The 214005-nt window shown below is 39.3% G+C and overlaps 2 long non-coding RNA genes across 2 annotated transcripts; both read right to left on the reverse strand.

Moving 5' to 3' along the window:
- Positions 1–5118: 5118 nt before the first annotated feature.
- LOC140001702 (uncharacterized) lies at positions 5119–9439 on the reverse strand. The gene is made up of 2 exons (XR_011807194.1): positions 9268–9439; positions 5119–6768 (listed from the first exon to the last, which is right to left on the reverse strand). It is a non-coding gene; the product is annotated as an uncharacterized lncRNA (long non-coding RNA).
- A 7-nt stretch (positions 9440–9446) lies between these two features.
- On the reverse strand, positions 9447–199431 carry LOC113842858 (uncharacterized). The gene is made up of 3 exons (XR_011807193.1): positions 199292–199431; positions 37488–37589; positions 9447–9784 (listed from the first exon to the last, which is right to left on the reverse strand). It is a non-coding gene; the product is annotated as an uncharacterized lncRNA (long non-coding RNA).
- Positions 199432–214005: the final 14574 nt, after the last annotated feature.

The raw sequence follows: 214005 nt of genomic DNA on the forward strand, positions 1-214005 counted from the left end.
CTGACTAGCTTACAATTAGCTTTAGGGAACCCTGTTTGGCCTCATGGTTTTATTTCCATTTATTTTGGGCAATGGCTTCCTACCCTTTTGAGTTATTGCTATATAAAGGAGCATTCAATATCCAGTCAGGCTGAAAGCTGCTGATTATGTTCATCAGCTTTAATAAGATATGTTATCAGGCCTTATTTTCTTGAATTACCTATAGATCAAAGATATGATCAATGGCAGCTTTTAAATATTTCCATGTCAATATTTTCAAAGATCTTTTCATTCAAAAGGGCTTACAAGTGTTTTAGAACATACAGGCCTTCTTTAGGCTTCATTTTCTTCCCTCTAAAGTTTGATATTTTGAGTGCAGCAGTTCTGGTGCTAAATTTGATTGAAGTGACAGGGTTTCTACAGGTCCAGGTCATATCTGATGCTTTTATTATTATGAGTATTTCTAAATTACTGGACACAGTAGTAGCCTGTTAAGGGACACATCTCTCCTGTGTTTCAAGCCCTTGTCAGGGTGAGACACAGGCATGGTCCTGTCCTCTCCCAACACCATCATTTCCATGCAAGGGAACCAGGGGGTGCAGAACCCAGCTGTGATGTGCTCCCACTGCTCTGCCCTTGAACCATGATGCAAAGGCACATGGCCCACGCCAAGAAGGTACCAGTACCTTCTGCATTTAAAACCGTCTGCTTAATACATATACCCATTCTGAAAGTGGCATGCAGAAGTTTTGCTGCAACAACAGGTTTTCTTTTCTAATGAGGAAATGAACAATGAGTTATCCTCCTTTATCTTTGCATTTCCAGAGAACAGTTCCAGTAGACAAGAAAGTTAGGTGATTTTAGATGTTGTTTTCTAAATTATAAAGCTTTCCATAGAGACAAATTTCCTTGCAGTCTCTGGCAAACTGTCTTGTGATTATTCTGCTGAGAGTAGTAAATGATCTAAATATATATACATCATCTTTTGAAGGAGAAATCAAATTAAAAGAGTTATTTAAACCTGAAAGCTGAGTGCTTTGTTCACTGTTAGGATAAACACATCAAGATAGGGTTTACTCTGCCTAAAAGAGAACAATCTGCATAAATAGATGAAATTTTATCAGACTATGAATAAAAGATTCAAACAGAAACTTGCTTTACTTGAGTTTCTACATGAAAAAAAAAAATGACTGGACTATTTCTTTCCTCTTAAATTCTTTTTGTCTTTTTTTTTTTTTTCTTTTTTTAGATAATGGTGAAAATAGGATTCCTTCAGACTTCACATGCAATGAATTCAAGACAAGATAATATCATCATCCATCTTCTTGATGAACCTCTCATCATCTTATCTTCAGTCTGAATCCACGAGAAAAACTGAACAAGCCATGCATATACACATCTCTTCATATAAAAATTACTGCTGAAGGTTAGAAATGTTTAAGGTCAAACTTCTAAGCTGCCATCTGGAGCCCATTTAACAATTGCCAAGAACATCTGCCACTGCCACACATCCCTAAGACAAAACTTAGACATTACCTTTTCTTCTAAGTAGAAAATCTTAGAGTCACATGAATCTGAGTCTCAGATTCTTTGCTGCCAGCCATCAGAACCCAGGGCAAATTTAGTGCAGGTTGTCAGCTACTGAAGGTGTTATTAGATAAAAATTGTTTGTAAAAACACACTGTGTTCACAGTCTAAAACCTTCTTCTCACAAATAATAGTGTCATTAACAGCTTTGCAAGACAAATCAAAATTGAGATGTGGGATGGGGGCTGTGGTGCATGATATTTCCTGACGGCTGACTGAAATGCAGTTGTAGGGTAGTCAAAGCAAACTTTCATTACTGCTGTTGTTGCCACCACTCTGCTGTGGCTGCAAAGAAAACTTCAGCTTTCAGATAGCTGAAGGCAATATTTTTCAAAAGCTCTACAAGTGAAATATGAATATAGACACTTAAGAACTAAACAAAACGTCCTCAGAGGTAGGTATAATATTCTCTGAACTTTTATAACAAAAATGAAAGATATAAAAATCAGAGAAACACATGGCTTACAATATCTAATTCCACAGAAAAAGCCCTGCATCTATATTCATATTTTAAGATATAGCAAATCCCATTAGTTATTAATTCCTTACTTTGGGGAAGACATTTAGAGTTTAAAAATACTTTAAGGTTGCTACTCTGTACTCATATGCATGAATTCCTAATAGCAAGAAGTAGATTATGTGAGATGAAGACCTCTATTACTAAATTACTAAATACAGGACATATGTTTGTTTATTTATTTATTTATTTTTCACGGCCTGGATGGAAATTATCCTCTCTAAATGATGGTCAAGGCATATAAAATATCTATTAGAATATGATGAAAATTTTAACTAGAAGATGTTTTACATGATTGCATCCTTAATTTAGTGATTTGATCAGACAGGGGAGATGCTTTCACACATGCTTACTATGTCATATTTCTGTAGTTTGGTAAATGTCAGGTATTAGGTTATTTTCTATCAGTGGAAAAGTAATACAATATACTATATATTTAGTGATTCATTTATACTACATAATAACCAATATGTGCAATTCAAGATAAATCATATGTCTATTAATAGGTATAATAAATGATTTGATTCCATTTACAGAACACTGAATCTGTGTTATAATGATGTCTAGATAGCAGAGAAAATTGAAATGATTGCTTTCATTCAATTGACAAGCTGTGAATGTGACTAAAAGCCCCACATTGATTATAGATCAATTTACCTTTGAAACTGAAAAACATGAATTAAGCTCCATGCCTTGTTCTTTAAGAGTTTTTTTAAACCACATTACATTTTGTATTTTAACAGATGGCAGAATTTAATCTTCATCTGAGGGACAGGAGTTATACAAGGTGATAGTTGTCTCATGGTGTGAAGAAGATTCATGAAGAGTATTATGTTTTGTTTGTCTTTATTATAGATAATCATATATATGCTAAAATATTATCACCAAATCATTTTTTAAAGAATCTTTGTGCCTGTATGGAAATGAAGATGAAGGTGCTTGTGGCCAACCCTCCAATCAAGCAACTATTTACTTTTCAAAATTCAGAGCATTGTTATCAAATCCATTTCATAAAAGACATTGAATGTGATCTCACCAGGGCTTATCTTTCCAGTTCTGTTCAAGAATTGTAACCTATAGAGGAACCTGTTACTTCGAATGTGTTTTTACATTTTTTTCTTAAAGCCTAGAAATTGTTTACCTTCAGTGGGATCTATTTTTTGTTTTTCTGTTGAAATGCCTCTAGACTAAAAATCTGCTCCCAGCTGAAACAGAATTTATAAGCAGGCTGGCTATCATGATGTGCTCAGAAAACACTTCCTTGCTTGATCCAAATTAATTTAGACTGTCACTGAATTCTCAGACTGCTGAATCTTCCTGGAGTAACTTTTCTACATTATGAAAATTTAAAAAGACCTTCTGCTTTTGAGAATGAATCAACAGGTGGACAAAGTGATAGGTCTTCACAAAACACCTGCAGATTGAAAGCAAAATATCTCCAAGACTTTAATTACAGTAAAAGAACAGAGAATGTTGAGATTAATGGTAAACTACATTTATGAGATATTTATATTTAAAGGTTTTATATTTAAAGGTTAGAATGTCAAGGTTGATAGGCAAAGTTTACAAGAGTTTATTGCACAACACCTATATTTTAAAATAGAAAAGAAAAATCAGGTTTTATGTTTATCATGAAGAAAAAGAACAAGTTTGAACAAAAGCCTGCATGGGAGTTGTGTATAAGAATTTGGTCACAGTCTTTTGAACAGAATTGGAGCTTTTTACACAGATTTAATTATTATTTTATTTTATTTATTATTATTATTATTATTATTTATTATTATTTTTTGTTTTGTCAATAATTCCATAACTCTAACAAAACTACAGGAATGGCTAAAGTTATGCCTTGTTTATTTGTTTGTAGTTAGCAAGTGTGTGTAGTTGCTGCACACATCTGCTCAGCTATGTTTGCTTGTATTGTTGCAGACATAAAAAATAAATAAATAGTGACAATTTAGTGTATTAATGCATGTTCAATATCAGCCAGTGTCACAGGCTACTGCACAATACCTTCTTTGTTCCTTTGCAAAATGGGGATGAAAATACTGTTTACATTTATTTTATCTCAGTGCAGTATCATACTCCTTAATCATGTCTTACCAAGAAAGCACACTTAAACATTGGAAGTCCTTGAGGAAAAAAAAAATAGGCAAAGAAAAAGCAAGGCAATGTGAAATTAAATTATTTCGGAGGGTGGGGGAACTTTAAACCTGGGGCAAACTAGGATCAGTTGGATGATTTTTGAAAGAAAAACCTTGTGTGACTATTTTCCCTTTGTTTTTATTGAAGATACATATATTTTTTAATAACTGAAAGACTCACACTCAGCATCTAATCTTGCATGCTCCGTCATGGTTATAATGCTGATAATTCCATAAAAACAGCATTATGATATCTCAGTAGGAACACATCTTTGTATGCTTCACATCACATAGGAGGTACCCCCCCAACCAAGGGCCTGGTCTGGTCCTCTATTACCCCATGTCCTTTGGCTGCCTGACAGCCATGTAGAGCTGTTCAACAAGTGACAAAATCATCTTCCTTGTTCATTCTGCTTCTTGCCAGCCCAGATACAGTATCTGTTGCCACCAAGAGCAGATAGACATTTAGAGAAGGATGATGCAAATCAAGGAGGAGATGAAAGAATATGCTCCCAGCTGCTGAGAGCTAGTTTCAGGGCATTCTCTAGGGAGAGGCTACTGGGGATATAACCCTGCTTGTGGGTGAGTTTCAGATGGTTTGGGGAAAGAGAGACTGGGAAAGAAAAACATGGGGAAAGGATCAGGGAGTAATGGGCAAGGAGGGAAAGGTCAGGAGGAGACTGGAGGTTGCAAGAATTAGAGGGAAAATGGAAAATTAAGAGACAAAAAGTAGGCTAAAGTCTCTGAGAAAAGGAGTTGGGAGGGAGGGAAGAGAAAAGAAAGGAAGTACTGAAGGTTAGTTTGAAGAATTTGCTGACACTGTCAAAAAAAATGTAATATCAGGAATTCCCCAGAACTCCTCAACTCTACAAAAATGAGAAGACAGGCAATGGCTGAAAGAGCTGGTCTCACTTTAATTAAATGTTTATTTAAGTCTAACATATTTGAAAATTATAATTAGTTTCCCTCAGCAATGCCCTTAACTAAGCCCCTTTCATAAAGATCTTTGAAAAGCAGACAACTCATGAAAAATCCCAGTTGGCAACCTTTTTTTTTTTTTTCCTGAAAAAGAAGTTTACCGAAATCTTCAAAGGCCAGAATCTGGCATAGTTTTCTCCTGAGAAAAGTTAAGTCTGCAAGTTAAAGCCCTGCCAGGCAGCATGACATACTCCAGTTACCTGCAAGTTTGATCCCAGACCGGTAAGCAACAGTGATCAAACTTACTGCCCATCTGGTTGAAGATTTGACCAATCCAGCTGTTCTGTATAACCTGTCCCTACTCATGGACAGGTGTCCAGCCATGGCACTACAGGGTACAGTCAATCAGTAGGCGATATCCCCACAGCAAGAACAAAATAAATGAGTTCACATAGAGTTTCATTCTGGAAGGGCTTCCGCTGCCCCTCAGTGTTAATGGAGATGTCCTGTATTAGCAGACAGGACAGCATGCAGTAAACATATATCTGAGTAGGCTGTTGTCATTCCAATACGACATAGCTAAGACCTGGCTTAAATGATTATTTCTTGGAAAAACAGACTTATTTTCTGTTGACTATGATCAGTTTTAATGTGCAAGAACAAATTTTGCAGAAGGAATGTTACATTCTTGCCACTGTTGAATTGAAATCCATGATATTATTTAGAGAAAAATAAGATTCATGCCCTTGCTGTAATGGCTGTAAAAAAAGTATGGAGTGACTAATTGTACAAAAGCTCAACTGGACAACAAAAATTCTGCATGTGCCTGAAGCTGGGAAACCATGGACGTGATGTTCTGAAAATCACACTCTATGTATGTACGAGGTAAGACACTGTAATACTTGCATCACATGGTCTTTGTAATTTTGACATTGGATCAGACAGAAAAAACTTCAACAGAACAACAACAACAACAAGACAATAATATTGAAGTAAAAATGTGTATGTAGTCATGTCTTCAGCACATACACTGTGGAGCTGGCCGGGAATGTTTAAAGGGATTCATTTTTAAAATAAAAAAATCAGTTTGTGAAAGAAAGCCCTCAACAATAGTGTATATACTGTTTCAATGTGGAAAGAATTTCTGGTCAGAATACATGTACAAACAATTATCCACTGTCTACAGCCCCTGCTGGCAGGGAGTAGGAAGGCTTAAGTCCTCGCTGTACCTCATCTCGTCAAGGGACCCAAGGCTCCAGCTCACAGAGGGGTGCCCAGACTCCTGGGCTATATTGTGAATTTGACAGGAACATTTAGACTGGGACAGTGCTTTCCTCCAGCTCCTCTGCTTTGTGCTTCCTTCTTGTCCTCCAATCCAGTCCAAACAAAGCCTGGTGATTATGGCACTTTTCTAGGATATGCAAGGGAATTTAATATGGGATGTCTCCCATGCTGTAGGCAGCTGATGAAAACCCAGAAGAGCCACCCTCTGTGAAGATGCCAGGTTAGAAGAAGCCTCAGGCTCTGTCACTCTCAATGGTTTCTAACAGTAGAGGAGTTCATAAGAGGAAATTGAGTTTTCCATTTCTGAAGAAAAATCAAATGACTTACTTCTGAGTCCAGGACCTAGACAGATACAAATAAAGCAAGTATAATTTTGTGATATCAATTTAATTGCATATTTCTTTCAAACTATATGACCACCTGGATGCAGTCATAACAATAACAACAGCAAATCAATGTTTGTGAGGAAATGCAGTTAAGTACTAAGATCTAATAATATGCTCTCTTGGAAGCAGCTGTAAAATTCTTTGTTTCCCTTTGCAAACAGAGTGTTAAGAATGCCAAGAACCAACAAGTGTCTAATATTATTCTTCCCCAGATGAAATGAAAAGATATTGATTTCTACCAAATAGATTCCCTAATATGTAAGCACATTATTCTAAGACATAGAAGAATCATATACTTTTATTTCTGTTCTCTCTTGAAAACACTTGAAGGAAATGTTTCATCAAAATAATAAATAAAATAAAGTAAAATAAAATAAAATAAAATAAAATAAAATAAAATAAAATGGTGTGTATGCTTTTTGGGAAAAGCTATCAAATACATAAAACATCTTTTCAGATAGTGGACATATATGTTCCTAATTTTACTTTATATTTACTTGAAGAAAAGGCATCTCTGAACACTAAAAGACATGGGTTTGCAAGGTTATGCCACTGCGATTACATCATGTGTAGTTGTGAAGCTACATTTCAAAAGCAGATTTCCTTCTTAACTCCTATAAAGTCTACAAAGGTGCTACCCATTCAAAACAGTGACCCCATTAATTTACACCAGCACAATTGCTATAGTAGAGATGGGGAATAGGGATTAATTGGGTATGATGAACCTCCTTTCACTACAGTGTTTTTGTAACTCATACCTATGGATTTCTCATTAAGTCAGTCAATCCTTTAATTTCCTTCAAAACCGAAACATTTTCAAAGATTCCAGAATTTTATTACCATTCTTCCAGTCATCTATTTGTCCCTGTTAATGGAATGAGAAGCAGAAATGCCCCAAATACCCCAGAAGGATGACACTGACATGTTTCCAGCCTATCTTGGTGCAGAAACTGTCACTCATAGAATCAAAGAACCATAGAATATCCTGAGTAGGAAGGGACCCACAAAGATCATTGAGTGCAGCTCCTGGTTCCTCACAGGACCACCCAAAAATCAGGCCATGTGTCTGAGAGCATTTTCTAAATATTTCTTGAACTCCAGCAGGCTCAGTGCCATGACCACTGCCCTGGGCAGTCTGCTACAGTGCCCAACCACCCTCTTGGTGCAGAACCTTTCCCTAACCCCCAGCCTGACCCTCCCTTGTCCCAGCTCCATGCCGTTCCCTCGGGTCCCAGGGTCCTGTCGCTGTCCCCAGAGAGCAGAGCTCAGCACCTGCCCCTCCGCTCCCCTTGTGAGGGAGCTGCAGGCCACCATGAGGCCTCCCCTCAGGCTGCTCTGTGTGGGCTGGACAGACCAAGGGACCTCAGCTGCTCTTCCCCTCCAGACCCTTCTCCATCTTTGGATGGTTTTATGTCCTTCTTATGTTGTGGTGCCCAAAACTACACAGAGGACTTAAGGTGAGGCCACATCAGCACAGAGAAGAGTGGGAAAATCCCTTTCCTTGAAGTGTTAACCCCCTCAGTGACATTCTGGAATATTTTTCCAAGTGCAGTCAACCATTTGCACCTTTGGACTACTTCTCAGCGTCACTTGCCCATATGCTAAGCATGACAGGAAATCTATGACTGTATTTAGCTATTTCTATATACATAGAGTGAGAGGAACTCTCAGGCTTAAACATTTTAAATTTTAGAAATACACTTTACTCTATTGTTGTTGTATTGTTGTTGTATTGTACATGTATTCTTTTCCTTTTCCTTTTCTTTTTTTCTTCTCTTTTTCTTTTCCTTTTTCAAATTTCCTCAGTATGAAATGGTATCGTTCCTATTTAAGCGTTAGAACAGGCTGTTCTAACTCATCAGCTGAATACCCTTGTTCAAGAGGCTTGTCCACAGAGACTACTCTTTCATAAATATTTTCCATTTCCCAGCAGCTTTGCCTTGTCTCGAGCACATGCATAATGGAAAAGGAAAGGCCCAAGTTACCAACTGCTCAGTAAAAAAAAAAAAAAAACAAAGAACATTTCTGTATCTGTCAGGGAGCTATACAAACACAAAACAAAACAAAACAAAAAACAGGTGTTATATTTATGGTTAACCAAGACAGCATAAGGAGAAGGCAGCTCTGAGATTAACAGAAAAAAAATGATCTGATTTGTGATGGCCACACTAAGTAGATAGGAAAAAAAAACATATAGTACAATTCATGTTAAATAAAAGCCTGCTTCTGCCTAATACTTTGGAGAATTTGTCCATGAGCACTTCATTATTAAACAACATTCCTGTGCTACAGCCAAGTTTAGAAAGGATTTATTTAACATGCCATTACGGCAATTAGCCCCAGGGAAAGTTCAGCTTGCATACCCAGCTTCTAAATATGTCTTAAATTTGTATTTATCAACCAAGTTTCCTCCCCCTTCCTGCTACTGAGTATAAACTTTCCCATTTTTCTTCACCTCACAGCCCCTTTGAAGCTTTCAAACTGAGCTCTTTCCTCAGCACCCAGAATGTCATCGCCCTGTTCCATCTTTCCTCCTGTGTACACCAGCACATCAGTCCTCAGGAAGGTAGACCTGTCAGGCCCCGTGTGTCAATTTTGATCACTACTGCAGACGTAAGTGGATGATGTTGCTGCAAGACAGGATATTTAAGAGACAGAAAGGAGACTGAGGACACTGAAGTTTAATTTCTAGCTCTGCTGTGACTTGAGGCAAGACATTCAGTCATTACCTGTATTTCAACACTCTAAGTTTGCATGAGGATAATAATATTAGTTTTTCTCCACCGTGTTTATTCATTCCATATTAGGTGAACTATAACTTGCAATGTTTATTTACAGGATACAACACATTTAGGGTGTAATCTTTCTTTAGGTCTCCAGACACAACTGTTCCTCAGAAGGCTCTCTGAACTCTATGACTTTGATCAGCTCCTCATGACAAAGAGTGACACACAGGAATTGAATTCTGGTGCCTGAAAAAAAAAAAAGATTTTGAATTTGCAAAGACATCCATCATCTTAAAATATATATGCATTTTTATTCTTCACGTTTTGACTGCATGTCAGAAGAATAAAGAAACACATAAATATTGTGTGTTTACACTAATGCTGATGTGGCATCTATCACCATGCAGTAATCACCCGGAGTTGCTCATCTCCTGAAACCAAAACAAGGCTTCTATTGCCCATACCTCTGTCTGGAGCAGGCAACACGGAGCAGAAGCAGCACTGGTCTCTATCATTACAAGGAATTCTGAGCTTCTTTACTTCATTTTTACGTTTTTTTTTTTTTTTTTGGTTTTGTTTTTGTTTTGTTTTTTTTTTGTTTTTTGTTCCTAATGTCCAAGGCAGAACTCTCCAGGTTCCCTAGGGAGCAGGAAGAGGTTTTTTTACAGGTTTCACCTGAATGCAGCATGCATAACCAGCACCCATTGCAATAATCCCATTTCCACCTGCCATTGACTGGTATGCACGTTGCAGTGCATGTACAGTAGTTTTCACTGTATGCCCTGCACACTTTCTCCAAAATAGAGGGGACCAATTTCTGCTACCTTGTCAAAAGGATTCCCCACCACATTCAATTCACTGACAGACTTGGAAGGAAGCAAAATTAAAGTTGCCTAAGCAACAGTAAATCTACTGTTTTTTACCTCTTCAACTGAAGTTTTTTTGTTGTTGTTTTTTTTTAACAATATTTGTTGAGTATACATTTTGTAGTCATAACAAATTGTGAGTGTTGCTATACATATTAACAATGAAAAGCTTAGGGAATATCACTGCCTGAGTTAAAAGAGTAATATTGCTTTGGCTTTTGCAATATATATGAAAAATTAACCTTGTTTCACTGTACACACTCTTTCTGTTCACCATGCTGAACATATATTCATTATACACTAGCTCTGAACAAAGCACAGTGAAGTCACTCTACAGTGATACTAATGAAAGTTTTCTCTCAAACAGCAACAGGAGTGGCCAAACTGATTTGTTGGAGACAAAAAATAATAAAACATCTAGTTTTATTTTCTACCACTTACGCTGTCTCTATCATAAAAATGAAGCCAAGTGAAACCAATAATATTTCTAGTAAATGACTCAATCTACAAAACCATAATTCCCTGAAGGGGAGTTTTAGGTTAGATGTTAGGAAGAACTTCTTTACCGAAAGGGTTGTTAGACATTGGAACAGGCTGCCCAGGGAAGTGGTGGAGTCACCATCCCTGGAAGTCTTTAACAGACGTTTAGGTGTAGAGCTTAGGGATATGGTTCAGTGGGGACTGTTTGTGTTAGGTTAGAGGTTGGACTTGATGATCTTGAGGTCTCTTCCAACCTAGAAATTCTGTGATTCTGTGATTCTGTGTGAAAATTTCAACCACTGGACTTTTTTTTTTTTTTTTTTTTTTTCCCAATATTTTGACCCTTCTACTAAAACAGTCTCAATAAATTAAAATCTGAATATTTTCCAATCTATTTCTCAGTGTTATCTCATTAACATTACATCTGAACTGTTCAGGATGAATGGCTGCAGCTAGAAAAAATAAGAGGAATTTCAAGGGCTCCATGAACACTACCCAATATACTGCTACAGTCTAAGATTAACTGACATCAGCTTGACCTCATACTTGCCTAAAGGAAAATGGTCATATAGCATTTGGTAAAGTTTATGAGATGCCAGTTCCTACTGTGGTGTATGCAGGTCTTTAATTTGTTGTAATTTATATTGGAAAGGCTCCTTTAGGTGTACTGTTTTGTTGCAAAAATGACTGAGAATCAAACTTCAAGCCGGTGATCTCTTTTTTTTTACTGTTCCACAGTAAACTTTGGAATAAAAGGAATGTGATACAGCACCAATGGGATGAATGGTCTTCATGGAGCAATCAGGAACAGAATAGAAATGGATTAGATAAGAGAAAATATATGCAATTGCTTGCAACTTTCTTAGTTGCATTGAGCTTAGTAGAAAACATGATTTAATTTCATTTTCATATTCTTTCTAATTTAATTGTATTAATTTTTAAAGAAAAGTTATTCTGTGCGAAACAGTTTGGAAGAAACAGAAATTCTGCTCCCTGGTTATAAATCTTAAAAGTCTATGCCACATCTGAAACACTTGTTTTAACAAGTGTAATGAAGAAATACAGATAAAAAGTTATCCTGGAAAAATAAATTAACGCCATTTTTAAAAGCCCAGCTAGCTTTGATCAAGAGCAAACTTCTATGAAATTTTAGGAAACCACTCATATATTTTAGTGGTAAATGATGTCTGTTTATAAAGAAACAGTCACATCTGTTTTTCCCTCAACGAATTCCTGAAATTAACAGGGAATGGCACAGTGGCTGTGAGCATTTCAGTTTCTGGGGTAGAGAAAGAAGGGAATATTTCTCACTGATTTCTACTGACCCCCTGTGGTAAACTGAATTGCATGGCATTGCTGAAGGCTTTGGCATCTTCATTGAAGGGACAATGTCCACCATGGCCAGGAAAAGTCTTAGAAGTTGAATCTGACCGTCTCAATGGGCATGACATCTGGGCTGTCCAGAGCCAGAAGATGGTCAACATTCAAAAGCTGCTTTTAGTCCATGAAAAGATACCAGACTGTAAGCGACAGTATGCCCTTCTCAGTATACAACAAGGCTGTAAATCTCATAGGGATATCCTAATCCATAAACTGAAATTAAGTAATTTACTTCAGTCACCAAAACTATATGATGAAATTAGAGGTTAATCTATGTACTTTTCAGATTGCAGTGATGGGGAGTATAATTGTCTATACAAATGTCTTTCCAGACTAAGTTGAGCACTGAAGTGGACAATTATTCAAAGGAAGGTGCTGCCAGTGTATTGTAATTTAGTTTAGATTTCAGCCTGAAGAAAGACAAGACAAGTTATATGAGGGATGACTTCAGATATTTCAACTTTCAGCTTTTCTAAAATACGTATTAAGTCTGGCTATAAGACCAGAAATTAAAAAAAAAAAAGTCTACTGGAAAAAGGATTTATTAAAATTTATGCTCACTCTCAAGTACTTACAAATGCTTCATAAATTGCATATTCACTACACAAACGTTCCTTCGACTGGGAGCAAGCCAAGGTTTTCACTACTTCCATTTGTCCTAGAAGTAAAACCACTTGCAAAAGAAAAATGAGCTAATGAGAACACTAAAGAGTGTATAGCAAAACTTTTACACAGGGAAGTTGCATCTGGATCTCACAAAATTCATATACCTAGCAACTGTGCTTTGCAGATTTGATCAGCTGTCAAAACACAGAATGAATAGCTGAAATATAGTTATTGTTTATTGATGAGGAGAAAAAAAAAAAGCACATATAAACAGATCTAAATCTCATGTCATATCTCTCTAGCATTGGCAAAAATTAGAGTGCTGCTTCCTTATCTGACATGCCTTTGTTACAGTTGGTGGTTAGCTACATTAGCTTGTAATCTGTTCCTGATTATTTAACACACATGGAACTAATTCCATGGACCCATCAGTATTGCTGCCATTCTTTCCCTCTTTATGAAAAACTGAAAGAAATAGTTGGAACTAGGAATAAACCTTAAGTATGTTGGCTAAGCAGACAACGTACTACATACATAAACTCCCTTCTTATGTGTTTTTACTTGTTTCATATTCTTCCTGTAAAATTGCTTTAGCAATGTCCTTGAAAAATAAGGGGGAAAAATTTCCATTAATATTTTTGGTCTCAAAAAACAGACTAAAAAGACAATAAAAACAACCCTTGGTGAAAAAAAAAAAAAAAAAAAGATAGTTATAAAATTTGTTTGAGATCAGTTAATGAAGCTTTCAAACTTTGAACAAAATAACTGGGCAGCAAATTTTGCAAGATCACCTAGTAAAAATATTTACTTTATATCTAAATGAATCTGACTCAAACCAAATCTCCCTGTCTCTCTGTAATAAGGAATGTACTTTTGAGAAATATCTTTCAGTTTAATTTTTGGACAAGGAATAATACATGCCATAGCCATGACTGAAGGACCACACACAGCATATATCATGGAACTTTGACAACAGAAGAAATAAGGAAATTAGGTCCATTGGATTCTTCCCCTTAGTTGTAGCAGAAATATGATTACAAATCTGAGAAAATCATTCTGAGCAAAGTTTAATCAGTCTTGTGCCCTGAACAATTTCAGTTGTGACTTTTCCAATTTGGAGGAAATAAAAAGAAAAAAGAAAAAAAAAGTTTAAGTTGGAATATTCCCAATAGTTCCATGTATTCAGCAAAACCAGCAAGCCATTGAAGAGGTATATGAGCCATAAGCCTGGGATGTAATTTTTTTCTACTTAAGCCAGGCTTCAGAAACAATCAATAAATATATTTATTGAAATCATAAAATCTATGGTTATGATTTCTACGTTTTCATAAGTTTATTTTTAAAATATTGTTCTAATATGAGATTCATCATCACCTTTTCCTCTTTATGTATTTCATGTACCAATCCTACTTTAATATGCTTCTGGGCATTTTAGGGAGGGGTGAATTTTCTTTTCAGAACAGTTTAGATATCTGAACAGATATAAAATTAGCCAACGTTGCAAATTGTAACCAGTTGTATACTGCAGACACACTCATCTCAACATTCTAATATGATATTTATCAGCTGTTAAATGAGAACAGAACCATCAACTTCGACTTAATCTAGGATAATGTAATGTTTACGGCTGAAGAATGACTGAATGCTTATACTTACAGAGGTGTTTTCTTTTAATGGCCACATTTTTCCAGTCCCATGGTACAACAGCAAGAAAAAATCTTTTTTTTTTTTTTTTTTCCTCACATATGCTAAGTTATAGCAATGATTATTATGATTTTTATATCTATACAATAGTGCCTACAAAATATTTAATACCTAAGCAGCTGGTGCACTGTGGCTGATGCTTACTAAAAGAATAAATGTTTTGTCTTGTGCTTCCCCCGTGTATTTGCATCCATCTGGTGTCTTGTGTCATTTTTGATTGAGGCCTAGAGGCAATACCACAAAACAAATAATGTTAATTTTGCTTTCATTACTGGGGGACCAAGAACCCTAACTCCAGGCTGAGAGCACTTTGATACTTGGTGCTGCACAAAAACAATACAAAGAGATGCTTTTGCATAGACACAATTAAAAATCATGCATTAAGACAGGCAAAAGTTTGCATGATAAGTTTAAATTGGTATTCATTACAGGACAAATAATTTCATCAAGCATGCACTCTGAGTGAAAGCAGATTTACCAAGCTGGCAGAGGAAACAGTAGTTCCCCCTAATGAGCACTGTAAAGTGAAGCATGTTCTCCAGGTCAAATGACAGGCAAGCATCTGTTTCACTTCCCAGCCACCCCGTTCTCACTGTGCCTGCAACCTTCCCTCTTCCCAGACAGGAGTTCACAGATTCCCATGCAGATATTACCAGGACGATGTCATGCTTGTGCTTAACCTCAGCCGTGCTGCATTGGCTATGCCTCCTCACTGCTGGGGGCAATCACTCTGCACAGCTCCAATGCAGGGCTGCGCAGCTGGCCTCCATAATTCCTTTTGAATACAGAGGAATTAATGTAAGGGTAGTTCTCATCTGGGCAATTCCAAACAGCTGTATTGGGGATGGGGATGGCTTCTGTTGGAGATAGCTTCTCATTTTCATAGACTACAGAGGGAAACTGCCTGACTTCCTCAGTCAGTTAATTCATATGCATTAAGTTGGCACCCCTAAAATCTTTAAATATTTCAAGACCATTATTGGGTCAAATCAAACCATAAGTTTTTAGGACTTGCCTGCTCATCCCTGGTATTACATGAATACCTGGATATGGTATTGCATTTACACACCCTTACCACCATGTACACTCACAGTTATCTATACAGTCATTCTATTCTTGTATAACTCATAAAAATGTATCAGCGAGGGTAGGGTGTTCTTCTGCAGGAAGAAAGGGTTTCTACTGGACATGGGATACCCAGCACAATTCAGCAACCTGAGACTGAGCCTCTTGAAACCTGAACTTTCTGAAAGCAAACACTCCTCCTTTCCTTTGAGACAAGAAAGAGATGGAGTTGCAAAAAGAGCAAGAACGAAAAGGACTGAGGAGCACAGCTAGTGCTCCAATTTGTTTGGATATCATACTTGGTCTGCATGAGAGATCCAGCGTTGCCCCTCCGCTTGGAAAATACCTTCTAAATCTTAGTCTTGCACACATTAACTATGAAAATCAAAAGAATGATTCAGGAAAAGGTGAGCAGCATTTCATCCCAAATGGAAGTATTCTAGGACAAGTCTGTTCCCAGTCTCATAGACTAGGAGTTCAATTTTCTCGAGAAACATCTTGGAGTTGTCTGTCTTTGCTGAGCGAATGGCTTCAGGGACAAAGAGCTGCATTCTGAACTGTATGAAGTAAATTGACCCTGACACCTTTGTCAGGACAAGTATTTCTCAAGAGGAAGACATGATCGCTTCCTCTTAGAACCGCATAAGAAATCAGTAAGGCCATATTTGACAACTAAAACAAATACAACTGTATTTGAGAACTTCAGTCAACTAACTCAGTATCACAGAAAATTTTTGGCATGCAATTGGAGCTAATGACCCATTTTCCATTTTCTTAAATTCCACATAAGGCATATTAAATATTCATGCCCTATCGGTTTGAGAGTGTATCTCTGAACTTAGACCATTTACCCTGGGAAGTAGAAAAGGGAGAAGGGGGAATTCCCTCATATATTCAGGAGATTTATTCAGTTTTGTATGATTGCAGGCCTGAGAACAATCTTTTCCCTCAGAAATCGCTGCAAGTCAGACGTAGCCAAGTGATCTAAAGTACTAAACTCAAATGAGTAAGACAGACACAGCCCAGCATGGAAGTAATATGGGAGAAGCTGATCAAACATCTTTATCACCTCTATTCGCTTCCTTCTAACACAGCATGAGGTCATGTAATGGACCTCACTTCTAACTAACTCTCATTACTGGGATAGGGTAATCTCTGTAAAGAGATTTTTTTTTTCCTAGTTCTGTTTTTATTGAGATGGTGGTAGAGACATTGACCATTAGCACTTGAATACGTCTTTTACCAGAGCATAACAATCAATTAACAATCAATTAACAATCGACCTCATCGCAGTCTACAACTTCCTAGTAAGGGGGTGTCGAGAGGCAGGAGACCTTTTCTCCATTAACACCAGTGACAGGACCCGCGGGAACGGGGTTAAGCTGAGGCAGGGGAAGTTTAGGCTTGACATCAGGAGGGGGTTCTTCACAGAGAGAGTGGTTGCACACTGGAACAGGCTCCCCAGGGAAGTGGTCACTGCACCGAGCCTGATTGAATTTAAGAAGAGATTGGACTGTGCACTTAGTCACATGGTCTGAACTTTTGGGTAGACCTGTGCGGTGTCAAGAGTTGGACTTGATGATCCTTAAGGGTCCCTTCCAACTCAGGATATTCTATGATTCTATGATTCTATGATTACATTGATAGTAATTTAATGTATGGCTCCTTGAGTCATTTATGGTTTCTCTATCTCTCTCTTTTTTTTTTTTTTTTTTTTTTTTTTTACTAGTCTAAGTAAATGAATAAGTAAATGGTTGATTAGCCAGCGTAGCAGAGGTGCTCCTCTGAGCTCTTCTTCCATCACTTGAGTGAGCCAAAACCTGATGGTGAGGCCAGACCCTACACCCTGAGATTAAGGTTATTGCTTCAATAGCATCCACCCTGATTAGAATCAGAACCCCAGTGTTCCAGGCACAGCATACAGTAAGATATATTTGCTGTCCCCCAGAGCCTTTAGCCTAATATGAATAACAAATGAAGCCAAAGGCTTCTGCCATTCATCAGGGAAACAGACTGAGTGGTTGTGCTCTTTGGATTTTGTGTGAGAAGTGTCTTCGACTGCCTGCATTGCTGGCCTTTGTCTGATCCCCAGAGCATGACTAAGAAAAGGGGAAAAAAGGTAGGAAGATGAAGGTAAAGTCAGTTACAAAGTTGTATATTTGATAGAAAGCTACATGGGGAGTAAAAACAAAATTATAACATGACAGGACACAAATGCAGTGGGAGTTGGGGAAAGATGAAAGAAGGAAGGAAATTGGATAACAATAGTGATCAGAAAGAATAAAGGCAAAGACAAATAATGACAAGCAAGAAAGAAAGAGGATTAGAGATGAATGATGAAAGCTATGGAAATAAGGATGGTAGCTGCTATCAGAATTACGGGAAGTTATTTTATTTAAGATGTCATTGTTAGGAGTCTGAAAATACTTTTTTTTTTTTTTTTAAACATAGACAATCCTGAGAAGAGGAACATTTCAAGGCAAAAGATACTTAGGGGAAATGTGCAAAAGCAACTGAGAATATGTTTACATGGCACTTGCTGCTTCTGGAGTTAGTTCAGAATTGCCTAGATCAGTGTACTGGAAATAGTACAGCTTGTGTTAGCACAAACTTTCATACAACCTAAGCATTCCTGTTAAAAAATAGGGAATTATAAAATGCTATTTGAAAGTACTCTTAGGTGTTTTTGAAAATTTCATCTGAACAGAATCCACCGTCATGATTTGCAACTTTCCTTTCAATTATTTAATAACATCAATTTCTGCACAGGGAAAAAATCACACAACATTGTCAAGAATATTCACAAACTTCCTTATGAATAGTTGATGCAGGTAGAATAGCATAGGTTTTGGAGTTTGTTTTACAGGCACAATTTTGGCTGATTCCCAGGAGTCCAAGCCTGAATGCATGCCAGGGTCTACAGCCAGAGTGCCAAGCCCTCGACCTGAGACATCTCTGTCTCTGTTTCTGCCCAGCCCATGTATTAAGGGGACATCCAAATGCCCTTGCTGGTATACTATACTTATTTTATGTAACATTGCATGTGTTGTTTAGGGCTCAAGCACTAGAAAGGCGGAATAGGTTTGGACTTGGAGAGGAAGGACACAGAAAGCCAAACATGTCATCGGGGCCTATGCAAGGGCAGGCACAGAGCAACCTCAGGGCAAAATCGTGATAGAGCTGGTACACTGGCTGGGCATGTGGTCCCCCCATGGCCGAGCCATTCTCAGCAGTTCTCTGTCCAGAGGGTGATGGGTGCTTGACATTCTGGTATTATTCTGGGTCTACTTCCAGCTGCCATGCTTAACAACATCTGTGCAAGTTTTGCAGTGCCCAGGTTCTATGGCTGCTAAAGAGAATTGCCAAAGTCACCACCAAAAAGGATTAACTAAGGAGGTATGAATCACAGTCGATGTACCAGCCGTACTAATTCAGAGAAGTCCCACCAAATGTTACTTTTATATCCTACTGCTGAGTTCAGTAAAAAACGCATTCCTTATAATAGCTCTTTGTTGTCCCTGGAGAAGGATCTTCCTTTACTTAATAGCAGTACATGTGTAGTTAATAGTTAGAGTTTATAAAGCTTGTAACACCTCTCTGTGCTTCCCTGAATGCTAAGGTACATTGAGTTTCTAAGTGGGACTGGAATACCACAGTACCTTGTAGTCAGGCTGGTCAAAGCAAGCTTAATTTCTCTAGGGCTTATTCTTCATAAGATTCCTCATCATTCAGGCTATTCAAGTGCCACTGATTTATTAGGAAATTCTGAAGGCCTGACTTATCCAAAAGTGGTGTTAGGGATTTGGTAAATCAGGGGTCTTATGGCTCAGGACAGCCATAAGTTTCTTTGACTAAAATGACACAGTAGCAGAGAGAGTATCTACAGACTTTTTTTCAGCCAAAGCTCTTGCCTAGATCAGCTTACAGGGTGAGGGATATCTTGCTGCAAAGATATCTATAAACAGTAACTATCAGAGTTGGGTGGAAAAAAGATAATTCCAGCTCGGGGAGGACTTCAATATTTGATGACCACTTTCATGCTAATTGGCAATGAAAGCTCAAAATGTTAAAGTTCAGCTAAGCTAGACTCCAAGCTCAGTTTAAAATACTGTGCAGATGCAAACTATTCCTGAAGCACCACAACTTCTGAAATACAAACCCTGCTGATTAATTAATCTTTCATGCGGAAGGTTTTCCCACCAGGAAGGAGAAGATTTCTGAAGCCAGGCTCTTTGAAGCACGGGGCAGGCAGCCTGGCACGCACAGCTGGTGGCCAGCAGTGAAGACTCTGCTGTCACACAAGTTTCTGTTAGTGAACCTCAAGCCTCCTTAAGCTGGCTAGAGGATGACCCTGCTTCTGATGAAAGAAGCCTCTGTAAGCCATCATTATTCAGAAGGAGCCATCTAGAAACTGTGCTCCTTTCCATTCAGAATCCAAAATGGGTACAGAGAGTGCCATGTTTCATCAGCATAAATAATTAACTGCAGAAGGACATGCAATATTCATAGCTGAAAATCATTAAACAAAATAGGCTAGGAAAAAAAAAATCTTAAACATGAAGAAGTATTAATCATTTAGGCACAGATTCAGTTTAGCGCTTCTCTTTTGTTTAATTTAATTATTATATTTTTTTAAATCTATTCAAGGGCAGATGTTGCTCCGCAAACCCACACAACTAATTCCCACATGTGAAGCAGCCAGCCTGAGGTTTAGCCTCTTGCAGTATTAATTAACATCATGAGGCATTGTTAATGTTAGTGGACAAAGTCAAAATGAAGAATTTTCTGTGCTTGGTGAAATAGGAATAAAAAATGGATCAAAAGAGCAGTTCTTTTCAAACAGCATTGTTTTCTCAGCTGTATTGTATGCTCACAAATATTTTAGATTATGAAAGGTGAAAGAAGCTCTCTAGGTTTTCTGCATCTCCTGCACAACAGGAGTCTCTCAGAACAGAGGTGTTTAAAAGCAAAAGGACCCCAGCAGCTCCATTAGGATTTCCTCACAGGAAGACAAGAAAGAGCTTCCATGTAAGAGACCAAATCATCTCAGCAAGCAGGGACTTCCACAGCTACACTGTTCCTCTCACTGAAGAGGTGATGTCAGGGCAAACCCTACAAGCTGGCATTGTTCAGCTCATAGCCTGGAGAATCATCACATACAAATTAGCTGTGTCACATCTCACTAAAGGTCTCATTGTCCTCCTGCTTTTTTGACATTCCTCCTCTCTTTCCCTTCCCCTCCCCAGAAAATAGAACAGGCTCAGCCTGAAACTAGACTCTTTGTGAAATGGCTATGATTTTGACATTTGGGAAGATAATCTGGAATTAAGAACAAAAAGTGTGGAGATAGGCTGGTCAGAAAAATCTCCACTGGCTGAAGGTAAAACTATTCACTTCTCTGGGGTCTGTGACCTGCTACCCATCAGGAAGCTATACAGGACCTGAGCTTAAAGGAGAGTGTTTGTTTGTTTGTTTGTTGTTTTTATTTATTTATTTATTCTCTCTCTCTCTCTCTCTCTCTCTCTCTCTCTCTCTCTCTCTCTCTCTTTGTGGTTACTTTGGTTTCTGGAAGAACGTCAATGATCCATCATGCCATTTGTGCTGCACGATATTTGAAGCTGTTCTGAAATGTTGTGTTTGTATCACTCATCCCTGCAGTTCTGAGGAGCCCATGCAGAATGAAAAGACCCTGTACACCTGAGTTTTGAAGTGTAAGCTTCTCGAGGATGAAGAGATTATTCTCTTAAAATACAATTGAATGCTGCATCCCTTTAAAGTACAGACATAAAGCACTTCTAAGCCATACTTACACCAGTGTGCTTCACATACATAGTCTGGGGCCACAGAGCTTGAACCTTGCAGAAGCCTCTTCACAAGCCTGCTGATACAAGTAAAATGACTTAAAAATATTCTTTTGGGGTAGATGCTTGTTGCCCTGTGCATTGAATGTGGTCAAACATTTGTCAAGCATGCAATGAACCTAGGGGATCTTACAGTCCCTTTTCCTTTATCGCATGTATGCTTTAGAAAGCAGGTGTAAAATCTACACAGTGACAATTCTCCATTCACTTCCACCTCATGGTTATGTTTTATTTTTGTTTACAGGCACTTCAAAAGACTGGAGGGGACTGCACTGAAGCAAAATATGAGCTTATGCACTTGCAGGTCATATACAGTTCTTTCATGAAAGGTGCAATCATACAAAACACCTACAGTTCATATTTTTTTTCTAGCAAATTGTCTGTGACAATAAAGTGAGATATCTTTTTTCATTAGCTAGCCAAACATCATGCCCTGATGTTGAATATTTTATACTTCCATAAGGGAGTTACAGACACATATATGCTTTTCTGTTTCATCTGCAAGGTTATTCAATCTTTAAAAACAAACAAGAAAAATTTGATTATTGTAGGATGGTTTACTGTACTATGTTGGGACATAATCACTAAATTGTATGGAAAGCGTTTTTGTTCTCTTTCAAATGAAAATCATAATACAGAATACAGTCTTAATTATGCAGAGGCCACCAGTGTCTCCATGGCAATTCTCAGATGTGTAAGCAGGTAGTCAATGAAAATTTCTGGTGGAATAATTTTGCCGTAACTTCATCATTTTCTTTCCCTGTTTATCCATTCCTTTGTCCGACTTCCTGCTCTGTGCTGCACTCTTACCCAAGCTGTGAGGTCTCCAGGGCATGCTGTGTGTGCACTGTGCCCAGTGTGATGTGCACTTAGCAGTATTCTTAGCTCTCATCTAGAATAAATAGGTCAGCTAGTATACTATGTGCATGACAAGATGGTGACCACTGAAAACTCAGTGTTGTTTTGCAGCTACAATGTGATTTCAGGGCAATATTCCTACTAGTAAGTGATATAAAATGTGAGAGAGAAATACTTTTCCTCAGTGGGAAAGAAGGGAATAAGAGGGACAGGGTGAAACTCTGAGTGGCAGCACATCTTGTAGGCACAGAACAAGTGGGCAGAAATAGATAGATCAAATCCATGTGTGCTAAGAACAAATCAATTAATCTGGCAAGAATCTGGCTCTCTGTTTTTACTATCAAGATATGAGGACATAATTACATGAGCCACAGCACTTGCAAGGATGTTCAACCAAGTCATGAATTTATTAGGAAACAGGGCAAACACATTTGCATACTGAGTTCATATTTCTAGAGGAAGAAATCTACACTCTATGCCAAAAATAAGAATTTAAATGATCCAATAAAAATTGTGAAATGTTATGAATGATTTAATAACATCATCGGCATTAGCACAGATGGCTCACCATGTCAGTATATCACTCTGTCTTGTATAATAGGAATGATTGAGAAATGCCACACATCTCTATTACACAGTATTATCCTGGTTGCCAGCAGTGTACCACTAAAAAAGTTCCAGTGCCAGAGCATGAAAGTTACCAGTTACATTTCCCCTGCAGAACAGCCTTGTAGATTCATACAACCACTGAGTGGTTCAGAAGAGGACAGAAATGATTTTGGATCTTCCTTGAGAGTCATATATTCTGCAAAATGAAACAAAGCAGTGTTTCCAACTGAGTGTTACTGCTTAAAAAAGATTTCTTCCTAAAGAGGTAATTTTTTTTTTTAACAAAATTCTCTGAAGCTACTAGGTTACATAGTAGCCTAACCCTAGAAAGTAAATAGTGTTTGGGTGCATTGCTACCTTCAGTGTGAGTGTAAGAAAAGTCCCTTTTTTCTCTTTGAGGGAGACAGATTTTTCAAATGACGAGACATGTACTGAAATTTCTGTTATTTGCAATTGCTAGCGATTGATGAGATGAAAACCAATGCATATTTAAAAAGAAAAAGCAAAAAATGCTATGCTTAAATCCCTGGTTTGATTAAACATGCAGTCTTACAAAGCATCATTCCTTGTGATTTGGAGAATAGGTGGGAGAAGCAGGAATGGGGATTGATCACAGGTACAAAGTTATGAAGAACTGCCACAAAAATAAATATATGTTAAATTATATGCTTAAAGTTTGAATGACAGAAGTGTAGGTAAGCCACAAGACTCATTTAAAATCCACTATTTTCTTACAAGAGTTGTAGCAAAGATTTGGCATTCTCTGATAGGATACTAATTGGTCTTAGCAGTAAGCACTTACTTTTTAGAAATTTAAATGTATCATAGTTGGCATATGGCAACTGTGGCATCAGAAAATCTTTCCACAAAACTTGGGAGTAGGTGGATGACCTTCCTGTTTCAATCTGTATTCCAGATTGTCTAAACAAGCAAATAATTATTCTTATTTTAATATTTTATTCAACACTTCCTCTTCTGGTTTCATTAAAACAGCGAATTATCATAAAAAGCAACGGAACAAGAAGAAAACTCCGACTTTGTTTTTCTTGACAAAACTGTCATTGACTTCAAGAGGAAAGAGATCCAATCTTTTTCTGCAGTGCTAATCTAAATCCCCGCAAAACTGATGTATTTAAATTTTGCACTAGGACACATCTAGCACTATCAAGCCTCCTTTGAAACAGCAGTATTTCAACTGCTATTACTCTGAGCAATGGCAATTACAGGCTTGCTTCTGACATCTGTGTATGTTTCAAGGCTGAGCTAAAGTGGATCTTGGTAAAACACTATTTGTGGCACCAGGGTTACCTTGCATATGACAGCTACCATCTCCACTTTCATCTCCCCCTGAGAGCATCCTCTTTGATGGCTTTCAGCAGAATGAGTGATCCCAACACCTTTCCACATAGACTGCACAGCGAACCCCAGAGCAGTGAACCAGAGGGAAAAATTGCTTTCTGTAAGAGTTTCTCTCTGTCAGAGATCACGGCTGGAAATATTTTAGAGAGTATGTCAGGAGAAGCCACTTCCATCCCAAAAGCACTGTTGCTTGGCAGGGACTTAGGACTGGTTTGACAAGTGTAGGTAAGACACAGTATTGTATATTGTTGTAGTTAGGAAGCTAACAGTTAGAAGAAGTAACATGATGTGGTTTAAAGGCAGTATTTGACCTACTTTCAAAGGTAGCAAATGTCTTTTAGCATATGGGGTCTTTGGAAGTTGGGCAGCTTTTATCTTTGTGTCATGGATGGCAGTGGATGTGTTGTCTCCACCCAACAAATGTAAAAAGCAGCAACAGTCTATTGAAGAATTCTCCCTGAAATCTAATGATCCGTTATTTATCACTGTTTATAAGTGCCCTTACTGTATATCTGCCGTGCTGTCATGGAAACAGCCTTTCAGACAGCCAATTAAGTGCAAATTAAAGTGACGCTGTCAAGATAAGCATATGTTAGAAATGAATTTCTTACCTGTTCCCACCAAAAAAAAAAAAAAAAAAAATCCCTCAAATACTTTTAATTCATAAAAATCTTATTTGTAATCATCTTTTTGGAAAAATAAAGACAGAAGATCTGTCATAAATACACAATCCAAGAAAAAACTGTGAAGCCGTTGCCTGCATTCGACCTGTATATAATGGATTGTGAGTGACTATAAGTGCATTTAATAGAATTACTTTGTGTTACTTTGCTTTGAATGCTTCCCAGACCTCACATATGAGCAGTAGATTATACCTAGGGCTGGATGCTAGCTATTTTCTTTTATGACAAAAAGGCATGGTAGTGTCTGCATTATGCCATCCCAGTCCTACCATTTGCCCAAAATAGTCAGGAGACTTGTCATCAGCTTCTCCATGGGTTTGGTTTCATAGCAGCTTTGAGGTCCTATGTCTTCCTCTCTCTTCACATGCCTTTTCCAGCTGCACCCCTGTGCACTTCCTTGTACTGACATAGATATGTATTTCATCTCCCAGTGACATGAAAGAGAAACACGAGAAGCGAACCTGGTCAGATGAGTACCAACACCAGTACATAACAAATGAGAAGAATAGGTTTCCTGGAACAGCATCCTCAACATAGGATGTGGCTCCACAAGATAAGAGCAAGGACAAGAAGGACTCCCAGATCAAGTCTCGTGCAGTTTAATCTTTCTCAACTGTTTAACTCTTAAAAAAAAAAAAAAAAAAGTGTTATCCCATTCACCAGAAAATTGTTCTGTTCCATAACCTTCAGTGTAGTTCCTTAAGAGATGCAGTCTTCCCTGCCACATCTCCAGTGTGTCCTCTCTTGGCATTGAAGTATATTCTTTCCATTATCCACATGGAAGCATTCAGAAGTGCAGTGCTGGAGTCAAGCTGTGCACACTTTCCTATCCTAGGGGATTGTCTGCTAGCACTTTGTGGTCCTATTAGAGCTTCTTGTTGCTGCCTTAGCAGTGCAAAAAGCTATGTTGCACAAGGGAATCTAGCCAACAGACCTGTACAAAAATGTTGTTCACATAAAGACAATGCAAAAGCCATCCCCAAAGTCACTGGAGTCAGACTCTAAAGTTACATAGAAAATAATAAAAATAAGAAAAACATCAAATCCTGTAAACTCTTCCTGTACTATTCTTACCTCAGGTGAAGAAGGTGAAACAGTAAATCAGTGTTAATATGCATGAAGACCTGAAGTGTGCAGCATCTTTCTCCAATGATATATGGTCAAGAAAACAGCTAATGAAAGTAATTATTTATAGCAAGCATAAAAGCATTGCTAGTTAGAACACAATAGGTGTCATCATCAATTTAACAAAAGCTTTTGAGAGTGATGCCAAGTTGGTGGTGCCTTACTGTGACTGGCTTGAACTGTGGAGAACTGCAGTTTTGTTTCAGATATCTGAAAACTCAGAGATTCAGAAAATTAACAGAGTAACAGCAGTAATCAAAACGAGGGAACCCTACAAAAATATAATGACCATAGACCTGTCAGCATCTTTTTCCTTTCTGCTCCTGTTGATCCCAAAGAAGAGCATACTGAATAAGGATCCATGATGGCTATTAAGCACAAAACAGAACTAGTGAAAATTTCTACCTATTCTAATTCTTTCACCTGGAAGTACCTAACATAATCAAGAAGATATCTCTGGAAATACAGTCATTTGAAAAGTAACACTTTTTAAAATATCACTTGATTTTATGACCAACATTTATGGATGCATTTTGGTTTTGCTTATGGTATTGCTGAAATTCAGCGTCCATAATAGCCATGTCAGGTGCCCTCACCCATTCAGCACAAACAATGTTGGCTTACTTATGTATCCATACTATACATTAATTCCTGCACTGGCTTGTTTTCCTCCACATGTGAATGAGTAATATTCCAGAATATACTTTACTTATGCCCTTTCAATTTCAAGTACACACTTCCATTAAACTTGCCTTAACTCATGATAAGCAGTTTTCCAGCAGCAATCTAAACCAAAATATTACACTGACGCAGCAACACTGTGTTACTTCAGGAACAGATGCTATCTCCCTGAAACAAGGTTTTTCTCAGGTCCCCGTGTATGTTTTAGGATCATCGTAGTCATTTCATGTTGTGACCCATGATGTTCTTCAAATGACCTCCACCGATGATCCCCACCTTCAGAAGCTCCAGACATCTATGCCACTCTTTTATCAAACAACACAGATGCTTAATTTATTCCAAAAGGTAATTCAAGAAGTCTCTAGTGACTTTATATGACTTTCAAAGCACTAAACATATTAGGCTTAGTTAATGTAAGACACCAGATCTACAGCTTGCCTCTGATTCAGAAATGCTTTGCATCTCTGAAGCCTTGAAGTAATCTAATCATATATGGATGTGTTCAAGTCTGCAGGAGCCACAACAGCCTTAAACTTTGTTCTGAATCCTTCATAATGCACCAGCCTGTGAGCTTGTCCATTTTGCTACTTTTACAGTAACTTTTTCACTCAACCTAATTTTGCTACTAATTTTGCTATATTTTTTTTTTTTTTTTTTTTTTCTTGAATTTGGTAAATATCTAAAGGGATAGAAATGTCAAACATCTGCATATAGTTCAAGTAGATATTCTATTTCTACCAGCAACATTACAGTATTTTTATATTAATCATGTCTTGAGATACTTGCAGTGATGATTAGTTATTCATATGCTAACTTCTTTAACTGTTGCACAACATTAAGCATACATCCGTTTTTATACAGTTTATGATCTCACAACCCATTTTATCCTTATTTTTAGAAAAAAGAATTTTAACAAATCAAACATTAAAAAAAAAAAAAATGCAAGAGCTGCTTGACTGCCAGGGTTACTTGTAGGAACATTGAATTCATCAACTTACAACTGTTGTTGCTATGTGATGTCGAATGCCCTTGGAATATTCTTTCCCCTTCCCTTGAATCTGGGCAGTGTGTCACCAGCTTTGAGCTCCTTGATGTGCTAGAATTTTATTTCAGAATTTATTGTAATCCTGTTTGCAGAGACTGTCTTTTCTTCCTTGTTAAAATTAAGCTACAGTGCATCATCTCTTATATCCTTCCCCCTGCAATTAGTTTAGATACCTGTACACGGAGAGGGTATCAGTTACCAGATTGCATTTCGGTGTATGCACAATAGTACAAAGTCAAAATATTCTGCCAGTTTATTAGCTAGCAAAGTGCAGACAAGAATGAAGGATGCAAACAGAGAGGAACACAAGGCTGCCATCACCTTGCAAGCACCCCTTCAAAGCTGCTTGTTCGCTCTCTGGGGTGATTGATTCCCAAACACTTTCTCTGCTCGAGCAGATGGGGTGGGATACATTTTGGGGTGGACCAGGGGAGCAAGGATGCTGTCCGGACCCTCTGTCCCCTGCTCCTTGTCCCCATGTCCCGAGGGCCGGAGATGACCCCGCAGCAGCAACCTCGCTACCTGCCGCCCGCAGCTCTGCAAGGGAACCCGCCGGGCTTGCTGGCATTTTCATGTGCTTTTTGTGTTTGTTTTATTTTTAAACGCTAGGTGTCACTAGCATCCTCCTAACGCAGCCTGCTGAAAGTCGCTCCCCTCCGCTTGTTCGGTCCAGTGCCCAAACGCAGCAGGCTCTTATCAGTGCCTTCAGGAGCCCAGCAAATCCTGCTCAGCTCAGGGATGAAGGTGTCTGCAAAGCACACGCAACACAGGGTGGGTGCCTGAAACATGTATGTGCATGGGAAATAGCAGGAGCAAGTATGTTCACAAGTGCAACTTGCTCTGCTTTTGTGCATTGTCAGGCAGCCACATGGCTACAGAAAGAAAATCTTACATACCCAGTGAGAAAGGATTAATCACCCCTGTTATCACACCACTAGGCAAAAGGCTACTGTGCATGGTCTTGTTCCTTCTCTGAAGGAGAATAGCTGTCCGGCACAGTGATCATGTCATCCCTGCTTATGCGTACTATGGAAAACACAAAGACGAGCTTTGCAGTGTGTGAAACAAGGACGAGCCATAAACGGGAGTGAAATTTTAGCTCTAGTATAATCAAATTCAAATATTGCCAGAGGTATAAAAAAAAAAAAAAAACGATCGTGATCATGAAACAAGCTCTGAATAAATGATCTGGAATATTTTTCTACCCTTTGGGTACATTTTAACAAGTTCTTTGTACCGAGGTTTATGTAACATGCTCCAGTGTCATTATACAACCTCAACTTCTACACAGGCTTTTCCCCTTCTCTTCAGCAAGTCTGTGGCTGGTAAGAGCAGCGAGGAGTCCTGGCACAAGTAAGGGAAACACAAGAGATGCTCAATGGTGCACTAGAAAGTACCTTTCAGTTTTGATGATAGCTTTTGGAAGGAATTAAGGCATCCTCTTCTCAGGACCTACTGCCAGATACTGAAAAATGTGCAGGGTGAAATGCAGACTGGCATCAGGCAGCACAGTAGCTGTCCCTCAGCCCAAAAGTCAAGGAGAACTGGAAGTGGCCTGACATGGAAGTGGCCTGTCTGTCTAAGAACTGGCAAGACCTTTCCCTACCTGTTTTGTTGTTGTTGTTGTTGTTGCTGTTTGGTTTGGGGTGTGTGTGTGAGAGAGAGATAATGACCAGGTAGCTGGAGATTTGCCCTCAGTTTTTAATAACATTCAAAGTGGCACACAAATGGCCAAGATGCAGTCTGACCTGTAGTATATGTGCTGGGTATCATATACTGTGCTAAGGATAGTCTCATTTAATGGCTTCAGAAAGTCTGAAGAGCAATTAGAAATGCTAAGGTTAGCACTAAGGTGCTATTTATGCCTACACAGGGCTAATCACGTCCAGCTTCTACTCCAGACACATCCAGTGTCCATCTTCACAAGTTATGTCTGCCTAGGCAGGAAGCCCAGTGGCTCATCTCCATCCTCACACAAGACATCCAATGGAGGTTTCCTGCTCATTCCAAACAATTTTGGGCATGCAGGACATACATAATTTTCACTTCATCTTTTAAAGCATCATCCACTCCTGTGCCTTAAGGAACACATAAAGAACCTTATGAAGAATCAGCCACGTTAAGCCAAATGACAATGATTAAAAACCTCAAAAATTGCTTCCTTCCAAAAATAAAGATACACCCAAGTCCAATTTTCCCTCCATCCCCACCTCCCTCTCCATGCTTCAAAATGCTGACTAAGGAACTGTGTTTCATTTTGTGCTCTAAAGACCCAGCACCTCTGGCCCCAATCTAAAAGCTTGTTACCCAGGGACCAGCAGTCTATCTGTGCTGCAGGCTTGGGGCTGTCAGTAAAAACATAAAGGCAGAGACCAATCTGTCTCATTCTGGCTAGGCATGAAATGAAAATGAGTAGAAAACAAATGATGCTGTTTGAGATAAAACTATCCAAGGATGAAATCTGTAATAAGTCCTGTATTTCTGAATTCTTCACTTTCTTTATGTTTTCATTGTGAATAAAGTTACCATATCAAATTTGGAGTTCATTTACAAAGAAATCAAACAAGTAAAATTGTTAAAATATATTATAAATTTATATAAAGGATTATTGTATACAATTATATTTTTTAAAAAATTCTATCAATTTTGTACATTCAAATGTGTTCCATTTAGAAGGCAAACTAAGCTTTGTTTTTCTCCCAGAATTAGCCCAGCTTTTTAATCAAAGGAAGTACACTGATATTCAAAATTTTGCCAATCTCTTTGTTCTCCCTTCCTAATGTAGAGATTTTCTCTAACGACTTTTTCAGACTGCCAAGCACTGATACAGCAAGCAAAATGATACATTTGAAAATCTAATGCAGCTTTTAAGGATGATAATGCTCATGTGTGCATACTTCAGAAAATCATTTGTTTACTTGTCTTGAAGAGCTTATCTGGTCCTCACGGCACTGTGCCACACACACTCAGCAACACTGATGTCCTTCTGTCTTACACAAGAAAGAGATATTAGCTTAAATTGGTGGAGAGAAAATTTCCATTGAAACCCCAATGGCAAGGAACTTTCAAAGTACGAATATCTTTCACAATCCCACCTCCCCACATTGCCTTAAATTTGTTTCAACAACTTTCAGATGTCCTTTCAGTAGTGACAAAATCAGAAGAATACTGTCAGCATTGTACTTATATTAACTACAGTAGGCATGTAGTTATTTTTGTCCTAAATATTTCAATATTTTAAGTCTCAACTGAAGTGCTGATTCACCAGTGATGCACATTGCATAAAGTTTATATTGCATATAAACTTCATCTACTTACTCAGAAGTTTAATAAGAAAAATTATGAAACAATTAAACATTATGTTGTTATATTTTAACATTATTCATGAAATGGATACATTACATTGCTCTTTTAATAAAATTTCTTAATAATAATTATTCATCGAAAATTTTTCATTAATTCTTCAGCAGTGAAACATGCCCCAAATGTGTAATTCATGTAGTACCTAATCTAAGTAAGTGAATAAACAGTTGCTAGTTTGGTATTGGACAGCTTCAACTGCGCATTGGATAGCAATAGTAGCAATAGTAGCAATTCAGGTTGTGTTGAGGAATCCACACTAAGTTCTGCTGCTTAGAGGAAAAGGGTGTGTGTGTTAAACTTCCAAGCCTGTCAAGCCATTTATTCAGGATTTCTTTCCACACCTTAGGGCTATGCTGGTTCTCTGAAAGACATTACAGCCTCTTTTGTCCTTCCCATCACCTTCTGCATAGTCTGCCCAATAAATCTTTTAGCCTTCGCGCTTACAAATAGCTTAGATGATTTAGCTTCTGTGCCACGCAAACTACTAGAACACAGGCTTCTATTATTTCCAGTTATCAAACTACAAACCTTAATTCATCCTTCCTCACAGCCTGGGTTATTAGCACACCCGTCTTTGTGGTGCACCAGCCTGTGTGCTTAGCACACCTGTCTGCTTCAAATCTGTCGATATTCTACAGACCAAAACCCTCTTGACTATGCCTATTAATGCCTTTCAGCACAAGAATATAATTCAAAATATACTTTGGCTGAGATTTTGGGGGGAGGGTGAGGAAGGCACTAAAAATATGTTTAGGATGACCATTTTCACAAGGAAAGTCCAGGTCTTGGAAAGCGAGTTGCAGGGTTGCAGTGCAATAGGTTCTGGAGCCTATTTCTATGACTGCTCATTCAAATCTTCCAAAAAAAAAAAAAAAAAAAAAAAAAAAGGGAGAGGCTGGCAGCATTTTCCATTTGTCTTCTATTCCAGCTCCTAGTATGGACACAAACAGTATTTTGCTTGGGTGTAAAGCCTTGTGCTTTAAACCCACCATCCTTTTTCAGTCTCTCTCAGGACTTCACCATAGCTGAACTTCCCTGTTCATTAAACATGGCAAAAAGTTGCTCATCTCAAGAGAGTAAGGTGATCACGTTGGCTGTCAGCCTACGATGTTTTAGTTTAGGAGTGAGTTAATAAAAATGATAAAGAGTTTCCTGTCCCTTTATTCTTCAGAACAGCTAAAAATTAACATTTTTAAGAGCAAGTTAACTATTTCATTGCTTTTTAAAGCCAGATATATTGATTGCATAATTTTCTATTTGAATCTCCTTTGTAAAGTTCTTTTTACAAAGAAACATTATATCACAGAAATGTTGGCTGAAGTGAATCCAAGCTCAATATGCAACACAGGGTCCAAGTAAGAGGATAAATCTTTTTGGGCTATCATCTTTTTGTTCTCACATTTCACTGAAATACGTTACCCACTGTGAGGGAGGAAAAGCCTCAAGGGCTCTTGGTATTTCTCAACTGTGAATTTCCAGATACTTGCTATATTTATAGCTACATTATCAGTCTTCATCAGGATGCAGTAAATACCTTTGCAGAGGTCAGTATCTTGGATTTAGTTCAATTGTTATTTTCAGTGGTGATAGAAACTTACCTTAAATCACTCCTGTCATGTACTTGAGACACTCAGCTTGTTCCAGCATCTTGCTCTCCCTCTCAAACAAAGGACAGATCTCCTGCCTGGAACTACTGAGAATAAGAAACCCTGCCCTGCTGTCCTGCTAGCTCTCTTTATGGGCTTCTTGTTCCCCAGCACTATTCTGATCCTTCAGGGACCACAGATAATCCAGTAATTTCTGCTTTATCATCTCCTTATGGCTTCCAGTGGCTGTGCCTCCAATATTATACTTCTTTTATTTCATTTCACTTCATTTTATGACTCCATCCTCTGCATCACATGACCAGCACCCCTGAATCCCTTTTCTTTTTGGCTCCCCCTTCCTGTTTCTGTATTATCATCTTTTCCACTTCACTGTCCTCAGCTCTAAAAATACTGCCAAAGGCCATTTCCAAAAGACCTTGAAATAATAGAAAGAAATACACATCTCTGGAAATCCATCCCCTCCCATGTACATCTGCAGTCTTATATTCAAGCAAAACCATTGGTTTCTCATGGTTCAGTCTACCTCAGGCTTTAAACTGAGCACCTTAGCACCCAGCTGTGCAAGATTTCTGTAGCGCCCAGGTTTTCAGATTCTGTATTGCCCAGATTCCTGTCATTTGCTTCTGACTGAAAACTAATGCTGCCTACGAGGACTTTTCCCTGATCTTTTCATGCCTACGCCTTCTACCCACCTCCACATGCTTCACTCCTGTATTTGACACAGACCTCTAATTAGCCTAATTAAATCAGATCAGTGTGTCCCCTTTATGGGAATAAATGATGCATTTTTTAAAAAAGAATGGATTGGGCTGAAATATAACCCCCTGGAACATTCTTGCTCAGAGCAGGTGTCATTTGTAAAAATGTGCTAGCAGCCTGCCTGCCTGAGACACAAATCTTCCTCCCTTCCTCCCTCTCAAACTCTTACCTCTGCTGTTTCTTAGTCACTTGTTGTAATAGTTTCAAACTCTAACCCAAAGTCCTCATTAATCTCCACCTAGGAGAAATACATCCATAACCCTCATTCCCTCAGTGAGTTGATTTCCCCTGCTCTTTGTCATAGTGCCTCACTTTCACTTGTTCTCAGCTCCTCTCAGTGATCTAGCAATTTCCCATCAGCCTTAGACAAGGTTTTGCATTACTTGCCCTAAAAATAGCAACATTTTAAAACTGTATATCCATCTTTCTCCTTGCCATTGTCTCTGACATCTTTCTTAGAACCTCAGATCTGTTGCAGAGAGAATCACATTGCTTCTACGTCCTAAATCCCTCTTCTCTAGGGACGGGTGCTCCAGACAAGAGTAGAGCTCTTCTGGCTCTGCTTGAGCTCTCAGGGCACAGTGTCCGTCTCCTGTTACCTTCACAGGGATCAGTCATTTCAACTTACACCCGTTTAAATACCAACCCTGGCCTGCAATCATAGAAACTGTCCGACTTCTTTCCCCCAGCTTTCAGCCTGCAGCCCTCTGCCTGGCATCCTGTCAGAGCTAACAGAATATCACCTCTCCTAATTGCATTTTGGGGTTCAATAACAAACATTGGATTTATCAAGACTTCCTTTTCAATATCCAGTCTAACACTTCACACTCCTATCAATGATACAAGCTCAAAAAATTAGTGTCACTTCTCTCTATGCTTATGTCCTACCCTCTTCTGCCTTCTTCAAATTATGTTTCTTTTTTCTTAACCTGAAAACCCCATCATTTTTTCTTCTCTTGACCATTTGGCTAAATAAAATCCATTCACTGGAAAGGAGGACTGATATCTTCCTCTGCTGCTTCTTTTGTCACAGCAATCCCATGTGTAAGAACTTTGCACCAATTGCAAGACAAAAGGAACCAGTATGTGCACCTAATGTGAGCTCTTTTCTTCAAAAGCATGGGACCATGAAATATGCCTGTATTTCAGAGCACATCTTTTAGAAGAAGATCCAGGCTTAATTTTGAATCTTTCTATTAATATAGAATCCACAAGCAAACATAGGTAAATTGATTCATTATAATTTAGAGAGCTTTTTTACTTCTTGCTTCCAACTACTAGACCTTGCTACGCTTTTTGCTGAAGAGCAAAGAGCCTTCTGTCCTCTAAGGACAATTCTCACATTAGTCTTTCCTTAAAATAAATCACCTGAGAACCCTGAACTATGAGTCATGCTTTCTAGTGCTTTAATAATCCCCAGAACTTTCTCCCAAACCACAATTGTCTGGGCACAGACACAGTTTTCTAGCATAGGTTGCCCAGTGCCAAATAATAAAACTTCCTCACTCAGTGTATCCATGTTGCTTGTACTGCAACTACCAGGATCCCCAGACTTTCCAGTATTAGAAAGACAAACTTCCTAAAAGCCCTATTCCTGTGTACACACACATACACACACACAAACAAACAAACAACAAAAAAAGTTCTTTATAAGTTTTCTAATACCTTTTTTTTTTTTTTTTTTTTTTTTCCTTTGGATTGCAGAAATCCACAAAGACTTTGATATTAGTCTCTCACTCAATTTCATTTTTACCTGGATACTTTTGAAAGACTGAGTACATGTGTTCTCAGAAATCTAGGCTCTCCCTTGATCTGTATGTGGTCTGTTTTCTGAATTGGCCAGAAAATGGCCACTGGAGCCCGTGGGAGATACCCCTCCCAGCTGACCCTCAGGTCATCAAAATTTCTCACTATCCAGAACTGCTCAACATCAAACAAATATTTCTTTACCAGCCTCATAGGTAAAACCAAGTTTCTTGCTGTGGCATTTTGTTAGCATAGACACCCAGATTGACAGACATTTCCAAAGGGTTCCTGATAGTATTTCTCTCAATTGCATTTCAGAGACTCTTACTGGAAGCAGGGAACAGATGAAAACCAGAACAATACTGTGCTATAGAGTTAACTTTCAATAGCAGTTACAAGGTGCAAAAATAAATGGGTGAATTGTTTCATACAGTATTTAAAAACTTACACCATATAATTTGTCCAGAGCTTTTCACATAGAAAAATATTGACAATTCAGCTCTACAGGGTCAGAAAATTTCTTGGCCATCTCTTCCTACACTCTCAGATGCAAAATACTGAGTCCTGCCAATTAATTATTCCTATCTGCTGTTTAACCTTAGTTGCTGTTATAATTGAAAATATTTTGTGCTCATATATGACTTCATCACCTGGATGTTTCCCCAAATGTAGAGAAATATAATTATGTTTAGTCTTTTTTGCACATTCAAATTCTACCAATTTTTTCTAGTAATGAGATCATGCCATTGTCACAAAGATCATGAAGAACTGTGTACAGGAATTTCTTCTTCTTCATTCTGTTGCTATAATTTTGTCATTTGACTTTCCTTTCCAGTTTTCTGTAATACTCAATTTCTGATGTATACATGACACTGCATAAATAGAAAAAAAAAAAAAGAAATTTGACAGTTTTATTTTTTTTATTATTATTATTCCTTTTTCTTTATTTATTTATTTTTCCTCTAGGCAGTATACTCCTTCCTTATTTGCAGGACTGTTTTGTCTATATGTGATAGAACATTCTTGAATATTCCCAGTTAATACTCATGTTTTAATGAACATTTTGTGAGATTTGTTTTTTTCAAGCTAAAAATTCAAATGTGTTTATTACCAGTATGAGCCTTACTCTGTTTGCCCATAATGAATGTTAAGTTAGAGATCTTTTTGCACAGATGTTACCAACAAACTTGGTCTACCAATCAATCCTTCTTTCTATTTCAAGATGTAGTCTAATATAAAAGTCCCCTGAGCTGGATGCAGCAATTTTTGATTTAAGCAACTGTCATCTATAACATTTAAAAATTCCAAGGACCTTTTATTATTGGCAGCATGAGACTAGCAGTACAAGACACTCAGATGAAGTCCCCCATGATAAAATGCTGCATTTTCCACATATTATAAGTAGATGTTTAAGATATCAGTTACCCTGTTCTCTAGAGCAATGCCTGTAGCAGACATTGTCATAAGGCCTTTCTCTTAGGGCACTGATCCTTAGCAATTTGCAGGCATTTAGCTTTTATGCCGCCAAAGCTTTGGGTATTTTATCTTCCTCCCTATGAAACACTGGTTCTGGGTAAAATACCAACATCTCTGAATTCCCATGTCTTCTACCAGCATTTTCTCAATGTTTGTTTCCTTGCTTGTCTTCCTATTCCTTCAAAGACAGACTTTCCCTTCTAACACTCTTCTACAATCCTTTCTGCCCTGTGTTCTCCCCTCACTCCTGCCGCATGCCCCATGCATTCAAGTCCCTGCTACTCCACCAATAAAGCCACTTCTAGTGCACTGGGTTCCTAATACCTTTTCACCTCAATTTCTCCTTCCTCCCACACCTTTTGGATGCTAGTTTTTCTGCCAGTTTCTCCATCTGAATTCCTATTTTCCCCTCCTCTTGCTCAGCTCTCAGTTAGCAGGTAAATTACCTCTTGCTCTTCCTCTCTAGCTACTTTCTCACCAATAACATTGTTCTGTTCAGATCCAATTATGTTTTGGATCTTAGCCACCTTTGTCTTAGCAGTTTCCCTTACTCCCCATTACCTTGCTCTTTTACAAATCCTGTTAGAGCCACAATCTCTTAAAAAACAAATTAAGCTAAAGCCTCTGATCAACACAGGGAACTTCAGGGTTGGAAACAGCAGAAAGATTTGTTTACCTGCAACACAGTGTGGCTGGTTTCTCAGAACTGGGATTTCCTAAGGATCCTGGAGGATTTCCTGATTTGTACCAAGGTCAACAGAGATGTTCCTCTCGATGCCTGCAACATCAAAGAACTGTCAGAGGAAGAGTTGTTATTAAGTGTTGCCCACCTTGTACTGTGGACAAAAGGAGGAACATCATCAATTTGATCCTTAGACCTGGTCTTGCTTGGCCAGTCAAAAGGATAAGAAATCCATGTTCACACCACTGGGGAGAGGAGAAAAAAATCTATGCATCATTTTTCATTTAGAGGAGGGAAAAAAGACTCTGTACCTTGCTCAAATATTATTTGTGTTGATATGATTAACAACACATTTGAAAAATTAAAACCATAAATTGGTTCAAATGCAATGAATGCAAATAACTTTAATTCCAAAGCATTATTAAACAGTAGAAAAATAGTAAGGCTTTTTTACCCAAAACTATGAAAATTTATTTAGAAGAGAATATGAAGTACAGACAGTAAATTCTGGTTTGAGACAGAAAAGAAAAATAACCAGAATCTCCTACAGAGTCCCTGATGGCTGAATATGTGAAATTAATCACTGACAGGTGGAGAGGACAATTCTCCACACAGTGTTGAGCTTCCTATTCTCTGAATGACAGCCAGTTAGCAAAAGAGAGCCAAAGATAATAAGAGGTGCTTTGCTGCATTAACTTTCTGATCACCAACCATGCACCTGCAGCAAAAAGAGGTTTGCCCAAAACCAGAACTGTAAGTACATCTTAAGTATGTATATATTATCCTGTACTAGCACTTCCTTTGGAAGTCTTCCTAATTCCATCACCATTTGTCACAGCCCTGGTAACCCCCCCCCTTTCCCCCCCCCAGCATTCACTACACTTGAATGTTTGGTGCAGACACACAATTCATGGGGTTTTGGCTCTTCTTTTTTTTCTGTGCAGACTTCTTGGTCTCGCACTCCAAGACTTATTCTGGGGAATACCTTGCACCATGAGAGCCCTTGATTCAGCTTTCCTATGCTAAAACCTTCTGCATCCCTGAGATTTTCCATGAGTTAGTCCACTGTCCTTGCCAAAAAGCTTCATATATACATTTCTCTGGGGTACTCTGGAAAAGGTGAATATGGGAGCATAAAAGACACAAATAAATGAAACAACCCCATGTCAGGTTCAGAGGAGATAAAATGCATCAAACTATGGAAATCATTGTCATGGCGTGGTCAGGATGCCAAATGCAGTTCTACCGACATGGTAATTAGGTAGCATTTCGTAAAGTCAAGATGTAAGAAACTTGTCCAGCAAATGTTAAAAACAAGCAGAAAACAGTAGTTGAGAAAGTCTCTGAGCTGCAGATCACTGGTGATTAAGATAATAAGCATTACTGTATGTTCCAAAACTTTTTTCCAAGTATCCAATATTGTCCTCTGTCAAAAGAGGATACTGGGATAGATCAGCTTTTGCTCTGACTCAAAATAGCTCTGTTCTTATGGTGTAAAATGACAGGGATTTTGCAGAGAAATATCTAAAACAATTTTTCTGCTTCAAACAGTACCGGTGACATATAGATCTGGAAAATGATAAATAAGCCTAAGTAAATCACTGTCTTCATTTCTTCACAGAAACTAAGTGCCTTCTCTGTTGCAAGAAAGATTTTTGTCTAAACTTTCTGCCTTTCTCTCTTCTCAAAATGGTAAGTATTCTCTGTATATACCTCAGTGTTTTGCCAGCACAAAACTTCCCTATCCAAACCCAAATGAATGTCAGCTGAATGAAGTCCTCCAGACACTGATCTGTTGTTTTCTAATGATCCCGCCTTGAAGAATGTACATAAAATCAGGGGTGGCCAACCTTTTCTGTAACAGCACTTCCCCCTGATTGCATGATCAATGAGGCTGCTTTGACACAAAGCAGATATAAATTTAGCTGCAAACTTAATTCCTCACACTGATACAAGTGTGATTTAAAGGAATAATGTCACCTGAATAAAGGTAGATACTTGTAAGGTAAAAAAATGTGTCAAATGCTGGATGGACATAATCTGTCCTGCCATTTAGAACAGGAAATGAAAGATAAGCATCATAAACTGCAGGCAAAAATATTTGATAAACAGCAGGTATTTTTTTCCAGGTGGGATTTAGCTTTCTATACATTCTGTTAAACATTTGAGAAGTTTTGGGTTTCATTTTTCTTTATCATGAATATATACAAACATATGTATGAAAAATATAGTATCTGATTATAATAAAGGACACATAAAACGTGTTTTTTTTTTTTTTTTTTTAAAAGGCACTGCTCTATAAGCATATTTCTTATCCAGATTTTAAAGTACAGCTCTGTGTTCCATGTCACTCAAATGGCAGTATTTAAAATTACTGCTAACACCTTCAGAAGCTGATAAGCTTGTTTCAGTGCTGTCAGCTAAGTCTCCATACCTTTATCTGGAGTTTTCACATGCTCTGAAGTTCAGTCAGCTTACCTCATATTCACAGAAATATTTTAACACTTTCTGCAGTTCAACCAAAAAAAATCTTCCAGGTTCAAGGTGTGTCCAGGAGCAAGATTAAGCCAGTACTCAGTAGTGCACCAGATTAGTTTTTCTGGTGGCCTGATTGCTTTCATCTTTGTTTACAAAAAAAAAGCTAACATCTGTAAGGATATGAAAAATTCTTATAACTTTGAACCAAATGTCATGCACTTTTCTGAGACTACCAGAAATTCACAACACACTCTCTGAAACGTATGGTCTCCTCTGTCAATCTTAATGGGCCGTTCATGCTCAGGCCCAAGTATTCCAGCTATTTCACTGCTGTTTGTTTGCAAAACAGAACCAGGGCTCCCTGTTTATGATACAGTGATTAAAAGAACACTTGCAATTCATTCTTGCATTCAGTTTAACTCCTGTATGTGCTGTTGTTGTCCTAGCTGTGGAGCAATTTGTTTGTCTCTCCAGTCACTGAAGATAGTTTGCGTGGGTGGGTAAGCTGCTGCCACCTGCTACTGCTGCTTTATCAGACAGCTGTTCCTGAACTCACATGCCCTCTAAAAACTGGAATGAGATTCCTGCGTTTTCATGTGGGAACAGAATGAAGCAAAGGTAAATCAGAGCTCCTCACATTATTGCAGTGACAAACCACAGTAGAATGAAAGTAGAGCACTTAACAGGGCCAGGTCCTCTGTTGGTACATGCTGGTGCTGTCTCATTTACCTTGGCAGAGTCCATTCACTTCATTTGAGGATCTGGCACCTTTTAGGGTCCTTAAAACATTGAAGAATAGTTATTTAAAAATAAGTAATTTTTCTACAAGGCTTTTTTTTTTTTTTTTTTTTTTTTTTTTTTCTCTCTCTCTAGTATATGTTTCTGGAAAGAACAGTGTTTTAAATCTGTATTGTGCTATATTTTTTGTTTGTTTGTTTGTTTTCTGTTCAGCAATGTGTCAGTATGATATTATTGATGCAAGTCAGTCCCTGCCTGCACTTTGAGCTGCTCCACCTTGAGCAGGGACAAACTCCAGCCTGATTAATCCTGCACACTGTCCGTGGAATAACCAAGTCCTACAGACACTGACGTGACTGCAACAATAATGGGATCGGATGGGTGTCTACCCTGCCCTGGAAAGCAGAAAAACCCATACTGACTGTTTTCATTGGGTAATTATTATTTTTTAATTTGGTTCCAGTAAAAAGAGTCTCTATATTCAAGCCTAACATTGTTAAATGTTAATGCTGCCCACAGTGCTTAGTGTGCTTCTTTCCATAAACTGAACAAAGCGGCTGTGCTCTCTTGCCAGCCACAGATTTATTGAGGTATGGATTACACATATTAAACACAGTCATCAGGCCACAAAGGTTCCATCACAATCTGCCTACGAGCTAACATCATTAAGAGGCAGACTTCATATATCTTCATGACTGATATGCTGATCTTTCCCACTCCATTGACTAATGAATTGACACACACAATGTTCTTCAACATTAGTGTGCATGCTTTTGATTTACAGCACTGAAGTACAGGGCTGTAAGCTTTCAGATGCTGATGAATTCCAGACAGCACTTGCACCTGGCTGACCAGGATGCTTCCCTCTGAGGAAACCAGTGCTCGCATCCCAGAATCGTACATAATAAATGTGGTGGGCCTCACTCTGTCTGCAGTTTCACCTTCACAATACCATCAACGACTGCTTGCCTTCCTGAGCCAAATCCCCAGCTGCTATAAATCAGTGCACATTGATTTACATCAGTTGTCCTCTGATCACTGTCTGAGTCTTTTGGTTTGTCTGCTTTAAAGATACATCTGGGAGCCACCAACTCATGCTTATTCCCAGGGTTCACCAGTGCCAGGGAAAAGGGCTCAAGAGAAGGTGAATAGCAGATTTCTGCCCACAATGGCTGTCAGTCCTGCCAGCCTGCAGCTGTGGTGGGAAAGCAGTGGCTGCTGGCCCAACGCTGCCTTTGTGAGGTTATGGGAAGATCAGATTGAAAGGAGATGTGGTCCAGAGCTTTTCCCTGTTGGACTAATTGGCTGGCTACAGGCTCGTGTTTTGTTTGCAGCCTTGTATTTAAGTTACCCACAGCACAGATGACCCTGTTCTAAGGATGACTGACATGAAATAAAGACAAATTTCAACACCTTGGAAGGTGTTATCACATTAAACAGTCATCTTCCAATCTGCTACTAAATCCATTTGATAAAACAAAAGATCCATCCCAGGCACTATCAATTCTGTAAGCAGAACAAAGCAGGAGCAATTGCTTGGATGTGTCCTGAAACAAAGACTGAATGTCATTTGCTGTGGGAGATATAGTGTACTGAGCAAAGAATAGCCAATAAAGGTATTTCCAAAATTAAAATTAAACTAGGAAATTTTTATTTTATGAAGAAAATAAATCAGAATGTTAAGAAGTCTGATAACATATGCACAACTAAATCATCTAGATCTTCCCACAAGGAGAAATATACCAATCTCTGACCCAACATTTTAATGATGACTGAAATATATTACTCCTTGTAGATTTGGGGTTTGCTTGTTTATTTTAATGTTGAGATGCCTCATGTATTTATGCAGATTTCATATCAGTAAGATGTCACAGATGTACCCATTTTTAACCAGAGAATTTGGAGATGCAGGGAAGTTTATTCCTGCTACTCACAGGAAAAAACAACATGCAAAAACAATAGACTGTACTATACAGTCTAACTAACCTTAGGAAAATAAATATATATATTTTTTTCTTTTAGCTCATTTGCTAAGATGGTCATCTCATGTAAAAACTCATAGCAGACTTGTCACATGACTATATATTTAGTCACACTTTGCAAATAAGGAGTGTTAGGCATGTCACTGAAACAGAAAGAAGTTCTCCTGGATGGAAAGAAATGTTAATAGTAAAGGTAGTCAATTCCATATTCTCCTTAAGTGAACAAATCCAAATTTGCATTGAAAATACAGGAAAACTAAGGAGAAGTTCTAATAATTGTCCATGTTCTGTTTTTTTTTCTGGATAGAATCAAGGTGGTAAACAGAAACTGGTTATTAGTGTTTGTACCTGACAAAAGTTGAGGCTGGAGAATGAAGAAAAAATACCAAATAAAGAATTCTATCACAAAGGATATTGTTATACTACTTGCAATCAAAATTAGATCATTTTTCAAAGCTGCTAGATATGAATGTAAGCTGCTTCTGGGCATCTTTAATTTATGTGACTGCTACTGGAAAAGCAAATAATGTATTTTGATACTGTTCTTAATGGCATTACAGGATAAAATGTGTCACAGGGTGACAATGTCACCCTGCAGTACCAGTTGTATAGAGAGTAGAAAAGCCTTTCCTTTTAATATCTAGCTCATAATGTCCTTCATTGTTGATAGACCATGCTTATTATGCTGAACTGAGTAATGGAAATAAATGTTTTAAAATCTTGTTAAATTAGAAATCATATTTCTAATGTGTGCTGACTCTATCTCTTCAGATAATCCTCACGGAGATAATCGTGGGAAGTGAGGCTGATTTGGGGATGGAGCTGAATTCTTCATGAGGCAGCAGCAGCTCAGGAGCTACCTGGAAATTTATTTTGCAGACTGGGATGAAGAGATGAACCAGTGGGGGTGAGAAGAGGGACTGACACTTGGCACTGGGAGGAAGACCTGCTCTGTACAGGGTGCTGGTAGGAAGATCAGCTCTAAACCTGCATCTGGGTTTGATGTTGGACCATCTTCCAGTGGAGTCTGCAAAAGGTGAAAGAGCCTATTGCCAAACCAAGTCAGGACTGTCCACCTACCAAAGGTGCTGGCTGAATTCTACAAGAAAAACACCCTGTTCTTCTTTCCACCAGCTGCAATGTGATTCCTCAGAGGAGAAGTGGCAGGGTAGAGAAGATTTTCAGACCCTCACCAGCAGGACTTCATCCCCGAAGGACCAGTCTGAGTGTTTCCTTTTAAAGCAGAAGGCTGGATCTGTTCCTATGCAGAGGAGATGTGCTTAAAGACCAGAGTGCCTTGTGGGAAATAGATCCCTAAAGAGTAGATGGGAAGAACATAAGAAGTGGATGCTTTACTGAAGAAGTCTTTTCATTTAAATAAATTCCCATCAGACCATGCTCTTTTTATCTCCTTTGTCAGTGCTCTTACTTGGCCCATGGGAATCTTGCTGCCTTGGCTTCCAGAAACTTTCATGTGTTCAAGATGATGTGAAAAAACTGCATGATTTTTTTTTTTATTTTTTTTTTCTGAAAGCCCCTTTGCTGGGTGTCATTAAACTATCTTGAATTTCCCATCTCCTGCTGTTCACCTTGCCTTGAAGAGTTCCACTCCAAAGAAAAGTTCTGTTCTGTCTCGCTCTGCGTCAGATCTGCTGGCTCCTTTACTCCCCTTTTCCCTCAAGGCGTTGCAATAAAGAACAGAATAGTTAAATTTGTCTGTCTGATGTTCAAGGATGGAGAGCAAAAACTCAGTATTTCTCAAAGTGCATTTACCCTCATGTACACAATGGCATTTTTCCTCTCATTGGAAGGTATATGAACCCCTTTTCAGAACAAAAACAGCACCATGGAAGTGTGTGGACTATTCAGACAGCAAAAGCAACCAACAAGTCTTAAAAAGCTGCGCTTAAGTGGCTTCTTCATACTATGAAGCACAAATTGGATGCATTAGCAGAAACAAACTTAAAGGCAAAGTTTGTTGTTCAATAGCCTGTCAACAGATGCACAAAACAAAATATTAAACTCTTAAAAATTTCTGTGAAGCATGTGCTGTGTACTGAAAATACCAATCTGTGTGTTTAAATACACCAGGCTGGCACTTCCGTGTGTGTTTCAGCAAACTTTACACACAACACACTATGGATCTCTAGTAACACCAAGGCTACACTGTTATCGTGACTCCTGTATGGGCTTCTTCCTTCTCATTAACTCCATGGGAAGAGAATAAACTGCAGGCAAAGTTTGATCTGAGATGACAAGACTAATTTTGGGAAAAATATTCCTCTACTTCTCCAGTTGTCAAATTTAATCTAAAGCAAGCGCAGTGTGCAGATAGTAAACATAATATCCTCCTAATTATATTAAACTACCTCTCAGGAGCTGCTCTACCCTCTTGTCAAAGGCTGGGAACTGGCTTTTAATGATGAATGTGAACCTCTGTGGGACAGTCTATATCATCATTTAGTTCAGCAAACGTAGCCCAAATCAGTTGTATAGGTGTAATTAGATGCTGAAAAATAATTACCTTGGCCTTACCATTAAAAATTTCTTGCTTGTATCCTCTTGTGATCTATGAACAAATTACTTTATTAGGAAATCATTAGAGCTCAATTTGTCTCTATATACTACAGACATCAATATTCATTTCTCATAATGGAACCGCACATTCTTGCCATAAATTCATACAACTACATAGCCAGATACCAATTTGGAGTTGTTACCAACCTTATCTAAAGGACTACTTTTACATACTGAGAAGTTTTCCCTTATGCACCAGCTTCCAAAAAAAAAAAAAAAAAGAGCTAAGAGCTATATGTGCTTTATTGTTAGTCCATGAACTCAGACAATCTTTGCATTTTTATGCCCCACTACAGAGGGAGAGCTTCTTATGTGGGTGAACTCTTTGTGCTACTACACTATCTAAGTTTGGGTGTGCTGGAGCAAAATGCCTCAAGCAAATTGCACTAGTATGAGAACACACCCTACTATTTTAAGAGCTTTGAGAACATCCTGCTTGGAGCTTGTTCTTGGGACCAGCTCCCAGCTGGTGAGGATGAGAGCAACCCAGTCCTGCTGGGGCAGTGGGGAGGCACCCACAGATGCCCTGCAGGACAGGCTGGCCAGGACCAACCTGATCTCAGGGCCCCTTGCAACTTTTATTACGGATCTGTTTCTCTGCAGATTTCTGTGAGAACTGAGAAAGTAGGCTACCCTAATGCCCTTGGTGTGGGGACATAGTATAGTTTCCAGTCATATCTAGTAGTTAACTGATTTATTGACTATTAGAATTTACAGAGCAGATGTGAGAAGGAAACGAGATGATTAGTCAGACCCCAGGTCACCTCCTGTTATAAATTATCTTTGCATAGTTTAGCCTTTAGCTTTCACATAAGCGCAGGTTCTCACTGAGGTCTGTCATTGCAGGACTGAGTAAAATTACAAGGTGCAGCTAATTTTCTACAGTGGTGGTTGGATAGTCACTTGCTGTTGAAAGGAGCCAGTGTAAGGCAGTTGTCATCGTTATACTTCTCTGAACATTACACATACCTTTACAAGTACTCTTTTTACTGCGGCTTCTGAATTTCCATTCTGATCTACATGTGCATGCGTGCAAGCAGTCCTGCATTTTATAACACAACATTTTTTCAGGATTTTGGTATGCCACAAGCACTTGAGAAGGATTTAATTAAGAAGATTGGCTATAAGCAGCAATATGTCCACAGAATTCATAATCATTTCAGGAAAAATGCTGCTAGGGGATTTTTCAAAAATATTGCTTAAAAGTTGATGAAGACTGAGAACATTCTCAGCTCGCTTACTTTAACTTCCGTTTCAATGGGTACAAATTAGCATCTCTTTCAAATTATAAAGTTGTCTGTCTAGAATCTGTGGTGGTCTCTGACCTGATGACTAGCAAAGCTCCATCACATAACTCTGTCACACACACACACACACACCTCCTCAAAGGAACTGGAGGACAAAATATGATGAAAAAAGACTCATGAGTTGAGATGAGGACAAGGAGATCACTCACCATTTACTGTCATGGGCAAAACAGACTCAGCATAGGGAGATTAATATAATTTATTGCCTATTGATAAACAGACTAGAGGAGCAAGAAACTAAGAGCAACGTAGAACCACCTTCCCCCCATCCACCCTCTCCTACCTCCTCTCCCTGAGCAGCACAGGGGAACAGGGAATGGGGGCTGTGGTCAGTCCCTAATGCTTTGTCTCTGCCACTCCTTCATGGCCATTCTGTTCCCCTGGTCCATGTGGGGTCCCTCCCACGAGATGCCATCCTTCCTGAAATGAGCCTGCAGGGGCTGCCCACAGGCAGCAGCTCTCCAAGCACTGCTCTCACACGGCTCCGTACCACAGGGTCCATCCATCCCCCAGGAGCAAACTGCTCCAGCACGGGTCCCCCACAGGTGGATGGTAGCTCCCCCCAGACCCTCTGCTCCTGCATGAGCTCTTTTCCGTGGGCTGCGTCTCCAGCCCGGGGCCTGCTCCTGCGGGGGCTCTCCATGCGCCACAGCCTCCTCCAGGCCACCTCCACCTGCTCCACCGGGGGCTCCTTCACCCATGGGGGGGCTGCAGCTTGGAGATCTGCTCCATGTGGGACCCAAGAGCTGCAGGGGAACTTCTGCTCTAGCACCTGGAGCACATCCTTCCTCTCCTTCACTGACCTTGGCAACTGCAGGGCTGTTTCTCACACATTTTCTCAGTCCCCTCTCCCATCTGCTGTTTTCTACCATTTCTTCCTTTTCTTCAGTCTCCTCTCCCAGAGGCCCAACCAGCGTCACTCACTGGCTCAGCTCTGTTCAGTGTCTGGTCCCTTTTGGAGCCAGTTGGAGGTGGTTCTGATCTGACATGGGGCAGCTGCTGGGCTCTGCTCAAGGAGGACATCCCTACAGTTCCCCTGCTACCAAAACCTTGCCACTTAAGCCCAATACAGAATCATGTCTCATTGTCTCATTGTCAATACTCTCCACTGCAGTGTAGTTCACTCTAACAAGGGTCTCGTTCACAAGCTATGGGAGTCCTAAGTCCTCCACTCAGGACCCCTTTGAATCCTTCTGACTGTGTCCCTGTAATGGGGGCCAAGACTGTTCAAGCTGCTAAGAAAATGCACCACAAGGCAGGGCACTCAGCTGGAAGCAAATGAAATGCCAGACTCTCGGCAAAGCCCTTGCACATAGTTTATGGTATTGAAGTTGTTAAAGCAGTGAGTAGACAATAAGCACCTCAGTCCAGTTCCTTCACACAAAAGGAACAAAGTGCTAAAGTCATCAAGATAAGTAACGTAAATCAACTGAATAGGCAGCTGGAAAATGACAGCTACCTATATTATGAGACTTAAAAAGCAAAGATAAAATATAGGTGGATTTTTATCTTTTGGGTTTATAAGGCCATGTTTGATGGACCATAAGGTCTTGCTAAACTTAATGGGCCAAATTATTCCCTGGGGTAACTCTATTATATCCAGTTGTCTCCCATCAGGATGGTTTGAACAAGGAGAATTATGTATGCTGCAGCAGTAGTGAGAGATGCTCCACTTTTAAGAGCTGCTGTGCCTCAGATGGTACGTTAATTCCAAGGCCAGGAAGCATATATTCAAAACTGCAAAAAGAAGTGGAAAGAGCAATGCAGTACATAAACAAGCAGACAATTGGTTCTCTCAGCCAACACAAACTTAATGACAACTAAAGAGCTCCATTCTTTGCTTCCTGCAAATGACATCTTCCAATTATGTTAATATTTTTTTAACGTTGCCTGCCTAGCGTGCCCCCTTCTCACCAAGTCAAATCCCACCAGTTTAAGGGGAACAGTGCTCAGGAAGGGACTCTGCTTTGCTAGGGGAAAGTGTCTTTAAATGTCATTCTGTCTTTATGTTACACAGATTTTTCTTGTTTTTTGATCACCTCCAGCTCTGAGTTCAGTCTGATAGAGCGACAGCTACTCTTGAAGCTGGCTATTACTCAACAGTACTCAAGGACCCAAACTGAAAAGAAACAGATCTCTCTTTAAATTCCTGAGTGAGTCATTTTCAGACTGAGGTATCCTAAAAGCCTTGCAGTGAAGGTGAGAACATTCCTATATAGTGATTTAAGCATTTACTAACAGTAGGCTTTCTTGGACTTCGAATACAGGTTGCAAAACATTGCTCAAAAAGGTTCATTGCTTTAAAAATTACCTTTCCCTTTGGTGACTTACAGCAATCAACCAAGAATGCATAGTTATAAAAAAAACATTAAGTAAAGCACATGTTCAGGATGACAATAATGGAATAAGTCATTGAGATTCTTAATCCAATTGTACTTTGTTACTGACCTTGTTGAGAGGACAGAAAGAGATTTTGACCATGGAACAGACAATTTTGCAAATGAATGTTAAAACACAGTAATTTGCAGTTGTTTTAGGCCCACACTTTCCTTCAGTTTCACCTGCCTTTTCATCTTTTTTATTTCATTGGGTCCAACTAGTTTAGCAGTCTGGTCCTAGCAGTGGGCACAAGAAAATACCAAGAGAAGAAAAAATATTTTCTACCCACATGATTTCCACCAGTGTACTTCTGATGGTTAAAGAATCATCACGTTTTGTTTTGAACCTGGCTCCTACTTAGTTCCATTTGTTGTCTGACAGTTCTTTTACTGGAAAAGACTGTGAAGAGTCAACACCTGTCCATACTTTCTGAGTCAGCTATGTCAGGACATTGTGGATTTGATTTGTTTTACCTGTTTTCCTAGACTACTCAGTCATTCCCTGTACAGAAAGGTAGTTACTTGCCTTTGATTATCCATTTTGAGGTACAAGAGCTAATTTTTCATGGATCTAGCATATCCCCAAGATCTTGCTGAGACTCCATCATTTTACACATAACCCCGGGGTGACTCCCTGCCTTTCTTGAGTGCATTGTTCTATGTTTATCTAAACTGAATTTCAACTCTGTTTTGTTGTCTAATCTTATAATATTCCTCTGCAATTCTTTCTACAATATGTGTGCATTAGTAACTGGTACAGCTCAGTAGGAACACATTTTAGAATGAAACAATTTTAGGCTGATGCTGAGAATCTACAGTACATGCATTTGGGGTGTATATATGGGAGGATACTTGGAAATAGCCTGGGAACATGGATGGAAAACTAATTAGTAGTCAGAGTGCATCTTCCAGCTAAGTTTCTCCTAAGCTGCAATCTAGACTGTGCACTCAAAGACTTTCTGACAATGCAAGTACAGTGCAGTAATTGAGGATCATAAAATTTGCTTCAAAAGCACATTCCTGATAAAAACTAAAAGGCTAATGTGGACACTCCCCTAACCTCTTCTCTCCCTATTACACTGAAAAACTTTTTAGCATCAGCAGTCTTTATACTTCACTGCTCACTGTATTTTCAACATTATTTATAAATACATTGAATTTGAGAACGTATTCCCAAATTCATCTCAAGATAATACATAGCTCCTCCTATAAAGCAAACCCTTTTGAGGGTGAGTCAGCTTTACTAACACTATTGGAAATAAAATTGTTTGGGCTATGAGTCATATTTGAAAGTGATGGTTTCAGCTGTTAGCCTGACAATTTTACATTAACTCCATTGGGCTAGTCTTTTGTTCTCTCATTGCATGTCAATCCATGTCACTAATGACATATTGTTTGAGTACCATCCTTCCTACTTTAAACTTTTCATAAGTAGCAGCTATTTTTACACACATCCTACACAAGATCTAGAAACACTGGAGACTAAATGTTTCTATCTTTTTCAGGATAGTAACCCACTCCTAAAGATCCTTTTATCCCACTTTGGCCTATTGCTTTTCAACTGGATGTGTTCTTTTCTGTGGCTTCCTACTTGACAGAATAAACGTCCAAGCCAGCACAGCAGAGAGGAGGACAGGTGAAATGGGAAGGAGCAAATAATGGTACAATAAGATGAATAGAGGACATCTTGTTGATAGAGAACAGCCTACCCACAAATGGCCTGAGTTGCATGCTACCATTTCTGAAAGTACTGATAAATGTTCAATATTCTGTAAGTTATTGGTATGGCACACTGGTACATGTTTCAATCACCTGAAACACAAGTTCAAGACATATCTTTTAGCCTACTACAAAGATGATGCATACAAGGCTCAATATGGGGATGTCTTAATAATACGAGGTTGGAATGGCCCTGGGAGTTCTCTAGCCCAGCCAAAGCAGCTCAAAACAAGATCAGCTGTGAAATGAGACCAGGTTGCTCAGGACATTATCCTGATGGATCTTGAAAATTTCCAGAGATGGAGACTGCACAGTCTCCCTGGGCAGCCCATTCCATTGCCTGTCTGTGCTCATTTAGAAAAAAGTTTTCCTTATATGACATCTCAATCTGTCTTGTTTTAATTTCTGTCTGTTTTCTCTCATACTTCCACTATGCACAACCCCTTTGTCATTTTTATAACCTCCCCATAGGTACAAGGAAGCCACTGTTATGTGCCCTGTAAGTCATTCCAAGCCATCACACCCTGACCCCTCAGTCTCTCCTCAGAGAGGGAGTGCTACAGACCCTGACTGGGGCTGGACTGGTGGCCCTTCAGTGAACTTATTCCACTGTATTAACATTCTTCTTGTTATGGGGAGACTGAAAATTGGAAACACTATTCCTAGTATGGTCTACCAAGTGCTGAGTAAATAATAATTTTCAGTGATACCCTTGTTAAACTCTGTAAAGTACAGCCCAGGATGCTGTTAGTCTTCCTTGCTGCCAGGGCATACTGCTGGCTCCTATTTAACCCACATGTAGGACTGTGTACTATAATAGTGTGTACTGCAGTATACCACTACATATCTAGATAGGTATATTTCTGATCATGGCAAAATTTATGAAAAAAAAAAAAAAAGCTTTTGATATCTGAATTTATGGATGTAATAAATAAGATGTGGTCCTGAAATTATTTTTATTTAACAGAATAGGTCACTCAAAAATGCTATCATAAAGCTTACTCAGGAGAGCACTAAATTTAAAATATTTATTTGTCCTTGTGCCTTTGTATGAAGTCTTATGATGTGAAATATTAAAAGGAAAAATGTGGTAAGAAGGTGATAAATGTTGAGAGACGTCAACATCAGTATTAGTGGAGAAGCAGCAATGCATAAAATCAAGTTATTCTTATCCTTGTTTTGATAAACATTTAACATTTGGGAAGAAAAACAGAGTGAATGAAAGACAATCATTTTAGGCTGCTGATTTCCAAGCAACACTAACACTGTAATTATAGATCATCTTATACAATTACTTATACAGGTGCGTATATGCACTTTTTAGTTGTTTTGTTTTATTTTGTATTGTTATGCAGAATAAAAAAAGAGATGAAGCAATCTGGAAAACAAAACCAGATGAAAGTCGTATGTTCAACATGAATCTTCAGACATTCAAGAACAGTTGTTCCTTGCTGTTGGCCTTTCATTTTATGTTCCAGCCTTGGGCTGGGACCAGAAAAATACAACTACTGTATGAAAACTCCATTTTTATTTTTATTTTTTTTTTATTTTTTTGTTCTTGTCTAAGTAAGGAATAGCATAAGTCTGCAGAGGAAAAGATGTTCTAGAAGTTCATGCTCAGCTATCATTTTAAGTGTGGTTCAGTGAGGTATTAAAGCATGTTTCTAATGCATTTTGACAGATAACCCTTAACAAATTTTGCTGCAGTGTACCTCCTTGGCTGTCTGGGTCATCTTTCTGATGAAGGATACTACTTGAGGGCAGAGTCTGGAAAACAATTATTGCTGCCAGTACTACGCATGTTCCCAAAAGCTCACATCTTAGCTTAAATAGACAGTTAGGTAGGTAAGATTTTAAGCTAGAAAGCTAGATGGCAAACTGAGGCAGTGGACATAATAGTTCAAGAGGATACTGGCTCTGGTGGGTTTGACTGTCAGTTTAAGATAGTCCTAAGGTGGTTCAGGAGAAAGGAAATGAGAAAAGGGAAGGGCAGGGAAGGGCAGGGCAGGGAAGGGCAGGGAAGGGAAGGGCAGGGCAGGGAAGGGCAGGGCAGGGCAGGGCAGGGCAGGGCAGGGCAGGGCAGGGCAGGGCAGGGCAGGGCAGGGCAGGGAAGGGAAGGGAAGGGAAGGGAAGGGAAGGGAAGGGAAGGGAAGGGAAGGGAAGGGAAGGGAAGGGAAGGGAAGGGAAGGGAAGGGAAGGGAAGGGAAGGGAAGGGAAGGGAAGAGATTTATTCTGCAATAAAAAAAGACTTGTTTTAAAAGTAAAATATTGAAACATTTTGTTCCAAAGGCATGAAAATACTTTTTGCCATTGCTGCAACATGTATCAGTGCTCAATGCACCTGTTTCTGTAGTATTATTAACATACAGCCAGATACAATCCACAGCTGGAAACCTGCAAATATATATGCTGTCACAAAGTACAAGACAAGGAATGAAGTAACTTGGGTTCTCTTCTTTAATTAGAATTAAACCCATGTACATTGGACTTCAGACAGCCTAAGACTGTACGCTTGGTGGGTAATTTGAAGCAGGGTCTTGGAGAAAAATTAGTGAAATACTCTTTCTCAGCTGACACACTATTAATAGTACAAGCTTTGGTATACATGATCATGACAGTTTTTAATGCATTGCAACTACCTCACATGGAAGATATAATATGAAATTTACTCAGAATATTTGGTTTCAACTGGTTTTGCAATGCTTCAGTAGCTCTCTACTAATGATGGAAATAAATCCTATTTATGCTAAGAATGTGATAAAGATTCAAGATGTCATTATTTCTAAAGAAGTTATAACAGCTTTTTGGGGCAGATCTTCAGTTAGAGCACTATATCCAACTTTGGTACCACAACTATGATGGAGACAGACACAGTAAAGACCATGGGAGAAAAGGAAAACTGACCAGAAGACTAAGAAACATGATGGCATTTGGAGAAGATTTGGGGTTAGTTAGTCTACAGAGCAGAAAACAGAGGAAGCACTTCCAGATGTTATCCCAATGATAAAGGGTAAAAGCTGTCCTCTGAGTCCACTGGGGGGTAGGATAAGATGTAATAAATGTAACTTGAAGCAATTTAATTGCAATTGTTTAATAGAAGAGATTTGGTTTTACACATCAGGAAATACTTTCTAACTAAGAAAGTGAGTGTCTAAAGGAATATGAAGACTAAATGGATTGTAGGTTGCAAAACCTCTTGGAATATCTCAAGAATGGGATTGATGAACATCTGTCTGCAGTAGTTTAGTCTTTGAAATGAAGAACTGGAGATGAGGGTCTTCCGAGGTTCCTCCTGGCCATGTGTTCTATGACTTACATGTTTGGCTACAAAATACTCTGAAGCTAAAGAGATATTGGAAAAGCAGGTGAACATCCTCCTTCACCTTCTCCCCACCATCCAGAAAGTAATTCCCTCCCCAAACTTTGCTGAGTATACATGCACATTTTAAAACATTGCTGGGTTGACACTCTCTTCTATGTTTGATTTGATTTTTACAGATTGCTGTGATCAAATTCTATTAACCACAAGTGCTGAGAAAACACTTTAAAGCTGCTACACACAAATACACCTTTAAAGTGAATAGAAAAAAATCACAAGAAATGTTGTTTACACAGAAGACTAAGTTGTATGACAAATTGATCCATTCAACAAATAGCCTAAGGGTTGAGACCACTACTTCTGATCAGAAGACATAAACAAACTTTGTAAAGAATGTCTGAGACCAAACATGGGAGGGAACTACAGTCTTCTCTTGGACTGTTCTCTTGGACTGTATACGCACAGAAAGAAACACAGTGGATATATTCTTAGGGCTTAATGAATTAAATTTATTCACTATTTTGTCCTTTTCGTTGTTGTTGTTGTTGTTTTTTGACAGCTATCCTTCAGTCTTAGTGCCTTCTTTAACTCAAAAAAAAAAAAAAGGCTAAGTAGAGAAAGGGTTTGGAGGCTCTAAACCTGATAGAGAGACCATTTTATTGTGGCTAAATAAATGAGGCCAGGGGAAGAAGAACAATGGGGAAAGTTTTCTCAAAGTCCTAACTCCAAGCAAGTTCTATTTCTTTTTAGTCAACTGTAATGGATGCTTTCAAGTGACCAAAAAAAAAAAAAAAACAAAAAAAAACATGTTACCTTGTTACCATGCACTGAAGAACACCCTTGGAAACCCAGCATGAAGAAATTTGAAACAGGCTGTGGTAAAGGTGATGAGGTCTGTATCTGTTATTAGAAAAAAAAAAAAAAAAAGCAAAAGCAAAAACAAAAACAAAACAACAACAACGAAACTCTAAAAAGGACAACCAACAAAACATCTGGCTTCCAGAAGGCATCAGTTCTGCTGTGTCTGCATTTTGGTGGGGTAGGTGGCTCCTCACCCACCCTCCCCATCTGCTCCCCCATCTGCCAGACAGCTTCTCTCTCCTGCCCTCACCCCGGAACTGACTGACAAGCATTTGGCAACAGGTTTCAAGATGCAAGTGACTGATGAAAATTCACTGCTCTGCATTTTTTCATTGCCTTTAACAACAGGGAGAGGAGAACATGCATTTATGAGTACATATTATTTGTCGAACAGAAAGACTGCACTGGCAACTGCTATGCCTCTGAGCAGGTGCTGATCACTATCGTACTTACAAAGATTTGTAATTCAGCTGCTATTCTGGAGGGCTCTTCATGAACCAGAACTAATTTTCAGTTGGGACAATGCTTGCAGAACACTTCATATGTTGAACTCAGTTTGCTTTTTACCATACTAAAGGTTTAGACTTCATTGTGATTTATTCTAACATAAATCAGAAAAGAATTGAGTATGTGGCTGAAAACATGTCATGATCTGAAATTTTCAGATCAGTCAGGAAAGTCACACCATTCAGTTACATAGAAAAACTTAAAAACTAATTCAGAATGCAAAAAAAAATCACCTCCTGCCCTCAGCAAACTGAAAAAGCCAATTGACTGATGTTCCCTGTAGACAGGTACAAAAACTGGCCTTGTACCTCAGGTTTCTTGTTGCTGTCAAAGAGAAATGCTGTCAGGAGACACGGTTTCTTGGCCATCTACCTTGTTAGAATCCATTTGCTAGGTTTCTTGGGCTCCGGCCATTCCATTTTGGAGAGCATCAACCACTGCGTTTGGTGACCAGAAGGAAGACAGCGATGTGAGCCAGAGGAGAGTTCTGTAAAGTAGCAGCTTAAGGAAAGATTACATGCTACTTATCTTGTTCAATGGGGTGAAGGGTTTTGTGGGTATCCCCTATGAAGTAGTAATAGGTGGGTGGAATTTTTGTTTTCCTCTTGAACAACTTATACACTTCACTTCAAAAGAGACCATTTCCTTTATAAATTATTTTGAAGTTCTCTGCTTTTATAACAAAAACACATTTTCAAAAATCTTATGGAGTGAAACTTATGTCCTAGACATTGTTTCAATGCATCTGTAATAAAAGACATGTTTCTTCATCACTCATGTAGTGCCTTTTCATCTTTAGAGCTACACGCATTTGCACCAGGGATTTTCCTAGGTCTGTCTTGTCTGGTGTTGCCTGTGCTGTCCTTACTATCAATAGTAAATAATATTTTATTACTGTTAAAATAATTTAGAAAGAAAATGACTTCCCTAGAAAGAACAAGACATTTTTTAAAGATACTGTGACCTGATCCCAAAGACACACTTCCAGAGGGGTATCTTGCTGAATTTTCTTAAAAACTGAATGTGTATGTCTGAGTGTGAATGAGAAAGATAGAAGGAAATAAATATTTTTCAGTGTCCTAACTTGGAAGTTTCAGTTGGCATCCAGAATCATCGATGGTAATAGGACTGTCAGTCAGAGAGACTTTGCATTCAGCCCATATCACAACCTCAGATTACTCTGAGGAGACTTTCCTGCAAGACTTTCACTTGTTTCTTGTCCTCCAGTTGATACATGATTCTGTGCAGGATGGAAGCGGACTCCTCCTATTGGAAGGGGGCACCCCTAAGCACAAGCTGAACTTTGTGGCTTTCAAGAGACAATTTTAAAGCAAGACAGTCTCCACCTTACTCCCCTTTACAGTGTAAATTTTTATGTATACAACAGCTCAAGTGGCAGTTCAAAATCTATATGGAGACCACAGTCAGCACAATCTCTGTATTATTATTCTGCCTGTTTTGCTTATTAAGATCATACCTTAGTGACTAAACTCATTATTATACAGTGCAGGCAAAACAGCTTATGTTGTGTCAAAGCAGCAAGCACTTCTCTCAATATAAAAAGAAAATTAGTTTTGCAACACTGACCAAGACAACTGATGAACCACTCTTCTGCAACATTCGCAATTTGCAGAACCACAGGTTGGCACTGCTCCATGTAATGATCATTTGCTGTACAGTATTCATTAGGAAAAAAAATTGTAAAAGCAGTAACTCTTCAGTTTCTCCGTAGGTGATGTAAAAGGGAAAAGTAAATAAGATGAATTATTGATGTTACTTATATTATTCATGTCCCTTCAGAATGACACCAGTGACTATTGCGTTCTTTCAGTTAGTACTGTCTATAAAGATACACAGCCAAGAGAAGGTTCAGCACTCACTTGATTCTGATAAATTAAAACACTGTTTCTGCTTCTAGAGTTGCCATTAAAATATCTCTTCCGGACATGACTACTCTAGTTCTGGTTCCCTGTGCTGTTACCTGAAGTATTGATAGGTGCCATGGAGGGCATAACAAAAGCATGCCACACATCATCATAACAAGCTGACACATGATAGCTTCAGATGAAGGACTTTTTCAAACCTGATGCCTCCCAAGGCATCCGCTAATAGCTGAGACAGCAGAGATTTAATCTGATGTAAAGCAATTGGACAGAAGCTGGCTTGTGTGTGTCCGTGTGTCTGTATGTGCATGTGCAGTGCTGTGTCACAAACTTCTATTTTATAACTCAGCCATAAACATTTGCTCCAGGCAAAACACAGCACACAGTGTTCCATCTAGGGAACAATTTTTGTTTAAACAAATTAAAAAATATCAATTTGCTCTTTTTTAAATTTATGAGTGCCAATATTTCTTGTTCCCCTCTTCTACCATCCACCTACACAACTCTGTACATGACTCAGTAGGGATTTGATTTATTGGAATTAATTTGGCAAGTGATTAGTTCATAACACAGAGTAATGGCTTTGCAATTCTTTTTGGGGAAGTGATAGAAGTATAGCTGTTAGAATGGAGAAAAACCTAATGTGATGGCAGAGTACCTGCTTATGATAGTACAGGATTACCTAGGACAGTGTGACCTCCACTTTGCTTGTTCTTGTGAAGAGAGGTATAAGTTAATTGCTGCAAGGGCAATTAATACTTGCTTAATTAATACAAAATGCTCTCCTGTTTCTGGAATTGTTTTGGTAGGAAACTGAGCCCAACAATGTGGAATTTCCAACTCCTAGCATTTACAAACTTGTCTGTATTTGCTGTGCCAGCATATCTGAATTTCCTAACTCCAGAGGAGCAGAATGACCTTAGGCGGTTTGCACTTTCCTGCCTTTTCATAGAACTATTAATCATTAAGGTTGGAAGAGACCTCCAAAATCATCTGGTCCAACCATAAGCCCTACTACCAATGTCACCCACTAAACCATGTCTCTAAGCACCAGGCCCAACCATTCCTTGAACACCCCCAGGGATGGTGACGCCACCACCTCCCTGGTCAACCCATTCCTATGCCTGACTGCTCTTTCTGAGAAGTGTCTCCTAATTACTAACCTAAACCTCCCCTGGTGCAACTTGAGGCCATTCCCTCTAGTCCTATCACTAGTTACCTGTGAGAAGAGGCCAACCCCCAGCTCCCCACACCTTCCTTTCAGGTAGTTGTAGAGAGCAATAAGGTGTCCCTTGAGCCTTCTCCCTCAGCCACTGCTCATAGGACTTGTGCTCCAGGCCCTTCACCAGCTTCATAGCCCTTCTCTGGACACATGCCAGAGCCATGATGTCCTTCTTGTACTGAGAGGCCCAAAGCTTTTCCCTAGACATCAGATGCAAAGAAGCTGCATTCTAGCAAGTGAAGGGGGAAGCTGCACCTAGGGAGGAATAACCCCAAGCACCAGTACAGGCTGGGGACTAACCTGCTGGAAAGCATCTCTGTTGAGAGGGACCTGGGAGTCCTGGTGGACAGCAGGCTGACCATGAGCAACGTGCCATTGTAGACAAGAAGGCTAACAGTATCATGGGGTGATAGGTCAAAGCCAGCAGGTCAAAGGAGGTGATCCTCCCCTCTACTGAGCCCTGGTGAGGCCTCACCTGGAGTATTGTGTCTGGTTCTGGGCTCCCCAGTACAAGACGGACATGGAGCTACCGGAGCAATTTCAGAGGAGGGCTACGAAGGTGATGAGAGGCCTGGAGCACCTGTCATACGAGGACAGGCTGAGAGAACTGGGCCTGTTATGCCTGGAAAAGAGAAGAATGAAGGAAGACCTCATTCATGTTTATAAATACCTGAGGGGAGGGTGTCAAGAGGATGAAGCCTATCTCTTTTCAGTTGTGCCCAGAGACAGGATGAGAGGCAAGCTCAAACTGAAGCACAGGAGGTTCCAGCTCAATGTGAGGGGGCACTTTTTTACTGTGAGGGTGACAGAGCACTGGAACAGGTTGCCCAGAGAGGTTGTGGAGGTCCTTCTGTGAAGATATTCAAAACCCACCTGGATGCCATCCTGCACAAGGTGCTCTACATGATCCTGCCCAGCAGGGGAGGTAGACTAGATGATCTTCAGAGGTCCCTTCCAATCCTGCCCATTCTGTGACTCTGTGAAGCTGTGAAACAAAGCTGGAAACAGAAAGGTAATCACAAACTGAAGAGAATGCAGCCTTAGATGACCCCTGATACTGGTTTCCTTGTCTTTGTTTTTAGCAAAGATGAAGCTGTGGGAAAGCCATCTCTGTTGCATCAAATTCCGCAGTACTGTTCTCTAAAACTGAGGCTTCACTGAAGCTGAGGGGCCACCTCACTCTTTCCTTCCTATGTGAAGTAAGCACTGCTCTTAAGAACACACAGACGAGTAATTAGCATTATGCTGGTGAGTAATACAGAGTTCTGATTTGCTTTGGACCAGCCTGACATGGCTTAGGCCAGGAAGCCAGAAGCAAAAAAAGGTGAAGATTTTCCCCTTCAAAAGGAGTGACAGGGAGTAAAGCTCACTAACAATGTATTCCTCTGTCCTGGAGGGGCTGCTGAGCATCCCTGTCAGTTCAGAGCTCTGTAATTCACTGAGAAATGTGACTGCTCTCACAAATTTTATTTGTAGGACCTTCTGAATATTTGGGCATCAGTTTTCACCTTGGGAAGAATTTTGGTTCATGCAAATTTCTGAGCGTACAGTTCTGTAAAGTTGTAATATTTGAAGCCCTCTGACTCAATCAGAGAGATACTAAAACTTTCTCTTACGTTCCTTTTTTTATTTTCATTTTTTAAATTTTAAATAGCTCCACAATTTGTAAGGTAAAATATGATTTGTGAGCCTCAGATATTTATTAACAGCAGACATGTTCCTCGCAGAGTTTGTGAAGCTCCTCTGAATGGTATCTCCTGTTGGGTTGCAAGGTCTCTTTGCTGGTAGACATCTCAGCTTCCTCAGCAACAGGCACAGCACGAGGAACAACTACTGTCTGCATGCACACCTTCACACTCATGCTTGTCAGAGTCCTGCATGGGAAGGGAACTTGCTACACTCTTCTTTCCATCTTATCCTTCTCTGATTTGCATTGCATGGGAAGGGAGTCATAAGCACCTGCATTGCTCATGGGCTTTACAAACGCAACATTGCTAAAATACATTTTAAATTGCTGTGAAGCCTGCAAACGCTGATACAGATGATGGGCAGGAAACTTCAGTGAAGTTGGCTTTGTTTTTTAAAGTCTTTGAATTTTTGCTGATCATAATCGGTTTCATAGTCTGACTGCAACTAGAAAGGGATTATTTCTTTTGCTCTGGATTTTGAAGATGAGCATATTTGTTCAGAGGATAGAGGAGACCAAATTAGAATCTGCTACTGGGGCATAATAAATTCACAGTAATTGCAAGCTAGTGTTCCTTAATTCTTCAGACACCATCATCTGTAAATATTCTGATCTTTTCATAGTTAGCTCATTTATGCTTTTGTCCTTATTGAATTAACCATTGTCTTTTCTTTCATGCTGTCTCCTGAGGGGAACCCCTTTTAAATCTTTGCAGTTTAATTCCATTAATTGGCATATTGTCTGGTCTTATGTTTCCCCTCCTGGGTCTTGAACTTATATTCCCTCAGTTCTTAAACTCTTTAGCTATATTTCTGCAACTTTGACTGACAACTTGCTTGATCAGAGGACAAAGCATGCGCTTTCTTATCTTTTACTTCCAGGCTAATGCTTAACAATGTAGTCAGTTTATCAGTCAATTTGTAAAGCCAGGGTGAGAGTTCTCTGTTCTGAAGTCATCACAAAAATCAATAATAATCAATTAATTTATTCTAGCTACATTAAATTATTATTAACTATAATAATTAAAAATAAATAATTTAAAGGTCCTCAAGCTTTTACTGATTTATGAATAGATCATGCTTTTGCCCTTTGGTAGCAACTTTCACATTTTTAATCCTTTTTTAGTTACACTAATGAAGAGAGCAACTAAATCAAACAGCCTTTTCAGAATGAAAAATCAGAAGGTGAAAGTTTTGCTTTCAGCATCATAACTTCCTCACTTATTTTAGTAGAAGAATGACTGTGCAGGAAGCATGAAGCACGAAGTAGAATAAATTTAGTCTTGCTGAAGCATTATTTCTGTAGTAAGAAAAATTGGTCGAAAAACATATACTTAATACTACTCCTAGTCAATACATTTTATGGTTACAATAAAGTGAATTAATGACACATTGAAAATGTGTTATTACTTTTTTTTTTTTTTTTTTTTTTTTTTACAGGGCACACACACAAAAACACATAATAACTTTACAGTTAGTTCACAGGAATTATATCAAGCTAAAAACTTCAGTATATCTTATACGCTGTCAACCAAAAGAAAGAAAAGTGGGACAGGAAGGCATCCAAAGCAGTGATATGGTTAAGCAAAAGCAGACTGATCATGTTCTTTCCAAACATGTCCACTCTGATCTCAGAGCCTTCTTTACATCAGCATGTCCCTGATCTTGGACAGAATTTAAGATGCAGTTTTCAAGGGAGAGAAGAACTGGTTACATAAAAGCTTTCCTTAGGACCCAACAAGATATATGAAAACTAGCAGTGCTGTAAACATCATCACAGTGTCTTGCTTTGTATCTGTTCCTTGTTATAGAGCAGGGCTCTGACAAATACTCATATTTATGTATACACATGAAAACATGTGGAGAAACAATAGCTGTATACATTTTAAAGAAGCCAGAATGGTGAGAACTATTCGCTTCATGGCTCACAGTAATAATGACTTGTCATTTAATAAGCAAAGACCACATTCAGATCTTTCTGCAGGGAAGCTCTCATTCAAGCTAAGGCCTAAGGAAAGGATGACTGAAAATCCATGAAAACTGCTGACAGTGTGAAGAGCTGCTGGACAACTTCAAAGAGAATTTTGCTATAATGTTGTACTCACTTCAGGGTATGGTCCATAATGTACATCCCTTGAATGCATGTAACCATTCAACCTAAATGAAAAAGCAATTGCATACTTTACCATGTTTCACTCTACAGATATTTTGCTGTTGGAAGTGGTGTGGGAGCCACTTGACTTAGCTCACCAAAGATCTTGTGCATTTTCTTGTTCACATGCCCAGATGGTAGCAGCTAGATTAGAAACAGCAGACATTCTGAGGAGTATACAAACCACTCAGCTTTGTCAAAAGTTCTGAGTTTAACTTGGATCCCATGACACAACCTAAATAACTGATTGCAAGCAGTGTTGCTTAGCCTTGCACAAAGAGGAGAGGACTTTAACACATTTGTTTCAGCTGTCATTCTCATTACGTAACTTGCTGAAAGCACTGATTCATAACTTTTTTATCTATGCCTATAGGCAAGTACAAAAATATCAGTTTTAAAAGAGGGAGCCCACTGAGCTGAATCTAGTCTCTGTTCCAGAACTACTTCAAGGTAAGGGTACATATTTTAAAATGTAGTTGGAAAACTTGAGAGAAGGGACATCCTTGCTCACTATGCCTGTACATCCTTGTTGTCATGTAAATCCTTTTCATGACCCTCATCATAAAACTTTTTCAAGTTTTTCATCTGCATTGTCCCTCCTAGAAGGAAATGTCTGAAATTCAGTGCTCTGCTCTTTACAAACCTGCTCTTTTTTGCTCTGAATGCTTTCCTCATTGGTTTACTTGTGCTTGTGACAACATACTAAGTTAAGCAGATCCTTTTCTTATTAAGGTTTAAAAGAACTCTTCATATGGATATTTCTTTCTCTACGTTGGACAGAAAGGCCAAAGGGGTAAGAAACTTGAACAGGAACCTCCAAATCAAAATTTATTGTGAATAATCTTTCCTCTGAAAGCTTCACATATATAGCCTTTTAAAGGGAATTGACATTCCTTCCTGTCAAACCCACAGTTTTGGTTTGTTATGGGGCAGCCCATCTCTGCATTCTCAGTTCTTAGTGCACAGCTTTCTGAAACCCCAGCGAGTGCAGGCTTCACATACCAGAATGAGTGGACTCCAACAATTGTGGTGCTGATTTTGGTGTCTTTAGAATTTAGTTTTATTTTACATAGATCTTATGTACTTGTTCTATGTTATCCCTGCCTTGCTTCAAGCTAGCAGATCACCAAAGGAGCCACCAGAGTTTGTCAGGGAGTGGTGTGCAAACAAGCAGTGACATTCCAGAATGTGGATTTTCCTTATGCCAAGAAAAACAGCATACAGCTTGTAACTACAGCCAAACGCAACACAAATTCACATATCTGTTGGTACAGGTAATACAATTGCTCTTGGAACATGCCATTTCAAGATGGAAAGCCATTTCAAGATTAGAGTTTCTTACGTTACTGTGTGTGTGCTTGCTGCCAACATTGCCTGAGAGGAAGGAAAACAGAGGTATCTTTCACTTGATATTTTTCAATCACCCTTCTTAAATGCCAGCTCTGTCCCTATAAATGAAAAAATTACACCAATATTAGTGGCAGATTTCACTGAAAATAAATCCTTATATTCATACAATCCACTAGATTGTATTTATTCTCCTAATCACACAAATTATGGATTTGACTATACCTAATTTTTTGGTCTACCCTAGCACCATTTGTTTGGAAAAATATTCAGTTATTACAGTAATCAATACTGATAGAGCACCTTTGTATTGGCCAGCTGCACTCTCCATGAAATGGAGATTTCAGCCAGTTTGGTGGCATCCATGAAATCATATCTCTGATTCAGCTAAATTACAACAAAACCAACTGTGTAATTCAGACAAAAAAAAAAAAAAAAAAAAAAGGAAAACTGGACAGCAAGACAAAGTCAGAACAAGGGTACAAAGAGATCCAAAGCTTTGTTTTTTCTGACTCATGAAAGGCTTGATCAATTTGAGAACAAAGAAAAACTACACAATTTACTGGTGGTTTTAAAGCAAGCAATCACATGATCATGTGACCCTTTTTCAGAACACCTACATGTATTCAAGCCAAACTGACAGAGCAAATCAGGACTTAGCATATACAATTTACACAGAAGACAGAAATCTGGATTATACAGAGCTGCATATCACTGTGTTTAAAAGATGTGTTATTTTAAAAGAAAAAGTTCTTTGAACCCTAGTGATAGCAATACAATGGTACTTCATACCAGTGAACCTTCTTCTGTTTCCTTACCGGAAAAAGCACACAAGTGTCGAGATTTCATTTACTATAACTTACTAGTACTGAAACCTGTTGGTGCTAGAGACTTGGGTACCATTTTAGCATCTAATCAGAGGCAATTAAATCACTGTGGCATTTCAACATATTTCTGCTCATTGGTTCAGCTCCAGTAGCACTGAGATGTTAGAAAGTCACAATTTTGCCATGATATATTTAAATTACATTAAAACTTTTACATGATATCAATATTTTTCATCTCTGCCATCCAAAAATACCCAAGACTGTTCAGAAGTCATCATCAGCAACTCCTGTTTTATGCTTTTATCCTCATCCTCATTAGGACACTTTCAATTCTATCCTTCATTTTCCATTGCTGAACTTACCTTTGCAAGTACTATGAAGACTGAATTTGATTAAGGCAATTCATGTAATTAGCTCACTGTGTACTTATGCTTCAAATACAAACACAGATGCCTGAAAAGTGCCTGTAATCATTTTTCAAAAATTGATCCATTCCTTCTTATCTGAATCTTAATAATTTTAATAACATCTCAAAAATTGGAACTCTAGTTATAAACCTTGGTTCAATGGAAGGCTGTGGTTCAGAGTTATACACAATTAACCCCTAAAAATGAAATGCCATATGTAACTGTGGGGCCCCACTGATTCTGGAAGAAAAAAAAAAAATAAAATAAACAATGTCAGAAGAAAGAAGTAATGAAAAAGAGGAATATTCAAAAAAAGGCAAGGTTAGAAGGGGTCTTAAAACACAATTCTATATTTGGTCAAGGCTAACATCTAAAACAGGTGATGCACTTCATTCCATATGTTCTTTCTGGAGAAGAATGATTCATGCTATTTTGAGGGTACCCCAAATTTCAAAACAGTGTGTCTTTTTCACAACTACAGTTGTTGTTACTATGCTTCCATGCTCTTCTTTCAACAAAATCTGTTCATGAAAATTTTTAGTTGTTCTATGTGGAACAGCTGCAGTATAACCAACTAATAAAGCTGTAGTCCTTCTTGCCAAAAAGCTCCAAACTTAAATCTTGGACTGGGCCAATACATGATACATTATAATTGCTTTTAAGTAGTGTCATAGCTTCACATCAAGCAACAGCTAATTACTAAGGTTATGAAAAAGGTGCCCTGGCACTTAAGTATATTTTTCACATAAAGACTAATATACACATTCCCAGATAGAAATGATAAAACAGTAAATCAGATTCATTCCCTTTTAAATGGCTGGTCAGTAAAGCTAGTTCCAAGAAATGCTGATCTGTGTATATCTGCTGCAACACGATATTATTTTACTATTTCATCAGTTAGTGCCCTTACATCAGAATGTCATCCTCCCTTTTAAAATGCCAGATGGTATCAGATGACATGTGATGCTCTTAATAAAACAAATAAATACAAATAGGGGATAAAATTAATCTATTTTAAAAATGTTACATTTTTGCTGCCTGTTTTTGTCATTAATGCTATGAAATGCATTTGAATGAAAACATCATAACCTTTACCAGTATCTAGCAACACACTACAGAGGCAACAAATGTTCTTTGATCATCCTGTGGGGGCTGAAGGACTCCAGATAATGATTAAAAATTATGAGAAATTTATAGGTATTTTTTCAAATCCTATCTAATTTAGCATAATCTATAATACATAAGACTAAAAGATAGTTCAGGCTGCTGCTTTCAATCCTGGTTCAAAGGCAAAACCTTTAAATAAAATGTTTTAGATAAAATAGAATCAATGCCCTTTGGGTAGAACAAAGACTAAAGAGTAGTTAGCAGTGTGGTGACCACCCATCGATCCAGGGACTACTAATCAAAGCAGCACCCAAAGTGACTGTGGTTAGATAGAGGAAGTGTACTGTCCAGATAACTGTGAGGGCTGACTTTTTTCCTAGGCAACACGGGCCATCAGGACAATGAGCCCACATCCACAGCATACGGATGTCACTGGTGGAGTGTCCACTGGAGCGGAGTGGTGGCTGCCCAGCACAGTTGTGCTCAGCAGGTATTTGACCTAGAGTCAGAGTCAAAGAATACCCTGAGTTGGAAGGAACCCACAAGAATCATCGAGTCCAACTACTATGTCTGCACAGGACCACACAAAAATCAGACAATATTCCTGAGACCTGCTCCAAAACATGTCCTTACAGAAGAACAACTGACTCAAATCATCCTTTTCAAATAGAGTAATGTTATCCAAGAACTCCAACTGCAGACCACACTTCCCAGTCATTCCTAGCAATGAAATTGTCTAGCACCTTTACAACATTGCAGCCTGCATTTTTCTTGTACGAGTCTCAGGGCTTTGAAAAAACATGGCTTTTGTAGCCCAAATTGGAAGAGACTATCAAAACAGGACTACATGTATTACAGTAGTGATTAAGTATACCCTCCTAATTAACAGTAGCATTAGTAATGCTTAAGGACAGCATTAGTAATGTTTGAGGAATTGAAGTATAGGAGACCCCAATGGTGCCAGGTGCTGCAAACCTCTGAGGTATGAAATGTTTTGCACTTCACTCAGACATTTTAGCACACTGCAAGATCAGGTCTTACTTATTCTAAAGGCTTGTGCTCAGAGGGATTATGGGCACAATGCAGTGGAGTCCAAACCAGTGCCTGCTGCCCAAATCTGTCCCAGAAACCAAAACAAAATAATCACATCAGCAAAGCATTAACAGCATATAGTGCTTTCAAAACTCACATAGGCACCCACAATGCTGCTCCATTCTGTGCCGGGTACCAGCACCAGCTGTTGTTGACAGTGACTTGGGAATGTAGCAGCTTTTCATTACAGGTTGTCAACAGGCCTAAAGGTCATGAAGGTATGCAAAATAAAGTCCTTGGAAAGCAAAGAGAGACCACTTCATTCCAGAAATTAGTGATAATATTTACTCCCAATCTGACACTGTTCCACCATGTGACAACTCCTCTGACTATTCCATCACAAAAGGAATGGAGATTTTGTTTAGCAAAATTTGATACATTTGGATAAAATGTATACTGGCAGAGTTGGAGAACATGTTCCTGTGCTTTTTCCTTTTACATCTAAGGAATAACTCTGGAATAATCCTTGACATGAAGGTAAACAACCTCAGTTTTAATATCTAGGGACTTGCTGTGAGTTATGGGGAATGGCATGTACTCTGAAGTGGATGTGTACTTATATATTTCTCTTTTATTCTTTCCTCTTGCCGAGCAACTTCAAATCATACTATGCAAAGTATCTTGGGTAAATGACCCCTTTAAACAGGGAAAGTTACAGAGGATGGTGGAAGAAACAATGTATGAAATTCCAGCTTTTCAAGAAAAGCCTTCGTATGTGTGTATATATATATTTAAAACACACACACACCAAAAAACAACAACAACAACAACAAAAAAACTTCTCTTTACCTCAATATATATTAGTGACAATACTTGTCACTAAGGGGGAAAAAATGAAAAAAAAAATAAAATAAAAAACCTTCCCCTATTTGATAACTGCCACTTATAATGCAGAGAGAATTGGTTTACTGTTTTAAAAGCATTCTGCCAATCTAGAAGTTCCTGTGTTATCTAAATCAATGTCTTTCAGATGTCTGTGCAAGCAAAACAAAGCTCTATCAATTGAACAACCCAACAACTTTTCATATTAATCAGTGGGAACTTGATAAATTCCACTGATGTAGAAAATTAGCACCTTTGCATGTTTCCCAGATTTTGATTTCATTTGGACACTTGGTCATGAATTGTAAGTGCTGCCTGGCTGGCTGTAACTATTTCAGTTGAAATCCATTATTTCTCATAGAATTATGTGCCTTGTTAGGGAAATGCCAGCTATTTCCATTCCAGCATCTGCACTGCAGTTGAGCTATTATTAACAGTGAGCTCATTAAAAAAATGAAAGAATCTGATTTGTGTCTTTGGGGTGGGGGTTACCGAGGCTTCTGCCGAAACAAATAAGCTGGCTGTGCTGCTTCCAGCTGACACAGCTGTCACAAAAACCTCCGCTGCCGCTGCACTGTGCGGGGATCCTGGGCTACGAGGCCTTGTAACCATATGTAAACAATACAGCGCTGATGACAGGTTTACAACACTGGAGACAACATGTGCAGCTGTTAGCCACTGGTTTTTATAGTACAGAACAAATGTTTTTCGATTTGCAGGCGTTTGGCATGTAGCCTCTGCAGAAGCAGGGAGGAGGGGAGTGCAGGCAGCTGATGGCAGCCTTGCTGGGCCAGGCCGCATGGGGGAAGGGGCTGAAGGCCTCATTTCTTTCTCCTTGCCTCCTCATCTTCTTCCTCCTCCTCACTGGAGGAGGCTGGATTCCTGTGGACTGTGTGTGTGTTTTGTGGCATTCATCTCCAGGGCTCCCAGTGGAGAAGGAGGCAAACATCAGCTGGGGCAGGCTCTTGGAGCAGCTGATGAGGACTATGGCGCACCAAGCCATGTGTCCCAGAAACCACGGGAGGGCATTTAAAATGGGGTGGGTAAAGAGGGTAATAGAATTTGGAAATTCTGACCAAAAGTTCTTGAGTGTGAGGGTATGCAGAAGCCTGAAGGAGGAAGCCAGGGAGCAATGACACCTTGTTTTATCCTGTCCTGCTTATGTATTAACAACTCAAGTGCTGATTGCTTTCTGATCCAGCAGGCAGTATGAAGACTGCATGTTAAAACAGGTGGGAAAAATCAAAAAATAAGGAAATAACCAAAAAATGATATTTTTCCTGTAATAAATATCAGCAAACTTCTCATAAACAACATCACAACACACTAACTATATTTTACAAATAATTACTGTATTGTCAAACCTCTATGTATACAGGCACATTATGCTTTAGCCTTGGGCATCTCAACTAGCCAAGACGTGTCAAAATACAACTTTGTCAGCAATGTGTAAGTTTAAACGTGTTTCAAAACTTCTTGGCTCACACACCTTTTTGTGACAGAAAGACCCTGGCCCATACTGCTAAATGTGCTGTTAAACACACAGATCATGGTAGCCTAGTAGCACGTAAATGAAGTGTTATGGTACCTGTCTTCTAGCCCAGCAGGCAGTGTTATTGCATAGTTTGTACCTTAATAGATAAATTATCTCCCACTACATTGCTTGGGCCCATTTGATGTCCACAGGACAGTAAGTCCCTGGCCCTTACTGTCCTCTGACCCCAGACTGGCACTGCTTTGGTCAAAATTATACAGAAGGAGTATATGAACAAATAAAGTGCATTGTGAGTATGTCCTTGTCATGTTTAGTATATTAATGTGGATGTAGCCATAGCACAGATGGCAGTGTTAAAGCATTAGCTTATACTTCTGTAGGACAATGGGCTGCTACAGTATGCTATAACTCCCTTTTACAAGGGGGAAGTTGGTAGCTTTACAAGATCTAAAGATGCATCTTTCACAAAGATTTTCAAGATAAACAGAAATGATCACTTGTGTAGTTACAAATAACGTAACTACACAAAATAAAATAACCAGGGAAGCTATTGCTTGTTCCAATCTGTAAACATTTCAGAAATTGGAAAATTGATCCAGAAAGACTGCACAATCAACTATTTCTGAAAATCTTTTCTCACTTGTTAGTTATGGTGTTGCTACCTTCCCCATTGATTTTACCCTTTACATTTTTTAGAAAGAAACTATATTTCTAAAACTAAATATATGAATGAAAGTGTTGAAAATTCAAGAAATCAGGAAACGTGTTTTCTTTAGTTTGAAGCCTCAGGAATGTTCTGAATTCAAAATAATATTTCTTCTTTTATTTAAAGTATCTGTCTCTGCCAGGTAAGTTCAATTTTTACACCATGTTTTTGCTAAACAGTTATTTGTTTATGCTTCAGAAGCAAATGAAAATGAGCTTAAAAGCTTGTTTAAAATTATTTTTAGCCTTCTTGAATTATTTTGTAAAGAAGATTAAATCTCACCACATGACTGTAAATAGCTGCAGTGTGAGAAAAAAACATTCAGCAAGAAATTTTAATATAAGCAAAATAATTACATTATGACATAGCCAGAGGGAAATCATAAACGGAATAATCTTGATTTGAGAGAAAAAGATCTATCATTGTGCTGTATTTGATACTTAGCAGCATGTCCAGATGACTGGGTAACACATTAGAGAGAATTATTCCATCATATATGGCTTTTGGAAGAGCTGTTATTATGGCATTCTAAGGCCTTCATCATCTAAGTTTAATTTTTGAAGTTGTTCAAATCCTTGTCAATATTGGTATTTTTTTCAGTAAGTGCTGGAAGTAATGACTGTTTATGGCACATCCTACTTATATAATGCCCATTTTCTAACAAGGTCATTACATAGCTATCTATAAAAATTGCACATTCTTGCCTCAAAAAGCAGATGCAGCTGGAAAGAGAATTTCAGTTCTGAGTAACCATTTGTATATGAGATGCATGCTTCCACGAATGGCTTCCAGCCTACCATACGTGCTCTGCCTTTTAGCTCTGGGTGGGGTTTTATAGCCACCATAAACTTCATCCTCTAATAGATAAAAGCCTGCAAACACAGATGGATGATGAGATTGATGATGGTGCTCTCCTGCAGCTGCCCTCCCTAGTGAGTACTAGGAGCTGAAGCATGTGACCGTATGGAGGCATGTGAGAAGTTTGCTTCTGTTTTTAAATCCATGTGCTAAACATGTGGGTTGTGTTAGTTATCCATGGCCTGTCCCGGTGCTGCCTTGCTCGCAAATGATGACAAGTGTCTCCTTCTGCCTTGCAAGGCAGGGACTTAGTGTGCATCATCTAGAGCTCAACCCACACACCTGCAATGGGTCTGGGCTGTAGAGCAACATACTGCAGGCACTCCGCCTTTTGCTCCTACCCATCCGCAGCCTTGGCAAGCTGGGAAACGCTATGCCTACTTACCATTTTGCTCTCAGATCAGCAAGCCTGGATAAGAGAAAATGAAGAATCAAGCTCAGTACCCTCATTCTAAAGTCAGGGAGACAGGATCTGCCAACTCTCCACTTTGGTGTTTTCCATTCACACCACTGACCTTGTTACTCTAAACACCTTAGACTGTGTTTTGATTGCAAAAGTTAGACACTTTTCCATACTGAAGCCCCTTCTATTTCTTATTGGTTGCCTGATCACAAATCCCTTTAAGTTCAGATGTTATAAGTAAATTCTCATTCATGGTGTTGTTGTTTTTGTTTGTTTGTTTTGTTTTGTTTTGTTTTCATTATTTTAATAGCTGAATGTTCTTGGAATACTGCAATGTCATCCACTGATGCAATGCATAACTCACTTGACACTTTACCTGTGTTTGGAATGAGCAGATGAAATTATGTTTTAAGAGATGTCAATTATGTATTAAAATGGGCATAAAAACAAATCAGGATACTATAGATAAAATGAGGTCATAATAGTGATAACTGAATAGTGTAATTTTTATAATACTAGTGACTGATGATCAAGAAAAACAAAAGAATGGCAGAGCAAAAACATAAGGAAAGAAATATCAACATTCATGTCTGTCTGAAATCAGAAGTGGAAAGTCTCTGCCTAAACATATAAAAGTTGTTTAGATACGTCAGGTCCCTTTACTTTTCCTTTGTCTATATACTGGCATTATCTATATATTGGCATTATTCCTAATCTCAAGTCAGTCCTTTTCCATGTGTCTCATTCTTGTGGATTTGTTCACAGAAAAACTGCTTCTGTCAGATTATTCCTGAGTTGCATTTTCTTAATCCCTCAACTGAAATTTTTGATCAAGTCTTTATCTCTCCTTGGCTATTTTAAAACATTTTTCAAACTTCTCAGGTAACCATTCCCTAGCCTGTGAACAACAGGATAAATTTTTCCTTGAATTTTCCCCATCCTGTGAAACAAACAACAATAACAACAAAAACCCAACACTTCTTTCATTGGAATGTAAACACTTAACCACATCTACAAAACTCACCAAGTAGTTTGGAAAGGAAAATGGAGTTATGCAATTACTGAGGTAGTATGTCCACCCTTTTGGTGTTTTGCTTGTAAGGTGACAATTCTCCAACAGTCACAGCACATAGTATCTGCCAGCCTGGAAGAGTCAGTGCTGTAGTTATCAACATTGCAGCCATGTCCTCCTCCTCTGTTTGGTCCAGACCCTGCTCAAAATGTTGGGTTGTGAAAGTCAGTATGTGCTAGGAAAACAAACTATTCTTTGGCCAAGCAGAATCCCCAGAGGACTTCTTGGCACTGTGAGGAAAATCCTTGCTGTTCTAGCTATATTTCAGCTACATGCAGGAAAAAATAGATAAGATACTGACAAGTGTCAAAGGCTTGCAAGATATACTGCCCTAGACCAGTGGTCTCCAAACTTTTCTGATTATACACCAGTATCAGTAATGGATTTTTGACCATGCACCCCAATATATGCATATTTATTAATAAAGTATATACATTCATTCCAGTACTAGTATATTATGTGAAGTATAAAACATAAAGAGAAATAGAAATTAACATAAAAATTAGATAAAGATGAAATAAACACAATTTCTAAACTGTTTTATTTATTTGTTTATTTATTTATTTATTTATTGCAAACAATATTTTATTGCCTCACCCCACTGGCTTTTCTTCCACACTCCCTGAGGTATGCACACTCCAGTTTGGAGACTACTGCCCTAGATGATGCTGGGACAAGTTAGGTTTTCTAATAACAAAGAGGAATGCTTTCACTGTCTCCAGGATGGAGGTTTAATAACAGGAAAATGAGTACAGCAGACAAAAACTCCAGGAAGCCAGAAGCAGAATGGTACACGCTCTGAAATCTCCCTTTTTAATCCTCCCACAACAACCCTCTATCTGAGGAACATAATGGAGTATTTGCAAATCTTTTGAAAGGGGAAGAGTTTCTCCTTAGCTTTCAGAAATCAAAGTTAGCAGGAGTTATCTATCTTGTTTATAACATGAGGATGATTTTAATGACAGAGCCAGATAATGAAACTACTTTCTGTACAATATAATGAAAATCTATAAAGTATGCTGGAGATGATCAACAGTTTAGTAAAACTCAGCCCCAAGTCATCAATGCTTAATATTATTTTCTAGCAATTTCCTGCACTTGGCACTGGCTTGATACTAGGGAATAGAAATTTTCTGCTGTTATAAATCACTGTTCCACCTCAACATTAACTGTCTGCTTCTTCTACCAAATGGTCAGAGGCATTTCCCTTTCCTTCATCACGAAAGCCTAATTAGGTAATACAATTTGTATGCCTAAGGAAATTTGAGGATATAAGGTCATGATTCTCAAGTGTGTCTATCTAACTTACAGAATTGGTCCCCAGCACGTATCATCATGGAAACTTGTTTGCAAGTATAATGAGAAACTACATTTCAATATAATTACTATTATATCTTTGTTCTTGTACATCATATATTTTTTAAAAAAACTTGTCCATCATCAAAGAAGATTTTTTCAAGACTTTCTTGATAGCCTTATACAGAATAGAGCCCATTTAGGATCTATTAAAGTCCAGAAGACTTATTGTTGTCAAGACACTGTCTGTCATGTAAGTGGTGCCAGTACAATCATACTATTGCTATGTTCTTGTTATCTAGAAAACCTTTATAAAAGTGAGAAGAAACAGCTTGAAATGAATAAAAACTGTGAAGTCCGAAGTATTACCACAGCTCCAGTAATCTGCCAGTTTTCCACAATGAATTTTGATGTTTAAAACTTATGAAATAAACAGTGCAGACAAGCAGCATTTTGACATGACCTGACTTGCAATTTGCACCTCTGAAAAACCAATACTTTTTCGTTCTCTTGAGTCCCTTTAATCAACATGTCTCATTCCACCTCATGGCTGGCACTTCTGCTGCAAGAATCTAAATTCTCATTCAGATATGCTAAAAGTAATACAGTCTCCTAATGAACCTCTTCACACACAGAGGAAAAAATCCCCTGAAGGAAATCAATGATTTAACATTATTTTGTTCTCTGCTTAGAAATGGGCTGGTTTTCTGGCCTAAACATGAGACCATGTATAACTTACAAACACGGACAAAGTTACTTGCTAGCACATTGATTAAAGGTTCCTCAGGGCTCCTAAGATCTGGGTCCCATTGGACCATGAGCTTCACATGTTGTAAAATCTTGATGTGTACCCTCAGCTGCCACCATTCCCCAAGTTCCATCAGTCCCTATCCTGCAACACACCTATCCAGTGTCAGCATTCCTAGGAAAGAGGGTAGTTTAGATGAAGCATCTGCCAACAAAGCATTTATTTCATCTGCCTTGCAAGTTTCTCCTGAGAAATCACTAGGAAAGACAGTAATGAGGGATGGGCTGTGAGCCAGAGGAGCTGTCTTGGCAGACTGCACAGACCTTGCAGATCACAAGTCAAGCCCTCCTGAATGAAACAATGAAGCAGCTTAGTATTTATTCTTATTCTCCATCTCCAGTATTATATTACAAGCTGTGAAACCACTTAATTTCTTATTTACCAGATGCTAGTTCCTTTCTTATTGATAATTTGGACCAAGCTTCATGGGAAGAACAACAGAAACGCAATTATAAGTCACAGAGAGGAAGAAAAATCTACTTGAAATGTACTGAGAACATAATTTTTTTTCTTTAAAATGAGAAAATAGCTTCACTTTTATAATTAGCTAACTTTTAAACAAGGGAAATAATATCTACTAGTGAATTGGACAGTAGTAGTTCTTTCTGGTCACAATTTCACTGGGCTCTGAGAAGTGATAGTAGGACTCCTCTTCCCCTTCCAGTTTTTAACAGATCTGAAGAGGAATATCAGCTTCTCTGCTTTTCTAATTCCCAGCTGGCTTCCCAGGTTTGAATTACATATGCACTGAATGGAACTAAAAAATGCATTGAAATGAAAGAAAAAATGTTTTCTCTGTCCTGCAAGATGCCAGTGCCGTCAAAAGCTGGTTTAGCACTTCAGAGCACTCTGGTTCCAGGTTCTTAGCCATAAGAGCCATGTGTATAGTGTCTAGGCTAGTTTTGACAGCCAGATAAGGCTTCTTCAGGGGTTTATTTCCCATAGATAATATCAGTTGAGACCTTGTCATTGCTTGCCATATTTTTACAGGTCATTGTACATAGCCTCGCTTTTAACACAGACAAAGCTAAACTTTCTAAAATATGAATTTTCTTTTACATTGGTTGCTTTCCTTTCTAAATCTTCCCTTCAAACAGCTGACACTAGATTAGAAGAAAAACTGGCATCCAAATTGAAGTGCAGCGAGCTCTAATGCCGAGGCACATAGACAAGCTGCAGACAGAGTTTGCATCTGAAAGCAAGACTAGCTTTATCGGTAGGTTACTCTCCCTCAGCTAATTAATGCCTTCACAAGTAGGACTAAGTAAGTTGTGTGCAGCTCCATTACAAAGCATCTATGAAATGCTGGACACCAGCTAGAAAATCTGTGTGATCTCTTACCACATTGTGCAGATTTAGTGACTTTGGTCCCTGCTAGCTGCAGAGATACAATAAATACATTCTTAGTCTGCTGCCAAGCATCTGTATAGACTTAAACATCTGTATAGAAGGAACTTAAATGGATTGTGTAATATAATGAACAGCAGGCTACATAATTACCTTTTATTTACTTGTAACAAATCAGTTACTACAAAGAATTGTATTTTCTACACCGAAAAAAAAAATGCTACTTCAATTAAATAGGAAACTGCACTTGCATTAATTCTGTCAATGAGCAGTATAATTTAAAAGTGGCCAGGGTGAGTATAAGGACACAGAAAATAGATTTTTTCTTTTGAAGAGTTGGCAGTAGCACACCAAGTCTTTGCAATAATTCCAAAGAGTTATTGATTTTGGAGCCAAAGAGAACCAACGCATTCATCTGCCTTGACCTCTTGTACAGCAGAGGATTTTGCCCAGCAAATTCTCCAATAAACCAGGCAGCTTTTTACTTAGTTTTAAAAAGACCTCTTTTAAACAACAACAACAACAGACCCTGAACTAATGATGGAGCTGAAACCTGCATGTTCAACTCATGACATAAAATACAAATAAGAGTGAATTTGGAACTTATGGCCCAGATTTATTTGAGTGACACATTTAGAGTCTGCCACATTTTCACACAACTTCTGACACTTACTCTGTCAGTCAGAAAAATCCTTCCCCTTCTGACTTGCATTGCAGTGAAGAGAAAACACCACATTTAAGACTTATTACGTCTTGAGCAGTATGTGTGAGTTGTGCTAGATGGAGCGTGAAGAATTTAACATCCACACCATGGCTCTGGAGTGATATAAATATGATCTAGATTGATCTAATAGTCCACATTTCTGTCTGAAAAAGAGAGCATTGGAGAGCTAGAAAATGTGACTAATGCACTGAAAAACTGTCATTCACTTGAGTGTGCAGAGAACATGAAACAGTAGCCCTAAGGAATAAAATTCTTTGCACACAGCTCTGCACAGTGCATCCTCCCAGAGGACTGTGGAGTCCAATACGAGAACATTGAGGCTTTTTTGATTGACCAATTCACCAAAAGAAGTCACCCAACTAGTAGGGTGCAAGTGTTGCTATAAATTTGTCTGGTGGGGAATACAGAATAAGGGATCCCTTATATATTTCCACTCCTGTTCAGGCTGAGCCTTTCCACACCATCTATACCCTTGCCATTCAATGTAGGAAGAGGAGCCAGAGATATGCTTTGCCACAGTGTGTCTGCCTTGTCTTCATTCAGATCAGACTTTTGAAATCTTAGGAACTGTAGGGTTTTATAGAAACAAGCAAACAAACAAAGAAAAAACAATTAAGTGTTATTCACAAGTTCTTTCCCTCATCTGCTCAGCTTGGAAATGATCTGTTTTCCCAAGAAATCTTAAAGTTTGGAGTGACAGACAACTTGGAGAGAGAGGACTCTCTCTCTCTTAAAAGGGACATGATTCTACTGCAGCCTGACCTGAGCTAAGAACTCCAGGATGGTGCTGGGATTCAGCTGAGTTTACCTATCTCTGAAGAAAAACAAAAAGACCAGCTGTAGTTAGAAGTGTTTTTCCTTTATTGTTTTGACATGAATCCCTCATGACATGCAAATATCTAGAAACACTAACAGTGGAATAATCTCTCAGTGAACAGTGAAGCTCTGAGGGCACTTTTAGGTCTGACATTTTAAAATATGCATTCTTGCTCATTACAGACAACTATGTTATGTATATTATAGTTCTGTAAATTACCTAACAATCCAAGTGCATTTAAAAATCATTAGAATAATTATCAGAAGAAATAACTTTGTATATAAATCCTACCTTTCAACTCACTTGAATGTGTCAACTGAACTCATGTAGAAACAAACAACTTCTTTTACAGGATATACACATACCTCAAGAGAGTATTTTCAGCACTGGAAATTACAAGATGGTATTTCACTGCCCTATGATATTTGATAGCTTTGATCTGATTTGTGTCTGCCAAAGAGTTGCCAAATTTTTGAAAGTGTGAGGCCTAAGGTATCTCTGTAAAATTTGTGTGTGAGCACCTGTCATGCATGAAATGCATCTTTTTGGGTTCCAGTTGGCATTTGAACATGAAAAATTGTTATCTTTGCATTCCAAGCAGCTCATGAACCCAGTTTTAGATTTCAATTTTACATGCAAGTAGGCTCTTTACGTACTAAATGAAACATGTTATTCAATAGAGATAAGCAGTAAAATATCTATACTTCTGGGCAAACCAAATAAATATGTCTTGTGTTCAGAACAAGAACATTGTTCTCAGGTAAAATCTTTAGCTCATGAAATATAATTCGGAACTCAGACATGGTGTTTTTTATAATAAATTGTGCCTTTAAAATAATGTTACTAAATCAACATTTAATTCCCATACTCTAAGAAAAACTACTCAAGGGTCCATAGGTTACAATGGATTTTTAAGTCCCTTTCTCTTCCTGATCTCTAGATTATACACATTTTCAATCTCCATTATGTAGTCCTTCTGTTTAAGCTGAAGAGACTTATATTTTTAGGGCTGGAAATGGTCTACTCACTGCCTCCTAACAGTTAAGATGGCAGTTGCTGCACATGCATACGTCCGAAACCAGTGAACTGCATGGTCACATCACTACAACAGTTATTCCTCCTTAACCACTGATCCCAGCTGTCAGAAATATGTGTCAGATTTGAAAATGTAGTCTAAAGTGACAGGGGATGGTTATTAATGCTACTGAAAAACTAGTGTACTTCTCTACTGATGGAAGAAATCTTACGTCATTAGCAGTTAGGTTAGAAAAATGCAAGTGAGTTCTTAAATTCCAACTTTGTTCCTTCTTCTGGCTTTGTGAGAAACCAGATACTAGATAAGAAGGACCAACTACAGTTTCATGACACTAAATCTTCAGAAATCTTAGCAATTAAATAAAAATAAAATAGCAAAAGCTGACTTTATGCTATTTTTCATTGCCATTTTAACCAGAATATCAGAAATTTCAGTTACAAAGGTTTTATGACATCTGACACCAATCGCATCAGACCTATTCAGCTGCTTTAGGTCCTCCAAGCACAGGTTGGTTCCCTGATGACATTTCTGTACAATACAAGTTGTAGCAGACTCTGGCAAAAGACTAATACACTCACTATTAAAAATCTTATTTCTAAAAATAGAAGGATCTTATTGTGACAGGTGGTGATGCAAACAATGTTTCCTGTGTATGTATTTTTTTTATGAGTAGGATAGTCTGCCACCTAAGAGGAAGATAATTTATAATAATCAACTCTGCAAACCTTGCTCCTGTCATTGCTGTTGCTCTTTGATAGGAGATGAATAAGCAGTACCAGAAACATCAGTAAAGATGCAGTAGTTCCAGTTTAGCAGACATATGCCTATCTTGCAGGACAGGAGTGTACTGTGCACTAGAAAATAGGTTGCATTTTCATCTTCACACCTTTACTTACTTTTCAGAAGTCAACATTGTCTTGATTTAAATTACATGTGTATGTATACACACACAAATAATCCTTGTTTCCTGCTTTCAAAAGTAGTTACATAGCATATAACAGTTCATATGTACTGTATATCTACATTCTTAGCCAGAGGAATATGTTATACAAGTTCCATGCATGGATTGGGCCCAGATGACCAGGGGTTAGCAGTAGCAGAGGCTGTACAGAAATATAGAAGAGGTACATAACTACAAGATCATGGTACGTTTCTTTAGGTACAGATTACTACTGTACTGAGATGTTTTCTATATTTAATGGCAGAACTGTATTTTAGGTTTTACTGAAATGTTCCCTGCTTTTAACAGTTACTGTTTTATCAAATCCTGCAGCTCTCCTGATGATGTCAGTGAGAGTTTTTTGTAGACAGGGATTTTGGGACTTAGCTCATTATAGAAAAGATGACTGATGTGAGTGTGAATACAGATGCATTGATCTGTTGATGATAGCATCCAAAAACAGCCTGACACAGGTCCAGTTGGCAGAGACCAACATGAGGATACAAAAATATGGACATTTATCTCCTGGGACTAACATGCCTGACACTTGAACCAAAAGACTGCATAACATCCTAATGTACTTGGCCAGTGCAGCAGCCAGCAAGATTACCATTCATAGACTTTGAAATGAAACACCCTTCACCCTGTTTATGCTTCATGCATGATTAAGTGCTAGGAAAGCAAGCCATATCAGTGCGACAATCTGTCAAGGAGATGAACCTTTTGCAGAATGACAAAACAAAAAACATCTAAACATATTTTCAGTGTTAAACCTCTTGTATTGTTGTTTATAGAGTATTACAAGAAAATTGTGTTAAAAGGACATTAAGGCTGAAAAGTCAAGTTCCACAATGTCAGGAAATGTTGAAATTCAGACTGCCTATGAAATCAATTTTGTTCTTTTGGTAATGCTCATTATGAGACAGTAATTAAAAAGCCTCACATTGTATCTTTGTATAGGACCCAGGCCTTCCTCAGTGCAGAGTATTGATGGTGCTCATTGTTTAAAAAGCTCTTTAGTAATTTAGTTTATCGTCATTATTTAGTGAGTTTTTATTTATTTGCTCACATGCCCGTGTACGTGCTATTCAATGCCATTTAATTCTCCAGCATCCCTTATGTGATGTCACAAGATAATAAGATAATTCAGGTCGGACAGGACCTTAGTAGGTTTCCATTTCAGCTCAAAGCAGGGTCAGCTGTAAGGCTAGATGAGGTTGCTCAGGGCTTTATCCAATCAAACTCTGAAACCCGCCAGGGATGGAGACTGCACAGCTTCTCTGGGCAACCTGATCCACTGCCTGGTCACCCTCTTTGTGAAAAAGCTTTTCCTTAAATCCAGTCTGAACCTCTCCTGTTCCCACATAGTCCCATCATCTCTTGTCCTCCCACTGTGCTGTGAATATCCTGGCACTGTCTTTTTGGTAACCTTCCAGTGGTGCTGGGGGCTGCTGTTAGGTGCTCTCAAAGCCTCCTCTTCTACAGGCTGGGCAAGTGCTGCTCCCTCAGCTACTTCTCACAGGGCAAGTGCTCAAGCTCTCACTGTCCTGCTCACCTTCTGCTGAACTCCTTCCCATTTATCAATGTCTTGAATGGACACAGTACTCTAAATGTAGTGTAATGACTGATGAAGATAATCACTTCCCTGGATCTACTGGCTATGCTCTAGTTAATACAATCCAGGTTACTTTTGGTCTTCTTTGCTGCCAATGCACACTGCTCTCTCATGCTCAGCCCATTGTACCCCAGACCCCCAGGTCCTTTTCTGCAGGGCTGTGCCTCAGGCAGCCTGTCCCCAGCCTGCACTGTGTCTCAAGGTTCTTCCTTCACAGATACAAAGCTTTGCATTCGTCCTTGATAAATTTTGTAAGATATTTGTCAGTGTGTTTAGGTCTCCCTGGAGGGCAGCTCTGTCCTCAATGCATCAGCTGGTCCCCTTCAATTAGGTGTGATCTGCAAACTTGATGAGAGCACACTCTGTCATCTCCTCCAGATAAAGATAACAAGCCCCAGGACAGGTACCCCGGTAGAGCAAATCTATTAACCCCTACCCTAAGTGACCCATCAACTATATAGTTTTTTATCAATCTAGTTGTAAACCCACCCAGACCACAATGTCCTGTGAATGCTGCCACCACCATCTTCATAGCAGATGGATGCTGGGCAAAGGCATCTGCCACTGCTGAATGGGTGTCCCTCTGCACAGCATCCCTTCTTGCCTGCCTGCATCCTTTCAAGCCTGCCAGAATGCCTCCTGCCTATGGCTTACTTAGTTCATGAACTCCATCGCCACTGCACACTCCTGCCACATGGCCTGCCTCATAGCAAATAAACAATATTCCTGTTCTGTATCATGCAGTACATGGTCCTATGACTCATTTACTGCATGCTGTTTCATTCTTCTGATTAGAGGTGCGGGCATTTCAGCATAAGATTTTCTGTGGAACCCATTTCTGCCACATGTGAGTAGCAATTCTTTAATCTCTGCAGCCTCCAGGAGAGGTAAGGAGGTGGATGTGGAATTGTTCTGATGTGGAATTGTCTCTGCTGATTTTGAGTTACATTTGAAATTCACGAGTCTGATTATTCATGGGATTTAGCATTATGGAGCACATTATTCATTCTGATAACAACTCTTAAAAGTTTTAAGTTGGGGCCAGGAATAGTCTCAGAGGCTAAATTTGTGCACCCAGGAAGTGAGAAACACATACCGAGAATTATTCATATTCAGACATCTGGCTTTAGAGCTGTCAATCACCGCCCCTCTCCATTAACTGCACAGAAAATCTGGGCTCTGCATTTCAGGCAGTTATGGGAAGTTTAGCATGCTTTGCTCCAAATCACTCCAGAGATTCTGGCAGACCCCAGTCTTGCAAGGAGCACTGAAAACTACAAGAGGACATAGTTGCAGTCCCAGGCTCTCACACAAAATACCACCATCTGCCACGCAAGCACCTTACTGATAAAAACAATTTTCAGTAGATGGGCCTGCCTAATTGTCTGAGTTTAGTCCACCCATTCATAAAACATGGTAGGGGCCTTGAAATATGCAGATGATATATTCCACACATCATCAGGCAATTGAAGACAGTAACAAAACATTTATACAGAACTCCCCCTGGACAGTCACTCAGTCAGGTATTTCTTTAAAGTATTTGATTTTGGAAACCTCAGCAGCAATTCTACCAACAGGATCAAGCATTTATTTGTTTGCATAGGTAAATATTTATGAAACACCAAAAATGCTCAAAGCTCTGCTAAACACTTCTTCAGGATAGCTTTCAACATAACAGCTCATTTGAGGTGAGTCAAGTAGATGACAACAGACTCAGATCTTTCTCCAAATCTAAATTACCCAACAACAACAACAAAAAGAGGTATGCATCTAAGGTCCATGGGAAGGCTGTCAATTGTATGGAAACCTAAAGAAGAGTTATAGGCGAGACAGAAAGACACAAGGAAACATAGCTGCATTCTGAGTTTTCAGTCAAAGGGGAAACGTAAAAGCAGCAAAAGAGAAATTCATTATACTTTTCAAGATTGAATGGGAAACATAGGTCTCAAATGAGCCAGAGTTCAGCAGAAGTCTGCCTGCAGGTAGGTTTAAGATTAAGTACTTGGAGTGAAAGCACCTAAGTGAAAATTCAGGCAGATTCTTATTTTACCCAAGCCACCTCCATAGTTAATGATTATTCATCTCAATAGCAGCACCGTCCTGTGTCCATCAGTAAAGAAAAATTTGCATACTTGAAGCAGCTAGGAATTTACTGAGAAAGCCAGAGAAGGATAAGCATGTTAGGGCAAAATTAAATTAGGACTGTGAAAGCGTAAGCTTCTTCTGGCTACAGGCTAAACACTGTTGCAGCAAATTTTCATGCTCAAAGATTTCTTTTAAGAGTGGCTTGTGATGGATCTTGTCTTGCAAAAATAACATCTGAGCCGATCTACAGCTCTCAAAGCTGGCACCATGGTTAGCTTAACATATCCCCACTCTTTTCTAAAATGAGCAGCTATAAAGTTACAGGACATAGATGAAAGTGTTATTCTTTTGTACTAGACACTCCAACTACTGGTGAAAAATGAGGAAAAGTAATTCACACTTTACTAACAGCAGACTAAATTAACTGAACTCTAGTGACAAGTGGCAGATAAGAAAAGGTTTTTGAACTGAGGACAAGCCCCAGATCCTCTGCTCTTACAGACTACCCATGTCAGCAACGCTTACAGACAGAAATGTCAGCAGCATCAACCCACTAGGAATGCTGTATTTAGAAATGATGGAGTGCGTACCCATAATCTAGTTCTACGCCCTGACTGCAGTACTAGAATGGATGGGGTAGTATGAGATTTCAGGCTCACAGTATCCTCAGATCATCCCCTCCACACAAATTACCGTGTTTATCACTGGTGTCATCCTGTGCGATGGATTTCAGGACTCATGTCATATTGCTTTTGAAAGAGCAGAAGCACAGGACCAGGCAATAGAACTGGCTGGAAAAAACTGTGATGAAACATTTCTTTCACTGGAATTTCTCAAAGTAAAAATTCTGGGTGGAGATGGTTGAATTTTGACTATATTTGCACATTGAGGTAGTTTTTGCATTTGTAAAACTTTGGAGCAAATTGAGAGAGATATAATAAAGAGATTTCTCACTAGATTGTTACATGAAATTTCTAATGAGAAAGAGCACACATACTCCCTTTATGACTGGTGGCAGCCTCTGTAAAAGAAGAATCCATCTGATTTTGGATGGATTCTTTTGGATTTGGATGGATTCAACTTCTTTGCATTACACAGGAAGCATCAGGCAAACACAGTCACTACCAAGTTTGGAAGGTATTACCCAAAGGTTAGTTTTCCACGTTTAAATTTAATTTCTCTTACTGGCCTGAATCATTCACAGAGATATATGTGAGTGCACCCTGTAGTCTTGTGAATTAAAAGAGAGAGAGAATTCTCCCAGAGCAGTTGAAAAATAAGGAAAATTAAATTAAAGTGGTTGGGGGGAAAGCAGCAAACTGCTCTATATTTCTCTTTCTCTCACTCTGGAGATGGTGTGTGCATGTAGATGTAAAACCACTTAGGTTCCTTTACCTGCTGAAAGTAAAGGAAAGCTGACTTTTCTCTCTGGCAGACATACCAAATGGCTGACAGCACAGTGTATTATTCATTTGCACTCTATGAGTCATTGCCTGCTCTGTTAGTCAAGGAAAATTATTGTGACCAAGGGGAAAGGTGAAAAATAGTCCAAAACAGAATTATAGGCCTCCATGTACCATACTTTATTATCAAATTTACAAGCAGCCATGTGCCAGGACAAGCAAAGAACTGACCCGTAAGACAGAAGAGAACAAGAGTTGGTGGGTTTGATGCTCACTTGTATACACACTCATGGTCTTCATTTCTTCCCTCCAACATCCAAAACCTTGTACATTAAAAATTTCAAAGCACAATGTAAAAAATTCCTTTCACAAATGCATCGTTCTGATAAAACTGCAAGATTAAAACTTTTTTTTTTTTTTGACAAATATACCATTCACTTATAACATTCCATCTGTAGAACTCAAAGCATTATCCAACAGCAAAATGCCACTGAAATATCCTTTATTCTTAAAGGTAGAAGCCAAAGCCTCTCAGTCCTACTCAAAGCCAGTTCACAGCTAAACCAGGAACAGAGAACAAATGTCCCAATAGCCAGAATTCCTCCCAAAGCTTTTTTGCACCCTAGTTTCATACTGATTGCTTTAGTTCTTGTTGCATAAAATTGTGGGTTGTTAAGATATGAAGCTGAACATAATTTGTGGGGAGAAAATTGGACTCTGTGCTAGGACAGCTATGGTGGCATCCTGAAAGTTTGGATTTCTCCCCTAAATTTCCCATATGGTTCTTAAGCTACCCCCTTGCTTTTGTTGTTGCTGTTGTTTGTGTTGTTGGGTGTTTGGGGTGTTTGTTGTTTTTTGTTTGTTTGTTTGTTTTTCTGTATACTTTATGTTGATTGGGACTAAAAATAGCTTTTTAGCTCACAGACCTTCACAATCTGTGATGTACTGAGATACTCTCTGAAAAAAAGCGTTGCTTAGAAACAAAAATAAAAATCAAAAGTCCCTAATTTGGCCTCCCAAAGGGAACCTGGGAACTGAAGCAGTATCTTGAGACCATGCTTTTACCTCAGTGCACTAGAGACTGTTTACAAGCAGAAAACAGGACTGTCTGCGAAGTGCTTTGCTTTGAATAGCAGGTGACCCAGCAGCATGTGTCACGTCCCAGGCTGCTGGCTCCGAGTAACCCAGCAGCCGCGCAGCCTGGCAGTGGCATTGCTTCAGGTGCCAGCTCTGGAGGCACTTCGGAACCTCTGAGTCCTCCAAGAGCTTCAGCAAGCTGAGTAGGAAATAGTTCCTACCAGCAGCTGCTGCACTGAGTGGGACTCTGATTTGAATAATTCATTTGGATAGCAATATGCAGGTTAGTTGAACAGTCATTAATTTTCTTGCTTCCCAGTTTTTCCTAATTATCTCCATCTCATAGAATGTCCACAAGACATGTTTCTTGGTGAGTATACCTACTCTGTGTTACTTTCTGCAAAAGTACAACATACATGTATGTACAATCATTCAATACTACTTAATCTCTTAGCTCCCCTTTTAGTGCAACATATTCCATCTCTGAACTCCTGTAGATAATAGTTGACCTCTCTTTCCATAGAGAGGAATATTTTCCAACACTGGTATTATATGCTGCAGCAGAAATATAGGTGTTGACAGAAATTTCAAGAAACAAATGCCTATTACAGACCTGAAGCTTTTTCTGTGTAAAAATTTCAGTTCCTTTTTTTAAGTCTAAAAAGTAAAGCTGGTGAAAACAATATTTTTCTGGCACAAATGTTTATTGCAGGACTGTGTAATAGTGATAGGATGGCACATCTAGTCACTGTTTTGCTCTGGTAGTTTGCAAATGGGTAAGTTTTTCTTTTCGCTAGATCCTGTTATGAGTACAAATTGGGAGGCATGTCCTATCCTTTATCTATACCTGATACCCATAGGCTATGAAGTGCAGGAGACAGAGTACTAGCAGGGACTAAGTTACTCTCTAGGTAATGGTAGGTTGAAGTATAAGGAGACAGAGGAGTTGTGTGCCCAACTGGGCACAGATTCCAGGAAAGGGAAGTACTGGTGGGCATAGGGTGTATATATGCACCTCTGTGCAAGCACAGGGCACTGGTCGCAGGTTATAAGAGGAGATTTATGATTTAGCTGTTGGAACAGTTGGTTCTGCAGAACAAGATCAAGTTCCTACAACACAAGCCTGCCGGTGGACCAAGCTGGAAGGAAGACAAGGTATGCAGACGCTAAGTACATATTATCTTTAAATAGCAAAGCTGCATCAACAGAAGTCTGAAATCTTCCGAAGCCACAGGGGACACAACTAGAGTACAGGGTGCACTCACTCACCACTATGTCTGTCTCATGGGATGTGCGATATGCACTGTCTGCATGCTGTTCCCATGTCAGGAAGCATACCAGGTGTGCTCTGTTTTCTGTGCCCTACTTTCCTTAGGGAAGAACACAGCAGCTGGGAGGGAGCTGTGGTGCACTCCTGTGTTGTCACGGCTTTGAGGCTTGGGGGTATAGGGTAAGGTGCATAAAGCACCTGATCTGCAGTCTAATGTAGGGGCAAAGTCTTCATTTTTGACAGCAGAAAATCCATGCACAGCAAACTTCCTCATACAACCTGGAAAAGATTGACCCTGTAGAGCTGTGTAAGATTGCTTAGCAGAGGAAATGGAAGGAGTTCATGGATACTTTTAAATGTCATTGTAAGGCATCTTCACCTTGAAAAAAAAAATCACAAAGTCCTAACAATAGTCTGTGATAAAAAGATTAAGGCATACATGAGTTGTAAGGAAATTAATACCTCTGTACTCCTCCTGTAGCTTTTGATGGACCATTTAATGAGAAGCAGTAAGAGTAAAAGAGCAAAACCCCTCTGGCCTTCCATGCAATTTTTAATTAAGTGGCAAGACACGTTCTTGGAGCATTAGATGTGGATGCTCAACATAGTATCAAACCAGAACTATTTAACAATCAAGCTTTCTTTCCTTTTATATTTCCTGTCTGAGCTCTCACAAATTCCAGCACCTCACCCTTACATTCATGTAACATTCACAGCTTTCCCTCACCCTCTGTTTACCACATACCACTTTGTTTACCTACAATACTCACACCAACCTGCTCTTCAAACCTATGTCCAAAAAATCTTACAAAGCTACTGGGATTACTGCCAGTGAAACCTTCACCTTAGATATTCTCCAGGACCTAACAGATGGAGAAATCAAGGATTTCCGCAAAAGACTTGGTAGGATTTGTGTGTTCAGGCCCGTTGCTAAGGTTCTTTAGTAGTCACCAGGTCTACAAAGGGAGGATCTCCAAAACAAAGTTCTAGAGAAATATTGTAGTGTATCACTCTGAATAATCTAAAGTGGAAGACTACCAAAGTTACTTGTGCAGGGTTTTCTGACTTAAAAGGATGGTGAACTGATTTTCTTCCCTGGGCAGATATCGTTGATTTTCTTTAATGCAATTACAGTAACAAAATAAAGCTTTTAATATGCTTACATTTGGAGAGAGAAGCATAGAGAGGTGATTGCATTGGAACAGCATCCCACTACCGGTTGCCTCTCACATTGTCATTTTAGAACTTGTTACCAATTATTTAATGCTATGCTCTGCTAGCCATCATAATTACTGTGTTTTTCTGTCCCTTACTCTTAATTAACTATGACTCATCTGAAGAGGATGATGACAGCCATGAAAACCTAACAATGCAGTTAGAGGCACCAAGAATGCTCATTCTGAAAGATTTACACTGTTCAGATTTATGCTGCTTCAGTCTTACAAGTGAAGCAGCTGAGATCTTTCACAGAAGTGATCTGTTCCGAAAAGCCAGCTGTTCAGAAGCCAGCATTTCCTCTAGCTGATGACCCTGCTCCTGCTTTTCCATTCTCCGTGACATGGTTCCTCTCCCTCTGTATTTAAACTATGTATGGTTTCAAATCTGTCTATGCATCCCTTCTGCTATTACATTAATTCTTACAGAAAATACTTCTCCACTATCCATCAGGCTGCTAGCCATTGCCTTGCTCAGGAACACATTCTTGAAAGAAATCAGGGAGAAGCTTTACTGTGCCAGTTCCATAGGCCAGACCCAAAGCAATTACTCCAAACACCCAGGCTTCTGGAGGAGCTCCAGGACTGAGTTTAGCAAGAGATTAGTTGCTTGAATCTCTGTAATGTTACAGTCCATAACCTGGGGATACCAAAGCTTCAGGAAAATATACTTAATTTAATGCACTAAGTTTTACTCTTCCAGTAAAATGGTGTTTGTGCCATAAGGGTATTCCAAATAAAGGTTCAAATCCAGTTTTCAGGGATTGCTAAGAAAGGAAAAAGTTGTAGTCCCATAGATATACATACTCAATTACTATTGCTCTGAAACTGTGACTATAATACCACACTTCTGTTTCATACTTTAAAGGAGTTTCTAATACTTCTCTGCTTGCACTGTCTTTAGGAACCCTTTCAAGCACTACATAAATTTCTGTCTCTCTGTAGCCTTAAAGTATTTCAGGGTATTAGAGTGCACTAGCTTTATTATACAATGTGATCGTATCCTTGCAGGCAGCCTAGTTGCAGAGGAGGACTACCATGTAGTCTGTAGCAACATGGAAATTCAGTTCTACAGTTACTGAAACTTCATGTGCCAGTACCAGTTCCAACCCACTTGTTAGTCATAAAAAAAAAATATTTTATTGGTTGAATTTTTCTTAGAGGTATAAAATGTTTTGTTTTCATAACCAACTCCCAATTTCCATTTAAAAGTAGCAGATGCTACACCACAAGCCAAAATTGTGGGTTATCATTCATCTTCAGAAAAAAAAAAAAAAAAAAACTTCATTGTGTAGATTCTAAAATTATCAAAGGTAACTGGATATTTAATGAGTTGCTCTGTAGATGGATAGATAAAATTAAAACAAGGGAAGTGAGAAGATATGAATGCTAAAACTGTAACATCGTTATTCTCTATGTAGTTTTTCAACACCCAACTCAAGGGCAGTGGTGTTCATGCAGGCTTTTCTGTAAGGTGTATTCCTCCTCTTCCATTATCCTTTATAGGTTTGCCAATAGTTTGTTCCTGTCTTTTCTATTTGATTTCAAAAACATTCTCTCTCTGTTAGCATAGCTCTCTCACACACTGATGACCTTTTAAATAATTAAAATGCTAACAGTTCATACAGGCTATTATGCAATTCTCTCTTCAAAGTAGCAGGCAAAGGACCAAAACCTGGAGACAGAAGACCTGTCTATGCTACTTGGTTTTTACTTGCTTTGCTTTTCTGACAGGCTTTGTTTGAGGAAAATTGAGATGTGTGCTTTGTTACTGGTTCAATGCTCAGAAATTCTCAGTGTCGTGTCATTATTCATCGTTTCTGTTTTGATCATTTAAGCAATCTTTTCATGTTGTTTTCCTCCTGGATATATTATCTGACATGCAACAACCAGAGTGTTCATAAAGCTCTTTGTTGCCTGTGGGTACATACGTAGCTGATGCCTGTTTAAATGGCAGTTTCACAGCCTTCGGAGGTATGCTGCATCATCTGAAAAAACAATTGCTGTGCTACAAAGCTCAAGACACTCAAAATCGTCTCCTCAAAACAGTGACATAACTTGGGAGGAGAGGTAGAATCTGGGCAAAGTACAATGTCAAATTAAATAACCTGGACTTCTGACAACACAGCATTGATTTGGTTACATACCAAACAATAGTAACGTAGAAACTGATAAATTTAAATTGAAGAATTTTTGACTTAAATAAGAAAATTGGTAAATTTAAAAACAAAGAGATACATTTGGCTAAATAAATGAAAGTGAAAGCTAGGACCCTGTAAAATTGAACAAAATTTCAAACATATTAATACAACCTCTTCGTTGCAATTAATGGCAAGTGTCAGTGTTGTGATCACCATCCTACTCCAGTGAGAAGTGGTACAAGAGCCATACAAATGCACAGGATTGGATAAATAAACCAGCATTATCTAAAAGATTATGAAAGCAAAGCAAAGTTAAAAGGTATGTTGCCTTCTTTGATTTTGATATCTGTATGTGCATTTTTCCCTCGATACAATCACACAAATAGAGACAAGGTAATTTGGATTAATTCTAGAATTTATTATATTTTTTTTCAGAAACAGGAATACCCATTGCACATCTCTAGGATCCCAGGTAAAATTCCCAGTATTCCTGGTTAAAGCACTTTATGACCCATATATCAGCTCTACATACCATATCTAACAGGAATTTTTAATAATAAAACCCAGACAGCAGGTTTGCATCTCATATTTTTGTTAACAAATTTAAATAAGTTATTATCTATTTTTGCATTTTAAATTCTACTTCACCTTGAATCCCTCACATATGAAAATGCCAAGCCTTAACTCTTGTGAAAACATTATCTAGCTTTGCATCACCAAAAGAGACAAACATACTTTCCTGAATTTTGCAGGAGAAAAAACACATGCAAAGCAATTAAGTTGCTTAACCAAGTCTATTCACAAAACGAGTTGCAGAATTTCAGTGGAATCCAGTGGTGTTAGGCAGAACTGACCAATATACCATTTCTATATAGAAACGTTCTTGAAGAGTTCACATTCAGTCATAATTACATTATTATTATTATTATTATTATTACGAATGGTTAACATTTTAGGAAGTCAGCATGAGAATATAAGTTATATACAGACAAAAACAATGTAATACACCAGTATATAAACATATTATTTTGATATTCTGCTGAAATAGTAAGAACATAAGAACAAAAGAAAAGGCTGAAAATTGGACTAATGACAATTTCCTCAATCTTTCTTCTTCTGTATAGTAAGAAGCTGGAGACCAAATAAAACACAAATGTGATGCTTGTCACAACATTGTTATATTAGGTGAGAATGACTGATCTTCAGACTATTTAACTGTAAACTCAAAGTTATTGTATTATAGGGAAATGTTAGAAAACTAGTTAAGGAACCTCAACAGATGAGGTCACATCAATCTGTCCTATCTTTTAACCCTCTTGCTGCCTAGAATACTACCCTACAAAAATGAGAAGTGGCATCGCAGCCAAATTCTCTTATAGACTGAATTCCATAAAATGGCTATGAGCCCCAAAGCAGTGGTGTATGCTTTATTCTTTCTTTGCTTCAAGTAGTGACAAGGTTATAATTCAAATTATCAAAGCACCTGTTTCTAGATGCCCAGTGTGCTTTCTGAAGGGCAGCATGGTGCCCTGGCTATCAGCACATGAGAAAACTTTTAGGCTGAAGACAACAACAAAAAAGAGTCATTTCCTTCTGGCCATATTCCCCCAGATTTTCTAACAAATCTAATTCTTACTTAGCTTAGCTGAGTTTATAGTTTTCTTGGATCTCTGGGACACAACGGCATCTGCTTTTCTTCAAGTTTCCAGTATAAAAAATAAATAAATAAATAAGCCAAATTAAGGTTTATCAAAATTAAGTAAAAATTTTAGTCTCAGCATTCCCTTCTGCACCATGCTACCCATTGTAGGAAGGCAATAAGCAGTGTTTTCTATTTAAACAATCAATCAAACAAAACAAAACAAAACAAAAACAGAAACAAACACTACCAAATAAGCCCCCAAACCCTTTCATCTATATTAGCTTGAATAGGCTAGATGCATGCACTGTGACTTCTCAATTTAGTCTAACAGTTAAATATAAAGACACTACATGATGTTCTCATATCAGAAAAAGAACCACAAATTATGTACCAGCATTACTAATGACATCTTATCAAAACTCTGAAATGTCAGTGATTTGGCTGCTTCTAGAAACATAATGATTAATGATATATACCATTGCATGATCCCATGCATTTCAATTCTAATTCAGTTCTACATTTTGGATTGTTTTCTGGGACATCATCTATATCTTCAGTCACTTAGGGTTGTTAAATTCACAGGGATTTTTATATCATAGACCTATCTGAAGTAGATTAGGATGCATGCCTGAATCTATGCCATCACATTTTTTTCCCTCGTGGAATTTTATCAAGTCCAGTCCTAAATGCACAAGCTGAAAACACTTTGGTGTCTGGAAGGACAAGGACAAGAACTTTGCTCACAGTTCTGTGCTAGTTACACCAAGCTAAGTTATCTGCATCTCCCTAAAAATGACTTGTCTATCTTAAAGTCCTCCAGGCCCTACACCATACTTTTTCTTCAGTCTCACCCCCTTGACCACTTTAATTTACCTAGTAATTAGATACCTAATTGATAAAGTCTTTAAAACATTGAAGAGCAGACTTGAACTGCGTACATACAGTAACGCATTTGAAACCAATTTATTGAAGGTCTTAGCATGACGAGTCTTGTACCGACTTAAATGGGCCTCAAATGTTATCCTAAAACTCTTTCAACTCTTTTGAAGCAAGTCATTGCCTTATTCCTGCAGAAATAAATAAATAAATAAATAAGTAGATTTAAAGCCCTACATCTGCTTGCTGAGACCTTATCCAATAGAAAGGTTTAAATTCAGGATATAACTCTGACAGGCCATGTGATGCAGGGAAGAACAGAAATGTAATTGGTTTTGTTGGTGTCACTGCCTGACACCAGATAGAGCAGGGAAGATTGTAGAGACCGACTGATTCCTTTTTAACACAAGGCTTGTTAACTTATTCTTTTTTTTTTTTTTTTTTTTTCTGGAGGAAAGGTAATTTGCAGTTGTGTTGTCAGTCGTCAACGGGTTGCTACAGTGTGCAGTCAAGCTTCTAAGCAGTGTTATGTTTTGTTTTCTGTTCTTGTCTGGATTCCCCCTTTAACCTTATCAAAGCAGTTAAATTTCTTCAACCTATCAAGCTGAGCCATGTCAGCATCTTAAGACAGTTGCAGTTGACACGGCTGAGCAAAGCTGAATTGATCTTAAAACCCTCAGGACATCCTGCACAGCATGCATGCTCTATACTACCACCACATGCTTGATTTAAAGTTCAGACCTTTCTAGCTCATTGTTGGCAAGGTAAAATGTTTTGTACCACTAACATTATTTATGATCCTTCTGTTGCCACAAATGCTATCCCAGTAAGCTTAGACTACATGTATACGCTGGAGATGGAAAAGGAAGACAGTGGTGACGTTAGTGTGTCCTGAAAGCAAAACAAACAAAGAAAAACAACAACATGAAACTACAACAACAACAACAAACACACGCACATGCAATCCAAATTGAGCTGTACTTATCTGTCTGAGAAAGCTGCAATAAAACAAGATTAGTTACATTAGAGAACAAAGTGTGGCTGACAAGGATTTCAGCCACTTTACACAAAGAACTTGACAAACAAATGGCCATTTTCCAAGCTGTTAGACACCTAGGTTACTGCAGGTTTGCATGTATCCTTGTGTTTTCCACCAGCAGGCAAACACTGCAACTGTAGCCCATGAATCACAAGAATCGTGTCCTTAACACTGTAAGCAAAAATAAGGTTGGATTTTGAAAAGCAGACTGCTCCATATACAGAGTGGGGCAACACTGTTCTTCAGCCTTAGGTTGCTCCATTACTAATGGCACTAGTCTGGGGACCCCAAACACCCATGGGATTAACAGAGCAGTTTCCTGTGGTGCTGCCCGGAATGCATTGCCTCTGCTGGGATGCAGAAACAACAAGCAGGAAGAACCAATCTCTATGTCCACTTTGCAAAGCCTAAGTAATCGTTACAAAAATAAACCCCAGCAATTTTACAGGAAAATTCACATATTGCAAAATTCTATTTGTATAACCACAGACAAAAGCCCTTCCTACAGCTGTCACTGGCAGGATCTATGCATTTATTTTTCATGTGTTTTTAAGATGGATGACTCCATAAACTGTCAATTGAGATGTGTGTGAATTACCCACACAACAGTTAATTACATAGTGAAATTGTCCATGAAAGTTATTAAGTTGTATGTGAAATAGGTATAGGAGCTGAGATTATATTTTTGTTCTAGAAAACTCTAGGCTTGGGAAACAAAGACTTGGAAAGTTCAGAAGTAAAACTCTGCCTGTTCTGTGACTCTGAAAATAAATTATATGAAATCTCAAAGGAAAATGAACTCAAAAATTAAGTTAGTGGCAGAGAAATCCTGTCCTTTAACACGATCCAGGAAAAAGAAAAGAAAAGAAAAGAAAAGAAAAGAAAAGAAAAGAAAAGAAAAGAAAAGAAAAGAAAAGAAAAGAAAAGAAAAGAAAAGAAAAGAAAAGAAAAGAAAAGAAAAGAAAAGAAAAGAAAAGAAAAGAAAAGAAAAGAAAAGAAAAAGAAAAGAAAAGAAAAGAAAAGAAAAGAAAAGAAAAGAAAAGAAAAGAAAAGAAAAGAAAAGAAAAGAAAAGAAAAGAAAAGAAAAGAAAAGAAAAGAAAAGAAAAGAAAAGAAAAGAAAAGAAAAGAAAAGAAAAGAAAAGAAAAGAAAAGAAAAGAAAAGAAAAGAAAAGAAAAGAAAGAAGAGAGAAAGAGAGAACGAAAGAGAGAAAGAGAAAGAGAGAAAGAGAGAAAGAGAGAAAGAGAAAGAGAGAGAGAGAAAGAGAGAAAGAGAGAAAGAGAGAACGAAAGAGAGAAAGAGAAAGAGAGAAAGAGAGAAAGAGAGAAAGAGAAAGAGAGAGAGAGAAAGAGAGAAAGAAAGAGAGAAAGAGAGAAAGAGAGAAAGAGAGAGAGAGAGAGAGAAAGAAAGAAAGAAAGAAAGAAAGAAAGAAAGAAAGAAAGAAAGAAAGAAAGAAAGAAAGAAAGAAAGAAAGAAAGAAAGAAAGAAAGAAAGAAAGAAAAAAGAAAGAAAAAGAAAAAGAGAGAACGAAAGAAAGAAAATGAAATAATGATTAACAGAACAAGAATTAAAATAGATTTGAGGATTGCTGCTGAAATGGGAATTCTCAGCCTGTGGCAATGAGAACATTGTAATACCAAAGAACAATTGTGAGCAATAGCTGCTATAATGTCATCATTTTATTATCAATAAAGTAGGCTGATGATATAGAGCAATTCATTCATCTCTCAAATTACGTCTTAGTGGAATATTCTGATTTCAGAACTTGATTTCAAAAGTATTTCAGACCTCATTTCCCTTAAGAGCAAGGAGGATTTCCATTTATATGTTATTTTCCTTTACCTAAAAATCAGTGTTTAATCATCTTTCATTGTGCTTTTATTCAGAGTCAAAGAATACACTTTACCTTGTTCAGGGAGCATTCACAAAAAAAAGGTTCAAGTACAAGTCTATTAACTTGTATGGATGCAAATGATTTGGAAAGTAATTTTATTTGTATCTACATTGTGATTATTCCAGAACCCGCTTGTTGAAGATTTTATATTAAATGAAAGATACATTGAGGTGATAAGCTTTCTTGTTGTCCCTCCCTTACTTATTCAGCCAGAGCAGGAAGCCAGTCAAAAGTGGTGATGGTTTGTAAAGTAATTTTATCTCTGACTGCAAAGATGGTGATTTTCTTAGTAGTCACTTGTTGGGAGTTTAGATTAGAGGCAATAATAACATATTCACTATACCTCCTTTGTTTGCTCAGCCATAATGCTGAGCTATAAAATACCTCACAATCTAAAATCACTGCCAATGTACACCGTGCTAGGCTTTTCTGCATGATGCAGAAGTGAATCAAAACCACTGGAATGAACACAAAAAGCAAAGACAAAAATTAAAAAGAACAAATAACAGAGTCATAAAATAGAGTTTCATTCTATAATTCACCTGAAATGTTTATAAAATTATTAACATGAGAAATACATGCATGTGAGTGCTTTGTTGTTGTTGTTTTGTTGTTTTGTTTTTGTTTTTAATCCAAAATTGCATTAGTAAGCAGTTATGTATTTTTCCCTTCAAAGAGGTGAAGGGCCACTTGGGGCTGCTGAATGGTGTGTGACTTGCACAGAGACAGCATAAGCAGCCAAAGGAATCTGGGGAAGCATCATCTATCAGACAGATCTGCTCCTGGGTGTTTCCTGGGATTACAGTGTGCCTGCATGATTTGGAGGGAACTACTGAATACAGGAATGAGAAGAAACATCTGGACCAGCTGATCTTCCCTGACATTTCCTCATATTAAACCAAACATTTTGGTTAGTCACAGTGTTTGTGTTTGCTCCCAGTGGTGGAGTGGCAGGCACTTCCCACCTGGTAATGTGGAGGGCAAGGAAGAAGGTACTTGGAAGACCCAACAGTGATACAACTGCCAACGGAATACATGGTAGGTCATCTTTCCACACTCAGACTCCCTGATCAACGTCCTAAAATGGTACATCTCATCCTTCTTGTCCCCACACAGTCTCTGTAGTACCCAGCTACTGAAAGCCAGTGAAAAACACTTAGCAGTACTTCATACATTACATAATTAATATCTCAAGCAGAAAAAGTAAATGAGTCAATGTGGTGTGAGCAAAGTATGCTCTTCAACTGCAGCATCAGCTCAGGTGTCTCCATATCTTCACCTTGTTTAGAGTTAAATAGAAGGACATGTAAAATACAAGCACAGTCTGTCACATATGAAGGTGTTTTTTTGGTGTTTTTTTTTTTTTTTTTTTTTTTTTTTTTCTGCTATCCCACATACCAATCATTGAAAATAAGGTTAGATATCTAGAGGAGTAAAAAATAAAAAGTATGTCTGGCACCTTTCTTTTTAAAGGGGTCAATAATAAATGCTTGTGGAATATTATTTTTTTTTGGGGGGGGGGGTTGTTTGTTTGTTTGTTTTGTTTGTTTTGTTTTGCTTTCTTATAAGATTTTACTATTTTCCTTCTTGCATGTATCTAGAAAGTTTTATTATGATATTTTCTGGTTTGCTGCAAAGGGTGAAGAGATCAAAGGAGGACAGTATATAGTAGCCCTGTGTCCTGAAGTGAAATTAGGATTCAGTTATTAGCTCTGCTACTCAGAAGCACACATGAACTAATGCAGCATCTATCCACTTTGCCTTATCTATTGTGACAAGCCTCCAGGGGGCTGATCCACATGAAATTCATTTCACATCTCATTCATTGAGTGCCTGGGATTCGAAATACCTTTCTGCTCTTCTAGGTTTCAATAAGCTAGACTGCACAGACTCATTGCCAGCAAAAAAGTAAGAAAGTAAACTTCTCCATGGGGATGGAGCTTTCAAATTTCCTTTGATGCCACTGGAGATGCACTGACATTCATTTCAGGAGTTGTGTGCATATGTACCTAGGACAAAAATGACTTAGAAAATAATCATACATTTCGTACCAGTGGGTATATATATACATATATATACTGCACTCTGAATAAAAATGAGGCTTATATCATATAAAATAAGAGATGTAAATGATTATACACAACCTGAGATTGACAACACTGAAATTTAATCTTTTCCCCTTCCATCAACTGAAAATGACCATGTTTCCTTAAAAGAAGTTGAGCCATTCGATATTTGACCATTTATACTTTTTGTGTACAAGTTTTACTGATGAAAGTAGTGCAAAGAAAGACCCCACTATTTGTCCAGAACATTACTTTTCATATTTGGTAAGCAAAAACTTTGCAGGGGAACAATATTGGTAGAAATACTGGGGACTTCCTTCAAAAAGAATCATCGACAATTTCCCTCTTCCTTTCTGTCCTCAAACAACTGACCAAAACTGTGACTGCTAGAACACATAAGCCAATGTCTCCAAGACCTTAAAGGTCTAAAGGAAATTGGGAATACTGCTGTAATTACTGGTGTTTTCCTATCTGTGTGAACAAATGAACGACTATCAGAAACCAAAGTGTACTACTATATTTTTGTGCCATATTACTAAATCAGTTTGTCAGCTGGAACAAAGCTTAGCTCTGGGGACCTCACCTACAAAAGGATACACACCTAAGGGAAGACTGAGATGAAAGTTAATGGCATTCACTCAGGAAGAGACACAATATTTTCCAGATTGTTTTGTCCTCCAGAAATTGCCCTTGGGAGGCAAAGCACAGATCACCCTATGGTGGGGCTCACATCACAGGGATAGAGAATCAGATTCACTCTTGGTATTTCTGGATCAGGTAATCTTTTAATATATACTCACTTGACAGGTCCATTAACAAATACTTCAGTAACAACTATTAAAAACAAGAATGGGATTACTGCCAGTCTGTAACTTGAAATACCAGCAAGTTACAATACCTAACAAAGACTCCAAGATGCTCAGTGTTTTCATCTGAGGGACCAGGAGACACCATTGCTGAGTTACACTGGATAAGAAAGTATAGTTAATAAAGCTGAGAGTATTAAAAGATTGCAGATGGCAGCTGTAAGATAGAGAGCATGGAGAAGGAAGTAAACTTGGTTCTCTGTTACTAGGTTTTCCCTTTAAAACCCCAGCCTGAATTTTTGGCCCTTGGTCAAGAGGAGGAAGATGCTTCATGGCCTTACTGGGTGGTGGCTACAGAGAGGGGAGCCAGACAATCAGGAATGAGTCCTGCCCACCTTGACCTATGGATGCTTTACCTCTGAATTTTTCCAAGACTGTTAGAGCAGAGGAGCAACATCACTCCACTGCCAGCACCAGTGCAACTGGTCCTGTTGATCCGGTGCCCCAGATTTCTGTCCATGTGTTAATTATCCCAGTCATACAGGTCATGTTCTTTTTGTACATGTACAAAAAGGTTCTCCAGCCAAATACATGTACATCATGTTTAAGAGCAGCAGTCTGTACTGCAGCTAGTGCAGCCCAGTGGTCTGTGACTTTTTGTCCTAAACCTCTCCTCCCCATTTACTTCTTCCTTTTCTTCTGCTCCCAATGTCATCCCATGCACTCCCATACTCATAGCACTCCTCAACCCTTGCCCTTTATGAAGCACCTCAGGTCGTTGCAGCAACCCTGGACTTCGCAGGGCACCTGGCTGGCCTTCACTTCTTCCCTGCCCACAGGGCAATGCCCTCTTTCTCCACTCCCATGCAGAGGCCAGGCTGCCAATACAGGCATCATGACAGCAAGAGGCAGCTTCTTGATTGAGCTACCTGCACCAAGTCTGCTTTATCACCTCTTCAACCTGGATCTTCATTTGGGTCCATCACCTTGTCCACTACTGCCTTCTCTCCCAGGCTGCTCCATTTAGGAAACACATAGAAATTAACCTTAAGACCTCTAACAAAGTTTGCTAAAACTGTCTTGGGAATTCAACAGTTACTAAAGAGATGGAAAGCAATATCCAGAGTCCATCTCTCCTCAGGAAACCAGGCCAAAAATAATCCTGAAGGCACTATACAATATAATAAGTAAAATGATATCAGCAAAGTTATTTCCTTCAGCTGGATAATCAGTGCTCAGACTAAACCTGAAGATAACAGTACCACAGCTGGAGAAATGTGATTTGATGAGGTATTCTAGAATCCTGAAAATAAACTATATTCTGTTTGAAATTCCTTCGAAACAAAATTTGGATGCTCATGAACTGAATTTTTCCTTAATTCCAGTTTTGCTGAGTATTTAATTAATTCTCCTTCTACTCAACTTCTGCATGCAATATGCTGTAATATAATTTTAATATTCACAATATCATATCTAATAATGTGCTCTATTCCTTAAGTAAGAGGTATAAAAAAAAAAAAAAAAGCTTACCAGAATAAAGCAGAAAATGCCAATCTATGCCTTCAATCTAAATCAACATGCACTCATGAGCTCTTGGCAGCTTATTCTCATTTGGTCATGTACAATTTCTTCAACAGTTCCGAAATTATGAAACACACAGCACTGGAGAATTTGCAAATAAACAAAGAAATATAACAAAACCATGGGAGTCTTTCAGACAATAGTTTCCCCAGAAGTATCATTTTCTGCTTAAAGCAGCTTTATGTTTCTGAGTGTCTGTAACATTTGTTCACCCACACACACTTTGTTTTCTAATATTGGTTTTATAAATCAGTTGTAGGTCTTGAAAACACTTCCTGTTCCTTTAAGCACTTGTACTGAGAGATTATAACCTATGTCTTGCAGTTACTTTGTTTAAAGTGTTCTTAGGGTTGCTACCATGCATACACAGGATATTGTGCAACTCATTATATGCAGCATTTGTTCTTTGATGCTGAGCTTATGAACTAATTTAAATATTGGTTTCCCTTCTAACAAAACATGAGTTTTGCTCCCAGCATAGTCACATTTTCTTCATGAAATAGCATTGAATCAGCATGAGCATACAGGGCAAACTGTCAAAAACACAGTTGGTGAATATAACTTGTGTTTAAGACATTTCCTGACATAATATGCAACATCTAAGCTGTTAATAGCAATGAAATGAATAGTTAATTATTATTGGTAAAATGTTCACAGAATCACAGAATCGCCTAGGTTGGCAGAGACCTCCAAGATCATTGAGTCCAACCTCTGACCTAACACTAACAAATCCTTCACTAAACCTTATCACTAAGCTCTACATCTAAACGTCTTTTAAAGACCTCCAGGGATGGTGACTCCACCACTTCCCTGGGAAGCCCATTCCAATGCCTAACAACCCTTTCGGTAAAGAAGTTCTTCCTAATATCCAACCTAAACCTCCCTGGAGCAACTTTAGCCCATTCCCCCTTGTCCTGTCACCAGGCACATGGGAGAACAGACCAACCTCGCTACAGCCTCCTTTAAGATACCTGTAGAGTGTTATCCATTGTTATCAAATTGTTCAATCCACATAAAATATAGATGTGATTTTTATACAAGAACTGTTTATTAATTCTCAGTTTTTATTCTGAAATATTATGTTACTTCATTATCAGACACAAAATATTACTCCCTCAAAATGCCCTTTGAATTGGGCAACATCCAGTAACTGTTTTTCCAACTGACAAGGCAACTCTTATAAAATCTTATGCAAACATAAGTTTTTAGGTTAAGTTTTTATTAGAGAGAACTGCTTATTACATTGGCAGTAGAATTTATACTACCCTGAAATTTTCAGTCCCATGTTTTTGTGTTTCTTCTACGACAACCTATCAGATAAATCACATCAGTTCTTTGCCTTATTTTCATCCAATATTTCTGTATTTAAACATATTTTGTCTGAGTTTTTTCATCCTTTAAATTGTAAATTATGGAGTTAAATTATGTAATGAAGTAAGAATATGCAATATGTTAAATGTAATTACCATGTAACATGAAGAAATACATATTCAAATATAGGAAAAAAAGGGGAGGGGGAAACAGTTTTCACACATCTGCAAGTTCAATATCCTAATCATTATACAAGCTTCTGAGTCATAACTTCTTAAAAGCTTCCCTCACATGGAGTCTTTTCCTCCATCTTGTTCAAAGTATGTTACCTGTCAGATACAGGAAAGAATGTTTATCTTTATTTTTCAGCTAGGATAAACTGCTTTGTTTAAGCTCAGCATAAAAAGAGTACCACTTAAAAAAAGAGGCAATCCACGTTCTAAATCAGCCATTGCATGTAAGAAAGAGCTGTGGATACACCACGTGCATTAAGGCAAATTAAGCTCAATTAAAATGCAGTTAACCTTACCATAAAAAGGGCTCTGATAGCAAAAGTAAATTGTGAAATGTGTTGGCCCAAGAAAATTTCGATAAATGTTTTGTTCTTTCTGTAATAGAGTTCAGTTCTATGGCACGCTGTATTCTGAATCATACTAACCCAAATATTCAGCAGTTTTTTTCTTGTTTTGCCATAGCTTCTCTATAATCTTTATTTTAAGTCTTTAACTGTGAAAATGAAAGAGGTATTTTGGGGAACCCACAGGGAGTGGCATCAAGTTTGCCAGGAATTTCCTCCCCTCTGTCAAGCACCCCTGGCCCACTGGTCAGCATCTAGGGAGTTCTTCCTTTAACCGTTTAATTGGCAGATCACAGAGACTGACAGATCATTTCCATCCTTGAAATGGCTGCTTGAATAAAGTATATTCAAATTGCAATCATGTTTTCCTGTACACTTTTGTTGGAAAAGGCATACATGGAAAAGAGTTTCCAAACCCGGGACCATCCTAATAGAAGCAAGGCTGCACCTGAAACCCTGTTCAAGGCCCAGACTTCCCAGAGCTGTGTTCCAGTGCTCATCGCTCTGTCTGTTGCCACCTTTCATTTTGTCCCTTTTTCCCACGTCTACAGCAAGGTCTTTTCTGATGTACTCACGAGTTCAAAATATCCTACTGTGACTGTCAGAGAAGATGCTTGACAGCTAAACAACACCTGCTGACACATGGTAGGCATCTTTTCTCCTCCGCTTAGCTACTATTCTGAAAACAAAGTCTCCAAAGAAAGCTTTTTAGCAACGACATGACTTTGAAATGTGATAGTGCTGATACTGAAGTGTGATGGATTTTTGTACTTTTGGCTTAGTGCCTAGCCCAGCTCCTGGCCTGACAGGTCTTTGAGCTGCAGTTCAATGGGACAGCCCAGAACTGGTGGCATGAAGCTGGCTGGCAGTCTGGCTAAGACAGCATGGGGCTTCACATGGGGCTTTGCTTAGATTTATTTGCCATTCTTCTGCAGCTTGTCTCCTCCTAATGTCATGCCTGCAGTGCAGACATACTTTTTATGCTTATGGATTTGACCAGAAAACACACCTGAGAAGAAAACTATCCAGCAGCGCGCAAATTCAGGTGACCCCAGAACCACTTCGGCTTATTGTAAAGGCCTTGTTAGAGGACTGGGAGGACTTTTAAAGCTAGAAAACACCTTTTTGTGTGGAATGCCACAAGCAGTGACCAGGTTGCCATTCCCAAGGGCTTACTTTGTACTCCACCAGCTGCTGCTCTAAAGAAACAGCGGTAGCTGCCATCAACCGACAAGGCCGAATGTCGCAGTTCTCATCCCTCGTTGTGGTGGCACACTGTCCTCAGCATGGGCTGTGTGCACTGACCTGTGTGTTATGTGTGGGCTTGGAAGCAGGTGAAACAAGATATAAAACTTTTCTTAGCAGAAGGAGACAGCATGATCCAAATTATTTTAATGCTTTAACATGTGCTGTCATCCCTAGTCTAAACAGCAAAACACAAAAAGGCAGGAGGCCATGAACTAAAACGTATGCTCCCTACAGTATGAGAGCTATAGCAAAGATTTGAATGTGTTTGTCTCCAGCTTAATAATACCCAAAGGAAAATTTTGCATTCAACACCAAGAAATATCAGCGTAACAGGAGCTTTTCTGTCTTAGCATTGCAGAGTTCCTTCAAAGTCCACTCTGGCCCTGATTTCCCAGTGTGATCGGCTGCACTGTCTGAGTCAGAAACTAAAATTATTTTTATTATTAGAGAAACTAAAATTATTTTTATTCTGTCCGGTTGCTCCTTTTTATTTGTTTATTTATTTATTTATATTTTTGCAGATTTGAATATATGCAAGATGTAGTTTAGCCAGTGAATTTTAATTAGCTAAATCCACAAATTAATCATCCAGATTAAATTGCTTGCATCTATCTAACACTGTGATATTTATTTATAGACCAATTATTATCAAATGTCTGAGATAAAAGCTTTCACACTAAAAGCACTGCTATTGTTCAAATGCATATTTATATTTTTCAGACCGCAAGCCCCAAACATCCAACTATATTGAGAAAATGTTTAAAGTCACAGTATGACTCAAAACAAAGACAATAAATAAAACATTAAGGTTGAATATGCAATTATGAGATTGTGAGCTCCTTGGAGCAAAGGCTTTCCTCTTATGAAGTGTCTAGTGAAGAGTCTAGCACAGTGGGTATTACTCAACATAATTATTACCCTCTTCATGTAAAACTTTCACATCACATTTGTTTGCTTGTTTGTTTCTTACAAAATTGCATTTTTTGAAACATTTCTGTCAGGCCCAGAGGGCTGGAAGGGAGCATAAGAGCAATTCTGAGGCTCATGTTGTTAAACATTTGGGGAGGGCTTACTGCAGAACCACAGGAATATATACTTAAGATGGATGGAAAGCATTAAATAGATTTTTATTTTGGTCTTTTTTGTTGTTGTTGTTGTTTTGTTGTTGTTGTTTCTTTGTTTTGTCTGGCACAGACATTACTGGTGCTAACTTGTATTATAATATTTTGGGGAATTTTCTCAATGTGTTTCACATTTTATGAAGTGTTGCCCTATATGTCTTGAGGATTGCCTATATTTTTTTATTCTGACTCTAACAAAAGTGCAAAAAGTTTTCATATGCATGGAGCAGTCCTGTACAGGACTTCTCTAGCCTTTTCAAAAACATGAGTGTATAAGAACTAGTTTTTTAAAGGTATTTAGGAAGCTATCTCCCAAAGAAATAAGGGCAAGGTAAGCGTTTAACTATTTTGAGGATTTTGTCCCAAAAAAGGATCCTTTCAGAGGTAGCTGCTACATGCCGCGTTCCAGTGAAAGCTAAGCAGAAACAAATTTCAGTCTGAGGGCCAACTTTCAATGAAAAAACACAACTGAGAAAATTGCTAAGAGGCTGTAGACTATGGGAATTTCTGGAGGGATTTTTTTTTGCTTTGTCTATACCTCTCCACATTCAAAGTTTCAGAACCTCATGAATTGAGATGGCCTTGAGCTTCAGCACCTGTCTGGCTTTTTGATATTTCTTGATCATATCTCATTTAATGCAACCTGAATTGCATTAATTAATGAATTAATGCAATCTCTGAATGTAGAACTCCAACTTGGTTGCACAAGTCCACATATTCACCTAAATGAAGTCAGTGATGTTAGTTTAGAGAAAAGCAATTTGCCAATGAGCATCATTGCCAATCTACATTATAGCCCTTGCATTAGATTTTGTCCAGGGTCTCAGGTTCTTCTGTGCAGCTGGCTAGAGACCATCCTTTTCCCTCTGAACAGTTGACTCAAATCTATACAATTAACATAAGCATGAGCCTTACAAGGGCTAGGAAAAAAAAAAAAAAGAAAGAAAGTCTGCAAATCATGCTGCCTCTAAAAGGAAATGAAAATCTCCTTCATTGCCTTAACAGTAAAGGACAGGAAGAAAAACAAACAAACGAAAAATCCATGTAAATATTTGACCAAATTTACACAATGGTTATACATTGTTTGTGAACACTTCTAAGTTTTCAGGTTGGGGACATTTGCAGTCAGTGATGACACCCTGTTCAAAGAACCTCTGAAGGTAATAGAAAAAGGACATAGATAATCCTGAATAGTCATTCATAATATTAACCTTATTTGTTGACAGAAAGAAAGACAAATGCAAGCAGTATTGTGATCCTTACTAACCCAGTTCCACCTTGATATCAAATGTTTTCTCCTAAAAGCAGCAGCAACAGGTGGAGAAAGCAACTGTACAAAAGTTTACAAAACTGAGTTTTGCATAAGCCACAGCTGAATTTTAGACTTCTGGAAACATACATTTTACTGAATCATTTTGGCCATGACTGTTAGAGTTATAATTTAAATTTTGTTAAAATAATATTTGCAAGTAAGCACATTGGAGATGTAAGAGTGCACTGAAGCAGCACATCCAACAGGTTCACTAACATTGTTTCAAGAGAGTCCAGAACAGAGAGTCCAGCTTCCAGCCATTATCAGTATTAATTTAGTGAGCATTAATTTGTCCTGCAAAATATTTCTGACTGGAGCAATAACAAGGACAAAACAGGAATATTTCTCTTCCAGTGCTCAACTGACAGGGAGGAAACAGAGCAACAAGGTGACATTGTCCAAAACATGCCATATAGGTCAGTATTTGACAGGGCTCACTACAGCACTTTTTCATCTTCTTCTGTGATATCCATGACTTTAGTATCTAAATTTTCAGCCTATTGGGGAAAAAAATAGGGGACAGGTTATACCACCAAAATAGGAAATCCTACTGAAAATTCAAAATAGAAAAAAAATTAAGCATCTTTCTCCCTCAAGGAGCTTGCACTCACAGCATATTGAATAATTTAGCTTTTGTTTACAATAAAAGGAGAGAAAACCTATGTCATATGCAAATGTGTTGTTGTGACCACATCAGAGATTGCATAAGAGTACAGAAGGATGAAATTTGCTTGCATTATTTGTTCAAGAAATTTCTAGAACAGCCAGGCATTATGCATAATTTGTGGGGCAAGCATGCAAACTTCCAAAAGAGGATGTCAGTTTGACCTCCAGTCACTTTTACACTTTGGAAAAGCTTAGCATGATGACAAACACTCAAACTGAGAATTGCTGCACAGAGTGTCTGTCTTAATCTGCTGATTATCTTGGATTACTTTTCAGATCTTCCCTGGTTTAGCAGCTTCTGTCAAGCTGTGTGTAAAGGAGATCATATGGAGATTTCTTCTACTAGTCATGGAGATGTCACTTGTTCACTGACTAGCTGGCGGGTTTTCATGGCAAGTCTGCTCACTCATCGGAAATTTTGCCTGTTGCCTAAGTGACCGGTAATCCACTTGAAGAATGAAAAAGAAGTTACTGATGTGCCAAGGGACTCTGTCTAGAAATGAGAAATATTTGACAGTGGAAAAATATGTGTTTGTAGGGTTGTTTGGTTCATTTTTCCAGGGAGACCTGAAATCACAGAAGGCAGACAGAGATCACTAAAACTCTTTTGCACATAGATTAACTTGTAATTCACTTATTCGTGCATGTGGGAATTCAGCTTCGCAGACCAACTTCCTTCAGCAATAATGCGGTTTATGCTTCTTCTCTTGTGTTTTAATAAAAGTCATGGGATTAAAAACCCTCCCTAGTGACTGTCATCCCAGTGCTGAAATGTAAGAAAATGGATTGCACACAGTACCTAGAAACCACAGTGACTGATTTTTTAGGAAAAAAAAAAAAAAAACAAAAAAACAGAGGAGATCAGTTGTAATGCGACATGGCTTCTCATGGGATACACTAATCCCGCTCAGAAGAATTAGTTTATTTGACTCAATTGCTCCTTTGGGACTTGCAAATAATGCACATTAAAGTGATACGTATTTGCATGGTATCAAGAACAGTGTCATTTATGCTTTGAGGTGTTTCATAATGTAAACTCAAATTATGGAGAAAATTCTAGTCACATTAACGTAGCATTATACGAAAGCAGCAACTGTTTTACAGGAGAAGCAGTGAACTTAATCTTGTTTGGTATTTATACACACTCTGGGCCTGGACCATAACAGTGAGTCCTGGGCATTGCAGTTATACAAACAAAATGATATTTGGAGGTTACAGCAAACCCTTTTTCATCAAGTTTTTATTCTCCTTGCACTGAATAACCAAATGAGACATAAATAATGCAGAACCGTGTCCTCTTGCTTTTATAACAGTGCCTATATCTTACCCCTGTCTCAGTGCCTCTGCTGCTCTTACTCCTCTGTATAGTGCCTGGCAAATAGGCAGTCCCATAATTTCCAGTAACAAGAGATACTACACTGTGTGAGCAAGAGTGGCAGAATGGGCCCTGAATAATGGAAAAATATCATCACTGCTTATGGGCTCACTGCTACTCTGACAGCTACAGACTACTGAGCATTACTATGGAAGGCCACATGAAAAACAGATTGAAGGACAGGCACTCAAGTGTATTTCATGAGAGACTGGGAAGAACAAGACGGAGAAGATAATCTCATTCTTTAGGGAAGATAAGACAGGCTGTTTAAAACAATGTAGCCTTATCTGCTTTAAGTAACAAGTAGTAACACCCAATTTAACAAGCATTGCTTACTGTAGGAAGCTTAATTACTCTTCAGAATACATTCAATACAAAATTTCTCAAGCTGATTGCTTCAGCTGAATGTCAATGTATTATGTCCTAGCCACTTCAGTAGAAACTGCTGTGCAGCAGCCAAATTTTCTTCTGCTCCATAAGTGACATGTGATGAAAAATTATTTAATGAGCTACTGCATTTTGCATCTGTGTAAATATCTTTCATGTAAACGTGCATTACAGATGATCAATGTGGCTTCCTCAGTGCTAAAAACAGTCAGCAGTTTTGACTGTCTGAGCTACTTGAGGGTGTAGTGAGAAGAGATTTAGAGCTGATTCTGCAGCAGTTTATTCTGATCTAATCCCAGCCTGCAAAAGACCCAACTCTCCCCCTCCCTCCGGCTATCCTTCCCCTTCCACTGCCAGTGAGGCTCTGCCCCATCTCCTACCTCACAAGGCAGTGCTGACCCCAGTGCCAGTGCTGCATGAACCACAGAATAACTTGCACCACAGAAATGACAGCACCATCTCTACGGACAGTGGAGAAGCATGGTAGGGGCAAGTCAGAGTAGGGCAAAACCCAAATAGGCAAACCCAGAGAAATATTAAGAAGAAAGAGGATTGTGGGAGAGATGGCTGGGGCTGATGGTACCTCCAGCAAAATGGGTTAGTTACTGGGCTGAAGCATGGGAAGATGCTTCTGGATACCTCCTGGGGAATGGAATGGGAGGGCTTGAGCTGAAGTAGGTGGCATGGTGGTGGGATGGAGGCAGCATAGAGGAGCAGAGTGCACATGCTACAAAGGGTGGAAAACAGTGATCAGAAAGCACCATGGAAAAGACAGCACACTTTTGAGCCCTTTCTGCCCCATAGTCCAACATATTCTTTAAGGTTTGCAGTTGCTTCTAGGGAGAAGCATTGTCTTCCATTTTCTCAGCTATATAGCTGACTACATATATATTATATACATGTTATATATTACATATATATTTGTACTGTATAATATATACATATTCTTTTAGGAATGAAAACCCATCTTCAGGCCTTGTTTTGGCCTGATATGCAGGAGTGGTTTCCCTATGTGGGGCTGCCTCCAATTCTCATGATACTTGTGGTAAATGGTAAAACACAAATAAATTTGATTTATTCATTTCCAGTTTCATCTTCTAATCTTACTTATGCCTCAATACTTGACAAAATAAACTGACTTCATCTCCATTTTTATTCATTATGACCCAACAGCTGCTGGAGGAAATTAGGTGGTTGCACTTCTGAGCTCTGATCTAGTATAAGTAGCCAAATCACAATGCTTACCAGTGGTATCCTTATGCATATTGCACCTAATTGTGTAAATGTGTAATTTCAAGGCATTTAGGATTTAGGATTACTGGCACTGCCATGAGCTGAACCACATTGATTCTGCTCCAATGACTTTTGTGGAAACAGTGAAAGATTGGAAGAATTTTTGGAAGGCAATGGAAGATTTTCAGGACGTCAACTGTTTAACAAACAGGTTTCCACTGCAAATGGACATATTACCAGCCTTTGTAAACAAGTCTTAATTGGGTTTTGAGTTATAGTTTGGCTACATGAAAAACCCTGAATTTGAAAGAGGAGTTTGCAGCATGAACAGGAGTCTGCTACAATGAAAACTATTTATATTCTTTTTCAGAGGTCCTAGTCATAAGTGATTTCATCTGGTGCTGGTGGGTTTAGGTTTTAATCAGCAATGAAAGCAAGTGAAAGGTTACATGGTACTCCACTGAGCCAGCTTATTTAAGTCATTGAAAGATGGAAGTATGAATGACTAAAGAAGCGTAAGACATTTGGAAAACCATTGTGTATTCCCACGAAGAAGAAAAATGAAAATAGTATATGAAATCATGCTGCTGCACTGCTAATTATAGGAAGCACAGTTAGTCTTTCTTTGTGAGGGCATCTCACTAACTCTGACAGCTAAGACCAATGATGGTCATTCTCAGAACTCTACATCACTCACTTGTCTTCCTGCAAAAAAGTATAGTTCAGTCTCTACAATGTTAAAAAAACAACTGCATCTGGGAATAACCAGAGCAACAGGCAACACATATGTCAGATAAAGTAAGAAGATGTTGGTTTTGGAGCTTGACCTCACCCTAATCTCCCCCAGAAGGAAGAAAACAGCTCAACAAATTGTCTTTGCCCTGGGCTCTGCTCCCAAGAACCAGGTGATGCCCACTCAGATGGGACCTGTCAAGAGAAGAAAACCTCCTGCCAGAAGAAAACATTAGTAGGCAGCTTGTTCCCCAGGTCTGTCATCTGCCCAGCAAAGTTTGCAGTAATTGCAAAATATATTTCTGAGAGGGTTTCTTCTGTTATGCTTGTCACAACTCTGACATGTTAAGTAGGGGCAAAGATCAGGACAAACATGACATGTGCCCTAAAGACAAATCACTGTCCAATTCTCCTCCAGCTACAAAGCATTGGCAACAATCCCAAATTCTCAGCAGATGATACATAGGCCATGCATCCTTCCGTATCCTAAACCCTGATGAGTCTGTCATTCTTACAGCAATTACAATATTAGGTCAAGTTAAAAGAAGGAATCCAGGACTGTGAGGCATGAACAGATGACAAACTGAAGAAATTTGGGTTTGGATAACATGTCAAGCACTCTACTTGGAAATCAAAACAAAATTAATTTCTATGTCTTCATTACTTCAGACAACAGGATCACTACAGCTCAACTTGCTGGCTGAAAACCCACTGCTGCCACCCGGTGTTACTATACCAGCATTGACCTGGATTTATCGAGAAGCAGCTCTGGACTTTGCATGCAATACTACCAGCTTTGGGAAAGGTGCTTACAGGGTCTAGCAGGAGAGAATAAAGGTACAGGGAATGTATGTACAGGCTTAGTGTTAGTGTGTATGATTCGGGCTATCTGAGGCATGGTGTTGTGATGGTCTAAAAAAATCACAGTAAATTACAAGAAGCAACTGTGGATGTTCAGTTGTTGACGAGAAGAGATCTGTAGATGGACTATTTTATTTAATTGGAAATCACACACAAGTATATTAAATCCATAGGAAATGAATGCAGAGAAAGTTAGTAACAATAGAACACTTTTTTTTTTTCTTTTCTTTTTTCATTTAGGTAATCCACTTTCTTTCAAGTTACATTTCATGGATTTTCTTTAGCAGTGCTGCTTTGCTAAGCAAAACATAATGCATTTGTTACAGCCTAGGGAATGAGCTGTAGGTTGAAAGGTAGATTGAGAAGAAAAGCATACATTCATTGTGATTTTCCAGGTGATCAGTAATATTCAGGAGTCTAACTTACCTTGCACTCCAAACTGATTGTTTTACCCAAGATAATTAAAACCCACATTCTCTGAGTACAGCAGCTGCTTCTGAACGTCAATGTTTTGGCCAGAAGGCTTTTCTCAAGACAATTCACCATGCAGTATCTGTTAAAATGCTGTTCTGTTGGGACCATGTTGTGATTGAGAGACTTCTGCTCATCAGAGCATCCTCATTATTATCAGTTTTGCACTGAGTTATTCTTCTGTGACAGGTTTGGTTTCATTTTGTTCAGAGGAAATCAAGCTATACACTGTTTTCTGTCACCTCCGCTTGAGAAGGAACAATGTTGGAATGCAAAAAGTGAGGAAAAATTCAACTCTGTATTCAACTATCTTGTTTTTCTTGCATGAAATAATACAGTCTTTTGATTGTTAACCTGTTATTCTTCATGCTAGAACATGGCACAGGTTACAACAGAAACCTCCATCATCCTTTGAAATGTCACAGGCTGTAGACTATGAAAGAAAGAAACATCATCAAAAATAATTTGGACTGCATTAGATACCTCCTGTTCCTGGACTTTCCCAGCTCTGTCACCAAATTTGACAAAACCACTGCTGAAATAGGAGACAAAGCTCAGGGTGAGATTTCCCCAGCTGGCTCAATCACACTGATGTCCTCTGGTTCTTCCACTAGATCCGCTGACTCTGCTTTCCTTGCATTGACACTAGTAACTGGCCCATCCTCTGGTGGGTCAATTCACTGTCAGCAAAAAGCCACTCAATACTTTACCGTTACCTTTAGAAAGAAGCACTGGCCCACAGAGGGGCTCGATGAGCCTCAGAGAAAGCAGAAAGAAAGCAAGAGGAGTGGGAAGATTGAAGGCAAGAGACAAGTACCGCTATTGCAGTAATCCAGTCCTGCTCCAGATTATCTTTACTTTGGTTACAAACATAAATATTATTTGTAAACTAGAATTTTTGAAACTGTGAAAATGTGTCTTTATTAAACACCAACACAACCTTCCTCCTGGGAAGGAATCTGTGGTAGGGCATGCTGCCAATACAAACTTACATTTGGTTCTGAAAGCTGAACAGAGACTGACAACCACACCGACAGAAATGGAATATTTTCACTGACACTACTGTGACTGATGGTGATGATCAGCTCTCACAGCAGGGAGCACGTTTCATTTTTTCAGGAGTTTTGTCCTGACCTTGCATGCTAGGAAATTACTCAAGGAAGATATCTACTTATGAAAGCTCACACAAGCATACCCACCTTTCCAGCTCCCTGTATCACAACAGGGCATTGCCAGCTGCCCATTCTTCTCCTCGCCAGACAAGATGGAAGAAGGAGAACCTGCCATGATGGGAGTCCTCTTGTTATGGGCACCATACATTGAAGAGGGGACAGTGACATGAGAACAGAAAACAAGCCATCTGGAAGAGCTGAGCAATTGACAACATAGCAGCCTATGGAACGGCTGGAGACTGCTATAAACAAATTTGATCTTGCTTACGCTGATTCAAATCATCATCTCCTTGAGACACATAATTTCCCAGCTCTGTCACCATTTTTTTTTTCTTTTGTTAACAAAATTGTCACCAAACAAATGTCACTCTGGACAGACATCTGGACACCATCTGATCCAGACCCTTCCTTTTAGCGTGGTTGATGTGAAGCTTAGTTTCCCAGACATGACTGGGCAAAAAAAGGGAGACACTGTAGGAGAAGAAAGATTGCCAAGGAAAGGTCATATATTTTAAAGCTAGTATCCAGGTCACCAGAATGCCATTTAATTACCATCTGAACATGGATGCAAATAAACGGAATTCAAACAATGACCTGTAATTGATTAATCAGAGCTTCCATATACCCAGGAAGCTCCTATCAATCAAGTGGCCAGGGCTCAAAATTCCAGCTAAGCTATTGGTGAAAAGTAGTTCAAGCCTTCCTTTATGCTCTCCCTTCCTTCTACAATGCTGGGATAGTAATGTTTGAACTGAAGCTCTAATATTTCTACATATAAAGAAACTTCAAAACAACATGAATGAAGCATGCAGGCAAGTGAATAAACATATGATAGTAAGTCAGTGTATTGAGAACATAGAGACAGGCTTATATGTAAAAAATATATAATATTTTGTATATAATTTTGATTATATGCAGATATATGCAAAGAATGATAAGAAAATACTTCTTCTACCAAGTGTAGATGGTAGAAAATGAATTAATTTTTGTGTAAGACTAAAGTATCATATTGGCATGCTTTTCACAAATCTCAAAATTTTGCAAAGTATCCATTATCAGTTCTAAATTTTGTTTTGCATAGTAGGAAACTGAGACCCAGATCTGTATGTCTTTCATGAGGCCATAGTGACTTGTGCTATCAGAGTATGTATTCTGAAATCTTAGACCTAGGAAGAATGACGGAAATGCTTAGAAAACCCCCGTACTTCAACCAGTTCTGCAAGAGTAGACAAGTTAACAAGCTCTACTTCTGGTCCCCTGTCTCATGTCCCACCTGTCATTCATTTTGTCAGTCCTTTATTTATACTGTTTGCATTTACACTGCTATTCTAAAATAAAATTAAAAGCTACTACTTTATTACTACTTTATTTCAAGTTAGCACTCTCAGAGAAGGAAAAATCAACAGCTTATTTAATCTCCCATTATTTAATTTAGAAGTTACTGCTGAACTTCAACTGCATTATAGTAGATCTCTGTGAAGATATAGTAAATTAATTAGCAATGAAGGAGCAAATAAAGTGTTAATAGAATTTGAGCACAAGCAGTTACCTCCTCTTAAATACCCAATAACTGTTGCATCATTGATAATAAATTATGATAGCCCGTGTAAGAACTACCTGAATATGAAATGATCTTACAAGAGATGCCCAGGTAAGAAGTACAAAATGAATTCATACTAGCAAGGCGTAAATTCTTTGCAATAAAAGAATGATTCAAGAAACCATCTGAAATCAGTTTTTACTACATTATCTTCATGATCTATCAGAACACATAAAAATGCAACAAGTGTGGCATTCTCTGCTAGGCATAGGAATATCAGATGTGCTCTGAAATAATTCAAGGATCTGATTTCTGTGCACCACACAAAAAAAGTGTCTACCTTTTTGGCCAAATATATCTGAAACCCAAATCAAGTTGAGGAAAGAGAACCCCTTGGACTAGTAGCAATAAAATAATGGATGACCACATTTACCTTATGGGAGAAATAAGAGGCATGACAAGACCCCAAACCATCTGGTTTGTGAACTGTAAAAAAAAAATAATAATAATAATAATAAATGCTAGGCTTTTTCTGGAAAATATCCAGAGTTGTAACAATTAAGAATGTGCAAATGTCCATGTAACATTTTGATTCACCAGTAGAGGACACCACACACTTCGTAAAATTATTAGACCAGTCTGGTCAGCTACTTTATAAATTTTGAAGCCAGGTGAAAACTCTGGGCCAGGTCCCACTTGGGCCAAGCTCCTGTTCTAAAACTCCGGCAGAAACACCTGAATCTTCAGAGGCTATTTTTCCTCATAGATTTTTTCCTGATTTTCTCCTACAACCCAGAATTTAAGCCCATACCAGACCATATTCAGTCTCAAGATCCTGTCTCTGCTACCCATTCCCATACATTTCATAAACAATTTTTACAATGATTTCTGTAGTTTCCTCAGCTTACAAAACCACTGAGGGTGCAATATAGCAAGGATTTTCTTCATGACATGACCAAATATTCAGTGAGAAAGATGGCAGTGATTTCTCTTCAGACAATGATGTGCTTCAGAAACCCAGTATTGAAACTATGGGTCAACTTTTGTCTCACTCATCTCAGGCACAAGATGGGGTTTTTTAGAATGAGTGTTAGAAAACTCTACCTTTCATGTATGGTCACACTGCCTCCCAGGAGACAATTATAGTGTCTTTTGATATCTAAGAAAAATAGTTTTCCAAATGTACACATGGGTTGTAAGTCATATTTGCGCTATGTTCATCCATAAACACCAAAATGTGTGATTATTTCCACACTTATTTCCATTCCAGAGATATATTTGCATCTGTGCAAAGACTCCTGTTTCAAGATTTACACTGGTTCTAAATAAAGAAGCATTGAAGGAAAGGAAATGGTGTTTGCAGGACAAATAGAATCAAGATATTTTAAATTTCACTCTCAGTTGAAATCTGTGTATTGAACTGCAGTCAAGCAACCAGTTAAAAAATACAGGAAAAAGGATTTCTTCTGTTGTCTTTTAAATCCATCCTTACTGTGCCATTGTCTAAATCCTGCTTCTGGTGCCAGCATGCTGGTGTATTTGTGATTTCTTGCTGACAAATACAGCACTGCTAACATACTCAGCTGTCTGTTTTCCGTGTAAAATGTAAAAATGCAGATGTGTCCAGAAGTCCAGTAGACAGTAAGACAGGGCCCTTCATTCGTTAAAAGATGCTGGCAGGACTCCAATGGCTTTGAGAGACTTTCTGTAATCCATTAAAATGCTCTTTGAGGAGGAAGGTGTAAGTATCCTGTTATCTGAAATATACAATATATATGAAGATATGCAAGCAGCATTATGAAGAGCAAAGAATGTCTATGATACTGAAATGCCAGATGGGAAGTCAAAAACTGAGTGGGAAAAGTATTAACAATGACTGATAAAGATGGTAGACAGTTCATTAATGCTGTTTCTATGTGGAATTATTCTGAAGATCAAGCTAAAACCATTTTGTAATGTACATCCTCATAGTGAAATAAGGATAATGCATCAGGTATTAGACTTTCTGAGCCACTGTACAAAACATGAGGAATGTCTTTTATTTTCATAGACAAAGAGCAGCATTATATAGTCTCATTCAGAATGTCACTTAATTTATGCTTTGAGAAAAATACAAAACAGGAAGAATAAATAAGAATTTTAACAGCTTATTTTGATTTCATTTTAACATTTGTAACTGCCTTGGTTTCCATGTAGAATGAATCACACATATCTACAGTGAAAGTCTGATTGCGTCTGAAGTCGAAAAGCAAATACAGTGTATATATATATATATATATATATATTTATATTTTTTTTAACCTGTTCTTTTCAGTAAATATTAACTACTGTCAGAAAAAGAGAAAGGACTAGGGAGACTCCTATGGCTGAAAGCAAGTCTTCAAGCAAACTTAAAAACTCCCAAGGGTCTGCTCTGCAAAATAGTGATGGCTGTGCTTAAAGGCTCTGTACCACAAGTATGATCACACTTCACTCTTAGTGTGAACGCATATGCAAATGGGCTCAGCTTATTTTATACAAGAACCAAGATAATGTATCTAAGTGCAAGAAAATTTTGAGAGTATAGAAAATGGGAGTGACCAGATCTAGTTTGTTAATTGCAATTCTCTGCTTCCAGATAAATCTTCATCTTGTAATTTAACTCTTTTCTTAAAGCTAGGAAAAATTATTTTCAGAGCAGTTCTCTCTTTTCTTTTATCCTTATGCTTAATAGAAGTCTGTACCAGACCTCATTATCTCTTACAAGAAGCCAGTTGCTACTAATTTCTGATCTGAATTTCATCTGCAGGAAACCATACCAGAATTGTCTGCTACCTTAGATAACTTTTCTTTCTTCTCATAATTTACTTCTGTGGTATATGAATAGTGATATACCTTCTCAGTTTTGTCTATATCTGACAAAGTACCCTTGCAAAATAGGGGCTTGAAAATGTAGGATCTAGACACTAGGTCACACTGGTAAATTTCCTCTGAACCTGCTGGATTTTTCACACTTCATGTAGGAAATTAGTACTGTGTACAGCTTTTCTGATGAGCTCTGCCAGGGTCTTGCACAATAGGATCATGTTTTGTATTCTCTCTGACAGAAATAATGTGCCCAATACATATACCTTATGTGTGTCTTCTTCACAGGCATATCTCACCACAGCAGATCTTGATGTCTCTAACTTTAATCTTACATATTGTTACAATTAGTGATACATTTCTTAGTTATCTTTGATCTCATTTCACTTACTTTAGATCTTAAGGTCTTTTACATTTGTCTTTCACATTCTGTTCCCCCACTGTGTGCTGCTTATCCTTGTACCTCCCTATATTGTGTCATCCACACACTTACTCATTAGCAGTACATTTACCTTTTCCTGCTTTAGGCGACTAAAACCTATCTTTGAGGTAGACCACAAATAACTTCTATATGATAATTTCTCTTTCAAAGTGTCTATCAGCATAAGTGTAGAAGTTAAAAAGATGTCACAAATTTAGTTGTTGCCAAAATGGCTGTCACTATACAGTGCATCACCATATCAATATGTGAATGACCTTGGATAACTACTTATATTTAAAAAAAAATTTGAGAAACTTCTAAATTCTTGGCAATGACATCAGCTGAAAAGAACATGTATTAACTTGAATCTTTTCCCCTTCTCAACACCTCATTAAGCCTTATATTTTCAATTGGGCTTGACAAAAATCCAAGATAAAACAAGGTATCTGACTCTTTAAAACTACAATAAAACAACACAGCAGAAGCCCACAGTAGCAGAAAAAGCCCATATTCCTCTAAATCCAAGTTCTAGTACATGAGACACAGCAGTTCAAGGACGAAGGAGAGAAATACAGATAAATATGTACTGTATCTCAACAAAGACAACAGTAGGTGTTTATAAATCATTTGCAAGGTCTCCAACTCCTCCAGTCCCCTATGACTTGAGTTTAAAGACCATTTTAATTCAGTTCCAGGATCTAGAATGATAAGAGACTATGACAGAAGTGAAAAGAAATACATTATTAAAAATATTCATGTGTGTCACTTATCTGTAAAAAATACAGTTAATATCAGTGGTAATCTGTATTGCTGTTGCATCCAGCTATGATTGATGCCCATAAAGCAGAGGAGAGAGGGATACCAGGGAGGCCCAGTAAACCAAATGCAGTGCCAAATCATTTTACATCCTGCCTGATGAAGTTCTCTATTCCTCTATTCTAAGATACTCAGTTGATGCGTAACTGGGTTAGTCAGGTACCCATAAACAGCCTCTGTCACAATTCTGTGCCCCACGATCTTCAAAGATCTGATTGCTACAAAGAGGGGAAAGACTATGTCACAGCACTTCTTGCTTTGAGGCTGGGACCACTTTCATATCCAAAGGATGTGAAATGGTACATTTTTACAAATAGAAATAAGGAACAATTCTGGAAATAATAATATATGTCACAGATTTATATCATATAAATAGTCCCCGTGACATCATTGAAAAATGCACAGTTAATGCCCAGTCACTGCTGGAGAGCAGATGTAAAGGTAGGCCCTTATACTAACTTGGGATTGATCTGTGCTCATACGTCAAAGGGCAAACAGAATGAAAGTAGCAATTTCATTACTGTGTCTGTCAAAAGAATGTTTTAATTGATCCAAATTCTTTATTGTCTTTAATGGATTGAGCTGCCAAAGAGAGTTAATGCCTCACATATTTGGGTGGATTATAGGTTAGGATGCTCAAGAACTTGTCAGAAGAAAAACGATACCTTCACAGTGAAAGTGGTGGCTAAGGGTAGCTCCTTCAAGTGCTAAAAAGAGATAATGCTATAGGAATACTTTTAAAACAAAGATGTGTTTAAAACAAAGCAAATCAAAACAAAAAGAGCAAAACAAAAATGCTTTTCTCCTTTCAAATCTTTATTTAAATACAGTTTCTTCAAATGTAAAAATTCCTTGCACAAACATTCAAAGAGCAATTGTTCTGTAGAATGGTATTTGAAGGAAAGATGTCTTCTGCATGTACTAGAAGAGTGCACAACTAAACATACACTGAGCTTTCCCACTATTTTCTTACAAAATAAGAAAATTCTGTGCTTAGAAATAGTACCTCTCTATGGTCAAATCCAGTAGAAACTGAGAACACACATGTTCATAGTGAAAGATGACACTGACTGATCCTATGTATGGACATAAGAATAACTTTCTGTGTGTGGTTCAGAGTTTGAGCTTCTCAGAAATTCACAATACTAATGAATGCTCAAGGACAGGCAGAGAACATGGTTGGTAAAGTGGGGAGTGCATGGATGCAGTGTGTGAATCTTTCATAACAAATGCTATTTTCTATATCACTACTATTATCTGCTTCTTCAATGCTCTCCTTATAAAGGTTTTCTTTGATTGTCTTTCCTATTCTGCTGTCTCGTGCTTGTGGCAGGACTTGCTTTATTTTGTTTTGTTTGTTTTGTGTTTTGTGGTTGTTGTTTATTTGTTTGTATTTTGGACACAGAGAGAAAAAAAAAAAAGCCAAAGAGAATTGGGTCTGAAATGTAAATATGCTTTTGATGTGTAGTGTTATTTGTCACTCTTCACCCAAAACAGCACAAGTCTAGAAAATTTCAGATGTCTGGAAAACATTTTCTCACCTCCTAACTGAAAGTGCTTATGATGCATGACCTGCCAGCAAGTTAGATTTTGGTGTAAAAAAGCTCATGCAGAAACCAAACATTTTTATTTAGCAACAAAGATTCATCGCTAGAGTCAGCTAGCTGCTCTCCTTTATGCAACTAGTTTCTAATTGGAATTACACCAATGATCAGAAGTTATACTTTCCTCTGTGAAATACCTGCCCATGGGAAATTGCAACAGAGCTTGTTCAGTTGAGATTTCTGAACCACAGAGGAAAACACAAGCAGGAAGTTCCTGAACTGTAATTTCCATGCTATAAAGCAATAAATAAATGAATGAATAAATAAATAAATAAAATAAAAGATACCTGAATCCAAGTCTTCAAATTTGGCAAAAAGCAAACTTTTCAGTCAATTATTTATAAATTTTGCAGACTGCAGTCAGTATTTACACACATTCATTTCAATTAATTGTTGTTGTCACCACTAGAAATGTTATCAAAGGCAGTGTTGATGGAAAGCAGCTGTTGATTCTTGTCCATCTTTTCTCAGACTTCTCTTGACAGAGGACTTTGGCTTTGTAGATGTGCAGTGGGAACACCCTGATCTCATCATCTCCCTGCAGTCACTCTTAAAGCACGAGAACATGAAGACTGGCAGGGTGGAGAAGCAGCAACAGTGGTTCCCAGGAAGGAAAACCATGCCAGCTGCCTGTGTTCCTTCCAGGATGGGGTGGGCCGGGATGATGCATGCACCCTGATAGTCACTGATAGTTGATTTCTTTCATAACTGGAGGTCTGGAGTTTTCAGGAGTTCCTGGACCGAAACAATTTATTGCTCGCATGTGAACTTCTCAAGCACTATGCATAATTCACAAACTCTTCACACTTGCCCTAAACTTACAAGCTCACTGAACTCCTCGCATTATTTCACACTACCTTACATACTGTTAATTAGGTAAAGATTGTCACTTGAAACCATTTCCATACATGTTAGCAATCTGTTAAAGGGGCTGACATTGAGTAATGGATGTCACATCTTGCCCTGTGTTCACAGTGTCAACTTGAATTTTTAAAGACAAATTCAGTTTTGTCCACAGACATTCAAAATGGGTGAATCCAGGATGGTTCCTGGTCACTGACACAAAAATCCACAGGAAAACAGGTGGACACTGATATCCCCAAGACCTATTCTGTTCCTGGATTCAAAACTGAAGAAAACCACGTTCAGTCTAAGCAGAAACTGCAGTGGGTGCCAAGAAAAGCAAAGGAGAAGCAGACTGATAGCTCTCCTAGCTGCCTTGTTTGGAAGATATGCAGCTGCATCATAGACCAGCTAAGCTTTCACAGGGGTTATTTTGGTATATCCAAGGAGAAAGGATTGCAATAATCCATATCACAGAAAACCAAAACTTGGATTACAGAGTCTTGGTTCACCTCCAAAGCTGTGTTTCTTTGCTATCCACAGTCATTCCTTACAGTGACTATAATAAACATCCAAAAATGGAGCAAAACTTGAGGCAGAATCCAGTACTATAACTTAAGCAGGGAATAAGAGCAGTCTACCTATGAGGCGATGCCTGCAGCTTTTCCTTTTCATCATAGTGGTTCCCTTTTTTAAAAAATTACAACTCTTATTTCTTAGCTTTGAACCAGGCCCTTTTCATCTCAAATCCCATTTTTCACCGCATTAGGGATCACTCGTATTTGACATTTAAGACACTACAAATGGACATCATTTTCTGTAACACGGTATTGCATATATGCTCACTGAGATGGAGAACAGTGGCATTTAACAGAAGTTTTCCAGGTGAGAGCTACTGGGGGAGAAGGTGGAGGAAGCTCTTACTAAACAGCTTCACACTTGCAGAGAGAAATGAAAGAAGGCATTTTGAAAGGACAAGATCTCCCCACTCTCCCAAGTCTCTCAGGAAGTCAACTGCCTCAAATGCGAGGTAAGCTAAAACTGTGATAACACTGAGGTCTCATCTGCCTGTAGTTGTAAACAGGCCATCCAACAGTGGCAAAGGGCTCTCTTTACATCTAAACCAACATGATGCTTCACCAGCACTCAGCGAAGTCAAATGTTGCAAAACCTAGCCTGCCACCAGCTAGCTACTCACTGGTGATGTAAAGCAAGACATGTCTGGGGCTGTGGAGGGCACTGGTGTCTTCTTAATTAGAAGCTGGAGTTATCAGTTAGCAACTGGGAAAATCACCAAGGAAGAAAAGAAAGCAAGGAAAAACATGAATGGTTCCAAGACTGCTGACTGATCTGCTGTTTTTTCTGTGAAGCTGAGAAGGCCTGAGGCAAATTTGAAAAGCAGGAAATCTTAATAGGGTAGCTACAAGAAATATGCCAGTGAAACTATGTCTTGGAGGAGTAGTAGATGTCCAAGTTTTCAAAGTGACAATGAGAACTCATTCACCCAACAAGAAAACACATGCCTCAACCACTGAATTACTCTGTCTTTATTCAACAGCATTTCTAATTATCAACTCTGTCCTGAGTTTAAAACTCAACTGCAAATCTTAAAGTAGTGACTGAATCTAGTACAGCCTCTAATTATTAAAAACTCTTTGTGAATTAGATCTGCAAGTACTGAAAGCCAAACCTAGATATCTTATCAATGACTTTGCAGATTCAGCTTCTGGAAAAGTGGTTGACCCATGTCAGACAGTCATTTTCAACTTTCATGCTTAGAAAAGTGCTAAAAGTGAATTAGTACTAATGCTTTTCCAAGGTTTGTTAACCTTGCTTGCTCAACAGCTGCTCTCTGTTCATTATAAGTCTAAAAAGGAGCTGTAATGGCCTTGGCATTGCCAGAATTTGGGGAGCAGTGCTCTAAAAGCTTCCGAACAATTTTCCCCTTGGAGAAAGATGATTGGCAAACATTGGCAGTCTGAGGACTTTTACATCGTGCGATGATGAATGCCACAGACGTACAGTAAATAGGGCTGCTGCGAAATTTAATGGCTGCTTTAGATGCTTCATTTCTTATTAGAAAAGGTCACCCATTGTCCTAGCTCACATGATTAATGTGAGCTCCTGTATCTTTATAGGATATTTCTACAATATGTGCTTTGCAAGTAACTGTTTGTTCGTCATTTCAGACTATACCAAGGTTTGCTACTCAACGTGAATTTAGATTTGTTGTTGAATACAAGCATTTTTCTGGTAGGCTTGTGTAAGCTGTCCTACTGGGAAGAGGCTTATGACTGGGGCCTAAACAATGCATGTAGCCCACTTTAGTACAATTTGCTCCAGCAGGATTGCTGAAATTCATGTTTGCAGTGCCATTTTAAATAAACAAATTACGAAATCCATGCAGCACTTCTTTACCTATTCTGTAAATTTGAAACAGGATTTGTTATTTTTTTTAATCATCATTATTTCCCTGAGGTCTGGGTGGCTTATTGCCATCCATACAAACAGAAAACATTAACAAGTTCTAGTTTCCTTATTCCAAAGTTTTTCATCTTACACCTATGAGCCCAGTGCTTCACAACAGGTCTTGTTACTTATTAGGGATGTTTGGCATCGAAAGGCAGACCTTTCTTCTGTCATGAAACAGCAAATGCCTTTGACAAAGACTGGGACAGACTTATAGACAAAATCACATTTGATTTAGGAATCCCAGGACTTGTATATCAGTCAAATGTAGTTCATTCTTGATCTTAAGTATTTAGTCTCACTATCCTTTACTCAGAAGTCCAAAAGTGGACAGCCAAATGGGGATTCAGAAAAATAGGGGCAATAGATCATTCAAAAAGGGAAAAGAACAGTGAAATTAAAAGGCATGAGATCACTAAATGGGCTGAATTTCCTGAACAATTCATATTCCATAAGTTATTCCCTCTTTTATATTTCATATAAGGTCTATCCTTCCGACAGCCCCTAATTCTGTAATTGTTACTAGCATTTTCCTGTGTGTTTCACAGTTTTTTAAGAGGGAAGGCATTAAACAAAGAACCCTAAATAATTGAGCTAAATATCTACAGTAGATGTTATCCTATATATATGAGGTATATGCAATACAGCTACATGCATAGGATAAAATGTACCAATTTTACAACAAGCTGATGCCACTGACAGGCTATCTTCTCAAACACCTGAATTATTAATAGATATGCCAAACCCATGAGGACTTCTAAAAGGTAAGCATTTATATAACAATTTTCAGATTATTAGGAAATAAAAATAGAAACAGGCATGAGACATTTCATCTATATTAAATATGACTCAGAACCTAAGAATCTGTCGCTGGATTTTGCTTCTGAGTTTCAACCTCCAAGCTTTGCTTAGCCTTCATTTATTGCTGTAGCTGTCCATATACCCAGACCAGCATAAGCATTAAAGCAAAAGAAATGTCTGTCAGCAATTGAAGGCTTTTACCCAATATTCTGCAAGGTTTTACAACTACATCTTCCATTAAAATAAGATTAGCTTATGTTGGTATACTAAACTGCTGAATATGGAGAGCAATTATTTACCACAATTTAAAGACATTAAGAACTTGTCAGAATCAAATCAATTCTTGGTTAAGTAAGGTACATTAATAATTGCCAGTTGATGAAACTAATATGGATTTTATTTTAAACTGAGAGAGAAAGAAAATATTCATCATCCTTGTCATTTTTATGGAGTTATTCAGAGAATGAATTATTGATTATAGGCATGGGATGAGTGAATAGACTGTAGATGTTTAGGTACTTGTCAAATTAAGAAGTATGATTACAACAAAATGCAGAATTATGACAAAAATAGGCGCAGTGTCTGACAGTTCTTTACCAGTGAAGAACAGGTACAGTGATTTGTATAGAATCAGGCAAAAAGAGAAAGGATTTGGTCCAAGATCCCTCACTGTTCAAGAACACGAAAATCTCTAAAGCTAACCTCAAAATATTACAAAAAATACATATCTACCCTCCTCTGTCTTTCATGAATTCTGGGGTAACTTACAATGCCTCCATTTTACATACTTGTGCCTTGACCTCTATACTAGGGAAAACATCACACCTCCTCACACAGGACAACTGGGCACCCCAGAGGATGCAGTGCAACCTGCATTGCCGCAGTGAGAAAGACCTCAGTCACAGTTGGGGCCCCAGTGTCATGTACCAACACTGAGCTTCTTACCTCCACACAACAAGTAGGCAAGGGCAGGGAGAAGGCAGAGCCTGGGGGGCCACGTGCTCTGAAGCTTTGTTTTGACACTGCAGTGTTTTGACGAGTAGCTCTGCATGTGAGTGAGCTGGCAGCTTCTCCTGGGAGGGAAGGCATGCAGGCGTGCACTTGCATTGCTGTAGGCCAGTGTATACTGATTAGGGATCGATCATTATATATTGTGCAAGTGCTTTTCTTCTTTTTTTTTTTTTTTTTTTTTTTGATTAATTATATATGAAGGAATTTCAGTATTAGAAATAATTTACCTTCAAATGTTTCCTTTCTATCAAAAGCCTTCTGAAAGCCAGGTTCTCTGCCTTTTCGGTTATATGTTGGTAGTCAAGGTCTTTCTTTATGAGACAGCCTCCCCAGCTAATTTTATCTTTCAGCTCTGCTTTATAATAGTCACATGCTGGTGTGATTTAGACAATAAAATAATGATAAAATATATTATTACTTTTGGTTAATGTTATAATTTGTGGGTGCAGTTAAGCTTGTCTGACTCAGCTCACTGTGTTTAGAATGTTGTATAACAAACATAACTTTTGGTCATTTTATATACTAAAAAAGATCATAATATTGACATTTTATCTGGAACATTTTCATGGGGCTACAAAAAATGGCATACAAACTGCTCTTTGAAAGGTCTTATATATATATATGTATTGATTTAATATTTAGTGATGCTTTCAACAATCAAGAGACACGGGATTCTGTAGGTTTCCTTTTAAAGATCCACATGGGTTACTTTTAGAACTGCAAGTACTGTGTTCACAATGCTAAATAAAAATTGTGACTTTATTTTAATTACATATTTGCCCTTTAAGAAATATTGAGCATTAGGAAGAAATTCAGGCTCTTTTTTTTTTTTTTTTTAATGAATTTCAGTAGCTAGACTACAAGTCCACTTTTGGCCACAGATTGAGTTAAGTGAGTCATATTTTACTGTTAAGAATGTACACCACAAATAATGTGTTATATTCCAATATATTTCAGACCACTGAACTGAGTTTCTTTAAGCTGACTCTACAGATATACAACTGTATTCATCTGAAAGTTTAAGAGATGATTTCATAGGAGTTTACCATATAATGAGGAAGCTTTTAAAATTTCATTCACACAAATACCGTCAAAATGAGATAGTAGATGCTTGTCAGTTACAAGTAAATAAATCCTAATCCTTGAGGGGAAAATGGGCATTGGATTATCCACTGCTATAGCTCACTTGTCAGCCCTTTGGATAAACTAATGATTAAGGAAAAGCACTTTGTAATGCGTGGTTTAACCCTGCTGATTTCATTATAATGATCTGAATGAGACATGTATGATGAAGTGATTAAGATCCATGAATCTCTAGACTGAATGGAGAACACAGTCTCTAAAAGGGGCCCTGGTGAGACATCCGTCATAGTTTTGTTATGGAAGAAAGTGCTAAGTTCTGGAGTCCAAAGAAGTCTTCATTGTCATAGCAGTGATGTTACATTATTTAACTTGTGCTTGGTCCTTCAAGCCTAGTCCACAAATCTAACTTCAATGACAACACAATACATAGGGAAAATGGTTGCCCAAGAACAAGGTTCACAAAAAACCTCCCACTCTGTTCAAAATCCCTGCACGAAATTCCTCCTCTTCTTCCTAAAAGTCCAGAAGAAAACCATGTTATTACTCTCTTGTGTGCTAATGTTAATCAGATCCTGTTGCAAGAGTGCACCAGCCTCTATCCAAACCCCTTTGAGCTGGGAGAAAGAATAGGTCCTGTCCAGTTCTGGGTATGCTCTGGGCTCTGTACTGCTTGACCCCATCTCCTACATGTTCTGGTTATACTCAAAAGCAGATCATTATTCATGGGGAGCCTGCAGCTGCAATTTTCCATTTAGAAACATAAGTTATGCCACTTTTGAGATGTACATCTAAGTTTCTTTCTGAGATTTTCTCTCCAGCATCCATATAACTGGAGGGTTTTTAACCCCTGTAAAAAGGCCACTGTGGGGAGAAATAGCAGAATCTGCCCAGGGGATGGAGACATAGATGAAAGAAGGGGCATAGCTGGCAGGGGCCATGGGCTGCAGTACATCTTAAGACTGTAATATGACTTGAGGCTGTAGTAGCATCATTGCCAGTTGGCTGTGTTTCCAGTCCTCAGCTGGCACAGTCTTTCTCTTTGTAAGCTCCACAGAGGTAAAGTGTAAGTAAGCATCCTTCCCTCATCTGACCCATCCACTGATATCACATACCACCCTCATTCAAATGTCTCTGGGTGCAAATCATCGTCTGTCACAGGGTGTGTATCTACCTGCGACATTTTTCATGGGAGGAGAAGAGAATTTGCACACGGATACATTTCTTTGGGTATGTATCTTGTAGGGTAAAGTCTAGGCCAAAAAAAAAAAATGTATATAATTCCCTTCCTTTATATGCACTTTTAGTATTTCAAAACCTGTCCACCTTCCCTACTTTTTATGGCTGTTTTTCATGCAACTTTTAATTAACAATAACTTTTCACATTAAAATTTAATTAATTTTTCCCCCATAGTGAATCATTGGTCAACAATTCACAGCAAGTCTTATTAAAATCCGATGTAATTACTCTCTACACATCCTGAGAACATTACAAACATTTAGTTCTTATGGTCACAATGATTAAAGAATTGAATTTGCTGAACATTATTGTTAGAGCTTATACATCCACAGAGTCAAATGTATTGGTGCTTTGTGCTAGACTTGTAAAACTACACTTTACCCAGCCAAGCTACTCAGCTAAATCCTTTTTATCAGATTGGAATTGGAAAGGACTGCAGAGTTTGTAGGAAAATTTGTAAGTGCCATTCTTCTTTTTGTTCTTAGTGCTTGGATTGCTGATTGCATTCTCCCCTGGCTGCCTCACTGGATTTTCCACCAGGGATTTACAACAGCTCACCGTATAAAGAAGGAAATAACAAAATTATTAATGACCCATTGACGCCTGCCAATTTTGAAGAGGTTTTTTACCTGGGGCTTTCAAGTATTTCATAATTATTTGACACTACTGACTGCTTTTGCCAAGTCCACATATTTCCATAAGGCTGCTGCAGAGTGCACAAGTACATTCCAGGGTTCCAATTATGCACCAGCTCAGCCCAACATGTAGCTCTTCCACTCAATTTACGATGCTCACAGGTGTTCCTTAGGATTCAGCATACACTGCACCACTCATCACATACCTGCCATCACTTCTTGAGTGTCAAAGGCTCATTTTGCCTCCTTTATCCCTCCTCACTCTCTCTACTCACACATAAATCACTCCTATGTTAGCAGTGCACAAATAATCTGCAAGATTTTTGTCATGATACTTCACAGAGGCTACTTCTCAATGATTTTAGAAAATTAACAGGTTGAAAATTGATTATTTAAGATGCAGAAGACCTCTGATCAATGTTTCTAGGCACTGTCCTACATTTATAAAGCCCTATTTAGCAAAACAGGATTAAATGCACAAGAGATATTTTTGGCATTTGTTTACTAGATAGCTTTTGAGACAGAAGGAGCCCCACACTGTCACATGAGGATCAGTGACTTCCCAAGTCTGAAGGCAGATTGCATTTCTTCTCTTTTTCCTATAAATCACAGGTGTTGCAGACACATCATACCCACCCACCACGGGCAGGTATTGCCAGTAAACCCTGGTCTCCATTCCAGATGGGCTTGATTTGGATTGACTGTAACCTCCACAGCAGCAGTGAAGGTGCCCCTTTGGGTGTTAGTGCAGGTGATGAGGACAGCTGAAACTCAGTTTTACAGAAATGTGGATATACAATCTCATCTCCTTTCTCAAGTTAGTAGTGAATCTCAGATCTATTTGCACTCCACTATTCTGACAACAGCATATTATATTCCAAGGAGTTATCTGATAGGAAAAAAAAATACATCGAGACTGTCACACTACTAAAGAAAAAGGAAATTAATATATGTTTACCTTACAGGACTAGTGACCTGTTTCGGGATTTGGGTTCAAAGATATAATGCAAGGACCTACTTGTTTGTTCAAACAATTCTGAAAACTGGCCAAGAAGTAATAATATCCTTGACATCTGTAGCTCTTTAATGCAGGAATTACATTAGAATAACTGACAAGCCTTTGCACACACACAGCTTCCCATATGCTAGGTGTTTCTTTTAAAGAAAAATCATTTTCCAATTTTTACCTAACTGCCACTTCAACAGGCAGGTTTTCTAGGACAAAATTAGAGTGCATTTATCAAAAGATGACTAAAAGATGAAGGAAAAAAAAAAAAAAGAACTGCTAAGTCACACAGCTACAAAGCTTTCTTGCAGTCAAGGTCTCACAGAATGTACAAAACAAGCTGCCATGGGAAACCTTTAGAGCCAGGTTGCGTGCTTCTTGGTGTTGTTTTCCTTCTCACCAGTGCTTCAGCTACCACTAATGAGACTGTTCCTGACACAGCAACGTAACCAGGAGCTGTATTTGGACAGAGCACAAAGAAGTGGAAATGCAGCAGGGGAGGACAGGAACAGTTCATAATACCAGGACAATTTTGCACAGTGGTGCTCTTTGGATCAAGGGAGTAAAGACTGTGGGGAGGACAAGGAGTTGAAAAGGGAATTATATTAAGTATCACATGACAAATCAGTTGCTACCAGAACCTTAAATTAACAAATTTGTCCCTTCTTTTTTACTGCCTTTCAGTATTGCATATTTCTTCTAAATCCAAAAATTGGTTCATTTATTGGCAGGAATTTTTACTCACAAAAAGAAGAACAAGATCTTTTCTAAATCACAGCCAGTATCTAGCATATACATTTGCTGATAAACAGAAGAAGAACTTGCACTTCCTTTGAGGATGGACAGAAAAGTGAGATGACAAAAGCTGTGTGAAACTTGAAAACAACAACAGCTACAGTCTGTGTGACTGAAGCAAGAGTTTTAAGCTGCAGATTCAGTTTTGAAAGTTACACGGCAAAAATTACAACCTTCAGCTGTGAATGAGAATTCACAAAGACACTGTGAGGCCACAGCAAACTTTCTGATGTAGAAAATCTACTCTTCCAAATCTACTAAGCTAGGAGAGACTTACATACAGCAAGCAAAACACATTCCAGCTGATTAGGTCCTCCACCATGTGTTTTTTGGCACAGGCACTCGTGCTTCCTTATAAATACTTTCACAGTTAATTTTAATGCCTGTCACATAAAGTATTAATAGCAGGACTCCAAAATGGTGCCAGCACAGCTAGTCATAAGCCACATGATTATATTGCTAAATACTAAGTGTAAATATGAAAATGTGATTGGAACCTGCCTGGCTCAGTGTTGCTTAACACTGAGTTTGAATTCTCTTCTTCAGAAGCCATGTAACACGTTTTTCTTTTCATGCTACTCTTCGCTCATGCTTCTTTGATAGGTAGGTAAATGAACTCTCTAGCACTGACGAAACAGGTGTTTGTGTAATATCCTCGGGAGGGCCACCGCAATGTTTTTCAGAGGGGAATAAATGACAGCAGTGGCAACTGCAAAACAAACATGAGTTGACTACTGCAGTATTGTCACGGCAAGGATTAGTCTTTATGAAGTCTATTGTGGTTTGTCATGTTAGTGACTAGGCAGCTGTGGAAATCCTACACAGAGTTTCCATTTCTTGCCAGGTCACAAAAACAAAGCAGTGTGGCACAGGGAAAGGGGGCACAACATAAGTGGTGTGGTAAAGCTTAGCAAGCGTATTCAATGTTATGGCATACTGCATGAGGGAGAAGCTCCAGAGGTTTGTGATTATCCAGTTCTCCAAGGTGACTAGGTTGGACGTCATTCTCTGCTCCACTGAGGGAGCTCTTCTTTTAACATTTACAAGCTGGAGAGCTGAAGTGATTTCAGCATGCAAACTCCCAGAGCCCTTCTTCATCTAAAAGCTGGGTGGCACCTATTGCTCATTCCAGATTCACAGCATGACCCAGACCCATCTCTCACTTCTTGTTTCATGGGCTGGAAATGCTGGTTGTGTGCAGATGGTCAGCGAGTGGCTCGAGCACCTGGTTATTCTCACTTTCCTTCTGTGCCTTCCCCACTAATCTTACCGCTGCTTTGATTGCCTGGTGTGGCTGCTGAAGAAAATTAGCAGATGGAGGCAAGCTAAACGAGTCTTCTTGAAGATAGGTATGAGAATTTCACTGCAGTGCTTTCATCCCTATTTTCACCCTTGAGGGAGCAGCAACCCAAGAAGAAAAGCACAAGGTGAATCAGGATGGAGGGAAAAAGTGGTCACTGTTGACTACAGACAGCCTTTAGTTCTCTGATTTCCCACAAATGTCTACAATTCCCCCTCCCCTTGTAATGTGTGTACAGATATCTACTGACCTACAAAACCATATGATTTTACTAATGCAGCTCAAAAAATGCCCAACAGTAATTCTTGTGGATTTTGTTTGATTTTGTTTCATTTTGTTGTTGTTGTTTTGTCTTCCTTCCTTCCTCTATCTTTTTCTTTCTCTCTCTCTCTCCTTCCTTCCTTCCTTCCTTCCTTCCTTCCTTCCTTCCTTCCTTCCTTCCTTCCTTCCTTCCTTCCTTCCTTCCTCCCTTCCTTCCTTCCTCCCTTCCTTCCTCTCTCTCTCTCTCTCTCTCTCTCTTTTCCTATGGATGAACTTTCTCAGGAGCTTATTTGAATGAGTTTCCCAAGGAAATACAGACAGCCATGATACCTGGCACCTTCAATTCTCCCATAAGAAGCGTACAGTAGCTTGTGTTCAAGTGATAAAACCAAACAAAAAGGAGAGACTACTGTCCATGCTTTTCTGCAGAAGAACAAAACAAATAGATGACAGATGGTAAACACATCGCTTAGGCAATGTGGGAAGCTGCTCACAGGCCAAGGTTGTAAATGAAAAATAAGACTCTGTGGAATAGAAAATAGAATTAGAGGCTGATGATTGTTCTGGGGTGTTGTTGATTTTTAGTTGTTTTTAGGAAACTGGAGTCATGTTCCCCAGTATTGAATTCATTAAATGGCTTAATTTTTCCCTTTTCTTCTGTTGACAATGAACCTGAAACCTATTTGTATGGGTTTGTTTTATTTTATTGCATTTTCCTGATTTCAAGACATTCCTGATTTCAGGACAGGTGGCAGAATATCTAACCAACATAGCCTTAGATGATTGTACGATGTCCTGAAGTACCACTGAGCTACTGTGCATTTGCTACTTTCTTTTAATGAAGTCACTGCAACATGGCGTTCTCTCATCCAGAGAAGCAAAAGCCTCATTACATGCTGAAATAATTTGGCTATTTATTTTTAGAGTTAATATATTCCCTCTCTCTCTCTTTTGTTGTTGTTCTGCTTCTTCTGCTTGGTCATGGTGAGTGTCTACATTAGTAATTTAGTTCAGTTGTTTCACTCCACAGATCTGTTCCTACTGGGCTGTGCTCCCTGACAAATCAGCAGTACCCAGCACCAACTGTTAGATTTGTCCCAGTTGTTTTATTGAGCTTGCCCTGATACTCTATGGCAGATTATGTTCTGCAATACATTGCCTATTTTTCACATCTGTTCAATGTATCATGGATCTTGCCTACTTTGGTTTTGCAGGAGACCCTATTATTAGTGGGACTGGTTTACGTATTATTTCCACATATGTTACAGTCTATAAAGCAGTTACAACAAATATGCCAGTGAAAGCTGTTCCCTGATCAGTCCCTTTCTCTGCTAACGACAAGAGAAAGTCTTTAAGGATGTTTTCACTCAAGCAAGGAAAACAGTGAGCAAAAGGTTAGATCAGAAAAAAATAAGTATCAAACAGAACATAGCAGAGGACTACAGATAAATTACAGAATAATTGCTGCTAATAACATATTATTCATTTTACTCTTGCCAATCTAACGGATTTTCATTGTATAATATTGAGATAAGAGATTACTGTTGGGAATTGCAAGAATGAAGACAGGAAGGATAACATCCAGCTAGCCAGACTGTAAATTGTCTCAAAGTCAGGCTGCATTAGCAATAACCTGACAGTGGAACCACATTAGATTATACTAAGATGGTGAGAGCAGTATAGAATGCCCTGAATCAATCCTATGTACCTGTCTACCCAACTGGAGGCTAAACAGTGACAGATGTAGGGCAAGGACACATCAGTCTCCCTCAGCATCTCCCAGACTGCAAACAACCCTACCTAACCACAGACAGCAAATAAGGTATTTCCAGATCAGAGAGCTGCTGGGAGATGTGCATTCCAACCGTCCTCATGCACATTACAGAGCCATGTGGCAGTGAAAACTGACAAAAGATAGAAGTAAAGCTCTATGTAAACTTCCTGGTATCAAAAGGAGGTGTGGATTTCTGACCGGTCCGTATCACAGATGGCTATTGCTACTGTCTGGCAGACCAGCTTGCTTGCAGATTTTGCCCAGTCTGTGACCCTTTGTGTGATGTTAAGCCTAATCATATGACATGCAGGCAAGATCAGACCCAGAGCACCCTGGATTCAACGAAGGCTTTTTGACTTTCAGGGAGTGCATGAACTTTAATACAGCTCTGCTAGGAAAAATAAAAATAAACAGAACCATGCTACTATTTGTTTTTAAAACCAGCAAGGAAGCAAACAAACATCTGAACATCTGTGCCCTTCGCATCTCTGAAGCAGTGGTGAAGAAATGATGTGCATTTGGCAGGTTGTGCACACACTTTCCACAAGAAGGCAGATACCCCAGCAATGCATCTGCCTCCACAAACCTGAAGGCTTTTAAGGAAGCTGAAGCTGTCATCCAGCCATGCCATCCTCCCCAGAAATGGTCACAAACCACCCCATGGTGACTGGGATGGGTGGGTGGGGTGTTTTATATGGGCTTCATGCAAAGGTGCAGATACATCACATGAAAAATTCTTACTGCAGTGTCTTGGGTTAGCAGAGTACATTAAAACCCCCTGATTAAACCTCAGACTTCCATGAAAACTACCAGTGTTCCAGTTCCCCTCCTGATGAATCCACCAGCATTAATTCAGCAAGTAATTGCTGAAGGCTACCTGACTTTGAAAATTCATACAGCCACAGTAACAGTCAAGTGTTGTGTAGGAACTTCAAACGCCAACTTCAGATTGGGGTCCATGTTGTGCACCAACAGAAGATAACCAGCAGGGTGAGATGTAGGCTCAAAAATGTTAAGCTCACTGCATAACATGCAGATAAACTATAAGACCCGAGCACAAAAGTGGTTGAAAAAATATGTCCAAGGGAGTTACTAATAGCACCAGTATGCTCTGTGAGGATTTCACTTGTGTACAACAGCTTTCAGTATACTTATTAATAGGCTGGATAAAGGAAAATATAGCATTTCCTAAATCTACAAGTTTTACCAACACAGAAAAGATGAATGGGAAGAAGAAATTCTCACAAACTGGAAACACAAACTGGAAAAGAAGAAAAAAATAAAGAAAAAAAAAAGAACAAAAAAAGATCAATTTCATTAAAAGCAAATAGAATTTTCTAAATTAGGCAGAAACAATCACCTGTATTGCAGCTGGTGAACAACTGGACAGGTAGGTGTTGTACAGAAAAGAACCTGGGTCATATGCCACATGAATAAATAATATTGGGCTGTTGCCAATAGTAATAATACATATACATGTTATATATGTGTGTGTATAATATCTAATGTATAGTACATTATATATAATGAAATACAATTAAATAAACAGGAGCAAAACCTGCAATAACAGGACATTTTTCTTTTCTGTTCAGTAATTCTAAAGATTCCAATGAAATACTGTTTTCAATTTAGGTACTGGGTTAGAAAAAGGCAAAAAAAAAAAAAAAAAGAAAAAGAAAAAAATACAAATACTAATAGACCCAACTTGCTACATGAGAGAATTAGCATAGACATCAGGGGAAAACTTTCTAGTGGTAAGTATACCAAGGCACAGGAACAGATTGCCTGGGAAGCCTTCCGTAATAGGTTGGCATCTGTCAGCTAATGATGTAAGTATAGTTGATCCTGCTGTGGGTAAAGGGATCGATGGGATGATCTCTTGATTCTCTAATTTTGACAAAACACAGCATTAAATATACATTTAAGCAGAAGCAAAAAAAAAATATTACTGGCTAATAATGCTTATATAATTTTGTATAGCTTAAACTACAGTCAAAATGAAAAGGGGATGAATTTTCTTTGTTTAGTCTTCCTGCAACTTTTATTATTATTATTATTGTCATTTAAAGGAAAAAAAAAATCAAGCACAATGAGATATTAGCATTTAAATGAGTCCAGCTGTGTACTGAAGCTCACGTCTTGCAGGGAATAAGCAAGGTCCACTCTGATTACTAATGTTTGCATGAAGACAATTTATCTGTGCACTTGCCTGTAATCTCAGAATGAAAGAAAACCAATGGAATATGAAGAATAATGGAGAACAAAGTGCTGAAGACAAGTGTTTTCCTTCACCTTTTTTTTTTTTTTTTTTTTTTTTTTCAGATAGAGGAAGGTCTGTCTGTGTGTATGTGTAAACAAACAAACAAACAAAAAAAGCAGCAGTTCTTTGCATACGCCCATGAATAGATACAGTCACATTGTATCAAAGCTGTGTTTTATTGTTATGTTATGTTTTGTTCTGTTTTTGATGGTGGTGGTGGTGGTTGTTGTTTCTTTGTTTGTTTTGTGTGTATGTCTGTCTGTGTTTAATGATTTTAAAGGACTCAGGCTTTACACCTTCACACTGGTTTAAGCAGCTGATCCCAGTTTGAGTGTGGTGGCCCCAATACCAGCCTCTCATCCACACAGGCAGAGAAAATTTTTACAGAGATGGCTGCAAGTGATTCTTTGTAGGGAGTTACAATCTAAGCAGAACACTCACTGAGTACACACAGAGGTGGTCTTATTTTAAGCCTTCTTCCTTCATCTCCAGCCAAAGAAATCTTTAGCAATTGCTATATCCAGGCCAAGCTTTCATCTTCAGCTTGTTGTGCAATATTAAAGTGCTAGAAAAACATAGGCAGAATATTTGGATAATGGATTATATTTTTCAACCTGAGGTAATTCAGAAGGTTGGAGGGATTTTGCTCAACATTACATCCAGTAAACAGGCTATCACCTTTCAACACAGCCAAGAATGGAAATGTTCAGCTGAAAATGTAAACATGTTAGTAAGTTACGAATGTGAAGAGAGGAAATTATACTGCTTTGCTATAAAGATTCAAAATAACCACTGAAATTACTTTAAGCAAGCCTCAAATCTTCCAGTCACATACCATTCTCAGTGTTTCTTATTTAGTTTGCCATTAGGAATAAAAAAGGAAACACATTTTTATATGAAATCGCTTCTCTCTTTCAGGAAGATTCCAAAATGTTTTATAGGCTCATACATAGCAATCAAAATAGCCATGGAGTGAAGCCACAGTTTCACAAGTGCACAGACTGCATGTGCCAATTTTTCTGAAAGTTTAAATAAAAAATGAAGTAATAAACCCAATAATGGCACAGGTTATCACAAGGGGACCTGGAAGAACATTCTGTTACTGCAACACACAGCTACCGGCTCCAGGGTAGTGGCAGGTCTTGGTTTCAAATCGTGTCAAGGATCCCTTGATTAAGAAAATAGTCAGGCCATGAGATCATTTCAAATTCCCCCAACCCTTCTGGTGTCTAAGATTTCACATAACACAAATCTGAGCCAGGGTGTAGGTCTTGCAAGCCATTCTACAGATATGCCTGCAGCCATTAACTGATAATGCCTTTAAAAATGGTGATTTTTGAGTGCTCTCTTGATGGCAGTTTATTACACAATAAGCTGACAGCTGGTTCCTGCTCCTACACCACTCACCAACACGTCTTCTCGTGTAGGTTCCTCCCATGTGTGTGCACAGAGCCAGGGAGATGTCTGCTGGAAGGTAGCTCTGGAGGTCATTTAACCCTACTGCTTGCACAGGGCATAGTCCTGGCCAATCCTAAGTCAATACAATGACCTAAGATAATACCAATTCATTACACAGTTGCTATAATTTTCCTTCCTACTTTGTCTCAGATGGGCTTCTGAGGTGGCCAGGAACTTCATGACTACTCAGACCTGCAAAAACACATGCATGGTTTTCCGCACCACACACTGCAGCCTGTATACAGAGTTATCACAGAGCCATCTGTGTGAATAAATGAAAGGGCAATACTCTTCATTATTAGGTATGTATGCATGGCTGCTCAGGTACGCAGAAGAGAGTGGAAATTTTCACACTTGGACCTACAGGGCTGTCAAAGTGACCTCTTAATAGACTGGCAGGGTCTGTAAATATCATTCATTCATTTTATCAGCTTATTTGTTAGAGCTTTCTGATATGTTTGCCTAGACCCAATTTTCAAAGGTCATTTTGGCTAGTATGAATCATATTCATGATTCACAGAATTACAGTCCCCTGTAACACTGCCAAGAAAGCAAGCTGAAGCACTGTATAGCAACCCTAACACTAACATTTACTCTTTACCAGTTATTTGGGGGGCTATCTCTAATGCTGCCTGAATAAAACACTTGCTACCGTGAGTAACAGGGAGATTCAAATTCTGGTGAGCAAGCTCTCTGAGCAAGCTTGAGCAGTTGCCGTTGTTCATCCATTAACCGTAGGTCTAGCTCATACTGTCCCTTCATGCTTACTGAGTTTTGATTGCTTTGGCTGGGTGTAACAGAGAGATTGTGGCTGTTATCAGCAAACACTGCCGATCAGCTTATTTGTTGACTTTGGTGCAGAAATTCACTGACTTGGCTTTGTACTACATACACAGCCCTGGTAGTGCATCACTCTGTAAAACAAATGTGTTCCTCCATATTTTTCCTTTTTGCTGCCAAATCTCATCGATACTGAAACAGTGTCCTGGTCTATGGTGATAGAAAGCACTACACAGGCAACACATTTAATCGACAGTATTTTGTTTCTTCATTTTCAGTTTACTACCAGCTGTTTCCGAGTGATGGATCTATCAGTGTTTACCTTCAAATTAAATGCAACCACTCTTATTGTAGGAATGTGCAATAACTGCTTGGAATTTCACTACTAGATATGAAAGCCCTGTAGTAAATATACTGCCTTTGGATATGAAGTTTAATAAGCTAAGTGCAATTGCTCTGTACCATTAGGGATTAACTTGAATACTGCCATATTTCTAGATATAGAAACATTTGTCCGCTAATTGCCTGTTTAACATTATGTATTAAAAACATTTACTGAAGCCTGGCATTAAGGTAAGTAAATACTATTTTCCCCTCCTCAATGCAGTTACCAAACAGCACATTTCATTAGCTTGCTAAAGACACCCTGACTGTGGCCACACAGCTCAGCTCGTCGAGCATCCCACAGCCTTGTGCAAGTGATAAGCATCAAAGAGGTGGGGGCTCTGACTTGGAAACTGCCACAGAAGCATGGATACCCAGCCTCTCCCCTCTGCTGTGAGCCTCAGTGCTCATCGTGAACATAATGTACCCTGCTTGGTATGACATACTGTTTAAACATTCCTATTTTTCCTTTTAATGTTAACCAGGATGCTGCACAATGTTATTATTCCTGAGTGTGTCCCTCTTTTCCAGGCATGCCTGGCTGCCTGCAGACACATTCCTTGGGAATGTTAAGTGCCAATGAACTGCATTTTCTTGTTCCTAATGGCCCACTCAGACAGGCCACAGTGGAATTAAGAATCAGTGTGGTGATATAATTGGCCAGCTTGCTTTATTTTCTGGACACGGACAATTTTTTCCTCCATCTGCTTTCATGGGACTCAAAGCGATAGTCCTTACACAGAGGACTCAGGCTGAAATTGGTGCATTTTACTAGCAACATTGCTGAGTATAAATGGAAAAGCCAGTTCCTGAAGAATATTAGTTCTAGGTGTTTCTCAGTGATACAGGATGAGTGCTGTGAAATGTTGTTTTTCTCTTTCTTACCTTGCCACAAGCCAGGAATGTGTATTCTTCAGTCAAACTGCACATGGTGGCATCTAAACCTGGGTGTAAACCCCCCTTGCCTGATTCAGAGAAGCTCCTGACCTCTTTTGCCATGTCTACTTCTACCAGTGTTACTCCTTCAAACTCCTTTTCCACATTTGCAAGGCCACAGAACCTCAAGGTTTGCTGGCAATTTACAGTGCTAATATTTAGTAGTACCTTCAGCGATAAGAAAGTATAGAATTTTGCTAGATCCCTTCCCAGCTATGTTTAATGATAACTAAGCCTACATTTCAATACTCAAAGCACATTCTAACATCAAAGCGTGTCAGAACTGAGGGCAGAAATTGGTTTAATCACATGGAACATTTTATATGAAGAAATAGTCCAATACTACTTTGACTAAGCCAAGATAGCATTAAATCAGAGATGTTATCTTCATGTAGAGCTAATCAGGTCTATTAAAATCCTGTTTTATATAAATTATCTTTTTCTATGGCAAAATATCTACTGTTAGACTAGTTCAATTTTATTCTCCAGTCAGAAAAAAAGAACTATGCCTGGATTGATCGAGAACATTTCCAGTTTGAACTGCATTACTTAGCAGACATTGATTTTATTAGTCACATGGTGTTGTTCCTATTACCCAGCTGAGTGCATATTCAAGCTCCTTGAGCAACAGTGCTTGCCTGGGCAAAATATAATATTTGGTTTCCAAGGACATTTTTAAATAAATTGCTAAAATTGCTTTTGTATGAATGTGGAGGACAAAATCCTTTTCTCTTGAATGTTCACAGAAAGCAAGAACAAAGGGGCAGAAACAAACCTGTTGCTTTTAAACCCCCTCTACCTTAGAGTGAGTGAACAGAAAATGTTTTTACTGTCTCAAAGTCCAAGATTTCAAATATCTCCTCTTTATGGATTAGGAGAGGAAGAAGACATGTCAAACTAGGATGAAAAGGAGGCCTGAGTAAATGGTGGTGAGGTTCTCTGGTTTTGGAAGATCAGACCAAGTCTCAGTTACCAGTTTGTTAGCTCTACAAAACAGAAGTACTACAGGAGGAAATGAGTGAACATTATCACAGACAGAGACAGAGTTATGTTACTGATTTGAATTAGTAACTTAAATCCTGAAGCTTTTAGTCGCCGGTCCTTGTCCTAGCGTAGCATTATTGCTTATCCTGGAACACGTGCCTTGTTCTTCCCAGAAACACCTACTTCCCTTAGAAGAATGAAAAAAAAAAAAAAAAAAGTCTAAAAGAATTACAAAATCCTGATAAAAGATAGTTTTGACAGATAATTCCTTGAGGGGCCACTCAGGAATAAAACAGCCTTTGGCCACCTTATTGAGGCTGCCATCCTTTCAAATCCCACAACCTAAATAGAATGAGGCTTGGGAAATATGTAGATAAGAGACATTTGGTTAAGTCTTGCTTCAGAAAGTAGATCATCTAGCAGATCTGACAGTCAGAGTTGCAACTCTTTAAATCTATACTAAACCCTTGTCCTGGCATGGTGCTGAAGTGCTGAAATGACATGTTTTCTACAAGGTGCAAACTTAAGGGTTCTTAAGAGGTAAAAAGAGAAGAAGTATAAGGCTAACCATACTACTACCCTCACTAGTTATTACATTTCATTTAGTTATTTCCCAGTTGCTTAAACTTTCCCTGAGGTTTTTGCTGGGGTCTGTGTTCTCCATATCTGCTCTGAACAGATGTGTCCTCTGCCTCCAGAGCTGCTATATTCTGGTCCAGGAGAGCTCTGAGATGGAGGGGCAGCAGTCAACAGTAAGGTGGATAATAAATACACTACACATGTACGAGCATTTAAATATCCTTAAATGTAAGGATGTTATTCTAAAAAGAAGAGACTGTGCACTGTATGCAGACCACCTTCTTATATCCAATCTCAAGTTTTTTAGTGGATTTTGCCATCCAATTCTGAATGAATGTAAGCATGGCACAAAAAGTTCCTTCTCAGAGGAGGACAAACAGCATTTTAAATTGTGTTAAATACAGATGGCTGACTATATCAGGATGATTCTTCACCTTAGAGACTGCATAAATTCAGCCTCTCTAGGACTCAAACTTTCTATTCATCCAAAGGGAAAAGACTACAAGTGGTATAAATTAGTAGGGAAGTCCTCAACACAGCAACCACAGTACAAATACATTTTCTTTTTTAATTCTGAGTATCTCTAAGCATTGCTATTTAACAGATGAAACCTCTTCAGATGCAAGGCTTTGCACAGAAAACAGGCACCATTAATAACACGTGTGTCATCTGGTATATCAGGAAACTTCTGGACATATTAATCAATAGGGAGCAATCACTTCAAAAAGTCTATGTTTCTTACTAAATACAGTGTGCTGAAATTAATGCAAATGGATAATAAAATATTTTCACACTGTACTGACAAGTAATGGTAGAAATCATTACCCTAATGGCTTATGAACTTTTTATATTAGAGAGTGATATACAGTGGCAATATTATGATTAGTAGCAGACTTTCTATTCTGCACTTGACATAATAAAGTAGTAGAAATTATTAATGCACAGCATTTCACTTCTGTGTATATTTTATGTTAACTCCAGAGAAAATACAAATCAAGTTCTGTCTCTCAGCAAGTCTTAACCTCAAGCCTTCATCTGCACTAGTGTAACAGTCTTTCTAGCTACAACGGAATAAAACCAGCACACCTTCTCTAAAGTGGATGCAGTCAAATTGTTCAGACCAGTAGAGCTGTTCCCACATGAGGAAGAGAATAAATTGGTTTTGTATCTTATCCATGTCCACATCTGTGCATAACAACACAGCCTTCGTTTATTGGTATGTGTAATGTGATTGGCATTTATAGTATATATGAACACACTGTTTGGATCAAAATCAGTTTATAAATTGACATCAGTATTTCTCCACCACCACCTTCTTCTCCTATGAAGAAAGGCTGAGAGAGCAGGGGATGTTCAGCCTGGAGAAGGGAAGGGCCCAAGTTAATCTCACTGCAGCTTTTCAATACTTAAAGGGGGCTTATAAAAAGAGGGACAGAAACTTTTTGCTTAGGAAGACTATGACAGAAAAAGGGAACCCAGTATCACTACAACTTTCACCGCTTCTGCTCAAGCTGGTACTGCTAGTAAAACCCTAACACAGCCTAATAACCTTGCCACTGCAGCTTAGGTTGTTCTGCTACTTCACCAGAATGACCTACTCATTATGTAGGACTCAGTTGTAGTCATAGATGGACACCATAGATACACAAATTAGATAGAGTTGAACCTTTATATTCATAGATCTGCACTCATATTTTTGGGGAAGGGGAACCCTTATACAAGCAGAGTTAAAGTCAGGTAGAGGAATATGATTTTATGGTCCATAAAATAAAATATTTTGGAGCCAACTGCCTCAAAGTAAGGAATAGGAGGGATCTGAATTGTCCAGCACTTTTCCTAGCCTTCTTGAGCAATTGCAACACTTCAGTTAGACTGAGCTACTACTGAAAGGAAAAAAGTTTGGCATTCAGAGCCTCTCTTCCAAACACGATCCTCATTGGCATGTCCTTTCAGACAGGTCATGGAACGGACGGGTCAGGAAAGCTCTGGTGCTGCTTGCAAGGGCTTGCTCCCAGCTGCCAGAAGACAGAGGGGAAATCACCTCTAAGGGTGCTGACAGAAACAGACGTTTGCATTTAGGGTTTTGTTCTTATCAGCATGAAGATGCCTTTGAGGAATAAAGCATAGATTACACAAAAACATAAAAGCAAATCTCTCTTTTCTGTCTGTGGGTACTTTCATTAAAACAGTTAGGGCCTGCTGCTTGCAGAAGCCTCTGCATAAATGAGTCTGCCCTCACATGCCTGTGGCAGAAGAAAGGAATCTCAAAGCAGAAGTTAACATACCAGTTTTAAAGTTCCTTGCAAAGGCCATAAGGATAGCAAAAACCATGTGCAAGACATTTGTTCGCCTCATGTACGTACACACATACACTGCATGTGCAGCTTGCTGAGCCTGGGCTCTGCCCTGGGCAGCCACAACTACATTCCAGTGACAAAGGCATGCAGCAGTGCTAGCCTGGCACCACAGGCAGATGGACAAAAATTTAATGGATTGCATGGCTTTCATGTGAGGGTTGACTCACACCCAGCTTACTCAGAGCACAGTATGCTTCCTGCACTTAGCTTTGTTAATGGATCCTCAATGACACTGCTATTATAAACAAGTAAATACAGATAAATAACTTTCTTTTTTGAACTTCTCTTCCTCCCCTCATAGCAGAGTTCTTTTGCCCCATCAAGCCCCAATGTCTTTTTGTCTATTCCTCAGCAGGCAGGAGAGAGTAAAGTTAGATTCTCTTAAGGACAGACTAGAATGAGCACATACACAGTACTTCAGAGGAAATAATAAAAAAAAACTTTTCAGCTCACATAAAATAAGATTTTTAGTTAAATACGTATCCTCCACAGTTATCACTGCCTACTGTTTCAGCTGACTCAGCTATTGCCTATAAGTCTAACTGTTGCTAATGGCTGCCCAGTATCAGGAATGGCCACTGAACTCAGAAAAAGGATGGAGTCTTGCAAAAACATGACCAGAAACACAGCAGCATTTAACAGAATATAAGGAAGAAACAAAGCAGTGACTTAGTGCCCAAAGACTTCCCAGGTAGTAAGCTACCAAGTGCAGCTCCATTCACTGAAAGAAGAAAATCTGCTGTGTATTATACAATTTGAAGAACAGGACAAGAGTTTTTTTTTTTTTTTTTTTTTCTTTTTTTTTCTTTTTTCATTTTCTTTAGCTATATAACAATATTGGACAGATCAGTGATGTGACCAATATATCTCAGACTTTCCCTGAACTGGTGCCTTGACAGTTGAGTCACCTGACTAACGCAGGAGGGCAGTAGATAGTGATGCTGTTCTATTTTACAGTGAGAGCAGACAAGCAAAGATGATATAATGCCTTCAGGAATCTGACATGATTGATATCTGCCCATATTCCCGAGTGTAACAGTGCAAAATAAAACGACAAGGAAGTAAGCTCTGATCAGAGTGTACCGTAAGCACAGCAGAGCTAGCTACATCCCTGCTTTGTGAAGGCAGGGGGGATTGGCTAATGCACAAGTGGGCATGCTGCTACCTAGCTAGCACAAACAGACCCTGCAAATGATGTCATTAAAGAAAAGTAAAAAACACAGCTAAACAGTCTGTCAAAGTACTATCAAGAGAAGAGAAACATCGAGTCAGTGTCAGTCTGGTTGCCACCAGGCATGGCTTGATGTTTGTGGAGAGTGACATTGTGAAATGCTCCTGAGAAATCTCCCTTTGGCATCGGGGAGAGTTTTCACATTTACCCTAGAACCACTTACTGAGCTATTTGCACTCACTGCCACAAGAGTTTCTGTCAAGAGGACAGCTGGGAGCTTTGGCAGGAAAATGTTTCTTAGGGTGCCATTCACTAAGAAATACATGATACAAATAATCCAACTTTTCTGAGTTGTTTCAACCATAATGCAAGCACTACCCATTCTGAAAATACAAAGATGTTCTGGATGGAAAACAGAATTTTGATGAGGCCAAAGGGGAATCCAAACTACCGTATGGCAGGAGAAAAATGTGTCCCTTTTGTCTTGCAAGGCAAGGATGAGTTACTGCTTCAAGAAGCTCTCTCTATTCTACAGTTCCAAATTGTAACAGAAAGGGAGATAAAAATATTTTGGTGAAGGTGAAGAGGAAAGAGAAGCCTCATTTTCCTATTGTTTCAAAAAATTAACTCTTTGAAAAAAAAAAAAAAAAGAAGAAGCAAGATGATGAAGGGAGCATATACAGAAACATTGTTTTAGAGACAAATAATCTACTGCTTGGTTTTCATAGATCCCAGTATCTCATCATGTTTCACTAATGCTCTAAATCTGGGAAAACATAATTAATAATAATAAATAGTGAAGGTAATTACTGGGTGGTGTTTAGCAATATAATCTCATCAACCTTATCACACTTGAGAAAGTTATGTGTGCCTTGTTTTCCTAGGCTTTTAGCTACAGAACCATCAAGATAGCTCTTCTTGCAGAAATATATATGTTTAAGCATTGTAATTTATAGCCCAACTGATGTGCTTAAATGTTAAACACCTACTTAAATATTTCTGCTCAACTAGGTCATGCTGGATTGTTAGCCAGCATGTTATCTGACTACACCAAATTTCATCCTCTGAGTAGCAAACCTTCCCATACCTTTGGATGCAGAATCAAGCTTTCAGATCAAATTGCACATCTTCTGCAAAATTATTCTGCAGAAGTGGGAGGATTGCAGCTCGGCATGTTAGACAAAGCCTTGCATTTTAATGCTCCCTCTCTTTCAGAGTTCCCTTTTCTTTTTTTCTTTAAGGAACAAAATTATCTACAAAACATGCTTTCTTTTCATTAAGACAATGATTTTGGCCCTGCTGCCCTCCCTGCTTCATTTACACGATCTATTGAAAGTTGCTCAGCTAATGCTAATCACATAGTGCCTTGTTGACAATACAGCTAATCTGATTTGCTGCTCAAGTAACGCACTTGGGTTGTAAAAGCCCTAGATTTCAAACGTCTAGCGCATAATTCAGCAGTACCTGCAAGCTATTATTCACTAGCCTGAGTGCCTCATCAGTACAAGGTATTAGTTAACTTTTTAGAGATTGTCCTATCAAAAGAGCATCAGGTGATTGCTCTTTTGAGGCACTCATCCCAAATCCTGGCTATACATTTCACATGCCTACTGCATACGCTGTCTGGATTATAAAAGGAAAAGCATTAGGGTGTATTTGCAGTTCTATAACAGTGGGAATTAAATGCATAAATCCTATCACTGTGCAGAGGAGCTATGTAACTTAGTCCCTGTTAAGTATATGGAAAATTTGAACTAATCAGGCCATCACAAAGAGGTACTATTTGCAGGGGGCCACTCAGTATAAAACGTGTTAAGACTTTTCAGGTTCATTCCCTCTTCCATGAATTTTAGACTTTTTGCCTTAGTTTGACCCTATCCAGCTATTTAAAGGATGTTAAATGCTTTGTTCATTTCAATTCTCAGTCCATAGCTCCTATCTTTACTTTCATCTCTGAAAAGAAAGACAAGAAAAAAGGGGGAAAAAAACCCTCTCTGTCCTCTGTACAGTCATGTGGCTGATGCTAACGCTTTTTACAGAAGTGTCTCACCTGGGATGTTCTACTTGCTCCCCTTCAACTTATGTTATTAAAGGTCTTTGGAGATACTTTTGTTTCATCCTTCTGTTCTAGTTTAGCAAGGGTGATGACATACCAACTGAAATGTCTGGAGGCTTGTTAGCAAAAACCCTGTCACTGGGAGGAATCAAAGTGTTTTTGTGCAGAGTCCTTAGGGCACTGATCCTGGCAATACAGCTGGACTCAGATGCAGCCTCCACATGGTCTAACGTGACAAGCAGCTGGATCCTCAAGCCAACAGACAGGGAGTTGTTTTCTCAGGATGAAAAGTGTTTCCCAAAACCAAGGGGTGAAATGAGCACCAGTGCCAGAAAAACTTGCTTAATTTCTTCCAGCCAGCATTTTTTAACTTTAAAAGAGGGCAAAAAAAATACATTAACTAAGGAGAAGAAACTGGTTCTTCCCACTGCAAAAAAAAAATCAGAATGAGCACTGGAGCAAACTCATCGCTACAGATCAAATTTTGAACAAGATGGGAGTTGGGAACAATTCCTTTTAGTTAGGCCAGCCCTCTGTACAGATAAGCAATCGTTTTAAGCTGAAAATAAGCCTGAGAGTGCCTGTCAGATGTATATGTAATCATTTGCAGTCTAGCTGGAGGATGACCCACAAATACAAGCTGGCCATACATCAGTAATCAAATAATTGACTGGCTGACAACTCAGCCCAGTGCTTGGCTTGATGCCCCTGACTAGACAGGAAATGGCATTTCCTGCGTCTTGATAAAGCAGATGTCACTTGGTCCCTCCAGCAAAATACATGGCACTGAGGGTATCTTTAGAAAAGTTTCCTTCCCACGCATGTAATATTGGCCAGTTTAAAAATATGCTTCACCCCCTATGAAGCTTTATCAGGCAGTAGCTTTTAAGAAGCTGAGAATTTAGGGGAAAAACTTCTACAAAAGATGATGCCTTTATAATTGAGTAAGCCTGCTGCCATGCTGCTTTCCCTAGCTGGTGTTCCTGCTGTTATTCAGGCAGTGTCCTTCCCTGAGGACACACTCCCTTCCTGCCCAGAAATGCAGCACTCTCTCAAGAAAGTAAGCACAAGACAGGGGCTCGTGGGATTGGAGTGACTTGCAAGTGAGCAGAATCTTGGACACTCATAGTCTCAAGCAAGTTGTTTTCCTGTCTCAGTTTCCATTAATTTAACTTAAGAGGGCTCATTCTTTTTGTGGTTTGCAGCTATACATACAGTAGCTGTTACTGCACTAAATAACATGTGATCGATGTTTTCCGAGTTTGATCTTGTATTTGTGAGTAACGTGACTTTATCTGGCAGTTTACTATGTAGATATGGATTTAACTTAAATCACTAAGCCATCTTGCATGTTGTTTACTTCATTGCCCAGCACTCCAGAAAGTAGCAGGGACAATAAAGTTGGCTTCCCTGGAGGCTGTCAGAAACTGTGAGGAAGCAACATACAATGTGTGAAAGCATCAAACTCCTCCATTCCTATCATTAGTTTTCAGCTGGTTTAAAGCCTGGGACAGCTCACCTCAAAATCACATGAGCACCAGCATGGAGGGAAAGACTGAATGTGAAGAAGGGACAAGGGAACAACAGCACTCTCAGCCTGTAGCTGTCTCTGTGACCACAAGATCAGGCTCCCAGCATACCTGTCTTTATAGCCTTTCCCAGGGGAAAAGGGGGGGTAGTTTAGCTCTGGCCCCTGGGACAAATCACAGTACTGCCACCTTGCCAGAGCTTGGTGCTGCCAGTCTGCTTTGCCAGGATGCATTTGGGACTGCAGAGGAGATGCTCCCTTGATTAAATATCAAGAATTTGCATTACCAGATTATTGCCCTAATCCATCCAGCTCCATTTTCTGTCCCTGACAGCAGCCAGCACCAGCTTCTTCAGAGACCAGAGTAAAGTCCTCATTATAGGCAATTTTACAGTTAATAAAAACCTAAAAGCCTGTACGCAGACAAATCCCTGTGGTTTTCACATTAGGAGTTTGCCAGAGTTAAAACTGAGAACTGACCATAGGATTTGGTGTAGCAGAAAATGTCAAACCCCTGTTATCCGCAGAGCTTATGCTACTAATAAACAGTGAAAACACAGGAGCATAACTGGAGTTATCTGCACAATAACAAAGCCCTATCCTTAAATAATATAGCCCTTAGAATTACATTTTAGAGGAAAGAAGGGTATATCTGCAGAGGCTGCCTTTTCCTGACACCCCAAGTGCAGATTTCTGCAATCACCTCTCCAGACTGAGTGCTGCATGCAGAAGTCAGGATGCAAAACCTAACTCCCGTGTAATCCTTCAGGCTGGTTACAGTGCTTGGTATGCTGCAAAGATAGCCAGACTGAACTTAAGGAGGCAAAAATCAATTCATAAACAACTTTTAGATTTGATAACTGTCCAAACGTTCACCGCTTGGGTGAAGATAATTGTACTTGCATGCATTTCTGAAATCTATGGCCAGGATGAAAATGGGTATCATTCAATAACTCATCTCTCAACGGTGCCTGTAAATACACTGGCTGATCTATAAAGATGGTTTGGATTATTTGTTTTGTATTGCTTCCTCCACTAGTTCTCCATTACCTCCTGTTTCTGTTACTCTCCACATCTCCTTGTAATTAGTTTTAATTTACCCAGTCCCTGTAGTACAAGCTTGTCATACGTTTATACCACAGCCCGTTACCACCCAACATGATGAATATGAAAGGCTCAAGCTTGTTACAAGCATTAACACATGCAGGCAACACCAAATACTGTGTGATTAGTGCTCTGGAAGGTGGAGACATGGTCTAGGAGGCTTTTCATTCCAGATCAATAGGACTGATAGAGATTTCTAGGCAAGTCTTTGGGCTAGACAGTTGTTTAGGCATAGTCTGTAAGCAAGGGCTGTGTACAGATCACTTCTGCAGGGCCAGGAGCAACACAAAGCTCAGAATACTTAATAATGCTATGATTCCTCAGCGGGTGAGGTTGACCCAAGTCATCTTTGCCCCAACCCAACCTTGCACTCAGCAACTCTGCCCCTAGCTGTATTCTTGCTCCCCTCCCTTGCACAAGGATTGATCCCTACACAGCTGCATGTAGAGCACTTTTGGGGAGCTGAAATTATCTATAAAACTATAAAAAATGTTGTGAGTACATTCACTTGTTTCAGATCATATGTCATGATCTTGCAAGCAACAACAAGAAAAGGAAAGGCAAGATCATAGAACTGGGAGTAGAAGTGATGGAGGAACCAGAGCAGCCTTGTTTTAGGCTAGTTTATGTGTCATAACATTACATTCTCACTTACTTCAGTGACTTACAGCACTTGTGGGGGGCAAAGAGATTTCATCATACACCCTCGAGTCTCAATACCTCAGCACATTTGGGTCCCGCTTGCCTCCAAGGGAAAAACAAAATGTGCATCATTGAGGGAGGAATCTGGCTTGGACTTGGGCTTCTGGTAACTCTGAGAAGATAGAAGGGGTCTGGGGGTTCTGGTGCCCCCTGTCCTGGAGGGGAGATATAGCTGGGAGTACAGAAAGGCATCTTCACTGTCTGTGACTGCGCATCCCTGCTCCTGCAGTTCTCCTTGCCTGTATGTACCTAACATACTGCACATACTTAATTACTGTATATATTTGTTTATAAATTCTCTCCACAACTTTTACTGACCCATCCATTAAAGCAATTTGCAATCCATGATCTGCAGAAACCTGGCAGTCTGCATCACCTAACGATAGTCCACAAAGCAATTGTGGCACTATGGCTTAAGTCAGCATAACCTTATAGCCCTTCCAGCTAATTACTATGACAGCAGATCTGCCCACTTGGCCTTCTCATTCCCATCCCCATGTCATTTCTTCTTTCGCATGGGCAGCAAGAAAGGAGATGGTGCAGAGGCAGGACCAAACACTGCTTTATATGGTAATGGTTCTGGAATTGCACTGTCTGCAAGCATACATGAAACAATAGCATAATAAAGCAGGCATATTGCTGGAAGCTTAAATTTGCTGTTGGAGGACCTCCTGCCCCTCTGAAAATGTTGTCTGTGGGTTCTCAGAATAGAGAAGGCTGTAATGGCATGGCATTACACTATCCTGTGTGTATCAGAGCTGCTCCAAAGAGGAGGAGAACTGCCATCTGACACAATGCAATCAGACCTCTGGCTTCTCCTCCATGCCTTTGGGATTTAAGGTCTTTTTCTTTTTTTTAACCTTCAGTCCTCCTGCAAACCTAATCTCTCTCTTATCCTACACAACCATGTAAAGGTTAAGCTTGAGTGACACAGAGTTCATGGAGAGGCAAGCATCTATTATGACTTCTAAACACCAAAAGTCAACTTACTTCTCTACTATCCTCATGTTAACGTTTCACCTTTGCTTAACACAAAAGAGTTCTGCAAGGCAGCACAAAACACATGGTAGGGGCAAGGAGTATATGCTGAAGCAGGTGTATTCACTGCTATCTTCTTGTACTGCATGTAAGGTACAAGCAAAATGTTGTGTTGTTTTGTTCATTAACCTGATTTGTAGTGATATGAGTGACTACGTGGGAAAAAAATTATTGGGGGGGGGGGGAGAGGAAATACAGAGATGCATTCCTTACCTGTTCCTCTCCAACCTGCAGGCTGATGAACAGCAATAGCACAGTGTTGTATTACTGACAAGAGACTGCCTAAATCCTGGATTAAACAATCATGGACTGGATTGCTGACTCTGTAACATTCCTGTGCAGCCCTGTACCACAGATACCTATCCTGTAGTCACTTCTGTTTAATGATAAAAGCCCTTTCTGCTTTATATTTCGCTACATTAAAAAAAAAAAAAAAAAAAAAAGTAAAAGAACATTGTGGGTGCAAAGTCAACTGTTCAAAGGTTAGGAAATGACAGGTTTAAGATTTCCTGCCTCCCTTCCATTTACAATACAGCCCTCAATTATAAGACCACATGCTATTTTTTCTGATGAAACACTGTGGCTTTCTCAGTGCAATAGATGGTGCCAATGCACAGCTGTGCAACATGGTGCTTCATTCCCTTCACCTACCATGTAGTTTCAGGCTCTGCTTAACTGTATGCTAACCAAATCTCTTCCCTCTGTATAAAATAATTTATCTCTTCATGGGCTCTCCTGTGGTGTTCCTCAATATGCCACTTGAATGCCTCGGAAGCAGAAGTTAATTTATCTCTAAATTAGAGAGGAGTTTATATTCCCTCCATTTTCAAGATGGGAAGCTGTAGCTGCAGTGAGGCTGCACCTAGAAAGCACAGCAACCCATCAAAATGTGCCCTTGCACCCACGGCATCCCATCAGCCACCCAGCACCCAGGCTGGAGTGCATGCCACCCTCATGGTCTGCATGCAGGGTGGGTGCACACCTTCCCACGGCCCTCTTTGTGGGTGCCTGCCCCTAGAAACTTTGGGAAGGCAGGCTTTTCCACTGCATCCCTCTGTAACTAGATCAGTAGCAGAAAACACTCATCTCCTCAGTTTTCAGTGTTTTTTTGTTTGTTTGTTTGTTTTGGGGGGGAGGAGGGGGAAGGTTGAGCCAGGGTTCTTCCTGTGCCTGGACGCTTTCATTTCACCCTCAGGTTTCAGAGCAGTCTCTCCTATTGCCTCACTGGCTCCTTCCGAAAGCTCTTCCCTTTCTGCTGTTCCTCTCCCATCCCTAACAAGCTTTGTCCTCTCAGTCCCTATGAGCCCATCTCAGGCTTTCTACCTCCTTGTCCCCACCTCCTCCTTGTTCCCAAGTTTCATCCTGTGCTGGTGAGCAGCAGGGGGGCTGCTGCCCTCTCCCTCTCTGCAGGGGTGCTCCGCAGGTGATTCTCTCCAGCCTTTAGTGAATTTATTTGTCATTTAGTTTTACATTCTCCGTCCTCCTTTTAACTTCCCATGCTCCTAACGCTAATGTTTGGGCACATTTTCATGTACTCCCCAGATGAAGGCTGCTTTTCTCAGTTCTGAATCAGTTCTCTTTTTTCAAACTATATATATATGTACGTATATATATATACATTCATCATACTGCTGAAATGAAAACACCCCTGTTTTGCATCACCCAAAACCAAAACATGTAGCTAGCAACCTCCCCAAAAGGAACCAAAGTGCCCGATGAAGGAATCCCCTTCCCTTTGCCCATAGTTTCTTTTAACCCCACAGAGCAACCTGTTTCCTTTCAGTCCCCAGTTGCTGCCAAGGCAGCTGCACTGCGGCATGGCAGGACCCAGGGAATTTTTTTTGCATGGGGCTTGAGTGTAACCCACAGCTGTGTGTACAGCGCGGCACAGGCGGACAGCAGGGCTCTGCACCTCCTCTTCCTGCTGTAAGCTCAGGTTGCTTGAGGGCCAACAGAGATCAGGACAGGTTTTTTTTTGCTGGTAAGGGCTCAAGAAGAGAGGAGAAGAGAGAGGAAGCAACCAATGAAGGAAGGGAGAGAGAGGTAGGATTTTGGATCCAGAGGCAGCGGTGGAAGGAAATAAAGATAAAGCTCACCCCAAAATTTCTAGATAGTGCCATACCCATCCTCCTACCCCCAAGCCCAGCTTATTCCCTACCAGAGCAGCTAATAGTTTCATCAGAGTGATCAAGAAGGCAAAGGGGAGAAAAGATGGAAAGCTAGAAGAAAAAAATGTGCATAACCTGGCGCTTCTCTCATATGTTGCCTGCCACTGGTGCTTTAAGATAACCTTCCCCCCTTCTATTTATGCAGAAACTGCCTAATCCAGTCACTTCATCATATGGAGCAGGCAGTGGCACCCCCACCCTCCCCAGTGTGAATATTTTGCCTTCCTCCTTCACGTGGCAGCAGCAGGATCTCAAAATATTCGCACAGTCCCCAGCTCTCCACCCAGGGCTCAAAAGTCATATTTCACTGTATCAAATACTAAACATTGGATGACATTTAATTTTCAGCACAGGTTATATACCATTGCAGAGCACTCATCTATAGAGCTAACACCCTGATATGTGCTATATACCTGTGCAGCATATAGCCAGGCATTTAGAGGAATATCATTAACCAGCCATCCAGCTATTTAAAATGAATTAAAAGCAGCCTCAATTTTCACATTTGCTCCCAAACGTCCTTGTCAATTTGCAACCTCAGTTTCCATAGACACTTTTTTTTTTTTTTTTTATTATTCCTTCTCACAGATATCACCTTTCTCGGAGTACAAAAGTTGCAAGTTAACAAATTAGAACTGATTATTCAGAGAGAAGCTGTGTGAGTGATCATTCTCACACATACCTGGCACTGGCTGTCCTACCTTTTGATGGGACACAGCCCGTACAAAATCGTTTGGGTCTCACCTCACTACATCTGGCAGATTTGAAGACTTCAGAGTCCAAACAGAAGCCAAACCTCACCCTAGCTTAAAAAATGCCCATTCCGGGGGTGCAGTCCATCTACATGTTTGAGTCTCTTAGTGCACATTCCCTTCCCTCCACCCCCAAAGGTTAATCCTAATCTTTCTGGCCTCGGACTCCTTAATTCTGTTGATTTATGCAGAGGCATCCAAGGAACTCTCAACGGTCAGCTCTTGCATGTTTTTTCTGCTCCTGAGCTGCTGCACTAATGGTTTGAACCCTTACAAAGAGCACCACAACAGCCGTGCTTGGGTCAGATCAAAAGTCCAGCAAGTCCCGTACCCCATCTTTAACAGGAGGCAATAGCAGATGCTCATTATAAGCTGCTATCAGTTTACATTAATATGCCAGGCTGCACAAATCACAGCTGAAGCCTCTGATTCATCATCTACCTTGGAGTGAGATGCCCTTGTTACAACCCCCACTCCTGCACTGGGGAGTAGTTGTGGTAGGGAGAAGGTAATCTGTTTAGCTGCAGCTATGTATTAGGGAAAGTGAATCAGAGCCTACAGATTCTTCCACATGTTTTCAGTGTGTGCTCTCCCTTTTCAGTCATAAACTGCTCCAAGTCTACAAATTGATGCAGATATCTGCCTACCCTCATTCCCCTTTCCCTGTCCCCCAAAATGAAAGTATTTATTCTAAAGCTTTTTGTGTACTGTATATTTGGCTGGAGAAAAAAAATGTGGCTGGACACATAAAATAAACCATAGAAATAATAATAAAAAAGTTTTGTTTCTATATATTTGACAGTCTGAGCACGTAGGTATTTCTTGCAGTAATAAGAGGTGGAAAAATCTTAGGTCAAGGTGACGTTTAAATTGGAAGGTGTCCCTTAGATCTCTCCCCCTTAGAGGACAATTTTACACATTTGAAGAGCTATTAAATCCCATTGAAATCCTCATGGATTGTGACCAGTGGAGAAGGCCATGGATGTACAGCTTCTTGTAGGACTGGCATTTTCATTTGGAAATGCATCTGGACAGGCAATTTAGATCAGTGTTTTCTATTGGAATGGAATAGCTTGATTATTAGCAAATGGCAGGACAGGCTAATATTTTGACTTCAAACTCATAAACTTTATGGCAAATAGTGTATCTTTAGCACTGGGCCTGAAAACGTCATTATTTTGCTCTTAGTTCAGACTGATGGAAAACTACAGAAGAAAAACACTAGTGAAAATGTGAATGCAGTGTTAGACAGAAAGATGAGTTTTCATTTAAAATCACGTTTGCAGAAAATACCCAGACTTTTGTAATTTTTTTTTTCATCATCAAAATATTGAGTGCTTGGACAAATGCAAAAACTCTCTCCATTTATCTCTGAAAACTGTTCCTTCTCCTACCCTCCTTTCCCCAGCAGAAAAGCCCCACATTTTTCCAAGCATGGAACCTAGTTTTCTAACCAAACTCTCTAATAAATCAAAAATTTTTACTACTACACTTTGCAAATGTGTAAACAGCAGTGTGAAGTAATGAAGATAGGGGCTGAGGGACTTTTGTGTACTCTGATTTTCCAAACCCATTATCCTCCATGGTTGTAGCATTTTATTCTGTATACTCCTTACATTATTCTGTATATTCTGTATACCTCTTTTTGCTACTCTGCAAACATAGAAAATGCTTGAAGACAAAATTCATAACAACAGTAGATTGGAACTACTGCCAGGTTTTAAAAACCATTGTTTAATTGAAAAGTTATAACGTAAAAGCAAGTACATGAATCGTTGAAATTGTCTGCATGAAACATTTATAGTGAAAAGCCCTGTTCCATAAAGATAGATGGAAGGACATCTCTTATATGCAAAAATAAAACAGTTTATTTGTCTGCAAAGCTGGCATCTTGTAAGCTTGCCTCTGGAGAACAAACTGGAACACACAGCTGCAGAAAAATGCAAACCCTACTTGCTGAAGCATTCCTGCATCCACAAGTGACCTATGGGAGGGGATGGGGAGCCAAAGGTGGCACTGAAATGTAATGAATTAACCTGCCTCCTCCCATGTGAAGAAGTGTAAATAAAAATCAAAGGGATCTTTATCCCACTGACAATATGGTATGCAAGGTCACATGGCCTAATATTTTAAGAGGATTAGAGCTAAATCTCCACAAACTTTGAAACGGCCCAACCAAGCCTGTGAGCTTTTCAATTTAAATGGGTGCACAGCATGACTTCTACGATCAGCTGGAATTTGGCAGGAGGAGATATAGTGAAGTGGACTCTGAAACAATTCAGTCCTGCAGTGATAGATTTTACAGGGAATCTATTAATTTGTAGCTATGCAGGAGGTGGAAACAAAGCAGGTCACCAAAAGAGCTCAATACTTAATTGTGTACAAAATTAATTGTGAAAATAGGGGGAAAAAATCCTTTTTATTTATTATTTGCCAAATCAGGAGCACCATTTCTGTAGTTGTGTTTCATTTCTAGGAGAACTGCAAGGACCACAGTCTAGCTGAAGCATCACGAACCACTTAAACAGCACTTCCATCAATCTGAAAAACCATAGTTCCCTGAAAACATGCAAAACATGCAGGAGAAAGCCCTGTTCTGGATAGTGAAGAACAGCCTTTCACCAAAATGTCTCTATTTGAGTCTCAGACATTATCACATGCAAGATGCATGCAGAGTAAATCTATTCAGCAGATGGGGAAAATTGCTAATTGTCCAGCAGAATCCAGCCACCAGCTGGCAGGCAGCTACCATCACATGAACAAGAAGCAATCCCAATAACCGCACATAAAAATAGCATAACAACATGCATTCAACCTGAACCATCAATTGTCGTTAGGGGCACAGCTGACAAAAGAAACAAAAAATACATCTGCTCAGGAAGCAAAGTGTGTGAATTCGTGTGCTTGTGTTTCAGGAGCACTGGAAAATGTTTCCGTGCTAAAAGCAGTGGTAGTAAAAGCAGCTGGGGAGCTCCATTCCCTGTAATGGTGATGGTTGCCCTTTGGAGTTCAGACTTGATCCTCCACATATGGAGAGATGTAAACATTTGCTTCCCAGAGCAGTGCTCTTCATATACTTGTGCCTGGGCAGTACCTGCAATTACCCAGGAACAGGACTGCTGCTGCTTGGCCAGAAAGATTGGAAATATCCAACAGTTTTAGTGGGAGCATGGATTTTACTAGACCTCAATGTATTATTTAAAATAATAATAATAATAATAAATTTAAATTATTTGTGGAAAATAAGCAGCTGATGAGCTCTGTTTAGCTCTATACCTGTCATCCCTTGTTGCAGAAGTGCTGATGCGGAGATTCAGCTTTCCCTTTTCTTTGCCACAAACAATGTTTTTTTTACAGCTCTGTCATGTCCACTTTCTTCTAGTCTTCCTGTTGCTTCTACTAAATGAAGTCGTGAGTTAGCCAAAAGGCCCTTGGGTGAAATGGAAAACTCTGTGGTAGAGACAATGAATTTTTCAGTAGAAAACATAAAGAGTTTTTAACCAACCACAAGACCTGCTCGGAAGACAATGTTCAGTGCATGTGGACTTAGACTCTCTCAGTAACCTTTAAGAAAACAAAAAAGATCTGCTTCAAAGGTTTTTGTTGTTGTTGTTGTTTTTTAAATGCTCAGTGCCAGTGCGTTCCCAGATGCTTCCCCCGAAAAACACATACAAGGCAGCAAGACTGGGAACTGCACTGTAGGCTCCGAGTTCTCCAGCTGCAGTTCATTATATCAGACTCTCCCCCATACACCTGTGTGTCCCTGAGAGGTCAAAACAGAATTCGTTTGGTTTAGTTTTTTTAAGTTTAAAAAAAAAAAAAAAAAAAAAAAAGCACTCAGGAAAACTGCATTTTTAGAAGGCAATAAGTAAGCAAGATTCTACATAATAACCCAGTTTTAAGCACCTATCTGAAGATCTTAATTAGCCCATTCTACTGTTAATTTCACATATCCCCTCATTGCCTTCAGTATCTTTCTGGAACAATTTACAGGCAACTGAATCTATGTTTAAACCCGTATCCATCTAGGCAGGATATGATTATGATTATTTATGATTAGTTCTTCAAGCATTCCCACTTGATCAGCATATGAACACTGAGAAGTTAACTCCCTGCGTACTTGCCCCTAAGTAAGCCCAAGCACCCTACAAAAATAACAAACAGTTCAACAAACCATTTCTGTGGTTTTTTTTGTTTGTTTGTTTGTTTGTTTGTTTTTCTGATATATTTTTCTGATATATTTCTGATATTTTTTTTTCAGATTTTTACAGAACATTCTCAACTATGCTTTTATTTGGAAGATAATTACTATCTTATTCTTAGATATTCCTGGGTCCTCTTGGCAACAGTCTAGACCCCTGTGGTATGGTCAGAACAGGTTTGGTTTATTCTTCTGCTCCAGCTGCGGTGACCACGTGCAGATACACACAGGCTGCTTACTGGATTTTGTACATTATTATTCCTTTTCCCATTTTTGATCCTCTCTTCTGCCACCCTCATACATCCCTTTGACCACACCATCCCTTTGACCACACCACCACAGTCTCCTCACAAATAAATAACTGCTCTTTTCTTTCTTTTTTTTTTTTTTTTCTTCCCCATGGGTGCCAGTTTTACTACATCTGCCCCCAAATAAAGTATTACTGATACAGTTACTGAGGTACTGCTGTCCTTGCAGGACTGCTGCAGGAGAAGTCCTCAGCACTCCCATTACCTGCCAAGCATGGCCACTTCTCACACAACTCCCTCTTAGCCACCTGTGAAATCCAACTGTCCCTCATAGCTCTGTCTCTAACTTTTGTCAGCTCCTTACACAGCTGCCTGTCACATCCATCAATTTCTCATGTTATGTCTTGTACTTTTCCCCTGAACACTCCGGTCCATTGGCTCAGCTGCAGCATGGGTCCCAGGCATCATTTGTCTGCAGCCTCAAAAATCAGGAGAGGAGATTCCAACACCTAAGCAAGCTATTTGTCTCTCCCAGAATGAAGCATCCTTTTGTACACAAAAGATACTGTAAACTTGTGTTCAGCATTTCCTGACCAGTCCTTCCCCAAAGGCCATTCTTAAGGCATGCTGTGGTGTGGTGCAGCACATTTGGCAGTCTATTTTCAAATTAGGTATTTTCCTTTACCTAGTGCTTGAGTACTTTTCTGGCCTCTGGCTTATAGCTCCTTTTTCTGGGCCATAACTGAGAAAATACAATACACTATTTGGCAGAGTTACTTTCTGCCAACAAGCTTAACAGCAATGTGCTTGTGTGAAATGGGTCACGTGAATATAAGACGTCTTTCATATCTTGAACATTGCATACCTATGGAGCAGTCTGTCTGAAGGTCAGCGGCTCAATGAAACGAGTATAAAATGAAGTCCCACATTACAGATAAGCCAATTGAACAGATTCTGAAAATACAGTCCCTGTTCTTCTCTGCTTCCCTACAATCTCTCCTCCTTGCATCAGCTTTGCTGTCCATCTGACCCCACATTAGGCTGTTGCAAGTGGGAAATTGCAGCAAGAAGCTCTTTAATAGTATAGGTAGCAATTCACTAATGCAAGCTTAGTTGAGACTCAGTTCATTTTTGACTTAAATCACAGTTGGAGACGCCTCTTCACAGTAAATGCAATCTGGAAGATGCAGACTTCTGCACCCACTCTGGCAGTCAGTGTGTAAAGCCAGAGGAAACACCACCTGTCCCAAGTGTGGAAGACCTCTCTCACCAAATGGACACTTCCACAAAACTCAGTTCTTCATGTGTGGCCACCGCTGCTAGATGACTTCTCTTTGTGGAAAACAGATGTGGCATTTTGTCTCTCAGCTGGTTTTTGCTTTTCCATAAGTAAGGACAAAAGTTCCACCTTTCCAAAAAAAAAAAAAAAAAAAAAAAAAGAAAACCTGGCTGCCTCCTAGATTTGTCTGGATAGTTACCCCAAAAATGAATGCACTGAGGGGAAAAATATAGTCATTTCTGAAGGGACCTGATATATATGTTTATTTTAGAACTATATATATATTTGTTGGACAGCACAACAAAATAACATCTAAAGGAAGCCAATATATTTTCAACATTGAAAAGGCACAATACTTCATACTAAAATTACAATATATTGAATTTGCTGCCATTGGCTTTTTCATTCATAACCATTTGAAGCACTGTCTTCTGCTGTGGATGTCCAGACGGTATCTTTTATAGAGCAGAAAACATTTTGTCTTGTAAATTTACATGATATCAACATAATCCTACCTAACAAAATGCAAGGGGAGGAAAATAAAAGCTGTGAAATTAGCTTTTCTGGTATCAGAACTGCATTATGGGTAGCAATTAGAAAATGCCTGCATTAACCATGAACCAAGTGAGCAGATTTAGCGCATCACAGTAATTAATGAGTCTGCATGTAAAAGATGATAGCAACTCTTTCCTTGACACTACCTCCTTGTTGGCAGCACAGCAAATGCAATTTAAGTTATTGAGGCCACAGAGACAGTTCTCCCTGAAATGTGGAGGGAGATGAATGCAGGTGCCATGTTCCTTAATGCAAGGGCTGCGACAGGACCCTCTGCCCTAACTTGCTCTGACTTCCTTCAGCTTGACCTCTCTTGTCAAGGGGATCCTAGATACAGATCCTGTATGTTTTATGTGTTATATTCCAAGCAAGATATCTTATGTATGATGAAATTCCTTTCATGCCATGGTTCTCCCTTCCTATCATCTTAATGGCATTTCTGGGTAAGTTCTTTCTCTACTGAAAATAAATAAATAAATTAATTAATTAATAATAATAATAATAATAATAATAATAATAATAATAATAATAATAATGTTGGAAGTGAACTAGCAAAAGGAATGAAAACAGAAAGCTGAAAAATAAGACAAAGCACAGCTCGCCTTTGTGTCATCAGGATTCCCATGCTGGTTTATTTCCAGCCAATATTGAAGCTCCCCAGGCCACATTCACATGCTAGAGATAGTCTGCTGGGAATAAACAGCCCATCTCCTCACTGAGAAGCTGCCACAGGGCCCAGAAAACAATCAAGCACAAGAGAGTGGGATAAAGTGATGAGAAGAGGGTAGTGATCGCAGCATTAATAGAAACACTGAAACAAGAGAAAACAGAGGAGTCTGGAGCATCATCACCCCTTCTGGAAGGAACCCAAAGGGAGAGGGCTAACAATGCCCAAGGGAAAAGCCTCTGCTTGGACGCTCAGCACAGGCTGGGGCATGAGGTAGGTCCCTGACACAAAGCAACTGCCTTTCAAGTTACTTTTCTCTAATCAAGCAATTGGCCCACTTTCTTGGTAGGAAGAAGAAGCTGAGGAGTGCCAAAAAGGGCTAGTACAGAGAAAATGAAAGCAGAAATTAAACAGCCAGAAGTCCATGACTTAACGTGTTGAAAAAAAAAAAAAGAAAAAAAAAAAAAAAGAATACAATCCTGGTTGTTATCTCCCATCAAAGAGACAAATGTCCAGGGAATAAGAAAATTTCATCATATCAGTGCCCAGGTCTTGTTACAAAGAGGAGGTACAAGGTCAAAAGTCTGCCTGAAGAGTGGTGAGTGGAACACTGCTCTGAATAGAAATATGTAAGTATATTTAAGAATTAAGATTCATTAAAGGAAGTTTCTCCTTTTTCTTCTTGTTCTGTTATCTCCAATGTCACTGTAGTTCTGTTGTGAGAGGATGTGTTTCTAAGGGCCTTTTTCCACAGGGATTCTCTTTCTTTCTCAATGTGGCCTTTTCTCATTAATCACTCCCAGCCTCTCCTCTCTGTCCTCTAAGTGTCTTGCTCCAACTGATTGCCTTCTCCCTTCTCAAACAGTGGCTCCCTCAGCTCACGCTGCGTTCACACCTTTCCCCATCTCCTGCAGCCTGCACAACTATGCCCTGCCGCTCCAATCACTCAAATCCTTCACACCCACAGCAGTCGTCTTTCTTCGGGGCGACACCCAACCGCACCGTGCAGAACTGTGAAATCCAGGAATTAAACACGATATTCTGCAAGCAAGAGATTAGAGGAGGACTGGATGTTCATCCCAAATAGGACTGATCGCAGTAATGTACCGTTCAAACAAGGAAAGGTGACGGCAGGGATGTGTGCACTAAACATATTGTCATGGGGATTGGAGCCCCCCTTTTTAAAAGCCTTAGTACTCAAGAACAGTTGAGTAGCTTTCTTCGCCTCTGACAGAGTCTGCTGCTTGTCTGCCAGCTGTCATATTGTCCCTATCTGCTTCTGGGAGCTTTTATACTTGGAGCTCATAAGATATACTTCTGAGGAGCGCTCTTTGCCTTTATAACGAGACAGATTATACTATGCTGCAGATATTTTCAGACATGTTCTCAAAGAAGAAATAAATCCAACACTCCAGAGAGAAGCTTCACCTTCAAACTGAAGCTGGATATCTTTTTGCCAGAATTTTGTAGTGCAGTTCTGCAGCAAAGTATTTTCTGGTCAGTCTTTAACAGTTGATTTTGTGTCCATAACTATGAGAGAGGTGTATGTGTTTTGCTTAAGAGAAGAAAAATACTTTAGCAGTTTCCCCTGTCTCTGGTAGCCAAATACTTTATTTATACTGAATATATACCACTAGTGTAGCATGATATGTTTGTGAGAGGCCCTGGTATGACAGAATCTCATCACCAAAATATACAACCCATGTGCTGTTACAAGCCATGAAACAAATCGTGCACTAAAACTGTGCTCTTACCAAAGCCAGTGGAGGGATGAAACTGTTAAAGTATTTGCTATCCAGTAGCTACAGTGGGGCAACTATACCTATTTTTAACACCTCCACACTTGAAAGATAGCTAAGGGGAAATAAATAAATAAATGAATGAATAAATAAATATACATATAATTGTAAATGTGGAGAAATTATATCAGTTTAAAAACTTACACAAACAACAGCTCTCACTTAACTACATCTCACATAAAAAGGAAGCTCATCCAAAAGTTGGTCCCAGACTTTTACTCTGTGCAGATTGCAGGAAGCACAAACAAAGCTACTGAGGCCTACAGAGGAGAACCACATCAAATCATGTGTCCACCCATTCCTCCAAGCGGCTCCATAGGCAAAGCCTAACCAGTGCTGTATTGACTTGCCATAAGACAAATCATGAAGACTACAACCACACAGCAGGAGAAGGGGAATAAGAGTGTCTCCAGCTTCCCCTTCCACAAAAACACTCCCCAGGCCAGGTTCAAGTTAGAAATGGAAGAAACAATAGCAAGAAAAGTACCATTTTACAATTATTTATGACTGTGGTGAGAAGAAAAGCAGAGTTATGATGCTACTTGTGCTATTAAATAATTCCCTAAAGCATATCTATTCTATTCTCACAATCAGGAACCCCAAAAGCTCCTTTCCCAGCCATTTGCCTTGTTCTCTGAGTAAGCAGTCACACTTGCCTGAGAAATCTTTTTTTTTTTTTTCAACAGAAGAGGCAGAATATTACCCTTAAAATGCTCTGTTTGTTGAGGTGCTCTTGCAAGATGTAGGCAGACGAAGTCACTGACTCTTCAGAAGGGCAGTGCACAGGGGCATCTGATCTCTTGTGTGGATGAAGTCACCACTATGCAATCGTATAATACTGAGGGGGCACTCAAAAACTCAATGCTTTTTAGAATATTTTGCCAGAGTCACTAATGGCAAATGTGAAGAGCAGGTCCATCAAGGAAGTGGCCACAAAACTCCCACATTCGTAGTTCTGTACAAATTTAGGTGGGAGATAACTGCTGAAGTACTTTTGCAATGACAGTATGGCAGAAGCTCTGGGAGAGAACAGAGCAAACTTCATCACTGCAGTCATATTTGAGTTCTCAAATTCCCAGGTCCCAGAGCACTTTCCTAGCAGCAAGTGCCTTCCAATCACAGAAATACACTGGCAATCATCTGGAAAAACTGATTTGTCTGGACAATCAGGGAGCTTTATCCTGAGGGTAAGATCCAGCATGTTAGTTGGGAATGTGGCACTGGCGAACTTTACACAAGAAAACCTAACTACCTTCAATTTTTCAATTGCAGAATGGGACAGACTTTAGACAGATTTTTTTTTTCTTTTCTAGTCTTAGAAACAAGTCTTTCTGTGGACTTGTGTTTTTGTCATGTAGCTATCTGGTCCTGTATAAAAGAGGGTATTTCTGACATTCCTTCATCCCTTCCAGTGCCTTGGACAGTGTCCAAAGACAGGTCACAAGTCTTGTCAAACCTTACCTCACACTTGCCCAGGCAGACCCTTCTGGCCAGATGGTGTGGACAGGCAGACAGCTGGTTCTTCACCTTCTAAAAGGAAGCAGTAGACTTTTAATACCTGGCAGACCATTTGCTTGGGCTCAATTCTTTGCTCTGCTGTACAGTTTTATAACTTTGAAGCTTTTTGTAGACGTAAATGAACAGGAAGGTAAATGAAGCTGCTGTAGTCCCACTGCTGTGCGCTGGAAAGGTGTAATGCACCTGAAAAGCAACTGAACAGCTCAGGATAAGCTGGCAAACGGTCCACAGTCTAGCCAGATAGTAGTTGAAGCTCTTGCTTTGATTTTCTGGGCACTTGATGGGATAGGCCCCAAGCCATCTGAAAAGATACTCAAACTACCTGAGTAAGCTTGTGTTAGCCCACAGTAAAATACAAGATAAAGGGATGGGTAAATATTTCAGCAGTTACACTGCTGTCTGTACCTTCGGTGAGTTAGTTTAAGGTCATCTTACATTTCTTTACATAAGTACAGACCTATCCTGCTTTACCAGCAACAACTCATAGTAATTAGCATCCATGTTCATTTTAATTATCTATACATATTTTGAAGGTTTTACCATGGAAAGATAGAACCTGCTGGAGAAAGCTCTTTCCACCAGATAGTGCTGATACTCATGAACTACTGATTTGCAGATGCAAGAAGCTTGAATGTATATATGTATATTTGACGTAATTTCATATACACATATATATTTATGCCTATATATGATCCATGTAAGGTAATAACCAGCCTGACACACTCTCTCCCTCCAGATAATTTGATTTTCACTTAACTGAAAAGCACTTGCATAGGGCAGACAGGGGTCAAAGTTCACTCCAAATGTCTTGCTCTTGTGCCACTGACTGCCACAATGATTGTACCTTTTTTTCTCCAAATCAGGTTGTAGAAGACTATTCATAATCAGTTTATTCACATAAGTTTCTGTCTCCTTGCTCAGATTCCAGTCAACTGTGGTACAATTAAAAGGATGAAATAACAGACTTTTCTCTTGACAATGCTAAAATACTAGCTACTGGAAAGGAACACCGTTTTAAAGAAATTCATGACAAAGGCAATGCTGCTGATCTATATCAGCAGAAAGACATATCATGCCAAGTTTTATTTGTGTATGTTTTTGTATTTTTTTTCCACTGTTTTGTCAAGTACCCTGCAGCACAGTTCAGTGATAGCAGGTAGTATTTGAATGAGAGGGTAGTGGATGTCAAACTGAGTGTACAAAAATGAAAGCATTGGCCTCATCTATGGAAGGTCTGTTCAATTTTAAAAGCTAATTCAATGATACAAGCTTTCATTCAGCTAGTTTGCTGAAAGTATGCAAGTAGACATTTTCTCTTCTTTTTTCCTTTTTTTTTTTTTTTTTTTTTTTGAATGTCTGGTGCAGGCCCCATGCATCTGTTCACAAGCTATCTCTTTTCTACCATGTAGAAAAAGCTTCTCAACGACCTGAAAAAACAGTTAGGACACCATGCTATTCCAATTACCTGTGAAAGAGTTTTCTTGCTTCCTTTTAGATCCTAGCAAGCCTTTTTGTCTGCCCCAAGTCTCCTAAGCCTCCCTCAGCTACATTGCCTCAGGACACAGCTTGGTACAGCACCGTGTGGGATGCTTGGCGTTTGCCTCTGATCAGTGCTGGTCCTCTGTGAGCTGGCTGCTGTGCAGCGGGGAGGACAAGGCGGGTGCAAGGCAGAGAGAAGTCTGGCTGCTCTGAGATGGAGCCCATCACCTCCTCATTAGTCTTGCTTCCAGCCCGCTGGCCTGCAGAATGACAGTCTGGAGGTCACTGGCTGGTCTGGATCTCCAGCTGGGCTCGTCATGACACCTAGTCAGGAGCTGGTGCTGTCTCGTCCTGTTATAATTGGATCAGTCTTCTGGCTTGTCTGGGCAATGGAGGAGTTCTGTAACATTTTCATGAATATTCTGATACCGTCTGTACTTATTTATCTTGTCACAAGTAAAGTGACTTAGTCACAAAAGAAGAAAGGAAAAAAATAAATCCTTCAGAACCTGCAGGATAAAAATGGCCTCCTTGAATCAATCTTCATCTGACGGTAGTGTAATTATGGATTATTTACCAAGATCCAGTCTCCTACTCAAAGCACTAAAATTGCCAAGGTGCCTGGTGCTAGTAAATTAGATAACACACAGGGTGATTTGTCATTATTACAGATCATTAGTTCTTTTCATGTTTAAACTTGCCCTTTCCAAAGACAGACTTTTTTTGGGTGTCTGGAAGATACAATATGCTTCAATCATGACTCAACTGGTATGTTAATCATTGCACTGCATTGATTCTGCACTCCCCCAGAAAAGAAAACAGCATTAAAAGCTTTATAAAGTGAGAGCAAAGAAAGGAAGACACAAATGAACAAATATGACTTTGCTAATAGAGACAGTGAGGGCAGGAACTTTATCTGCGGCCACAATGTGAAAGTTACTGCTCCTTCAGCTAGTCCTGCGGCTGGCACTGTCCCCATCCTTTGCTTCTCAAGCCTTCAAGTAAAGAGCTCTCTTAATGAGAATGAAATGCTTGGAGGTGTGACAGAAGCCTGAACTGGGCCACTTGGAGTTGATGGCATCCTAAAATCCTTTTCTTTGCAGGTGGGAAAGTGTTACTGTGCTGCCCTCTAACGCTCACAGCCTTGCATGTGCTCACGGATGGCAAGGTTTAAGGTTAAAACTGCTGAATAGGCACCGCACCGTTTTGCCGTCTGCTCTCATTACATGAAATTGGAAAAGCAAGACTTTATGCTACAGTCAGTGTCGCTTTCCCTGTGCAAGCACACTTGTTATTACTTAGTGAAAGCATGAATTACTGAGCGCTTTGGGGCTGTAATCCAATTTGTGGATATTTCATTTAAAGTGTGCCATGAGTGAATTGTCCCACATTGATGTATTGATAGGCCGTAGGCTGATATTGTCACTGAGAAGTAAAATAAGGCAACTCAGTATGACTGGAAAAGATAGGGGAACTTTACTTGAAGGAAATTGTGATGTGACATGTTGGGTTCCTGTTCCTTTAAATTTCAGACCGTACAAATATGATGCTTCCTGGTCTGTTATAGCTTGCAGAACCATTTCACAGGATCACTTAAATCTTTTTCAGGAGCTTCCCTGCCCTGAGTTTCTTATTGTTCTCCTTCTGCATCACCTAAAACCCTGTCAAAACTTAAAACCGCTCTCCTAATCCAAGATTGACCGCCTGAGCTTTGGGCTTCTGTACATCCTGTTTTGCACTTAAATAGGCACCAGCAGCTCCCCCCTCTCTCTTCTTCCCCGTAAAGAGGTGCAGAAGGGGGTGTATGTGCTCAGCAGCGTGCAACCTGCTTGACCTTGGAGCTTGGGAGATGCGGCAGGAGCTGCACAACTGCTGCCAGGCTGGGGGAGGAAGAAGAGGAGGGAGGGGAGGGCTGCAGTGGAGGAAACATGTCCGTGAAAACCCAGGGCTGGGGTCTAAATGGGCTTATCAAGCTGCATAAATATTAATCGCGTCGTTTAAGCCGACATTCTGCCCCATCTGCAGAGCTTCACTGTAAGAGGTTTCTCTAATAGGGCATGATGTCTCCAAGCTCCTTTTATTAATAATTAAAATGTATCTCGAATTACCACCCAGTTCATGGAAGATAACGCTGTGTCGGCAGTGTCAGTCGGGGAGATCCCAGTGCATAATGCCGAGGTGAAGGGGTTAGGTATGCAGCCTCCTGCCTTTCTCTTCATTATTTACATTTCAGTGCTTCCTAAAAGCCGTGAGATCATGCCCTTCATGTGCTAGGCTCCTACTCTCTACCTCTTTTCCTCATCTGTAAAATGATAACGTGTTCACTTGTCAAGCACTTTGAGGCCTACCAATGGAAAGCATCGTGTAGGAGCTGGCCTGAAAAAGGATGTGTATGCACAAAAGCTTGTTTGTCAGAATATACCAGCGGGGTTATTCTATGCCAGTACTGATAAATCTTCTCTGTTTCCTTAGTCTATCACAGGCAAGCTCTCTCCAGACACATATTAAGAGGTGGTTCTGGAAAAAGAAAATAGATATTTAGGAATGATGAGTGCCCTTCTGGCAAGGAGGGGCAGACGACAAACACAGCAGAGTGATTCAGCAGTGCCACAGCCAGGAGAGCTGAAGGGCACCAACAAGAGATGAGTGGTGACAATAGGGGAGTGTCAGTGCTTTGGACCAGCCAGAAGAGTGGAAGGGTAAAGCACTGTCTCATCATCTGCCTTGTGGCACGTGGAGATGTACGTGTGACCTGCCAACAACCCTCCTTCAGGGATCTCAGCTACAGGGAGCAGCAGAAGAGTCATAATTTAAAGGGAAGATGTAATCAATCCAGATACAAAATATTTAAAATGTGAGTTTTTTCTGATTTTCTTCGGAGGCCAATTTCCATCTGGCAACAGGCATTAAAGCCTGCGCAAAGGCAGGTCTGTGGCTACTGGTCTGCCATAGTGATAAAGCGCAGGGAATGAAGTAGAAATAGCACAGGCAGGACTCAGCCCACACAATGCAAACCAGAGCCTGGCACAAAGACATCTCAGATGATGACAATCCAAGCATTAATGTTTACATATTATAACCCATACTGTAACAAGATTATAAGTTTTGGTCTGGAGGTGTAGCTTGAGCAACCAGGACTGTTGGGTTGTGACATTAGAGGACCCTAGGCTCAGGGTGACATCCCACTGGACATCTCGGGTGTCCCTGGATCACCCTGTGCTCTGCTTTGGGTCTAGAATGGGCAGAGTAACTGAACTGAGCACCTGTGACTGGGTACATCCTTTCAGGTCTCAGGGTTTACATCAGTGCAAGCAGGGCTTACATAAAGCTGTGTTTGAAATCCCTTGCGTCAGAAATCTCTTGTTGTGCCCAAGAGTGGTATAAAAGGCTTTCAGAACTGAGCTCACATTACTTACAAACTAATGTCTTCCACGTTTTTAATTACTATACAGATCTATTTTACATGTGGAAACAAAAAAATGACACCAATGGGAGTTGAAGTATCCAATGAAGATTTGAATGCACTACGAGATTTCTCTAGACATGGAACACTACTTGTTCTCATCTTCTCTAGCCGTAAAATTGCATTAATTCTAAGAGGAACCTGTATGCCGCACTTATTAGTCAAGAAATCTGAAAGAAAAAAAGAAAACAAGAGGATACTGATGAAAATGTATAGAAAAAAAGCATTGTTTAGTATTAAAGAGCAGACAGTACAACAAGGCAGTCGCATGAAAGGAGCTGAACCTTTCTATTTCATTTTTGTTAACTATTTGAGCACCCACCGACACCTTCTCTCCTTTCTTTTTGTGCTCCTTTTTGTCATTGTTATCTAATTCCTTGTTCTCAGGATATCTGGTTCACAGGAGGCTCTTAATCTTTTGGTTAGGTGTTGTAATTGTTTGAAAACAAATTAGATTGCTAAACTGAGAGACAAGAGAATTAAGAGACACATCTGAGGTCACACGATAGGTTAATGGCTAATCACAGTTTGAATCCAGGAACTTCTAATTATTAGACTTTTTCTGTAATCGACTGTGTTGTCTTCTGCAACTCTGGAGTGCTATAATATCACTTGGAAATTGATGTAAGGGTTGCATAGGTGAAAATTAAAAATGTGGTCAGGAGACAAAAAATTGAGCTATCAGGAATCACTAACGAGCATCCAACACTGATCACTTCTTAGACAAACAGACTGGACTCTGCAGAGATATTTTTGATACCCCCAGAACAATTAATCAACTCTCAGATGTGGCAAGTGTCAGTAATAATAACTTACCTGCAAATCACTGAATACTCGGTGAAGATGGTGCTTGTGATAAAATCACTCTGTCTTTTGTTTCCTCTGCAGAATTTGCTGGCACTTACTACCCTGCTGGGAATGTTATGTGGGAGAAATTCTGGAAGAAGGCAGAGTACTGCTCTCCTTCACCTGTCTCCTTCCAATTAAACCTCCATGGATTTACGTCTTAATAAAAAGGCAGTTATACTTTTTTTTTTTTTAAATCCAATTCATCTTTGCTGTTAAAAACCACTGCTCCAAATATAATAGGTATTGTCTGCAATTGCTTAAATTGGGCATAAACATTTATTGCCTCCCCAGCTAATGAAAGCAACCTTGCTGTTCTTAGGAATGAGGAAAATTCCACTCAAGGTCAAGTGACCTGATGTTTTCAGGCAGCCTCATTACCCACATTAGCACTATAGAAGATGAAGCAGAACATCTGGTAGTGCCATAAAAAATGATAGAAATGTATGTATATCTGCTTTAGCTCTCGTGCCAACATTCAGCCTGTGCTCCCATTTTGGGTCAACACTCTGAAGAAGTCACATTGTTTAAGGTTTAGCTCAAAAACATTTTTGGTCTCTGTAATTCCCTATGTCAAAATAAATAAATTAATAAATAACACAGGGACACCAAAATTAACATTCCTTGCTCCTTGTCTGTGCTATTGGATTTCAGGCAGAGATGATTTAGCCAATCTGATATGCATTTCGTCTCATGTGTCTGACATCTGGGAGGTAGTTGTTTATTATAGAGCTGTCAGTATTCCTCTGCTGTCATGTCTGTCACAGAAGTTTGTTCACCACTACAAAAATGAGTTGCAAAACTGGAAAAGGAAAGGATGCTTGGCAGCACAAGAAACTCTCTGCTTCTCTGACATTACACTCAAATAAGTCGTTGCCCCAGTGGCATTGCAGTATGCCATTCAGTCCTTGGAGGTCATAGAAGGGCAGCAACATCTCACCAAACCCCTGCAGGAGGAATCTCTCTGTCCACAAAAGCTCATTGTAGTTGCACAAGTGGAGTTTACACAGATCTTCAATTTTCTGCCTGACTCCAGCCCTGATGAGAGTAGTTCTGGGTCCATTTTGCATCAGCAGGTTATGATCACACACTGACAGCTGAAAGACTTTGCTTTCTGGCTTTGCTTTCTTCCTGAAGTCTGACACATCTGAGGTATGGAAGGAGAGAAGTACAAGATCTGGCTTTCCAGCTCGTTGTCATATGGAAACGCTGCTGCTCAGTGTATCTTTAGTACAGAATTTAAGGGAGCTTCCCCTCCCTTCAAAGCAGGGGAGCACTGCAAAAGGGTGGTACAGGGCTAAAAAGTTGCCTGAAAGGCATGTATGGCACGGTCCATCTACACAGTATGACTGCTTTGTATCTCATTAAGCCCTCCTGCTCATTTCAGTGCAGTACAAATGACTATACTCAGGATTTAGGAACTCCTGCTGCAGGTGCCACAACAGGCAAAAACTGGATTTTTGTGGTCCAAGGATCCCAGAAACCCAGTCACTCCCCAGAGCTCCAGAACCAAAGATGATGAAAACAAAAGGATATCTACCAAAGTGATGCTGTAGTGTATGTTGTGTCGGTCTGGACATGTAATGTAGCCAGGAAAACAGAGAAGATCCTGGAGAGAAGTGTCAGACTCCTTCATGAAACTGGTCCTTTCCCACTCCCACCCATTCCTTCCTGACCTGCATGTTTTCATCTGAACTGCAAAAGAGACAGCAAGGTCATCCTCCAGTGAACATTTTTCAGCCTTAGTCATCATTACTGTTGCGGCCAAGGATAATAAAAACAGGCTCTGTGCACTCCTGGTGCACAACAGAGCATAGGAACAACACTGTGTTTAACAGGGGACAAGGCTGCTCGTTCCAAGCTAGCCTTAGAGGAGTTTCATGCAAAGATGTGAAACTGAGATAATCAAAACCCACCACCTCACTCAGTATGCTGTATTGCCTTAGTACACTTCCCTGCCTGTATTTTAAAGTGCTCGCAATTCAGAGTAATTTAAAACCTCATCAGAACTCACTTGAGGGTTGGGGTTTAGAACCTCAGTCAATTAAGTCCATGTAGATGAGTAATAGGAGTAAAACTCACAGTTTTCAGCGCAGAAAAAGAAAGGAAAAAGAGGGGAGAAAAAAAAAAAAAAACTAGCCTAGCTATTCAAAAGCAATTATATTTTTAGTTACATAGGGAGACATTTTCAGACTACTAATTGCTCCAAATCTGTCTGCTAAAGAGTCATTACATTCCATTTTAACCCCTCTCTGACACCAGGAACTAATGTTGTAATTGAACTGTGTCACTAGTGATCTCAGTTCAAAATCATTAGTGAAGTTTTTTTTCGTTTTTGTGTGTGTGTGTGTGTTGTGGTTTTTTTTTTTTTTTTTCATATTTGATCTAACATCACTATTCATTGTCTACAGGTGGGGGGTCAGATTTGCTGGTAACACATGTGGGTACAACACCACTGAGGCTGGTGATGTTGTGTCCAACTAGGCCTGCAATGAGGTTGGCCCTACGTGCTACAAGCCACAATTAACCAATATATTTCCATTGCAGATTGTGTCCCGTTCACCCAGCAACATCCTTTTATGCCCATGACAATGAAGTAGAATAAAACTCAGTAATATCATGCTATTGAGTCCTCCCTAGCTGTTCTATATCATAACGTCATTTCATAACCCCTCGCATGATTCTGATTTCAAATGTGGACTAGAAAGGAATAGTTCATTTAAATAATTTTGGCTGTAGTGTGCTCTCAGAATTGTAACACTTTTTGATATTACTGTGTGCATGTAAATAAAACTGGGATCACCTCCTTTCTCTCCATATACAATCTGAAGAATGAAAAAGCCTGAGTCAGAACATCACAATAAAAGTATTAATAAGGTTACATGTAGTTTCCATATCAAATTAAAATACAGGTTTTGTCTTTCTCATATAAAAAAGAAACATTAAACATAGAGGATGTTGCTAAAGGCAGGCTTAGAAAGCGATATTTAACCATACAGCATAATAGTTATTGGCAAGTGATAATGTGAGTCCTGTAGCAATTCTGTAATTAAGATTCTACCCACATTTCTACTTTAAACCCTGCCATAAAAATATGCTTTGAACTGTAATTTGGCAGAGGTCTTAGCACAGCAGTATTTTTTTGTTGTTGTTGTTGTTTTATTTTTTAATTCCAAAAAATCATTCAGCCATTTTACAGCAGAGAAAGATAAAGAGTAAGCTGGAAGTTTCCAAGCTCTCTGTTATGATCTTGCACAATTCATCTGAGCCCAAGATTAATGCTCACAAAAGCAATAGCTCAATCTCATTCTCATGGCATGAGACAGCTCAGAGCCCAGCATTTAGCCAGCAGGTAGTGGAAGAGCTTGCTCTTGCCAGTGTCTATCAAAGCAGTTGATTCATAACCTGCCTTACCACTCTGAGCACCTGTTGGCCAGATAGATGCAGTTATTGATGGCCTACCACTGCTTGTTCTCCCCGTTGATGGAGTTTACACTATTTAGTTGTGTTAGCACATGCTGCAGAGCTCTTGTCAGCACAACTTACTGCGCTGAGCACTATCATGCAACTGACCTTTACAGGACCATCAGCTGGCTCGTACCTCATTAGCTCAAAGGACAGGAGAAAGCAGTGGTGACCATCTGCATATGACTATGCAGACAGCACCTGAGGAGAAGCTGCTTTCTGGGACACACTGTGGCCCGTGACCTGTTAGAAGGGTTACACTGAGACAAATAGCCACATTTCCATTTTTACCGACCTCATATTGAAACCAGGCTCTCTGGGGACAAAAAACTGAGCTTGTATCTGGGCCAAGATCATGGTAAACTAGGTCACCACCATGACTCTGCCACATGAGTCAGCTCAGCTCTCAGGGGAAGAGCAAATGCCTTGTGGCAGGAGCCACGGCTTCGCACAGGCTTCAAACAAAACTGCCAAGAAACAGCCTTGATCAACCTGATCTCCAGCAGCCAGAGGTTGAATGGCTATTTGTGTGCTCTGTGGTACCTTCCAGGTGATGGGAATATCAGTTAGTGAAGACATACAGTGGTATGGGGTGGAGAACTGATCCTGGATAAAACTAACCCAGAAAGAGAGGGAGAGGTGGGTTAGTTTTAACCTTCTTGTGACTAGAGTGACCAGAGTATGGGAGCTGTGGGTCAGTAGCATTACTGCTTCTAAAGGCTATTTAAAGTGTATAGGAAAATGTAGCTTTAAAATTCAAGCAGAGAGACTAAATGACAACCAGAATCTCTCCCAAACACTGTGAAAATCCCATGTCTGTTTTGAGAATCCAGTTTTTGAGCCAAGTTTTTATACTTCTGAGGAAATAATAGTGTTAGAAACAACTAACATCCTGACCCTTTGGACTAGCTCAACATACATGTATGCTTCTTTCTCTGAAGCTTAATAAGAGAGTTTTTACATCATTATTGCACAATTTTATCTAAATTTACATCAATATTATTATTATATTCCTACCAAATCGACTATATGATCTATTTCAGTATTCACTTAGCATAATAAAAACTTCAATTTAGCTAAAAACAAAATTAAAACAAATTCCCCAAGCACAAAGCCAATTAGCAGACCATAAAGACTACATATCCCAGGTCCTTTTACTTTAGCCAGATGTTAGACTGAGCTTTTCTAAAACACTTTGTACTGCTTTGGTTTAGCTTCCCAATCTCAGAGCCTACTCATGAAAATATCCTTGGCCTTTCCATGACAAATGGAGGGAGGCTTTATGAAGTACTCCTACCAGCACTCCTCTATAGCATGGCACAGAACTGCTTCCCCCCTGCTTTCCTCATTCTTCCAAAAGGTAACTTCACTTCAGTGGTAATCGGTGTATCCGGATCATATAGGAGGCAAGACACTAATATAAATGCCGATTATTCTTATTAACTTTTGGTGAATAATCATTATCATTACGTTTCCAAAATTAGGTTCCACATTAATTTCTTCCTGTGGTGCCCTTTATATTAAACCATGGAGGTTTAATCTGCAACTACAATTTTTCTTGCTTCTGTGGGATTGTTTTATTGCCTTAATGTTCCTCTAATAGATGGTATTTTGGGCATGTGAAATGATGACTGTGTATTGCAAACCAATTAGGTTTTATTTAAAAACAACAACAAAAACAAACAAACAAACAAACAAACAAACAAAAAACTTGTGATTGGCAATGGAAAGATATAAAGTACTGAGAAATGCTTGAATTTCTTGATCCTGTCTCAGAAACTGTGCTGTTTAGCCGATCTGCTAAACCATTGGAACAGTTTTATTTTTAGACTGCATGGTTCCTGTGCTAACATTTTCCTTTGCTCCACAGAACTAATTATCATCCCGTACATTATTGTGCATACCTTCAGTTGAAATCAGAAGTTAGATTTATTCAGTGATTCTTTCTAAAGCAACATGAGATGCATGCCCTCAAACTAATTTTATCCTGTGGAAAATTTCATTTTACCTACCATCATATTTTAAAGAGTTAATTTCCATTTTGACTGTGTTTTATTAATAGGCCACTGGAAGCTTATAAACACTTCAAGGCTTTTAAGACTGTGTTTTTGAGAAAATGATTAATTATGCAGTGTTATGGATTATGATGCCCTCCTTTTCTGTGGTTTCCGGACTTCTTGCTTGTTGTCATGTAGCTCCAACAGTCTGATGAACACAAGAATATTTTTCCACTATTTGTTCTAAAAGAAAGTATGGTTCTTTATAAAGGATGTATTGCCAATTGAGAATCTGCCACTCACACAGTTATGCTGTCCTGTAATGCATATCATATACAACTACTTAACACTTTTGAAGACTAGTTTAGTATTTGTGCAAAACCCCAGACTATGAGCTGTGGAGATGGACAAGCTTAAAGCTAGCAGAGACAATGGCAGTCATCAAGACTGATTTCCCACTCAATACAGACCATATACTTTCCATCACTAATTCTTCCAAAAGAGAGAATTATTGTTCCTGGAACACCAGAGCTATTTGATCTATGAGACAGCAAAGGGACAGTGTCACCTTTTACTGTATTGCCTCAGTTTTTGATGAAAAAATGCCTGAATAGTTTCTTTACAAAAGTAATTCTTGGATTCTTTATGGATTGTGTGAAGTGGAGCCGAGTAAATCTTGAAACAAGGATCTCTACCGGAGAGTATCAATTTCATTTCTTAATTAATATAGACAGTGTGTCCCAGGCCTCCCTCCTAACATAGAAGTACTTTTTCTACTGTCTTCCTTAGAATATCACAGTGAATGACTTTATTCCCAGGAATATTAGTGCTTTTCTCAATACACAGACACTGCAGAGAGATTGCACTTATGAATTAATCACTTCAGAAACCTGATCTAGCAGGTCTAGTTTACTCTGCTTGGAGGTCACCCCCACATTACAATGGAAGGGGTTTTCAAAAGCAGACAGTGACCAACTGATATGGCAAGAATTCTGTCCCAATATTGTCTCTCTGTAAGGTGGCCTGATGGCCAAGTGTATTCAGGAGCAATGGGGCTGCTTCGTTATGAGGCATGAACAGCAGGTTGTGATGATCCTGAAGAATTACATTGTGACCTGGCCTGTCCATCCAAGTAGGAAAGCATGGTGGGGAGGTAGGGAAACTTTTTGTTCCCCCAGGGGTTTGTCTTTTTACAGGAGACCAAGTATCAGAAAATGATGAACTTCCCAGGAACCAGCAATCTATGACTTGTGCAGTAAACAGGTGATCATTCCTCTTGTCCCTAATAAAACAGCAAGCCCACTGAGCTTGCAGGGACAAGAAAACAGATCAGCCTAGAAGGCAAAAATGACCTATCTCCTCACTAGTCAGGGAGTGGGGGTGAAAGGGGCTGCTGTGACCTACAGCTTGGTGTGCGCTCTGAATGCACAGCTGGAAAGACATGCAAAGCCTTTCCTCAAGGCACAATGGGAGATGGCAATTTCTATCTACCATGAACAGTTAGCATGGAAACAAACCATTTACTTATTTTGCTGGCTAAAATATAGTAGTTATTTTCCCATAGCTAAAATGTAGCAGTTACGCCCACCACCACTTTTCTGTTAGGATCTGATATAACAATTTATAATTATGCTTTACCTTTTCTTTGTGATTTCCACCCTTAAATTTTGGAGTACTTCATGCACATTGATGAAGTCTGCTTTGCACGAAGCATGTGAAACCTTATCAACTCCGTGTTACAGAAGGAAGGGGCAAAGAATGCTGATCAAAAGACTGCAGACATGTATCATTTACCTACACGTAGGTGGACAGGAGAAGCTCCTGCAGCCCACCCAGTGCCCAGGGCTAATCATCACTCTCCCAGCAGAAGCTCCACTCCTCCAGGCTGCCTCTGCTGCCCAGGGCAGAGCTCCCCAATCCATTTTGGCCTTAACAAGTGGGTCTTGCTTAAGAGGGAGGTGAGTAAATCTCTGCTAACCCAGCTGGATTCAAGTGCATTCACAAAAGCAGCTCAGGCTGGGTTGCCTCTAGCAAGAATGGGTAGCTAGGAGGCAGGGTCTGGCTGGTAACCTTTTCAGCTGGCATTGCTGCAGCTGGAAAAAGGATGTGTGCTCACACAGTGACTTGCCCAGGGTCAGACTGTGGCGTAAACAGACTTACAGTTGCTTAACTTAATAAGCAGAAGATAAGCATGGGGAAGACAGGAGAAAGTTCACAGCAGAAATTCTACAGTGCAGTAAAAAGAGAAGATATAAGAAAAGCCAAAGGGAGCAACAATTTCTTTGTTAGAACAAGGTCCATTTTTCAATATTAAAAGAAAGAAACTTTTCTGTAATTCTTCACTTTTTTCAACAAAGTCTTTATACAAACAACTTCTAGTTTTATGAGGCAGCAACTAAACAATCCTTCTCCAAAACTGTCAGACAGTGATAATTAAAGCCGCTATTCAGGAGACTGGATTTGAGCCACTGCTTGACAGGGAAGAGAGTGTTATGGAATATCCTGCACTCCCTCAGCTTTGCACAGCCTTTCCTTTGCTATGAACTCATGAAAAAATGAAAGTTAAATCACATCAGACAAATGCATAATGAGCTTGTGCTGCAATGTTTAATAAGTTAATCAAGTATGTTAATGATACATATTTACAAGAAAGGGATTTGACTTGAAATCAAGTCAGGAAACAACAAAGGCTGGTAATAAGAACAGCTTTGCATTGACAAAGTCCAGATGAATATGAGATAATTTGGGAATCAAAAAGAGAACACAGAAACTGGTAATAGATGGAGCTATGAAGAAGAGCTGAATTTCACAGCCTATCCAATTACAAAAGTCATTACTGATGGGAATAGCAAAACAACTTGTCTATACAGGATATGAGTAGAATTCAGTGGGCTAAATTGTCTAAATCTGTGCAACATTTCATATTTATTTTTAAAAATTTGCTTGATACTGTGGAATTTGAATCTGAATTCCAAAGTTTTAGAACATCTGGAATGTGTCAGGTTTTTGGTTGGTTCATTAGAAGTAAGACAGTTGGAAGGTTGGGGATTCAGACTTTTCAAACTCTACAACATAAAGCACACTTGGAGTTGCCTAGGTTAAGGTTTCTGTTTTTCTGGTCAATTCTCATTTCTTCAGAAATAAAATGACTGCAGTAGAATCAGCCCACTATAAAAGCCCCAGTTTCAGATAAGAAATGGCACCCTCTCTTTGATCTCCTCAAAACTGTGAGATTCGTGGAGATGGCTGAAAATGAAAGAACAAAGTTCATCCCAAACTGAGGCTTAGCAACATGCCCTTCACTGAAGAGACTTTTGTAATGGATAGAAAACCAATTTTCTTTCTATTTTCTTCCTTTTAGAGAGGAAAATTATTTTCCCTGTCTGTGTTTAGAGTTTAGAGTTTCTAATTTCCAAAGTGGGAGGAGAAAAAAAAAAAAAAAAAAAACTAAGCTCCATTGCATATTTGTTTTTTTTTGTTTGTTTGTTTTTTGTTTTTCCCCATGACATAAGTGCAGTGGGCTGATGAAGGGTGAACCTGGAAGTACCACAAGGCACAGTGACCTCCCTTGTTATTGCATTGCTGTGCTGCACTGGTACCCCGTCAGCCCCTGTTGATTCAAGGAGGCATGTTCACAGGGTACAGTGTCACCCTGTGTGGATAGCTGGGATCAGAAAGCTGGATAGTTGTGCCAGTCCACAGAGTGTATTTGCCTGCATTCCATGAGATACTGACACAGAAATATTGCTTCCAGTTCTGGTGCTTGCTTGAAGTAAGCTCACACAAAGCACCTCTGAGCTCAGCTGTAGACCTATTATACTGTATAACCCATTTATTTGTGTGCATTATGTTCCTTCCCTCCCCATACCTAAAGCGTTTGTAGCCCCTCAGCAATGTGTAATGTCTATTAATGTTTAATGTCAATTTGTCTAGCTCTGGTTGCACCCACTTTGTTCAAAGGCATGCTCCCTGGTGTCAGCTGGAACTGGACTTTAAAGATTTAAAGAATCTACATTCTTTTTCTTTAGATATTTTGCCTTATATATTCTAAGTTACTTAGATTGATTCTTAATGGTGGCAATTCAAACAAAGAACTCAGTAGTTCTCAACCATTGAGAATTTTTACATTTATTTATATCTACTTACAGAAATACATGTATTTTAATTTAGAAACATAATTTTATTTAGCAATGCTTGTTATCCGTAAATATTTATTGACCATCTTGTATGAGCACTTCCCAGAATGTGGGCTGATCTCGAACAATGTGGTCTTGGTTATTTGATCTTTGCAAATGGCTAACTGAATGATGCAGTCTGTTTCTGCTCATTTATTGGAGGGAAGTGATGTTGCAATCTGGGTAGTAAAGAATTAGAGAGCTCCTTGGATAACCAAAATTATTTATGTGTGTTATTTTTTTTTCAAGGTTAACTCTTTAATACAGTGTGAGTGCTGCCTGATATTACATTTCTGAAATTGGACTTTGGTTGTATCAGGGGTCACACTAACAGCTTCTAGCCCTTTATCAGAAAGCTGAACAACTCACTGAAGGACAGAAGATGGTGTGACAGAGGTTAATAATGCTTTTCTCTTGTAAACTTCATAACCTAAAGAAATTAAAACCACTTGGAGCTCTAAATGATGACTTCTTAACTCATCATGTCTCATCGTGAGTGGCTTTCAAATGATGGCTTCATAAAATCCCACCTAAGCCCAACAGCCAGTAGGATAAATCGTGTGATGTCCCTGAAAGGGTATGGCTAGGCTCCTTTGATGGCCTCAGACACGGGCAGTGGGGGAGGCTGCGAGCTACTGTCTGTACAAAGGAACAGAAGGTTTCCTAGTGCTGCTTCCCTCTTCTTTTGTTTCTTTTCCATTCTTATCTCAAGGGCTACTTTCGCTTGGCCTTTCTGACAGTTGCACTTTTGCCTCCCAGTTCCTCTCTCATCAGTCCCACTTTTGTTCCACTTTTAAAGTGAAATACATAGATGAGGTGGTGAGAAGCTGTTTTACGGTCTTCAGTGAACATTTTTTTCCTTTAGGGTTAACCTCATTGCACATGTTGAGACTTTCCTGCACTGTCCTTGGCTTCTCTTTTTACTTTCTCTACAATGAAGAGCTTAGCCTCAAACTGCATATTTCTCTCAGCCCTTGTAGCAGGAAAAAGGCAGCTGTGCTGCAGCTTTATTTTTTAAATTTCTTACAGCTGTTGGAGAGACTATTTCTTTTCTGCTAGACTGGCTGTCTAAGTCTAGCTAGGAAATAACTGATAATAATAATAATAAAGCAGTGTAGCACAATTGAATGTTTGTGTGAGGCACTTTCTTCATCCTTAGCCTTTTCTCCTCTTCATAGGCTTCTGTTTAGTCCCCGTTATTGTTCACTCAGCATTTTATAATGACAGGCGTATAAACATTATAGAGCCATGCAGCTGGAGCACGCCTGAATGCAAATTACCTCACACAGGAAATTGTGTAATGCATTCAGTACCTGAAAATAAAGACCCAGATAATGAAAATGGAGATAGTTCTGTGAATGTGAGTGGAATCATGCTAATTTACGGCAGCTAAGGATTTGCCTATGCAGATGCCCCAATAAGCAGGTGAAAAACAGTCTGTCCTATTCATAATTGGCACCTTTGTTGGCACTGCCTTCCCAACCCACCAGAATTGGATGCAAATTGCTCCCCTTCCCTCAGGACTGAAATACTGGGGGTTGGGAGATTTGAATTGCACATGGTTTAGGTATAAGGCATTTTTAAGTGCACAGACATGTCGATGCACCACAAAGCTTAAATTTCCACGGGGAGAGAAAGCTCTGCACTCCTGTCCCTTGCCTTGAACTGAAATGTCCTGCAGAGAAATGCCACAGAGTTCAGGGTATAAGGACCAAGGGCAGATCATAGTAATGAAGGGAATACATGCTTTGGCAAGCAGCTGATGCAAGGTAGCTACTGGAAAACACAAGTCAATGGGCTATGGTGACAGAAACGGAGTCTTTCTCAACAATTCCTTTCTGTGCCTGTCCTGCGCGAAATTTAGAAGGGTTTACTATGTTCTCTGGATACCACAGGAAAAAAAAAAAAAAAAGTCCTAAAATTAATTAGTTTTCAGCATCCTTTCACAGAGCAATCAAGTTTTGCATCAAATAGCCCCCAACAGTTTCTGTTTTAGAAGAGGCAAATGGCAGTAACAAATGAAGTAGCGAGAATTTCTTGGGCTAAAGTTCCCAGATGAAGATTTTGCTTGTATTGAGTGTGTGCTTCAGTTTAATTGCTGCTTTATGAAGAACTCCAGTTAGCTCTCCTATCATACAAGCCTTAAGGAGGGTTTCATGGTGTTTCTTGCATTTCAGCTTCCCTCGTGGAAAATGTTGATCCATCTGCCTGAAGGGCCATTGAGGTTCTAAATCAATGTGAGGAAGGAAAGAGAATACCCAGCATCTTACATCTTGAGTGGCTATTTACACCTCAACAGAAGCCGGCTAAATCAAAATGACGCTCTTTGATACTCTGCACTATGCAAATTGTTCCACAAGGGGTATTACCAGCACAGAATGAGGTCCAGAAACCCACAGGAAAAGACTTGCACAGTAATTAGATGCAAGTTGAGTGAAAGGCTGATGGTAATTCATAGGGCAAAGGGCTAAATGTCTTCATTTTGCAGCATGTGGAGGAACACTAAGGAACAAGACAGTCACTTACAGCAAAACACAGACTTCACAGAAGCCTTTAAAGACATTGTGCAGGCACTTGCAATGAAAGAACCATATAATAGCAGAAGACACCATTCTATCATCACACAAAAAAATCCTCACACCTTTAACATCATATGAGTGGAGATGTCTCTAATTGATAGACATGCATTCTTCTGTACAAAATTGCCCAGTGTAATCTCCCTTGCCTCACCATGACAGCAATAAAACCCTGTTGTATGCAAACTAATGCACATACCAAGTTCTAATGGATGTTGGGAAACATGTTACCTGACAGAATAAGCACAGCTTAACACCCCCCATACTTGTCCCTACTCTAATATAATTTTCATCATTTTTGTGCAAAACCATAAATCGATCCAAAGTCTAAGAAACAGCTTGCATGTAAAGAAAACAGAGCTAAGCTTAGAAACCACATGATACTACAGACAACCAGTAATCAAGCAGGATTTCATCTGTACCAAAATAGAAGAAGACCAATTAGAAAAAATATCAAACTAGTGCACCTCAAAACTTTAAGTAATCTTCAGCATCTCATAAATAATATTCAGTCATAGCGTTCTTCAATCTGACCTGAAAAAAAAAAATAACTGCCTGAAGGTTTAGCTGGACTTGTCTTTTATTATTCAAAGCCAGTGTTATTCCTTCCCCACCCTCCCCCAGATAAAGCAGACTTGAAATAAAAGAGCTAGAGGTAGGGAAGGGAAGGGAAGGGAAGGGAAGGGAAGGGAAGGGAAGGGAAGGGAAGGGAAGGGAAGGGAAGGGAAGGGAAGGGAAGGGAAGGGAAGGGAAGGGAAGGGAAGGGAAGGGAAGGGAAGGGAAGGGAAGGGAAGGGAAGGGAAGGGAAGGGAAGGGAAGGGAAGGGAAGGGAAGGGAAGGGAAGGGAAGGGAAGGGAAGGGAAGGGAAGGGAAGGGAAGGGAAGGGAAGGGAAGGGAAGGGAAGGGAAGGGAAGGGAAGGGAAGGGAAGGGAAGGGAAGGGAAGGGAAGGGAAGGGAAGGGAGAGAGAGGAAGGAAGGAAGGAAGGAAGGAAGGAAGGAAGGAAGGAAGGAAGGAAGGAAGGAAGGAAGGAAGGAAGGAAGGAAGGAAGGAAGGAAGGAAGGAAGGAAGGAAGGAAGGAAGGAAGGAAGGAAGGAAGGAAGGAAGGAAGGAAGGAAGGAAGGAAGGAAGGAAAGCCTACATAATTGTGCTCTGTCTGTCTGGGTTTCTTGGTATCTTGATAATGCGACATCAGTGTTATGAGCTTGCTGGTTTGAAATTCTGTCTATGCTCATCAAGCAAGAAGTGCAGAAGGGTCAAGGTAGCACAAAGATAATACTGGTTCTATTATTATTTTTGTCCTTATTAGCTTCCTCACAGGAAGAAACTGCTACCTCAGCCTCACTGAAAACCAAGAGAGGAGCAGGGCATCTTTCTGAGCTTGTGCTCCCTGACACATTCATCATTTTAGTTTATTTCAGAAGACTGCTTTAGTTATACTGCACTAGACACCAAGACTCTTCAAGTGGCTTTTGGGGTGAACTTTCTATTATATTATACTCTATTGTAGTGTATTGAAAAGTTTGGGTATTTCAAGGCGGACAGCAGAGGAAGGCATTATTAAAAAGATTTGAAGAATGGTATGAAAAGCATGACATGTTCCAAGGTTCTGCTACAGTCCTGTATACTTTAAAATTTATGCACAAATGAGGTATGATAAGCAAGAGCAGTTGGCTATGATGAAGGGGAGACCACTGGGAAACAACATAGGCATCAAGTCCCATTGTAAGATGAAAGCTAATGTCCCTCCATTGGAAGGGAACTCTGAGGGATGTGAAGTCTGAAATTTGAATATGGGATTTTTCTCCTGGGTCCCATCAAATTCCTGTTCTGTTTCACTTGATTGAATGGGATCTGCATCAGGGATTTCCTATATTCCTGCCTAATCAGGTGAAAACACAGTGAAAGATATGACTAGCCGTCTGTAGGGAACGATTTCTGGCCAACAGACAGGAGCACACATTTGCTGTGCTATAAACTGATTCAGCCCAGGATTCATCACCTGCCCTGATGCCTGGCTCCAAAATTCACCATGATAGATTATATATGCCATTACCAGAAACATCTGAGAATGTCTCTGTGGGCTACATTTATCAGCACAAATGCAAGCATCCATTGTTATGATGGATCTCACACCTGGTCCAGACTAGAAGTAAGGGTGATTGGTACATCATCTCAGTTTTCACAGAGGCAATAGAAAGAAGTTCTGAGTTGGAAGTTTATTGTTGTTTTTATTTTTACATTGGGAAAGGAAGCATAGGGCAGTGACAATAGATATCCCATGAGATCAGGTATTAAATAAGCCCAACTCAATCAGTCACAGAATGGTTACTCCAGATGGTGGAAAGAATGGGTGTAAAAGATCTACCACCCACTGTGGAGCAATATAGGAAGAGAAAAGAGAGGAAAGTAGCCCAGTAGGTGCAAAGAATAGGTTGAATTTGAGGGGAAGGAGATCTCACTGTGACTTAACTGGGCAAGATAAAAGGTTTTGATTGACTGGAAGATTAAGTGACATGCAGAAGTTCTCAAGCAGTAGCTTTCCACATAAAGTACAGACTTTGTTTTCTCCTGTGATTTGTGCTGAGGATACAGGTACCTTGTCGGTCAGCATAACCTGTGAAATAACACTGCAAGACAGCACATAATGCGACTGAACAAAACTTTCAAGATATCAACCCAACTGTAAATAGCTCCTTTTTTCCTTGTATTCAAAATAAGTGTCTTCTTTTGCCATCAGCACAGCTTATGATGTGACATCTGTGACCAATTTTTACAAAAGAAGACTTACAGTCATCTTTTTTTTTTTGTTTTAAGTCCCTGCGATAGGATTGGAAGATGTAGCAACTTGTAGAATCCCAGCAGTGAGTTTATGAATGATGCATGAAAAGAAATTTCTCTGCCTGGTGCTCAGAGGGAACATCAAGCAGGGTTGTGAGACCACTGCTGGGCTGGGCTGCTTGATGCAATATTCAGCTCAGACACAGCCAAGAAAGTCCACCAAACACACAAGTCTCAAAGTAAATGCATAAAAATACAATGAGAGGGAAAAAAAGATATAATAATTTTAAGTTGTTAGGCACAGTGTTATTTTTTTTCCTTTTCCTCCTTCTCCCTTGTTGCCATTTGCTTTCCCAAAGCAGCTGCCTTCACAGATTGTGCAAAAGTAAAGAATGTTTTTATCACTCCCTAAATACATCCTGTAGAAACATATCTTAGTGAAGTAAGTCTATCACATTTCCAAGGGAGATCTTTTACTTAAAAACACTGGTCTGTGACCTTTCTAATAATGTAATTTCTTTCCATATTGCTAACACTATTAGAGGGATATGAGAAACACTAGGAGTTTTTTGTTGTTGTTGTTTGTTTGTTTTTGTGTATGTGTGTGTGTGTGTGTGTGTGGTATAAGAATAGATCTATCTTTAAACTTAATTTTATCTACAAAATCTAGCTCAGGAATTTGAGCTGTTATTATTACATTAGTAATATATATTTGTTTTTTTTTTTCAAGCTATATATTTCAGCATAGGAAATCATTAGTTATCAAAGCCTGTTACTGGTTAATAGGAATTTTCAATAGCCTTTAATTTTGTTGTTCTTTCCAGTGAAGAGATGTATATGAGACTTAAACACCTGGCAGTTCCAGGAAAGATGATGAACAAGCTGGCAGAGTAAGTCATCTTCCTACTCACATAAAAAAAGCCAGATATGGAAATGTATGTTCTTGATATTGATGCTCCATCAGAAACTCCACATTAAAGTATCTGAAATAAATTCCCTTTATTCCCTGCTTTCAACTTCTCCACAGCAATCATCTTCAGTGTTAAGACTGACTACCTTCTCCTGCATTTTCTTACAACACAGGGTTGTAAGAACTTTTTTTCTTTTACTAGAATTACTGAATAATTAGGGAGAGAAAGAAAGAAAGTACAAACTTTGGCATTCTTTTACTAGGTCTGATGAGAAGGATCACATTAAAGAGAAAGCTAAAAATAAATTAGATGTATTTACTTATAGCTTAATCTAACTTTGCTAATTGCTTAGATCACATGAGAGGAAAGCACTGAAAGAGCAGTGACACACACTAGCAGGGAGAGCTGGCAGACCTTATGCCTTTATGGAACAGACAGAAAAAGAAGCCATGCATGTCTATAAGAACAGAGTTAGATGACAAATTGCAGTGACAAATAATGCAATATCTTCATTATGTCCCTTTTTAGTATCCAGAAAAGTTACAAATTTTAATTGTAAACTCATTATTTGAAGGGATTTGTAGATCTCCTTTGAGGTTTGCTACTGAGAAGCCAGAAAGGCTTTGTGAAAAATACTAGAACTGAATATTTCTATCCTTTATTGATTATCTGCAAAAGGTCATGTTTCTGCATACTGATTATTCATTTTCACGAGAACACTGGCTGCATAGGATACCACTTTTCAAGTAGAGTATGTATTAAAGCAGAAGATTTTGATGAGTTTATTTATGGAAATATTCTAGATATATACATTGCATGATCCTGGGAAGATTTGGGTCCATTTATTATGCATTAAGATGTAGAAAGTTTTCATGAGGTTACTGAAGATGGGTGTTATTTGAAAAGCAGAAATGAAGTTTCTGGAAAATTTTATTTACATGCATTATTTCTAAGGATTTAGTGCATTTCTGAACAGTCCTGGTCTGAGACAATTTCTCGCAACTGAGCATTGTATTTAAATACTATTTAAGTAATAGTCTGTTCAAATACGTTATATGTTTCTTTGGAAAAGTCATGTTTGGGTTAAATTCACCTTTAAATTGGTTATTGGGAAAGAAAGCATTCTCATAAGAGTAAACACATCAGGAGCTGACAGTCTATTTATCACAGTGTATTTGGCCTACTATGGATCATTCTGGTTTTACCTTTCCAAATCCCTGCACCAGCTGACTCTTTTTTCTTCCTGTTTTACATACCATTTTGAGTCTGTCATCCCTCTTCACTGAGGATAATATCTGGTCCTTTTCCTTGACTTATCTCTTCCCCTCTATTCACACTACACTTATGATTCCACCCTCCAGAAAAAAAAAAAAAGTTGGGGGTGTGGGGGTGAGGGAGAATTGAAGTGTTCTCTTAGATCTGTCAACAAATATCTACAAATGGGGTGTGGTGTGTGTGTGTGTGCAAACAATAACAGAAGAATTATCAGATGTTGTTCAGGGAGCACACCCAAGCCTGACCACTATCTGCAGTCCATTCCCTCATGCTCTTAAGCTTCCACAGTTGTTGCTGCATCAGATGTCAGAGGGTGTATCTCTGCCTGTTGTCTTAGCATATTCTTGTGGACTTGTGGTCCACGAACTAGCTTCACCCCTTTCTGAACTCATTGAAAATATCTGGCTCTACATCTCTGACAACAAATTTCAGAATGTTGTTATCACTGCAGAAAAATGTCTTATAGAAGAATTATTTTATGAAAGTAAAAAAATATTTTATCTGTCCAAAGCTCATGTCCTACTAACCTTCAATGACTGTTCCTTGGTTCAAATATTGAATGTTTGGCCAGTAGGAATTCTACATTCTTCTTACTCACAGCCAGTGTGATTCTGTAAACCTTCGTTCATCCATTCATTCTTCCCCTGTCCCATTTCTGCTGTACAGTGCAGAATGCAATGAGTGTATCTAACAACAGTCAGGTAGAGCTGTGGTTGGAAATAAATTATATTGACAGATAAAAACAGTACACTCCCTGCTTTCATATATCAGTGCACAGTTCCATTTGAAGATTGGGCCTTCAGTGAGAGCTGGATACCTTTTTTTTTTTTTTTTTGAATTATTTCAAGGGAACAGCTGTTCATTCCTTTGTCTGTGGAATGTCTGTCATGTTTGAGGCACTGAAGCAACACAAATAATTTTAATTCAGAAGTGCAAGTGCTGACCTAAAAGCAAGCTGAAGGCAGGAAATCATGTGGCAGCTCCTATACCACAGTGTTTACAGGATGCCCTCCAAGCCTGCTATTACTTCCTTGGAGAAGTAAGAAAAACCAAAGCTAAAGACTATATTGTCCCTAGCTATTCAGCATATTCCCCTGGAGTGAAGTGAGCTGCTACCTCTGGCAACCCAGCATTTACCACATCTTGGACAGGATAGCAAATTAGCTAGCTGCTTCCAGCTCATGGTGTCACTGCCCAGGAGAGAGGGAGAAAGGAGGAGGCTGTGCTCAGGAGGACCTGCTGAGATAAAGACCAAAAAGATGAGGACAATTAACCTCTGACATACAATATAACGTATTATGTCATCACCAGCTTAATTGACTATAGTGGCTGCATCAGGAATATGCTCTTACACATGCATAAGTCTTGTAAGGTTCATTTGCAAAATGCCATTTATTTGCATTGTCTGGGAGTAATCTGTGTTTCAGTTCCCTGATTATTTTCAGACAGGTGAATGTTAAAGAAGTTCCCCAGGTAACAAAGTACTGAGAAGATTTAACGTAAGAAAATAAATAAATAAATAAAGTTAAGATCGTCTAGTAATGAGGATGTAATCATCTTCTTATCAGTTCTTAGGAAAGAATTCCTGATGCGACTTTCCAGTGACCAGTACAAGCAATCACATAGCATGGCAGCGTGGAGCCTGAAGACCCAGGTCCTCTTTCCAGGTCTACCAATTGCTTCATCTTGTGGGGCAGGTTGTTTTGCTATTTGTCCCGGGGATAGGGAGGAAAGCTGTACATACACCGGTATTTTGTACCTGAGCACACACAAGCTCTATAAAGCTGACAGACACAGAACATGCTTTAGCAGGCAGGGAAGAGTGGATTATTTGGTGCAAGGTGGCACAAAAAAAAAAAAAAAAAAAAAAAAAAAAGGATGTACTCAGGATACCTGAGAAGGTATTTCTTCAGACTCATCACCACTGGAAAGGAGCCACTGGCACTTCACTGCATTATAATACAGTTTCAGATCATGGAGGTTAAAGCACCACAAAATGTTTGGGATTGCTGTAATTGTCCATTTTAATGGAGTGGCCTGCCACCTGCTTCCCTGCTCATGTGTATGGGCTGTTGTTGCTCCATACTTAAGCACACATTCATTCAATAGAAGAACGTTGGTATGGCAGGCAGCTAGGACGCTATTGTATGGGTCTTTACAAACATTCTGCTCTGTTTTCTCAGGCATTTTTAAAACCATCTCCAAACAGATCATCTTGCCTGTGTGTGTTTGGTTTTGTTTTCTGCTTTTGCCAAAGAAAAAAAAAATCTCACACCTTAATGAGACACTAACTATATTTTCCAAATGCAGATGTGCACACACAGACATATTTGATATTTGTATTTACATGTATGTATATCCACGTATAAAAGTGCAGTGACAGAGAGACAGGATGAATATCAGCTTTGGAATGAGACCCTGCTGTAACGTTGACTACAGAGAAAGACTTGTGGGGCAATTAAATGTTATTTTTGCTGACAAAACTGCCTTGGGAAGTTTCTCTGCACTACCCTGACCCAGTTGCTGCCCCTCTGCAGGAGCTTGCTATCTCCTTGACAGTGGCAACACAATTCTTTGTGGAATGCTCCGTGTCTGAGGCCCTTAAGACAGTCCAGGGCAAAAAGAAAACCTCCAGGAAAAACAAAACAAAACACAAAGGCATTTGGGGGTTTTGTAATTGTTTGTTTGTTTGCTTGCTTGCATTTTAATGCAGATCACCTCGCTAATCTGTTCCACGAAACGATCCCACTAACAGTTGTGCTGGCACATTTAAATGAGTGTGGGAGCAGGCAAAAAGGGCTGAAGGGCAGTGGAGGGAGGTCAGGCACATATGAAGCTAATTTCGCCACCAAGGAACATGTACCATGCAACTAATCCTAACAGCTCTCTGCAGTGCTGTACCAGAACTTCAACTCCTCTAAAGTGTTTACTGTACTTGATTCATGTATTTCACTCGCTAAATATTCTAGGTGTGGGTGTATTGTTTAAAAAAATGCATGTCTTTTTTTTTCACTAAAGCATACTGACAAGCAACTATTTATTTCTTCCAAAATAGAGTGTCAGACAGTGAAATGCAGCTTTAAGCTAAAAGATTTTTTTTTTTTTTTTTTATGTAACATCTTTCTTGTCAGTGGAATAAACAACCAGCATGTATTTCCAGCTGGTGCTCAATTCTTCCTCATATCTGAGTCAGCCCTTGTACATCATTATATGAGTGCTATTGTTGCTGTTTAAAGTATGTGGATTGTTGGGTATTTGTTTCCTCAATGAAGCAATTTTTTTTTCCCCCTGAGATAAATAATTGTGCATATTTTATTTATGGAAAGTGCAGTACTGAACATGCTCACACCAGTTCAGCAAAGAATACTAGTGTCTGCTTTACTCCAGGAGAATAATTTCTGCTGCACTTATCAGGGACACTGTTTACCTGCTGGGAGCAAAGCATGCATCTTGCTGGATTATATCCAGAATGTTCAGAACCTCACAGAACTGAGCTCATTGTTAATTGAAGTTACTACATACACTTCAGCTGGTGTTAGCCACTGAAATACCATCAGAGATCTGGTCTGAAGTCCTCCTTGGAATCCTACTAATCCCCTTTTTAAATCATGCTTTACAGTAGTCCATACACAGCTGAATCTCATTTATGCTTCTAAAAGCATCCTTTTAACAGTTTTAATTTTGTTTCCTTTTAACTGGCAATTCATGGTTGGACTTGGTGATCTTGAAGGTCTTTTCCAATCTAGATGATTCTACTATTCTATAACTTCATGGTGTCTCTGCATTTTTCTATTATGGAAGCAAACAAATGCCTCTTTCTGACCTTCTCTGTTCTAGTCAGTGTTGGACCATAATTTATTTGTTTTTCTCTAAAGCACTCACCTTTATAATCACCATGAATACTGTAGACATCTTGCTGTTCTGTTCCTCTGATATTTTTTCTTGCCCTTCTCTAGATCCACTAACTTCCTAGTTTTATCCTTTTCAAATTGTTGTGACCAGAATTGTAAACAGAATTCAAGGTGAAGGTACACTCTCTGTTTACATTATGATACATTCCTAACAGCATTCATTTTCTTTCTTAATACAGATCCTTGTTTATTTAACTTGAATCCCAGCTTCCACTAACAGGTGGTTTTCATCAAGGAGACTAGGAAACCTCTATTTTTTTATTATTTTTTTTTCTCCTGCAGGCACATCAATTTAGAACTGATCAATCTATAGTCAGTTCAGTATTTGCTGTCAGTCTGTTTCACTTCATATTCTTTGACTACCACCTTTTTGACTCAGGTTTAAATGTCTCCTCTCAGGCCCTTGTCAACACAAGGGTTCAAATGTGGAGAAGCACTGGTACTACACCACACAGCAAATCAGTGTTGATTTACCGTCAAATTTATCATTCTCTGCATACACATCCATCTGAGGTGGTGATCCTATTGAAAGTACAGGTAACTCCCTTTCCTCTTCCATTCCTTACACAATGCATATAGATAAACAAACTAGTGGAAGTCCTACAGATAAAGTCCTCCACATCCCCACTTTTCTGCAATGCTCCAAGAGGAAGTTCCCCTACCAAGGAGTAAGGGGCTGCCTCGTTCAGACACATGGCACAGTTTGTGCTCCTGAAACAGTTCTTTTGTCTTGCTGTGATAATGCTATTTTGTATTGTTTGCAGGCTTTGCACCTTCACTTTTTTACACAGATATTGATGAATATACTGGACCCTCCCAGTCAGAGGTGTTTTTTGGCTTATTTTGCAAATCAACCCCAGGCCAAGCTGAAAACAAACTGCTTACTATAGTCAATGTTGCTGACAACTGAGCAGTTTCTAATCAATTATATGACCCTTCTTTCTCACCCCACAACTGTGTAGCTGCCCTTATGGTCTCCCCAGGGACATTGTCAGGAAATGCACAGCAGGTGGGAGATCTCATGTGTCATCTCCTACAAACGAAGGCTGAGCAACTCCTTAACCAAGCCCAATTGCAGATAAGTACCCTAAAATTAACTGGGCATTTGGCAGCAGCAGCTGTACATAGTAATGCACTGCAGCCCAGGCAGTGGCAAGGCATGGAAACAGATGGCATTGCAGAAAATATGGGTGTTGTGTTTGCTGTCTTGAGGCCTTCCCACTGCCTTACTTCATCATCTTTGCTGACTTTATTGTGGATAAAATGGGATTCCCTTTCTGCCCCTCTTACTGCTGCTTTTAGTCAGCTTTTCTAGAACTTCTCTGTTTATAATTGGTCTCTTCTGCTTCTTTTCTGGTTTTGACCTTCTTTCTACTAGAGCCTTTTCCTTCACCCTGTACTCATACATTTTTGACCCATCTCCACAACACTCACTTTATATGGTAATAACCAACACAAAAGTACTCTTCCTACAGGTTTTTGTTTTTCATGAGGGAGGGGAGTGTATGTATTAGCATTTACCTCAAAGGAGTCATCAGAAAAAAAAATTAAAAAATTATGTCAAAGAACATGCATGGATATATGTTCTGCAACAGCAATGTTAGCAATCTCAGAATACCTGGGGGGAAAATATTTATTTATTTATTTATTTATTTATTTATTTATTTATTTATTTATTTGTCCCCAGTGAAAACCAACAGGCCAATGTGAGACCAGTAAATTTATTGAAATTTACATCTAGTTCTTTCAAAATCATAGAATTTTTTGCTTGAGAATTCCTTAACATGTGTCCCTAAGCTCTTTCAGACACAGGTGTCTCTGGATTCATTACACACGTTGATTTTCTTCAGCACCAGTATCGTAAAGCACTTCTTGGGGAAGAAAATTAAAAGTAGAAAATTCTGGTGATTAAAGCTACCAATTAAAAAGCAGATTAAGTGGAAGTATCTAATGTGTCTCAAGGTGTAATGGAACTGTGGTATACTCTGAGGTAAGTGCTCTGTAGACTTCCAGGATACATGGGAATTTGTTGCTGTTTCAAGGAACATACCAGCACAACTTTCAGGGAGACCAAAGTAGGCATTTCAGCCATAGGCCTACTACAGCTCTACTCAAATTTAGACACTTATCACATCCAAAGAGTTGGTGGTCTTACCTCAGCATAAGCCCTCTCCTCAGGAAGCCTCACTGTGGTGCCACAGCTAAATATTCTCTGGGACCTTTTTCATCTCCACCCTACCCAGTACAGTTTCCCCCACTGCTATTCACATCTTGTCCTTCCATAGAAGTCTCCTCACCCTTCTTAAGAGTGTCACCACATGGCACAGGTTTGTAAAGCCTCTCTGATCTACTGGCCATACTCCCAGCAGAGGTGCTTCACGGCTCCTTTATCAACCCTCCTTCTTTTGAAGTGTTTGCTTCTGCAAAGCACAAAAGTTATCAGGTTCACCCATGGGGGACCCAGATTAAGACCGGGACACTCAGAAAGCCTGTCAGGAAAACCACCGAGCAGCAAAGGGCAGCAGAAAAGCATTATGCAAACATCCTCATCTCCTGTGCTGCTCATAACCTCACCAGAGTATAAAGGTAATTTGAGACCAGGAATAGATACTTGCATAAGTGCTCATATACCATTTTTTCCCCTTTATGATCTTAAATTTATGTTTATTGGTAATAAATTCATTAAAATTCCCCCACTTGATACTGTTTTGCTGGGGACACCCTTTCAATTCATTATGGGGCCTCCGGTTTACCAATGCAAAAGTGTATAGACAAAGGCAGGGGACACACTCTTATCTTCATGCCTTAGCTTTCCCTAAGTATTTTAACCTATAATAGCTATGGATACAAGCCCTGTGCACTTGTAAACTAGATGACAAACTGAACAGTGCTTGTGCTCATACTCCTGACAAACACAAACCACAAAATCCCCAGGCATTCACCAGCCTGCTGAAAATTGTTATGACCTTCACTCTGACATGGGATAGAGTGGCTGGGGGCAGAAAGTAGTTGCTGATCTGTGATTGCTTTTGATGCAGTGAATCATAGTCATGTTATCCCAGGACAACAGGGTTGCATATCTTCCAAATCACTGAAAATTTCAATTTCAGTCCATGGGTCATGTTGCATGGCCTGGTTTGAAAAGAGTTTCTACCTGTCTTTCATCTATTGGAAATAATTGAACTGCAAACATTAGACCCTTTGTGGTTTTTCTTTGTAGTTTCTGCATTCTTTACTTTTAATTAAAACCTGGAAATAAGATTTACATTGCATTCCAGGATCTTGAGCATAGAGATGTCATGTATGAAGCTGTATGCAACCAAGCATAAACACTAGGGACTGCAGCAATGAGGTACTGTTTTCTTGTGAAAAGCAACTCTGGCAAAGTTTGGGGAAGAAATTTAAAAAGTGTTTTCTTCCTGTTTAATTTAGGAGAAAAACTGAGAATTTTTACTTCTCAGGAAATGTTAGGGGTGACACTATTTGCTAATGCTGTGGCATAAATAAACCAAAAATTTACATCTTTCCCAACATCTCCCAGAGTACACAATGAGCAGAGAGATGAAGTATACTTAAATTTATAAGCATAGGCACACCTTAAGGAATAGGATATCAAGGTATAAATGCTTTCTGCTCCTTAGGAAAAAATATTGGTGCAATCATAGGCTGTGGGAACTAGCAGTTCTTCTGAAACTTAAAAGAAACTTGCTTTTTGGCTGTAAAATATGTATTATTCATTTTGCCCAGGTTAACTTTATTTTTCTTTTAAAGGAGCTTTGACACTTGAAACTGGCATTCATGAATTTACTGTAAATCTCGGCAATATTAACTAGGTGACAAGCTGGTTGTAGAAAATGAAAAATATGACCTATGGAATAGCCCATTTAAACAGAAGCATGAGGAGCTAGGGTTCAGTCTACTTGCAAGCACTAAATAAGGTGCTCAGACACCTTTGCACTGCCTGTCTACAGACGTTGCTCAGCCCCAGTGTCACAGTAGTTCTTGAGTAGGTATTAAAATATTTTCTATATAAATGCAGTTATTTCCTTAATATTTTTTTTCTATCTCTTTCCTAAGAAACTAGATTGAAAATTAGAAGTACCAAGTATAAATTTCCTGAGGATAATCATTTGAATACAAAACTGAATTAGATCTAGACATGTTATAACCCACTTTGTCTTTCACATGCCTTTAAGCAAGCACATTTTGCTAACATAAGTGCTCAAGAAAAGTTTCAAAATTTGCAGTAGAGGCAGTGTATTTTAAGGCATTTGATGTTGTTTATGCAGAAAGCCTCTGACCTTCGAAAATCCTTTCACACATCCTTAGCACAGAGACCAGGCAATGATTCAGGAAATGTTTTGGCCACACCTTCTGGTAATTAGGAGTGCAGATGCAGCCATATTACCAGAGAGTTAATATGTTCACTGCAAAGTTAATTTGGGGAATTAGCATCAGAAGGAATGAGTATGAAAAGCAGCCAGGTTGAAAAGCCAGATCGTGTCACTGTCTCTACTGGTGATACACTTGCATTATTGTTTCTGGATCATACACATTATTTCTTAACACTGCTGAAAGTGAAATGGCTCTGTGATTCCTTTGCTGTGAAATACTGGAGAACCTGGCCATCTTTTTGGACAATCTCTGGAAGATAATTGTCAATTTAGCAGTTTAGAGTTGGCTTTGTAGAGGTTTTCCAATAAGGGCACTATAGATGTACCAACAATACAGTCACAGGGTGGGGAAATACAAAGGACACCAATGAATCCAGTTGCTGCTCTTTCTTAGTTGCAGTAGAACCATTTCCTACTCAGATAAAACGCGTCTTGCTTTCCAACCATAACACAGATCTCTCTGCTTCCCCACAGAAATTGCAAGATGGGCCACTCAGAATGAGTCTGGCTGGTTTTGAGTGGAAGTACCTGTGAAACAACATACAGGGAAACACAAATCCACCTTTTTTTTTTTTAATTTTTGTAGTAGAAATGTGACCTGGAAAAAAATCAAGAGTTTGAAGATGAGTGTTGGCTGAAAGCTGCTTTGAGCTGGAAGCAAATAGTTTGCCTCCCAGTGTTTAATTCTTTCTGCGTTAAGGGCTGCATGAGTAAAAAGGGATTACCTCAGAGATACCTCACTCTGTCAACCCATTTTTACCCCTAACATAGAACTCCGAGGCCTATGAATCTTGGCAGACAGCAAAGGTCAAGAGTCTTTTCATATACTGGTTGCAAAGTAAATGTAAATGAGAAAAGGCAAAGGAAGACAGATTTCAAATGGTGAGAGTAATAACCGTGAGTGGGTGAAATTGTCCACCCAAGCAGTTAAAACTATAAGGAAGTCTCAGGAAACACTGAGCAAGCCAGACAGAATATTTCAGTGCACATCAGCACAAGATTAAAAAAAAAAAGGTTCCAGTGGAGAAAAGCTGAAAAGCTGAGCTCACACTGTGAAGGAGAATGGGATTAACATAATTCATTCACCTTTGAACTTGCAAAGAGTGCACAAAATGAATGTTCCAACGAAAATATTAGAAGATTGTTGCACCCATATGAAAACTATGTATGTGGGCACCATGTGTTCAACAGTTGGGAAAAAAAAAAAAAAAAGGCAAAGCATCTGATTGCTCTGCAACAGCCTTTCAAATATCTTTCATATCGATGTTGAAACATTTTGTAGAGGGAATAATTTGTAATGGAATTACAGATGGTTTTAAAAGTGAGGAGACTAAAGCAGTGATCGCACGCACCAGAGCAGCTATAATCTCCATAAAGTGCATGGAGGCACACCAGACAAAGAAAAATCTGTGTATGGCACAAGAAAAATTGCAAAGTCTGACATAAGATTGAACAGTAAGCTCTGTTTAAAAAGAAATTTTGTGGTAGCAGATCAAGGAAATAAATGCATTCTGGTATTCAAGAAAGAGAGTGAGCTTAGGCAAAAGTCCCCAACAAATCTTAGAGCTGTAAGCAGCTAGCAAAATCCTCATAGATGACAGCTTTGAAGAAAAATCATTTTGCAGGAAAAGCACTGGGCTGAGCCTCAGGAGGTTGGTGTCCTCATTGCTACACTGTTGCACATGCTCTCTGGGACTCTAGAGGGGAAAAAAGATTCACTAAAGATTTTCTTTATAAAATGGAGATAATATTTTCCTTCCTGACATCCCTTGCCTCGTCTATTTATGAGGCAATAACATCTTTCTATTTACTCTCAGCCGAACCTGTCAGGTGTTACTGTGGTAAACAGTGTTCCAGGGACACCCTGAAGAACAAACCAGTGTACCAAGAGAGACGTTCTGCAAACCTGCAGGTTCAGAAGCAGAATATGAGGCCACTTACACAGAGGATGTCTTTCATGGGCCGGCAGGGAGGGTGAATTCACTTAGCTCCTTTCTTGTCAATCTAGATTATTTTATACTCTTCATGTTGTCAGCAGGTAAATGTTACAACTAAACCCAGGGTTTGGGGGTTTTGTCTGAAGGCCATTGGCAAATATTCAGGGCCAGTAAAGCAATCAGACCTTTGAGGACCTTATCCAGACTTTTAATGGTCCCTTTGACCCTGCCCTGAGCAGACTAGAAGCCCCCCAAGGTCTGTTCCAATCCAAATGATTTAGTGACTCTATTGTTCTATGAAATGTTCAAATTAAAGAATAAACAAAATTAATGACATTATTTCTGTCTGGCGCATGGGCATGATTAGGGCCCAGTTTTATGATACAGCTTGAGACAAAGTAATAGCTTAGCGCTGCTGAAGGAACAGGTCCAGCCCCAATCCCCAATATCCCCACCACTCCTGCTCCTAGCCATGCCCTCCCACTGTTCACTTTCTCATGCTTCTGTGAGTCACACAGCAAGCCACAGCAACCCATAAGAAGGCAAAAAGGGGATGAGATGAAGCAGTTTCATCTAATATCTCATGGGCCATTGTAAAGGAAACAGAAGTGATAGCTCATGCTTGGGGACAGAGATGGGAAGGGACAAGAGAGAAGATGGGGATGGGAAGAGTGATAACAAGAAAGAATAGCACAGTTTCCTCCTATTTTCAGTGGTAACCTTGCATGTTAGCTTTGCCATATGGTGAAAACATATCTTAAAAACAGGAGTAATTTAGAATTGCTGTTGATCTTAAAATTATCCCACACCACCCATATCCTGTCAATACATTGGCTGATGTATAAGTACAACAAGCAAAAGCTTCAGCAGAACTTTAAGCACAGGAATTAAGTAATAATAATAATAATGCCTTACACAGCACAGAAAAAGATAATGCTCTTGTGCATGGTATGCTGCCATGATGCAATATGGTGAAGGAGGGGCTGTGAAAATGAGAATGGCAGCAAAAACATGGTCTGAAAGGCTTGATCCTTTATAATGCAGGTGTGGAGCTATAAGCAAGGTTGGAGGAGAAACAGACCTTCACATACAACAGCAGGACAGCTCTGTGCCTGAGGACTGACTTGGTTCAGTGTGTCAGCAGCAGAGGCACACATCATCAGTAGGGCAGGGCAGGGCAGACAAGTGAGGCCTTACAGAACAGGCAGGTATTGACATGGGGGAAGCAAACGCTGTTCCCACCTTTACCTCTTCTCTGCCTTCTTCTGTAGTGCCATATCCAGCTATCTCTGTGCAAAGCCACCCTGTCTGTCATTGCCCACTATTCCAGACCAGAGGTGTATTTACCTCCACAGCCCCTTGTTCAGCCAGAGATGCTGCTTTTGTGCTCAGCCCCTTCTGAGGCTTGCTCTGCTTTATTTTTGCCTGAAGCCAGGCAAATCCATTCCTACCAAGTAAGAAAAGTAAATCTGAAAAGGAGAGCACGCTCCTACTCTACACATTCTGCAAGGCTTTCCAGCATCAGTTTCTACACACAGACATCTGAATACACACAGTGCTCCTAATTACACACTTTGCTCTCTGATTTATTCTGAACAGGGTAGCATGATGACCGCAATGCAGTGCTCCCTCATAAAAGGATATGTTTCTCCTCAATGACCTGCCTGTTGCAGGCAAACAACTCTTTGTTATATATGTCTTTGTTCCCAAGGCTCTGGAGCAAAAAAACACAACCCCAAAATGTACTATAAGGGCAATAAATGGAAAACAACAAGCCTTTGACGTAGGAAAATTACACACTCAGACAAAAGCTCAGGATAATCTAGGGCTGGTGAAATGATGAGTGCTACAAAAATATCGGTGATAACGGGCACAGAGATTGCTACACAGAAGAACACATGCTATGTAGCAATGGCCTTATGAGTGAATGGCATTTAGGGACAACCAAACCACAGATACAAAGTTTGAAAGCAATAAGAAGTGATTGCATTGCAAGAAAATACTTCCCAGACAGAATAATCCCAGAGCTGCAAGTATATAGCTTGTATTATTAAGTAAAATTGAATCCCAAGGAACTGAAAAAGACTCATTCCAAAATAAAAGGGGTAGCTTTAGATCATTGTGCTTGCTTCAAAATTTGAAGGCCTTCATAGTTTAAGATCATGCTTTCATGATCTCCTTTACAATATAAAGGTTACAGTTTAACACTGTGTTAAACAGCAGCAGACGCTGCCTCATCCTAGCTTTTGAATAGAGAAAAATTTGCTGATTGTCTTCAAATTCTTCTCCCTAGTCTGAGTATGTGGGATAACTAATGTTTGGCAGGAGTCCAAACCTTCTCTTGGTTTTGCAGGCCTCCTTTACTGTATTCTAGCTGATTTGCTTTCTTCACTGTTCCCCAGTATCAACAACTGCTGCAAACACAAAAGAACAAGCTCATGGTCGGCATGCCCATAGCTTTGGGAAGGTTCAGTAGATGAACTTGGACTAGTTTTACTGGGAGGGTGGGGGTGGGAAAACAGTGGCTCCCGTTACTCACCCTGCCCTCCAGCTGTCCACCAGCAGGCCTCAGAGAACATTCCTTCTGCCTCAGTGGCACCCACTTCATAGTCCAACATGCTCATCTATCCACTGGAGAGGAAAGTCTAGATTGCTGGAGAAAACTGGAGTATCGACACGTGGTCCCTTCTATTTGGAGCTGAAAGTCCACAGTGGATGGGCTGCCATAAGCCACAAGTGCTTTCTCGCTGAGTCAGTGAGCCCAATATGTATGGCAGAGAAGGACAGGGCTGCTACTTGAGCAAGTGATTTCTGCAGAAGAGTTCTGCAGTATATTCTTGCCAAGAAAAAAAACACTAATGTGACTTTGTAAAGTTTTTCCCACCTCATGTCAACTCAGAGAAGTGTTCAGCAAGCCCAGAGCTGTATTTTCTCTGGATGAACAGCTACCCTAAATTGTTAGTGAGGTGCAATTTAAAAGAGCTGGTAATAGATTTGCCAAAGTCTTCTCTGTAGAATCGATATTAGCTTGTACTCATAATAGCATTTCAAACCACTGTGTGTTGAAGTCCTGACCATCTGGGCCAGGAAATGGCAAGGGGAATTAGCATTTCTCCTCTGCTAGCCCCCAGTATGCTACCCTGTGGCTATTACAGCCCTCTTTTTTTGCATTCTGGTTCCCCTGTGATATTGACAACAAACAGTAAACAGTGCACTTGGTAATAACTTCTTCAAAGGAAAACAAAAAATACTCAACAAAAAAACATAATGTAGACACACTCTGTAGGAGTTTCCAAGATGGTTTGCAGCAGCTACTCAGGCATCAATGCCAAACAAAATTATCTGAGTGGTAGAAAAAAGTCCCCAAACAGCTGCCACCAGCTGCAGCAGGCCAAGTTGGAAATAATGAAAGGGAGAGATTTATTTATTTATTTATTTTTTCCTGAGCATTAATAGAAATGGGAGCAGAACTACACAGAGTGTCTGCACCTCCTAAAGAGTGTTTTGTTGTACACAATCCTTACAGCAATTTACATATGTCACTATGTGCTGATACCCTCCATTACTGCATTAAAATATTACATTACTCTATAACTTTTATAAAATGTTTCATAAAATTCCATTGACTGTATTTAGAAAAGAGTAGATTGAAGGCGTCAGTGTAATGAAAATGGCTGAACCCTTACGAAATCAACAGAACTTGAGGTAAGTTTGCAAAGCTCAGTACATGTTTTACCTAGAGAATCACACGTGTTGTTTTGGAGAGCAATGCCTAGAAATAGGGAAAGGGACTGCCACCTGGAGTGACTTGACAGAGGACAATATAGGGACTGTATTGATTGTATTGACTATAGGGAGTATGAACACTAAAATAGAAAGTCTGTATCTGATCAATTTATTACATTGCAAGCTGAAATATTAGACCAATAAACTGAACAGAAATTAATAAATGTTTTTGAAACACTGACATATCCTACATAAGGACTACAAATATACCACACAGCTCTCAATTCACTACATGCAATAATTTTGCTAAAAATGCCTTATGGCAGCTTTGCCATGTTGCATGCACAGGCTTGATAAGTCCATCTACTTCAGGGCTTCTCTTCGTAGCCAAAAAGGCAGCATTTCTAACGGCAGGGAAGCAAATACAGACGAGCTATCCTGAGGTAAAAAATGCAGTGAGGGCAAGTTGTGTTATATTTCCTTCCATTTAAATTTACTCCAAGGTTAACCTCAAGTGGGGAATGGTGTTGATCTCTGTGAAATTACCCTGAAACTTTAGTATGCTGTTTTCATTATGCTTGTTCTTTGGGACAGGTGCTGATGCTTCTTAGCTCAAGGTAGAAACGCCCTTTGTTTAGCAATGAAGACCAGACCTCAGAGAAGAACTGAAAATAGGAATTAATAGCAGAACAGAACTTTGAAAGGATAAAATATCAAAAATACACCACAACTGCTTGGTTTTGCCATTTTCTTCATCTTCTGCTATTGCCACCTCCTCTTTTTTATTTATTTGTGTTTTTTTTTTTGTTTGTTTTGTTTTTTTGTTTTTTTGTTTACAAGGCTGGTAATTGCTTATGTTCCTGGCAATACTTATCGAGGTTTTAGACTCTGAAGTATAACTGAATTAAAGAGGCATAGGTTCTGTGCTTTTAATAACATATTAAATAAGAACACTTTTTAGTAGGAGTGCTTTAAATGTGAATCTTTCCCCAAGAATAACTGAACTATTGTTTGGGACAAGCCTTGACTCTTCACTGCAGGTGCCACTGTTTCTAGCATTAATGTATGAGCTTACAGCATTGCTGGGGGTTTACCACCACCTCTGACATGCACAACAAGGAGATTCTCACTAATAAAAAAGGAATTTAGAGATTATTCTTTGGTGACTGGGTACCTACCTGTAGGTTTGGATGGAATTTCCAGGCTGCTGTTCCAGACTTCTACTTTCAGCTGTTGAAAACTGCAACGTTGAATCACCTATTTACTTTAGTCTTCAGTTTATAGACATTAGATTGTCTCCTTCCATGTTTCTTTCTATGTATTTTATTTGGACAATGTTATTTTATCTTTTTATAGGCCTTTACATTCAGGAGACATGCTCTAAGCTCCAGTTAAGATTCAGAAGAGAGAAGAGTTAAATGCTGTATTTCATTTTAAGGAATAAGTCACGTTTGATAAACAGCTTTATCTGGAAAGGAATTTGAATTTTTTTATTTTTCTTTTTAGCTTATCATGTTTCTGTTTTATTCAGGCAAAATGTCACACATTGGCATCTATAAGGGAGCTATTGTCAGTGACCTTTACGCTACCTTGAAAAAGCAACAGAAACTGCTTTTTTGCCATTTGCTCAAAGAAAGAGGAGGGGAAACGACTGAACTCTTTCATTAGCAGCTAAATCTTCACTTTTCAACAACACACCTCAGAGCAGGTAACATGGATCCTAGTCGATAGAAACAACCTAAATAAATCTAATGAATTCTGAGAAAGCTTTAGAGTAAAACTGCATTGTTCGAGGCATAGAAAGACCCAAGTATTTGCAAGCTTTGTTATTTATTTTTTTTTTCCTTCACGAGTCTCTGACTGCACATAGGGAGACATAAACGTGAGTGCTCCGCTGTTTAAAACAAAAATTAAGACCAGTTTGCACAGCATTGTAGATTAAACAAGAGAAAATGTTAGGTAATTAAATGCTAATGATTCAAGCTGGGTGCTTATGTTTTGGATTACTTGCCTAATAATGTTAGCATTTAAATGGTCAGCTTTGAAGTTAAGAAACAGCCCATTAAGATGCAACAGGGGAATTGTGGGTTCTTTGGGTGCCATTGTTTCAGTCTGCCTGGCTGCAGACTCAACAAAACAGCAGTGATGGGATTTACATAGCGAGGAGTATTTTTGCAATTGGAAGGGCTAAAAGTTTTTATTTATTTATTTTATTTAGTGAAAGCTCATATTATTGAGAGCACAGCATGTGGGAAAAGCCTAAATCTACTCATTTCTTCTGAGCTCTGGGATTTCTATTGTCCCAGCTGACTGCTTAAATACAAATCATTTGGTTCCCAAGCAGTGGCTCTGCACAGTGATCATCCTATTGCAGTCAACAAAACCCTACCAGATCGTTCAGTCCTAGGCAGTATTGTGGGGTACTTGCAAGGGTTAATATAAAAATCCACTCCTAGTGAAAGTTGAAGGAGCCTCAGTGATGAAAATTGCACCACGTAATGAAAAATCCTCAAAGTAGAGGCTACTCAAAGGACAGAAATAATTAAGACGTAATTATCAATGGAACAGAATATTCTCCAGGATAATGGGCTCCTGCAGATGCAAGAAGAGCACGGCAAAGCCAAAGCATTTATGGAAAATAAATGGCAGGGTGCAACTCGGATTCTTTCTTCTTCAAAGCACACAACTCTGATCCTGTGACAATGGTCTGTCATTCCAAATAATTGATGTAGACTTAATTATTTTATCTAATGGAGGTTGGCACAGGAGTTACTTACTGTGCCACTGTAGACCTAGTGTATTTCGAGTGCCTCTGAAGAGAAAGGCACTGTGGATTTCAGTGCCTGGATTTCATAAAACGTTTTGTTATACCTACTGTGACTGCTATTCCCTGTACTTACCATGTGGTGTTAACCAAGGAGAACTAGTTTTTGTATTATCAAAAGGGGAACGCTGTGAGAGTTTGATGTTTCTTGGTGGCAAGTGTAAATATTGACATTTCAGCGACTACCGCAGTGGGAACTTGGTGCAACTTAATAAAGGTAATGAGGCTTTTTAACAGAATTTAGAAAGAATCATTTTAGGCCCTGTTTGGTGCATTAGGAGGAGGAGGAGAACTAGTCTTAAGATGGCTTTGTTTTCTCATGTCTTCTACATGACATATAAATGACAGAACAAAATTATTTTATGTTTGGTTTTTTTTGATCTTTTGTGGTATGTTGAAGGATTTATTAAAATTGCCACAAATATGTACTGCTAGGTCTCAGATCTTAACCAAAGAAATAGGTGATATGGATATTTAACAAAAAATTCCTTATGCCAAAAATGCAAAATAGTTCTTAGCTAGAAATATAAATCTGTTGGACTAAAACAATTTCTTCCAGTTATTCACTTGCCATCTTCATTTCTGTGATGTCATTTCTGTAATTAATTAATTATATATATATATATATATTTTTTTTTTCTCAGAAATGTTAGATAGAACTTATCTATATATTTTGATCTTTAGTTTCATCCTGTGTAAACTCAGGGAGAACACCCTTTAAGTCAGGGGATATTTCTGCATCCTACTGCCCACAGATGATGTGGACAATAAGGTCATGTCCATTTTGATGCTGCATGGGGAGTCTGTAGCTGTACAAAAGAGCACAGCCTTGGACCTCTGTCTTTCATGCAAAGGCTGAACGAGGTAACTTTACAGGCTGAATTTAAAAACAACAACAAAAAAAAGAGAGAGACAAAATGGAGTCCAAAATACAGAGAGAGAGAGAGAGAGAGAGTCCAAAATACAATAATGACATAGATAAAGAAAGATCAATAGAATGATTAAAGTACTAGGATTACAATGAATTTTTTTTCCAAGTGTCTACAGCTGTTAGGGTGAATGTCTGATGATTTTATAACTACTCCAGTTTTAATTGGGTAGGTGTCTGAGAAAGTGATGTAAAGACTGCCTTTCCTTCTGCCTTCATTTTTGTTGCAATGACATTAACAACATGTGATAAGTTCTAAGACCTAATACATCTCTCACTTTAAACTTACCAAAAGCAGGGACAGTCAGCAAGGTCCTCTTACCTCTGCCAAATCTTTCTAGCCATCTAGTCTGAGCAAATTATCTTCTTCACAGATATTCCCATCCTGACACTCAGGTAATTAGGCAATCACTACAAATCATGTGTGATTTTTATGCTAAAACACATTTCTTTGTTATTCTTGAAGGCTTTGAGCCTTCTGTTACTGTAATAAGAATGTCTATAAACATTACTTAGGAGTACAGAGAAGTTTGATATATCTAGCAAAAGCGCTATATGTGAATTTGTCTGTTGACCTTAGTTAAGATTATTCCACCTGAATCCTGGATTTAGCCTAGATTGCTCCTAGAGAGGCTGATGACCACTTTTTAATGCAACCTATTTTCACCATATATGCATTTTTGTCTATGTCTGTGATTTAAGAATATGTGGCTGTTAAATCTGAACAACTTTGCCAAGTCTGTCGTGTTTGCTACAATTTCTGTGGCCTTGCAAGTGGCCGTTGTATGGATGACACAAGCAGTACGGATTAATGTAGCTTTGCCATACTTAAGATTTATTAGTATGTGTTACAGCATCTTAGAATAGCAGTCACAGTCGGGGGTCTATCTCTGAGTGTCGAGAAAGGCCTGTTACAAACTAGCTCTCGCTGTCTCCCTGCTAAAACCAGGTGATGTATTTCACACTGAGGCTGGAAACAACCTCACTGCCTCTCATAACCTTTTGTCCTGAGCGTGCTTCATTCCCAAGTCTGCAGCCCAAAGATGCGACTTCTTTGTGTTGCTGAAGTGCTTTGTGAGGAGCTGCAGACCACCTGAGTAGCTCTATTTTTCTTAGGACTCTTTCCAGACAGATAATTTTCAATGCACTCCACTGCTGACACATTTATCCACTGAATGACTAGTGTGCTCCACACCGCCTCTTCTTCTGGTCCTTTTGCCTGCACTGGAATGGCAGACTGTAGGATTTACACAGCTGCTGGGAGGAGGTGATAAAACAACACTCCAAAGAGCAGCTTTCAGGTGGGAAGGTATAGGCAGTCTGTCAGAGTGTGGCTGCACGGCATGCAGAAGTTTCGTTTGCTAAATTTGGTGTTGAACACACTCTTGGATGTGTACCTCGCTGCTGCTGATGCCACGCTACATCTACAGAATTTATGGTACTTTTTGGAAAAGAAACCCTGCTGTCATTTCTGTGCCTGAAAGTCCTGCTTTGACCATGTCCCATGCTCTCTCCAAGGTTAGTCTTTGATTTCTAGCTTTGTGTGGTTAGGAGTGAGTTTACACACAATATCTGGAGTTGTTTCAGAGCTCCCTATCAGCTGACAGACTCTCTGTGCCATTGTTTCTGCCCGCTGCATTTATGTGGCCATCTGAGCTTGCCACTCTCCATCACAAGTGACAATGGCCCATAACTCACGGAATTTTAGCTGTGCTCCAGAGAGGGTGGATTCTGCATCACAAGGCTGCAATCTATCACCTCCAAGCCAAGAAAGAGTCAGTCTAAGGTAGTATGGCTCTACACCAGCCCCATTACCAAGCTGTTAAATATTCAAACCTTGGAGAATGACCAGTATTGCTTATGGTGGTACAGAGAAGCTGGTTCCAGTTAACATTTGTCACATACATATAAATAAACTATTGTCTATGGCAACTATCAACTGTCCACCATCACCAGCTATAGATAAAAACTGTATATATAACTATGGCTTCATTTCCTCATACTACGTAAAGAAGCATGAAACAATTCATATACATGTATAATCAGAACTTGCCAAAACCTTTGCCCCCAAACGTGCAATAACCACATTTTTTTAAAGCAAATTTTAAAATATTTCATCATTTTTATATTCTCTGTTTTACTAAAGGCAGAGAAATGATACCAAATTCTGTGGATGTTTTATCAGTAACCTAAAAAGAAGGTAGTCATTAGTCTCTTATCAGAAACTAGCAATGCTTCAGTTTTAGGCAATTCCAACACAAAAAAAGATGTAAATAAAAGCTGTATATCCACAAAACATATATATATATATTTTTTAACCAAAATTACGTGTTTCAAAGTGTTACATTCTGGGATAAGATCTGTACTCAGTACCAACCCAGCTGTACTCACACTGGAAGCAATGGAATTGTTAATGTTGGCAGCCGTGGAAACAGTTTAGGATATCTAACAGTTGCTGCAGTAGGTACAACAGGTTAAAATCAGCCCAGAAAGCAGCAGACTGGAATTTATTTATTTTTTTCCACAGCTCTACTTTCAGTGTTTTACCTCCTCAGCCAGCTCTCACCCTGGTTCCACCTTTTGCTTCCCCCTTCTATTGCTATATCTGCACCACGTCCCTGCAACAGGCTCAATCCCAAGGTGCTATTAGTTTAGAATCACCAGTTAGTTAAGTTTAATAGAGAAACCTTAGGAACAGCTCATTTTCCAATTCAGTAAGATGGAGTTAAAACGGGAGAGGCCATGGGCCTGGAGGAGAGCTGTGGACTTTGGTCCACCCCTGCTACTGATGTTAGAGATGTCTGCAGTGGAGGGGAGCTCCTCACTGTCGGGTGTGATAGCTGAGTAGGAAACCAGATGTGTCTGTGACATTAGGGCCCATCTACAGCTGAGTGAAGTTATCAAAGTGCTCCATCAGATTCTGTAAAGCAGAACTACTTGAAGCAAATTCACTCTGGTGCTGCTGCTCTGTTTTGATTGATACGAACAAGCTTTATCTTCAAAAATATGTATAGCTAACATGACTATTTCTATAATCACTTCAGATTACATCTTAGAAAGGAAGACAATTTTGCCTTCTCCCTGCTCCTCCTCCTCTCTCTCATTCCCTCTACTCTGGAAAAGTCTTATTTATGCATGGTTAAGACATATGTTAAATGTGGGAGGAAAAAAATGTACCTTCCAAATTTTCATTTCATGTTCTGTATATATTCCTCTTCTTTAAGGGTACAAATTAGAACTGAAGAAATGCTACTCCAAAACCTCTTACTATTTGACAGATCTTTTAGTGTGTGGTGGCTATGGTTGTCAGCAGTAGTTTGTTAAGGATCTCAGAGTGTCTGATACTGGAGTGAAAGACCATCGTTTTTTTTTCCTTAAAGATGGGGAAGCCCAGGAAGAAAATGACAGTGTTGGTCATGTACAGTTATGTCTAGGCATTAGTTTGACTCATCCAATCCTGCAACCCTTATTCATGGATCTTGCAGACTTTAAAAGGCAGAGCTTGGCATTCAAGGATGAAATTCCTTATCTCTATCAATCTCGGTACAGACACTCAACTGTTGGCCCAGATAGTGAGACAGTGTTAGAGGAAGAGAGTATGAAAAGAAATCCCCCCTCCCAACATATGTTGAATGTTGCTGTTACTATACAAAGGAGTGACCTTTGCAGTTTTTGAATAGGTATTAGATTAATTATTAAGAAAATATAAAATGTTGTTTTTAAAAGCTGATTTGCTAAAAGAGAAAAAAATAAAATCCCTCAAACCCTAAATATCAGAAGCTGGCTACAAAAGCTTTGGGAAGAACAAAACAAGAGATCCATAGCCACAGGTGGATAGAAATGTGCAGCAGATTTTGATTAAAAAAAAAGGAAAAAAAAAAAAAAAAAAGGATAAGTGTATTTAAAACTGAGGAGGAAGAAAGTGGGCAGAGAAATAAAGGGAACTGACTCTAGGTTAGAGCCAATTCAAACAGGTTGACCAACCATAATCAATTGCCCTGTTGGTGGTCTTTAAATAAAGGTCAGACAAAATTGTATCAAAAGCCACATGGGGATTATTTAAGTGCCTATTTAAGACAGTGGGATGCCTGTGGGAGGCAGTGTTCAGTGGTAGTTTCACTGTATTTCTAATAGCATTTAATTAGTTTATTGTTGTATTTGGAATGACTCCTTTCTAAAGGACTTTAAAGTCTTTCTGTACTGTTCAAACTCTCCTCCATCCTCACTTCTCCCTAGAGCTGCAATAGAAACATAAACATTTCTTTCCAAATTCTGCATCTTCATCTTTGCATCTAATCAACAACATCCTTGCAGTGGGACTGTGGAAACACAATAAAGACCACACCTAAAGCAAAAGAGTTCTCAGGTCTCACCAAAAATTTCCTATGTTACTATCTTCTCTGTCTACCTAATCCCCCATGATCAATCAGAATATCACCCTGTCCTCCATTTGTCAATGCTCTTCTTCTGCCCCAGTCATTGAAGCAGCATGCCACGAACTCCATGCACTTGAGAACCTTGTCATTGCAAGATTGATGATGAAATCATGGCTGTTTACCCTTTGGCAAGCTTAGTTATCAGGCATGAGGTGACAAAAATATTTATCTAGAATGGTCTGCTGACCTTCTGTTCCCACAGAAGTTGGGTAATTGGAAAACATGTGCAGTGACATATTCTGTATGGTTGCACAGGCAGCAGAAGTCTGTACAACTTCTGAATGTAACCTACCTACATAGATTGAAAACATTTTTTGGAGCAGGGACAGCATTGTTGTATATACTCCTTGTTTCTGTTACACACTACAATGCTTTAAATCATGTACACAAGCCTGCAGTTTTCCCAGTGGCTCAGAAGGCACAGTATCCCTTTGCTGAAATATCTTTACCCACCCGAGGATGAAACTGAAATCTTCCAAAAGACAGTCCTGTGTGTGAGTTTTGCAAAGCCACAAAACCATTTTATTTTTTTTTTCATGTTTTGCAGTTCAGGACTGCCTAAGACCTTGCAGCTGGACCATTTAAATCCTCTAGATATAATATGTGAGCATAATGGCTCTGTGAAGGGTATGGGTTGAAAAAGCCGTACTCCTTACAGCAAGCTGCTTAATACCAGTTGTTTTTGAGACTCAGAAGGAACCTGTGAGTAGCCACAGAGGTCCCTTTGAGAAACTTGTTCTCATGTTTATCAGGAAGCCTTCTGTTAGAGTAAACACTTCACCTTAGCACTATCACCACCTAGGAGCACTTTGCAGCACACATCCCTGTCAGCTGAGTTGCCAGCTCTGTGCTGTGCTTTTGTGGTGGGTTAACCTTGACTGGCACCAAGAGGGCTGGAAGGAGCACTGGCACAGGTTGCCCAGAGGGGTTGTAGGGTATCCTCCTTGGAGACTTTCAGAAACCACCCATGCATGGGCCTGGGCAACCTGCTCTGGGTGGCCCTGCTTGGGCAGAGGGTTGGGCATAGTGACCCCCACCAAACTCATCTGATCTGTGATTCTGTGAAGGCACTGCTGAGCAGCTGCTGTCCCTGCCAGTCTGACAGCAGGAAAACATGGGGGAAGGAACACTACCCCAGGGACACAGCTAGCTGCTTCTGGGCTGACTGCCACCCAGCTTCCTCACTGTGGTGTCCAGTGTCAGGCTGCGTACAGGATTTGAGGGCCCTGAAGGAAGCATGTTGTTTCAGACAGTACATCTTTTCCTCTTTAGAGGCTGAATTCTAGCTAAAGGTGCCACAGTTTCCTTCAGTATTTGTGATACTGAGGAGAAGAAGGTATTTTTTAGGAGTGTTGGTGTGGAAATTAATCGCCATCTCATGGAGCAGAAAAGCAGACTGACCAGCACTCTAGCTACAAGGAGATGGTGCCTAGACCTGCTGAGAGATAGGTGCTTGCTTGAACTTGTGCATGTATTACAGGGTCCCACTGGGACTTTCAACATAAAATTTCTCCAGATATGAGCAATCCACTCTCCTTTAAGATTACTGTGAGTTTAATCCTAATTTTACATAGGGTCTGAAATGGGAACGCCGTGGCATCCTTTTACAGCTCACTGTGATATGAATATATAAGTAGCACAGCAATGTACTACTTTAGGATTGAAACTACTCTGAAAAGTGTCCTTTAAGGCAAAATTGATTTCATAATACGTGAGTGCTGTAGGGAACATGTTCCACTCTCTTTTATGGAGAGTGTGCAAGTTGGTCTCTATCTTGCACGAAATGGTATCTGATATGAACTATTATTAGCTGAAAAAAAGATAATCTCTTCAGTGAAACATGTTCATTTTCTGGTTTTAAATTGTTTCTGCTCCTTAAAAGCACCAATCCCACAGTAATTCAGAATACAGGCTCTGCTAACATTATGTTTGACGCACATATTTATCAATCTGATAATTACGCTTAAAATAAGGGAGGAAAATAAAAAAAGGCTGACTGAGAAAGAATTCTGATCGAGTGCTAGAGGCAGACACTGTTCATGTCTGCTAGCACAGAGGTTTACAGGAAGAAAACAGAAAGAAAAAATGCAATTTCACATTTTATTCAGTGCTGTTTATTCAGCTCTTTTTCCCTAAGAATCATTATCAATATTCTGTAGTTATTTATGCTTCCATTTCTGATGGAACTTGGGTCAGCAAATCTTTTCTACAATAAAGTATTCTTTCTATTTTATATCTGCTCACAGATGTTTTAGGATGAGATATTGATTATCCTGTAAATGGACAAGAAAGCAGTTGTTTTTGAACCAGAGGCTTGTTTTCCTCACTGCAGCTCTAAACCACTTGCTGTTTCTTACACTTATTCAGTCCCCTGATTCTGTTTCATCAGCTTCCCTTTGTTTTTGTTTGCTTTTTTTTTTTTTTTTTGTTTGGCTTCTCTCAAATCCTCGAGGTTGCAAAATTCCTAGGATATTTCACTGTTCACAGTGCATTGAAATGAAAAAAACAAAACAAAACTAAGAGGCCAGCCTGAGAGTATGTGTCTGTGTTTCTATACATGCTTTGAAAATTTAGCAATGCAGCGATGCTGCCACTCAAATAGTGTTGGTGCTGTGCCTTTTGTGGTGGGTTAACCTTGGCTGGCTGCCACACCCCCACCCAGCTGCTCTTTCAGTTCCCCTCCTCAGCAAGACAGGGGAAGAAAGTAAGAAAAAAAAACAAACAACTTGTGGGTCAAGATAAGGACAGGGAGATCATTTACAAATTACTGCCATGGGCAAAAGAGATTTGCAAATTAAATTTATTGCCAATTAAAAATAGGGTAGGATAGTGAGAAACAAAACCTAAGCTCAAACACCTTCCTTCCACCCCCTCCTTCCCAGTCTCAGCTTCACTCCTTTATTCCAGACTCTTCCACCTCCTCCCCCCAAGCGATGCCGGGGAACGGGGAATGGACGCTGTAGCCAGTCCCTGATGCTTCATCTCTGCCATTCCTTCACGTCCCTCTCTGCCCCTGCTCCCCATGGGGTCCCTCCCACGGGATGCTGTCCTTCCCGAACTTAGCCTGTAGGGCCTGCCCACAGGCAGCAGCTCTCCAAGCACTGCTCCCACACGGCTCCGTACCACAGGGTCCATCCCCCAGGAGCAAACTGCTCCAGCACGGGTCCCCCACGGGTGGGCGGCAGCTCCCCCCAGACCCCCTGCTCCTGCGTGGGCTCCTCTCCATGGGCCGCAGCCTCCTCCAGGCCACCTCCACCTGCTCCACCGGGGGCTCCTCCACCCATGGGGGGGCTGCAGCGTGGAGATCTGCTCCATGTGGGACCCATGGGCTGCACGGGGACAGCCTGCTCCAACAGGGGCCTCTCCACAGGTGAGAGGTCATCTGTTCTCATGTTTTATGAAACCTGAAATCCTCCAAATACATTCAAATTGGTCCATTTTGAGATTTATAATAAGGTTAGAACAGAATGCTGTGATAGTATTCTGGTTATACAGATGTGCACACACACACAAACATATATAATATACTCTACTATTCAATATTTCATATATTGGGGCAGATTCCCCTGTTTTGGGTACTGTTGTTGTCTTTCATGGACAGTCATTGGCTCAATTTTTGCCTTGCAGTAATAAGCATTAATAGCAAGGCCTGTGAAGTTACATTTGCGTAAAAACTGTGTGGCTAGAGGTTGTCATTTTAAAAGTGATGAATGGAATGACAATAATCTTTAAAAATATTCTTGAATGGAGCTTGAGGCATAGCATCTCCTAAAGTCAGCACTTGCTGAAATGACACCCTTAATGAATACATGACAAAAGCATTTCGTATCACCCACGTTAAAGAAAAGGCATTTTACACCCTTTTGCCTCTTCTGTGAACTAAACCAATAGTTTTCAATCACAATATTCTGCCACGTGCTTCCAGACAGTGAGAATAAAGCACAGTCCAGCTCATATTCTGAACCACAGCACCTCGCCAGGGAGCAGTGTGGAGGGCTGCTGACCTCTCCTGACAGGTGTTACCTGAGAGGCAGCACCCAGCAGCCTGTATAGCTTTACCCCTCGTCCCTTTCCTTCTCTGCTAACAGTGGGTTTGTAACTGACCCCTGCTGTTTCACACCTCCTTTCCCTTCCTGAAAGCGGCTGAACAGCTTTCAGGCTCTGGTGGGATCATCTCCTTGCCGGGCTGACACTCTCTGTGACAGAACACTTCACACACATACACTGGAAGAATTTAAAGAATTTGACCAGGAACAGATGATTGGTGTGGTTAAGCTTTTAAGCTGGGAATTTTAGTGATTTGTGGTTCACTAATGTGCTGCTTGGGAGCTTTGGGGCTATTCCATGCCCAATGCAAGAAAAAAAAAAAAAAAAAAAAAAAAAGATTCATATCCATTTCCCTGTTATTTCCCTGTTTCTTTAGGTGTGTTCCAGGCTGAGCAGTCAGTGTGACACTATAAGACAAAGACTTCTCAGGGGAACATCATACTGTTGGGATTTATTTGCTCTTTTAGGGAAGCACATTCTCAACTGGGAAGTTAAAGAAGAGCCATCAGGTGATTTATTGTATTTTATCCTTTCTTTCCCTGGAATGTTTTGAAAGTCTGGAAAGCACCTTGTGATTTGGGGTGCCCATGGGTGTTTGGAGGGGCTTTGCTGTGAGTGACGACTATCTGAGTACCATTGTTCTGCGGCTGGAGTCAGTAACCATCGTGACCCTTCTACAATCCCACTAAAACCACACTACTAATTAACAGAACTACTAATTGATACTTGTAAATATTAAGCAAGTGAAATAAATCAACGGCTCAGTAGTCTATATTAGCCTAGCCTGAATGGTCTCAAACAAGAGATAGGGGAATCCGACCCAAAATATGAAATATAAGAGTATGTTATGTTTGTGTGTACACATAATCAGAGTGCTATCCCAGCATTATGTTCTGATCTTTTTAAACTCAGCCTCAGAATGGACCTAGTTGATTGTATTTTGAAGATTCCAGTTGTTACAATACAGGGAAGAGCTTGTAGTTAATGCAAGATGTTGTATCTCAGCATTACTCTTTACTAACTAAGGCAAGTAGTCCATGTGGCTGCTATTCAGAGCTGAATGGGACCAGGTCTGAGGCTGCGTGAGACCAGGGCGTGCCTCTGACCAGAGAGGCCATTCAGAGGCAGTGCAATTGGAAATAACATGCCATTTTCTGACACAAGTGATACAGTACTTTGGGCACCAAAAGACAGAAGAGATGGGGTTTTACCCAGAACTTTTATCCTTTCTCTCAGAACTTTCAATATTTTTTTTTTTTTTAAAAAAAAAAAGATTCCTCCCAGCTACTGAA

This window comes from Anas platyrhynchos, chromosome 2 (assembly GCF_047663525.1).
Source record: "Anas platyrhynchos isolate ZD024472 breed Pekin duck chromosome 2, IASCAAS_PekinDuck_T2T, whole genome shotgun sequence".
Taxonomy (NCBI): domain Eukaryota; kingdom Metazoa; phylum Chordata; class Aves; order Anseriformes; family Anatidae; genus Anas; species Anas platyrhynchos.